Source organism: Hippocampus guttulatus, chromosome 18 (genome assembly GCF_054856545.1).
Source record: "Hippocampus guttulatus isolate MCC_2025c chromosome 18, RoL_Hgut_1.0, whole genome shotgun sequence".
Lineage (NCBI taxonomy): Eukaryota > Metazoa > Chordata > Actinopteri > Syngnathiformes > Syngnathidae > Hippocampus > Hippocampus guttulatus.
The window spans coordinates 7,547,559-7,827,951 of NC_141278.1; the positions used below are offsets into that span (position 1 = coordinate 7,547,559).

The 280,393-nt window shown below is 45.1% G+C and overlaps 21 protein-coding genes across 31 annotated transcripts; 18 read left to right on the forward strand and 3 right to left on the reverse strand.

Annotated features, from left to right (window-relative positions):
* Positions 1–7,599: 7,599 nt before the first annotated feature.
* On the forward strand, positions 7,600–108,640 carry pvrl2l (PVR cell adhesion molecule related 2 like). 2 transcript variants are annotated; one of them, XM_086136241.1, is made up of 10 exons: positions 7,605–8,107; positions 56,300–56,412; positions 57,906–58,149; positions 65,988–66,281; positions 66,924–67,041; positions 67,314–67,462; positions 103,997–104,126; positions 104,259–104,316; positions 104,665–104,763; positions 105,294–108,640. In XM_086136241.1, the coding sequence occupies exons 1-10, from the start codon at positions 7,999–8,001 to the stop codon at positions 105,465–105,467; spliced, it is 1,488 nt and encodes a 495-aa protein (XP_085992367.1). In that variant the 5' UTR covers positions 7,605–7,998; the 3' UTR covers positions 105,468–108,640. The 2 variants fall into 2 exon arrangements, with proteins under 2 accessions (XP_085992366.1, XP_085992367.1); XM_086136240.1 differs by lacking the exons at positions 103,997–104,126; positions 104,259–104,316; positions 104,665–104,763; positions 105,294–108,640 and adding an exon at positions 82,792–85,788 and having other exon boundaries at positions 7,600–8,107.
* A 2,073-nt stretch (positions 108,641–110,713) lies between these two features.
* On the forward strand, positions 110,714–117,371 carry slc9a1b (solute carrier family 9 member A1b). The gene is made up of 12 exons (XM_086136239.1): positions 110,714–111,027; positions 112,388–112,848; positions 113,422–113,672; positions 113,893–114,110; positions 114,366–114,562; positions 114,665–114,754; positions 115,386–115,456; positions 115,644–115,811; positions 115,972–116,080; positions 116,158–116,256; positions 116,404–116,479; positions 116,582–117,371. Exons 1-12 carry the CDS (start codon positions 110,745–110,747, stop codon positions 116,761–116,763), a joined length of 2,205 nt encoding a protein of 734 aa, XP_085992365.1. The 5' UTR covers positions 110,714–110,744; the 3' UTR covers positions 116,764–117,371.
* A 180-nt stretch (positions 117,372–117,551) lies between these two features.
* On the forward strand, positions 117,552–118,461 carry LOC147190956 (fatty acid-binding protein, liver-like). Its single transcript, XM_086136905.1, has 4 exons — positions 117,552–117,734; positions 117,807–117,979; positions 118,040–118,129; positions 118,411–118,461. The coding sequence occupies exons 1-4, from the start codon at positions 117,611–117,613 to the stop codon at positions 118,459–118,461; spliced, it is 438 nt and encodes a 145-aa protein (XP_085993031.1). The 5' UTR covers positions 117,552–117,610.
* A 448-nt stretch (positions 118,462–118,909) lies between these two features.
* On the forward strand, positions 118,910–122,820 carry LOC147190957 (uncharacterized). The gene is made up of 6 exons (XM_086137426.1): positions 118,910–119,088; positions 120,099–120,203; positions 120,975–121,078; positions 121,216–121,387; positions 121,948–122,001; positions 122,142–122,820. Exons 1-6 carry the CDS (start codon positions 119,024–119,026, stop codon positions 122,365–122,367), a joined length of 726 nt encoding a protein of 241 aa, XP_085993552.1. The 5' UTR covers positions 118,910–119,023; the 3' UTR covers positions 122,368–122,820.
* Positions 122,821–123,441: 621 nt separating this feature from the next.
* LOC147190958 (gap junction alpha-9 protein-like) lies at positions 123,442–126,818 on the forward strand. Its single transcript, XM_086137560.1, has 3 exons — positions 123,442–123,701; positions 123,987–124,257; positions 124,524–126,818. Exons 2-3 carry the CDS (start codon positions 124,015–124,017, stop codon positions 125,763–125,765), a joined length of 1,485 nt encoding a protein of 494 aa, XP_085993686.1. The 5' UTR covers positions 123,442–123,701; positions 123,987–124,014; the 3' UTR covers positions 125,766–126,818.
* Positions 126,819–126,859: 41 nt separating this feature from the next.
* LOC147190959 (c-Myc-binding protein-like) lies at positions 126,860–127,930 on the reverse strand. The gene is made up of 4 exons (XM_086137568.1): positions 127,686–127,930; positions 127,552–127,600; positions 127,058–127,172; positions 126,860–126,993 (listed from the first exon to the last, which is right to left on the reverse strand). Exons 1-4 carry the CDS (start codon positions 127,750–127,752, stop codon positions 126,955–126,957), a joined length of 270 nt encoding a protein of 89 aa, XP_085993694.1. The 5' UTR covers positions 127,753–127,930; the 3' UTR covers positions 126,860–126,954.
* Positions 127,931–128,285: 355 nt separating this feature from the next.
* On the forward strand, positions 128,286–135,390 carry LOC147190960 (sialin). Its single transcript, XM_086137559.1, has 11 exons — positions 128,286–128,399; positions 130,558–130,720; positions 130,923–131,140; positions 131,323–131,556; positions 132,821–132,995; positions 133,094–133,212; positions 133,317–133,478; positions 133,725–133,857; positions 133,961–134,108; positions 134,242–134,332; positions 134,411–135,390. Exons 2-11 carry the CDS (start codon positions 130,633–130,635, stop codon positions 134,576–134,578), a joined length of 1,536 nt encoding a protein of 511 aa, XP_085993685.1. The 5' UTR covers positions 128,286–128,399; positions 130,558–130,632; the 3' UTR covers positions 134,579–135,390.
* Positions 135,391–138,832: 3,442 nt separating this feature from the next.
* On the forward strand, positions 138,833–141,901 carry LOC147190961 (elongation factor 1-alpha). Its single transcript, XM_086137566.1, has 8 exons — positions 138,833–138,991; positions 139,605–139,759; positions 139,975–140,154; positions 140,221–140,517; positions 140,592–140,742; positions 140,813–141,069; positions 141,150–141,384; positions 141,461–141,901. The coding sequence occupies exons 2-8, from the start codon at positions 139,616–139,618 to the stop codon at positions 141,580–141,582; spliced, it is 1,386 nt and encodes a 461-aa protein (XP_085993692.1). The 5' UTR covers positions 138,833–138,991; positions 139,605–139,615; the 3' UTR covers positions 141,583–141,901.
* A 163-nt stretch (positions 141,902–142,064) lies between these two features.
* Positions 142,065–146,640, forward strand: LOC147190962 (elongation factor 1-alpha-like). 4 transcript variants are annotated; one of them, XM_086137564.1, is made up of 8 exons: positions 142,065–142,139; positions 142,595–142,747; positions 143,240–143,419; positions 143,582–143,878; positions 144,263–144,413; positions 144,968–145,224; positions 145,313–145,547; positions 146,297–146,640. In XM_086137564.1, exons 2-8 carry the CDS (start codon positions 142,604–142,606, stop codon positions 146,416–146,418), a joined length of 1,386 nt encoding a protein of 461 aa, XP_085993690.1. In that variant the 5' UTR covers positions 142,065–142,139; positions 142,595–142,603; the 3' UTR covers positions 146,419–146,640. The 4 variants fall into 4 exon arrangements, with proteins under 4 accessions (XP_085993690.1, XP_085993687.1, XP_085993688.1 ...); XM_086137561.1 differs by having other exon boundaries at positions 142,075–142,143; positions 142,598–142,747; XM_086137562.1 differs by having other exon boundaries at positions 142,083–142,143.
* A 938-nt stretch (positions 146,641–147,578) lies between these two features.
* rpl11 (ribosomal protein L11) lies at positions 147,579–149,754 on the forward strand. Its single transcript, XM_086137567.1, has 6 exons — positions 147,579–147,632; positions 148,368–148,518; positions 148,938–149,044; positions 149,266–149,397; positions 149,476–149,586; positions 149,676–149,754. The coding sequence occupies exons 1-6, from the start codon at positions 147,627–147,629 to the stop codon at positions 149,703–149,705; spliced, it is 537 nt and encodes a 178-aa protein (XP_085993693.1). The 5' UTR covers positions 147,579–147,626; the 3' UTR covers positions 149,706–149,754.
* Positions 149,755–149,833: 79 nt separating this feature from the next.
* Positions 149,834–159,590, reverse strand: klhl43 (kelch-like family member 43). The gene is made up of 7 exons (XM_086137558.1): positions 159,417–159,590; positions 157,086–157,524; positions 156,841–156,989; positions 155,678–156,024; positions 153,628–153,927; positions 153,379–153,554; positions 149,834–152,962 (listed from the first exon to the last, which is right to left on the reverse strand). Exons 2-7 carry the CDS (start codon positions 157,400–157,402, stop codon positions 152,143–152,145), a joined length of 2,109 nt encoding a protein of 702 aa, XP_085993684.1. The 5' UTR covers positions 157,403–157,524; positions 159,417–159,590; the 3' UTR covers positions 149,834–152,142.
* Positions 159,591–160,342: 752 nt separating this feature from the next.
* On the forward strand, positions 160,343–168,941 carry eloa (elongin A). Its single transcript, XM_086137405.1, has 12 exons — positions 160,343–160,450; positions 161,740–161,796; positions 161,873–161,985; positions 162,542–163,089; positions 163,687–164,033; positions 164,204–164,315; positions 164,639–164,791; positions 164,865–164,962; positions 166,195–166,375; positions 166,783–166,915; positions 167,617–167,774; positions 167,854–168,941. Exons 1-12 carry the CDS (start codon positions 160,379–160,381, stop codon positions 167,913–167,915), a joined length of 2,034 nt encoding a protein of 677 aa, XP_085993531.1. The 5' UTR covers positions 160,343–160,378; the 3' UTR covers positions 167,916–168,941.
* Positions 168,942–169,692: 751 nt separating this feature from the next.
* pithd1 (PITH (C-terminal proteasome-interacting domain of thioredoxin-like) domain containing 1) lies at positions 169,693–172,368 on the forward strand. Its single transcript, XM_086137649.1, has 6 exons — positions 169,693–170,038; positions 170,975–171,018; positions 171,172–171,249; positions 171,445–171,549; positions 171,628–171,736; positions 171,985–172,368. The coding sequence occupies exons 1-6, from the start codon at positions 169,853–169,855 to the stop codon at positions 172,084–172,086; spliced, it is 624 nt and encodes a 207-aa protein (XP_085993775.1). The 5' UTR covers positions 169,693–169,852; the 3' UTR covers positions 172,087–172,368.
* A 671-nt stretch (positions 172,369–173,039) lies between these two features.
* Positions 173,040–178,729, forward strand: lypla2 (lysophospholipase 2). 3 transcript variants are annotated; one of them, XM_086137248.1, is made up of 10 exons: positions 173,040–173,101; positions 175,144–175,234; positions 175,478–175,509; positions 175,889–175,954; positions 176,079–176,126; positions 176,207–176,277; positions 176,845–176,918; positions 177,034–177,135; positions 177,271–177,441; positions 177,590–178,729. In XM_086137248.1, the coding sequence occupies exons 2-10, from the start codon at positions 175,157–175,159 to the stop codon at positions 177,638–177,640; spliced, it is 693 nt and encodes a 230-aa protein (XP_085993374.1). In that variant the 5' UTR covers positions 173,040–173,101; positions 175,144–175,156; the 3' UTR covers positions 177,641–178,729. The 3 variants fall into 3 exon arrangements, with proteins under 3 accessions (XP_085993374.1, XP_085993375.1, XP_085993376.1); XM_086137249.1 differs by lacking the exon at positions 173,040–173,101 and adding an exon at positions 173,119–173,322; XM_086137250.1 differs by lacking the exon at positions 173,040–173,101 and adding an exon at positions 173,749–173,771.
* Positions 178,730–179,257: 528 nt separating this feature from the next.
* On the forward strand, positions 179,258–195,498 carry sfpq (splicing factor proline/glutamine-rich). Of its 3 annotated transcripts, none has more exons than XM_086137245.1 (12): positions 179,258–180,220; positions 180,830–181,021; positions 181,101–181,402; positions 181,586–181,681; positions 181,767–181,963; positions 182,044–182,128; positions 182,220–182,331; positions 182,407–182,455; positions 182,773–182,879; positions 185,834–195,136; positions 195,219–195,323; positions 195,395–195,498. In XM_086137245.1, exons 1-10 carry the CDS (start codon positions 179,372–179,374, stop codon positions 185,942–185,944), a joined length of 2,100 nt encoding a protein of 699 aa, XP_085993371.1. In that variant the 5' UTR covers positions 179,258–179,371; the 3' UTR covers positions 185,945–195,136; positions 195,219–195,323; positions 195,395–195,498. The 3 variants fall into 3 exon arrangements, with proteins under 3 accessions (XP_085993371.1, XP_085993373.1, XP_085993372.1); XM_086137247.1 differs by having other exon boundaries at positions 195,085–195,136; XM_086137246.1 differs by having other exon boundaries at positions 180,833–181,021.
* Positions 195,499–196,267: 769 nt separating this feature from the next.
* Positions 196,268–197,742, forward strand: LOC147190969 (uncharacterized). The gene is made up of 2 exons (XM_086137471.1): positions 196,268–196,496; positions 197,169–197,742. The coding sequence occupies exons 1-2, from the start codon at positions 196,309–196,311 to the stop codon at positions 197,740–197,742; spliced, it is 762 nt and encodes a 253-aa protein (XP_085993597.1). The 5' UTR covers positions 196,268–196,308.
* Positions 197,743–198,220: 478 nt separating this feature from the next.
* On the forward strand, positions 198,221–211,204 carry LOC147190970 (zinc finger MYM-type protein 4-like). 2 transcript variants are annotated; one of them, XM_086136150.1, is made up of 27 exons: positions 198,221–198,431; positions 199,095–199,479; positions 200,357–200,833; positions 201,295–201,497; positions 201,631–201,878; positions 201,961–202,141; positions 202,712–202,915; positions 203,025–203,178; positions 203,458–203,573; positions 203,649–203,819; positions 204,025–204,175; positions 204,253–204,425; positions 204,551–204,698; positions 204,781–204,864; positions 205,071–205,142; positions 206,503–206,531; positions 206,630–206,807; positions 206,977–207,089; positions 207,171–207,366; positions 207,500–207,589; positions 207,684–207,793; positions 208,061–208,232; positions 208,415–208,566; positions 208,664–208,778; positions 208,890–209,129; positions 209,213–209,360; positions 210,071–211,204. In XM_086136150.1, exons 1-27 carry the CDS (start codon positions 198,369–198,371, stop codon positions 210,315–210,317), a joined length of 4,620 nt encoding a protein of 1,539 aa, XP_085992276.1. In that variant the 5' UTR covers positions 198,221–198,368; the 3' UTR covers positions 210,318–211,204. The 2 variants fall into 2 exon arrangements, with proteins under 2 accessions (XP_085992276.1, XP_085992277.1); XM_086136151.1 differs by having other exon boundaries at positions 205,074–205,142.
* Positions 211,205–211,372: 168 nt separating this feature from the next.
* illr4 (immune-related, lectin-like receptor 4) lies at positions 211,373–214,599 on the reverse strand. Of its 2 annotated transcripts, XM_086136153.1 has the most exons (7): positions 214,415–214,597; positions 214,260–214,334; positions 213,404–213,502; positions 213,239–213,325; positions 212,927–213,078; positions 212,044–212,168; positions 211,373–211,963 (listed from the first exon to the last, which is right to left on the reverse strand). In XM_086136153.1, exons 1-7 carry the CDS (start codon positions 214,479–214,481, stop codon positions 211,768–211,770), a joined length of 801 nt encoding a protein of 266 aa, XP_085992279.1. In that variant the 5' UTR covers positions 214,482–214,597; the 3' UTR covers positions 211,373–211,767. The 2 variants fall into 2 exon arrangements, with proteins under 2 accessions (XP_085992279.1, XP_085992280.1); XM_086136154.1 differs by lacking the exon at positions 214,260–214,334 and having other exon boundaries at positions 214,415–214,599.
* A 1,011-nt stretch (positions 214,600–215,610) lies between these two features.
* On the forward strand, positions 215,611–219,384 carry ak2 (adenylate kinase 2). The gene is made up of 7 exons (XM_086136155.1): positions 215,611–215,815; positions 217,183–217,308; positions 217,382–217,492; positions 217,574–217,668; positions 217,785–217,857; positions 218,378–218,600; positions 219,150–219,384. The coding sequence occupies exons 1-7, from the start codon at positions 215,717–215,719 to the stop codon at positions 219,155–219,157; spliced, it is 735 nt and encodes a 244-aa protein (XP_085992281.1). The 5' UTR covers positions 215,611–215,716; the 3' UTR covers positions 219,158–219,384.
* Positions 219,385–219,946: 562 nt separating this feature from the next.
* rnf19b (ring finger protein 19B) lies at positions 219,947–237,369 on the forward strand. Its single transcript, XM_086136152.1, has 10 exons — positions 219,947–220,196; positions 226,705–227,725; positions 230,943–231,142; positions 231,841–231,985; positions 232,527–232,689; positions 232,884–232,998; positions 233,109–233,249; positions 234,052–234,241; positions 234,316–234,450; positions 234,570–237,369. Exons 2-10 carry the CDS (start codon positions 227,076–227,078, stop codon positions 234,985–234,987), a joined length of 2,157 nt encoding a protein of 718 aa, XP_085992278.1. The 5' UTR covers positions 219,947–220,196; positions 226,705–227,075; the 3' UTR covers positions 234,988–237,369.
* A 459-nt stretch (positions 237,370–237,828) lies between these two features.
* ndufs5 (NADH:ubiquinone oxidoreductase subunit S5) lies at positions 237,829–239,415 on the forward strand. The gene is made up of 3 exons (XM_086136843.1): positions 237,829–237,925; positions 238,896–239,115; positions 239,212–239,415. Exons 2-3 carry the CDS (start codon positions 238,900–238,902, stop codon positions 239,317–239,319), a joined length of 324 nt encoding a protein of 107 aa, XP_085992969.1. The 5' UTR covers positions 237,829–237,925; positions 238,896–238,899; the 3' UTR covers positions 239,320–239,415.
* Positions 239,416–280,393: the final 40,978 nt, after the last annotated feature.

Consider the following 280,393-nt stretch of genomic DNA (forward strand, 5'->3'; position numbering starts at 1 on the left):
TCATGTTGAGCGGGTGCCAGCCCACCTCCTTTACTAAAAACAGTTTGACCATGCGTGACAGTTTTTGCTAGCAGGCTATTTAGCATGCTAGCGCATACAGCTGGTGAGCCTCATGTTCAAGCTGATTTGTTTGTGTTGAATAATGAACCTATTGAATACATTTGTTTGTGTAACATGGGTTCATGATTGTGTACATGTAAATGCAATGCGTTGATGTTTTATGGTCTTATGTTTTTCAGTGCTTCGGTGAGATTTTTTTTTGTTGTTGTTGTTGTTGCCATCTTTACGCTATTGCAAACTCTTTTAAGGGGTGGGGGTGTCAATTATTTACGGATTGTCACTTATTGGGGCAAGAAATATGTTTGCCTGTATATTGGACAATACCTTCAAAACCAGATCGCGGCTCATTGTCCACTCAGCTACTATATTGTAGATTTTTAAGCAAAAAAAAAAAAAAAAGGTTTTGTAGTAAGCTACCATTACACACACACCCTCAAACTCACTTCCACTCACCCCAAATCTGTCCCCTTCACTTTCCCACTCACCCTCATTAGCCCCAAACCTATCCCGAGCACACCCCCAAAAACCTCCCCACACACCCCTCCTGTCAAGTTACCCTGGTTTTTCTTCCCGACGTGAAGCAAGATGACTTGGACTCTTTGTCATTGCTGGGGCGCTAAACAGGGATTAGGCTGGCACGCGCGCACACACACACACACACACACACACACATCGGAAACAGAGTACATCTGCAAATGAAGTGTTGTTTTATCCCGTGAGACTCATGAACCTCAACAGTGAACATTTTTTATGCACACACACATGCACACACACCTTCTTAAACGTGTTCTCCAAATGTTGTTTCCTCCCCGCCGGTGCTGAGCCTGTTGTTCTATTTATGGCCGATGTTGACTTGATGTAAGACGATCGCAAAGTGCCTCGCTCCCATCCCCATGCTGCTCGGAGGCGTTTGCGTGCACCCACGCGTGCACGTTCAAGCCTGTCAAGGTGTGCGCGTGCCGTGGAGTGATGGCCACATGCAGCGCAGTTGTGAGCAGATGCGATGTCGGCTAATCGACGCTATTAAATGCGCAAGCATGTGCGTGTGTGTGTGTGTGTGTGTGTGTGGGGGGGGGGGGTTGTGTGTTAAACACATAAACGTTGGAGTGGCTCGCGTGTAAAACGCTAAACAAGTTGTATTAGCTTCTCCAAAAGCACGAAAGCTTGTGGTGCCTCGCGCTGTGGGTGTATTGTAATGTGATGTTACACGCGGTGCCAAACGACAACATTTGCACACAAATGGCGGCGTTAGCTTCCGACGCAGCTTGACGCGCTTGGCCCGTGCTCATTTGTATATTCACTTTAAGGGGCGTTAAATTCAAACCGTTCTGCTCCTCTTGTTTATCGCCTTCATTCTAAGAGAGTGTAAAATAAAGTCAAACTATTTACTAAGTGTAGTGTTTTTGTAAAGTGTGAATGCGCATGCTTGTTTGGTTGAGTGTGATGTCACGTTAGTTTGTGCTAGTATGCTAGCTAATCCCGTTCAAGGGCTTCCTGAGAAGATGGTTTGTTTGTGTCGGATTATGTACCTTATTATATCTATCGAAAACCCACGAAAAAACATTTTAAAAAGCGAAAATGATAAATAAAAATTGAAAACAAACTGAAACTGCATCTTTTATGAAACTAACGAAAACTAATGTACAGTACATGAGTTTTCGGGGTTTATTTCAAATATTTAAAACAATAAAAACGAAACTTAAAAAAAAGCATAAAAACAAAATAACAAACATGCCTTTTCTAAAAACTAATTAGAAATAAAACCTCACACTAATAAAATCGGATACTTACCGAATAGTCGTTTCGTAACTTGGCTTCCTGATTGTTTACATGCTAGATACGTGGCCTTGATGCTTGATGATCCTTGATGAGCTTCTTCGTGATTAAATGCATGCAGACAGACAATATAACAATAATCACATAGTCTATCCGCGAAGAATGGCTAATAGGACTGACTGCTGCTTACTGTGGACTGACGCTCTTTATACCCGTAAATCTGACACCGCTATTCAGTATGTCGGTTTCGTCATGTTATAAAGTGCGTTTTTGGCAAGCCGATGCCACTGCGTCTCTCTCGAATAAAAGTTTCCAGTCTAGCGGCTTCCGTGTAGAACATCACGTTAGCGTCGCGTTAACAGGATGCTAACATGACGTTCGTTTACCATCGCTTCCTCGCGCCACTTAATTCCTCCTCGTTTCCTCTCCACCTCGCACGTTTGCACTCGCTGCACTCCTATCTATGCACGTCACACGCCATTGGCCTTAATAGCGCTCATTTCTGCGCCCCAGGTTGTATTTCATAATTGAAATGAGGCCTCCGCAATTCTTACTTTTGGACACTTCATTAGGGACGCCCGCACCTGACATCCATCCATCCATTTTCCGATCCGCTTTATCCTCACAAGGGTCGCTGGGACAGACTTCAGTTCACCCGCTGAAGGGGATCTTTAGCGACAAAAGACAGTCAAATTATTAGGAACAGCTCCCCATCGGATGCGCACCAAAATAAACACTGAACATTATTATCTTGTTCAAGGCAGAATTTATGTCTCGGATCTCATTAGATTGTGGACTCGACACACACACACACCACAATAAAATATGAACGTGCGCCGTGTGCAGTCATCATAAATAGAGCTCATGCTGATGTCGTTGCGATGTAAATAAACCTCAAGAGAAGCAAAGTCTAATTAATTGTAAACAAAGCACCTTGAGCCGGCTGGTGAGGCTGACGGGAGGGGGTCGGATGGTGTTTTTGTGAGTAAGGCGGGTGGGGGGGGGGGGAGCTGACGGAGGTGAAGATGGAGGGAGTGAGTGAGAAGAAAGAAAACAAAAGCCATGGGAGGCCGGGATGAGACGGCGAAAGAGGGAGGAAGTGGCGACAAGTAGGGAAGGCTTCAAAGGAGCGGCGACGAAGGCAAACGTGACGAGGAGGGAAGAGAAAAGGCGGAGGTATTTTGGGGAGGTGTGTGTGTGCGCGCGCGCGTGTGCATGTACGGAGAACACATCCTCCCAGGGGCTATGTGTATTTGCAGCGCTTTAATGTCTTTAATTAAAGCCAACAGTGTTCCTCTTTCGCCGCAGCATTAGCCAAGCAACACTTGGATACGCAGCCCGCCTAATGAAGGCGAGACCCCCCCCCCCTCCCCGCCAAGCCCCCACCCAACCACCACCACCATCATCATCACCATATTCAGGGGGGCTGGAGGTCTTGGACGCCAGGGTGAGCAGGGTTGGGGCTCCATGCGAAAAAGGCCAAAGCTGCAAAGAAGTCTCGGACGGAAAGCTGTCTGAGTATTTGAAGTTTAGTTCAAGGTACATGTACTAGGACGCACGCTGCACACAAGTAAAACAAATACTTTTTTTCCCACTACTCGCACCAAATTTGGCTGACTAGTACGAACTCGGGAGTGCAGTACAAACTTCTGTACTCTATGAAGGCTAGTAATACCCAAAAAAAGGGGTCGAAATAGGCCCAACTTTTGTGAATATTCATTTGACCCCAAACTTCGGGTGAAATACCTCGTATTGGGTTGTATTTATAAAATAATACACATTGGGTTACTTTTAATTCAGCAGTTTTAACTTGAGTGCCAGCTTGTGGAGCGTGGCTTTGGGCTGGCGTGGACACTTCAGAGTGCCTCGTTGTCAGCTTTAAGTGCCTGCACGTCACAGGAAGGGATGGCCTAAGAGCAAGTGAAATTATTATTTTTGTGATGTGACGGCCAGCGTGTAGACAGGTTGCTGACACGTTGGGCCGTAATGTTGACTTTCATTGATTTTCATCCTCGTCTCTTTGCCCCTGAAAAGCACTCGGACTTTGCCTTGTGTATGAATGGTGCCATCTAAATAAATTCGTCCCGCTTCGTCTAAATGTGCAGGCCGCTGACGGATACACCGTCACATTGCCCCGCCGGCTTGCTTAATCAATCTGACTTCCTCGCCGCGCGGCCGCGGGGGCGCTCGTTGCCCTGCTTCCTTGCCTGCTCGCACGGCCCCAGCATCACGGAGGCTGAAGCCATGGCAACCGAAGCCGGATGCCCTGTGCAGGGAAGCTTTCGTCACGCTTGTTTTTTTTGTTTTTTTTTCCTCTTAGCTTGTACACACAGACGTGGGCCAAGTGTGTAGTTCGGGGTTCGAATCTGGGCTCGAACCCGAATCTCTGACCTGTGGTGCAGAGTTGCTACTGTGCCTGCCTTGCGTGAACAGGCCTAATCAAAAACAGACATTTGCAAATAAAAAAAGAGAGTTTTAAAAAATCCCAGCATGCTTGCCAAGACTATTGGCGCTCTGTTGACCGTCCCGCTGCCCTGCCCCCTCATCCCTCATTGCGAAGCCTGCAACCCATCACTTGGTTGCCATGGTGACCAGCCCACATAATAACTGACGGGCACCTTTTGATCCCCCCCCCCCCCACCCTCACCCATAGAAACCGAAAGATGATAGCCGCCGCCTCCGTCTATTACAGCTCCTGCTTTCAATCTACAGCCACACAAACATACCATGTGTGTGTGCGTGTGTGTATTACTTAGCGTAGCCTTGACTGCGCCGCAGCAGGTTAGCTTCAGAGGTACACTGAAGTAAATACATCTGCGGTCTGGGCCGGCCATCTGTCACCAGGCTATGAGTTGATTCATACCAGGACGTGCACTGACAGCTGGGGCGGATGGCGCGGGGGGGGCAGGAGGCAATGATGGAGGTATGGATGGTGGAAGGGGAGAGGTGAAGGCCGCGGGCAATTAAGGCGTCCAGGCCAAAACGTGCAGCCTGCTATGCTTGGAAAGCAAAAGATGGGGAAAAAAAATCATTGGTAATAACGATAAAAATAGAAAGCACAATCTCTGTCGAAATGCAGAAAAGCTGACGCAGGCTTGCAATGATTTGGGTTTGGTTGCGATGGAAGAAACGTGAGGAGGGGAATATAAATAATTGCGACCAGTTTGTAAAATGTCAACGTTTGTCTCAGTGACTTCCGTTCTGCGGTAATCATCATTCATTTGTCATAATTCGACAGACAGGTGTAGTCAAATATCGTTGTTTTTTTTCCCCTGGCATGATACCAGCATTAATTACGGACAGTACGGCCATCCAATGTCCACATATTCACATTTCTTCATGTCTTCATGTACATTAACACTGTAGCATGGTAATTATTGTATCTCAAGTACTTATGATGTTTTTTTTTTTTTATCATTGGTATCGTGATACTGATGGTGTCATGATACTATTGTGCTATTGATAGCCGTTGGTTTTATTGTAATATAGCTGGTATGATGAGATCAACTTTATGAGTACCACAATGTGGATATTTGCATCCATAATTCTGATAATATTGTAACTTGACTCTTAGCATATACATCAGTATCATGATACTGCTGGTATCGGGTTACTGGAGTTGTTGCCCGAGTAATGCTTTTAGATTGTGATGCTGCTCATATCATAATACCTGATATGATAGCTGTATGATTACCGGTATCATGATACTTCTTGTATTGTGATACTACTCGTATCGTACTGTGATAGTATTCTGACACCGTATATCACAAAATTGTCATATCCGACCCTACTTTGTTGTTCTGTTGCAAGTTTGAGCAAACTTTCAAAGGTAACAGAAAATTGACTGACGGTTTATTTTGAGTTTGAGGCCGCAATCATGTTGAACTGCCTGCATGTGGTGCACTGTGGCTACAACACGCACACACCGAATGTGGAACCTTCTGCGAAGGCTTCCCTGCCCTGCTGAGGTTGATCTGTTTGTGTCAAGAGCCAAAATAGAGGGTGGGCCAGATTACAGATGGCTAACGAGGTGGGCAGGCTCGCGGGGTCTCCGGGGGGTCCACCAGAATGATATCAATAAAATCTTTATCTCTGTTTTCATTTTTGGGCTGTAAAACTTTGCAACTGTCACGTCTGTCATGTCTGAAGTGGCAGGAGGCTGTCGTTGCTTTGTGTTGTTGTCGTGCTCCACGTTAGCGCGTTTGCGTGTCTTGGACTTAAAAGCCGTCTTCTGTAAGTGCCGCCGTCTCTTGCTGGCTGAAGGCAAACGTTGCTGTAACTTAGCTGCCTGCCTTTGAAGCTTTGTTGCCATCAAGGCTGAGTGAAAGGTGGAGAAGAGGAATGAGAGGAGGTAGAAGAGAGGGAGGGAGAAAAGAAAAGGAGCAAATGAAGGAAGAGGTGGGGGAAGAATAGGAGCGAGAGAAGGAGACGGAAGACAAGAAACAGGCGGGGAAGAGAAGAGTAGGAAAAGAAGGTAGAAAAGGATGAAAAATATGACTGGCAGAAGGAGGAGGAAGAAGATGAAGTGGAGAAGATGGCAAAGTCCAGAAAGAGGAGGAGAAAGAATACGCAACTATATCTCCAAAGACTGACAAGATGAAGAAGAACGGAAATGCACAAGACAAGTGGCTGGAGAAACCTGTTTGGTTATCGCAAGGAAACAAGGCTGATGAGAACAGGTGCAGACAAGACACAGCAAGCGCCACGTGAAGACATGAACAAGGAGGAAGACACAAAGTGGAACCAAACTAAGCGCAATCAAACAAACAAACAAAAAACATGCCACAACTATTGATTTTTTTGTTTGTTTGGGGGTTTTTTTGCCAAATGGAGGGACTAAGGAAACATTCATTTATGCTTTATGCATTCCCTCCCCCACCCCCAAAACAGGAACATTTTCACCCACGTTTTATTGCACATTTTCTCCCTGCAGCTCAGAGTGCTGGTGGACTGCTGTCATCAATCATCATTTTGATGGCCCGTGTGACCCCCCCCCCCCCCACCCCTCAAATTGAAGGCCCGAGCACCGCTCCCCGGTGCACATTCACTTCAATAAGCCTATTTTTCTTTTGATTGGCAGAACTCTATTATTCCATAAATCTGAAGCTAAATGGGAGTATCAGGTTCTGTCAAACCAAGTATGAAGGATTCAATACTTTAGTTGTGTGTGTGTGTGTGTGTGTGGGTGAGAGAGAGAGGGGGCCGGCGGGGGTACTGTCAAACTAAGCATAATATAAAAACGATTACACAAGCCTGCTAAAAACAACCACTGAGCTTTGCCTTCATTGTCTGCTAGCTTAATGCGAACACATCACGGGAAACGTCACATGCAGCGATTAGCATCTTTGTAGCGGCATTAAAGTTTTAAGCAAGCGATATTTTGAGCACAAACTGCCAACAACACGGCAGACGGTCATTAATTCTTTATCCTCTCCGAGGGGCGACCAATTTTCTTGCCGAGTTGTGACGTTTCCTTGTCGATCCGTACAGTATGTTTGGATTATACTGCCCCCAGGTGGTCAGGGTGTGCCCAGACGATTGAGATTCACAACGTGTATTGAATTGAATGAGCAAATGTACAATTAAAAAAAATTAATTTGTCACTTCTGTCATTATTTTAATATTAGTGAGGGCCCTTTTTTCTCCCTCGGAAAGATGAACATGACAAAATGTTCTGGTTTTTGGGGAGGCTGGAACATATTAAATGCATGTCGGTTGTTGTCCTCTTGGTGTCGCTGTTCTGACATCACAGTTCCTTTCCGCGCTGGCGGGGCTTCACACGCTCGCTCACGAACACCTTCACGCATTCATTCATTCACTCACACACAAACAGACGCGCACACACACACACACACACACTTTTTTTCCCCGTTCGTTCGCTCGCTCGCTCCTCACACCGTCACTCGGGCATCCTGCGGGGGGCTGAGAGTGCGCAGTGCGGCCGGCCCACCCGGGGAGTGGTTCCTCTCCTCGCCGTCAGTCACGCAGCCGGAGGAGGCGCGCACGCAAGCAGACGCGAGCCGCGCACGTCGCCAACCTGGCCGCGAGTCCCCCAATCAGGCACACGAGCGCACACACACAAACGAGCGTGCGCACGCACGCAGAAGTTCGTGGACTAATCTGGCTCTTGTGGATTTTCCCCTGACGTCCACCTGCCAGAAGATGGCCAGAGACGGCGCTCGGTCTTCCTCGCGGTCCGCAAGCCGACTGCTGCTGCTGCTGCCGCCGCCGCTGCTGCTGGCGTCGACTTGGCTCCTCCTCGCCGGCCGGGGTAAGCTCAGCGCGGCGGGGCACGCTCGGAAAAGTTTACGGCGGCTGTCACCGATGAGGTCCCACGTGTGGACTTGAGTAGTGGTTCGCTTCTCTTTGCTGCTGCTTAAATCGGCGGCAGGTGACCGTTGAGGGAGCTTTAATCCGCCTTGAGCCGCCGCGCTCGGTTCGCGTTCACCTGCTGGAATGTGCTGTTGAACAGCCGCGGAGCCGCCGACGTTGTCATGAATGGCAGGAGAGTGGACACTTAGCGCTTTATTATTAGCTGGACAATGTCACCCCACGCGTGTTGAGTGCGATCAAAACATCCATCAGAATTTGATTGACGGCACCGTTAAACATGCCAAGGTGCCACCCCCCAATCCACCCCCACGGGGCATTTGCACGTTTTGGCCCATCTCTCGGCGTGCACGAGCCCACACGATCTATAAATAACTGTGATTAATTAAGACGCCTGCCTTCACATGGCAACTTTGTAAGAGATTGCAAGTTATTGATCGGGACTGTATTTCGCCCCCAGATGCAAATTGATCAGGATTGATGGTCAAGCTTGAAAGTGGTTCGGTTGTTAAAAACACAAATAAGGGGGGGCCACGCCCATCTCGCCTAGTTTGCACTTTGATGCCTTGTTGTTGGATTGACAGCAGATGCCCACTTGGATGATTGATTAGGAGGGAGGTTAACTCTTGAAAGTGGTTTAGTAATGAAAAAAATCATTTTTTTTTTTTAAAACAGAGCTTGAAAGAGTTCGGCCATTTCTGCCCCTGTGTGTGCTGATCATGCTTTTGTGTTTGCCCGCAAATTTGATTTCATCTTGAAACCAACAAGAAGGATGACAACCACCTTCTGTTTCGGAACGTGCGCAAGCGTTTGTGTTTGACATGTGACTGCTTGATTTTCATAATTGATCAGACGAGGGTATTTATATTGGCTGGGGCTTCTTATTGAAAAACACAAATCAATTGACTCCGCCTCTCTTCTCTGTTAGCTTGTGTGTAAAGCAGCTGTTTGTGTTTTTGCTCGATTTTTGCCTCCAGTTATAATTGCTCGTCCTTCAGATTAACTATTGAAAAGTGGCATGTCAATGAAAAACATAAATATCTCCTCCCTGAGTGGCTGTATCTGTAAACTAGGCAGGATACGCAAAAGAGTCTCAACGGCCGAAAATCTGACACAAAATCGTCCATTTTGGTTTTGAAGTAGCCATTTTGGGTGAATTGAACACAAACTACTTGCGGCTTTTAATGATTATTGCTTTGGTGTGCTGTATTGTTGACAAGACCGCATTCACGTGTTACTCACTTTGTTATGCCCGTCTTCAATATTTGAATGCGAAACAGTGCAGCGCCGAGCCTTAGGCAATGCCGCTGTCCTGTTTTGTTTGTTCAAAGCCGCGTGCGGTGAATTATTTTTGAGCGTGGATGTCGCCTCGACGTAAAACATCACAAGTTGATTTATCAGCCGTTGAAGGACTTTCCTCAGACTGCTGGTTCCTAATATTATGACTGCGGGCATGCTGGCGCTCCAACTGGTTTTGCGTGATTCTGCCGGTCAATTGGCAATGTTTGTCAACAGCGGGCGGCTGAGTAGGCTACAACCCACGAATCTTCCCGGTGTAAAAAAAACAAACAAACATTAATCCTAGCAACTGAAAACTCAAGCTAACGCTGCAAAAAATAAATAAATAGACCATTTCCCATAGCCCAACATGTTTTTTTTTCCCACCAAAAGAATTCATTCAGCACCATGCTAGGTTGAATGAAATTATGCTAAAATGCTAGCCTGTTAGCTCTACCATGATCAAGGTCGTTTCATTTGTTGCTATTGTTAAGGGCTAACGTCAAGGCAAAATAAATATCTTAATGAATACTTTAAATCCCCAAATGTAGAAAAATGTTCCAAAGTCATTGAAAATCAAGCCTTTCCGCAAAAAAAAAAAAAAGGATGCTACATCGTTTAGCATCTTTTTCATGTCCACATGTAAATCCTGATTAGAGGCACAAATGTATACGCACAAAAAGTCTCCGCTAGCTGAAATATATCCCAGCTGGTCAGATAACGAAGCGCTCTAAAGCGGCCAAGCTAGTTGAAACCCCTTGTTTACATGATATTAACACGCATCATGTAATTGGAAACTTTGAGTTTTTTTTTTTTTTTCGTAATGGAGCCATCTGAGAACGTTTCGGCTTTTCGACCCCGAGCCGAACGTGTGCTGTCACTCTGAATTGGCATATCCCGACTCTCTTCACCTGAAGGCAGCTTTCGGCAAGCCCATTAGCGCAACGCCGTGCCTCTCGAGGCTTCCCCCACCCCCCGCAACCACCCGTCCAGGTGAGAAGCATTTTAATGAACGATTTAATGCCGGGAAAACCCCCCCCGCTAAAGTAGTGTCTGTTTCCTGTGGTGTGTTTTCTGTCCGTGAGCTCTGGTTTCGGAATTGAGAAGGAGGTAACGCCTGGGGCGTGGGGGGGGGGGGGGGGGGGCAACAAGTTCTTTAGCAGCTATGCTAGTTAAGTGATGCCACAACACCTCTATAGATGCGACCCCGTTCTGAAATGTCAACAACGTGTTTGCCGTAGATGAGCTTATCAGTCGGAAAGCAGGCGCCGATGATTATCGCTTCTTGAGCGGCGCGGCCTGATTGTGCACAGTTTTTATTAATGACTCATCCGGTGGCGCTTAGTTGTGGCGAGGATGGCGACGGTGGCGGCGAGCTTTCGTCACCTTCCGAGATCGCTATCGGTGGGGGTGTGGGGGGGGGGGGGGCAATAATATATATATATATATATATATATATATATTTTCATGAAAGTTCAAGATGAAGTTTGAGTGTAATAATTGTAAAAATTTGAGTCCTTGCTGTTCGGTGTGTTCGGCTGCCCTTTTACATTTTCTCTTTTGTTTTGGCTTGTAAATTTACACAAATATTGGGCCTGCGGGGCGTTGAATTTTCAAAACAATGACACAAAGAGCTACCTGGGCTAATGCTCCGCTCACACGCAATGACAATATAATTGAAACACCCTTCCTTAGTGTTTTAGAGCATGACTTCTTGAGACTTTTGTGCAGGTCGACTTATGATAGACATGTCCGCTAAATTTCAAGTTGCGAGGCAGAATCGTCTCCTGGGGCTGAATTTTTTTGTTGTTCATAACTCCAGAAATGGCTTCAGAGCATTTCTGTGTAAGGGAAATCCTGAAAAATGTTCGCGTCAAAACTATTAAGAGGACCTTTGTCGTCTGTGCTCATGCCCAAATGACAAAAGTAAATAAATAAATAATCCTATTTGGACACATGGTGACCTTAGCGACCCAAGACCGAGATCCATTTGCAAAATCAGTCACCTTTAAAAAGAAAAGAAAAGAGAAAAAAAAGGAATTCTTTTGCCGTAAAGGTCCACAGCCCTCTGTGGCTCATGGAGCATCGACGAAATGTCAAGAGACTGTCTTGAGAGTAGTGGTCCTTTATGTGTGTGTGTGTGCACACTGCCTTTGCCTACTTTTCACATGCACAATAAAGCCAAGCCGCGAGTGGACTTATTGTTCCAGCGCACTCGAAAAGCCAACTTGATCTTTTCCCCACTTCAGTTTTCATGTCGGCCTTCCCAGAAAGCACTGACAAGTTTCCCCCTTTCCATTTTCCGCATGCGACGCTTTCACGCATCGTTTGTGTGACATCACAACATGGCGTGATAACTTCATATGCGTGTTGCTTTGAATCAAGTTTTGCTGAGTCCCGTTTTGTCGGCTACTGGTCTTGCTGGGATTTAAAAATGTGAATGGTGAACGGTCGCAATTTTGCAGATGTAACAGCCAATCCAAATGAACTTTGTGAATTTAAGAGGAAAAAAAAACATCAACAATTACTGAAAATATCAACGCACGTTCTATTATTCTTGCTCTGTTTTTGTGGTTCAACCAAACGAATACAGTACAGGATCTTGTATGTGGCATGTTTTATGATTTTTTTCGGCATTATTATATCGGTATTATATTTTTTTCGGCCTTTTTTGTGGCTCGGGATAGGCATGCTTGCAAAATTTTCTATTGCCTGCTTCAGACTGTCTGGAAATTATGGCCTGTGATGACGATGACAGACTGATGACAGGCGTGCAGGGTAAAAAAAAAAAAAAAAAAAACGGAGGCAGTTTTTCTGCGATGAAAGGCCGGCGGACATTTGCAGGCGGTTGCGTCACGTTGTTTGTCTTTTCTCACGCTCACTCGGTGGGGTGCTTTATCGATCCGCAGTCTTAATGACCCGGCATGCGCCTAATGAGCATTGTGCCTCGCAGCTTCTTGCATTATGCATCCCACCTAAATCACACTTCCTGTTTTGCAAGACGACTTGACCATTTGGAAATGGTCGCCATGGATACGGCCGATGAGGCCGTCTGCCGTCTCTCGCGAGCAGTGCTGTGAGGGTTTTTAAAATGTTTTTATTTTTTGGCGTGGACGATGAGTGAGCCTCGCCGGCATCTGGTCGGGAGAGGAGCGGGTGAGAGGAAGGCGGTGTTGACGTGGGACTTTTCGTCTGTGCTCGGAAGCACTTGTGGATTCTTCAGCAGGTCGACACTCGCTCAGCCACACGTTGACGAGAGCTGAAGTCGTCGCTTTCTTAGCAGCGCATTGCGCTGGGCATTGGATTTGCTTACTTGTCCATACAGAAAGTCTATGATGTCATCATGTGATTTTCGTAGTTAACCTGGCTAAAAACAAAGTACGAAAACCAAAGTGATCTTTCCAATAGGAAACAATGTAAAGGGAATTAATTGGTTTTAGACCCCCCCAAAATAGTCACAAAGATACATTTTAGAGAGAGGAACTACAGTTTAACTCATTCAGTACCAGCCAATTCTGGACCATGTCTGAAAAGACGTTTTAAAACGTCTTTGGGAGTGAATGAGTTAATAAATAAAAGTCTCAAACTGGCAAACTGAGGGTGGATGGAAAGGCCATCAGGGCACCCCAAACATGTTGGTGGGGGGCGCCCGGGAGCCACCTGCCGACACATAGGTCCTTTATAAAATGTTTGAGTAAAATATGTCTGCGATTGTGGCAAGGCAATGTGGCAGTAACTGTTCAGCAGCAGAGCTTCCTTTGTGTAGTTTAACACAACACAAGCTGATTGGTGCGCATTTGCGCGCTGTTATGTGACTGTCTGCTGGGTTGAACATTTTGGTGATTTCTTATTTTCTCATTATTCCCAGTTTAGATGTAAAAAAAAAAAAAAAAGACTCGTACATTGCCGTGCAGCATGATTTTCTTTTTTTTTTTTTTTTTTTTTTTTGCCGCAATACCCCCTTCCATCAGCAAAGGCCAAATTTATGTTGATGATCCTAAATCACTATCCTGTGGTGTGGTGTGAATTGTGACAGATTTTTCCTGCCCATGGCATCTGTTAAAAATAAATAAAATAAAATTTTAAAAAAATTAAAATCGTATCCATCGTTGGCCAACTCGACACTCTGATTGGCCGCCGCCCATGTCACTCACCAGCCCCGGCCCCGGCCTTTTACAACCTCGCACGCTCAAAATTCGCAGACACGACAGTATCATAACCACGCTGCATTCCAGTGTCGTCTCACTCTTTCTCTTTGTTTCTGCATTCTTGTGCTGGCGACTCTCTCTTCCAGCCATCCTGGCAAGCTTCCACGTCCAAGGCCCTTTTGTTGGAACAGCTTTTTGTAGGGATTGGAAAGGCTGCCACTGCGCCCCCCTTAACACACACACACACACACACACACTTCTTCTATCAGCCTTCCAAACACACTTATTATTCAGTCTCATAGTTTAAACAGCAAGGCCGCAAGAGGCAAACTGTTTCGAGTCCTTTCCAATCAATTTAAAAGCTGCTCTCGCTATCCGTGAAGGTTAAATTATCTTCACATTTGGAGATAGCCACTTTTCACTTCCTCTGGGTGCGATGCATATGCATCCTTTTTCTTTTCCCAAAATGGTGGCACGGTTTCATTTTTACAGCCGCGTACATGTCAGGGATCGTTTCCTCTTTGGGACCTCGCTGACTTCTTGTGGGTGGCTGGTGATGAGTAGGAAGTGGAAAGGTTTCCATCGTGGCGTCTGCAGTGCATCTGCCCATCGACATTGGCCCGCTGCTTCCTGTCGGGCATCCTGTGAGACATCACTGAGTCATGAGAGTCGTACTCGGTGTTCGAGTGCCGCCCCAGCATGGACCGCTGCAATGTTTTGTTCGCGAGGTTAAAAGTTCTTTTCTTTATCAGCTGTGATTCCTCGTTGAAATCGTTTTTATCCAGCAGCGCAAATGATTCTGGCAACAATCATCAATTTTGTTCATGGCAACCAAACTTCATGTCTCACTGTGAAAGACAAAAATAATAATAATAATTCAACCCAAGCAGCCAGTTTTACTTGGCAACATGAAATTTGGAAGGCATGTCAATCATGAGTAGACCCACAAAAAAAATAATAATAATTCAGCCTATGCTGCCAGTTTTACTTGTCAACATGAAATTTGGAAGGCATGTCAATCATGAGTAGACCCACAAAAAAAAAAAGCCACAACACGACCGCCATTTCGGCTCAAAGTCATGTATGTCGTCAATCGCCGCTCGCATCACTGTTCAAAATCAATAGTTTTTTGTTATGCTCTGGAATATGATTGTCAGTAGGATTCTTGTTTGTATCTGCAACAGCATCCTACCAATGCTCCAACGCATGACATCGCCAGTCATCGAGTGACATGCGACACACAAGTGATCCTGCAAAGCACCCCAGGGGGGCGGCGAGCAGGCTGTCCTGCGCGATGGGGACGCTTCGCCGCGTGTGTTCGGCCATTACTCCCAAAAGGGGGAGGACTCTTCCTCGATAGGCGAAATGACAGTCAGCGGGTTGCCTCTTTTACAGTAAATGTCTGCACCTCAGGCAGGTTTTAAGTGTCAGAAACGCCATCCGGGTTGTAATTACCGCTTGGCTTGCAGTTAGGAATGGTACTGAGGCCCCCTCACTTCGGTGTTGTTGTTTTGTTTTTTTTCACCCCACAAAAAGTCCATTAAGAGCATATTAACTACACACGACTTCATCCCAGAGTCTGTTTGCAGGCAGCGATTCCGGTAAGGATGACTTAAATCCCCAGGGAGGCTTTTGGAGCCTCCAGTGGTTCTTGCAGTAGGGGGGTAATGTGGGGGTCTGATCGCCTTGCTGGCCGGGGTGGTACTAATGAGGTGTTTTTGCCTCATTTTCATTTTCGTCCACTTGAACACCCAACATGCACCGCTGCAAACTTTCTCGCAGGTTTGCGAAGTTCATCTTTGTACAGCTTCGGAACAACTTGCGTTGTAACTTTTTGCCGCTTTCCGTGGAAGCCGTGCGGGATTATGTTGCCTCCAGATGAAAAGTCAAGAACAAGTGAAAGTGATCCGGTTCCCCCCCCTAAGTACAAGACAGATGCACCAATATAATGTGTGTAGATAACTTCCTGTTACTTCCTATGTTACCGCCATTTCTTTGTGATTCTTCCAAAACGCGAGTCAGGCTTGCCTTTGAGCTGATGATGTAACAGCTCGTTAGGAGTCAATATGCGCCGGGCGCGGGAGGTCAAATGCCAATTAGCGCTGCTTTGCGTGCTTCTGGCAGGGAGGACGCGTCGGAATAACACAGAAGAATCCGGAGCGCTTGAGCGGCGACGCTTTGTCAACAGACTGACGAGAAGCAGCGGTGACGGGAACGTTTGGAGGCGTTGACGAGACGGGCAGATAACCCTCCACAGCCCCCCCCCCCCCTTGCCACTCACTGGCCTTTTCCTCACTTTGGCTCGAGACTGACGGCCGGCAGACGACGACGACACAGCGCAGTGGAATCGGTCACTTAACGCTCTCGGGCATCTTCAAAATATTTTTGTTAAAAATAGCACTGTATGAGGATCTATAAAAATAACCAATTGGAATGCAAAGAATGAGAGTGATAATTGAATGGCCATTGTGCTGCTCCTTCTGGCGTGCACGCCATGGTCACCAGAGGGCAGTGTAATAGAGGATAAAGAATATATGCCCCAGACTATTGTTTAATGTTCTGTCTGCATGTGTTGTCACTGTTGGTGCTTAGATATATGGGATAAAGGCGCACAATGTACCACAAAATAAATGCTAGTTTCGTTAGCCCATTTATGGCTTTTCCCATTATGTGTTACCCTTAAGCTAGCGGAGAAATTTAGTCAGGACTCGACTAGCTTGATTTTTGTTTTTTTTTTGTTTTTTTTGCCACAGTAACTTGGTACTAGGTTGAAGGAATAGCGTTCTGACTTGCTCTGGTTTTTATTCATTGGCTAATTGTGCGGGCTAACTGGATGCTAGCGCGCTAAGGCCAGTATGTGTACGCGGCTGGCTCTGAGAGTAAACTTTGCACTTTTCATTTGTTAATAATTCATCAAAATACTGCTGATGAAGCAAAACCGGTGTACATAGCATTGTGTGTCTGTGTGTGTGTGTGTGTATGTATGTGTGTGTGTGAGAGAGAGAGAAGCAAGCGCACGGTACATTTAAGATAACAGATCTCTTCTGACGTCATTTGGATTTGATCAATAGGTCCGTGCGCATGTGCACACGTGTGTGTTTTTCCATTCACCGGATTGCTGTCATGCCAATCACACGCGTGATTTCTAACTTCTCTTTTCAATTAAGCAGGCGCCGGTTTGATTTGTGTTGTTTACTCTTAATGAGGAAAAAGAACACAACGGGACGTCTCTGCTCACATAGCATTTGAATCTCCTCCAGTCCCTTTTCTGATGTGAAAAAAGTGTGTGTGTGTGTGTGTGTGTGTGTGTGTGTTGTGCCATCAGGCCCAACAGTGTGTGCACTAATTACATTTTTGATAGCTTGTGAAAAAGTGACTGTGGCGTTATCGCAAACACCCACTGCTTCCATCACCGAGCCGCCACTGTGCGTGCGTGAGTGTGTGCGCGCATTCCTCATTAGTGTGTGCTTGTGATTTCAGCACCTTGGCGAGCATTGTTCACCGCGCGTGCAACAATGCAACGAGAGCAGCAAATCGCCCCCGGCGTTGCCGCGGCTTCATCGACACGCACGTGTTTTTGAATGAATCAGGTGACATCGATGGGCAGTCACGTACGCAAAAGAATGCAGACGGTGAGGGTCCCATCTCGCACCGCCCGACCTTTTCACCCCCTCCGCCAAGTCCAAAACTTGTCAACCAAAACCCAAAGGTTGCTCTTGATCTTGAGCGGTGTCCTTCACAAAAATCCGGTACGGATGTGAAATTTCGCTTCTGAAACATATCAGCCTCAGGGGATCGTTATGATGGCCGTGTTATTCCTCTGCGGTGGACCTTTGTGGCCATCAAAGCCCCACCGGCAGAGACGTAATTGCGATGTCAGGTGGGGATTGGCCCGTAAAGACCAACAAAGACGCGTACGAGCGCAGGAACACACACCTGCAGCCCACAAGCACTTATCAGGCGTGACAAAGACACACACACACACACACACTCGCGCACGGCGGCGGCGGCAAAGAGAAGCCATTCATCAAGAGACAAGGAGGCGCAGGAGGAAGACAAAGCCGGGAAAAAGAAGCGCCTAAGAGCAAATGTGTATTATTTTAGCGTAACTGCTTGTGCCCCTTTCTATTGAAAAACTTCATTCGTTATACCAGGAATGCATGTGACTCGTCGGGGTTGTAAGTCTTGCCCGAAGGGGTGATGAGCACAGCACATTATTGTCACTTTAGTACGTGTTACTTTGTTAATACGAGCGTGTTCTGTGGCCCTAGCCTTCATCATGGACTCTGTTCAGGGATCAGACAAAACGGGTCTGTGCTTGTGCTTGTTCCTTCAAGTGGGATCAACGCATTATGAATACACTAAACATGGAGTGACCTCTTCTGTTGAAAAAAGCTTGTTCTCTCTTATGTGAGGGGTGTATGTGACTCATCGGGTCTGAAAGGCTTGTAATAGTTGCTGAAAGAGTTGATGACCACACAAACTCACCTTATGTATACAAACATTTAGCACAGTCGAGATAATTCAGCCTGACCAGGAAGCTGACTAATCGGGCATGAAGTGCTTGTGTGAGCAAAACAAAAATCGAGCATGTCCTTTTGTGTTGAAAGGAAACTTGACTCATTCTCATTATGCTTGGTGTTATGACTGAAATGTTTGTAATTATTGTTTCAACTATGTGATGACACATTACGACTTGATTCATGCAAACCTTTAGTGCAGCCTGACTACAACTTGGCTTATTCTACTGTAGTTGGGGTATGTGATCTGTCGGGTCTGAAGCGCTTGTTGCTCTATTTTTAATACAAAATGAAGAATACAAAACTTTATTGCATCCATCCCGATTTAACTATGGTAACAATTTGTGGTCATTAGCAGCGGCACCAAATTTGTTAGCTGCTAATTCTAATCAGCGATTTTTTTTGATTTTTTTTTCACAGGGTCATGTTTGTTTCCTACCAAATTTACACCCCAGGCCCACAAGGCAAAATGGTGGTGGTGTTGATATTGATGAATCAGGACCGCCCCCTCCCTTTGTATCATGGTAAACGGGCAGCAGTCAGTTGTGTTAACACGCTGCTTAATGTGCCGCGCCGAAGCTGCTAATTAGCCACCTAGCCTGCCGGCTGACATTTGCCTTCTAATTAGCGCTGTTGTGCGTCTCATTGCACAAAGCACACGAAAGGTGGACAACTTGCGACCCGCACTCTTACTGCTCCGTCTGTCGGTGAGCGGTCGCCGCACGCAACGCTTGGGTTTCCGCGACAGCAAAGCGGTTTGGTTGGTCGGTTGTTGGTTTTTTAGGATAGCTCTTGTTTTGTTAGCTAATGTACCTAATGAGCTGGCCAGTAAGTACATGCAGTAATTAGAAACTCTCAACAACATATTCCAAGTTGTCGAATTAGGACAATGGCTCTGTTGTTGCCATGGTGATCCTCAGTCAGCCGTTTGCTGGATGTGTTAGCGTTAGCCACAGTGCTATCAATGACAAAATTATTGACTTCATTAGGATCCGTATCCTTTTGTAGCCGTTTGGCTGAAAACACAACAACTTTGGCAGGTCGTGTACCCTGTGGAAAATGTCATTATCTTCCGGATCAACTTCTGAAAGCTTTCTACGTAAGAAATTTTTTATTGCGGTCGTCTCAAAGACACACTGTTGAAATTAAACAGGATGTCGCTCATTTTGTTTTGAAGCGGCCATTTTGGGCAATCCCACTGCTACGAGTGGCGCTAGTAGCAGTGGGCTTTTTTTTTTTAATTTCCATTTCTTTTTCATTTCCTCGGCTGGTGGCCGGCGCTGGCTATCCGTGATCTTGTCGCCATTTCTTTGAAGGATTCAGTGCGCCACACTTTCAAGTAGCACTTCATTGACGTCCACTACTTTTCACACCCGATTTATGGAAGAGGAACGCTGGCCGCTGGAAGATTTAACCCTGGAAGATGGCCATATAAAACAAATAGGGGTCAGGTCCAGTCGCATCAGGGTCAGGCTTGTGTGTAGTGTGTGTGTGCGCGTGTGTACTGCAAGAGTGCATGAGGTAAATGCTGAAATTCGAAACGGAGTTCATTTCATGTGTGGCGATGTGTAAAATAAAAATGGAGATGGATGGCGCGCCCCCACAGGTGTCGACCAGCGTTTGAACCCGCTGTGAAGTCACGCCACAGCTCGGCATATTGGGACTTTGAGTTGGCTGAGTAGGAGGAGGAGGAGGAGGAGGACTTTGTGAAGACGAAAGAAGGCAAATCGCTGTCTTCTCATCCAGTTTATCAGGCGGCCGCATATTGCGCATGGCGGCCGGGCCGGAATGTTTGCAAGATGATTGAACCGATAGTGGCCCGCCCCCAAGGGATGCCCCTGTTTTGCATACGCTTGTTTATTAGCCTGCCAGCGTCCTTGTTGTTGTTGTTCGTTTTTGGGTTTTTTTTGTCATGGTGTTGTGTTCTGCAGACTTTTTGGAGACCTCTGGACACAATGCGGCACAAAGCTGCGGCTGCGGCTCCAGGCAACAATAGAATTACAAGCACTGGCAGTAGCGTATGGCAGCCCGGGCAGATTAGTGTTATTCCATAAACTGTACGCTCCTTTGGGAATTGTCAGTCATAGCGCTCACTTAGTGGGCGACGTCCCTGCCAGGATTTCAGCTTGTACTCGCTGGGATTTTCCACACCGACACAGCTCACTTTTCGTGCCTCTGATCAGGGCTGCCAGCTCGTCAGGCAGAAGAGGAGCGAACAAACCAACCGTGGAGTTGATCCTCGGATTCTGGACCTGCGACATTCCTCTTGTTGAGCTGCCTTTCAAGCCAAGCATTTTGAGGCTCACGTGTAATCTGGCGACCAGATCAATGAGTCGCTGTTCCAACTTTTTCAATCGAATGCACACGGGTTTATCGCAGGGTTGAGGGTTCTATTCCGGAGATTTTAGTGTCTGAAGTGGGATGATTTGTCCTTACATTGTCCATGCCAACCCCGGTTCAAAGGACCCCTTGTCATCCTTGCACAACAGATTTAAAGTGATAAATAGTGCCAGAAGTGGGATTTTTAGTTGTGAAGCCCATAGTTTGTCGAACCCTCGGTACCCCTGAGTGAGCCTACCAAAATAAAGTTTGGACTTTCTTCTTTCAGCAGAAAAAAAAAAGATTTGTTTCTATCTTTTTCCATTTTCAGCAATTGGCATAAAAGTTTCATGAAAATGGTGATTCCTGGGCAAAAAAAACGGAGAAAATGAGCTTTTTACAAAAGCGTGCATTTCAAGCACGTGAAGCACCACTGCCACCTACTGGTCACTTTTTTACATGATTTACAATGCAAACGGCTTATTCTCATTCACAGATTGCATCAGACCCTCCTCCTCTCTATGACGCAAAAAAAAAAGAAAAAAGACTTAGACGTACAAGCACGTCCTTGGTAGGCGGGGCCTAATTTTAAAAAGACGTACAAGTACGTCTTGTGGAATGAAAGAGTTAATGTGTGGGCTGAGGATCCTATCCGAAGACTTTGGTAACAAATGGCGAAACGATGATTAGCCATGCGGCCATCCATGCCGCATCCAGTTTGAAGTACTCTCTCGACGCCAGTGGGTTAAACTCGTAAGACGGTGCTCTGAAGGGGCTTTTAAATTCTTAGGTGAGGGGTAAGGAACGGCAGACTTGTGAAATTATATCGTGCTGCACTGCTCCTGATGTTGAGCACTGGCCACCAGGTATTCAGAGCCCGGAAAAAAAATGACTCTGACATGCCAGAAGTGCGGACAAGCGCGGAGGCGGTGATTTCAGTTGAACTGGAGATTGTTTCTCATCCGCACGCCGATCCCTGTACGCCTCCTGAGATTTCTGTGAGGAACGGTGTCAGAAGTGGGACGATTAGCTTGCGAGGCCATCCATGCCTTTCGCAGTTTGAAGCATCCTTGGGACGGAAGCCCCCCCCTGGATGAGAGACTCTGGAATTGATGTCATGAAACTGGCGTTTCTACTCGGAGATGAGGGTGCTGTACTCCAGACTACCGTGATGAACGGCGACAGAAATGGGATGGGCCGTTTTGAGCGCAGATTGGAGGATCCTCAGGAATCTTTGTGTAATAGACTCTCGGGATAGTTCTTTGGTTGAGTGAGCAGGCTTTTTTTTTTAGAGTTCGGTGGTAAATAGTGTCAGTCGTGTGATAGTTACCACGGCAGGCTTTCTATGTCATGTGTAGATTAAAACCCGCTGACTTTGGCATGCATTCAATTTCAGAATCCTTGTTGGAATCTTTGTGTTCTCGCGAGCGACTTGGCCTCACATCGTAACACTGGATAGGGTAAAAAGTGGGGGGAGGGGTAGTGAGTTGATTGGTGGAGGAAAAAGGGGGGGAGGGCGCAGTTATGGCGATATGAAGATATCTTTTCAGATGTCATTACAGTTGGCTTTGTAGTCCGCTGAGCTAAAGTGGATTACGCTCGGCCAACTGTACGCATGACAATGGCGAGGAAGAGGAGCCACGCACGCATGCGCGCACACGCGCGGAAAGACACACAATGACATCGCCCACGGCAACGCCTCATCCGACTCCTCTTCCTCATTTCCTATGCTGTGTTTTCTTTTCTCCCCCCCCCCCTACTTGGCTGTCACGTCATTTTCTTCTTGTGTGCACCGCCTCCTCCTGCTTTTCTTCACTCCCTCCTTTTTTCTTAATTCTCACCCTTTCACCTCTCTCATTATCCTTTTCTCACCTCTTGCTTCATCATCACTCTCCTCATTTCCCTTTTTTGTTTCCTTTTTAACCTCCTCCTCCCCTTTGTGCTCGCTCAATCATTTTCTCATCTCTCTGCGAGGAGGCGCGCGTGCCCTCGCAGGTTGTGACGAAAAGCAAATAAGGAAGGAAAGATTTGTCGGAATGCCATGGAGCTGGTTTTATGGCAGGAATGTTTGCAGCTGCTTGTTGCTTTCTTTGCCGTTTAACCCTTTGCAGGGCAATCATTGCAATACTGATTATTAATTAACACCGCCCATATGTCATTGTATAGTTTTGATTTTATAAGTGCTAATGTATATGATATGAGCTGCACAAAGAGTATGTAAGTGTCCTTGGCACCTTTCATGGTGCTAGCTACCTAGCTATCGATCGATATAGCTAGCTAGCGAGCTAGCTATCTAAGGAGCCAGCTCGCTAGCTACCTAAGGAGCTAGCTATCTAAGTAGCTAATCAGATAATCGTATAGCTCGCTAGCTCGCTAAAATATTATTTCAACTTATTGTTGAACTTATTTACATTTAACAAAGCAGTTCAACACACACACATACCTTGGGTTTTATTTTATCCATTTGTGTCCTTTTGTTTGGTCAACCTGAAATTTAAAGACATTTTTATTTTTCATGTTTTCAATTGAACTTTCATTTCAGAATCCATACACACACAAAAAGTCAAAACATGATTCAATTGTTAAGAAAAGTTTAAAAAAAAAAACCTAATCAGATCAGCTTTTGTTGAAAGGGTGACACCCGGTTTTATTTTGGATTCTCAGATTTTCCATTTTTTCCGTAATCCTGATAATAAACAAGCAAGCAATGAAAACACGAACTACTCTTGGAAGATGAAGACAGAAGCACATTTATTTATTTATTCACCCCCCCCCCGCGCAAAAGAACGATTTAAGGCGGCATGAATTATTGATGGCTGCTCTCAGAAGGGGTCCTGCCTCCCCCTCATCATCCTCATCTTCATCCTCTTGTCTGTGCTCCTCTTCCTCCTCTGTTCTCGTCTTCATGTTCATTTCTGTCCATTTGACACTTTCAACTCCTCGACTGGCCTGCTGCCAAGCAATCTGTTTTTTCCAGACCACTATCGGCACACCGAGAACCCTTTTTGGTTGCCGCACCTCGAATTTCTCAAACTGGCTTATATGTCAACCCTACTGATTTTTAAGGATGTCGTAAATCACGTAACAAGCAGCGACGGTGGCGTCCATACGTTTTCGATTTGATCCAATTCTTTATCGGGCGTTTTTTGTTTGGTTTTGTTTTTAAACTGTCGGGTGTCAGAACAAGCAGCGCACTGATTCTCATTCACGTCGTGTCAAGTAGACACACTCAATATGCTGCCGAGAATTTTTGTTAAATGGCATTGCGGGAATCCTATTGACTTTGAAAACACTTGTATTGATGGCTTGTCGATTTTTTTTTTCAGTTTGATTTGATGCACTCCCTCATCCTTTAAATCCAAAATGATCATTTTTGTGACACCGGAAGTTATAGCATAGCAAAACGAATGCTATTTGTGAACCTACTGTGTGGTTTGTTAGCATTGACCTAATCATAAATACATTCTCACAAGTATTTATTGACGTGATGATCAAATATTTTACCCATTTGTCCTGCCTGAGAAGATCCGAAGGATCCGCAACGTTAGCTTAAAGTACTTTTACAACACGACGAAACAAAGTCATTCATAATCATAAAATAAAAACACATGAGCATTAACTAGCAAAATGGCCACCTTTTGTTTTTGGTAAAGAGGTCATCCGCTTCCTTTTCCTTTGATCTCCTCGCAGACTAATGTCACGCCGGCATCATGATGGCTCCATTTTGTCATTCGGCGACCACTCTTCTCCTCCTCCCCGTCGCTCCATTTCACTCGCTTCCTCTTTAGCAAGGAGCCTCTTAAGCTACCCCCCCCCCACCTCCCACCATCACCACCACCCCGAGCCCCCCCTCACCCACATCATCTTGCCTCGCCTCGCTCGCCATCTGAACAAATTGCTCGGGACGATGCGTCCAGGTTGGCCTGCCCTACTTTCGTCTCCCGTGTGCTCTCTTCCTCTGCCATCTCGTCGTGTGTTTATTCAGATGGGAACGGGATGGATGAAGGGATGGAAAACAAGTAAAGAGATGAGGGTGTAGGGGGGGGGGGCTGGGGGGCGCATGCTCCAATCTATCTGGCGCTGACTGACTGCGTGACACCGTGTTTGTTTACATTTAAATCAGAGCCTCCGTGCCACCCCCGGGAGAACACTGAGGTACTGTGCGGTGAAATATACCTGTGATTTCCTATAGCGTTTGAAGGCAAATTTCTTAGCACATTGCTTCTCAAAGTTTTTTAACCAAGATCTATGTATCCATATCTATATATTAGATAGATAGAAAGCCCCACTCCAACATTGCGACACGCGATGCCCTCTGCGAACGCGCCCAGGAAGACCTGTTTTGACTTCGCCGCACGCCCCGACCTTGACCTGCCTTGGGCGGCGGCCATTTTTGCGATCTTCTCGACCGTATGAATATGCGATTATTCCCATTGTACAACTTGGCTCCCACGTTTTCACACAAAGACACGTTGGGCCTAAGATTTTATTCACGAAAATGCAATTGCTGGTCACTTTTTCTACTTTACTGATAACAAAAGCTATTGCGATTTTTTATATATATATATTTTTTTTAATCTACTGGTTAGCACGTCCACCGTACAGTGCAGAAGTGCAGGGTTTGATAAGGGCTCCGGCCTTCCTGTGTGGAGTTTGCCCGTTCTCCCCATGGCTCCGCGGGTTTTGTCCGGGTAATCCGGTTTCCTCCCACATTCCAAAAACATGCATGGCAGACTGATTGAACACTCGAAATTGGCCCTCGGTGTGATTGTGAGTACGAATAGTTGTTTGTCTATGAATGACCTTCGATTGGTTGGCAAGCAGTTCAGGGTGTCCCCTGCCCACTGCCCGAAGATGACTAGGATAGGCTTCGCCCTTCGCGACCCTTGTGAGGATAAAGTGCATTGGAAAATGAATGGATGGATAATGTTTTATTTTTTTGGGGTAGTATTCATGAAATCATGACACTGGCGAGCAACGAGAGAGCAGCCGTGGGGTCTGACTCGTGAGTCCAATTGCGAAATAGAATTTCAATTTGAATTTTTAGTTCCATCTGAGCGCTTGCAAAGGTGCGTTTGGTCGGTTCTTCCTCTTTAAAAAAAAAGAAGTGATTGAAGTTTTTGAATGCTCCCTGGCTGGACGTGATCCAGTGGGCCTTCCAAGTGTTCTTGCGCTCATTTGCCAATAACCATCACCGCTGCTTGATACAGTCGTCCGCCTCGAGTTTGCGATTATAGCATATCACGTGTCAAGTGGCTTCAAAACAGCTTGAGGAAGCAAAAAAAAAAAAAAACAAACGACAACATTTTGTGTCACGCCTCACACTCGTCATGTGTGCCAGTGTATAGATTCAATACATATTTAATGTGCTGCGGCTGTCAAAGCAAATATGAAGCATGTGCACTTCGTGCTGCCTTCTTGTTTTTTTCTCTCTTTGTTTTGTTTTTTTCGTGTCACGCGTTGGGGGGGGAAAAAAAGTCAAATTTGTTTGCGTCTGTGTGGGTATGAGTGCAGGGGTGCCACAGAGGTGGGGGGGGGGGGGGGCGCACACAGGAATGACTGTTGACAAGGCGCTAATTAGCAATCAGAGTGGGACCCCTGCCTGGGAAAGAGATCTTTGTATTGTGTGTGCGCGTGCATGCTAACGCTAACACGCGCACACCAGCTCACACAAGCGAACATGCACAAATCCGTATTTGCACTTACACACGTGCGCCAGGGAAACGCTATGTGCGCTCACATAAATACGCTAATACACAAATGCGCTAACTTGCACAAACTGAAGTACTAACAAACTCACACAGCCTTGTACAATGAAAAATGCTGTAACACAAACAAGCTAACTTTTCATTCCTTCACGTACACAAAAATTACACACAAATGCACTAAAACACTTGTGAACCAACACTGGCACACACAAAAACACGCTAACTCGCGTATTTTCACTTTTCAACATTCAAGTAGCACACGTCCAATGAACATCTGCTCCTTCAAACATGAAGGGATTTTTTTTTCTGACAAAGCAAGTACCTGATTGATTTTATTTCTGTCATGAGCAAAAGTGAGAATCGTCGCCGTTGCCAAGGCGGTAGCCACGAGACGACAGCGCGTTGCTCATGTTACGTCCCGCGCGTGTCCTCGACTTTGAACGTGTTGCCGATTTGCGGGAAAGGAGCAACAGTTCACAACAAACCAAGATTAAAAAAAATGTTTAATCACAATTAAAATACTTGCTCTATCGCCTCTCATTAAATGCAATCATCATTAGCATTTAGCTTAGCATTTCATCTCTTCTAAACAACAGCCCACCGAAGCAAAGAGGAGACAAAAGTTCCAATCATGTGCTGCTCCGACGACATTTGATACAGTACAAGTGGAATTTACATTTTGCAGTTCGTGCGGCCCAAAACTAATAGCCCTACTTTCAATAATAACACAGCGTAATAGCTCTCGCTGGCTTCCTAATGGCCAACATTACGCTGTCGGCTCGCTCCCGCCGAGCGCTCAACAGGTGCGGCGAGATGGCGTGAGAAGCGAGCGAGGCCGCCGCAGATCACGTATGATTGGATTTATTTTTATTTTTTATTTTTCCCCCTCAATTGATGTTTGTTCCCGCTCCAACTCTCTTCTCGGCAGTCAGCGGACTCGATGGCTAATCTCAGGCGACGGGATTGATCTGATTGGTTCTTGTTTTTTTATTGGGGGCGGGGGGGAGAAGTCATTTGTTGCTAGGAAGAAATCATGATGCGACGGTTAGAACTGTGGGTACACACTGCAAAGAAAGGACAGGGAGAGGCGGCAATGACATGCATTAAGGGGAAGATATTTTGCTGACTGTTTGCCCATAGTCTCCCAACTTTTCTGCTTTGTCTTCCGCTGCTGCCTGCTCACACTCTCCTGATTTTTGTGTGTTTTGTTGCTGGGCTGCCTCTAAGCTCCTGACGTTTACCAACTATAGTCTCCTGACTTTTTAGAAAGTCTTCGCTGATGGTATGCCCGCAGTCTCACAACTTTTTTTTGTTTTTTTGCTGATGTTTTCTCTCCAGTAGCAAAGTCTGTTACTGTTAGTTGTCCCTAAGTCTCCTGGCTTCAAGTTAAGTTTTCAACTACCAGTTTGCCCATAGTCTCGCAACTTTTAGTGAATTGTTTCCCCTGATTTGCCCATAGTCTCCTAACTTTTAGTGGAGTCTTTCACTGCTGGTTTTCTTGACGTTTCACAACTCTTGGCCACTGCTAGTTTTTCACTAGTTTCGGGTCTTTTTTTTTTTTCCACGGTTTGCCCATAGTCTCCGCGCTGTTTTCCTTTTCCAATCCTGACTTTTATCAAGGTTTGTCTTTTGATGCTTTGCCCATATTCTCCCTACTTTTAGTGAGGTCTTTCATTGTTGTAGCCTGCTGACTTTTGCCAAGGTCTTTCAGTGTTGGTTTCGCCACAGTCTCAAGACTGGTTTGCCCATATTCTCCATACTGTTACCGAGCCGTTTCACTGTTTTGGTCTTGATGAGGACGCCAGAGATCAGTTGTGTGCAGTCACATGGCCAACAGGGTGTATGCTGTCTCCTTGTGGCAAAGACAATCAGTCCAAAGACGTCCTGTAAGCATGGACGCCGTCGGAATATGAATAGCGGTGCGGGAGCGATATGGATCTGCTCTGCTCTGCCGGCAGTGTATCAAATGGCAGATCAATAATCTGCACATCATTCAGCATTGCATCGCGGGCCAGAGGAAATGAGATGCCAACGCGTGGACGTTCTTTAAATTCAACAACGCGGAAGGAAGTATCGCAATTGACTTTTTATTCCCCCTGGGCCACATTAATAAACTATGACATCAACACGTTTTGTGTATGAGGACGCCGCTCGGGTCTGAATAGAAGATGTTCAGCGGCCCGTTTAGGCAGTAAAATTGTTCAGACATGACTGGTCTGCACCCCGAATGGGTTGAGTTAAGCATCATTTCTTGAGAGAGGGCAGAAAGGAAACAAACACCAACTCAAAGGATCGTTGTTGGGCTGTTGTTACTCTCACGTTCGGCAGCCCATTTAGGCAACCGACGTTTTGAAGTTTTGCCTCCTTCTGTTGACTCTCAGCAGCTCGTTGAGGCGATGCTTTGCAATAGCCCTAAAAAAAATAAAAAAACGGCGCCAGCTCGGTCCTTCCACTCATCAGAGCAGGAAATTCTTAAAAATGATCTTCCGAATGGTCTTTTTGGAGATGTGTAGCCCATTTTCGTCACTTTCCGCAACTCTTTGACACCCCGAAACGATTCAGCGACTCGACGGCGTGCGGGGCGCTCCCCTGTGGAGGTTTCGCCGGCGGCCGTCGCTCATGAACTCCCGGTTCGGTATGGGGAACGGTCGGGTGGCGGAGACAGCCAGTGTTGCAGTCTTCTTGGTTACGGCGTGCGTTGCCATGGCAACTATTAAAGCAGGCGGCGGGCGGATTTATGGCTCAGTTATTGGCTCGCCCTCCACTAATTAGATTGATTGCGTGGCCGCTGCCGTTAAATGAGAAACACGACCGGCTCAACTTGAGCTTGTTTGCTTGTTTGACCGCTGCATTCCTGCTTGTTAGCGTACGCGTACGTCTGCACGTGTGTGTGTGTACGTGTGTGGGCACAGTGCACACCAGCAGGCTAAATGGGATCCCACCAGGCCAAAGTGAAGCAGCTGCAGTGTGATACGATCTGCTTGTGTGTTTGTTTAATGCCCCACTTCACCTGCACTCCTGCGGAAGCAAGGTGCACACACACACACACACACACACACTGGCAGTCACAGCCCATCACTTCCAATGCTAATGTCCATCCCGGTACATTCAAAGTGAAAGGGACTTGATCGCCATGGAAACCGTCACCATTTTGGCCGCGACGGCGTAAAAAGCAGCACAGAATGGCCACATTGTTCTGCTCCGAACTCGGCGGGCCCGATGGACGCCATGCTGGACACCATCTTTGTTTCGTGCACTGGCAACATTCCCAGGGGGAGGGTGCAGGGTAACGAGCGAGGTCATCTGGGGAGAACTTTGCATCTTTGTCTACTACGCCCACCTGGGGATCAGGTGCACGCTGAACAAATCACGAAAGTCTTCATGCTTGAAAAAGTGTATTTTGTCCACTTGCACTTTTCCGCCAGAGTGATCAGGAATGGGGATTTCTTGATCCGTTTTGGATACCTCAGCATGCCAGAAAAATCCGGAAATTTGCTTGCAGCTGTACACTTGTGAAAATGGAAGTCTTTACATTTGTCGTTAGATCAGGCCCAGGGGGGTGGGGGGGGGAACTATTATCAATATAAGATTTTTTTAAAAATAATTATATGTATATATATATATATATATATATATATATACTGTATTTTTTTTTTTCTGAGCATGACTGTCAGCTATTTACCGTCGTTGCTGACTAGTTCCTTCTCCACCAAAGGACTCCTGCTGTCCATTTTAAACAGAACAGGCTTGCACAAATGTATCTTACCGATCTTCACTCTTTGCTGAAAACAGATATGAATTAATATTTTATTCAAATGACAACTTTATATTCAGCGAAACGTAATTTTTAAAAAAAAGTTATCGATGTGAGAAATACAGAATGCAGTGCAGGCATCCTTGTCGCGCGGCAACAAGTATGGCTCCTCAGTGGGATTCATCAATCGACTCTGGGAGGGGAGACGGCGCGCCCGAATGGCGACGGAAGTCTTTTGAATGCCAGTCAGGTTCCTTTGTCCCGCCCGCAGCCAAGATCACAGCAGCCAAGTGGCCATGTGAAGCGGTTCCAGCTAGTTAGCTCTTATTTTTAGCCTCTTTGTGCATTAGCGCGTCGGACCGAAAACTTGTCACGTTTCACCACCCGCTTATGATTCACTCGCCCTCCTCCGGTGCCGGAATCGTCGGCTCCCTTCAAGACCTGTCGGGACGCGGAGCGCTCCGCACGTCTCCTCAAGAGTTCGTCACAAAGAGTTCCGTCTCGCCGCAAAAGCATCCGAGTGCCACGGAGGTGCAATCGAGTGAGATCATCGATGGTTGGCCAGTGAAGGAAGAAGCGCAAATCTTTCAAGGTTTCACGTCTTGAACTTTATCGAGCTTTCGAAAGAAAAAAAAAAGGGCAGTAACTGTCAGCTTTTACAGGCTGCGTGAATGGGCCGCAAGTTCTGCTTCTACCGCCGGCGGTGGAAAATTGCAGGGTCATTTGCAAGCATTACCAGAACAGTGGCATTGAAGAGAAAGTGGAACATTTTTGGCTTCTTCAGCCTGTGTGAAAAGGCTACAAGCTCTGATACCAGCCGTGACGGCAGGGAAATTGCCACATCGATCGACTTGGGTTCGCATTTCTGCGCCGGTTTTACAGAAGACTACTGGGACAAAAGTATTTGTCTCAAAGGTTTTTTTTTTTTTTGGTGCACAAGAGCTTTAAGCTCTAATACGACATCAGAAAATAGCCAGGTTCGCGCTGTCTCCTATTCTGTGCTGCCATTATAGAACGACGTCATGGAAGAAAGGAAGATTCAGTTTTTTTTCTCTGGCATTTTGAAAGGACATCAAACTTTGATCCCTCAACTCAACTCAACTGTATTTATAGAGCACTTTCATTGAAAGACAGTTTTTAGCCGGGGGTAGCTAGCCATGCGCCGGTCTTAGCTAGCTTGCCTGGCACGAGATCGCTAAGCACAGACTGCCGAGCATTCCCATGGTAGCTTACTCGCAGCCGGGAGAGCAAGGATGAAAAGTAGCTAATTTGGCTAATTTGGCTAACGCTACTTCCGCTGGGACAAAATTGCCCAGTCAACTTCTCCTTGGGGGGGGAAAATGGCACAGGCAATGCAAAACGTGCTTCTGATACTGCGTCTTAATCAAATTTGCGGGCCGACTTAACCCCCTGTTCCGAGTCAGTACCTCAGTATCGATCCAGCTTGAAATCTTGATCAAACTTCCGCTATTGACCAAGTCTGGAGGATGTGTACAAGCTGTTTTTTTTTTCCTTTCAAACTGGAGCTTAGCGATTTATGTCGATGCCGGGCTGCCCTGTTTGAAAACGCGGCCGCGCACGGCACCGCCAACACCTTTTCATCGGCCTCCGGCAGCCATCCGGCTCGGTTATGAAGACGTCCAACTCGCTGGGAGACATTTGCGACTCCTTCACCGCCAGGACGTGACGTGAAATCATCTTTAGCTCGCACATGGAATAAAGATGAAATTCCACTCGGGAGCCTCTGGCGTTTTTGAAGCGGTCAACTCGTGTGGTCCTGGAAAGGCTTTTGGATTTTCTCCATTTTTTTATTTTTTTTTTTAATGATCTCTTCTTATTGGAAGGGTGAAAAGAGGTGCGTTGCCAGTCGGCGAGGGGTGACGCGATGCATTTGTAGTTGCGAGGCAGACGTTTAGGCTGATTGGGAAGGACGGCGGAAGATGAGCAATGACAACAGCGGGATGTTGAAGGGGAGGGGAGGGCGGGGGAAGGGCGGGATGATAGCGGAGAAGGATGATGAACCGCGTGAGGCGTCAAAAATGATGGAAAGAAAACCAAGTGAAGGTTACAGGCGTGCGCCGTGGTCCTTGCAAATGTCTCCTCTGTTGCCCATTTTCCCCGATTTTTTTTGTTGTTGTTGTTTCTGAGTCATGTGACTCACTCCGTACGAACAAATCGCCGCGCGCGAACTCACTTTTCCGAACATAACCCCTATCAGATCCAAAAACGTCTGAATTTTTGTGCTGAGAAAAAAAGAAAACACGTTATTATGAATATCATCACTTCTGCAATGACGCTGCTCATGCGCGAATGAAAATTAGCATCTATTTTGTCCAGTTTGATCAGTCTTTTTTTTCTCTTCAGAAGTATCTTTACTTCTACTTAAACGCAGCGTGTGTACTTTTGCCACCTTTGTTGTCCAACGTTCAAGCGCAGCGTGTTTACAGAGTCGCACTTAGCGCTCCACTGCTGCTCTCAGTCACTCGTGCCTCTCGCTTGTCTCTTTGACGTGTGTGTGTGTGTGGGGGGGGGGGGGGGGTCGCGTGTGTAAAAAAAGGCAATTTTGCATAATTGCATTTTTCATTTTCATCTGAGTGCGAGGTAGAGCGGCAAGAAAAACAATAAGCAGCAGATATGCTTCTGATCCACTGGGCCCTGTCGCACTAAACGATGTGACATGAAGATGGCCTGGAGGAACACGCACACACACACACACACACACACACACACGTATACACGCAAGCCTACACGCTTGCATTCTTCAGCATCCCCACCCACATACACGCGCGTGTATGTGGGTGTGGGTGTGTGTTTGCGTGTGTGTATGTGGACCGAGATGACATCGCGCCAGATGTGGCTGCAAATGAGCAGCTGTTTGTCACTTTGCGCAAGGCTGCGCCAAGCCCGCTTGGGAAACTGCGGCGGGTTCAGGTGCGCATCCGACCGTCCTCTGGGAGTCGACTTGAGTGACAAGTGCTGCTGCTGCGTGTGTGTGTATGCGTGTGTGTGCGTGTGTGTGTTAGTGCTGTCAATTTAAGAGAGTGTGAAGTAATGTCGTATATTTACATTTTGATTTCATGTATTTACACCGCATATTCACAACATCCATCCATCCATTTTCTAATCCGCTGATCATCACAAGGGTCGGGAGGCGTGCTGGAGCCCCTCCCAGCTGTCTACGGGCAGTGGGCGGGGGACACCCTGAAGCGGTTGCCAGCCAATCGCAGGGCACACATAGACGCACAACCATCCGCGCTCACACTCGCACCTTGGTGGCCCATGAGCCGGCCATGCACGCTTTTGGCATGTGGGAGGAAACCGGAGTACCCGGAAAAAACCCGCCATGCCGCCGATTCACATTATATTTATTGTCGACACCTCGCAAAGTTCAGGACGCACTTTCATGTATCAAATGGACAGCATATTGCAAGTTTATAGACCTAATGTAGCAAATTTCCTCAGGCAAAAGCCGATTAAAATCGACCTTAACACATTACAACATAAAACAAAGATATCATTCCAACAATCCCCCCCCCCCCAAAAAAAACGTTTTTATTTTTCTCTCTCACTTTACAACTTAAGACAAGGATAATGGCATTCAACCCCCCCCCCCCCCACCCCACCCCCCAAAAAAGAGATCCCTATTGGTTGGGCGCTAATATTGACATCATATTTAATTTCTATCCAGCGCTAGCAAACAAAAGACTGAATTCATATTTAATGTTGTTTACTCCTAATTTAGTGTATTTACACTCTGTTTAAGTTTAATAGTCAGTGCGCGAGGCCGTCCGTCCATTTTATGATTATCAATTTGTTTGTATTGCGGCTTTGACAAGAGGTGGGGGGAGGGGGGGCGTTTTTTTTTTTGGGGCTCTGCTGTATAAAGATAAAGTCAAATTAGATTTATCGCTCGCCAGCTGGGCGAGCACGCGGCGACTTCTCCTCTCGATCCGTGAAGATAAACCTCAGTTTTTTATTTTTATTTATTTGGGGTTTTTTTTTCGCTCCCTCTCGAGTGAGCGATGACACTTCAACCTCAGACGTGACTGCCTGCCGGTGATCGGCCAATGAGGGGGCCGCCATTTTTTTGGAGGCGCTCGGTCGTAGAGGACGGGGCCAGCACATCAGTCAGTGCGTGTGTATATGTTATATGGATATGTTACATGTGTGTGCGTGTAGGTGTGTGCATGTGTGAGTGACCGCTCAGGCAAGAAACGCCGGTAGAATTTATTTATATATGCGTGTGTTATGTTGTGTGTGTGTGTGTGTGTGTGTGTGGGTTGGGCCAAGGAACTTCTGTTCCTTTGTCAAGCAGAAAGGGTGGTCCTCGCTTTGTAGGCCTTTTTATTTTTTTTTTACTTGGTCCTCACTGTGCAACAAGTACAGGAATGTGTGTGTGTGTGTGTGTGTGTGTGTGTGTGTGTGTGTGTGTGTGTGTGTGTGTGTGTGTGTGTGTGTGTGTGTGTGTGTGTGTGTGTGTGTGTGTGTGTGTGTGTGTGTGTGTGTGTGTGTGTGTGTGTGTGTGTGTGTGGTTTGGGCCAATGACCTTCTGTTCTGTAATTAGTTTTCGCCTCGAAATGTTTTTTTCTCCCTCTCGGATTGTGATGCATCGCTGGAAATCCGGAAAATCCCACTGTGCAAATTCACCGCGCACGCACACACTCAATGTGTGCTCACATCTGCTAGAAGTGCGCTGAGATTGAGGTGTTTTCTTAATCTGGGTGTCTGCGCGTGCAGTGTGTGTTTGAGATCCATCAATAAGGGCAAGCTCTCTCATTTTCAAGATTTAAGAGTGACAAAGCAGCAGTCAAATCTGCGCGCGTGCGCGTATGCAGATAAGCCTGCAGGCTCGTTCGTGTCGGCTGTGACCGAGCGATCGCATTTTCATATCATCTACGAGCCTTTGTCTGTCCTCATTTGTGCACAGGCATGTTTGTCTCTCCGCGTGCATGATATCGGCCGGGAGTTTGCGAGCGTCATTAATCACTTTCTTCCTGACGTGGCGGCGTTTCATCCTTCCTCGTATGCCGCATATATGCATTACGATGCATTAAAAGTTGGCATCAGCCCTCGAGTCGGCCTTAAAAAAAAATCACGCTTTGTAGTCGCTGATTTCTCCAGAGGATTGATTGTATTACCTTTGATTTTGTTTCAATCGGCGTTGTTACCGCAACAATGGCCGCGACACGGCCCCGCCGCCTCAGATGAAATCAATTCAAGGCGCGGCGGCAATTATCTGATACGCTCCGCTTTTTTTCTCAACGCAAGCGCGTTTTAGCAAAGGCGATCGTCATGGAAGTCACGTCGTCGGCGCGCTCTTGTCCGATGATTGTCATCGGGAAGATTCCTGAGAGTTTCTGAGATGTGCGAATTAGCCGGTGATTGTCTTCTTCGAGACATGCAGGCACACTCACTTGTGCGAGGGGAATCGTGGCCACGAACGTGTCACGCACACACACACACACACACACACACACACTTACCTGATCCCACCAATGTGGCATCCTTCATCCAACCATGCTTATGCACCGTACAACCAACCTAGCTGAGAGATAAATATTCATCATACCATCCACAGACAGGCTTTTCCTAAAACCACAACTCACATATACCTATTTTGACCTTTCAAGTGTGTCCGGACCCAGAAATACTTTAAGTCAACCGTTATTGTGTTGGTGTGTTTCGTTTTGGCCGTCTGCAAGTCTCTAGATGAACTCTGGTGACCTTGAGCGCGTTGTGAATGCTGGCGAGTGTTGGAGGGGGGGTTAACTGGGCTCAATCAGGTGGAGATGTTAGCTAGCATCTTCGCCGCGAGCGGTCAACGACACCTTATTGTGTGTTTGTCCGTCGTGTGTGTTTGTCCGTCGTGTGTGTGCGTGCCAGTGCACATCTGCTTAAAGTGATTCACCTGCTGTCTGAGTCACATCGTCCCACTCGCATCAGCACACACACATGCACGGCATCATACTCTCACCCACACAGATAGACGCAGATAGTCAGCGTGCATGTTAAGACTTTATGTAACCCGCAGAGCAGTTTTGCCGCTCGCGACTTGATGGAAACATCTGTTGCCATTCAGATCACTTTGCCCTCATAAATCCGCTTGTTTTTGTCGCCATTGTGGTGCTCCGCATTGTTTTGGGCATTTCGTGGCATTATCCGCATTGGTTTGATTTTTTTTTTTTTTTTATTCTTTTGAGTCGGACCAGGATTGGGCAACTTGTTGATTTATGGGTTATAAAAGCATGAAATGACCTTGATAGTCTTGCTTGGTGGATTTTATTGGATGTTACAAGCGTATTACTGTGGGGCCTTTAGATTTGAGGGACCCAACTTGTAAAAGACACTTGAAGCAACTGTAGGTCGAAGTGTAAAATCAAACATAAAAAAAAACTCAATATAAAACTCACAAGCATCTATTCTTGATCCTCTGCCAAGAATGACTAATATTACTGAGGAGTGAACATCTCCAGGTATATCCGTGTCACTTTAAATGTCATTACTTTATATTTTTATTAAGAATAATAGAGTGCTATTTTTCTTATAAAAGGTTGCCACTGGCTGTTTAGATGCACGAAGTTGACTGGAGAGATGTTTGCTCACGCTAGCGTTAGCATTGTCATACGGTTGCTTCATTGTTGTAAAACAGACTCCCACTGTGGGAATTACTCCCAAAAAAGCACTTTAAACCCATCTCTGTAACCTGATAACATGAGAAGCTGATAACCGCTGTCCCTGAAAGGGTTAAGCATAGCAATATGTTTTTGGTTTTATTGATTAATGCTGACGTTAAGTTTAATGTGAAAGCAAAAGATGTTTACACGAAGCTGCTTGCTTATGGTGGATCGCCACACACTGAGCCCACTTGTATGTTTTGGTTACAGAAATATTACATTTACTGTCCTTGAATCACTGTGATATTAATCATTTTTTGTAGATTATAAAGAATATATATATATATATACATACAGTATATACACACAGATACACACACATGTGAGTCAATATTGATGCGTAATGTTAGCATGTCAATGGCATTTTCCATTATGTGTTAGCATTAGCAGAAGTCAAAATCCACGTCTTAAACAGTTGTCGCTATCAGGACTATAGCTGTTATCAACTTTTTTTAACTGTAAATGGCTCGCTGTGATATTTGTCATTTGTTTGTAGGTGATAAAGAATATATACCTGTGAGTCAATACCAATGTGTAATGTTAGCATGCCAATGTCGTTTTCCGGTATGTGTTAGCATTAGCGGAAGTTGAAACGAGTCCACGTCTTAAACAGCTGTTGCTATCAGGACGTGAGCTGGTGGCTTCACACTTGTTGACATGACAAACACTATGAAGTCCCTCCTGCAAAGTTTATGCGAGAGCCGTTGATGGATTTGATGGCTCTTTTGTTCCTCCTGCGCAGGATCCGTCATCCATCAAGGATCACGGCTCTGCGAGTGTCACAACGAGCCAACAATCACACGCGGCGTGTCGTAATGTGTGATCAATCCTGCGCGGCGTGTCATTAGCGGCAGACACAAAAGACGAACGCAAACGTGGGTGTCTGCGGTTTTAAAAAAAAACGGTGGGGTTTATGTCCCGCCGTAACCCTTCGGTGTCATGGAATCTCCTTTAAGCACAGTCACAGGCGGGTAGGCATGCTGCGGCTCAGAGCCGCCGCCGGCCCTCGCGGGGGATCCGTGGTGTAATTACGGCGGAGACGCTATCGTGATGCCTCATCTGCATCTCAGACTGCGAGGAGCCTCTTTTAGATCTCGCCTCAATTACCTGCTCGGCTGGAGGAGATGACATTATCTGATGCCCAAAAAAAAAAAGGCTTCAATGCCGCTTGACGTTTTTATTATTTCGTTAAAGGCGGGTGTCATCCTTTATCTGGCTTCCGACTTGTTCCGTGTTTGCTTGAGGTGACGGGTGGATGGATGGTGGAGGGGGAAGGATGTCGGGGGGGGGGGTGAAGTGTTGTTGGATGAGGTGGAGAGATGAATGACAGGTGGAGGGTGAATGGGTGAAGGATGGATGTGGAGGTGATGGGGGGGTGGTCGACGGGTGACAGATGGCGGGAGAGGTGACGGAGAGGTGAAGAGCGGCGACATGGGTGGGGAGGTGAAGGACGGATGAGGGAGGGAGGATAGAAAGAGGGGTGGAGGTGCGAAGGATGGACAGAGAGATGAATGATGGGTAATGGAAAGAGATGTGAAGGGGGGGAGTGACAGGTGGGTGAAGAAAGTGATCACCTATAAAATGGGCGGGGAAGTGAAGGATGGATAGATGGGTGGAGATCTTGCCACTTTTAGGATTATAAGGAAATAAAACGATGTGTTGATATAATAATAATAATAATAATAATGCATTTTATTTAAAAGCGCCTTTCATGCCACCCAAGGACACTGTACAGACAATAAGAAAATACAATGTAAAAATTAGTAAACGAGATATTATATAAAAACGGGACATAAAATCATAAAAACATAGGAAATGGAAGAGCTATGTGTTGTAGGCAATCCTGAACAGGTGTGTTTTTAGACGGGACTTGAAAGTGGAAAGAGGTGTGCAGTTTTGGAGGTCCGGAGGTAGGTTGTTCCAGAGCTTTGGAGCAGCGTGACTGAAGGCTCTGGCTCCCATGGTGCTCAGTCGGGCAGGGGGCACTGACAGGCGGAGGGAGGACGAGGATCTGAGGGAGCGAGAGGGGATATGCACCTGGAGAAGGTCGGATAGGTAAGGAGGGGCCAGGTTGTGGATGGCCATATATGTATATAGAAGCAGTTTGTAATTGATGCGATGTTGAACAGGGAGCCAGTGAAGCTGTTGGAGAACGGGGGTGATGTGCTGCTGGGAAGATGTTTTTGTGATGATGCGAGCAGAGGCGTTTTGGACCAGCTGGATTTTATGAAGGGACTTTTGAGGTAGGCCGAAGAGGAGAGCGTTGCAGTAATCAAGGCGGGATGTGACAAGACTGTGGACAAGAATAGCAGTGGTGCGGGGGGTGAGGGAAGGGCGAAGTCTGGTAATATTGCGGAGGTGGAAATAAGCAGTGCGGGTGATGGTGTTGATATGCGAGTGGAAGGTGAGCATGCACATGATGTGTGGGTGGAAAACAAAAAACCAGCAATCCAGATGTGAATTTACAGCACCCGTCGTAAACTTTGCGGGCGACCACGCGACTCGTTTTGTACTCTGAGCCCCCAAAAGCGCCGCGGATCCGTTTTAACGACATTTTAACCCCCCCCCCCCACCCCCACCCCCACCCCGAGGACAAAAAGCAGATGCTGGCAAAGTGTTTTTGAAACCCTTTTTTTTAAAATTGTTTTTAAAAAAAAATTATTGGGGAGTGACAGATGGCACCCCCGCAAAAGTGCAACCCCGCCCACCCGCCCCCTTGTGGGAATGAAAACTTAATTGCGGTTACATAAACATGGAAACGACGCAACCCGGGGCAGGCGGCCATGTTGCTTTTGGAACCTTCTTGGATCAACATTCATTCATTTTCCGATCCGCTTAATCCTCACAAGTGTCGCGACGGGTGCTGGAGCCCATCCCAGTCGTCATCGGGCAGCAGGCGGGGGACACCCTGAACCGGTTGCCAGCCAATCGCAGGGCACACAGAGACGAACAACCATTTGCGCTCACACTTACACCAAGGGATAATTTAGAGTGCCCGCCATGCATGTTTTTGGAATGTGGGAGGAAACCGGAGTACCCGGAGAAAACCCACGCAGGCCCGGGGAGAACATGCAAACTCCACACAGGGAGGCCAGACCCGGGATTGAAGCCACGAGCTCCGCACTGTGACATCGACGCGCTAACCACTGAACCACGGGCCGCCCTTGGCTCAACAGCGAGTCGCAAATTCAGAAGAGTGACTTCCCTTCCATTTGCTAAATGTGATCAGATCGTCCTCAAAGTCACAGCTCTTGAGTTGACGTGATACCGTCGTTCCCACAGAAAAATGGTGATTCTTTGAAAAGCTGGCCATGATAGGCTGAGGGGGTTCACTGTAATTCAGAGGGGTTCGTGGACTTCTCTGCCCCCCCCCCTAGGCCGCCCCGCCTCAGGAGTATCTCCATGTTGCAAGTCAATAATTAAAGAGAGTGAGCGCTGCCATCTTGACCAGCTTGCTGAATTATTCACCGCCGACATACAAGTCCTCACCCCGACAACACACGTGCGACTGAGCCATGGCGGCGTGCCGGGGACGTTCAGGCAGCAAATAATGGCCTGTCAGCCATGATGGCGAGCTCCAAACGCTACTGTGTGTGTGAGTGTTGGGAGTTCACGCTATGCATTGAAACAGAGAGCCCCAAAAACAAAAACAAAAAAAGATCAAGAGTCCTGTAATGTGGCTGTAAATTTTTTACTTGCTCAAATAATTGGGTGATTCATCATAATTGATCCATTGAGGGACAGCGGTTACTCCAGTAGGCAATTTATCAGGGTGAAAGGGTTCAATTAATTGTAAATAATGAAATGATACCTTGAGCACACTCATATAAGGAGCTGCTGTAGGCCACAGCTCACGCCCGCATGCTCACTCAGCGACCGGTCTCCCGGGACTGATAGCGATCACTCAAGACACATCCAGCACGCAAATACTATAATATGTACAGTACGTTGTCTTTTATTCACGTCCGTTGGAGTTGCTCGACACGGGCAAGTGGGGTGCGCGACTGTCAGCGGGTGTGTTTAAAAGTTGTTGGGTTGCGGGTTAATGCACCGAGCGGCTTTTTCCGCGGCAGCCAGCGCCGAGGTGAAAGTGGGTGTCGCATTGTTAATTTATGTTGGCACGCGACCGCTCTTTTCCCGACCTCGTCTTTGCACACAGATGCAACGAAAGGCTCGCGAGGTAGCCCGTGTTTGTGGTCTTTTAAAGGAGACGAGAAAGAGGAGTTTTATTTATTCATGTGTGGATTCGGTGTAAATAGTCACCGGATCCATTTTTTAAAATTAATTTTACATAGAGCTGAAAGGATATTGCCTTCATGAGAATCCCATTTTAATCTATTTCTTTCTCCTTCACTTTTAAAACAACACACAACGAATGCCATTATTAAAAACGTTTTTTTTTCTCCTTCTAGGATTTAGTTCTTCTCTCCTGATACTATTTCTCACTGCAAGCTATTCCCCTCCATCATTAACTTTTTTTTCCACACGGAATTAATCTTTAAACTTACAGATAACATGAAAATAAGTGCTTTGTGTCTCTTTGGTCAAAACATCATCCTTAAAGCCCCTGTAAAGCGAAAATAGCGTTTAAAATGGACACAATTATGGGGTCAGACAACGATGGGCTCTAACGCAGCCACGTCAGTGCAAAGCAAGCCCCTTTCCATGCGCCGGCTGCCAAGGTGGACTTTTTGGTGTTTGTTTTCCCTTGCTCTTCCACTCCCTCTCCATGTGGTGGTCACACTCACAGCTAACAACGAGGCACTTTAAAGCAGACATGCCAGTGTACTTTGTGTAGACAGGATGCGTTTTTGAGGCATCGCCATCTAGTCAAGTCCCTATCGCAATTGCACCGGATGCCAGCTGATGTGCTAAAATTCTTAAGACTCGTGCCAGGACGTCACTGGGCTCCATTTAAGCCACGCCCCCAAAATCAGGGAAACTGAAAAGATGAAAAACAGCGCGATAATGTTGCACCACAATACTGCCTCGTCGTCGGCCTTTTCACATTGTCAACAATTATCTCCAAACATGTATCATGTATTTCGAAACCAATCTCTGAAATCACTCAATGTGGTCTTCAAAGCAAGAGGAATCCCAAAAGTCGCAAAATTTAGCATCTTTAAATTAGCACCACTGTTATCTCCTCTCTGTTTCGTAACCATGTTGTTAGTCCGAGCGGTGCACATGAGTAGCGATGCACTTTGAACTGCAGAAGTTATTAAAACAAGTGTTAGACACCCCCGCCAAAAGAAAAAAAATCATTGTGAATAAACGCAAATTAACTTATGAAAAGGATTAATGGGCCAGCCTGACGCGCCGGTGAGTCGCTAGCATATGTCTCCATGACTACGCTCCACCCTGGCTGACACAGACACAGCGGCAAATCATACAATGTTTTTTTTTTTTTTTTCCTTCCGAAGCGACACACACTTCCATCTGTCACACAAAACCCGTCAAATCTCTTTTTAATTTTCTCAGTATGCCTCGCTGGTATAGCTTAGGCGCACAACCAATCACTGTGACACACATGCGCGCACACACACACACACACACACACACACACACACACACACTCACGCTGATGCATGACAGGCCTGCAAGCAGACAAATGGCAGGAATGAAGTGGCATAAAAACAGAGATAATAAATGGCAGGGGGGGACGGAGTGACAGAACCACGAGAGGCGCCGAGCGAGTAAGACGGCCGTAAATTGTGCCGAGACCAACGTCGAGCGGAAGAATGACTGCGGAATGAAAACCATGGACCAAGGGTCAAACCGTTTTTCCTCAAATTACACCGGGACCTTTTCACCACGAAGTAGTCACATATAATTCTGCCAAACTGAAAAAGAGTAAAAAAAAATGTTCCATGTGATTTGGCCAAGGCGGAGCAAGTGAGAAAAAAGGATAAAATGGCTTGAATGCCTGCGATTGGCTGGCAACTGGTTCAGAGTGTCCCCCGCTTGCTGCCCGAAGACGGCTGGGATAGGCTCCAGCACCCCCCCCCCCCGTGACCCTTGTGAGGATAAAAGCCGATCGGAAAATGGATGGATGGATGGATGGCTTGAATGCTGATTTTAGCCTTCTTCTTCACTGACTGTCATCAGTCAAAAAGATGACGTGACGTGAAGTTATTATCTTTGTAACCTTTCGACAAGCACATTGATTGGAAAGTACATGTGCTAGACCAGGCGTCTCCAAATTGGGTCCTCGTGAGAGCCCCAATCCACAAAAGCAAGTGAAAAATAAATATTTGACGAGAATAATCGTCATTGGGACTAAATGGTTGGATTCCAGTTGACGAATTTAACCATCAACTGCAATGAATGAGTAAATTGATATTTCTGTTGCTCAGATTAATAGCAAATTCGAGCTACTTTAGCACTGAAATTGTCAGGATGTCCGTAAGGTTCCGGAGAGAATTGGACCCATCCATCCATCCATATTCCGAACCGCTTGATCCTCACTAGGGTCGCGGGGGGTGCTGGAGCCTATCCCAGCCGTCTTCGGGCAGTAGGCGGGGACACCCTGAATCAGTTGCCAGCCAATCGCAGGACACACAGAGACGAACAACCATTCACGCCCACACTCACACCTAGGGACAATTTAGAGCGTCCAATCAGCCTGCCATGCATGTTTTTGGAATGTGGGAGGAAACCGGAGCACCCGGAGAAAACCCACGCAGGCCCGGGGAGAACATGCAAACTCCACACAGGGAGGCCGGAGCTGGAATTGAACCCGGTACCTCTGCACTGTGAAGCCGACGTGCTAACCACTGGACTACCGGGCCGCAGAATCGGACCCTGTCTAAAAATATATTTTATTACAGCAAAAACACAAAACAACTTGAAAACAAAATTAGGTGAAAGATGAACAGTAGCCGGAGGTGCGACATTATTATTATCCACTGAGGTGGACGATGGCTGACAATTTATAAGGACTAGTAATCAGCCAATATGGGAACCCCAAAGTTGGTCGAGAGTATTATACTTTGACTCATTCTCAAAACATTTAAATGCCTTCATTGTCTCCATTTAGGATGATACGACTTCTAAGTGAGCGGGTGTCAGCGTTGTTGTTTTCATTTTTACTTTTTCATATGTCAGCACTCCACTGACGCCGGGAGCAAAATTCGATGTTTTAATGGCTACGGGGCTGTTTTTATTATTTCATTTTTTTAATGTGTTATTTGTTATGTACCTTCTGCACGCAGGCACCCACTGCTCCATGAGCTCACTGGGGAAGGGGGATCAGATGGTCCGGGGGAGGCGAGGGGGAGGAGGGGGCAGGGTGAGGGAGTGGGACGGAGGCGGTGACGAGGGTGAGAAAGACAGACAGCAGGATCAGGAGGGCAGAAGATGACAAGGACACGGGCGAGATAAGGAGGAAGCCGAGGCACTGACGTTTTCTGCAAGAGGGCTGGATTGGGGGGGGGTCAGTCATAAGACGGGAAGAGATCATCGTGCCGAGTGTCTGTCACATCGATGGGGGAGCAAAAGACCCAAAACAGCTGCAGGCTCTCCTTGTTGCTGCCAACCGCAGACACAGGCTACCCTTCATGTATGTGTGTGTGTGCGCGCGCAGCATACTTAGCTAAGGCGAGTTGATTTGGAGTGAACCATCCAAAGAAGCAAAAAAAATGGCAGTCAAAAGTAAGACTCAACCAGAAAATGAAAATCACGATAAAATAGACCAAAAGCATGTGTTCTTTTGATGTATCATTACTAGATTCTCGTACATTTCACCTTAACTTAGCGGGTTTGCACGTCGCGTTCCGTCCTCTCCTATTTCTTACTTCTCGTCCTCTTTTTGTGATAATATTGGTCAAATGTATATATTATTTGCGCCATACAGACAAGTATTAACGACTGAGAGGAGGCTATGCACCATTAAAGGACATTGCTTAGCTTAACGCTAGCTAGCTGGCCGCAGCTCATAGCTGATGCAGACTTGGCGCAAATTAGTTTAGCTCCTAGCATTCCCTGGTAGTCTCGAGCAAACGGGGAGGATGCGTGACTGTTTGACGTCGTCGGATATGCCGCAAGCCGTTTTCAGAACCTTTACGATATACACTTCTGAGGCTGCTTCAGTTTTGACCAGATATCAGTGATCGGCTATTCTTATTCCGGCTAGAAATAACGATTAATTGCGTCATAGGTGAATTATCCCATTCATTCATTTTGATTCAGTTTCTGTTTTGGTCTGCAACATGTCGGAAAGTTGGCAGTCTTTCGGAAACATCCATCGATGCCACCAAAATCTTGTCTCAATTGGAAAGTCGTCCAGTTGATGGTGGTTTTCCAAAATTCAAGCCAGAAATCCAAATATTTACTGTTGAGAGGCCGAGAGTTAAAACGACAGCTCGGAAAGATTCATCGATTATCAAAATAGTTGTTCTTTGCTGTGTTTGGCGATTTTGTTCATTGTTGCTATTTTCCGTTAGCCTGTCATTGGTATTCCACATGATATGATAGCATAAAGCTAATGGACTTATTGTTCTGTCTACGGTTATCTGGAATTCTCATAGGGAACAAAAAAGTCTTGGGCTATACCTCGGCCTAAGCGCATTTTAGAGCTTTTGTAGATCAACAGTAAGCTCTACTCTTCGACTCACATAAAGCCAGTGAAGAGATTTTAGGAGCGACGTGATTTACACAAGAGGACGGGAGAGGCGGGAAGCGCCGCAGCAAGGACGGCCAGAGAGCAAACACACGTGAGCAGACGCACACACACGGCACACAGCACTGGCGGGGGAGTGGATGCAGCTGGATGTGATCTCAATACCTGCAGAGATAATAGAATTGTGAGAGGTCACACGCCACCCGCCATTGCCCAATGGCGAGTTGGGCACACATTTGCGCACGCACACACACGCACACACCAAAAGACAAAATTGGGTTCTTGGAAATGACAAACAGGAGTCGGTGGAATCAAATTAAATTGTCCCGGGTAATTTCATGCGAACATCCAAGTACATCATGTTCTGACCAGCCTCCCTCGCCCGCTTCCTTTCTTCAAACCTGGACCATTTCTTGAAACATTTGTGTTGTCTATTTGCATAATTAAAAGCCACCAGCTCTCTGCTGTGTCTTTGATAACTTTGTGAGCTCGTTAGCGCTATTTGGCGGCAGGGAACTCGATTCAATGTGCTTTACAATTCGCAATAGTTGCGCAAGTAGCAAAGTATTTATAAAAACCGTGGCTTCAAGTTGACGTTCGCTGTCAAACTAAACATAAAACAAGGAGAACTACGCATTTTATGTTTATTACAATGACCAAAAGGAAGGCCCGGCTAGCTTAACGGTAACGCTAATTAGCATCGATGTTGCTGTGCTTTAAGCCTTGAAGCCGTGTGAAATACGCCGTGTTTTGTAAAGTGCAATATTTTGGAAAAACAAGTTGACATTCTGTCTCACGATCAAGATGGCCTCCGCTGCCGGCTGTGTCAACATCTGTCAACAACGCGTCGTACTCGCGTTGTTGATCTTGAGAGTGCTAATCAGCTTATCGGCGCCCTTGCGCCTCCTTGTCTTGCAACAAAACAGGGAAATGGTCCAGTGGGGTAAAGGGGCAGAGGGGCTGGTCGTCGAGCGCTCGTGAACAGACCCTCGTCCGCCCCCGCAATCGGGAGCCGCCGACTCGCCTCATTCATTTGACTGGCCGAGCTTGCTGTGATTAGAAATCGTTTCTAAAATAAATCTTCAACGTGAGCTGTTTAAATGTCTATGGGGATTCTCAGTCACCCATGACTTTTTTTGGTGGTTAAAAATATTTTCACCTTGGATCCAAAAGGCTTCTTCAGTTCCGAATTTTAGGGCGAGGACTCTCCCGTTTTTATATCTCCGGTTTGTGTGCCCCGGCGGGGTAATCTCAATCGGGTTCCTGTGTGGCTGCTGAATGACCGCTTTGCATAAGAAGCACTTGTTCACCTGCACGGAGGGAAAACAGCCCCGTGGTGGCCACTTCTCCCATCGCATAAGATAACATTTGGTGGAGAAATGTCAGCACGTTGTGATCACAAAAAAAAAATTCTGCTCCTCCTGAAATCGAGTCACTGTTTTTTACTGTGTACGGCGCCGATTTGGAACAAAAGTTATCTCAAGGCCTTTGACACAGTGAGTGAATGAAGAACCACACTCCTCATACATATTGTAAACAAGTGAATCCCACTCGAGGAAGCACGGAGGCCAGGAAATCCTCCCCTGGAAGGAAACCTCGAACAGACCCGTCAACAAAAAGCGTAACGGCGGTCGTGCCGACAGCTCGTTTGTCCAACCTAGTTGAACTGAAGAAGGCTTGTGGATGAAACTGGAAGGGTCTTAAAAAAAAACAAAAAGCGGCTGCAGCCGTTGTGAAAGCGCGGTTTGAATAACATTGAGTTGATTTGATTGGCCGCTGCAAGATGACATCACTTCTGGGTGACACAGCAGTAAAAATACAACAGCAAGACGACGGTTTGACCTTCCTTCTTGCGATGAACGGACGTGCCGTCATGAGCACATTTAACATCATTTTTGCGATAATTATGTGGGTTTTAGTACCGGTAAATTTTGTCAACGTAAAATGTAGTTTTGGTCGGCTTTCTTTTTTTTCCAAAAGCATTTCGCGTTCACCAAAAAGTATTTAAAAATAAAATACACACACACACACACACACACACACACACAAAAAAACAGGTCACCTTGAACTTAATGTGGTGCGTGACCCGGAAGTTGTTTGCAATTGCAGCTTGCGATCAGAGCTGTTGCTAAATCTTTATTAATTTTTTTTTAAACGGTACACATGAGCTTACAACAGTCCACGTAAAGATGTTGCACAAGTGCGTCCCATGCCGCCGCGTCAGGTCTCGCACTAAGATAGGCAGTGATTTCCTTTTCGCAAACTCTAAAATTCTTGTATTTTCTTGATTTGTCTGTTTCGTTCATGTTAGGTCGTTATGGGTGTTACTCATCGTGGCAGGCTCGTGTGCATCGATCGCGGGAGTGATGTTGCTCGAAAAATAGATCTTCGGTCAAAAAAGGGTTGGGCACCCCTTTATGTTGCTCACATTTTTTTTTTTTTCATTTTTAGTTAGTTTTAGTTGTTTCCTTGATCTGGATCAACCGCCACTTCCCTTTTGTTTTCACTGCTAAACGGAATGAGATTAATCCTCGCCGCCGCCCCGCCCCTTCGCTTTCCTCCGTATGAATCAGTCGTTGAATTATCATCAGGCCCGACGAAGCAGTTCCCGCACGAGCCAGCTGTTTAACGTTGATTTGCATGTAACAAAATGATGAAGCCTTCCTTTTCGTGTTAGACGTGCGCCATTGAGCAGACTGGCTTTGCGTGAGGTGTCGGTGAATGGAAGGCACTCGATTGGAGAGGCGGCCCTTGTCAAAATACGGACGACGACGACTTGCGTGACTGACGGGCGGCTCTTTGAAATCCTCCGACATCAGAGGGTTTGTCAATCAGACTTTCACGGGAGGCTCGTCCATTTCATTGTGGTTGCCTTTGCGGCTCGGCGACGACCCCCGAGGCCGAATTGATGAACGTCATCAAGCTCGATTGGAAGGCGGTCCTCTGGCTGCCCAGCGTTTGCTTCCGCGTCTTCCGCCAAAGGTCCGATGAAAATAGGTGAATTGTTCAATCAGAAGCAGGAGGACGCCAGCGCCTATGCTGCCTCCTGGCAAGCCATAAAAATAGCAATTGCTAGTTTTCTATTAGCCTTTTGATTGCGTTTTTTTTTTTTACTTGGTGATAAAAGGATATTTTCCGCCGCCCTTTCTTTTTGTTTTTTACTTTTTTACATTCCGCTGCTAAAACGGGTTCTCCGAGCACACTCATCATCTTAATTATGTGCTTGAGTTATTGTTAAGTATCCCTGGCTCCCTTGAATGGTGCCATGTAAATATCAGCTATAAATATTACAGTAGTCCCCAGCATATTCAAATATGCACAATTTCATCCCTTTGCTTTTTTGTTTTGTGCTCTTTCCAAAACGCCCAAAGATGCTGTTAACCCGCACAAGTAAGGAAGCAGTTCAGCGATTTTTTTCAAAAAATAAAATCCTTATAATAATATCAGGAGGACGGAAATGTTAACTCATGTACGACACTGACACCGCACGGCACAAGTTGAGCTTCACTGGCTCTTTATTTATTTTTTTACGTGGCATTCGTCATCTTTTCTCATGATTGTGACATGCCCTTTCCACTACAAAGCGTTTTGTAGCAAAAAAATAAAATAAAAAATGGAATGCAAAAATCCAACTTATTCATGTTTGATTGCATTTTTCACAAATGTTCAATATGCGAGCCCTTTGGCTTCGCGACGTACGGGACATTGAAACGGTATTTCATGTTTTGCCCAAAGTAGAACAACCAAATCGCTCTCGACTGCCTCTTCTGGTACTTCGAACTTGTTCAAAAGTTTCGGTTGAAGGTGGTGGGTGTGTATTTCGCTTTCGGGGGGGGGGGGCAAACATCCTAATTTCAACAAAAAAAAAAAATGTTTTTTGTTCCAACCTTGATTTAGATTTTTCTTTGAGATGTAGTCTTGTGGGCGGCCCGGTGGTCCAGTGGTTAGCACGTTGACTTCAAAGTGCAGAGGTGCAGGGTTCGATTCCGGCTCCAGCCTCCCCGTGTGGAGTTTGCATGTACTCCCCGGGCCTGTGTGGGTTTTCTCCGGGTACTCCGGTGTCAAAGATTCTCACTCGGACAGTTGAACAGAGACTCGACCCAGGAACAGATTGTCTTTGAGTCCCAGGTCGGAGGCACGATCCTTTGAAGCCGCACTAACTCGTGCTCGCTTCTCAAACCGAAACCTGAACCCTCGCAGCTCCTGCTGTTCTCCCCGGGCCTGTGTGGGTTTTCTCCGGGTACTCCGGTTTCCTCCCACAAAGCAGCAAACGGATAGATGGACGGAGTCCCTGCCTCAGTTTCGCTCCTCTTTAGTGTGGATGATGTCTTGGTCTCGGTTGGCATGGTCTTGACTTCAATTCTAGTCTGCGGTGATGAATTCGTTAACTTGTGGTGACGTTCACTTTGCGCACCACGGCCCGCTCTTTTCACTACGTTTTTGTTCACTTCAAAGAAAGCGCCGTGTCCGCTCTGCCGCATTTTAAATTCTCCCCCTCAATTTGTTCCGAACTCACAATCCTCACATCTCCATCCGGTCGTCCCTTGAAATAAATCCGTGTGATGACTTCCACCCGCGGCCTTTGATCCGGACCCGCCGAGTGGAGCCGTGGAAGCCCGCGTCCCCAAAGGCGAGGGGAAACACTCGGATTGCTCGCACATGAAAGGAAGGAAGTCATTTCACCGCGCCAAGCCTTTGTGGCGGACAAATATGTGAGAAATGAGACGCGCCGGGGTGCGCTGGAAGTGGCGCTCGGCGGAGGGAAGAGCTGAAATTTGCTTCATACGCGCTCATGTGGCGTCTCGCTTCCATTCCGAGCTCGCAGCGGGGAAACGCGGCAGATGGGCTTTTGGACGTGCTGTTCTTTTCCTCCTTGTCACCACTGGGGGTTCTTCTTAATGTTTCTCACGCAGCCTGCTCTGGGTGGAGTTTTTTTGGGGAGGCGGATTTGTTTACAGATTGCGCTTGCCGCTGCGTTCGTCTCGAAGCATCAACAAAGATGAACTCTGGATTTTGAATTAGCAAGAAGATAGGATGGAACGGGAAACAAGAAGCCTTTGTTTGTTTTTTGTTTGTGTGGACACTGGGGTTCATTTTTTAAAAGAAGAAAACCTGACAGGAGCAGAACCCGAATCAAAGAAAATCTCTGAATAAAAGATCTTGTAAAACATTCGTCAGGAAGAAACAATCGACCAAGGTCGATATGTTTCACCGCTAATGGCCGCGATGACTCGGTCTTTTTTTACGCGGAGAATTGGCTTTCTCCTGAACACGGGCGCCGTAAATAGGGACCCGCCATTCACGGCCATCTATCACGGCGAAAGCGCCACGAAAGTCTGAATACAGATGACCGCATTGCATTTTGTGTCACGCGTCGGAGCCGCGTCTCTGCCAAATGTCAGCACGTCTCAAGATGAATCGCTGCTGCGGGTGTCTGGCTGATTACAATTACACTTAAATCGAAGGCCATTTTTGGAAAACACTTTCTCCATTTGGTGGGCAAGGCCCTTTTTTTTTGATAACATTTTCAAGGATCAAGTGATTATCTCATTGATTGCGTAATTGGATGGAAATGGATTCTGCATTATTAAACAAACGTACGTGGTTTTAACTGCTTGCCTCATCATTTTATGCCACTGTTAGCTGTTAACGCTAGCTCGCCATCACGTGCCGGCCAAGGCTAGCTTCTTTGTCGCTAACATGGCAACCTTAGACGAAGCAGGGCGTTTGGGCTGACACTTGAAGCGGTTACAGAATTAGCACAAACGTACATGGCTAGTTGCGATTACGTCCAAATAGTTTTACAGAAAAATTAGCAAGATGGCAATTTGCGAATCAACACGGCGGTGATGAGATCCAGGAAGTACAGCTTCTCCCGAGTCACTATGACCGACGAGCCATTTACATTTGCCTTGCGCACAACGTCGGCCGAGAAGCGCTCGGCACGGCGCTTTATCCCGCTGATGAGTCCCATTTCATTCGGAAGCGTCTGGCGCGCCAAATCTCATCCATTATGCATGATCCAGTCCTCCCAAGTCTTCACGAGAACTTTCCCAATTGCTTTTAAACGCCGGCTTGCTCCCAAATGAAAGTCACCTGCTCGTCGCAGTGGCAAAGACGCCGCCACAAAGAAGCCTGAGTGAGCATTTGAGGATGAAGCAGATTAGGGGGTGGGGGGGAATCAACAATGGAGTCTAATTACGGCATCATTGCAGAAGGCGTTTTGCTTTTAATCAACATCAACGCTTGATTGGTTCGGAACATTTGATGTGGCGTTCATTTCCACCACTGATGAACGTTTGTCCCTCAGATGACGGGGTGTTTATTAGCGTCCTGCTGCTAAACAGCCCCGATGACGCTCTGTCAGTCATGTGTAATCCTGTTTCTTTTCCATTTAGAGGCCCGTGAAATGTCTTTATGGAAGCGTCGCTCGACACCCGAAGCACCAATAGTGGGCGGCGGATCTGTTTTTCATTGGGTCCTTCCATTATAACCGTATATTGAAGCTTAAAAAAAAAAATCAAGCAACATTTAGCAACATTGTGGAAAATCTCCATCTTAAAATGAGGAGTAGCAGCTTGATGGCAAAATAAAATGAGAACACTCACAAAGAGTTGCTGTAGGCCACCACTCACACCCCGATGCTCACACGCGGACTAGCAAGCCAAAATGACTTGGGCGCCTGATGTCACATACTAGGACACGCCCCTTAAAGGCACGCAGCTAACACACAACGCCACACTTTTATAAGTTTTTGTTTGTTTTGTTTTATGGGGTGCTGCATTCATTTCAGGTAACACTTCAATGGTGAAAATCGGTTTGATGTACAGTCTTGAAGAAACTGTTCCACTACGTAGGTTGCCATTTTTTATTTCACCTGATCACTATTCAGCTGTAACATACTCGTCCCAGCTCTCGCAGAACGTAACGGTCCTCGTTAGCCTCGTCGTCCGATCTGCCACTCAGAGAAACGCGCTCCGTTCACGCTTGAGAGGGCGACCAAGCGACGTGCCCCCCCCCCCCCCACCCTTTCTCCTGCCCCCGCGCTTACGATAAAAGCTGCGGGACGAGCAATTACCGAGAGGAGTTATCACACATTGAACCTGAACGACTGCGGGCGGTGCTGATCCACTCCTCGCTTTCATTCATGGATGAACACCTAAATGGCGAGGGAAGGACCGGAAAGGCTCGGGAGCAGTTTCAAAGTGGCTGCAGAGAGAGTAACCCCCACCTTAATGCCTATGTTAAAACACATTGTCTGCGTCTGGAGGGGAATGGCTCTTTGCGCGAAAAAAACAAAACAATTAGCATCTGTTTGGCACTCTACTCCACTAATACAGTCATCATTCAATTAGCTAATGATCGGTGGGAAGTAGCAAACAAAATGCAGCCAGTTTTAGCTCCAGTAAACAAGCCTTTCTCAAATCTTATTGAGCCTATTGGAGCATGTTTTTCAACAAATTATTTCAAAAAGAATTTTATTTTATTTTAAAATAATAAAATAAAAAATATAAATGTTTATTTATAAATATAAATATAAAAAAATAAAATAATAAAATTATTTTATTTTATTTATTTTTTGTTTATATCCTTGAGCTAGTTCTTTTTTTTTCTGTTTTCAAGAAACCAGTCTAAAATAGGCATGTGAGGTTCGGCTGTTTTGTCCACTTGTGGTCCTCACGGTCTACATCTATCTGTGACTTTAAGTCTGGGTTGCTTTTATAGGCGAGGCCTCGCTTGAGTGACATGGGAGTCCATGAAGGAGAGCAGTTGGCTGGTTGTTAACTCGCAAACCCGTTCGCCTTAAAAAATAAAATAAAAATTTCAAAAAACGCTTTCCATGAAAAACAGAGGTAATGGACAAAAGGACAAACGTAGTACCTTTTAATAATATTAAAATTTTGTGTGGGTTGCCCCCCTCCATCATTTAATATCGCCCATCTCTACGTTGGGCCATTTTGGAAATGCTCAGATGAAGGAAAAACCACTCGGGTAGTGGGGGGGGGGGGGGATAAATATGTAAATATGTCATCATTAATCATTCATTGAAATCCCCCCCCCCCCCCTCTGGAGAGCACTTGTGCACCCGCACTTAGGGAATCCCAGACGAAATCTACAGTAAACGAGCTAGCGGCAGGCTATTGCGCAACCCAAACAAACAAGGAGACCTTCCACTTGGCTTTTGAAGGAGGTGAGGGGGGCGGGGAGGGGGCTCCCTCAGCATCCCCTCAGCACGCTCTTGACGTGCTGGAGGTTAAACGAGCAAATGCCACCAGCCTCTAAATGTCAATTATGCGTGATTCATCTCCCCGCTGCTCGAGAGGGTGGGAACAGCGGGCGCTCGTTTAGCCTGGCACCCGACTCGCATTCCCTTGACTCCCCTGAGAGCAGCCTTAATGTATACTAATCTCGATGTGTTGCTAGGAAATAAGAGGAATGCTTTGAAAGACAAGTGTGATGGATGATTACGTTATTCAACGCATTCTTCATCGGCTGCTGGTATGTGCGTCACAATTGTTCACGATGAACAGCGCAACAAATAATTTAACCGATCGTAGTTCCGGGCAAGATGTCATCATGACAGCGCAAAAGTGGAATAAATAACAGCAGATCTGTGAAGTGCTTGCCAAGAGCTTTTGTTTGACATATGACTTGATGTCGTTTGTTGCGGTCCTAGTTATGGCTTGATCCATTTAAAATTTTTGGAGGCTGATGTCGATTCAGATTTTGTGGTAATCAATTGAAAAAAAATGAAGGATTAAAATTTTTTTCTTTTTTAAATATACATGATAACTGGGGAAAAAACTTGTTTTGGTCCATTTGGTCCCCTTCCAACAATAAAATTATGAATTACAGGCATAATATTTGATTGTTTTGCAACAGAATGAAAAATTGCCCAAAAATATGACATCTTTTTGAAAGGGATGGGAAAAAAATCTCAGTAAGTTGTGATCTTGTCACTGGTGAACGATAACCTCCGGCAACCTCCTAAAGTTCAAAGTCGACGGGCACCAAAAACAAACCACTTGGCCAACTGTCGAGCTTTGATTTGCCCACCAAATTTCGGAAACAATCGGATGAAAATTGCGCTGAAAATGTTTGACCTTGCAATGACCCCGACATTCAATTTTAGCCTCGATGCTGCGAAACGTAGGACAAAGCTCTGGACCCAAAGATGTCACTTGACTTCACATGGCAGTAATAGCCCGCATTCCGATTTATTTATGGGCGTGCGTACGTGCGAGGCGACGCGCCTAACTGAGGGAAATTAATCCATCTAAAGCCTAAAGAGAATGCAGGCACGACGCCCCGCACCCGCACCCCCCCCCAAAAAAAAAACAACAACACAAAAGTATGAAAGTGGAAGACTGAAATAATCCAAATCTGCTGTCGGCTCACGGCGGAGCTTTTGTTTATTTTCACTCGTCAGACAGCCACTTTTCATGTCCCCTCCCCGAGTGTGCACGCGTGCATTTGCGTCGTACAGTGTGAGTGGATCACTGCTTTGACAAGGCGGTTGTCTCCCTCGGGCATGGGGAGCGCGCTTCAACGACGATCTAATATGCATCATGTTGTCATGACGCGCACGCGCGCACACACACTTTCATGGATCTAATGAAAGCCCATCTTCAATTCGGTCAGTCGATAGGCTTTATTTTTCTCTCTCTCTCTTTCTCACCTGCTCTCTCTTTTGCTCTCTCTCTCTCTCTCGCTCGCTCTCCCTCTATTTCTCTCTCTCACACATGCTCTCTCTTTCACTCTCGCTCTCTCCCCTTCTCTCTCTCTCTCTCTGTCTCTCTCTCTCTTTCTCACCTGCTCTCTCTCGCCTGCTCTCTCTCTCTCTCGCTGACCTGCTCTCTCTTTCACTCTCGCTCTCTCCCCTTCTCTCTCGCCTTCGCGCTCTCTCTCTCTCTCACCTGCTCTCTCGCTCTCTCTTTCTCGCCTGCTCTCTCTCTCTCTCTCTCTCTCTCTTTCTCATGCCTGCTCTCTCTTTCGCTCTCGTTCTCTCCCCTTCTCTCTCTCTTGCCTTCTCTCTCTCTCTCTCTCACGCCTGCTCTCTCTTTTGCTCTTCCTCTCTCCCCTTCTCTCTCTCTTGCATTTGCTTTCTCTCTCACCTGCTCTCCCTCTCTGTCTCTGTCTCTCTCTCTCTCTCACCTGCTGTCTCTCTCTCTCTGTCTCTCTTACCCCTGCTCTCGTTTGCTCTCTCTCTGTCTCTGTGTACACATACAATATATATTTATTTATGTAGATCATACACAATAACAAATTGCTTTGCAGAACATGTAACGTAAAACATTTTACACATACAGTATGTGTGTGTATATATATTTTTTATTTATATATATATATGTGTATATAATGTGTGTCACAATGTACACACTCAAAGCAGTTTTTTTTTTTAAAGCTCATTCAGCGTTCCGTATTATTCCGCTCGCAGGTTTTAAGAGGCTTTTTGTTCACAAACACTCGGGTCCAACAAGCAGGTAGCCAATGCTACTCCACCTCGCTCCCGTGCGCCCTCTTCTTGTTTTTGTGAATCAGCCAGAAATTCGTCTTTACTGGCTGGAAGCGGTTGAAAAGACTCTGCAAGGACACTGTTTAACGATCAAGGGAATCATCACCCATCCAGACCGTTTCAAGGAGCGCAATTATGGCCTTTCTTTGCGCAATTTCAGTTCCCGGGTGCCTTCGGAACATGTCTGTCAGGCGCTTTTCCTGTCTCATGATCGTGAACCAGGCCACCGCTCACTCGGCTGGCCAATGGCGAATAGGCTTTCATAACCATGACGACTTAGGATGGCCCACAAATGGAAACTAAGAGTTGTAAAATGTGACGCAGAGCCAGCACGGCTTATATTTTCCCTGGAGGAGGCACCACTTCGTCGCCTATCCACTCATTTATACACTTTCCACATGATGTGATTCAACAACGGGTGATGGGAAAAATATTCAATTCTACAAAGATCGACTTCATTTTTGAACTTGGGGAGGCATTCAACTATTTGTGGAGAAGTCATTCATGAAAAATCCCTTTTCTGAACGCGCCCCTCTGTGTGTAGATTTTCGGGCACCCACCCTTCATCTTGTTTTTCTGTCTTTTTTGGTCTCCAGGCGTCGGCGCTCAGAAGGTGCGCGTGGAGGAGGAGTTGGAGGCATACCCCAACGAGTCGGTGGACCTGCGCTGTCAGTTCATCGACGGGGGAGGCAAAACCAAACTCACGCAGGTCAGTCTTTATCTGTCAGGTCGATCAGGCAATCAGAGCCTTCAGACAAACTTTAAAACACAAGAGAAACTGAGAGTCAAGCAGAGTTGTCTTTTACGTGCGCACAAGGACAGTGAGCGAGTGTAAACCATCACAATCTGCAAACAGCTCTGGAAACATCTCCACCCCTAATACGCAAACTTTTAAAGGGGTGGGGAAACATCCAATGTAGTCCGAGATTATCGGAGGAGTCATGTTGACGGTTGGTTTGTGCTAGCAAAATGTCTCTGGAGGTAGTTACCACAAAAAAGACATTTTCGATTACAACTGAAAGTCAAAAGCGTCTTCAGTCGTCCCAGAAGTTTAATTGTCCGTCAATTGGACAATTCTTTCAGCTTCCACCTCCAGTCGGCACTTTGGCTCAAACACGAACACGGTGGCTCATCAGTGTTTGTTTGGGCATTCCGCCAAATCTCGCGAGGTCCACGAGGCGATTGAAGAAGCAAACTAGAAAGCATTTGCTCGATCGCCGTGCGATGCTCGCCTGCCCGCCTCTTGCGATCAATATTCAATTTGTCCACGCACAAGCATGTGCCATTGGCGGCCGCTTCTCTGCGGTGGACTAATTGGAGGTGTCGTCTCCTTGTGAAGCCGCTGATGACTGGTAAAATGGGCAATATGGCCTTAAAATATATCTATATGTATATATATATACATATATACAGTCATACCTCGGTTTTCGACCATAATCCGTTCCAGAAGGCTGTTCGAAAAGCGAAACCATGCTCTTTTTTTAAAAATAAAAATCTTTATTGAACACGTCTGCTCACAATGAAACGCTACATGAGGAAGCGCCCAAAGGAAGGTGAGAGGAGTCAAGTGGCGCATTCAAGTGCGCTCAGTTTGGTCGCGAACCGATTTCATCGAGACGTTCGATATATATGTAGTATAGATGTGATTTGATTACCGGTACATGTTTTTTTTTGAGGTATCAAAAATGCATTCACATGAACAAAATAACATGCATCCCAATTTACATTGAAATATCCTGACTTGGACAAACAAAACTTATTGTCCATTTGTTGATTTTTGTTCCCAGCCATCTCTTGTTCGTACACCGCTGGAAAAATACAGACGAAGAAATAATTCATCCTGACTGATGAACTCCAATTAATTGATAAAAATCTATGCATCGGCCAAGCTCGATTCAACAGCTCGAGAGTGAGTTGCGCAATAATTGAAACCTTTCACTTCATGCCGCTGTAATTGACGGTGACATTTTGCCACAGCTGGGGAGATAATTGCAAAGGTGATCAATGAGCGACACAATACAGTTTAAAATATGAATAACAGCTCACATCGTGGAACCTTTTAAAGTTCGACGCCGGTGCAAATGACATGCGGCAAAGTGGCCATTAAGATAATTCTTCGACTCCGTCGCACTCTGGGCAGAAAAGGCCGGCATTGCCTTATCCCAAAATGATAAGCCCTTCCCCGCTGTGACTCGTGTTCAGGTGTCGTGGATCTGGGAGCCCACTGAAGGCCAGCGCGACAACATCGCCGTGTACCATCCCTTCTACGGCCAGAGTTTCCCCAACTTGTCCTTCAAGGACCGCGTGGTCTTCTTACACAACAACCTGGAGAACCCGTCCATCCGCATCTCCGACCTGCGCATGTCCGACGCCGGCCGCTTCACCTGCGAGTACGCCACCTACCCGTCGGGCAACGAGCAAGGCACCACCGTTCTCGTCATGTTGGGTGAGTGCTCAATTTTTCTTGCACTTTTCTTCCCCTCCCCTGCCTCCAAGAGCTGTTGCACTCCATCAGCCTTGACGGGCGCCTCCCGAGTCGTCTGCTTATCGGCACTCGTCGCCCAAGAGCGCCCCGTCGTGCCCGAAACCCACAACCGAGCAATTTGAAGCCGATTCCCTCGGAGGCTTTTGCCGGTTCGATGCCGAGTGAGGAAGGAGCGGGACTTCGAAAAAGTCCGTCATATTGCTGTTAAATTTGAAACATGTAAACGATGGTTGGTGAAACATGACCACGTTCATTAAAAATGGCCGTGTTGCAATTAGAGCGCTGTGATTTGCCGCGTAAAAGCAGTTTGGGGATTTTTAAGCAGCTCTTTTTATTCATTTATTTATCAGCTAAAAATTGTAGTTCCCTGGGAAATTGCATGAAAATGTTGTTTTCTCAAGCTCTGTTAAGGGAAAAGTGTTTATTCATGCAAACGCGATTCATTTATTGCAAAAATTAAGCTCCCGCATACGAGATGCGTAGCCAACTCATAATTTTTTTATTCTGCTATTTTTTTTTCCATTAAAGTGTTTGGGTTTTTTTTTTTAATCTTTTGCATTATTTGTGTCCACAGTATTATAACAACCGACTGCCATTAATAGTTTTGATTTTATTTCTGTAAATCCGAGTCAAGGTGCAATGACTAAATTAGCTGTTATGGATGCTAACTGGGCTGGCTGTATATCACTTGAAATTTAAATTTAAAAAAAAAAAACAAGTGCTTCAAATACAACTGCTGACAAGATGCTCAAGTGGTGAAGGTGCACCTGTTAGCATGTAGTCCTCGGGGATGTTGATGCATCACCGTAGAGAGCGCCTCATCGTCTTAAAAGCAAGAAGATGACGGCGCTGGCGGCGCAGTGGCGGGTGGGGGGGGGGGGGGACACCCGCTGTGTGTAATCGGAGACAGCTGGTGTTTTTCATCCTCCCACATGAGCGGCCATTTGCAGAGCAGCCGAGCGCGGCGAGGTCGACGGCAGGGAAAAATCCAGTCGCGGGGCGAGCGGCGTCTGCGCTCGTACGATAACGAGCCGGCGCATTAAGCGCTCCCGTGGTAATGGCGGGTTCGGGGAAACCTTGCGAGGGGGGGTTCCGCACCTTGAACTCGACCGCCGCGTTTTGCCAAATTTTCCTTTCCCATCTTTTCACGTGCGCTCCATTTGTGACATATTTGTGTTTATAGTGCATAAATGAAGCGCTCCTTGTCTCGCCTTTCTTTTGGAAATTGTCACAATCACAGCAGGTATGTCGGGTGAATGGTTCTGCTGTGAAGAGAAACCGAACGTGGAGGCGCAGTGCGGATGAAAAGAAAAGGACGTGTGGGCTTTTCAAACGCAGTCGTCAACAAAGTTTCACTTCATTCCGCTTGTTGAATCAGCCTTTCATGTATCGGGTCATGTTTGTGTGCTGGCTGAGAGAAAAGCAGTGGCAAGGCCTGAAACCGGCTCAGTTCTTTTGAAAAATTCAGTAGGAGAGGGCAGTTTCACTTAGTAATGTGAAATTTCGTAGACGGGTCTGTCATGAGTAGACCCACAAAAAAAAATTTAAGAATAAAAAAAAGCCTCTAAAGACAGAAAATCTGACTTTTTTTTAAGTACCACGAGCCTTTTTTTTTTATTTTATCCTGATTGAAAATGAAGCACATACTTGAACATGAGTAGACCCACAAAACGTCTCTAAAACCCATGCTTGAAAAGACCCAAGCGGTCCGTCTGCATTTTGATTTTGAGGCAGCTGTTTTCGACTTATTTTGTATGATGGCAGTGAAATTTAATGACTCGCCACAAAAACGCTTTGCAACTTGTATTTTGGTCGACATGTCTCTCATGAGGCGACCCACCAAAAAATCTCAAGAAGCCATGCCCCGAAAAAAACACCGAAAGTCAGCCATTTTGATTTGAAGTTCGGTTTTATATCGAGGCCACTTCAAAGAGAAACTTTTTTTTTTTTTAAATCCAGCCCCCGAAGCCGGTTTCCCTTTCGCAACATGAAGTTTAGTCGCTCTATCTATCGTGAATTGACGCGCAAAATAACTCAAGAACCCATGCGAGAAACGATACAAGAAGTCTGTCATTTTAGATGAAAGCAGCAATTTTTACATTTTACCTTATTGGATGAGTAATCGATTTCGATATATAAGAGTCGGCTGAAGATGGCGTTTTGCCGCGTTGAATGGAAAGGCGCCAGCAATCATAACATGTTTTATTCACGCCGAACAGATAATCCTGGCAAACAATCCGATTAGCGCTTATTGGATGCGGCAGCACGGCCACGCAACGCAGTCTTATTATCGAGTTTTGGTGTGTGCAAATAAAACGGGGAAAAAAAATCTGCAGTGAGGTATTTATTGAGGTCACCCACAACATTTGTTATACCCACGGGGCCGGCGACCAGAGCGAGAAAGGCAAGAAACCAAGCCTGCAAAGTCCACCATTTTGGTTCGAGGCGGCCATTTTAGGGTTATTGTAGATATTTCCAGGTACATTCCGAAAAGCAAACCCGTGTGCACGACAAGAAATGTTGACAGTCCCTCTGTGATGCAATTTCATTGTTGTATGTGTATATTAAAGCTTTATGCATAACACCAATACAAAATATGGATGTGAGACAAAGGAATTTTTTTTTTGTCCGATTGCCACCAAATTCACATACTGCAAATCTGATTTAAAAAAATATGTTGGTCATTGCCAAGGCAAAAAAAAAAAAAAATTGCATACAGCCCTTTCCAGGCGCCCTTCAGAGACAAACTTAGTAATTGTTTTCTTTGTCAAGACCGAATTTTTCACATGGCTCTTGTATTCGACCTCGTTGACTCAGGAATCAACTTTCTGGTTACACGTTGCAACGTTATGTCTTATGTGTTGTGTTGCATTAGTTTGTTATTATGTTATTATGACTTCAAAATGGCGGCGTGAGAGTGGCTGCCTTTACAGCAGCTCCTATACTTTTTGCTCTTTTACTTTCTTCCTTTCATAACTTTACTCTTTCTTTCTTTCTTGAATTTCTCCATTGTGAGACGAATAAAGGTTTTCTTATTCTTATTCAAATTGGTAGAGCTGTCGATCGCAAGGAGGTCCACAAAAAAAATGCGTCCCAGTCAGACCAACTTGTACTGCATCCTAATATCTTATGACCAAAAATAATGCCATGGTTTTCTTAGCAATGTCTCAATTTTGCATACAGCTGTAAGTTGTTTTTTTTCCTGGTGCATGGAGTGAAGCAAGACTAAATTCTGATTTATTTAAAAAAAAATTCCTTCAGCAACAATTCTTTTTTGGAAAGGCTGCACATGTCGCGCATGCCAAAATCCGCCCAATAATGCCTTCATGGTTCTACGAAGTAACATGAAATTTGGTAGGCACGTCCATCATGAGAAGTGCATCCATAAAGAAGCCCTAAAAGACATCTCCAATTTTCTCCTTTCCAAATTGCCTTTCGAAGAACAAAACCTTTGCGAGCACATATTCCAGACCGAAATATAATTCCTTTGTCAAGGCAAAATTTTGCATCCAGCTCTCGTATGCCATTTTTTACCAGTGTACATAATGAAGCATTTCAAATAAATGACAGGTCGCGTCTGTTCACCGCCGTCTCAAACTTGATTTTACTTCCGAGAACAAAACACCGCTGCTATGCTAACGACCTTGGCGAGTCACAGTTGATCAGACGCAAAACAAAAGCCGCTCAAAAGTCTGCCGAAGCCTCCAAAGCACCTCGGCTATGATTTCACATTAGCGTGCGCAAATGTTAAAATAACAATCTTTTGTGTGTGGGTGTTTTTGTTTTTATTTGATTTTTTTTTTTTTTTTTTTTTTTTAGGCTGCTTCTGATCTTGTGGCATCCACTTAGCGGAGCCCCTCGCGTCTTAAATCAACCCGAAATGAGTTTCAATCAGACAAATGAATGCATTTTGTCAACGTTTCCCGCAGCCAATTACGGATTGTCACGCGGCCGCCGACTGACGCCTCTTCCAACTCTTTCCTCCATCTCCTCCAATATTTATGTTTTATTAGCGGCCCAGGGAGCAAACAGACGTTTATCTCCGCCGTGACGAGGGAAGCGCGCAACAAACAAATACCAACCCACCCCCACCTCCCACCCCGACATTTTTCACCAGCGGAAGAACACATCGCTTGATCGGTGAATAAATCCACGCCGATGTTGGGCGCCAAAAAAAAAGACGGTTGCCGTTAAATTTGTATTCAGGCCGCACACTGCTGCGCCGTGAATTAAGCCACGACATGGACAAATTGGAGGGGCTGTGCTTGCTTGATAAAGGTTAAATATGTTAGTGGCTCAAAATTGTTCTGCCGCCACCTACAAGCTGCTGAGATATAGCGTGTGTGTGTGTGTGTGTGCGTGTGTGTGTGTGTGTGTGTGTGTGTGTGTGTGTGTGTGTGTGTGTGTGTGTGTGTGTGTGTGTGTGTGTGTGTGTGTGTGTGTGTGTGTGTGTGTGTGATTTTGAAACGAAAAGATTTTGAAAAAGGATCTGCAACGGTTTAAAAATCATTTCGAAGATTGTGGCATATCTATTGAACCCTTTCAGGGACAGCGATCATGTGATCAGGTTCAATGTCAGAGCATGTGTAGACAGAAAAGAAATTTAAATTTTTGCCCAAACATTTCTGAAGAATAACATTTAAGTTCGAGTGATGAACTCATCCCCTTGCGGATTGATTAATAAATAATTTTTAAAAAAAGTCAACTAACGTCTTCCTCTTGTGTTTGTCGTCAAGCTTAAGCGTCCGTGAACGCGCCCAGAGGGTCCTGAAGTGGACCCAACGCTAATAACGACATCCGCCGGTGTCGCCGCCTGCAGAAGTACGTGCATGTGGGTCAAGTGGAAGCGCCGATGCGAGTCGGTTGCTTTAATTAGAAAAAGCGCGAAGGCGACAGATGTCGCCCAGCAGCCGAGTGCGCGCTTTGCGTCTTTGCCATGCTAACTGGCGACCTGCCAAAGACGAAAGGTATTCGGTTCAAATTTAACAGAGCGTCTTGATCTTTGCCAGGATTTATCCAGCAGCTGCAGACGATGCGTTTTGTCCCCCAACGATATGAGTGTGGTGTCGTCGGCGGAGGGGGGGGGGGCTTGAAACTGTTAAGAAAATAAAGGCATTTTCCCCGGTGGAGGCAGCACTTCATACATTTGTCAGTTATCATGTGGTACTATCTGGTAGTGGAGCGCACAAAGAGACGAAACACAAACATATATATTGATATCGACCTTCATAATCTGTCTGACAGAAGTTTATTGAAGATGAATTACATCCGTCTGTGCCTCTGTGCAAATGTCAAAGCGCTCATCTTGCTCCCATGATTCGGTCGTAATAAAGTAAGCACACAAGCAGGCAGTAAAAGGGAAAAAAAGTCTTTGGAGAGCTTCTCAGGAAAGCTGGGAAGGTCAAATGGATAAGACGCAGCAGCTCTCAAAACTAAGAACGCTGCATTTGAGAAACAAGATCAACAGTCCGATTTCAAATCCAGGTTTTTCGCGAACAGGTGGTACTTAGGCACCAATACAGGATATTGAAACACCAAAATGTTCAACCAATGCTCAGCTTCAAAAGTCCGCTGACTTCATACTAACATAGAATACAAAGTGCCAAAGGAGCCCTCAGTTTTTTTCACATTTACGATTCCACATTTTTTTTTCTTTGCCGTGTTATCATTTCAGTATTGGTATCAGGATACTAGCAAAGTCCGTTTTAGGACAATTATACTGTTAGACTAGGCCTCTTTGGCATATAAGTAAATGGTTGACTTGAGCTTGACCGTTGTGTCATTCAAGTGAAACCATTTCGTGGCATTAATTAAAATAAAAAATAAAAAAAACGTTCCAGATTGCTGCTCTAATGAAAGAAGTGTGAGCACATCTTATGCAAATGGTTTGCTTTATAACCCACCCGCGACATGTTTTTTTTTTTTCACATCTCCGGGCCGCTCTCTGACATTTAGCTCGTTGATCCGTGCGCAATGGATGTCGGGCAGTTGGGGTATGCGCGCCATCTAGTTCCTCAGACGGATGTGGGGAGCGGAAGCTGTGCGGATAGGATGTGGCGTCACAGAGCAGACACGCTGTCACTTTCGTGCTTGAGAGGTTGCGTTTAAAGAATGATGACGTCTTAACGCTGCCGTGGTTCAAAGGCTCCTTCAAATTACGGAAGTCTTCTGTGTTTTGGGACAACACTTTGCTGCTATTCTTCACATCCCCATTGCGACATGGAGTCAAAAGACAAAGCGCAAAGAATTTCTTTGTACTCATTTGAAGATCTAACACCAGGCAGCATTAGCATTTGTCTGAAATCTTTTTTTTTTTAATACATCCTTTTGCATATTTCTCTCTTTCACACAGAACTTAGAATATATTTCTTTCAAAACCAGGCGGTGGCGTGGAGTTACTCCTGCCGCGCCAAAATCGAGTGGCCAAAATTGACAGTCAGCTCGAGCAATTTGCTAGCAATCAGTTAGTAACTAACTAGCTCGCTAAAGTTTAGCCTCAACGGATATATACATTGTTTAGCGGCTAAACAATGTACACATCAGTTCATATTTGAGAAAATGTACAAAATAAAATTGTTAGCTAAAATCTACCAGACAGTGTTCTTGAACAAACTGGAAATTAGCAACTAGCTAACTTTCTGTTGCTAACTAGCCATTACTAGCTAGTTAGACATTCCAAACATTTGTCGAGGTGTCCATGATGAGAAAATGTCCCAAAATCACACCTAGCTCAATCTGTTTGCTAGCTTTCTGTAGCTAAATACAAATTAGCTTTATGTGTGTCTGGGATTTCAAATCACCCAGCCCGGTTGGCAGAACGAGTAAGGTTTGACAGTCCCATTTTAAGTTTTGACAGCGGCGTAGATGGTGTAGGCTGGCCTTGACCAGGGACACGCTGATATTGCGGTCGCCACAACACGCCAGACGCTCGAGAATCATCAGAAACCTTTCAGACATAATCTGATGCACACAAAGAAAGGCTGGAAAGTCATTCCGGGGGAGCTGCGGATTGAATAAATGAAATTTTGCAATGCAGGGCGATGCATCTTGTGGCCAAACCAAATAGCGTGACATTTGCCAGATGATTGACAGCTCTTTTAGAGGACCGCACTCTGTGGTGGCATCTGCTCATCTTCAGCCCTTTCCCCGATGTCTGAAGTCATCACTTGATGTCCAAAATGTCACTCAGATAAAACCCACTTTTTTTCCCCGCATTTACATTGAGATGGAAACAATGCAGTGAAACTCGGCTTCCGCCTCTTTGAATAGTCATTTAGACCGCAGCGGGATCGGCGATGGGGGGGGCACATTGTTGACCTCTTTTCGCACTTTTGAACAAGATCTGGCTGATTAATAGATTTTTTTAAAAATTTAAAAAATAAATTTTAAAAGCTGACTTGCTGTATGGTGGCAACTCAGCTAACTTCACCACCAGCGGTATTCTGGCATAGAGCGAACAAGCAGTTTATTGCTTTTCCCAGTTGAAGTTTGCTGCGAAACAAAAACATACAGCTGGGAATCGCATCTTGTGTATTTAAAGCAACCACATACGGCAGTCCATTTAGCTTCATGCTAAAAAAAAAAAAAATGCAGAATGTAATCGGACAGGCTAACGAACGGCAACAGTGGTGGTACCGCCCTTTAACAATGGAGATTTGAAAACAAATGGAGCAGCACATGTGGAAAGACAATAAAACAAAACATGCATATATTCCTTATCCACTGTAAAGAACGACTAAAATTATTGTTGTTGACCAATGCTGATATTCCATTTCCTTGTGATTTCCGCTCCTCGATAGCCAAACCCAAAAACTCCGCCAACGTGGTGACGGTGCAGGCGGGCACCAAGGCAACGGTGGTGGCGCAGTGCCAGGCCGCCGACGCCAAGCCGGCGGCGACCATCAAGTGGCTGGCGTCGGTGGGCGGCAACCACACCACCAGCAGCACCAACGGGCCCGACGGCACCGTCACGGTGCGCAGCGAGTACCGGCTGGTGCCCACGCCCGCCGACGACGGCAGGGAGGTGACGTGCATGGTGGACCAGCGCACCCAGGACAAGACCTGGACGCACCAACTCAAGCTCTCGGTGGAGTGTAAGTAACACACACACACACACACACACGCGTTGACTCAGAAGAGGAAAAATAATGTCAGTAATAATAATAACTTTAACATGTAATTTAACATAAAAATAATATGCCTTTAAGGCTAGCTTTGAAGATTAGCAGAGGGAATAAGATGGCCCCACACACGTAGTTTTAATCCTGTTACTGTCCTTTTTTAATTTACAAGGGATTAAAACAGGTTCTGAGTCGTCGCTGGTGGCGTCGACGAAACCGCAGCAACTCGCCGCAAAGATGTCGCACATTGTCTCTCTTCAGCCAGTTAACAGCAGAGGATGCGTCTTATGCGCGAGGAACATCGTATATTCTCGGAGCGGCGTTCTCAAAATGAAACTGAAATTTGGAGAAAATCTCTCGGCGCACCGCCAATCACCCAAAAAATCGGTCAATTGGTCAATCTTCGAGCATTGAATTGTTCTGCCTGTCACTGTATCTTGCTGACACAAATAGTTGACCAAAGACCAAAGTTTTGGGGGACCAATTAACAATGACCACTTTCAATTATGTTGATTCAACAAAAAGGATTTGATTGTAAAGTTAAAGTTGGTTGACGTTACATTGCCCCGAAAAAAAATTTTGACCTCAAAATGTCCTCTGGCTTTCCCTTCGCAGACCCCCCCTCCGTCTCCATCGAGGGCTACGACCACAACTGGTACATGGGCCGCTCGGACGCCATGCTGGTCTGCACGGCTGACGGCAACCCACAACCCACCACCGTCACCTGGACCGCGTAAGATGGCCGCTCATTTACTCCTTTAAAATGTTCCTCGAAATGACCTTTGGCTTCAAGTGGTATAATTAATACTAGTTTCATTAGCCCATTAGGTCTAATTGCTCTAGTCTATTGCTCATTAGGTTTGAGCGTTGCATGTTAGCATTAAGCTAGCTGCATTTCGTCAGACAAAGTTATGTGGTGTTTGGTTAAATTCTCTTTGTTTGACGTTTACTTTGACAGTCAAAACTAATTGGCTTCGTCCATCTCATCCCGTCGTCCTCCTCCAGGGCGTCGGGCCCGCTGCCAGACTCGGTGCTGGTGGACGGCAACAAGCTGACGGTAAGGAAGGTGGACGACGCCGTCAACACCACCTTCATCTGCGAGGTCAAGAACAAGCACGGCGCCGCCAAGGACCAGATCACCACCCTCGTCATCGGTGAGTCGGCCGCCGGCGGTGAGCCGCTCTGCGTGTGTGTAGGTTGTCTTGTCTTGAAGTGCGGCAGACACACATGCTGTGCTGTTCTCGACAGCAGCATGAGGAATCAGTACGTGCGCATACATGAACGTGCAATCAGAATCAGAATCGCCTTTATTGTCATTGTATAGAAGACAATGCGGCACATACACTTTACAGAAGCGAATCGGTCACATTTTTGATGGACTACTCATTTTTAGACTAAGAGGAATACTCTGATAGCAAAGTATGAATTTGTAGCTCAAATTTTAGTATCTACTCTGTGGGGTGGGGGGGGGGGGCAATGCCCCCCTAGATCCGCCACTGCTTAAGCCTTTGAATTTTCTGCCCATTTTCCTCAACATGCACACATATTACAGACGGCGTGTTGGTTTGAAGCATTGCACACGATGTTGATCCACTCGCCCACACACACACACACACACACACACACACACACACACAGAGTTACGGTCCACGATATTTAGTGGCCGTTTATTTTTTTAGTTTTAATTTTTTTGGGGGGGGGTTGTTTGCGTTGGGGTTAATTTTGCATGTGTGCAGTCGCTCTCCCGTGCTCTTTGCTGATTGGTGGCCCTTGTTCACAACCAATCAGTGCAGGGGGAGAGTGACCCCAATTAGCAGCTAGTTTCAGGTGTGCTGCCACCTGCAAACATTACCCACCACTATTTTCAAAGTTGTTTTTCAGTGGGGGGTGGGGGGGTGTTGTGTTTGGAGTCAGTCAATGGTGCTGGCTATGTCGTGACTGTTGTGGTATCGTGTTTGTCAGCCTCAATCCCTGGTGTGTCCTCAGTACCACTGCCTGTCGATTAGCGCAGCCAAATTAGTTCCTCGCCATGGCCGTCATCCATCCATCCAGTTTGTTCGTGTCCACTATTCATTCGTGTGTTCGGGAACTTCGCCATCGTTCGTTCTGGTTCATTCATTTCACCGGTATTTATTCAGGGCTGCACTAAGGCGATGGGAATTCGGGAGTGTTCCCCCCAATCTCGTCCGATCGTGTCGTGTGCACCCCCCACCCCTTGTTCGTACTCGCTTGTGTTGGAAAGCCCAAACCATGACAGCACACCATTTTTTGCTCCGCCCCATCCCCCACACTTATGTTAGGCCATCAGGTGGAGGGATCTTAACACACACACATGCACACTCACACACACACACACACACACACACAGACGCTGGGATCAAGGCTGATGTGAGAACTGCGGGGGTGCTAGCGCAGATTTCTGTGGTGTTCTTGCAGGCTGACGCGGGCACCCTCAGCAGGGCCACAAAGCGCGACAAGCCCCTCCTCCTTCCCCCACGCAAACTGATCGAAAACAAGATCAGAAGTTGACTTTGCGATCCCACAGCCCGTCGAGGCCTTGAAATGAAACGGCAAGCTCTGTTTGCAAGTTTGCGGCCCCGCTGCATTGGCGCGCTCAAGCTCTTCTGGATTCTTCTGCGGCCTTTCAAGTTGGTGTGAGCCACTTTGCCGGCATTTGTTTTTCTTTCCTCTTTGACTTTTTGCACCCACTTCAGAGGGCATCTTTATCGTGGGCCGGTGCGCATTTTTCATCTTTGTAAGGCGGCTTCATTTTTATGTCTCCAACCCTCTGCTACTTTTCTTTTTTTTTTTGTCCATCCTCCGCTGATGCTTTCTGCCAAAGTGACTTGAATAGTGCAGTGGACGCACCCTCAATAAGTGAAAACGCGCAGGAGAGACTATATCCAACCATCCATCCATTTTCCGATCCGCTTAATCCTCACAAGCAGTCGTGGGGGGTGCTGGAGCCCATCCCAGCCGACTCACTTCCGCAGTTCTCCAATTGCGAAGCAAAAAAAAATGCAAGCGTCCAGTTGTCAGTTCATTTTACTTCCAAAATCATGATTAATGACGACTTTGAAATGGGATTCCGAATTGATTTGATCAAATAAATGAAAAAGGCCAAGTGTAATTCACATGAAATCAAATCTTTGAATACAACAAATGCGATTCACAACAACTCCATGAAACCATTTTCGAATAAGATAACATCATACCCAGTGGATTAGTAGAAGACCGCCACACTACCACTGACATATTTGATGTGAAAACAAAAAAAAAAAAAATCACAAGTATGGCTGGACACGTTTTCTAACACCGTTACACATTGATCCGACACAGACGCGCACGAGCACGCCAAACACGTCAGAATGTTGAAATCTCGCCGAACCCGGACAGGTGTCTTCTCACCAGCTCGTCTCACCCGAACGCTCGCAAAAATCTTCCTCCGCCCCGCGGGATTACGGCGCGTAATCGGAGGCGTGAGGAGCAAGGGCTCGGCTGCGTTTAGAGCGCGAGTGACAAGTTACGGCTCAAAGGGTTGGAATTGGCCTTCCTGCCAGAGCAAAGCTTTGCTTGACGGCGCGCGTATTGTTAAGCGTGGATTGATTGTCGTTGGCGACAAACGATGCTACTTGAAAGCCATCATGGCTGTGGGATAAAACCATCAACCATCTTGGAAGTAACTTGCGCGCATTCGTTTTCGATTGTCCCATGTCCTCGTTACTTTCACTTGTGGCTTGCTTAACGCAATGAATGACTTTGACTCGCTTGATTTTTAAAAATTTTTGGTTTGCAAACAGCGACTTTGGGACTTGCTTGAAACTTGAATGACACACGATTTGAGACTTCCTAAAAGGGTGGACAGTCACATGCTGCAACAGTCACATGTGAGCTTGGGCACCGGAATGTTGCGCCCGACCTAGGTCCTTTCGAGCACGTTGAGGACAGAAAACACAAAGGCCAAATAACTTGACTCATCATTAGCTCTACGCTTTTGTCGTAGATCTTTTGAAATGTCTTTATTTCACGAGCAATCTTCTGATTGCGCTGTTTCAAATCTATAATGTGGTGACCACTGTGCACGGTGGGTCCTCGCGCTAGCGCCCTCTATTGACCAGACCCCTCTTGAAATTTGACGGTTGTCACCCTAAGTTAGCGCTACCGCCGCTACGCACACAAGACACATCATCGTCCAAACCGACACCGGCGCTGGAGCCCTCGATGGAAACCCCATGCGAGGTTCAGCAGAGCCACGCTAGCATTTGGGTTAATTCCACATTGCTAATTCGCCCGCCGAGAGCCGCCTGCCGCCGGCGGCCCGCCTGTGTACAGCAAAACTTTGTTCTGCTAAACGGCGGATGAAAGCAGCGGCGTGTTGTGCCGTCACGTGCGCTGGTCCGCCTCGCATCCGAGGAGGAGGAGGAGGAGGAGGAGGATGCGCTTCTGATTAACGTTCGACAGCCTCTGATGTTTGACTTTTCGCTGGAAGGTGGCTGGGTAAATTAGATGCTTTGCTCCTCCCTTCTGGCACTTCTGCGTGAAAGCTACCAACATGGGGTCAATCTGTATTTTTGTGCTCTTCGTGCATTACCTTAAAATGCCACAAGGTGGTGCTAAAGCCTTAGCTAGTAGGAAACTCGTAATTGGTGTCAGGGGAGTATTGTTGAAGCGATACATCTCAATCGTTACCGACACTCTGGATGTCAGGTACTAGCTAACTTTAGCCTGGGTCGTTCCGGAGAGTCTTTTGCCGAGCCCTGCCAGGCGTGAATCATGAAAATTTGTTTACAACTGAACCCACCTCCAAAAATAAAAAATAAAAGTGAAATCACCCACATTCTTACACAAGACAGGCGGCAAAACACGACTTTGTTTTTTCAGGGGTGTGGCTTGATGAAATGAAGCTCCTCCCCTCATTTAACGTAGTGTGAGTTACAGCGCTTATTTTGTCGTTAATTGTAATCAAGCAACATCATTAGGAAGTTGGGAAAATGGGGATGATGATTTTTTTGGGAGCATCTACTGTAGTTTAAAGATATTTTGAATGATTGTAAAACTATTTTGTCATTAAAAAAATTTTTAATTCAATCACGGAACAATGGGTACAAAACTTTACCAGCCCCGAGGTGATTTTTTTATTTTTTGGGGCAAATAAATCTGCACTGCGTTACATCCGAGCTGTTTCAAATATTTAGCAGATTTCGTCACGCCACACCGCGTAATTGCCACTTAATTGAAATGATCCAATAAACGGAAGAGGCCGCATGTCAGGATAAGAAACACACAAATGACACTTAATCAGGATTAGCCTCCAATTTAGCGTCAAATGTGAAACGTTTTTCCGCCGAGCATGTAATAGCTCTCGACCGGCCGCCCGCGTGTGTGTACGCGCAATGGCGCTAATTAACTTTGATGAACTTTAAACGAGCTCGATGGGCTTGAAGAGGCCGCGTTTTGACTGCGTTACTTTCCAGCAAGCCAGCCCCCCAAAAAAGGTCACGCGATGTGTCGCGCCACGTCTGCGTAAAATAACGTCAGAGGAGTGTGTGCCGTGATGCTTCCGAAGACAATGGAGAAGCCCTGAGCACCATATAGCGTCTGAATATTTGAGCCGCCATTTCAATATTTCACGTGCGCGTATCACGACGTCTCGCTTCGGACGGAATCCCGGTCGTCATTATCACTAACGGGTTTTTTTTCTGCTTATTGCCAAATACGTTTGGGATAAAGCAATGCGGCTCGTTTGTTTTCGCCAAGGTGTCCGCTGCATGCGCCACATGCACCGATCTGCGACACTCACTGCCTGTGCTGTTTTCGAGCCTTTTTTTTTTTTTTTTTTTTTTTTTACAAGTATTTTTTCCACATCTAAATCCCCTGATTTAGGCCTCTCAAAAGTTGCGACCGGCTAATTTCCGCCATGAAAGCAGACAGATTGTGTTTTAAGTGAAGCGAGATGTTCATGAACATCAGCCACTGTCACTCAAAACTAATTAACATTTTTGCATATTCAAATTGAACACCAGCCATGCAGTCGTTCCCTAACTGAAAGAGTACCGGGGACTCACTTTGAATTCTGAAAATCTTTTGAAGCCCGCCAAATGCTCCACACATGAGGATGAATCATTGCCAAATTGAGGGGTCAGAGACTGCGAGTGGAGGAGATGAATTTGTTGGTGTCTTTTATCATCTGTTTTGCAAATCACTTTGTGTAGTATAAAGTGTGAACATGCGCTATCTTAACACAGATTGGATTAATTGATTGAGATGTATCATTTCGGGTTGGGGTGACCACTTTAGAGCGCCTCGTTGTCAAAGCAAGAATGTGTGCCCTGCATAGGGAGCAAGACTGACGAGCAAGAAGGGCGGGGACGTGTTTTAAAAGGTCTGACTTTGAGGCTTTGTGTAGGTGTGGCCACTTTAGAGTGCCTTGTTGTCACACTGTGAGTGTGTGCATGTTAAATGGAGAACAACAGTGGAACAAGAGTGGGGAAAGATGATTTCTTTTTTTCTTTTCTTAAGTTTGACTTTACAGCCAATGTGTGTCCTGGGGTTTCGTGCTGCTGTGGCCAACTTAGAGCGCCTCGTTGTTATGGTGAAGAAAATGTACTAAAGATGCGAGACGGAGTGGCATCATTTAGATTTTTCCATTGGTTGACTTTTCATGATTTTGAAGGCTCAAATTATTGATTGGAGTATTGCTGACAACATTGTTATCTGCGGCGTGTCAAATTTCAAAGTCATCAAAACTTTAAGGGGTCTTGCTATGGCAAAAATGACTTTTCAAGGCTTGTGTCCACGTTTGTCTCTCTCCGGAGTGCACAACCAAGTACCTTTTGTATTTCAACACACATGCTCGTATGTATTTTCAAGGCTCATTCATTTTCCGGTAACCGGAGGCTCCTAATGACCCCCACATCTCGAGAAACTCAGCACCTTGGCCCTCGTCTCGCTCTAATTACCTGCGTTTGTTGTTGTGCGTACGTGTGCGCGTATGTAGCGACGACCCAGACAGAGCGCCTTTCAATTAGCCGGTAGGGGACTGCAGCCGGGGGTCAGACGGCCACCGCCGTGGGCAGCGCATCCACCGAGGAGGAGGAGGAAGAGGAGGAGGATGTTCACGGCTTCTTCCTTAAAGCCGGGGGGGGGGGGAGAAAATGAGCTCATTTGTTAGCCGCGTCCCGTTTCGCCTGATTTTTAACGGCCCTCCGCTGAACAGATATACCGCCCGCGAGAAAGAGAAATAACTCTGCTTTATTTGTACTTTCCCCGTTTTTTTTTTTTTTTTTTTTTTAATACTATTGAGTATTTTATTTTCATTGTGGCAACTGCAAAGTTGTAGTTTCCATCGACTGATTTAGCTTAATGCTAACACAAAATGCGAAACGCCGTTGGTGAGCGGGGTGGAAATTTAACATCGCTGTTCCGGTAATTATAAACCTTCAAACATGTGCCGCTCTAGCGGCAGCGCACACAAACGGAGCGTTCGCCAGAGCTCACGGGCGCGTTACAAATCGTAAATCATGTAATTCGCGAGCCAACATGTTGCTGCCGCCGGCTGCCAGGTAGGTTGAGCAGCTTACTCGCACACGGATGTATAGTATGCTCCACGTTATGCTTGCATTTTTGTCCCGGACATAGTCATTAACAGCAGCACAAGTGGGTATTATGCTGCTCCCATTTCACTGCTTAATCCGCTTTGTGGCGGCACCGCAACTGGGCGCCCGAGCTTTTTAAGCACCTTAATTGGCTCCAAGAATGGCGGCGTGTATGCTCTTGTGTGCTTCTGTGTGTGTGTGTGTGTGTGTGTGTGTGTGTGTGTGTGTGTGTGTGTGTGTGTGTGTGTGTGTGTGTGTGTGTGTGTGTGTGTGTGTGTGTGTGTGTGTGTGTGTGTGTGTGTGTGTGTGACTTCCCCACTAATTTTGGGAGGAGAACTCGCATCACGTGAGAATGTCAACATCTCACAGCATCGTTTGGTCACTTCTTTTTATCATTCCGTTCGAAGGACGTCTGGGTCTTGGATTATATTTCGAGCATGCCAAGTATTTTATTCGTACAAGTATTAAAAGGCAGTCTGTGAGCAGTGTCAAAATGAAGGCCATCAAAAGGTATTCAGTGGAATGTTAGGCATCGCGGTGTACTTTTTTTTAATCAAACTATGTGTCTGTAGTTTCAGAGAGAGAGAGAGAAAAATAAAAAGCTCTACGTGAATTGGATTGGATGCAAAGGATTGTTATTTGCTTTGGGTATTGTGTGCCCCCTTGTTGAGACGTAAGGCGTTTGAAAATCAACAATGTAGCTCATCATTGGTAGAATGTAACTTGGGAGGATCATGGTCGCACGGCGGCGGCGTCAAAGGGAAAAGCGGGTGCGCGAGCGGAAGAAGAGGCTGTTTCATTTTGCAGCAGATGGACAATTTGAACACCACAAAAACAACCGCGCGGCAAAACGAAAAACCCAACGGGGAAGTAAAACACACGTTCAACAACGTTTATCATTGGGGGGGGGGGGGGTCCGACCGTTTAGCCTCTAGTCGAAAGTATCGGTTCGTCGGTGCCGTCGCTGTCGGTGCCGGTTTCAATCTCAGCGCGGTTGTCTCGGCCATTCGAGTCTACTTTTAGAGGGAGCAAAGAGGAGAGCGCTTAATCCTGCTTCCTGGGGTGCCGTTGGAGTGGATCCTGATCTGACAGAATTTTACCTTTTTCCCCTCTCCCGGGCCTCTTCCTCCTCCTCATCCTCCCACTCCCACTCAGTGGTCCCGATTCACTTGGAAATGACGCACACAACCGCAAAGCGAGTCGGGATGGATGGATGGACGGAACCAGAGTGGAGGGAAAGGGGACAAGGCAGATGTGAGGGTGGTCGGACCGGGCCGGCGGGAGGGCCCGGATGATAGCTGCTTTTTGTTGATAGTCGTCAACCGCGGTGCACCGGATGCAATCAGCTGCCGCGCAATAAAACTAGAAATGCATATGTGACGCACACACACACGCAGAGACCGACCCAGACGCTGTCGCGCAGGGTTTGCCGTGCGTGCGGCTTGTGGCTGGCTGGGCGTGTGCTGATGTTTCCACGAATGCGAGCTCGCACGCGCGCTGGATTAATGAAGCCGCAGAATTATAGGTGAGAGACATCACACTAATTACACCCGCCTCTCGCTCAAGCCCGGTCATCAATAATGTTCATTAAACCACTGAACCCACGCTAGGCATCTATATGTGTATGTGTGTGTGTGTGAGTGTGTGTGTAGATGGGGAGGGGGGGGGGGGGGCGCAACACAGTGGGCTGATGGATCATCACACATTTGAATTAAATACATCTTCACGTGACAGTCTGTCTCCGCGCGTTCCGTGAAGGGAATATTTTTTTTAAAGAATCCAAAGCCGATTTCAGGAGTCTGTTATTGCCGGGCTGTTTGGGTAAATTCCATCTGCTTTCAGTGCAGTGATTGCCCTCAGCAGCATCACAGATATTTGAAAAAAATAAAATAAATTCACATTCTGGTCCAAGAATTTGATCATCAAACTTTGAGGGCAGCTTGTGGATTCATGAGTAGGTGTACGAGGCCAGAAATGCGCTGTTTCAAAACAAAATGGTTGACCCATTCAGTTTCAAGGTGTCGGTCCTTGAGACTTTTTTTTTTTGTGTGTGTTTGCGTCCTGTTACAATAGACACGCCCACGGAATTTCATGTCGATCAATCGAACTGGCGTCAGGCTAATATTTTCTTAGGGTACAAAAAATCTTCAAAAATGATCACTCATCTTCGAGGCTATGCTCCGCCCACTTTAGATGGCGTAGGGAAATAAGCTTGATAATTTAGGCTTACCATTTTGTCGAAAATATTTGGGTGAAATATTGGGTGCTCATTTGGGTGAATTTCCTAACACGAGTTTCTCCAAGTACAAGCCCTTGAAATTTGCCCAAAATGGTTGCTTCAAACTGGTGTCGCGGCATTTTCTTTTTCCTTTCCACTGGGAGCAACTGAGTGAGATATTTTCCTTCTTTTGCCAAAGTTGCAGTTTTTCAGGCATGTTTAGGCCACCCAAAAGGTCATTTCGTCATCAGATGAGCAATAATAACCATTTTAAGAAGGCCTTTGCACTGCGGTTGCTCATGCTAGCAGGCTAAAGCTAACTGTTTGGAAAATGGCTGTGTGCTGCGTTTTGAAAGGATTTTGCGCACACATGGAAGCTGCCGTTTTCTGACAAAAACTTCCAGAAAGGTAAAAAGGGGACCATTAATCCTCCAGGTTGGAAGCAGTCACTGCTTAAAAACAGCGGAAATTACTTTTACTCCAGTGTGCGTGTGTGTGTGGCTGGACCTGTAAAGTGGTCTGGAAATGATTGCTTGCTGCGTAAAGAGCTTCATATATATCTACAGAAGAAGAATGGCTTTTTTTGTTTTGTTTTGTTTTTTTGCAGCCGAGTGTAAAAATAAGAGAGTTGTTTGGAAGTCCTTTGTTCAGGTCAAGCCTTTGCCTTTGTTGTGCTCAGCCACGGCTGTCCAAAGTGTTTATTTGACGCGTTTGTGGCAGGATGACTTTGTGTGCGTGTGTGTGTGCGTGTGTGTGTGTGTGTGTGTGTGTGCGTGTGTGTGTGTGTGTTAATGCGACACCAGGTCACGCCTTCCTCTTTGTACCGAAAAGTGGATGGGTTTCATATTTTTATTTGCTTGTTTATCAAGCTAGCTTATATCTTTATTGATTTTTATTGTCTTAGGTTTTGATACAACAAAATTATCATAATTTGGGTGTTTTCATGCTTTTTTTTTTGTGTTAATTTTTGGGGGGCGTTAATCAGCTTTCAGAGCGGGTTTGTTCGTTTTTATTAGAATTTTTTGAAAATGCTTCGTTTTAGTTTAGTTTTTATTGATTTTAGTATTAGTTTTAGATTTTTTATGTTTATTATTTTATTTTATGTGCAATTGTGTATTATAAAAATACAAAAACAATCACAGTAAGTAGTAGTAAAAACTCAACAAAAATATTTTAAAAACATCCATCCACAAATTAAATACAATAGTCCACAGACTTTGAAGTACAATAATAATGTTTTTGTTTTTTTGTTTTATTTAGTTATTTGGTTAGTTGTCATTGACTAAAATAATATACAATAGAGTGCTGTTTTAGTCTTTTTAAAACATGACCAGGTTGAACACAAAATCTAACAAGCTACTAATTCCAAAAAAAAAGTCAAGCTAGCACTGTATACACAGTTAGAATTCGCTTTATATCATGTCGCTACGCGACATATATCCCGCCATGGCTCATTTTGCCCCCCAATGTGTCTCCGAGGCTTTAAGGTAGCGGGAACATAAGCGCTTCAATCATCCGCAACGTCCCGCTGACCTTTCCTCATCACGGTAGCAAGGCCATTAAACTTTATGTAGAACATCCTATCATTTAAGGGAAAAAAAGGTCGAGAGCGTTGGGATGGACCGAACCTCCCGCAACCATCTTGAGCCTGCCCGTCGGGGCGCAATTCCGCAAGAAAACGAGACTGGAGTGGCCAGCGCACTCCGGGAAAGTCGGATTTAATCAAAAGCAGATTGCCAATTTCGCATTGAAGCACTTACGCGCCGCCGGCCGGACCCTGATTACGGCGACGGAGCGCGAATGTGACCATGGAAGGCTTCATTGTGCGGCGCAGGCAAAGGGAGGCCGTTACTCCTGCACGTTTTCACCTCAAAATACTTTTGCAGCTTTTAAAATTGGAATTGCCTATTTTGTCATTGAAAAATATCTTTTCAAGTTTTTAGGGGACACTGGGAGAAAAAAAAAAGCAAATCCCAAAAGGGGGCAGGAGTAGGAAGCAAAACTTGTTTTGAATGCTCATGTCATAACTTGCTTTTTCTTCAATTGAAGGGCAAAAACAAAATAAAAATCGGATTTTATTTTAATTCCATAACTCCTTGCCCTACTCAGAGTACTTAAACAACTTTTAGAGTTCATCATGAAAAGTCACAAATGCTTGGTTGGCAGCCATTTTCAAAGAAGAGGCTTCCAGGAGCGCTGCATACATGTACTTGTTCAATGCCTTAATGTCAGCCTGTTTTTAAAAAAAAAAAAAAAAACGACAAAAAAATTATTTATCATTTACCCTTAACCCCTGCATGCATTCTACAGCATTGTACATACAGATGAAGCATAACTAAATTGGATGTAAAGAAATAAACAGCTTGTACATCATGATTTCACGCTTGACTTCGCGCTCTTTCTTGTGTATGTGTGCTTTGGCCAGCAGTGGGCAGTATAATCCAGACAGAGGAGTTTCACAACTGAGTGACTTAGTAAGCACTTATGATAAATAATATATACCTGTGAGTGTTTTCAAGTCGTCTGTCTACATGTTTTCCGGCACTATTTGTGTTTAAATATACTTTGCTTTAACGGCTACAACGTCAGCAACATTGATGCTAGTTTCATTAGCACGTCTCTCGCGTTGCTTACTGTGTGTAGCATTAAGCTAGCAGACTTTCATAAGTTACGGGGTTTGGTTAAATATACCAAGTGATCATATTTGTTCACTCTTGGCTGCTTGTTTTTACTCGCAACTCAAGACAAAACGCGTCTGTCTGTGACTCGTAACTTGAGGCGTCGCTTTATGTATATATAAAAAAAGATGTGCGCCGTGACACCCTCTCTTCGTTCCCACTGACTAATGCTGGCTTTAGAAAGGAGGGAAATGGAGCGTGCGCGTCTTGCAGAAGACATAAAGGCGAGCTGCATGCTGAAACAGGCGTCTTATTAGTGGCGTGATTAAACGCCGGATTATGATAATGTGGGCTGAAGATCATCTCAAACTGTAAATATGTCTTCTCTTTTTTTTTCAGTGATTCTGGTTGTTTTGCAGGCGTGTAAACATTTACTGACTTGAATAATTCAGACATCAAATTGCTGCATAAACACTCACCACTCAGAATGCTCACATTCTTTGTTGAGATGCGCATTATCATTTGTAGAGCGTATCCGATGTGCATTCGGGATCTGAACACCATACTTAATGCTCTTACAGACACAATTGTATGCGCGGAGTGGAAAAACACGAATCGTACACAAATTAGATTGTCCTCGATCAAAAACACTTCGAACAATTCTAGGACAATTCCAACTGCGATATGATTGTTGGCTGCTCAAGGATGGGGCTCGGGTGCGATTGACAATACCGCCTGAATTCCTCGTCGTGCTACGCAAAGGATGAAGTATGTGTGCTTGTGAGTACTGTTACGTTGCCGGTGTACAGTACATGATAGTGCAGCGTTTGTTTTTCAAGCTGGAAAAGGATGAAAGTACTGTATCGCAACATCGATGCTAATTAGCATCAAGCTAGCAGACTGAATTGCTAAACTATGCTTGTTTTCAATACACAAATTTTGTGGACACTCGACTTGACTCACAGTAACTTGGGACTTGCTTGAAACTTGAAGTTTCGGTTGCTTATGACTCGCACATATGAGACTTAGTCCCCCCCCCCCCCCCCCCCCCGTTTGTGTTTGTGCGCCGTACCCGAAAAGCAGCTTGACGTGACGTGAATTGTGTTCCATTTCTGTTCCGCCAGGCACAACCGCGCCGCATGCTCAACCTTGCACTGCAGCTTATCCCGACTGCCGTAGCGGACGCCTTAATCCGCGCGTCGTGTACATGACGTTAATGCGGAGAGTGATAGGAGCCCCCCCTGCCTGACTCTCGCCATCACGTTTATCAGCACGCTGCTTTTTAAGCAGGCAGCCTGCCGCCATTGAAGAAAAGTATGGCCTACTTCCCCGCTTTGAACCTCTTGGAAGCGGCAGCTGAATCATGTCGTCAGTGTTGCCCCGCATATTTGCGATTTGCAACACTGGGATTACGATAGTCAGAGATTTATTTTATATATTTTTTTGAACTATCCTCCATTATGGGTGAAAAAACATTCTTGTGTTGTCTTTGTGCCCAGAAACTAGCTTAAGATGAGTTGAGGAGCTTCATTGAGGCTAAAGTAGTGCTTTACCGCCATCATGCGGCATCTCGGTGCCAAAGAATTAGGTTCTCGTGAGTTCAGCAAAGCGAAGTATCCTTCCTACTTCACGACCAGTCATCTTCTTTCATGACTCCATCATGCCGCCGGTTTATTGATTAAAAGCGTCGCTGAGCAGCGCCTGAGTGATGGCCGCAATGTGAAGGATGCCGGGGAAATCTTCATCGTAAATATGAAAAAAAGGTTCTGAAAATACCTCATGTGAATATGAATAACATTGAGGGCAAAGCGGGCCAAGGCAAGCTCTCGTTTTTGATGCCACGTGTCACTCACGGCAGGCGTTGACTTCCTGTGCCGACAGGCCCCGCCTCCTTGCAGTTACCACTTTGGCTTCATCTTGTTCTACTTGCGTCCCTGACTTACTAGTTCCATTTTGTTCCCCTCACTTATTAACTCAACTCGTTCTCCTTACTAGCGAACTCCTCGTTTGCCCGTGACTTGCTAACTCCATCTTGTTCTTTTTGCTTACCAAGCTCGAGTTCGTTTTTTTCTCACTTACTAACTCCTCATTTTGTTTGACTCGCTTTTTCCATTTTGTCCGCCGGACTAACTCTATCTCTTTGTTCCTCCTGACTAACTCGTGTTTTCCTTGCTAACGCTAGCTCCCTGCATACTAACTCCAGCTAATTCTCTTCCCTTGCTAGCTCCTTCTTCTTTGGCTAGCTCGAGCTCCATAAAGTTCTCCTTCCTTACCAACGGCATCTCATTCTCCTTACACTGCGTTTCCTTCACCTTACTGACTTCATCTCCTTCTGCTCGCTTGCTTGCCACATCCATCGTGATCTATTTCGTCATTCTGACTAGCGCCGCCTAGCGCTGCATGTTTCTCATTCTTCTACTTTGCTAACTTGATCCAGATTTAGGCTTGATTCGGCTTCCAAACGGACTCCATCTAGCTACCCCGTTTTCCTTCTTTGCGCTTCTGCAGCTTTATATTTTATTTATTTATTTTAACCATCAAGCTTAACCAAGCTTTTCCCACATTCTGCTGGTGCTTTACTTATGTCACGCTCCTCACTTCTTTATTCGTGTTGTTACTGTTATTATTTGATGGGGCGAAGCAGTCGTTTTTGTCCATGAGAAATTTCTTCCTGCTCGCTGCTTGATTGGCGTCCTTCCCCGTGATGACGAGCAGCCGCCACAAGGGGAAGCGCATCAAACATGAACTGGTTCACATGTCCCCAAAATATCATCTGGCACTGTATTGGTGTGCACGCGCATGTATATGTGTGTGTGTGTGTGTTTGAAGTGGCCAGCGTGAGTCCACTTGTGCAAATCTACCGCCATCGGAAGCCAGTATCAGCGCCTAATGAGGCTACTGGGAAGAACCAGACAGCGGGGGCCTGAGGGACGGCAAATATGGCGGCGCTCAGAAGGCGCAGCTGCGTGCTACTTTTCTTCAAATAACCCCTCTGGATGTGCGCGGGTGGGAAACTGTTGATGCACACTCACCGGACCCTTCATTAGGTACGCCAAGTCATGGCCTCAGCCTCCCACGATCGGTGAAAATCGGCGAGAGAGAGAAACCATCCAAAAACAGTTTTGAATAGTTCCACCTCCCGGGGGATCAGTTCTACAATCAGAAGTGAACGTGAACGCTGGCGAGAATAGACAGCAGTGTCGTATGTCGCAACTGTATATGAATATGAATGATTCGACGCCGATGTGAATGGCAGACCGGTCACGTCAACACGATATGTTCAGTAAATCGACGTGTGAGTACCGACTGCAGTGACGATATTCGCTCGATATTTTTGATGTTGCATCTCGTCGGATCGTGCGGTGTGTGCGTCGGCGTCCACGGGTGGGGGGGGGGGGGGGGGGGGCAAACTTGGCTCACACCAACAGGAATTAAGAAGCAAAGGGGCTCGCTTGGGCTTGTTTTGCACGTGCAGTCCAGTCAGCCTGATCCCCGGCCTTTTTGACCACAACAAGGAGAACCCCGGCAACGTACTTTTTTTTTTTAAGAGTCCGCAAAAGTTGATTGGAGGCAACTGGGCTCGTCTTGGTTGATGAAGATGTTTCACCTTTTCATCCAAAAGGCTCTCAATGTTGGGGGCGGAGTCTTCTTATTTATGTCGCTGGTCACGATAGTTGTGGTTTGTTGTTGTTGTTGTTGCCAGGCGTGGCTGGTGAGCGACCGTCTTGCATACCAACTATTCTGTCATGGTAGATAATCGGTTCAATTCGAATCGAGGCAAGCGGACACGAGGTTGCCGAAGAAAACGAGACGAGTCCAGTTGCCTCAATTTAACAGTCGAGGACGACCGACCGGTCGTTCACCAGCCCGGTTGGCAAAAACGGCTCGGCAGTGGCCACTTTTCCCATGGAACGAGACGTTCTTTTAAGAGGCTTCAAAGACAGCAAGGGCGCCTCTTCTTCCTTAACTGCTGCCATCCAACTTCCTTTTTCTTCTCCTCCACCCGTTTTTTTTTTCCATCCTTCCTTCCAATCCCTCCATCCTCTCTGCAGAAGCCTGGGAGGACCCGTCCAACACCGGCGTAGTGGCGGGCGCCGTGATCGGCTCCCTCCTGGCCCTGCTCTTGGTTGCGGCGCTGGTCGCTGTGCTGATGACCCGAGGCCGCCGCCGGCATCGGCGCGGTGGCGGCGTGGACTCGGCGGCGGCAGCGGCGGGCAGCAGCGGCAGCGGCGGCGGCAACAGCGCCGACTACGGCAACAAGGCGCGACTTCTCTACGGCGGGGAGGGCAAGAACAACAACGGGCCGGCGTACACGTACCGCGAGGGCTGCGACAACACCGGGACTCTGACGGAAAAGGCCAATGACTTCCACGCCCACCGCCGCGTCCACCGCCATCCCAACAAGCCCTCCGCCCACGACATCCTCCTGGACGAGGCAGAGAGCGGCAAGTTTGACGACAGCCTCGAGGAGGACGAGCGCTATGACCGATTCGATGGCAGGAACCCTCCGGCCTATCGCGGCGAGGAGGCGATGTACCTGGGCGACGACATGGAGTCTCAGCGGGACGGCTCCGTTATTTCCCGGACGGCCATTTACGTGTGAGGCGGCGAAGGAATCCCCCCCCCCATCCCCCCCACCCCCTCCAAAAAAAAAGCTGTTTGGGTTGAACTTTGAAACAGCAGAACACAAAAGTGACCGGACAAGCACATCAAACGCATCAAAATGGACGCCGCTTGTCGCCGTGTTCTCGTTCCTTGAGCTTTGCGAGTGGTCGTGCGACTGGGTACTCGATATCTATCGGAAACGTCGTTTGTGTACAACAACATGAAACGCTTTCATGCCTTCTTTTGTCGGCCTCTCTCTTGAGAGAGAAGCTAAGGCCTGTGTGCTAATGTGTGGCTGCCGCGGTGTTCACGGCAGAGGCAATTTTCGGATTTGCTCGGCTGAAACGGCCAAATCCAACCCAAGAACAAGCTGCGGTCAATTCAAGTGCTGGTCCTTTTTTTTTTTTCTTCCAAATCCCATCCCTCGATGTGACTGAGCTCGATTGTACGACTTGACTTCTGACTCGCTCAACCCCCGTCATGACTTGACTCGCCTTGCTTGAGATTTCACGTGGACTCGAACTCGTCCGCTCGACATTTGCAACTCAAGACGTGAAACTTGAAGGTTTAAAACTTGAGACTTACGTGTGACTTGTATCGTATGTGACTCACTCCCACTTGTGGTTAAGTAGCATGCGTCATCTTCTATCTAACTTGGGTGTCGTCTCGCTCGCGTCGCCGTCGTGGTCGTTGTCGTCGTGTATCGGTGAAAAGAAGCACTTTGAGGAGTTCCACACGGAGTCGCAAATGACTCATCCAATGGCTATAAATACACTTTTTAGATGATTTTCTTTTGTCGCCAACGCTGCTCCATCTTCATCTCGTCCCCTTGTCTTTATTTACGCAGCGGCCGGCTTATCGGCCGCCGCAGCTAACCACGTGGTCTTTAGAAAACCCAATCTGCGTCTTTTGTTTCTCACATCCGGCACGAGCAAGCAAACCTCATTCGGCGCGCTCTCTGCAGCACCGTTCTTCCTAAATCCTCCTTAACACGTCTTTTTTTTTTTTCGTCAACAAGGTTGTCGCTTTTATTCCTGTTGTTTTATGTTATTTATTTATTTATTTATTTTTTGGCCGCGTCCGTTTTTTCCGGGATTTGACAAATCCACTCGACAGAATCCTCAGTGAGCGGTGTGATTGCTTGAGCATCGAAATTGGTGGCTGCGTATGTTTTGGATTAGGATTTTAATTACAAATGTATTGTCATCCATTTTAATTTTTTTTGCTGCTGGACAAAGTGCTTACATGACAACACAGCGAAACTGGCTGTGAGGCATTTAAACGGGACTTCCGGCCTGATTAGAACTTCACCGCTTCGAAATGAGATCGGATTGCACAAATGGAGTTACTGGCTCCTCCCACCCCCACGCCCCCCCCCCTCCCCAACCGTGTGTGCTTGTTCAGCTCCCTGCTGCCTCGCGTCCTTGAGTTTGGGAAAAGTGGAGGCGCATTAGCATTATGCTAAACATGACGACCATCTGGCGTTCAATTTACAGCGCGATTCCGCGCCCTTCCAAAACGGAGCCGACTTTCTTCGCGGCGATTGAACGAGAGTCCAACTTGTTGCCGGGCAGATTTGAAATGCGAGGATGTTGCCAGTTGGTGACACGTTAGGAGGGCGTCGGCATACTCGGGCTGGATTTGTACTGCGTGCTTCAGTTCGGTTCTACCCCCAGTCCGTTCACGACCAGTTGTCATCCAAAAGTACTGATTGGTCACATAACACACCCGCGTTTGCACAAAGAATATAAATAAACGTTTTAGATTATTCAATTTGATGTAAATATTTTAAATGAGAGTTTCGGCCATCATTTAAAGTCTAAAATAAGGTGGAGAGGTTAGCCTCATTTAAATCAAAGCAGAGGAAGCGTCAGCACAGGCCAACTATTGTAATTGCTGTGACGCTTAGTATTTGTGTCGTTTGTGTGTTGTCGTTTACTTCGGTGTTGGCGCTTGGGTAGTTATCCACGCACAATTTGCGCTTCTGCGCTTGTGGGTTGTTTTAAGTGTTCTGTGAATGTAAACACACTTGACCGGACCACGGAGAGGACTGGAGATCGAAATTAATGGGGAATTTGCGCACTTGGTCAATCAAGCCTCGTTTTCCGATTGAAATACGTTTGCCTTGTTCATCTGCTGCTTTCTCGTTTGTTGCTTCGACATTTTATTTCTTTATGCATCATGTCTTATGCCAGAGGAACCTACAAACATGGTGGCAGTTGAAAATAAAACGTGTGGGTGTTATGTGACGTGTTTTGGTCATTGGAATAAGTTTTAAAAAAAAAAAGGGGGGGGCTGTGTGAGTACTTGGAAAGTGTTTTTTGCTTCGTGCTGTCGTGTGGCATCGCAATCTGTCAAGAAAACCCGTAACGATGGCTTTCGCACCTACGTCGGAGGTGGGGTTTTTTTTTTCTTGACTAAGAATAAAATGTGATCATCAGCAAGCGGTTTGTACTCTGTGGGTTGCGCACAATTTGAGCGTGGAAAGGTCCGCCCGAAAGAAAGCGGCAATGTTTCAGCCTCCGTCAGCCGATCTTCACCCACAAAAGGAGCGATTAGCCGCTTTAAAACAGTCAACCGAGTGTTGATTGTTCCTCAACACCCCGTGCGAGCCGTTTCATCCGGAGCGCTCCGCTGAAACATCATCGCACAAAGTCGAGAGTGTCTGGTGTCACCTCGTCCCCGAAGAGTGCGCTTTGACGCCGGCTCAGAAGAAGAGTCTTTGATGAAGAAACAAACAAGTTTCTTAACAGAGTTTTGAGGATCTTTCACCCGATAAATTTAAAAAAAAAAAGCCTGACTGTGGCAGCAGTTTCATCTCCTTCCTCCTTCCCGACTGTTAGCTCGCCTCAGTACGTCTTCTCTCCGGTGAATTCCCGCGCTGCTTTTGTCGGGAACCGCGACGTCGGCACCTAATTAGCAGCGGAGTCATGCAGCGGGATTGGCCGCGAACTCTTGTTTCCTTGCGCAAGTCATTTTGAGAAAACCCTGAGTCTGACGCAAACCTCCGCGGGAAAGTCTGCAATCAGTGGCATTAATCCACAATGCACCAGCAGGTAGCTAACTGATGGCAGTGGATTAAATTTGCATAAATCTTGACACCAAATTGTGAGGAGGGTTGTTATCAAGTGATGGAGCGGCCCCAAATGTGAACCCCTAACGCCCTTAATTCTATTTTCCCGACAGGATTAGGTCAAATCAAGCTTATTCATAGTCCTTCAGCACAAAGAATTCTCTAATGGCACTTAAACACAAAAAACAGATACCGTATTTTCCGCACTATAAGGCGCTTCGGAGTATAAGGCACACATTCAATGACGGGCCTATTTAAATACTGTTTTCATATATAAGGCGCATCGCATTATAAGGCGCATGGAATAGAAGCTCCAATAGTGGCTGCGGTTGCGTTATGCATCCACTAGATGGAGCTAAAGGGAATACAATACGATACAGCTTTATTTATATCGCGCTTTCACAAGTGTTGCAGCTGTAGCAAAGCGCTTGACAGAAAATTTAAAATACTACGTCCAAGACATCAGAATCTTGATCCATATATAAGGCGCATCAGATTATAGGGCATACTCTCGACTTTTGAGAAAATTGAATGCTTTTAGCTGTGCTTTATAGTGCAGAAAATACGGTATATTCCCTGTGTCTAGACCCCCCCTACCCCCACCCCTCCGCAATCCGGCAAAATCTAACTCAGAGAAAACCCATTTCGAGAAAGTAAACACAAGAAACTTTGAGAAAGGATCACAGACATTTAGATCCCTCTTTCGGCATGCTACATGCATGCCGAGTGAGCAACATTTATCACGCGAGGTTGATGCTGTCGAATGTTAAAACCGCATGGGAGTCCTTTCCATGACATGAAGCGCCACAGAATCAACGGAACAAGGCCCGTAAACCTAAACTTAACCCTAACTCTAAACCAAACTCACCCTAAATCGAACCCATAAACGTTAGCTTGGCCGCTAACTTGAGTAAGGATGGTGCTGATGATGCTAAGCGACAGAGCTAACCCAAATCCTTGACTCAACACAAGCCTAACAGTGACCCTCAACCTAACCCAAACCCTGCATTTAACCCTGAACCTACCCCTAAACCTGAGCCAGTAGCCCCTAAACCTAACCCGCCACACGACAGAGAACCCTTCACTCATACCCTTGACATCTTCGGCCACAAAATGGCCACGGGGCTTAAGTCCTTAACTTAAGTCCTGAATGCTGCGGTTCAATTGCTAGAGGCGTCTTTCAAACCGACGCTAATTAGTTCCGTCGGAGTCCCTTGCGGTAAGCACTTTCAAAGCCTTCAGAACGATGGTCACATCGCTTGAGGTTTTGCGTTTTTTGACAAAAGTCGAGATTGATCTTCGCAGAGCGACATGCTCAGTCTCGCCGCTCACATGCCCGCAAAAAGCTCCTGCCAAGTCCGAGGGCGTCGCTTGGCATTCGCCAGGCGAACGTGGCGGTGAGGGTGTTCTCTTGGCGCTCCATCTGGAGAATTTCAAAAGGGAACAAGTCAAAGAGGGGAAGAATACAAAGAAGGCCCGATACAAAGAGGAGGTGTGCGAAAACCACCAACGGAGTTAATCCTGAAAAGTACTAATCCCATTTGCGAGTTTCTACCAGGTGGTGTGTTCCAGTTTGGCAGAAATTGCAATCTTAACTGTATCTTGTGGCTAGGTCATCAAAAATCAATTTTACGCAATTGAGGACATCTTCCTTCTTCATGACAAGAAAATTAAAGCTGGAACTAGCAACGACCAGCAACCTTGTTTCCATCCAAATACTCAAAATAACCCTCAATTGACGCTTTGATCCACATTAAAAAAAAATAATAATAATAAACTTGTCCAGGCACTTGAAATGGCAATTCATTGGTGAAGAAAATACTAAAAGTTTTAAGCAGTGATGAAAGTGCTCTAACGTCGCCGTTTCCATGGCAAATCTTCCAAAAGATCATTCACAATTTAGTATTGCCCATCTGTCAAGGACTTGCGTTCTACTCTGGCGTATTTGGACAGAATCCCGAGCAGCAGTTGGTCAAAGTACGAGCACTATGGCGAGGAAAATTGTTTCCTTCGCGCCGCTGATTTTCTGAGCAGGTGGTAGGTCCATTTCCACCTGACGACAAGCGACTGCCGTTTCCAAACGCGTCACTTGGGGAGCAAAACAATTCGTCCCAAGTGACCCACCGTCGTTGCGTCGTAGTGAGGAATTGCCAAACGTTTCTCCGGAGATCTCCTGGCATTCTGTCCTCGCCTTAACGGCGCAAGCTCTTCGCGTCATCTTTAGTTCAGCACCGGGATCGAAAGATTCCCGAATCATCTTCTGACTGCGAAGAGAAGGATGAGGAGACCTATTACTGATTGAGCTCAGCTTTTCGTTGTTAATCCGGCGAAAGCCATGCCTGCGCCGGGCCAGCCGCAACGCTGACGGATGATGCGGCGTAAATTTTGCATCGTCCGTCCTGCGCCGCTGTGTAAGTGCTTTATCGCAAGGTTGCGTTGACAGGCCCTTCTGTCAGGATCCCAATCCGAGGTTTTTCTTCTTTAGGATGCTCAACTGAGTGCGGACATCATTGCTCTTTTAACGGCGACTTTCTTTCCTGTGTGTGGATGTGCTAAAATCCCCAAACGATAGCTTTGGTCTTTAGCAAGACTTTCTGGGATTGTTTTTAGCATTTTCTATCATGAGTAGAGTCACCAAAAAAAAAAAATCTCAAGGAGCCTTTGTCAAAACTGTCATTTTGCTTTTCAGGAGGCTAGCTTAGCTATTAGCTTCAGTCGCTTCACAGCTTCACATTCCAGGTTCGGCCAAAGACTGTCTTGAGGTTTTGTTGCATTATCACCAAATATGAACCACATATTCTAGACAGAAGTGCATGCTAATGTGTGACAGATTCTACATTTCATCACTGTATATGAGCAGAGCGTGCCGGCGAAGGGTGATGACTCACCAAAAAAACAAAACAACAATAGACTTATCTGATTAAATTGTTTTTTAATTTTTTAATTCTGCCCCGGAAGCCAGTTTTACTTAGCAACAACAGATTTGGTAGGCTTATCCACAATGAATAGACCTACCAAAAAAGAAAAAGTCTCACAAAGCTATTCTCGACTAGAGTCAGTAAGTCTGCCAAAAGTTCCAGAAAAGGGCGGGCTTCATTGTGAGAAGCAACAGCAAAGTCGATGCTGTAAGTGTTCTTAAAAGCTGCGAGTAGGCGAGCGACACGCCACATTTGGACAATAATACCACATGCTGATCCTGGGTAACATTTTCTTATTCTCCCTGCGACGCACTTAGACGAGGATTTGTCTCCTCAGCGTGCTGTTTCACACTTGATTGTCTTCCCTCTCGCAAAACTAAACCAAACAATCTTTTTCATATCTCTCATCATCAATCGCTGAAAAGATGAGAGGGTGTCGAACTCTTTGACCGCCTTGGGTGATCCTTCCCTGCAATGGGGGCGGGAGATTTGGTCCGACTCACAGACCGGATTAAACACATTCACACAAACATTTTGTTTTGTTTTGGGGGTTTTTTGTCTTGACAAATCACACATTTTTGGCCTTGTTGATGTCTTTGCTGCTTGTGTGACTAGTAGCTTCCTGTGACTGTTAGCGCCGCTGCTTGCTAACTAGCCTCGGCTGGCATTTGTCATTTCAAGCTGGAGGGGATGCCACGGTGTATTGTGGTCAGGACAATAAAATAGACAAAAGCTCGAGTCCATACCTCTATGTTTTGATTTCGTTGTGGCTTTTGTGTGGGTGTTTTTCTGTGTGTGGATGTGTGTGTGTGTGCGTGTGCAAAGTTTTAGTGGAAAAAGTGAAAGTTATTCCTCTGCTCCTCATGGTAGGATTAGACCAGCTTACTTTTGAATGCCTTGCAGATAGTGTGTGTCTTTATGTGTGTGCGTGCGTGTGTGTGTGATATTTGTGACAACGAAGCGAATGTTTTGCGCAAACTTGTTTACATCTGTATTTTCAGGGCACAGCTTTAAATAAGGCGATTGTGTGTGTGTGTGTGTGTGCGTGTGTGTGCGTGTGCATGTGTTTGTGTGTGTGTGTGTGTGTGTGTGTGTACACAACTTGTACTTAATTCAGCTTTGCTGTAGGAATAAACCGGACGTTGTGTTATTCCAAATCAGGGCCCAAAACTCGGAGTGTCCCTCAATAAATTTTTGGAAACAAAGACAGCGACTATAGCTGAGCAATCTTAAATCGGAATAGCAACGTTCACCATTAGATGAGAGACGTCACTCTCCAGCACCTCCAACCCCAGGATCGTAAAAGTGCATCAGGGAAGAAGCGTGCGCTGGCGCTGGTTTTTCTCAACCAGCAAACGCTATTGTCCATGAGAGATTTTGCCTTATAACCCCAAAGTAAACAACATCAACGAACCGTTGACAGTTCGTTTGAAGTACGACGGAACCCAACGAGGCATCTTTGTAGCGTCTACATGCTGAACAAAAGGCAAGTTGTCTTCTTTTAAAAACACATTTACTTTGCAGGGGATGTTTAAAAAGAAAGCCATCTTTTTTTTGGGCTCCTAACTTGACATGCCCGTTGCGTTTATTGGCTCTCCCTCACTAAACTGCTGTCAGCTCACCTTTCACGCCGCGCTCTTGAGACGCCGTGACAAGCGCAATCCTCATCAATCTGACTTTGAAGCTTCCCAACGCCACTGAATGCGCAAGCGGCAGCAGCGCAGTGTAGCTTCGTAGTGGGAAAGTAATTTTGAAGGGGGTGGGGGGGCCTAGTCCACATAACAAAAGCTCAAAAAAATCTTTTTGTGGAGTTGACACCAGCCAGTTTTTCTTCAGCCATTCCTGTCAGTTGCCACCAATTAGACGGGCCTAAAAGGGAGAAAAGCCTTCAGCCATTTTTTTCCACCCTCTCTCGCGCGCTGTAAAAGTGAGCAGTTAGGGATAATTGAAAAACTTTTCAATTAATAAATGCAGTCGGCGTCGCCATGGTCGCTGCCAAATGGAGCAGCGCCGAAAGCCGCTGCTGCTCCTCGCCGCCTCGCAGTTGTGTCTGGAGTGGAAAAACGAGATGGGGAAAGAGGAGAAAGCGCGTGAAGATGAGCCACAAGAACCTTCACGTCTTCTTTTTATTCTGGCCTACTTTTTTAGCTCATAGGCAGAAAGCGCAAGGGAGTCGGCCGCACGGACGAGTCGTGATTATCGCCGTTTTTAAAGCGGCGCATTTATAATTCATACACGCAGACAAACTAAACTAGTGGAAGACTTTAAGAAGACATATTGAACAGTTTTTCATAAGTTAAACACATTATGGAAAATCGTCTTGTATACTAATAGTTTGGCGTCTGGAGTGCCCGCCCACCCACCATGTGCGAAACTAAACATCCAAGTAATGTGATGACTTACAGGTCAATATTCACAAATTCAAAAACAAATCCCCTCTAAAGAGGAAAATAGTCCAATAAATGGTCCAAGGGAGGATGTCGAAGTTTTCGTTTGACACAGTTGTCTGGGTTGTTAGGGAGAGTCTCTGCCACAAGATGCAGCCAAAGCCCGAAATCCAAACCAGTGATAAATAATCCATCCATCCATTCATTTTCTTATCCGTTTTACCCTCACACGGGTCGCAGGGCGTGCTAGTGCCGATCCCAGTCGTCTTCGGGTAGTAGGCAGGGGACACCCTGAACCGTTGCCAGCCAATCGCAGGTCACACAGAGACGAACAACCATGCGCGCTCACACTCACACCTAGGGGCAATTTGGAGTGTTCAATCAGCCTGCCATGCATGTTTTTGGAATGCGGGAGGAAACCGGAGTACCCGGAGAAAACCCACGCAGGCACTGTGAGGTCGATGCGCTAACCACTTCACCGGCGGGCCTCCCCGAGTGATAAATAATCCAAAATATAAATAATACGTCTGTGGATGCTGATCGGAAAGTCCTACGGGGGGCAGCAGAGAGGCGGCGTTTGCCGTCACTGGAGTCAGTCGCTCCGGGCGGGCTGGCTGAGTTGACGCTAAAGAGAGCTGTCAGTCGTCAGGACGTCAGGTTGCCGCTGCTCAGCAGCCTCTCCACCTGCGCTGTCAGTCGGCCACAATCACACAGTTGACATCCCTTACGATCCCCTCGCCGCACCACCCTTTGCTACCTGCCTCTCTGTCTCGTCCGAAATGGTTATCAGACGAATCCGGATGATTTTATTAAGCGCAACCGCTTGATGAAATAAAATGGAGTAAATTCAATCAACGAACGTCGTTCTCAGTGCTGCTCGGCACATCGTGGTGCAATTTTTAATTCGGGCCTATGTGGCTTTAAAAACCCATTTTTAAAAATGGCTGAAAGTGTATGAATTTCGCTGGATCTGCTCTCAGTGACCTCTGTATTCGAGAAACATTCTCACATGCAGTTGAGTACAGATGGATAATATTTTCACAGAACAGTCGGAAAAACGAGAGCTTCTGGTGTAGAAGGGTCAGGAGAGTCGGTCGGCTATGATGGACAGGACGGACTCGGGAGGTCACAGCCAACTTGACAGGTGATAAAAGGAGCTGTTGAACTTTGCGCCGCGGCAAACGAGCCCCGCTCACCTCCTTCGCTCCCTCATTTGCATCAAAACGGGACAAAGCAGGGTCAGGAGTTCACCGTTTCATCATCTTTTTTTATTTCGCTTGAGGTGGGAATGACTTTTTAATGAGGCGCGCCTCAAGACTCGCGCGGCGTCACATCCGCACGGGGGCATCGTGCGGTCAGCGTCTGACGGACAAAAACAAAAATCTGATTGATTTTAAGGGCTCAAAGTTGCAAATTCGTTTTCGGGTAGGGCTGAAGAATTGATTGGATTTGAATCTGTGTGTGCGTGCATGCCAAATCAACCAATCCTATTGATTTTTATTATATATATATATATATATATATATATTTAAAAATATATATTTATTTATTTTTAAATAACCCTTTCAGGGACAGTGGTCACTACAGTGGACAGCTAATAAAGTCATCACGTTACAGTTTATCATTATTGGAGCACGAAAGCGTTGAGACATGCTCGAAATATTCGACACAGTAGTGCCAACATACAAAATAAATAAATAAGCAATCACTTCCAGAACAAGAACCCTTTTTAGCTTGCAGAAATAATGCAACCCTCAGGTCTTCACATAGAATAAAGGTCAAATAATGTCTGCCAAATCCTCTCTCCCAGTTATCACCTTGCGCTAAACGGTTGTCTTAAAGTCACTGATGTGATTCTTGTGAGCACCAAGGCCCACCGGTCCTTCACTACCCATTTTAAAAAATCAAATGTCTTTTTTAACCTCGACGCTGCAGACAAGCGCGACTAAAAGTCCCGTTTAAACCAACACGGCCGTTCAACACCCGAGCAGAATACACAAGCGAGATGTCCGCGTTCGCAAGTTGAATTTGCAGCGACGACGTGCGCGACCGACCGCAACGCAGACGCCGGTTCCATTTAATCCTGACGAAAAATGCAGAGGACTCTGGCTCTGCTGATCTGATCTGTCACGCACGCACGTGCCAAGGAACAGACAAAGATAGGTCGTGATAAGGTGCGGCCTGTGCAGTATTGAGGTCAGCCGGGTGACGGTATGATATATATACGTGGATTGTTTGTGTCTGCGTGTATGTTTGTGGGTCCGTGACCAACAGGTGGCTCATTGTGTTGATGAGACAAAGTCCCATTAGCCCTCTGTCAAGAAGAAAAGTAGCTCCCTACACACTGCGCTCTGATATAGATCTGTGTGCTCGTGCGTGTGTGTGTGCGTGTGAGAGCGCGCCTTTGCCAGAAAAGAGGTGAGCAAAATTGGACCAAAAAAGGAGCACAACATGAAAGAGCTGTTCAAAACACACACACGCACACACACACACGCGCGCGCGCCCGCACGTACAGGGACACGGAGGCAGGCAACAGCTATTTGTCTCCTCTAATGGAGCCGAGAGATGAATGACAGGCATCAGGCTATTACCCAGAAGGCATTGCGGCAGGGCTGGAGAAATTAGGTGTGCGAAACGTTAGGAACAGCAGTGTTTCGCCTCACCAAGTGACAAGGTTCGGCAATAAACCGGATGGGACGTGGATCCCACAAACGAAGACTCGGACCGATCACGATACAACAAGATTTATTTCCAGAAAAACGCAGGACCGACAAAGTGTGAACGGAAATCGCTGGCAACAAAGAACAAGGAAATTCCACAGGAAAGACCACAATTTAAAATGGAAATCTTAAAATACACAAAAATGATATGCTAAATGTCCAAATATGCTAAACTTATTTCAGAATCTGTTAACGAACAAACCCCAAAAAATTATAAAATGAATACCTATGGGAACAGGAGGAACTATGAACATCAATGAAACATTGAGAAAATATCTTTTGAGCATGAACAGCAACCAAGCTCAATAATCCGACAGGGACTAGGCAGTTTGGTAGTCCTTGATCCATCTTGAACAGGTGCATTTAAAACAAACGCAGACAGAGCCAAAACATGACACCAAATGAGTTTCCCAACTCAACTTACCAAAGCCTTTCTCTGTTGCGTCACGTCGTTGTATTTCCTTTATTGTACTACTTTTCTACTATACAAGAACAAAACTCCAAACTGAACAAGAGCATGCAGCTCTAGATATGAAGTGTTGGCGCTCGCCCGTTGAGCTTTTAGCCCCACACCAGATCGATCCATTCATTTCACAGAAACGCCATGTTCCCGCCGGGGCCGTGTACGATCCGCCGCCGATACGCCGCGGCTCACACTGCTGTGTATGTCATCAGTTTGCCACTTGTAGAAATGAAAATGACTACTTTCCTATTTGGCCTTTTTTGGGGATTTTTCTATTGTTTTAAAAAAAAGTGGCTCTGTGTTGTTATTGCAAAAATAATAATAATAATAATCTTTTTTTTTTTTTTTGGTTTGGTTTTTGTTTTTTTAAATGTGCGTGATGACCGAAGGCGCCACGGGCCGCCGATTGGCCCGGCGCCGCGTAGGTCATTAGAAATGAACGCCCGGACAGCCCGCCCGCATCTCGGCTGAGCAGCACAACATTGACTGTGTCAGCAAAGCGTTGCACCAACTGACCTTTGTGTGTCTGTGTGCGAACGTCAACATATGCGTGTGTCTGCCTGTGTGCGTGTCTGTCTATGTGTGTGTGTGTCTGTGTGTGTGTGTGTCAACCTCCATCTCGTCGCCTCTTGGTCATTGGCGTCGTGCCCGGGCCTTGCACTTGGAGCGACATGGAGATTATTACAGTCATACTGCCCGGCGTTATTGTCGTCACTCTGCCCTGCTACTGTATGCATGTTTTTGCGTGTGTGTCTGTGTGTGTGTGTATATGTGTGTTTGTGTGTTGTGAATAGATAGTTGTATTTTTATTTCAGTGCGAATTTGACCTTTGTGTGTGTGTGTGTGTGTGTGTGTTTGAAAGTGGAACCGTAATCTCAGTCTGCACACTCGCGGGATTCAGGTACGAATCAGAGCTCGCGCTTATCTCCGTGGCAACACGCGTTGCTCTTTATGTGTGTCTGCGCGCGTGTGTGCGCACACACCGGCAGCACCTGCCCAATGTGGATGACGTGCCAGTTTTGTGGTTGCGATGCGAACGACGGCCGTGTTTACTCGCCTATTGCGCGATTCGTTTGTGAGCTCCCAAGTCGGAAACTCACTCCGCCAACATGGCCGCCACTGCGCATTCCAAAAACACGGCTGCTACCACACCCTCAACATGTCGAGTGAACCCCGGCAAATGTGCGCGTTTTTTAGGCTAGCATGGCGGCTAATACTCGTGATGGCCCTCATATGAAGGTTGTCTGTTTCACAACCGAATCCAGTCGTTGATGTAACATGGCTTCTGGATTGTGTACATGCTAGAAGCATGACGCCAAACTGGCACCGTGCGTGCCAAACGTGCACTCTCATCATTTAAGTCCTTCAGTTCTGCCCACGTCCACCAGAGGGGGGCAGAGAGAGTGAAAACATGTTAAAGGCGTCGTCATTGTCAGTTTTATCGGAATTTGCAGCAAAGCGGCGGGAATTTTCCTCAGCCGTCGTCGGGACGAAAGAGCAAAATGACACAATGAGGGCAAAGTGCCGCATGATTGCCTGCGGGCGCAAATTCGCCAGGCACGCATATACACAATGAGGGGGAGGAGCCACCAGGATGGCATGTGACATCACAGGCGGCTGATTGAGCCTAACGTCGGTGAAATGGTTTCAACATCAAATCTGTTTGAATATAGATAAACGGGAAATAAATAGCGAAAGAAAAATTCAAAAAGAGTTTTAAAATGTTTCAATCTATTTAACACATTTTTATTGTCAGTCTCGTAGGTCGCCTTGTGAATGCAGCATACGGCCAGTGTCAGGGTGCGCTTGTAGCGTCGCGTGCCAAAGGATATCAACGCGGAATCGCATGCAGAGAGACGAGAGCGCATCGTCTGCGCCTCGTCCGCTGCGTTGCGCTTGCAAACGTTCACGCCGACTTTGATCGTTCTGACGTCCGTCTGCTCGTCTCTTTATGCCTCGTCGAGTCGCATCGTGTCGTCTCCTGGCCTGCCGCGTGCATGTGAGTGGGGATGTGGGTGCGCAGGTATGCGTGTGTGAAGGGCTGTGTGCCTGGTTGTACATGTGCATGCGTGTGTGTGTAAATAGAGCGTGAGAACGGTTGGGGCCTTAAGCAGGTGCCTGGCGGATGAACAGGCCCAAAGACAAGACCGGCCTGGAAGGGAAAGTTCATGATGATGACTTGAATGACAATTACAATGATCATAATGCCGATGATGCAATCAACCACCCGGTGACCGGTTTGGTCCGCCATCGCAGGACGCCGTGACGAAGATGCCATCTCGCTCCTTTTAAAAAGATGAGCGAGCGTGCGGCACGAGGCATTTATCCACTTTATAGGCCAAGGGTTTCCAGCGCGGTTTGCGCTAAAGCTGCAATTACGGCGGGCCTTGTCTCGTCTCGTCGTCGCCCACCTCCACTTCAGCCTCTCCATCTCCTCCTCCTGACGCTTTGAATAGTGCGGACCTGAAAATCATATTAAAAAAAAAAATTCAACACCTTATTCATTCCGTCTTGACTATTTTCCTGAAATATAGAAAGCTAATATATGGTGCGTTCCATAGATATGGCTGCCATATCTATGGTTCGACCAAAATGGCTGCCGAAACAACCGTCCCCCCCAATATGGCGCGTCAATATGCTCTCCAAAGATGGCTGCCACAACTCACTCCACAACTGCGCATTTTACAAATAGACTGATAAAGGTTACCCATTAACCCATGTGTGAAGGTATGCGCAACGTACAGACAATGAAGCTAGCTAAGATGATGCTAACATGCGAATTGAACCTCCAAACACACCTCCACTGAGGCTTAAAATTGTCACGTTTTTGTTTTTTGTTTTTTTGCAGTAACATTCTCTGACTTCTCCTATCGCTATTTATTTTTTTTTGGACGTGTGAAAGTTAGACTCATGCACACACATCCTACCAAGCAACACCCACTTGGTGTGTGCGTGTGTAGTCTTGTTTGCGTGTCCCCCGCCACAACCTGCCACTTTGCCTGCAACAATGTTCTTGTACTCCTTGTTTTTCACTCTATATTTTATTTCTATTTGTGCCGACTGCAGTGTGTGCGCGCGCGCGTGTGTGTGTGGGGGGGGGGGGGGGTCGTCACGTTGCGTCAGGGTACAGGTGAAGACGCTTTTGACAGGCTCCTTAGAGCACAGCCGTCTGTTTGCCTCTGTGCGATTGTGTGCTTGTGCCCATACGTACGGTCGTGTATGGACGTGTGCCGTTAAAGGTACATTCTGTACATTTCGCACTTGCAGAATTTTAATTATATCCTATACAGGCTGACAGTTCTGAGCCCGAGGCTGTAAAACACTCAACCCCCATCCTCACACGTTCACGCGCACGCAAGCACGCATACGCACGCTGTCCGTTTAACCTGCCGGGTTGCCTTTTGTCAGCAAGGTGACGGGAGGATAAATCAGCATACATTAACTCCAATTGAAACAACAGCCTTTTATTATGCAAATGAGGCGGGAAATTTGTATGGAAGGGAGACACCCCGTGCGTGTGCGCGCGCGCGTCAACCCTCATAAGGCTGGCATTTTCATTTGAGTGCGGCTAAAGCGGACACTTCATTAGGTACACGGGCTCCCGGAATATATATAGACTCAGAGCTGTTCCTAATGTTTCGGTGCCGCAGCCCTTTATTGCCCGCTTGTCTCGTTTTTATGTTTGTGTCGTGTGTTGTGCAGCCACCCCGCAAGCCGTTAACCTCCCAAACGCAATCGCTCATCACAGCACACAGCACGGCACCCAGGAGCCTCCGCGGAAGGAATCCGTGTCTCCTTTGCGCTCTCGTACCCTCACTTTGTGTTTCTTTGCCATTATTTTTCCTTTTTTCGCCGACGCCTTCTCTTCTCCTCGTCTCTCGATGCCACTTTCTAATCTCTCCTCCACTTCTTCTTCCTCCTCCTCGTCCTCTGTTTGAAGATAATGCTCCCCCCGCGGCCCGCAGATGCTAACTGTACTTTTCCTCAACGAGGATTCCACCTTAAAGCTTTAAAGAAGACGAGTGTGCTTATCGCTGCTTAATGGCGGCTAATGGCGGTCATGAGTCAGGCTGACAGCAGGCTGGGACAACAATGAGATACCAACACTGGCGCTCGCAGGCCTCTCTGTCGTTATTTAGCCGTAAAACTTCACATAAGTTAACTTAAGTCATTTACAAGAAACTAGCAGTCGGCCGCTCCAGTTGTTAGCTAGCTGGCTACTTCCTGGTTCTTGGAAAGCGGCCATTGGAGTAGACTGACAGGGATTTACTAATTCAAAAAATGAAGACAGACAAAAACAAAGTGCGGACTGGACGGTAGTATTTCTGATTTGGGGAGGCGGAGGGAGGCTTTTTTTGTGATGCAAATTTGTGACAGCAGTAGAACAAAAGGTGTAGCAGTCGACTGACCGACTTGACTTGACTCAACTGACTTTGCTTGACTCAACTCATTTGACTTGACCGACCGACTGGCTGATCGAAATACACAACAGGAAATAAGTTCCGATATGAGAAGAATCACTTTCATTTTCCATCTGCAATGACACAGAGCGCCCATGGCCGGCTTCTATTGACTCGATCACACCCACAGAGAGCTGCTCCACTGGGCTCATCGTCTCCTTCCCTCCGGCTCAACACTGTGCGTGCGTGCGTGTGTATGAATGATATTATGATTTGTGCTATTTTTAGCTTGGTTTTTAGTTGGTTGTCGCTTGGCCCGTGCTGCTTTGTGCATACAAGCGCGTGCGTCTTTGCCAGTGTGTGGGACGGCTGACTAATACGGTTGCAAGGACGGGGAGGCCGCGAGGGCTCAGAGCACTGCGCGTTTTGCGTGAGCGCGTGCGTGCGTGTCAATGGCTGAGTGATGGTTGGCCAGGCAGCGGATGGCAGCTAACATATGCTTCGATCCCATCAGCACACCAGCGAGTAAGTGTTACTCTAACAGGAAGTGCAACCCGAATACACACATATTGTTTTCACTTTACTGCGTGGAGTCTTATCTAACGCGCACATTTGCTCCCTTACTCACTACATCAACATGGGAGAAAGGAAAGGAGAAGCGGCAGTAAAACAGGCCAAAATCCATGCTCACTTATGTCCTTGCCTACTCACTTCCTCCGTTACCCCCTCATTTACTCCATTGCTCGTTCCTGCTCTAACGCTGTCTGCCTTTCATGACTTCACTCCCTCAATCACTGCGATGCTCCTCCATCTCACATCCCACGAGCTGCCTTCCTCACTGCCTTGGTTCCTGCTCCCTTGCCTTATCCACCTCCGTCATACTTATACTCGCTCGCGCTCTACCTCCTACCCTCCATACTTCCTTGTCTCCTCCTTTGCTCCCTTCCTCCCCCTTTTTTCCTCCTTCCTGTCAAGCTTTGACCCACTTTGTTGGTGGATGCTTTGGGGGCTTTGTGTCTTTCACGTAAACTCATTTGCTGTGGATCATTTACAGAGCAATGCCGTTTCTCTGCACCCAGCAACCTTCGTCTTTTTATACACTCAGTGTGTGTGTGTGTGTGTGTGTGTGTGTGTGTGCACGTGAGTGTCTGCGCATGTGTGTAATCTGTTAAATGGGCAGAGACATACGGACAGGGGAGACAAACACAAAATGACGGGCACTGGTAGGCAGATTAAAACACAAAGGTCACACTCGCCTGCTTTTTGTGTGCATGTGTGTGTGTGTGTGTGTGTGTGTGTGTGTGTGTGTGTGTGCGTGTATGCGTGTGTGTGTGTGTGTGTAATCAAGTGAGGAATATAATACTTGGTTTCAACAAAATCGTCCGCCAATAGAATAGGAAAGTTTTACTTGTCAAAATGTGCCGACTTTAGAGTGCCTCGTTGTCAGCTCTGAGTGTGCGCACCTCATGCAGAGAAAGACGAAACACCGAAGGGAACGGGGGAGGAATGAAAAACGGCTGGGTGATATCGCAAAAAATAAATGAATAAAAATAATCATGAGCATTAATCGCAATCCTATTATCAAAATCAATTGGCATTGTGCGCTGACCGACAAACTGCCTGAGTAAAAAAAAAAAACTTTTTTTTTTTTTTTCCTGAGTTCAGCTATGTCATCTTGGTATCTGCGGGGAGTCGAAAGCCTTGCCACCGCACAAGACTCCCTCCCTTTCGGTGACAGAACGCGGTCTCAACATCAATAATTCATGCGGGGTGAGGTCAAAGGATGCGCAGGGGGGCCTGAGGAGCAGGCGGTGGGCGGTCATGGTAGCTTAACCTCGTGTTTTCCGGAGACCATCGCGGGTCAAGTCCCCGGGAAGCGAACATGTCACGTCTTCCGTGAGCCGCGTCGAATCGGAAGCCAATGACGAGAGCGCAAGTCAAAAGCCAGGCGAAGGTGCGCCGGAGCTAATTGTCGGAGCTGCGCTAATGTCACGTCTTCATCCACTCGGCGCAAAATTATTCATCATCTCAGCGTTAATTATTGACTTCGTCGATGTGCTTTGAGTGCGTCGTCTTCTTCTGTGGTGTAATTGTGTTGTCTCCTTCTTTGGGCGTCTTGCATTCTTTTGTCCTTTGAATTACTTTCTTTTGGATTTGAATGTGGCGCACCACTGTGTTCTTTGTAATTCATTCTTTGCTTCTTCGTGTGCATGGATTTTTTTTTTTTTGGTTTCAATTTGTTTAAATCTTCTGTTCTTTGTTGGTGTGATTGTCTTCTTCTTTGAGCAGCGTGTGTTCTGTGGATTTTTTTTTTCTTTTCGCTTGAATTGATGTCGCTGGCTTGTGTGCGGGCAACGTGGGATCGGTTCCCACTTGGTGATAAGATAAGATAAGATAAGATAAACCTTTATTAGTCTCGCAATGGAGAAATTCCAGATTCACAGCAGCAAAGTTATGAAAGGAAGAAGTAGAACAACAAAATATAGGAGCTGCTGGAAAGGCAGCCACTCACGCGGCGCCATTTTGAAGTCAAAATAACAAAAATAACACAACACACCACATAGGACACAGACAGTCGTGCAATCTTCACCACTTTTCTGCATACACTTTGTTCTCTGAAGCAGTTATAGATGAAAGAGGAGAGGATCAAAGTGGATCAGAGACGCCATGCTGAAAATGTGCACACGTCGGCTACAAGCTAAGTTTTGAAAGCAAACGCGAAGCTGTAGCGTCCATTGACGCTACAGCTTCGTGTGGTGTGAATGGTCGTTTGTCTCTATATGTGCCATGCGACTGACTGACTGGCGACCAATTCAAGGTGTAGTCTGCATGATTTGGATTCATTGTCTTCTTCCGTGCCTCGATTTCATTTTCTTCCAGGAAAACAAATGTAACCTCTGTGTGTTGGTCCGAAGTTGAAGCGTCAACAAAGCTTCAAATCATCTTTACTGGCTTGTATTACCTTTTTTTTTTTTTTTTAATGGCCCTGCCTCCTCCTCCTCCTCCTCCTCTTCCTCCTCTTCCTCTTCAAGTGGCCAACTGAAAGGAATAAAGAAGCTTTTAGCCTCCAAAATCTCCCGCTTTATGCATCGTAATTGCTGACTGATTGCAGTCATTTCCATGCCCTCGTCACTTTGGAAGTCTTTTGGAGGCTTGGGAGGGGTGATTACGTGTGTACGTTTGTGTGCGTGTGTGCTGGGTGCGGGGATGCGTCCTTGTTTGTGGTGTTTATGGATTTATGTTTTCTTTGCATGCACTCATCAGTATCAGTGAGTCAATTTGTCGGTAAATGGGAGCAGCCCTGCTTACGCGGATGCTTTTTGAGTCACACCGGGGTGTGTACGTTCGTGTGTGTGAGTATTCTTTGGGAAAAGGGGTGTTTTTGTCAGGAAAGGCCATTTTTTTTCCATGCGCGCAAATGAGCAGCGAGACGACGCTGGAAGGCACAAAAGTGCCTGCGCCCGCACGCGTGCGTTTAGCGTAAAGTCTGAAGGATGAGCGAGGGATCAAAGCATGAAGGAAGGTTGGAAGGCCGCAAGGTAGGAGGAGGACTTAGTGTCACAGGAAGGGGAATGAAGATGTCGCTTCCATCTCCTTTTCCTGCACTTTATCTTCCTCCCCCTCTTCCTGATTTTCCCCTTCATTATCCTCTTCACCTTCTATCTATCTATCTATCTATCTATCTATCTATCTATCTATCTATCTATCTATCTATCTATTTATCCATCCATCCATCCATCCGGCTGGCTGGCTAGCAGGCTAGCTAGATGGCTAGCTTCAGTGACAGTCTGGAAGACTTAATTACCCCCCCCCCCAAAAAAAACATTTCAGAGAGTCTTCCAAACGTCATTTTGTATTGAACATTTTATCGAAAGTCAGACGGCGACTCGATTTGACATCACAGCAGTTGTCGGAACAATCAGTGCGCTTCTGCTTGGAGCGCAGTGCCACCTGCTGGTGAGGCACGGGAAAACAAAGAGGACGATTCATGTTCTTTTCTTTGTTTTTTGTTCAGCTTGGTGTCATCTCGAGTGCTTGGGAGAAAGAAATGGGTGTCACCTTGAAACGTTCCGCTTTCTGCACACGGAGAATAGACACCTCGCTACATGTTTTATATGCGTGTTTATGAGCAAGACAGAGTTCAAGGAGAACGAAAATGTGACCGTGGCCACTTTTGTGCTTTTTAAAACGTGACTTCGCTTTGGAGAAAATACTCATGCATGTCAAAAGAGCACAATACGTACAGTGAAGTTTGCTCCATTCAAAAACCTTTCAAATCATAATCCTTTTTACTCTATTTTTTTCACTTCTTATATTTAATAAATTATTAGCCTTTTTTATATTTTCGAACACATATACAACGCAGGTGCATGTTCACCAATTTTAATGTGGTAGAAAGTGATTTTTTTTTTTTTTGACAAAATGAACTTTTCAGAAATTCATACTTCCTTTATATACCGGTAAAGAAAATCATTTTGTTGGTATTCACCTTTTGAATAAGGATCGTCCTGCACATAGCAAAAAAATCCATGAATGATTGACGCCCATTTGAAATGAAGCGGATTTTTTTTTTAGTTTGTGAGAGAGAGAGAAAATTCAAATGCAAAACTGCTTTCACCAACTCCTTCAGTCTCCGATTAGCTCTTACGCAAGAGCATTATGCTGATTTTGTGTCATGTGTCGCCTCCTAGAGAAGGAACGTCTCATGGCGCCAGGCCCGTCGACCGGCGCGGTGATCGGCGGCCTCCTCGGCGCCCTCGCCATCATCGGCATCGTGGTGGGCCTCGTTTTCTTTATCCGCAGACGCCAGCGTGACGCCGAGTGAGTCCTCGGACGATCAGAATGATTATTGATCATTCCTGCGACGAATTGATTGTACAGCTCCGACTGTGTTTGTTTCAATGACCATATTTGGTTTCGTCATTTTAATATGAATGCGTGTCGTCCAATCAGCGGCCCCCCAAAGCACAAACCCCCGCCCCCTGTCAAGAGCGGCGGCTCAACGGAGCTGGTGAGTCAAAATCAGTAAATCCATCTATCGGTAAGCGTCTCTGTTATTGATTAGCACTTGTTTGAGACTCCGTCCACTGTGCAGGAAATTGTCCAATATAGATTAATTGGTTTGAAAATGACCATTTACTTCCGCTAACGACATATAGTGACAGACAGAACAATTCAATACTCTTCCGCTAGATGGCAGAATGTCCACAATCAACCTGTGTCGAGTACTTTCCATTTGTTAGCATTCATGCAACATGCATAGCATGAGTAAGCTAAATGAATGAGAGTATTTATTTCAGTATACAGTATATGCATGTGTATAGCGATTTTCTTTGTCTGTTTCAATGCGTGGGCGCAGCTCAACAAGCCGCCAGAGGTGCCCGGAGCCACCGAGATGGCGCCGCTCGCCCCAGCGGGAGACATCTACTACGAGCCAACGGGAAGCGAGCCTGTCAGGGTAACCCGCGCACCTTATTTTCCATCCAAGTATGACTGTAGTTTTGCAAAGCTGCAATGCTTTGAAGTGGGGAATTCAATTTTATTTCAGCAAAAAAATTTAAATTCTGGTAAGCAAAAAAAATTGATAAATTAAATTAATCACATTACCATAACAATGTTTAATTATTCTTGCCTTTCCCCTTAAAAAAAATGATTACACTAAGATTTATTTTTTTCCAGAAAATATACAATTAAATTTGTCTATATAAGCGGGAGGGGGGGACACTCAATGACTTTTTCAGCTGTGACATTAAGAGCATTTAAGAATTACTTTTTTACTCTCGTTCAATTAGCCCAAACTTTAATCAGGAAAAAAAAACACTTAAGATTACGACTTTCTTGAACAAAACAATTCGAAATCCCCCCCAAAAAAAATTCTACAAAAAATAGTTCCTGTAAGATTGCATCTTTCACAAAAAAAATTTTTAAAAAGGACTTCATATTAGTTTTATTTTCTGAGTAACTTTTGTGATGCCTTTTCTTTTGCAGAACTCGAACAGTGAAACTCCCGGCACGCCGAACGGCAGCGGACCTCCACTGCCGGACGAAATGAACCTGAATCTGGACCCGGACCTGGACCTGGTCTCGACCAATCACGAGTCTCCGCCGGTCGCCAACATCGCTCGTGGCGAGAGCTTTGTGTCGCCCGCCATGTATGTGTAAGCGTGGCCGGCCACTGGGGGAGCCCCTGCTGTGAGTTTTTTTTTTTTAAAACACTTATTTTTTTTAACACTTTTAACCAACATCCTTTTTTTATGTTGCACAGTCTCACTGATGAGGATAAGAGTACAGTGTGGGTTAAAGCAGCTGATTGGCTACTTGTAGGGCTGCTTAATATGGCCTTAAATTACTGTACCTCTTCCCCCCCCCCCCCCCCACAAAAATACGATTATCTCATTTTAATCGCCACCTCCCCCCACTTTTGCTTCTAGAAAAAGCAAATAACAATGGCCAAACAAGCTCGATAACATTTTTTTTCCCCTTTAGATTAACTTGCATCACCTTCTATATCAATGAGACAAACACGTGTCTTTTTCTTTTCAAGTAATGTGGAAATAAGTGCTGGTCCCTTTTGTCGAAAGTTTGTCAGCACTAATTGTGCTTTTGTAAACTAGCTTCTCTCACTTCGCAGCCATGTTGTTCGTGTAAGCAATGCATGTCAATGGAACTACATAAATCATATATATATATACAGTATATATATATGATTAGAGGTGAGCATCAAATCAATTCAAATCACCCAGCCCTAACTGCTCGCTAACCTCTCCCATGAGCTTCTTTCATGGGAAAAAAAAAAATCCATTCCAAACTCTGAAAAAAAAAAAACAGTCTGCTCACATTGTTTTTCTGTTTTGTTTTGGGGGGTTTTAAACAAACACACACACACACACACACACACACACAAGCACATTCAGGTGTCCATCACAAGGAATGTAACACAAATGTGCATGTGAAGTTAATCCCCCTCCATCATTGACTGAAATCTTGAAACGCTGAATTTACACCATGCATATAAAGTCTGTGTGCCGCCATCTAGTGGTACATATGGAATTACACCAGATGTAAACAATGGTTTCACCAAAATTAGTTAGTAACCGTGCAAAAAATAATAATAATACAGCGATGGAGGGGGCTTTCTAAACACACACCGGACACTTCATTCGTCACACACTCCAATAAGAATTATCATAATTAACAGTAATGCTAACTTTTATGCTATTTGTGTAATAATATGTGAACTGTCCCTAATATTTGAGGCTCTCATATATTTGTTTTGAAGGTTTGGAAAGCACATGCACCGCAAGCACACGACTAATCATCTTTTCTTATTCTTTTTTTTCCTTTTTTTTCTTTTTTTGTAACAATTGTTGCTGAAACGTGAGCATTATGTAAAGACATGCAAAGCTCTCATTGGAAGGTGTCCCTAATGAAGTGTCTGGTGAGCATTTGAGGGGAAAATACTGCCATTACCGTGGATGTCAACGTTGTACAGTCCCAAAATGATCAACAGTGTAAATACTACTGCTCATATTAATGATGATAATTATTTTGGTGATCTATAATTATTGGTGTAAAAAAAAATGATAGTGGTTCGCAGTGCCTCTGCAGAGGGTGTGCAAGTGCGTGTTTTACTTTTGAATGAAAACGTCACAGAACAGACAAAGGATGCTGACGACGCAAGAAAATATGAAAAATAATGCTTCTAATAATGAAATATGTGGACTTGAATCATGTAACTGTGCATGGCATGAGGACCAGTTTGTTCCTTCCCAAAGCTCTTTGACTGCAGCGTCATTATTTTTATAATATTCATCACCAAGTCCGATTGAAGATCAAAAAGGGATTTTTTTCAGCATTAGGTTTTGTATTTTTTGTTTTGATTTTTTTTTTTTTTTTTTTTTTACCCAACAACAACAAGTCACTAGTTAAACTCCAGACAAACTGCTGATTCAAATGTAATGTGCTCACTTTTCACGGGTGTTTGTGCTGATTGTGGTGACAATCATGTTTGTTGGTTTTGCTGCATGCTATGTGAAACACTCCACTTAAAGGGATTTCTTTCAAAGACACACACACAAAAAAAGAAAGGGGACAGTGTGTGCATGTTTGAATTCATCGGCACTTGGATTGGTTCCAAAACGGCAACAAGAAGTCACACTAATAAGGGAAAGCCAAAAATATCGTACAAAGAATTGTACCTGATCTCTGTATTTACTGGAAACAAATCATCTTATTTTTCCAAACTAACAAATCATGCCCAAAAATGTGCATGACTAATCGCTTTCAGTAGGCGTAAAATGCGGGATGTTAGAGGATTGAGGCATTCGATCTCTTTCTAATCTCGTCGGCAAAAAGAGGCTTATCTTCCTCTTTTCTCTTCTTATTTCAAACGTATGTTTTGTATATACATGTATATTTTTTTTAATTGAGTTATATCTGGAAAAAAACCAAACAAATCAAAGAAAAAGCGCAACAACAAACCTGGAACACGCTGTTTCAGTCAAAATGTAACAAAATGAAAACATTTAAGTCTCTTTTTTGTGGGGGTTGGGAGGATGTTCTAATACTTACAAAAATAAAATTGTAAGATTAACAGAATAAATTAGTTTTTTGGGTGGAAAGAAGTCATTCGAAAGATGTCGCAGGTGTCTTGATTATGGCTTAACGATTTTTGAAAAATAATCTAATTGGGATTCCCCCCCCCCACCATATCGGGATTGCGATTTTATGTGCGATGACTTTTTCATGGTCCTCTTCTCATTTATTTAATTTTTTTTAACAAACACATGCAAGTCCGATTCCAACAATAATGCAAACTAATCTGTGGCTTTACCACCTGCACTTTTCATGTTTAATCAAACATGTGGACTGCACAAATTAAACACTGAACTTATCTCAACACAATATAAATAAATAAAATATAGATACATATTTAAAAAAGAAATTCAGCCAATCAACCAACTGCATTTTTTTCCTCCAAAAATTGAATTCGACTACCTTGCCACAGCAATTTGAAGCTCTCTTGACATCACGCAAAGGACAAAGTGTTAGCTGTTAGCGACCCCTCCTAAACAGCTGTTCGTCACAGAGTCACACGTGCCTTGTTTGCTTTTTATTATTATTATTATTGTTTTTATTATTTTTTATTTCAGTCCTCACCACCAACCCACAATGACCTCGACTGTCACACTGGAGTTCTCTTTCGGATTTTTTATTTGGGGTTTTTTTTTTGTTTTTTTGTCATGCGTTTTGTTTTGTACGCTTTTGGGAGGGGAGAAATGTTCACAGACATGTTTTACAAATCCTTGTCTTGTCAAATAAAAACAGAAAGCTAATCCACAAGCGTCCCGGTTTGCTGATTATGACATGACATGCCTGGCAGCCACGGGAATTGAGTTCAAAGACCCAAGGCGAATATCAAAACAGATGTGCTAACAATGTACGGCGACTGCTTGCTAATAAATTACAGAATGTTTCCGCGTGGCTACCAATGCTAACGATGGCTAACAGCAGCATAAACTCCATTGAGAGAATGCACCGGCGCATCTTTCCGTGATTTAGCGTGAGTGCCTGCTTTTGAGATTGAGTGTTTAGATCAATGGTGTTAGCATCAGGCCTTCCGCTGCGTAGCTTGACAAGAACAGATGCCATTTGGAGAAACTCCACCACGGCTAGCTTAACTTTTACTTGGTGATGGGCAGTTAGACGATGACACAGCGTCTCTAACTGCCGCTGAAATGATTATCGGGACAGAAAAACTTTTCCAAGGTTGCTCCAATGTCGCCATGAGCAATACTGCTAGCAGAAAGCCGTTGTATTTGGGTACTTTAGTCTTGATTGCTAAATAAAAACAAACCCATTGTTGATATTTGTGTGCGGATGCGCTTCACAGAGACAATATTTTATTCACGGTCTGCTGGACAAACACTTTGGAATCGTTCATGTGAAGAACAGTCAGACGACTGAGGATTTTTACAGACACATTTGGACACCAACCAGACGCACAGTGCTTCAAATTAGCGGTTCCAAACGAGCTTTTTCAGCCAACGTGAAGCTTTCAATTTCAGGTGTCGAAACTGGGGTTCAAACACGGTTCAGGCTAAAGTTTCAAAACATTGTTGGGGTTTCAAGTCAGTTTGTTTGGGGTTTACTGTTTTTGTCTTTCTCACTTGCCGTCAAATGCGAGTCCTCCGCAAGGACATTTTTTTTCCCAGCGAATGTCTGTTTTTAACTGACAAATGGTCGACATCCGGCACAGGCGAGGGGGAGGCCGAGCGAGTGGGAATGCGGGGGGGAGCTCTCATTTTTTCTTTCTTTTTCCCACACTCCTAGGCCCGTGGAGCACAAAGATGAAATGGTGATGATCATTCATGCACTTAGCTCAGCATTCACTCACTCGCGACGTATATTTCTCCAATGCACCCTCTCTCGGGAGGCTCACTCAATCACCCCACAACATTCTCCTCTCCATCAGCTATACTGCAAATGTACTGATGGGGGTCACGTGACTGCGGCCTGATGCACTCTGCGATGGGGAAAAACAAAACTGTCTGTGTGTGTGTGTGAGAGAGAGAGAGAGATTGAGAGAGCGGTTGGGAGACAGAGTAATATTTACAACAGCGGGAGAGTGTGAGAAAATGAGGGAGACAGATAGAGAGCTGAAGACGGGGGAAAAAAAAGTACGCGAATGGGAGAGGGGACAGAATAAGTGAGAGGGCAGGCAGAGGAAGAGTGAGAGACAGAGAGGAGGACGGTGAGAAAAGGACGGAGAAATAATGACAAAGAAAAAGAATGAGAGAAATGGAGAGGGGTGGGGTGCAAATAAGGATAAGGTAAGAAAGAGAGAAAGAGGAAGGGAGTGGAACTGAGGTGGAAAGAAAGAAACGAAGAAAATGGAGAAACAGAGACAGATAAAGCAAGGAAGAGAGAAGAGGTACTGGGAGAGAGAAAAAGTGAATGAGGTAAGGGTAGATGGAGACAAAGAGGTACAGGGAGGGAAAACAGAAAGAGGGTAGCGAGAAAAGAACGAAAGACAGCGGGTGGTCAAAGAGACATTTTAAGAGACGTGTGTGTTTGCTGTGCTCCTCCACTCCACCAGGTGGCGCATGGCATCACAATTAGACTCGAGCGCACACGCAGAGAGGACGTTCACCTCCCCTGCACCCAATCAGCCCCCCCCCCCTTCACACACTTTTTATTTTATTTTCCTTTCGAGTCCTTTCTCCTCCTTTCTCCTTCCTTTCCACTTTGAAGAATCCACATCTCCTCCGCCATGCCGCGCTGTGATTTGAAGAGGAGGCTGCGCATCAAAGTGCGAGCTACCCCTCATGCGTCCTCCCGTGCTCCTCCTCCTCTTCGTCCCCCCCCCCCCTCCTCCTCCTCCTCCTCCTCCTCCTCTTCATCGTTAGTCTCGGCTCAGCTGTAGTTGGACGAGACCGGATGGGGCGCCCCAGCATGGCCCACCACCAGGCCGGCAAAGGCGCGCGTGTCCCCGGCTTGACGAGCCTCCTCCTTGCACTCCTGCTGGTGCTTGTGGTCTGCGCCAACCCGAGCCAGGGTACGCAGGACAACGACACCCGGGCACACGGAGACGAGGAGCACCAGCAAGGCAACAGCACGGCGCACCGAAAGGCTTTCCCGGTCCTGTCTTTCAACTACGAGTACGTCCGGAAGCCCTTCGAGATCTCGCTATGGATTCTACTCGCGCTGCTCATGAAACTCGGTGAGTGGCTCTTTAAAAATGAGAGACTCTGGAGATGTGTTAAAACATTTTTGCCGTGGTCTGTTTTTCGTTCAAACATTTGAACAGGTGGAACAGCTGATAGGAGATTAGCAGCAGGGCCGTAGCTATAGATGTTGGGGTCCCTGCCCCCCCCCCCGCCCACTCATTAACCAAAATGCGAAAATTCAGTTTCATATGTAAAATAATTAGAATTGTTCGAAATATGTTTTATCGCAAAATGTAGCATGTGAAGAGTCTCCAGTATCTGTCTAGATTGCACACCACATAGTGTGGAGAAATCTCGTTTTGTACTAGTCGCTTGAGGTCCACGCTGACAGTTGACCCTGGTCTTATCCGCGCGTCCAGCTGCTGTCGGGGAGGGCCGCTCCGACTTCCTGCTCTAATGCACTGCTTGATAGCAATAAGTGCGCCGTGTGCTGACTGAGTGGCGCGTTGATCGGAACGGGCGGAAGATGCTGGCTCCAACCTGGGGACATGTGACTGACGAGCTGAGAGGCTTTGCTCGGTACAAGGTGTGGCATACGTGACAATGTCTAAACCTCGAGACCCTTGTGATTGATTTCCTGTACATGCCTCAAGACAGCGGCAAAGTGCTTTTTATCTCTTAGGCAAGGCTACGTGAATCTTGAAGTTGCAATCTTCAAAACAAGTGTTGTAAAATGTCCAGCGATACAAGGGAAGAACTTTTTGGCCTTAATTCCTAAAGGTATATTTGTCGTAAACACAACAGCACTCATCACCAGAAGAATGTCAGAATATCTTCCTTTGGGAAGATATTCCCAAATTTAAAATGTAATCTCAGCCTTAGTCCAGGTGGTTTGTTTCAAATAACGGTCACTGGTGGCACAAAACCTGCATGCCTCAAATTAAAAGTGGAAAACGATAGCAAAAAAAAAGCCTACTAGAACATCTGAACTTTATTTCTGGGTGGGGGGGGTTAAATCAGAGCCACTTAAATGATGGCAGGTGTGTACTATGAAGTAAATCTACCTGTAAATAAGTAACTATTTACCTCAGTAAGTACAGCAAAGTAAGCAAAAAAATAAATGTCAGGAACAGCCTGCTGGAACATCTGAACTGTATTTCGGGTTCATCCGAGGCCCTTAGGATGATGGCAGGTCTGTGCTTACTCAGATTTACTGAGTTTTAAAGTGATTGCTTTATTCCAACCACATTCACATCCCAGTCATAGGGTGTGTGTCCTTTTACAACCACATTATTTCAGCTGTTTACTTCAACTGAAGGCCGTAAATTTGCGGGTCCACTTTGAACCTCATTCCATGTCGGTGCCTTTCACGCAGAACACTTCCTGACCTTGATGTGTTTTTGGGTCATTAAGGCTTCCACGTCATTCCCCGAGTGTCCCACGTAGTCCCCGAGAGCTGCCTGCTGATCTTCGTGGGTCTACTGGTGGGCGGCGTCATCAAGGCCATCCGGCAGACGGCGCCCGTATTGGACACCGATCTCTTCTTCCTCTACCTGCTCCCGCCCATCATCCTGGACGCCGGCTATTTTCTCCCCATCCGACCATTCACTGAGAACCTGGGCACCATCCTGGTGTTCGCCGTGGTGGGCACCCTGTGGAACGCCTTTTTCGTGGGCGGTGCCATGTACGGCGTGTGCCAGCTGGAAGGGGGTCAACTGAGGGGCGTGGATCTGCTGTCCTGCCTGCTCTTCGGCTCCATTGTGTCGGCCGTGGACCCCGTGGCCGTGCTCGCCGTCTTCGAGGAGATCCATATTAATGAGCTGCTCTACATCCTGGTCTTCGGCGAGTCTCTGCTCAATGACGCTGTCACTGTGGTGAGAGCCCGCGGTGGCCATTTTGTTTTTACCCGTGGCGATGTGTACATTTGATACCCAGGCTTTCAATCGGGACTTCCCCAACTTGAGTGTATTCAGGTTTGTATATTGCTACAAATGTGTTTTGCTAGTCCTCGCTCGCTTTAACAAGATTTCAAGCAACCAATCAGGTGACAGAAAATGCTGACCTCATTGGGGCCAGTATTGTAGCCCTTTGAGCAGGAATTTGAAATCTGATTGGCTGAAGAAACATGCATTTATTAATAGTTTCTTCCTCACTACTGATTTTGACGGTCATGTGCCGATTAGATAGCCGTGGCAACCAACAGACGAAGGCGTCTGTCACAGCTGCTTAGTAAGTTGCAGTAATATTTTTCATGCTTCGCAGAGGATAAAGAAGATATGCCCTGGGGGGTATTGTATTAGTGTCCGTTCGTTCACCCTATGTTTTCAAATAAACGAGATAACTGGACTATATGACACCGATGCTATTTGGTAACCCGTCGGTAGCATTTTAAATTGTTTGTTAGCATTAGGCTAAAAGGCTCATTTGTTTCTATTGTGTGCGCGCAGGTGCTGTATCACCTGTTTGAGGAGTTCTCCCACGCCGGCACGGTGACGGTGGCCGACGCCCTGCTGGGCGGGCTGTGCTTCTTCGTGGTGTCGTGCGGCGGTATCCTGGTGGGCGCCATCTATGGGCTGTTGGGCGCCTTCACGTCGCGCTTCACATCGCATACACGCGTCATAGAGCCGCTCTTCGTCTTCCTCTACAGCTACATGGCCTACCTCTCGGCAGAGGTCTTCCACCTGTCGGGCATCATGTCGTGAGTTACGCACACGTTTTAGGAGACCTGTTGAAATTTTTTTTTTTCATATTTTCATGTTTCATATTGTCTCCAACAAATAAACGTGAAACATTTTTGACCTTTTTAATGACATAATTGTTGAGTTATAAAGAAACTAAAAAATATTTTTTTATCATTCAAATGAAGTACTTTTCATCTTAGATATTCTGTTGTCCGCCCCCCCACACACCCGCTCCAGGCTGATTGCATGCGGCGTGGTGATGCGTCCGTACGTGGAGGCCAACATCTCGCACAAGTCCTACACCACCGTCAAGTACTTCCTGAAGATGTGGAGCAGCGTGAGCGAAACGCTCATCTTCATCTTCCTCGGCGTCTCCACGGTGGCGGGACCCCACGCGTGGAACTGGACGTTCGTCATCGTCACCGTGGTCCTCTGCCTCGTCTCCAGAGTGCTGGGTGAGAAAGACCGCGACATTTCCGCAACATTTCAAATGATCAAACACCAAGTTGGAAATGTATTATCATTGACGCCAAACAACGGAATAATTATTTGATGCAGTACTTGAGAGAACAAAGTGTTACGAATACTGTACAATCACTTCGATCTATCAGAAGTCAGTGCCAATCATGGTTTAAAATAGTAATATGAAGTTGAAAAATTTGCTGCTCTTCCCCCAATCTGACTCGTCTAGTCTCTATCTTGTATTTCAGGTGTAGTGGGCCTGACGTTTGTCATCAACAAGTTCCGCATTGTCAAACTGACCAAGAAAGACCAGTTCATCGTGGCCTACGGTGGCCTGCGAGGCGCCATCGCCTTCTCGCTGGGTTTCCTGTTGACGGGCAACAAGATGAAAGACTTGTTTCTCACCGCCATCATCACCCTAATTTTTTTCACCGTCTTCGTGCAGGTAAGAATGGCAAAAAAAAAAAAGTGGGGTTTTTTTTGTAATCGTATTCCTCCACCTCAGTGAAAAACTGCGACAGCCGTATAATTTGATTTTTGACGGCAGGGGATGACCATCAGGCCTCTCGTGGAACTTCTGGACGTAAAGAAGAAGAGGGAGTGTGACGGCTCCATCAACGAAGAGATTCACACACAGGTCCGATTTCTTGTTTGTGAGAAACAGCACCACCAAATGGCCGTTTGCGCAATTGCAGCCAGTCGTCCCCCTCCTCGGGTTGCGTTCCAGACCCGCCCGCAATAAGAGACATTGGCGATATAGAAATCCCCTATTGAAATAAATTCTAGGCATGATTTTATAGCATTTACTGCACTTGGGTGTTTTTACAGGTCTTTAAACGCATTTTTAAAATAATACATACACATCAAAACATAATATATTGAGAGGGAGAGTAACGCATAACATGAAAAAAAAAAAATCCCATTTCAAAAATGCATCAACAATCACATCCAAAGAGGTACATGTGGTCGCTTTGTGTAGACATAAAAAGCAGGATTGAAGGGATCAGTAATTAGCAAAAACTAGGGTGAGCTGAAAGAAGGTACTTTGCGCTTCCAATCTCCTTCTTCAGTCAAATTTATAGAGACAAACAAAATACAGTGCTGCCATCTAGTAGTCAACACTGGAATTACACCCAAAATGAACGGCCAGCAGAACTAAAGTTTCAAACTCGACCAAAAAATAAACAAAAATCTGGAAGAGGGTTTACTGTACACCCAAACGTTTGAAAACAAATAGTCAAGACGTCATATTTAATTCTGTCATTTAGTTTCTGGATCATCTCCTCGTGGGAATCGAGGACATCTGTGGACATTATGGACACCATCACTGGAAAGACAAGTATGACCTTTGAATCAAATCTCATACGGAATTAATTCCGTTTTTCACATATTTACATTTATTAAGGTTGAGATCTTCTCATTCTTGTCATTTGTTGTTCTCCAAATCCCGATTACTGCAACACGATGGACGCACTCTAATAAGTGATGAGCTCATACCTCCGGTTTATTGTATTGATTTTCTTCAGGCTGAGCCGCTTCAACAAGGCCTACGTGAAGAAGTGGCTGATTGCGGGCGACCGCTCCACCGAGCCGCAGCTGCTCTCCTTCTACAACAAGATGGAGATGAAGCAGGCCATGATGATGGTCGAGAGCGGCGGCGGCATCGGCGTCTTCAAACCGCCCTTGATGGTGCCGTAAGTATTTGGCCAAAACGAGAAAAAAAAGACTCGCTTGATCGCACAGTTAATTTGTCCGATCGAGTCTTGTAAATCAAAATGTGCTGTCACATTTCCTCCGATAATGGTGTGTTTTTATCTCATTTAAGTTTGGCCCGCTTATGTTTTTCTACCTCAGGAACATCGAACCCACAGCCCCGTCCCGGCGCAAGACCGTCATCTCCAAAAGTCGTGAAACTGAAATCCGAAAGATGTTGCACTCCAACATGCAGAAAAACAGACAACGGGTAGGCGGACCGGGCGTGTTTTTCGTCCGTAGCGGACAAACATTTGACGCCCTCGCGGATTTTGTGTGTCTCGCCAGCTTCGTTCCTACAGCAGGCACGACCTGATGATGGACCCCTTTGAGGAAGACGTGAGCGAGGTTCGCTTCAGGAAGCAACGAGTTGAGATGGAAAGGAGGGTGAGCACTCACTAACGCTTGTTGACCCCTTTCGTGCAGCCTGTAACTTAATAACCTGATAATCTGTCCACTGTAGTGACCGCTGAATAGCTCCATATCGTACTGCATAAAGTGGTCAAATTTTCCATTTTGCTTTGCACCGCACAGATGAGCCACTATCTGACCGTCCCGGCAAAACGGCCGGAGCCACCTCCCTCAGTGAGACGGGTCGCATTCGAACCAGGTCAGTGGCACCGCCCCTTCCCCCCCCCCCCCACTTTTTTTTTTTAGCTCGCAACGTGAATGCGGGAGGCGTAGTCACGCCCAAAATACACCCTCTTTGCAGCACACAGAGTTTACACGTACGACGACGGCGAGGGCACCCCAGTGGAGGCCCGCCGGAACGCCTCCAACGCCGTCAGCCTGCTGCACGAATCCGGACGCGGGTTCCAAGAGGAGGAGGAGGAGGAGGAGGAGGAGCAGTTCAAAGCATTGCGCCGTCTCAGTGACCCCGGTCCGAAGTCGTAGCTCAAGAAATGTGTGTAAGATTTTTATTCATTATGCGGGTGATTACTGTACATGAGTGTGTACGTTTTTGGGGGGGTAAAATATTATTATTATTAGTTATTTATTTATTTTGCGCTTGTTTGTAATTGCTAGAGACGCCAAATGGGTGGAGTTTAGCCTTGAAAGCACATGCGTCGTGTGGCCACCGAAAAATGCCTGTGTTGAAAATTTTCATTTATATATATATATATATTTATAATCTGGTAAATCATTTTTTTTTTCCTCAGGGACTGTTTAAATGGGACTGGTTTTGTATGTACACATTTAAAAAAAAAGTGTCACTAACATTCCTCCAGTTAGGTCAGCTCTTCAGCATTCACAATCAATTTTTGCAGAAGTTGCAAATTGTACTTTTGTTAAACTGTTTACTCATCCCAGTCGGCAAGGATGTATATCAGTGTCTTGCATATCTGTCACTGCCTGAGCTAAAACTGCCTGCATGTTTGCCTTAAAAGAATGTTTAGGTATGTTCTGCCAAGAGTATTTTTATATTTTCAACGTATTGATTGGAGACTTGTTTCAGGATTGGGGGGGGGAGTGAAAATAAAGGTTTGTACATGACAATGTGATTTTTGTTCTTATTTTAAAATAAAGGTTTGTGACATTTTTGAATGTTTATAAATTTGAAAAATATTGTACACTGTAATAATCGCTGTTCCTGAAAGGGTTAAAATTTGCTGTTGACCAATGTTATTTTTTTTTATTTGTAAAATATTACACATTTTAAAATCTAAAAAAAAAAAAAAAATTGTTCCGCCTTCCCTTGTGACTGCATTGGCGGAACAACAGGGAGTTCGAACTCCCTAACATGCCAACTAGCAACCTAACAAGCCGCAAACACGGCGCGACACCAGCAGAAGCAGACATGGACTTCAGCGGCACCTGGAAAGTGTATTTGGAGGAAAACCTGGAGGAGTTCATGAAGGCAATGGGTAAAACGCGAGTGTCTCTCCTCTTGAAAAAAAAAAAATCCAACGATGCAAACTGATGTGCGTGTGTTGAAGGTGCGCCCCAAATGGTCATCAAGATGCGCAAGGATGTCAAACCGCTGATTGTGTTCGAGCAGAAGGGCGACGCTTGGACTTACACCTTTAAGACCCCCAAATTCACCAAGACGCACTCCTTCTGCATCGGCAAGGAGACGGAAATTACTTCGGTGGACGGCAGGAAGTTTAAAGTAAGCGCAGAACTCATCTTTTACTGTTGTGGTTGGAGCGTCACGTTGTGGCTTTTCTAGTGCGTTGTCAGGGAGGAGAACGGGAAGCTGATTACCGAGGCTGACAAATTCACCTCGGTACGAGAAATCCAAGGGGAGGACATGGTTGAGGTCAGTCAAAAACACTAACATATTGAATGACATAAAAACATGACAAATAGTTTTTACCAAAATAATACCAAATAGTTTTGTTTTGTTTTTTTTTTGCTTCAGTTCGTGAGATAATGTGCTGCTCCTTCTGGTGTGTTCCACTTGGCCACCAGAGGGCAGTGTAATGTAGATATACATTACATAGGAACAGTACAGTGGTTGCGAATGTTTGGATTGCAATGAAGAAAAATTCTCATCTTTTGATTGAGAACATCTCAAAAGCTCTTTTTTCCCCCCCACAGACGGTCACAACTGGTTCTGTGACTTACGTCAGCAGAAGCAAGCGAGTGTGATGTCATCATTCATCAGCATCCACCAGAATTAAAAGGAAGACATTAATACGATTAAACACGGATCATTAAACAGTTTGTTGGTTCCTAATTATTGAATCCATAGCTTGACGCTCTTCTCAGTCCATCATCATCAATCAGCTAATTTAGGAGTTTAGGAAAATGTCACTATGGACAAGAAGAAAAAGAGAACATGTAAGAACATGTGGTCTAAAATATGTCCTGTAAAGAGGAATCTTTTGGGGGGGGGGAACAATATTACAAACCTACAAACATCATTTAAAATTTTGTTTTAAAGCAGCTGATCTCGTGAGTAGAATATGAGAAAATGTTTATGCACCAGCAGAGAGCGCTGTGTTATTTGCTCGCCGCCATTAAAAACTAACAGAAGTTAAGACTAGTATCCTTAAGGGGGCGCTGGGTGCGACTCAAACGCATTAAAGCAGCAGAGACAGCGGCGAAGAAGAGAAAGAACACATTTTTGGCTCCATATTAATAAAAGAGGAGCACGGTTTTTTTTTTTTGTTGTTTGCAAATTGCAGGGCTTACACTCGAAACAGAAGCTATGGCTCGCTACATGCGCCCGCCGAACTCGTCCTTGTTCGTCAGAAACATTTCTGACGAGTCCAGGTGAGTTTGAATTTCGGCGTCTTTTCCGCAAATCGGTGCTCCACGTTTATCTGTTGAAAGCTAACGTAGCCCAGGAGCGAGCTCACGCAGGCCCGCGCAATTGCAATGGAGCCTCGCCTTCGCCAATCTTGAGAATGAGACTTTGTTTCAAAAAATCTAATTAATACGACGGTATTCGTTTTAGTAGATAAGGTGTGTGGGCATAATTTTTAAATGGATAAATAGCGTAATTAACTGGCGTCCATGTTATGCTTGCGGACGTGGAAATATGTCGTTGAGTTGCAGATTCTAAGATTCGTCACGAACTGTCCTGCAAAAAAAATTGGAATTATAACAATGATTCCCATGTGTAACAAGCAATATTATTCATTTTACAAAAATATGCGATGTGCCCACAATCTGTTTTACTTTTATTTTTATTTCCTCACTTGCCGTTTGATAATTACTTACCATTTCGGGGCAAAAAGTCAACCTACCGTACTCATTTTGTTCACTTGCCTTTGTCATACGTCTGTGTAATTCAAGAATCATTGGGGACAATTGCACAGCTGTTGTTTTACGCTGATAACCTTTTTTTTTTTCTTTAAACGGGCCAGTTCACCCAAAATCAACATAATGGGTATTTAAAATTGATCTAGGTAAGTAGGGCTGGGCGATATGGCCTCAGAGAAAAGCCCGGCAAAATCTCTGCTTGGCAGTGTGGCGCGCCCCCCCCCCCCCCCCCACAAGGCTATCAATATCCAAGTTAACTGTTTACATTAGCTCATATCTGTACACTGCCATTAGCTGACACCCACATCACTCACTAGGCCGCGTTTTAAAGCCATAGACATTTAGTCAAAGATGCTCCAGTAGAAAGTGGGGATGTTAACCCCAAATGTCTAAAAAGATGAATCGCCCACTCCTACACAGTTTATTGACCTAATTGTGGTGAACTGGCCCTTTTCAGTTCACTCACCCTTCGCACATGCTGCCCAGTTGAGTTACACTTGTATATTTACGGTGTTCAGGCCTGAGGATTTGCGGCGTGAGTTTGGCCGCTATGGGCCAGTAGTAGATGTCTACATCCCACTTGACTTCTATACACGTCAACCAAGAGGATTTGCATACATTCAATATCCTTTCCCAAAATTGTTGCTGTGCTCATGCCTAACCAATAACATTGCTTCCCTTAGCAGCAGAGCCGATTTGTGGTTTGTGATGTTTTAATTTCTTTGTGCCGATTGACCTATCTAACAGTGATTATTTTTCTTGTTATCGCTTCAGAAAATGTAAAAGCATCCCCTTGTGGAAGTGGCCACACAAAGAGTTACAAAGACCCGTGTAGCATAGCTGTAAAGAGACAAGGCACAGACCAAAGGGAGGGAAAAGGTTGGGAGGAAGTAAAGCATGAAGAGGAAAAAGGTGTCGGAGCCAAAGCTCGTCAGTGGCACAGAGCGGGCTAAAGAAAAAGTTTTAAAGAGTCAAGCAGGAAGCCCGGCCCAAGCCGCCCGCTCTATGTGGGAATCGATTAAAGAGTGTAAAGATCAAGATGAAGTCAAGCAAAAAGGTAACAAGTCGGAATAATTTTGTATCCTCTCCAGGCACGTTTTCCTACAAATCAGCTTTGACAAGCAACTTAATTTCAACTCACTGAATCAGCTGTTCATGTCTTTTGATTGTCACCTGTCACCATTGTTTGAAAAAAAAATAGCCTACTGTGTGTCATGTGTGCTTCATGTATCAAGGCCACATCAATTCAACCTCAACAAACTGAAGCATGACAAAATGGAGTCCAATATCTGTGCAAAGTGTGTGAATTTGTGTGGCCTCACACCCTTCTTCTGAAAGGAGTTTGCAAAGAAAGGAGAGAGAGAAAAAAATAAAAAGCCTTAACCGCTCAGCATGTTTGAGGATGTGCGTGACGCAGAGGACGCTCTTCACAGCCTGGACAGGAAGTGGATATGCGGCCGCCAGATCGAGATCCAGTTCGCCCAGGGAGACCGAAAGAGTGAGTGGATGATACATTTTTTCGGGAGTTGAACAGATGATTTGAATTTCGATTGAGTCAAACGTATATCAATGATAGAATATAGAACCTTGCTCGATCTAAAGTTGTGCCGACTCTTTGGAATTTCAACCTCTCAGCACCCAACCAGATGAAGACGAAGGAGCGGCGCTCCCCGTCGCGCTCGTCCCGCTACGACGACTACGACCGCGACAGCCGCCGCAGACGCTCGCGCAGCCGCAGCTACGACCGGCGCCGCTCGCGCAGCCCCTCCTACGAGCGACGGCGCAGGCGCTCCGAGAGCCCCCGGGAGTAAGTCGCGGTTTACAATCGAACATCTGCGCTCAGTTGACTTTTTTCCGAAATATTACAATTGCGGTTTAATATGCACATTTCTTTTCTCTCCTCCAATTGTCCTTTTCCGATGTCGTTTTTGAATCAAATTTAGCAATAAATTCTGATCACAGAGAGTTTATTGATCTACTTGAGTTAGTTAACTTAAAACACTTTGACTTGCCGTCTTTTTAAGCGTTCATGACAAATATCGTCACAAAATTCGAGCAAACAAATTTGGCTTGAATCCTGGTCAGTAAAACTGAGTTTTTTGTTTTCCCAAACTGCCCCTTTGCAATTGGAAAATGTAATTCTTGGTTTACCTTTTTAGTCCTAGTTTTGCGCTTGGGGTTCTTTCCCCCCCAATTTCAATCTAAATTGTTCCACTGTATTAAAAAAAAAATACATGTTATGAGATGGGGAGAAAAATCACCCGGTTAAGAATGAAAATGAAAACAAGTGTCAGTTAGTTGTCTTGCTCGCTGCTCGAAGTTCCACCGTGTTGAGAGACGTCTGATGGGACGCTTTGGCCTCTGCAGATCTCGCGGACGCCAGCACGGACGAGGGGGGAGCCGAGGCCGCGAAGAGGACAGGTACGCTCTTTCTCTTTTCTTTTAAAATGCTCTCTCGTGATGTTTCAAGAGCAAAGCCTTCGGTTATATAAATGCGTGGCACGTGCATTTTTATGGAAAAGATGTTGCCGTTAACGGGAAGGCGTCGTGTTGGTTTTCAGGCACCACCAGAGGCCACGCAGAGAGTCTCGAGGACGTTCCCCTTCCAGATCGGCATCGCCGTCCGAGCCACCCGCCAAACCGGCAGCCGCCTCCCACTTCGCCGAGGAAGATGGGCGGCAGGAACGTTCCCCGACTCGTTCCCGGTCCCACTCCCAGTCTCGTTCAGTGTCCAGGTCTCGCTCACGCTCGCGTTCCTGGACGGGCCGCAAATCTGGAGGACGCTAAGGGAAAGCAGGGGGGGGGGGGTCCAGGAGTTGGTTTTGTTTGGACTTGAATGTGATGGTTGTGTTTGGAAAACAATTTCCTGGTTGGTCCTTTTTCAGTTTTTTTTGGGGGGGGGGGTCTCTCTCCCCCCCCCTTCATCCTGGGGGGGGGATTTTGTGGACAACGGTTTTATTTTTTTATTACAGATTTCTACACTGGCATAAAATATTTCTTTGCCAATAGTAAAGCTTTTTTTTTTTTTTTTTTTTTTTTTTATAAAGTCCACTCAACGCTGTCGCCCGTTTCCGAAACACCTCCTACGACTTGATGTGTTTGGAGCTGTTAGCTTCGCCTCGTTGACTCAGCTGGAAGTTTATTGGGGTGTTTTATTTGTTTGTTTTCCCGGTGCATGTCTTTTGTCTTCTGTAGGAAGAAGCTTATTATTTTCGGAAATAAACTGTCGCTTAAAGGAAACGACGCATGTGCTCACTTGCTTGCCAAAAGTGATGTTACCAGCATTTATTGAGCCATGTTACATATTTTCCACTAGTTATCCGAACATGTAATTTTCAGCTGATCAGAATTGGCTGTAAAAGTTTAATGCCCGAAGCCCTAAAGACCTTTTTGCCACCACATGTGGAAATGCCATAGAAGAGCTAACGCATAGCATCAATGTGGCAGTGCTCTAATGTATTAAGCAACACGTGAACCGGTCAGCGTGAACCATTACATTATCGATTTCGTTTTTTATAAATGGGGACGGGTGCAGCGCGGTTGAGGAAAGGCGGGGGCGGCTTGATCTACATTCCCGGCGTGCAAGCGGCCATGCATGAAATGGGACGCACTCCCATCGAGCGAAAAGATGCATTGATCTCACAGGGTGTTGGCATGTTTGACTTCAATAAGGTTCATTTTCACTTCAGATACTTTTATCATCGTGCAGGGAACCAAAAAAAAAAAAAACGTTATATTGCATCAGAAACTGAGTGAAGCTCTGGAGCTATCTTGAAGGACCATCCAAATGTCTTGTTGCATCAGGTGGACATTTGAAGTCCCCGCCCAAGCTCCCAACTAAATTTGAGAGTTCTAGGTGGAGGCCGCGCAACAGAACATACATGTGTTGCATGTGTTCGGAGTGTGAGAACAACGCTGCGAGGGAAATGGCAACAGAGCTTTGGCGCCATCGATCAGCTCTCCAACTCTGGACGAAGGGTCGCAGAGGCTGAAAGGCATCATTGGCTGTTTTCGGTTTGCAGCAGCATCGCAGCCCGGACATGTTTTGGTTTCGGTAGCACTTTAACTTGGAAGGGGAGGAAAAGGCCTTTGCAGACCACATTTCATAACCAGGATGAAAGGTTAGTGTTTTTAAAATGAAACTCTTGAATTATCATTTCGAAATGAATTTATGGCGATTGCTACCTTTTCATTTATAAACAAGTGAGCTAATGTGAAACATCATCGATGGGAGAATGAAAATGAGCATCGTAAGCATGTTACTGTCATTGCAAACTTTCAAACAATTGCGATTTGAACAAACTCGGAACGGCAACAGCCGTAAATTCGGACGTGCCCGAATATGTTCAGAATCCACATATGATTGCTTCTAAATCTATCATGTTGGGTCTTTTCATTCCTTTCAGATCTTCTGTAATTAAAAACGAATCCAAAATGGGTGACTGGAACTTCCTGGGGGGCATCTTGGAGGAGGTGCACATCCACTCCACCATGGTGGGCAAGATCTGGCTGACCATCTTGTTTATCTTCCGCATGCTGGTTCTGGGTGTGGCCGCCGAGGACGTGTGGAACGACGAGCAGTCGGATTTCATCTGCAACACGGAACAACCCGGGTGCCGCAACGTGTGCTACGATCAGGCCTTTCCCATCTCGCTCATCCGCTACTGGGTCCTGCAGGTGATATTCCTTTTTTTATAGATACCAGAGGAAGTTTCTCGGGTCGTTGAATTAATCGCACCTGGACTGCTCCGTTTGTCTTCGATAATGTTTCGCCTCTTGTCGGAAAAGACTTCGTCAGTTCATGCAACAAGGCTTAACGTATTCAGTACCAACCAATTCGAGACCAAGTCTGAAAAGACGTTTAAAAACGTCTTTGGGAGTGAATGAGTTAAATAATTTGCTTCAGTGCTTCTGATAAGTTGTTTTTTTTTTCCATTCCACAGGTCATCTTTGTTTCCTCGCCCTCGCTCGTCTACATGGGCCACGCCATCTACCGGCTCCGCGCCCTGGAGAAGGAGCGCCACTGCAAAAAGGTGGCGCTGCGCCGTGAGCTGGAGTCGGTGGACGCCGAGTTGGCGGACGCCCGGCGGCGAATCGAGAAGGAGATGAGGGGGCTGGAGCAAGGCAAACTCAACAAGGCCCCGCTCAGGGGTTCTCTCCTGTGCACCTACGTGGCGCACATCGTCACCCGCGCCGTGGTGGAAGTCAGCTTCATGACGGGCCAGCTGCTCCTGTATGGGCATCGCCTGAGCCCGCTCTACAAATGCGACCGACAACCCTGCCCCAACGTGGTGGACTGTTTTGTGTCGCGACCCACTGAGAAAACCGTCTTCATGGTCTTCATGCAGGTGATTGCCTGCATTTCCTTGTTCCTTAGCCTCCTTGAGATTATGCACCTTGGCTACAAGAAGATCAAGAAAGGCATTTTGGACTACTACCCCCATATCAAGGAGGAACTGGACGATTACTACGTCAACAAGTCCAAGAAAAACTCGGTGGTGCACCAAGTGTGCGTGGGTACCTCGGCGGGGGGCCGCAAGGCGACCATCCCCACGGCACCAAGCAGCTACACCTTGCTGCTGGAGAAACAGGGCAACGGGCCCAATTACCCGCTCCTCAATGCCACGTCTGCCTTCGTGCCGGGCCAGGAGGACCCCGATGTCAAGCTAGTGGGCTTGAAGGAGACCAAGGAGGGCGTCCCCAGCCCCACCGACCAGAACAGCAACAACACGAGCAGCGAAACCCGCTCGCCACCCGCCGACAAGGACGTTGAGGAGCTGGACTGCGCCGACTACCCCACTTCATCCGACCCGGTTTCCACCGCCACTCTTCCAGTCGTGGCCCGAAAGTCCCGGAGACCGAGTCCGCAATGGAACTGCTCCACGGTTCTTGAGGGCAACACCTCGGACAGCGGCAACTCCTACCAGGGCGGCTCTATGAAGCTCCGCGGAGGAAGCGGAAGCGGTAGCGCGGGGCCCCGATCCAGGAACCTGCTCTCCAAGTCGGACAGCGTGAGGAGGCCCGCCAGGCCCCAGAGCCCGGACTCGGGCGGCGATGCCAGCTCGGCATCCCGACGTAGCCAGGATAGTCCCAGCCCCGCAGCCTCCTCCCCCAACCGGCGGGTATCGGCGACCAGCAGCGGCGGTAGCAGTTGCAGGCGAGCGCCCACTGACCTGCAGATTTGACGCGCCGCGCTCTGACATTTTGCGACAGGCCGTAGCGGGAAGTAATGAAATACAAATACTTCATGACTGCACTTGAGTAGATTATTTGCATGTCTCGACTTCAGTATTTATTTTTCTCAGTAAGAAAGCAGTGGTGGTAAGTAACACAGTACTCTTACTTTGTTACATTCCTGAAGTAGATTTTTCATGTAGCTGTATTTGAATATTTATTATTGCATATAATTCACTGTAAAAGGCAGACCGCTGGTCCAGCGGTTAGCGCGTCGACCTCACAGTGCAGAGCTACCGGGTTCAATTCCAGCTCTGGCCTTCCTGTGTGGAGTTTGCATGTTCTCCCCGGGCCTGCGTGGGTTTTCTCCGGGTGCTCCGGTTTCCTCCCGCATTCCAAAAACATGTATAGCAGGCTGATTGAACACTCCAAATTGTCCCAAGGTGTGAGCGTGAGCGCGGATGGTTGTTCGTCTCTGTGAGCCCTGCGATTGGCTGGCAACCGGTTCAGGGTGTCCCCCCGCCTACTACCCGAAGACAGCTGGGATAGGCTCCAGCACCCCCCGCGACCCTTGTGAGGATAAAGCGGATCGGAAAATGGATGGATTCACTGTAAAAATTTATTTCCTACGTTGTACTTCTGGACTTGAGTACATTTCAGAAACTGTACTTTTTTTTGGGCTTTACTGAAGTACAGGAGTTCAATCAGTACTATTTCTATTCACATTTTATGTATTTTTTTTTTTTACAAACACAAATATCTCAACTGAAGTACAGGGCGTGAGTACTTTTTCCACTTCTGGTGGCAGGTAACACTTACCCACCCACAATGCACTGCTCTCAAGCCCTGAGGGACTTTGAAGGGAGCGGCCGGGAAAGTCAGACTCTAATCTATAATGTTTGAGGCAGATATTACATAAGCAGCAGGAATGAAGTCAATCTGTTGAACCTTTTCTTTTAATGTTCTGTTCCTGGAACCTTACGGAAGTGCGATCAACAACTTCTGAAATGAATTATTTGTAAATACGACCATTAAAGTGAAAATTTGTAAACCGTCACATGAAACGGTGTTTGCTAAGCTTTCTTGAGCCACGACAAAAATCTTACGGCAAATCATCCAACAAAAAAAAAGTCATCTCACTCTCTTTTTATGGGTTATCTCTACTGTATTTTGTTTATGCAATAAAGGAACGGTTCCCTTCTACTCGGCAGCTTCAGGTGATGGCTCATACTGCCTCAGCTGCAAAACAAAAAATAAGATTTGGAGAAAAATGAAGAAAATTTGATGTTTAAAAAATGGTTACCTTCCTCCTCAGGGTCTGGTTCTCCTCAATGAGAAGCTGATACTTTTGCTGCAGCTCAGCTTTTTCAGAGGTAAGAGCCTCAGAATCCTGTGCCATGATGTGACGCTTCAAAAAACTATGTTAAACAAATGGGGTTAAGGTTATAAACATATGTATTACTTGCTCGCACATACCTTTAAATTCCACATTTAATTAAATAGACACAAACACATGATTCTGTCCTTCTCAAAGTTAGTGCACCAGATAAATACAAACTAAATACGGTAGAATAATAGGGTGCAAGAGACACTCGTCTTACACATTCTGGCTCTTGTTCTCAAGAGTCAATGAAACAATTCTATTTTTCTATAAAAGGAGCCAAGCGTCAATATTCAGTTTATTGCAAAAACAACCCCAAAACGTACAGTATATCTGTTGACTCTTGCATATTGAGTATTTTTCCACTTTAATTTATGCTTGAATTTTAATAAAATAATAGTGGAAACAAAGGATACGCCAAGGCATTTTCGGGTTTATCAGCATCGTTGTAGAGTGCCGTCATTGCTGTAAAATGTGATGCAAAATGCACATCATTTCATTTCACATTTTAACATGATTTTGAAATGTTTCATTGACTATGCCTACTTACCGTTTGCCAAGGCGTCAAGGAGCCCATTTTGTTCAAGATATCTTTTAAATTCTACTCTCTCCGACATTATTGAGGCCTTAAAAACGAGGAAAACTTTGCTTAAATATTTGTGAGAATTTTTTTGCAAGTGTCCCACAAAAAACGCGTAGCGCACGACAACCTACGCGTCACCCGGCAGCCTCTTTGTTAGCGTCTTTTTTTTTTTTTAGCAACAAATGACTAAACCTTGAACTAACCTCTCAGAAAAAAAAATTGACTGATTTTAGGAAACAGGCTCAGTTAATATGCTTCAGGTTACGACGCACGCGTCGCTGTCGCAACACGTGACCCCTGTTCCGGTAACCGGTGATTTAAAAAAGTATATTTTTGTTCTGTTTTAAATTAGGGGATTAAATTCCTGGATTGCTATGAATAAAGAACTTTTTTATAGAAAAAAATCGCCTATCGCTTCCAAACGCAAAAGTGAGCGCAATTGATCAGCGCTCATCATTAGACCTGATTTATACAGGACCTGGATTCCAGCCTAGCCATTTTGTAGTCCTAACAGTTTGAAGATCTACACTTCCGCAAAGCTTCTGCCACGTCATCGATCATGTGATTTCCTCCAGCCGAGCAAAAACAGCACCACAGTCAAAATGTTTTCACAGAACGACGAGGCGAAACGGTGCGTCTAAAAGTTTATTTTCTTCTTGGAAAGTAACAACTAACACCAGGGTGAGTTGTGACATTTTTCCCCCATTTGTCATCGTTCAAAATAATTTAATTACGAAAACACAGCTAGGTTCTAAATATTTTAGCAACAAGCATTTTACATATTGTTTTCCGACTAAATGAAGCCAGGCACGATTACTATTACTAAATTGGCATTATTTGAACGTCCAATACTTATGTAGTCATATTAAAAAAAGGCTCCTCAAATTGTCATTGCACGTTGGCGGGTTGTATGACTTGGTTGTCAAAACATTAGCATGAAAATGATTATTGTTTTCAAATTTAAGGAAAGGATCCAACTTCTTTGGTTGAGGCGATCTGGCAGCCTACCTGAGTAAAATTCATTGACTTTCAAACAGAAATAATATTTGAAACGTTACCCATAGGATTAAATCGATGCATTACCATACATTTAGGTGGTCTTTGTTATGGCAGTAGATTGCATTTTTTTGTTGTTGTAAATTTGGCTCCCAGGACCCAGGAAGGAATCAAATACTGTGATTAAATTGTTCCCCGATTAGGCTTCTCACAATAATAATCAAACCCTCTTTCCCTCTTGAAATGGACATGCCATGAAATTTCAATCAACTTTGGTCATTAGTTTTTAAAAAATGTTCTTCGATATGGTACCCAAAGGTCGCCACAACAACAACATGAACCAGAGGCAGTGGAACCAGAGGTCACAGGGGGCTTAACCAACCACTTTTTGGCCTGGCTTTGATCTGTCCCTTTGTTTCCTTTAGGAGTTTTATTTCCGAGCATGTTGCTTATTAACTTAACTAACCACATGCAGCACTATGTCTTTAATTTCTAAAATCATTTATATTAAAAAAATTGAAAATTGTTTCATAATGTAGTTTCTGGAAATGTCAGATGTGTGTTTTTGAATATTTGTGGAGCCAATATTTTTTTTTTTGGTGTGGCGATGCAGAAGTAAATAGTAGGACTTTCCATTTCACCCCTTGTGACAGCGAAGATCCACATTCAAAACATTATGAAATTAATCCACGAACATTGTTGTGAGTACTTTAATAATAGAAAGTCATTTTTGACACCAGTGCTTGATTATTTCGTTTAGCCTCATTCATTATCATGTGTAAAATCAAATTACAGTCAGCTATTAATCTTGCCAGGATGACTTGTGAGCATTATGACCCAGAATTACAGTGCATTCATTGTCCCAAAAGACAGAATGACGTTATGCCTTACATTGCATGTCTTTTTGTTGTTGTTGTTGTTGTTGTTTTGTTTTGTATTGCATCGTAGCCAGAGCTTCAAAATGGCCTTTGTCCCTCAAGTGAACTGTTACGCTTCCATGAACTTCACCGGAGAACTTCACATGCCTGTTGTGAAACTGGCTATATCTAATTGGCTCTGTGACCTGCTAGGGCAAAGCAAACAGGGGTTATCACACTTTGTACACAGAAAAATTGACAAAAAGCAGTTCATCTTCACGGGATCTTTGTCAGAACTTGTCATACCACCCTCTGACATGCCAGCACATGACTGTAAAGTGGCTCTCTTAACTCCTGCACCTTTGCAATTCCGACACCCCCCCCCCCCAAAAAAAAAAGCTCTCGGCAATTCGTGTTGAAGTGCAACTTGATGGCAGCACATGTTGAACAACATTTGGTGTCTGCAGGTCACAACATTAGGGACACCCGCACCTGTCAGCTTTAGGCATAACAAGGGTAATAATTCAAAAACTGGCTTGGTAGCGCAGCCAGAGAGAGATGCTTTGCAAAATGATGTTTGGTAGGCTTGCTTCTGAGTAGTTCCACAAAAAAAAGTATCATGAAGCTATGCCAGAAAAGACTCTGGAAGTTTCATTTTTTAACTTTTTGTCCATTTTTCCAGGCGTTCTGTTTTTGGGGGTGTGGGTTGGTATTTTACTTAACCTTCACAAAAGGAAATTTGGTTTGGTAAGTTGAACTACAAAAAAGTCCCCAAAAGCTATCCCTTGAAAGACACAGCAAAACTGCCATGGTGAATTTGACCATTTTTTCAGGCATCAATCGATCACCAAATAACAAAAATACAATAATACACGGCGTTGCTTCAGTCACCCATTTTGATTTGTTTGCATTTTTTCCACCGTCATGTGTTCAGCTGACATCCTTTTGCTGACTCTTCAAATGTCTTTTTTTTCCCCTTGTTTCAGCACACACTCATGCGCAGGCACACCATGGTTCAATGACTCCATTCTTCTTCGCGCCTCCATGCTCAGCAGGCCGCCATGGCGCATCCAAATGGCAGCTACTCCATCAACGCCGCGCCGTCAGACGAGTCCGAAGACAATGAGCCGCTCCTCCATGATGTTACAAGTGAGTTTTTTTTTTTTTCCCAGGGTCAATGTGCAGTCCCAGATTGAAACAAATTAATATAAAAAAATAAATCTGTGGAAGTAGTATTTTGGATTTAAGTGTCTTTATTTTAAGTGGTAAAAGAGGGGTGGCTTTGGGAACATTGTTGATGTTATTTTATTTTTATTTTTTTAAGCGAAAAGGTCCTCTGCTCCTTTCTCAGTTCCTCCACTGTGCTGCTCGGCCCGCTTGAACTTGTCCATCTTGATGTTCATGGGCATCGCTGTGGTCTACGGGCTGCGCGTCAACCTCAGCGTGGCCATGGTGGCTATGGTGAACACCAGCGAGACGATCCCGGGGCTCAACAGCTCCACGGTGCCCCTGTGTCCACTCCCCAGTCACACGGACAACACCAGTCAGGCGCTTGAGCAGCCCAAAGGGGTAAAGACTGAAGATCAAAACCAAACTGTGTCATCATGCTCCATTTACAGTCTTCGTCCTTCAATACTTATCCTGATTCTTACATGTCCATATTTTAATTATGATAGTACTGTAGTTTTTTTTTTATAAAGTACCACCATTTAAAGTACCACTTTTCGATCCTCTTTGACGTCCGTATTCAGACGCCGCAGTACCCGTGGGATGCGGAGACTCAGGGCTGGCTGCTGGGGGCCTTCTTCTTTGGCTACCTGTGCACACAGATCCCGGGGGGTTACCTGTCGGGACGGTACGGTGGCAGCGTCTTCCTGGGTTTAGGGGTGCTGGGCACAGCCGCCCTCACGCTCCTCACACCTCTTGCGGCCAAGTGGGGACCCTACTGGCTGTTTGCCCTGCGAGCGCTCGAGGGACTGGGCGAGGTCAGTTTGGCTTTAAAAAAAAACATTTATTTAATTCATTCGTTTTCGCTTATCCTCACAAGGGTCGCGGGGGGTGGGGGCAGGAGCCTATCCCAGGTGTCTTCGGGCAGTCGGCGAGGGACACCCTGAAGCGGTTGCCAGCCAATCGCAGGGCACACCGAGACGAACAGCCATCCGCGCTCACACTCGCACCTAGGGACAATTTTGGAGTGTTCAATCAGCCTGCCATGCATGTTTTTGGAATGTGGGAGGAAACCGGAGTACCCGGAGAAAACCCACGCAGGCCCGGGGAGAACATGCAAACTCCACACAGGGAGGCCGGAGCTGGAATCGAACCCGGCACCTCTGCACTGTGAAGTCGACGCGCTATTTATTTAGTTAGTTGTTATTATTATTATTTTTTTAAATAAACATCAAACTCACCATCAAAGTGGAGATCCATCCATCAATTTTCTAATACGGTTATCCTCGCAAGTAAACTTTCTCCCCCTCTCCCTCCCTTGTTTCTTTCTGACTTTCGGGTTGAGTGAACGCTGGCGCGTTTTGGCTGCCGCTGCTCAACCCGTATTGTTTTGTGTTATTTGTTATTGTAAAGTGTCCTTGGGTGTCTTGAAAGGCGCTTATAAATAAAATCTATTATTATTATTATTATAAGGGTCGCGGGTGTGCTGGAGCCGATTCCAGCTGTCTTCGTTCAGTAGGCGGGGGACACACTGAACCGGTTTCCAGCCAATCGCAGGGCTCACGCATACTAAAAAGAAAGTTCATGGAGAGACAAAAGCCGCAAAATTTATGAGTTAATATTTTTTGTTTGTTTGTTGGTGGTGGTCGACTGGTTAGCGCGTCAACCTCACAAAGCAGAGGTACCGGGGATCGATTCCAGCTCCAGCCTTCCTGTGTGGAGTTTGCATCTTCTCTGCGTAGGTTTTCTCCGGGGACTCCAGTTTCCTTCCACATTTCAAAAACATGCATGACAGGCTGATTGAACACTCAAAATTGTCGCTAGGTGTGAGTGTGAGCGTGGATGGTTGTTCGACTCTGTGTACCTTGCGATTGGCTGGCAACCGGTTCAGGGTGTCCCCCGCCTACTGCCCGAAGACAGCTGCAGCACCCCCCGCGACCCTTGTGAGGATAAAGCGGATCGAAAAATGGGTGGATGGATGGATGTTTGTTGGTTGGCCTGTTATTGTTATTCCAGTTTTGTTCGTTCATTTGTGGCGATAAAACGAATGTTTATTTGTTCTGTTGTCCCTTGTGGTGGCAGGGCGTGACATTCCCGGCCTTGATGTCCATGTGGGCCCACTGGGCTCCGCCCATGGAGCGCTCTCGCCTGATGTCACTGTCGGGCAACGGCGCCAACTTTGGTGCCTTCCTGGCTATGCCGCTTACGGGATACATCTGCCAAGCACTGGGCTGGCCTGCTGTCTTCTACCTCTGTGGTGAACTATACAGACACACACACACACACGCACATACACACGCAGGTCCTGCTAGTCAGCGATGGTCGCTTCGATGGGTTTTTTTCCTCCTCCTTCAGGGGGTGCTGGTTGCCTCTGGGCTGTCCTTTGGTTCTTCCTCGTGTCGGATGACCCCCGCACCCATCGGCGAATCAGCCAAGAGGAAAGAGATTACATCATCGCCTCCATCGGACATCAGGTAAACGCCAGACTTAGGATGCAATAAAGGCACGTTCACGACGGGGGGGAATACGTTCCAGAAAGTTTCATCCACGCACGCGTACAACACATGCGGATATTCAGGGAAGCAGTCACGGCTGGTCCGTGCCCGTGCTGAGCATGGTGACGTCGGTGCCGCTGTGGGCCATCATCATCACGCAGATGTGCTCCAACTGGTCCTTCTACACACAGCTCACCTCCCTGCCCACCTACTTGAGCAACATGATGCACTTTGACCTGAAGTCGGTGGGTCGGGACCTTCTTTCTTCCGCACTAACTAGCTAGTTCATGTTAGTTAAAGCGATTAATTGATCGGTCAGTTAACTCATTCACTCCCAAAGACGCTTTTAAACGTCTTTTCAAACTTGGTCCAGAATTGTCTGGTACTGAATGAGTTAATCACTCACGCAGTAAGCGGATTCGTTAGTTGGTGACAAATGACTTGTTTACAATTCTTCTGCCGTCTTACACTCTCCGCGCGCCGGTCCGCAGAACGGCTTCCTCTCATCTCTGCCCTACCTGGCGGCGTGGCTGTGCGCCACGCTGGCGGGTTTTGTAGCCGACCACCTCATAGAGAAGAAAGTGTTCAGCATCACCACTGTACGGAAACTCTTCACGGTCACAGGCAAGCACCGCAAACTATCCCTGAGCTCAGATCTGGCCCAGAAGTGCAGGATTGAGGAAACACGGAGTAACATGAATCATTTTGCTGACTTAATGCTCTACAGGCATGTTGTTTCCTGCCGGCTTCCTCCTGGCGGTAGCCTACTCAGGCTGCAGCCACGTGCTCACCATCGCATTCTTCACGCTCACGTCGGCCACCGGTGGCACCAGCGGGGCGGGGGTCTTCATGAACCAGATCGACATCGCACCGCGGTGGGCCTCGCACAGATGCACAATTACGCTCTTATTACTTTCATTCCTTTTAGAAAGTTTTTGTCATATGATAAATACACCATGATTTTTCTTTGACAATTTCTGACTCGCGCATGCGTTTTTCGCCCTGCAGGTACGCAGGGTTTCTCCTGGGAATCACGAACACATTCGGGACCATTCCCGGAGTCATTGCCCCCATCGTGACGGGATATTTCACCAAGGATGTAAGAGAAACTCCCCAGTCGCTCGTTTTGTCATACGGCCGGCGAGAGTGACGTAATTCTGACATTTTCACCGGTCAGCACACCATGGAGGGCTGGAGGAAAGTCTTCTGGATTTCGGCCACCATCAACGTGTGCGCCGCCGTCTTCTACATGCTGTTCGGAAGCGGCGAGGTTCAACCCTGGGCCATCCCGGAGGACGAAGCCAACGTGGACAAGGGGAAGAGGACCAGGTCCGTGTCTGCTTAAATCGGAGGAAATTCTGCACTTAAATAGCAGCAGTAGCATGTAGGATTACACTTTTAAGCTTTCTTTTTTAAGTGGGATATTCAGGATCTTTTAATTTTCTTTTTAATTTTTTTTTTGTAAGAATGCTGTTTTTATATTCAACATTTACGCACTCGTTGGTTTTAGATGGGGAGATATAAAGTATAAAAGAGGAGGAAAACAGGTTTTGAGTAGCCAGGCGATGGAACAATGGGCACAACAACAGTCAAAGGTGTTGTCAAAACAACAGCTCACAAGGCTGTTAAATCAGTCAGTGGGCAGGTTTTTGTTGGGGGGGTGATGGAAGCAGTCGTCGCTGTCGCAGACGCCAACCTTGTTTAATTCGCTGAATGTGCGATACTTCAGTGAGTTGTGTCTGAAAGGCGCAGGCGAAAAGGCTGGAATTACCGTTATGGTGATTGAACGTTAGTCATTTTTTTATGAGATTAATATCATGGATTACCATTATTTTAATGGTTTGTTTAAAGGCTCATTTTGATCAAACCTGTTGACCAAATGAAGCACTTTTTACACACACACAAAACACAACCACAAACTTTATAGTCTTTAAGCATATTATGTTTTTACGGCAACTTTTTTTGGGGGGTGGGGTGAATGAAACAAAACACTGAAACGTCAAAGCACGTGTTCAGTTATTTATTTTATTTGTCCGTGCTGCCATCTTGAATTTTTCACCCTTTTCATGTACCGTATTTGTACCTTGTTACGCAAGAAAAAAAAGTTTTTAATGGACAGAATTTCAATTAAGATTAAAAAAAATGAAGCGTTCCTCACATTTGTACCATTCTGTGTTTATTTTCTAATCCAGGAGCGATTTAGTCAATTAATAAATAATAGAGCACACCAAAGCATACATCAGTAACATGAGTGGAGAATTTTTAAAATTACCTCTCCCGAGTTAATTTTAGGCATCCTTAGTTCACTCAAGTTACAAGTCGCTATATAAAGCCAAACAAACTGTTGAACAGTGAATCCCTGAATACAATCGTACGTCCTTTTATTTATGGCCAGCAGATGGCACCAGAAAAACTAACTGATGACTATGCTGTATATTGAATATTTAAGCTCGTATTTAAAATATAAACACATCGTCCCAAGTATACCGCAATTACGAACTACTCGGTACCTACAATAATTCATTGCCCTTTTTTTTTAAACTCCATTTACAAAATATGTTGAGGGAACAGAAGGAAACAAAAACGGAGTAGTGGCACCTTACCATCGGTATTTACGAATTTAATTACAGTATTAGATTCAATTTATATGTTAGAATCAAGTAAAAAAAACAACAATAACATTGTGTTCCTTTACGATATTTTGGAATGTTGCCTCACTGTTGCAGTTGTTTGCATCAGCCGGTTGATGACCGTTAACCCGGAAGTGCTTCTTACATCACATCGGTATCGTTTGCAAAAAAAATTCTTCCTGTTGACGTTGTTGAAATCCCTTTTTATGGCATTTGTTTTGCGAATCATGGTTTTTTTAATACAAATCACCTCGCCTGGTTTTGACTTTTATCGATGTTTTAAAGTTACAATTTAAACATTAAAAATGAGTTTCAACATGTCTAATGTGACGATGTGAAACGCAATCTTAAAATGGAACGTGATTGATCTCTATGATTAGGATTATCATCTTTTTATTTTTTACATTTTATTGATTTGCATTTGGTTTTGATATAAAGCTTTTGGGGCAAATACTTTTTTTTGAGTCAATAGGTATGATTGCGTGTACTTTTAATAATTATTTTAAGCAGAGGTCAAGCAAGTTGTAATGTTGAGTTGTTTCACTCGTCAGTTGAGTTTCAGGCATTGTTCGGACAAAGCAAAAAGGCCTCAGGGTAGAGGCTTGTCATACCAACAGAAAGACACCCACACAAATCTTTGCTCTTGTGAGAAAACCAAAAATCGTCACCAGACTTTTATTCGCTTGTTGTTCGCCCTTTTACACCTTGGACGTAATAATGCGTGTGGGGAAGCGAGTGCTTTTGTCGGCTGCCACCCGGCCAACTTTTGCAAGTACAAGCGACTGTTGCAAACACACCTGATTTGCATCAACTGTTCCCAGATGCTGTTTGCATAGCACATGCTGGCACCCTAATTGCGTTGGGGTCCACCGTGAAAGTATCACAAGGACCAATATTGAAATCCATTTGTGATATTTGAACTGGATTCACTCTGTAGTCTGCTCTGGCAATGCAATACCCGCAGTACCACTCAAACATTTATATTATCTTACGTCACACTGAGTTCCGATGAAAAAAAACATACATGTTTGATAAAATACGTGCCTGCTTGACATAGCTGGCAACAGTCTACACAGGATAGTGCCATTAAAACAAACAAACAAAAAACAAAACAAGTTGAACAGGGTTATGTTGACTTTGCTATCCATTGTCAATCTCTCTCTCTCTCTCTTTCTCTCTCTCTCTTGGTCAGCAGTTGCTTCCCATCTCCTCTGTTGCCATGATAACCGTTCATACCAGTGACTCATCTGAGCGTCCGCCAGTCGGGTTCTTGACTCACATTTTTACCTCGCGCCACGACCCGCCTCTGGGGATGTGATGACGAGCCTGAATTTCCATAACGTGTGTGTTCACGTCTCAAAAGTTTGCTCCACATTTTAAAGCCTGTTTTAGGGCCTCCTCGAACATTAATCATTGGCACTAGTTTGAATCTGTTTGTTTAATTCTGATCATAATTATCCTTGATTTTTATTTATTTATTTTTAGCTCTACAGGTTATAGTTTTGAAATCGTTTTGCTTGTTCTCATTTGTTAACCTGGCATTTGAAGAGGGAGGGTGTAAACTTTTTATATCGAGAGTGCTAGGTAAACTTGCACGTTTTTAAACTGGCAGTGCAGATGAGCATTGGCGTTTGCAACATAATACAGTAGATATCAAAACATGACAAACCTGTTCCCCCCACTCCCCCACTCACTCTCCCAAGAAGCCCCAGGGGTCAACTACCAGAAACATGGCGCCCCACCATCTTGGCGGGAGATTTAAATGACAAATCGCCACTCATCCATACAACAGTTGTGCAGTGTTTTTTTTTTTTTTTTAAATACCTGATACCTGAACTCAATTAACAAGTCCCTCCGCCTCAAACCCAATCAACGCACCCGTTAAAGTCAACGACTGCATCCTAAAAGCAGCTTAAAGTCCATTCCAATGCAAATCTCATCCTCAGTGATGTCATTATCACCCTATTGTGTTCCTTTTGTTTACATGAGAGTGTTGGTTATATAGTGGACAAAAAATGTGCACACCCCTGTTCAAATACCAGGTTTTTGTTGTGTACCTTGGATGGTTTTCTTTATCTGGAAAGAACTGTTCCAAATGGGAATCAGTGTTAACACGAAACCTTTCAGGCTTCTGTGTGAAAGCAACCAAAAATGTCAGGAAAGGCCTTCTACAACGAATGAACTTTTTCAAAACAAATTGACAATTGTGTGCTGACTCCCATTTAGCATGAGTATGAATGTGATCAGTGAATTCTGAACACAACCAGATCTGCAGTCTTAAGAAGGTGTGGAAACTTGCACAGCCATGTCATTGCAATTTTTACTTCTAAAGTAAGTAAAGTAAGACATTTCAATTGAGTTATACAAAAATATCGCATAAAAACAGGAATGAGTATACTTTTTATGTTCATGCGACCATTGTGAAGATAAACGGACCAGAAAATGGATGTATAGATATATATTATTATTATTATTCATACATACATATCTGCTGTTTATTTCCTCACCAAATGCATAAATGTACTGTACACTATGGATATTACACAGTTCTTCAGCTACATATAATTCTGCTGCCTATTTTCTCTTCTAATAATTACATTTTTAAATTTTAATTAATTTTAAATGTATTTAAAGTCTTCTGTTAATGTGTTTAAATGGGGTCGGTAGACTTTTTTTTAGCAATTCTGGTAAGCTACTTTTGTTTTATCTGCATTGCTTTGCTTTAATTGATTCTCATCTGTCATTTCAGGTAGTGGGATGTGTTTTACCCCTTAGTCCTCCTTATGGCAAAATATGCATTTACAAATATGATTCCCGGATGCAATCCCTTGATGCCAAGGGCCTTTTCAGCCCCATTTCACCCCAACATGTTTCTCGCCGTGAACTCCAGAAGTGAACGCCATAGTTGAGCATCCGGGTACTCGCGTCCTTCACGTTTCATGCGTCGTGACATCACATTAACACAGCGCAATTTGATTTGCTCGCCTCGAGGCAGAAGGGGGTGGGGGTGGTGACCGGAAATCACGGTACCCATGATAGTATAAAAGCTGACGTCGAAAGACTTTGGTTCTCTTTCTGTTACCTGGTAAAGGGGCAGCAGCTTTGGCCGCGCAAACCCAGAAACACCGGTAAGTGGCCATTTTCAATGTCCTACTGCTTCGTAATAGAAGGCGGCTTTCCTAGCATCCTCCCATCAGTGTCCTGATAAAACCGTTATCTGGGCGTTAACATTTTTGTGTTGCCTTAGCGGCGTGTCAGTTCTAAAACCGAATTTAAACGAAACTCTATATTCATTCGGACTATTATCTAATGTGTGCATCCTTCGATTCAGGATTGGTGTTAAACTAGCTTCCTCGAACTTTTGATTACGAGAAGGACAAAGGGAGTGTCCTAAAATGGCCGCTCCTTACTTTCATTGCAGTAGGTGTCTTGAAGACTGTCACGTCTGCGCTTTTGGTCCAGAAGACATTTTGAATATTATTTTTATATTGAATGGAAAATTACGACGTGGTATTCGAAACACGTGTCTGGTCCGGCCTGGGCCCCGGCGAGGCCTGTTAGCATCGTGCTAACCGCTAGCTAGCCGTCTGGCTTGGCCTTACGATACCAGCGGGTTGAAGCGAGAAATTCCAACGAGCTAAACGATTTGTTTTACTTTGAATTTGCCGATGCGCATGTAATTACCATACGTTGCTTAAAAATAACGATTTCGTCCTATAACCCCATAATTTATCTTCATAGAAACTACAACAATGGCCAAGGAAAAGACGCACATCAACATCGTGGTCATCGGCCACGTCGACTCTGGCAAGTCCACCTCCACCGGTCACTTAATCTACAAGTGCGGTGGCATCGACAAGAGGACCATTGAGAAGTTCGAAAAGGAGGCCGCTGAGGTAATTTTTTTACGCCGCACTTACGGCACTCTTTCAAAATGGCGGCGCCAGCGTGCTCTCGCTGAGCTGTTGGTAAAAGGGCGTGCCCGTTTCTGCGCATGCGCAATGGGTTCTTAAATCAGAATGACTTTGCAAGATGCCATGGTGAAAAATCGTTCCGACTTTTTACGTTTTTTTTTTTTTTTGCTAAATTTGGGGGTGAAATGTGTTCTCAGATGGGCAAGGGCTCCTTCAAGTATGCCTGGGTTCTGGACAAGCTGAAAGCAGAGCGTGAGCGTGGTATCACCATTGACATTGCTCTGTGGAAGTTTGAGACCAGCAAGTACTACGTGACCATCATTGATGCTCCTGGACACAGGGACTTCATCAAGAACATGATCACTGGCACATCTCAGGTAATATAAGGAATGCAAACTAGACTCTTACTTATTTCAGTGGAGTAATTGTCTTTGAAATTCCAGGCCGACTGCGCTGTGCTGATCGTCGCTGCCGGAGTCGGTGAATTTGAGGCCGGTATCTCTAAAAATGGCCAGACCCGTGAGCACGCCCTGTTGGCCTTCACCCTGGGTGTCAAGCAGCTCATCGTTGGAGTCAACAAGATGGACTCCACCGAGCCCCCTTACAGCCAGAGCCGTTATGAGGAAATCGTCAAGGAAGTCACCACCTACATCAAGAAGATCGGATACAACGCCGGCGGTGTTCCTTTCGTCCCCATCTCTGGGTGGCATGGAGACAACATGCTGGAGACCAGTAACAAGGTGAGAAGCAGGTGCAACCTGTAGGATTTGTGAATGATCATGAATGGGAATTTGACATTTGTATGTCTTTCTAGATGGGCTGGTTCAAGGGCTGGAAGGTGGAGCGCAAGGAGGGCAATGCCAGCGGCACCACTCTGCTGGAGGCTCTGGATGCCATCCTCCCCCCCTCACGTCCCACAGACAAGGCCCTCCGCCTGCCCCTGCAGGATGTCTACAAAATTGGAGGTAAGAGGCGTGATGTCATTTTGTTATTAATTCTAATGAATTGGCAGCAACAAACCTACTGTCTGTCCAGGTATCGGAACAGTGCCCGTGGGTCGTGTTGAGACTGGCATTCTGAAACCTGGCATGGTCGTCACATTTGCTCCCACCAACCTGACCACTGAGGTCAAATCCGTGGAGATGCACCACGAGTCCCTCCCCGAAGCCGTCCCCGGCGACAACGTCGGCTTCAACGTCAAGAATGTGTCCGTCAAGGAGATCCGTCGCGGTTATGTTGCAGGCGATACCAAGAACGACCCACCCAAGGGTGCTGATAACTTCAATGCTCAGGTGAGTATCCTGCATTGGGATTGAACCTGATGTGACCAGTTGGCACACATGGTAAATTAAAAAAAAAAATCCCCCTCTAGGTTATCATCCTGAACCACCCTGGCCAGATCAATGAGGGCTATGCCCCCGTGCTGGACTGCCACACGGCTCACATCGCCTGCAAGTTCAAGGAGCTCATTGAAAAGATCGACCGTCGTTCTGGCAAGAAGCTTGAGGACAACCCCAAGTTTATCAAGTCCGGAGATGCTGCCATCGTCAAGATGATCCCCCAAAAGCCCATGGTGGTGGAGCCCTTCTCTTCTTACCCTCCCCTTGGTGAGAGCTCTGAAACAATCTGGTAGACACATTTGCATGTGACATTTCTAACGCTCCTCCCCTGCCATTTCCCCAGGTCGCTTTGCCGTGCGTGACATGAGGCAGACGGTGGCCGTTGGCGTCATCAAGACTGTGGAGACCAAGGAAGTGAGCGGGAAGACTACAAAGGCCGCAGAGAAGGCCCAGAAGAAGAAATGAATGGTCGTGCAGGACATCCAGGACGTGTGCCGACAGCAGCTGGCCACCCCATCTTCCCCACTCTCCTCGGCCCATCCCGGATCATCTCTGAGGCACAGCTCTCTGCTCAAGGACTGGCTTATGCTGATTAAAACTCATCGCAAAAGTTTTCGCAGGAAAAAAGGAACTTTGCGGCTTTGTCAGTCACCCGAAACACATGATGGTGCCTCTTAAAAGGTTTAGAGGTGTGGTATATATTGGATGTTCAAATGCCACAAAATTGGATTGGAAACGAAAGCTGCTGGTAACTAATAAAAATGTATTTGAAAAAAAAAATGGAGACAGCTTGTAAACTTGTTTCTCTGCTCAAGGACCTTGGCGCTTAACTGTGAGCATGTTATTAAGCCAGTTACTCAGGTATGCATGTCAGTCTGGCCTATGACTCCGGTTACTGAAATGATGACAGGTAAGGGGACTTGACTCCACCCTGTTCCCATGTGTATAAAAGCCTCGGGTGTTTCCGGGCTCTGTCTTTTCACCCATTCGGACCTAGGTGGACTAACAGTTTCCTTCCACGGGTTGGTAAGATTCTATCCCCACAATCTGAATTCTTGGGTTGTTCCAATGAAAGAAGTGTACATTTTTGTGTATCAGTTGTATTTTAATATCGCTAAAAGTCAGTTGGGAAATTCACTTAACTTGACATACTGACTTAAACATTTGACATCCTGACTTAAACATTTGACATCGAGGTCTGAAGCGTAGTTATGGTCAGTTTTCTGTCGGTTATGTTCCCCTCCACATGCGCGCGCCGCCCCCGCTGTGTGCGAGCACCAGCTTCAGTTCAGATGTGACAATATGGCGGCGGCGCAACATGGAGGCAGAGCACGTGACTTACAAAGGTGTGGCCCCGACTGAGAAATGACGACCCGAATTGACAAAAGCATCGATAGACAGAAATGTTGGATTGGCTTCGTTTAACAAACATGTCTCGGAGATTAATTACTAAAAGTGATCGTTCTTTCTCGGTCAGTAGCTCAAAATGCCCAGGGAGAAAATCCACATCAACATCGTGGTCATTGGCCACGTCGACTCCGGGAAGTCCACCACCACCGGTCACTTGATCTACAAATGCGGCGGCATCGACAAAAGAGCCATCGAGAAGTTCGAGAAAGAAGCCGCCGAGGTTGGTCGTCAGCGTTTTTTCCCCTTTTCATGCTGCTTTTCATTTTCCGGCTGTTAGTGCCACCTACTGTTGTAACTCGAACTCTACACCCAAAGTATGATTGTGAGCTATAAGTGAAACTGTACCTAAATGTACTCTTTAATCAAGTAAAAGTAGCTCAGAAACTGCTACCACACCTAACTTGGTGACCAAAACGAAAAGTGTCAAGAAAAACATACCAGAACATCTGAAGCTCATTTGGGGTTGGTCAGAGGGCATTAAAATGTTGGCAGTTATGGGCTAACTCGAGATGAATTTGGATGTGGTACGTTCATTCTGAACATAACCGCATTCTGGCTATAGGAGGATGTGCATACATGTGCAAGCACATTCCAGTTTTTTTGTTACCAACCCCTCACCATTCAGTTTTTTTTTTTTGTGTCCACTGGACGTAAACAATTACCACTGAAATTTACAACATATAGTAAATGAGACCCCCCCCCCCCCCCCCAGATGGGCAAGGGCTCCTTCAAGTACGCCTGGGTGCTAGACAAGCTCAAGGCCGAACGGGAACGCGGCATCACCATCGACATTGCTCTATGGAAGTTCGAAACTGAGAAGTACTACGTGACCGTCATCGATGCCCCTGGACATCGTGACTTCATCAAGAACATGATCACTGGCACCTCTCAGGTACTTTGAAACATCAACACACATGCGCTGTGCACAGTTGACAGTCTTATCCATACTTTATAATACAACACTTTGCTTGACTGTTAGCTTACATCATGATTCTTTGGTACAACACTTTACATTTGTTACATTATGTTGACAATTGATTTGAATGAATTCCAGGCCGACTGCGCTGTGCTGATCGTCGCTGCCGGCGTCGGCGAGTTTGAGGCCGGTATCTCCAAGAACGGGCAGACCCGCGAACACGCCCTGCTGGCCTACACCCTTGGCGTGCAGCAGCTCATCGTCGGAGTCAACAAGATGGACTCCACTGAGCCCCCTTACAGCCAGAACCGTTTTGAGGAAATCTCCAAGGAAGTCAGCACCTACATCAAGAGGATCGGCTACAGCCCCGGCGGTGTTCCTTTCGTCCCCATCTCTGGGTGGCATGGAGACAACATGCTGGAACCTAGTGATAAGGTGACGATTCGCCCGCACTCGTGAGTGACTGCCAGCCGGTATTCAAATTTGCAAAGCCTGAAATGTCATAATAATTCGATACATTTCTTAATTGTCGTAAAACCAAGATTTTTTAAAAAATATGTAAATGGCACTATCTTGCAACATTTTTGGTTTTAACTCAGTGCACATTGTGCTGCTGCTTCTTCACTGCTGCGTAGAATATATTACAAATATAGTCACTGTGTGTTTTTGTTGCTTTTTTTTTTGTTTGATCAGATTTCTTTCAATTCGATTTTGAGACGTCACCTATTTGGAATAGGGTTAAGAAAAAGTATGGAATTGCAAAAAGTCAAATGTGTCGGAAACTGTGTGGTTGTAACTGACATTTATTTGTCTCTGTAGATGAAGTGGTTCAAGGGCTGGGCAATAGAGCGCAAGCAGGGCAAAGCCAGTGGTAACACCCTGTTCAATGCTCTGGATGCCATCCTCCCTCCTGAACGTCCCACCCAAAAGGCCCTCCGTCTGCCATTGCAGGATGTCTACAAAATTGGAGGCAAGTATTTCTACTTTCTCATCTTCTAAAACCAAATCAACAATGGCTGCTTTCTTGATCCAAGGCATACATTTCACAAGATAAAATGGCGTGCCGCCCAACAAAAAAAAGGCCACCAAAAAAATATAGTGTTCACTATTCTTTCTGTAGAACATATCCTCAGCTATTTGCATATTTTTGTGCTCTTTCTGTAATGCTCCAAGATGCCACAGCATGACGCAAAGCCCAGCCGGCTGGAACGTCATCATTGGTGTCAAGGAAGTATGTTAAAGTGGTCGCGAGTTGATTTGTGTTATTTCCTATCCAGACAATCGCAACTTGTAAAATTCTTAACACAAATTCATGGAACGCAACTGCAGGGTCGCGATGTCGAACAGTAATAATAACGATAATATATAATTTATTTAAAAAAGGAAGGAGGGGGCGGTGGAATAACCTGGGAATCATTTTCCAACCCCCCAAAGCACCTTGCAGACCCCGACAAGACTCCAGTCTGTTGATGCTTCACGAAGCTTATGAGAGCATATGCTAAGCGCCTCCCGCTCCCCGCTCAGGTATCGGAACCGTCCCCGTCGGCCGTGTGGAGACCGGCATCCTGAGGCCCGGCATGGTTGTCACCTTCTCTCCCACCAACCTGACCACCGAGGTCAAGTCCGTGGAGATGCACCACGAGGCCTTGTCCGAGGCCTTGCCCGGCGACAACGTCGGCTTCAACGTCAAGAACGTGTCGGTGAAGGAGATCCGCCGCGGGTTCGTGGTGGGCGACAGCAAGAACGATCCTCCCATGGGAGCTTCGACTTTCAAATCTCAAGTGAGTCAAAAGAAAAGTTATGTGTTTATCTTTTGTGTTCACTAGATAATACCCGTAACTTCATCTCCGCATTTTTTTCTCGTGCAAGGTCATTGTTCTGAACCACCCGGGCCAGATCACCAATGGCTACAGTCCTGTGCTGGACTGCCACACGGCTCACATCGCTTGCAAATTCACCGAAATCCTTCAGAAGATCGACCGTCGTTCTGGCAAAGTGCTGGAGGAAAACCCCAAATTTGTCAAGTCCGGAGACGCTGCCATCGTCAACATGACACCAATGAAGCCCATGACGGTGGAGGCTTTCTCTCAGTACCCACCCCTTGGTGAGTGCCCCCCCGCCGTCTAAAAAATTCCATAATCTAGAATTAACAAAAACACTTTTTAGGAATAAATCGTTTGCCTTGTTTTTACTGACCATTTTACAACATTTGCTACCTCCTGACATAAATGGCATATAGATGATTTTATTTTGAAAACAAAAAAGCTACTAAACTGCACATGTACATGCACATGTGGTAAATGAATTTTGAACCTCTTCCTAAATACAGTACAAAGATCTTCCCTTCTCGTTCGAGAGAAATCAATCAATCTTCAGGATTAGACAAAACTCTGGAGCCATCTTGTGGTATGAAAGGGCCATAAATGTATCTCGGATTTCAAATTGTCATATTTTATTGCAGTGAATTGAAATTCCATCAAACCATTTCATGTCTCACCCGCAATTTAAAAAAAAAAATATATATATATATATATACTGTATATACCTGTGTGTGTGTGTATATATATATATATAATATATATATATATAGTCGCGCAAACTCAATTCAGTGGACATCGTGATACTCCTACTGGTGTTTTGGGCAACTGGGGGTAGTATAATACATACATGATTATACACGGAGAAGGTCAAAACTCCTCAGTAAACCGCTGTAATAGTCGCCATTCTTCAGAGGATAAAGAATATCGGCCTCTGTGAGGATTGTTATATAGTGTAAAAATGCATTCAAATACATTTTTAAAGGGTAATAATGCTGCAACCGCAAACTTAACACACCCTTGCTTGTCATTGCAGGCCGTTTTGCCGTACGAGACATGAGGCAGACGGTGGCCGTCGGTGTCATCAAATCGGTGGATAAGGCCCAGCCCACCAGCGGGAAGGTCACGAAGGCCGCACAGAAGGCAGCGAAAAAATGAATCGGCACCATGTGGGGTGCGCAACAGAAAGTCTCCGGCGTGTCCTCCAACTGGCCGTTTTCTCCTCTGATCAGTTCGCTCCTCAAGGACTGGCTTCTGCTTATTAAAAATCACTGGAAAAGTGTCCGTAGGAAAGGAGGAGATGCCTTCCTTTTTGGAATAAATGCAATCTTACTCTGTTACGTTGAAGTCAGAAAAATAAACACCTGATGTGTGACCAAATCAAGTTTCTCTTGTTTGTCTGTTCTAAGGGAACATATTAGAACGTCTAATCATTTGCAGTCTGTTAACCAGTGTATGAATATATATCGAATTTTCAGACGACTGTCCGAATCTAATCTCACCAATACTTTTCAGTAGCATGAACACAAACTCAAAAATAAATGTTCATGTCCCCCAATAGTTGTTGAGCATCCTTGGGTCTCGGAAAGATGCTAGTCTGGTTGCAGACTACTGTTGGGGTGCCCTTGAGCAAATTATGATACAGTAATATTCATACAAAATGGGAAGTGCAATATTGCTGATCAATTCCAAAATGTTCGGTATATAAAACTGTAGATATGATTATAGTTAATTCACATGAATCGCAAGGGCACACATGAACAAACGACCATTCGCACACATCGACAATCACACTTAGGGACAATTTTTGACTCAGCATGACTCAGATCTGATCTTAGTGTTACTGTTTGGTGCCTTCTACCATCTTTGTTACTGATTTATAGCTTTATTGTTGGATATTACTGATTTATAGCGTTATTGTTGTATATATGTTAGTTGCCTCATGTACACCACTTTGTATGCAGCGATGGCTGTTTGAAAGTGCTCTATCAATACAGTTGAAATGAGTTGAGGTATATTAACCTGCCATGCATGTTTTTGGAAAATGGGAGGAAACCGGAGTACCCGGAGAAAACCCACACAGGCACAGGGAGAACATTCAAACTCCACAAAGGAAGGCGAACCTAGAATCAAACCCTGCACCTGTGCATTGTGAGGTGGACGTGCAATTCAGTCGACCGCCCTTGTATGAGTCAATACATGTTTGATTATTATTATAATAATTATTTTCGTTTGTACTGTATTAGGTTAATACAAACGGGGAACCGACGCTACATGCCGTGATCTTTTGTCGGACTGGTTTCCGGGCCGCACGTACTTATAAATACTCTCACCGGAAGTGCTACGTTCTCTTCCAGCGATCCAACATGGTGGTGAGTAGCACATCAGCGCATAAAAATGAACCGCTACGAAGACGCCGTCGAAATCCGCAAACATCGGAGCTGCGGACCCGTATAAGCAGCCGTTTCGTTCACGGCTAATTAGATACTCTTTTCTTCGAAATATTGAGTCGTATTATACGACGATTGACACGTTTAAATTCCCGGAAATATGAAAAGTGGCTATGGCTAGTTGCCTGAAAATGGAGCCCAAACTTCGCTAATCGTAAACAAGAAAAGTTCACGTTTATGACGCGGTTCCCAGCAACGAGTCAAGTAGACCTTTGCGTTATTTATTTATTTTGATTTGACAACAATACGTCGCTTTTAGCCTACTTCTATTGCACGACGGTGCTATATGGTGAAGCGGGGATTTGTAGGGCATGTACGCCAATGGTTCTAAACCTTTATTGAAACAAGCACATGCTTCATATTAGAAAAATCTTAAGCCACACTTTCAAATAAAAAGGACTCTGCCTATATCCGGAAGTAATGATCCCAATTAACGCTGAGCCTGAAATCTGGGAACTGACAATAGGTGGTTTTACATCTTAAATATGTTAAATTTTCTTGAGCATTGGTTGTTCTGCCTGTCTTTATATGTTCCTGTCATAGATGACGAATTATCTAAATATATTTTTTGATCCTCCAAAATGTCCAGGCAGACGTGCATAGCAGTGAGCTGTCATTGTCTGTTTTGCTGAAATCCGTCCAATGTTGTTTTGTCAGGAACAAGGTGAGAAGAAGGAGAACTCCATGAAGGAGTTGCGCATCCGCAAGCTCTGCCTGAACATCTGCGTGGGGGAAAGTGGCGACAGGCTGACCCGAGCCGCGAAAGTGTTAGAGCAGCTTACAGGACAGACTCCCGTCTTCTCCAAGGGTGAGCGGTCCGGCTGCCAACCCAACGGGAATGATGGCACCCTCTGTGGCGTTGCAAGCTAAAGTTGAATGTTTTTGTCCCCCCGAAAGAGAAGAAGCAAAAGCATTGTTTGATGTCAGCAGATCATTGGTGCACCACAAGGGATTTGCAACGTTGCAATCAGAAATGGAACTTTATTTGATTTGAAAGTCGAATGTTCCTCACAAAAAAGTGTTTTTTCCGAGAAAAAAAAAGATAGATTTTTTTGATAGTCATCGCAAACATGCCAAACTCCCCAAGTGTGGACATTACCAGATTCCCCGCGGTCTTGAACGTAGCACATGAGCTACAAAACGAGACGGTTTGGATAATGACAATAAGTCACCCTTGCGTGCTTCTTTTTCCACCTCTCATCTTTTGCCTGTTTGCATCTGTTGCAGCTCGCTACACCGTGAGATCGTTCGGCATCCGCAGAAACGAGAAGATTGCCGTGCACTGCACCGTCCGCGGTGCCAAAGCCGAGGAGATCTTGGAGAAAGGACTCAGGGTGTGTGTGCGCGCGCCTGACAATCGCAAGCTGAGATATCACTTTCTACTCCTTTCTCTTATGTTCAATGTTTGACACTGCCTTCTCCAATATGTCTTGAAATCAGCTTCTCAGAGGTCCCATGGGGGCCACGCCGCAAAGTTGACTTTTTTTTCGTGGGAGGAATACGAACCATTTTGCTATGAAGGGACTTTGAAGTGAAGCGTCACTTTATGCTGCAGGTGCGTGAGTACGAGCTGAGAAAAAACAACTTCTCCGACACCGGAAACTTTGGCTTTGGCATCCAGGAGCACATCGACCTGGGTATCAAGTACGACCCCAGCATCGGCATCTACGGACTCGACTTTTACGTGGTACGTAGACTTGGGGCGTGGGCTCGTCTTTTGATCTTGGGTCGGCTTAATTTTTTGTGACTAAATTGTCGCGTTCAGGTTTTGGGGCGACCGGGTTTCAGCATCGCTGACAAGAAGCGGAAACGCGGCCGCATCGGCTTCAAGCACCGCATCCGCAAAGAGGAGTCCATGCGCTGGTTCCAGCAGAAAGTCAGTGCAGCACATGCCCAACGGAAGTTGTCCAAATAACGCTGCTTGATAACCGCTCGACCTTGCTTTGTCTTCTGTTCTTGTTTCAGTACGATGGCATCATCCTCCCTGGCAAGTAAAGGACCACCTGGAACATCTTTGTAAGAAAGAAATAAAAATTAGAAAAGATTAGACTGGTCCTGTCTTTATTTTCATTGCTGTAGTCATGAGTGGTCTTGATCAGAAAAAGAGTCTCGAATGTGCAAATAATTGCACAGATTTGTACTGTTGTTGCTTGTTGTTTGCTGGCACAAAATTCGATTTGTTTGGTTACTTTTGTCTTTAAAAAAAAAAAAGTACACATAAATGTCTTACGAATTATGTCATTGAAAGCGTGGCTTTCAAAACCTGATTTCATGTGAGATTCATTTCCCAGCATGCTCTTGTGAGGACAATAGAGAAGGCAGTTTTTTTTTTGTTCAGTTTGGCTTTTATTCGGTGAAACCTCAAAATGTGAGTTGATTTTTCTGATAAGTCACTTTGGCGTCTCACTGTAGTTCACACAATGTTTCACTTTTATTTATTTTTATGGGAGGACTTTATTCTTCCTCTCTTATAATGTTATAAATAATACATGAACTTTTCCCTTTCCAATGTAGTCTCCTGTGCTGACATCGAAGGCTCTGTGAACCTCAGAGACAACAACCAAAGTGATATTCATGTCATTGGGCCGATTGGCTCCACAATGCAACCGCTTCCGACTCTTCTTCCCATTTTCATCTTTTGTCATCCTTTCTTCAGTTTTCTGCTTCCTCGCTCTTGGGAGATTCCCTCTCCACAATTTTTTCTCATTTTCATCCCTCTTAGAACATGCCGAACCCGCAACTGCTCCTGCTTGATTCATCATCTATTTTTTTTTAGGAGTGATTTTGAGTGCATTTGAGAATGACGACTTTCATCTTTAATTTTAGCCAAATGTAGTTTTTAAGGGACAAGCCGAAAGTCACAACATTGCATTTCATTCTTTTAAAAATTGTATACATTTTATTACATACAGATGATGGAAAAATGCTTATTTTAGCACTTTTTTTAAAACTGGCTTTGTCTTTTTTATTTTTTTTAGCTTTTGGCTTTTGACCATTTGCCCTAATTTATTTTGTTGTATCTTATTCATATCCTGTTATTGATGATTTCTCCTCAGGCGGTTGTAATTTGAATCCCGCTTACTGGTAATTCTTTTTAGATTTGGATTATTAACCGTAATCTGATATTTTTTTATTTCAGATATATTTATTCATCCTCATTTTTATATCATTTTCTAATGTGAAGATTTGGAGTTTAGCCCCAATTGAATCGGTTCTCTTGCATTGTAGGACCTTCTGAGTATGATTTACCCCAAATTAATGATTACTTGCTTTATTTTTTCAAAGATTTTGATTACCCTAATTTGAGCCACTTTGAATTTGACTGGGCCAATTTAATTTCTGTAATTTGTCTCTGGAGATTTTTTGTAATGATTTTTTTTTTAGGATTTTTTTCTGATGACTTCTCTCAATCAAGGGTCAGTTCCTATTTTGACCTGTAGGGAGCAGTCAGCACTCTTCCTGATCCACTTTTGCAACAACTGGGCCAACTCCTGGAAAGTGAGATTCTGAGCCTGAAAGACCACTCGTAAAGTAGGTCGCACTTTAGCTTGGGTGCTGTCGCCTCTGTATGTTACAAGTGAATGTAATCATGACATTTGTGACGACTGGTTGGATTTAGACCATTTCTTCGCAAAAGTGTTATTTTAATTCTTTTTTTTCCTAATTGTAGTTTATTTCTTTCAGGCAGAATCGATGACTAGGATTGCACCCATGACACGGAAGACAAACACAGCACCTCATTTGTAAGTGAAAGTGCAAGCAAAATGATTCAAGCCCCAAATCATATTTGGTAAATGCTAAAAGCGGTCGAAAACAGTCATTTGATTTGGGACAACTTTTAAATCTAAATTATAGCCATTCAGGGCAACAATGTTAGCACGACGAAGCAAGCAAGTTGTTTTCAGCCAAACAATTTGCGGAGTCGTTTTTACTTATATCTCTAAGTGGGCAGGGGACATTGCAAGGTACAATTAGTTTTGTATCGTCTACTTTGTTAAAATTGTGGGGAAGCCAATTTTTACATTCAAAATACATAGAATAGTTTGTTGCCTTGAAATTCTTTTTACAGGGTATCCAGAAGCATTGCCATATAAGTCACAGTGCTGTTAATTGCAGACATCAAATGTTCAATTGGTCTCCTGCAAAACGACAACAGTTAGCCCACTCTTGTTCTCAGTGGCTCAACTGATCGGTTATTTATATTTCTTTCAGAGTTTACCCAAACCAGTTGTTTTAGTATTTCATGACTCTCTGATCCTATTGTAGTTTACTTTTACCGCACTTCATTACTCTGAGATTTTGTTCTACCCCTACGTTCTCGATACGCTACGCGATTCCATTCCAAATGGTTTTTCTCATGCTGATTTCCGTTGGTGATGAATATCATGTTGAGCAGAGATGCTGGCCCGGATGCCCTCGACAGACGTCTTCTTTACGCCGTGACGCTTTGTGGCGGTGGCACGCTGCTTTCCCGGCTTCGGTTCTTCCCGGCCGGCTGCTGCTGTTGTGGCTGCGACTCCTCGTGGGCCGGCATGTTGCGGTGTTGCTGGCGGCGCGGCGCCTGCCGCGGCGGCAGAGCCAGCGCGCAGCACGACACCCCCACCGTGGGTTCGGGCAGGTCCTCGGCGCGGGCCCAGCTGTCCGTAGCCGGGTGGTAGGTCTGGACGGCTGCCTTGTAGCGCTTCTCCGCTTCGTTCCAGCCTCCGATGAGGTACAGCTTCTCTGGCCCCAGAGTGGACAGGCCGGCCGTGCTCACCCCCAGGGGAAGCGGGGCAGCGCGACTCCATGCCCCGTCGCCCTCAGGGGAGAACACCTCCACGGCCAGGACATCCACCCGCTCCCCCCCAGGCCCCAACTGGCTGCCGCCCACCACGTACACCTGGCCGCCGAGAGTGGCGGAGCAGTGCCAGCCACGGGGCGTCTCCAAGGCAGGCTTGTCAGTCCAGGTGTCGCCCTCCACGCTGTAGCAGGCCACAGAGCGCGAGTAGGCGCAGTTGATGTAGCCGCCGGTCACCAGGATGTCGCCCGACGGCAGCGTGGCGCTGGAGTGGCAGCAGCGCGGCACCTCCATGGGGGCACGCATCTGCCAAGCGTTTGCCGAGGGCAGGTAGCTCTCCACAGTGGCCAGCAGGCCCTCCATGTTACGGCCGCCTGTGGCGAAAAGGCGCCCCCCGCTGGCCGAGAGCGAGAAGTGCGTGCGGCGTTGCCGCATGTTGGCCAGGTGGAGCCACGTGTTGAAGCGAGGGTCGTACCTTTATGGTAAGACAAAACAAAGTGGAGTGTTACGGCTTTTCATCATTTTATTCCACTAACTTGATTATTTGATCTAGTTTCTGTTTTTACTCTTGCAACTTTATGAGAACCTAGTTGTGTTTTATGTAAAAAATTGCAATATTACGAGAAAAAAAAATCATACCAATACATTTGCAGTATTACAAAAAATGCACCGTAATTAAATTCGATTTTATTATGAGAATCAGACAATTTCATGGGGAAAAATCAATATTGCCAGAATAACCGTTTCAGAGAATAATTAAGTACCAAAAACTTAGTGACTGGGCAAAATTTGCAATATTGAGAGAATAAAGTCAATTTTCTTTCCCTCACAATTTGAACAGCGTTTTGTTTTGTATAACCATTTCGTGTGTTTTTCTCGTCCGTGTGTCACCTGCTGAGAGTGCTGACGGCATGCTTGGCCTGGTTGCGGGCGTCGTTCTGGTCCTCGCCACCCGCCACATACAGGAAACCATCCATGACCGCCACACACTGGTTGAAGCTTTTGGCCGGCAGCTGTGTGATGTGACGCCAGGCCGCGCCTCCCTCGCGGGGCTCCCGCCAGAGCACCTGGATAATGGCCGAGGTCAAAGGTCAAGATGGGATTTCAGTTTGATGGGCAATCGGATGATTGACGACTGACCTCACGGCTCAAGGCGCGTTCGGTAAGAGACGGCCGCCCGCCGACGGCGATAAGAGCTTGTTGGCTGCCTCGGACCTGAGTCCGGCGGGACTGCAGGGAGTTTTGTTGGTGGGGCAGCAGGTGGTAGTTCATGGCGTCCACCAACAGGCGGTGGCACTGCGGGTCCTGCATCATACGGGGCACTGTCTGGATCTGGCTCACCAGCTCACTCGCCGGGATAGTCTCCAGGCGCACGTGAGACAGCAGTGCCGCGGCATATGGCTGACGGGACGCCTCGAAATCCAGCCACTTCATGGCCAGCTGGGAAAACGCGCCGGCAAAACACAAAAGTGCGTCATGTAAACTTTTGTTTCGCTTTTTTCTCTCGTCATACAGTTTTTACGAAGGGCTACACCGAAAAGATGTAAATGGATACAATGACAATTCATAATCTGACTAGAAATAGTTTTTTTTTTAAGGAGAAATTCCTAATAGTACGAGAATATAAAGATTTGCGATTTCATGAGAGCTATTGTTGTTTTTAAAAAAACATTTGCAGTATTATGAAAACAATAAACTTATTTTGTTCTTAAAAATGTATTTTTTAACTCATCAGCTTCTCATAATATTCCAACTTTGAAAAAAATGTCTCCAAAACAGTTTTTAAGATGAATAATGACCAAAACAACCAACAACACCACAACAAAATTTGTCACTTTAAAAAGTTTTTGTTGTATGAGTTTGATATTTCTCTTAAAAATATGGCTTTTCTCTGAAGATGACTACTTTTAAAAATCTAAGAATCAATTTTTTAAACTTGTACGATTGACTTTCTCTCAAAAAAAAGCAATTAATTTTATTTTAATAAGATAGCAATTCTTATTTCTCAATGGGGCTTTTCTCAAAACATTGGCTGTTTTCTAAAAAGCCCCCAAATTTTAAGATAAGATTACAACTGCCCCCCCAGAATAATTCCAATGTATTTTTTTTCATTATTTTTTCAAAACGTGCAGCTTTACTCTCATAAAATTGTGACTTCAATTTCGCAAGAAAATATAATTTTATCCTTCTAAAATTCCAACTCGAAAAAGTCCCACTCGAAAATGTTGCGCTCTTCTCACCGGTGCAACTCTTTAACCTTCTTCAGCTGTTTGATTTCATTCGAATGCGCTCGGTGTCACAAGCCAGAGCAGCAGCTGCTCTCGGTTCTGGTTTGACGCTCGGATGAAAATAGACGCGAGGCCGCCGAGCCCTGTAGGAAATTCCTCGCCCATTGAAGCGCGGATCGAGTTGAGGATTGTTTGACGGGGGGGCGGTCTGCACTCTCCCGAGTCACGTTCTGTTGTGACACGGTGACAGGCGCACATATGATTCACTTGTTGTTATGCTTTCAATAGTCTGTATTTTTTTGCGATGTAAAAAGTTGCACGTTTTTAAATGGGCTGATTTACTGATATTCTGATCAGACGTAATTTTGTGAAAAAAGGGCACACCTAAGTAAGTCAGTAACTGTAGCAGTAATTATAACGACCGGTAAGTAAATGTAAGTGTAACTAAATAAAAAGTAATTAAATGTCACTTAAAGTAACAAAAACAGTAAAAGGAAGGAGGAAAAAAAAAGTCATGAAAAGACTACTGGAACAGCTGAACTTTATTTGGTGTTTATTGGGGGCGCTTTAATTTGTGGCAGATGTGTGCCGACTCCCATTCAACACGTCAGATTAGTTCTGGACTAACTGCACCTAGTAGAAAAGAACTGTTCTGCTTAATTTTGTTTTATATTAAGTAACATTCTTGATAGTTTGAATAAGATTGGAAAATTCAGAACATTGCCACATTCCCTATTTTGTAACTAACTAACAAAAAAAAAAAGAAGTTCGGAAAAGCCTACTAGAACATCTGAAGCTCACTTGTTTTTAGAAGAAAGGCGTTTTTATTTTCGTTTTTTAGAATGAAGTTACAAATTTTTCAAGGCGAAGGGATTTTGTCCAAAAAATTTACGAGCATAAAAATGTGCTATTTCTCAGCAGACTCTTTCAACGTGGATTGCAGGCCGTGTGGAAAAGCGTACCTGGAAGGCGACGACCTCGGAGGGCAGCGCCAGCGAGTCGTCCTGCAGGAAGGCGCAGATCTGCTCCAGCGTGAGCTGCGTGAACAGCGGCGTGTCGGCGAACTGCACAAAGTTGTCCAGCACGAAGCGACGGGCTGCGTCGCACACCGGCTGCAGGCCGTAGGCGGCGGCGATGTTCCACACGTACACGCACGTCTGCACGTTGAGCTCAGCCAGCAGGAAGTCGGTGCACATCTTCAGCAGCTGCGGGATGTGCAGCGTGGACGCCGCCGACACCGTGCAGCCGATAGTGTACAGGGACATGTGGACGCGGCCCAGGTAGGCGAACGTGATCACGTTGGCCAGACCTGACAGTGGGATCCCAATCAACCAATCGCATTCAAACTCATGCGAAATGGCAAGTTAGTCAGTCAGCAAGTTCAGAATGAAGCAATCAAATTCAAAACCATGATTTATGTGAGTCAGAACAGACCTGCCAGCAGTTACGGTGCCCCTACTTAAAAACAAATCAACTTCAGCTGTTCGAGTAGGCTTTTTTCCCCCCTACATTTTTTGCGTACTTTTACTTTAGTGACTTAATTGCAATTGCTCAGTTACAGTTATGTAGTGACAATTGCCATTACTTAGCCGTAGTTTTAAACGGTCATAATTTTTTTCCAAGAGCAAAAAAATGTTACCGATCATGAACCAAATCGAGACTTTCCAAGCTGTAATGTTACAAAAAATACATTTGTATGGTTAAATGGGTCGGACTAAATTAATTTTTTTCTTGAAATAAATTTTAGGAGAAAAGACGTTTGAGAGTATGAAGGCGAAATATGACAAATAGTTTGCAACTGCATAAGAATAGGATCAAAATTCAGAATATTACAAGAATATAGTCAGATTCCCCGTCTTCCCCTTTTCCTTTTTTTTTGTAAGATTACTTCTCAGCGCCTCTAGAAGTTGCAAAATCATTTGTCAGCACACCGACTTTTCTGTCCTTAAGTTTGTTCTCTGACACTACAAAATGGACGACAATTCCACAGCAGAAAAAAAGCAACAACATTGTCGCGCAGTGATGGAAAACCCTACAATGACCGCAACTTTTATTTTTTTTTTTTCATGTTCCGGGAACAAAAACTACAAGTGGTTAGTCATTTTGGATACGACTTTGGTCCTACCAAGAGGCGAGAGGGAAGGCAACTCCAGACGCTTCATGTCAGGATCTTTGGCCAGGATCTCCCTGAAGTACTGACTGATGGACGAGATCACCAGCTTGTGGACGTCAAAGGATTTGGTCTTGCAGCTCAACTCCAAATCGGTCAAGAACCTAATGAGGAACGTCACAAGTTTTAAGGTCAGATGACATTAAAAAAAAAAAAAAAAAAAAAGACTATTGTCGTAACATAGCAATTCTTGAACTCACTTCTCCTGGCGCATCTTACTGAGCTCCTCCAGCATCGCGTTGCCGTGCAGCGGGCGCGTGAGCTCGCTGCCCAGCCCCAGGCCTCGCTCTCCGGGCTTGAGGACGGGCGGCGGCAGGGGGAGGTTGAGACTGTTGAGCTGAGCGATGTCCAACGCCGCCATCTGCTCGATCTTCTTGGCGGCACTCTCCACCACCACCACCACGCCTTCGCCGCGCCGTTCCACCTTCAGGGTCGGCGAGGTCGTCTCCGCCACCACCTGGGGGAGGGCCTCCAGCGAGGACTTTTTCAGGTGCGCGGCCTTCTTCTTGGGGGCCATCTCACTTCTTGTCGCTTGCTAACAAGAATAGGAGCTTTCTGTCTTAATCTGATCCAAGCTTTCTTTCCTTTATTCTTTCTTTAGTTCTTTTTTTGGGGACTTTTGGACACAACACACTGCACCTACAAACACGGGGAAAAAAACATTTGTTACACGAGCGACATCAGCATTAATTCCGAATACAGCACTCGACAGTGTTCGCCACCCATTTGAAGTATTCGAGAACAGCTCAACTTCATTTTGCATCTGAGTAAGTGACACTTTGCACCGTAAAGGCAGTGCAAATAGGTAATTATAACAAAGTCACTAAATAACTACCAGTAACTGAATATAACTAGAGAAAAATATGTCAGGAAAAGCCTACTCGAACACCTGAAGTTTATGTTGGGGTTCATTAGTGTCACTTTGCATTCTAAAGGCAGTGTAACTGCAATTAAGTAACTAGTAACTGTATTTAAATAACTAACTCCACAAATAAACTAAAGTCAAAGTAAGCATGAAAAGCCGACTAGAACATCCGAACTTTATTGGAGGTATAAATCACTGCACGTCGAGTTCATTCTCAAACGATTGTTTTCTTGAAATATGTGATTGTACTTTGTGATTGTTTTTTTTTTTTCTGAAAAAGTATTCCTGGGTGAAAGTTAGTTACTGATCGCGAATAGCTGTGCTTAAGTTGACCCGCATATTTTCAAGTTTTCGATTGCTGTGTGAAATTGTACAGGCATTCTGTGTCAAAGAAGCGTCATGGTTGTTCAAGTTATCTCTTTTGGGGTGTGGTGGTGGTGGTGGGGGAGATGATGGCAGCTGTGTCCCGTTCCTGCCTTGGCCCCGATATTTCCAAGCGTCTGACAATATTTCCATGCCACTGAACCAATTCCACGGCAGGTGATTGGTTGCCGCGTATCACGTCACAACTTGGGGGGTGGGGGTGGGGGGGACATGGCCGACAGCTGCCGTCCGTCCTCCAGCGCCGGGTCACCCCGGTCTTGTCCCGGCCCATCTTGTCCATGTGTGGCTACTCTTACCTGAGCTATTTCAAATGACACCCCCACTCGAGAGGCAGTTGGGGGCTAATGAGCTCATGCTGCAGTGGATTGGATCATGTTCCCATTTGTGCTGATGAGGAAAGCTTTGGCACACCATCAGTTTGTTTACGTCAGCTATTAGCCTCCGATGGAAGCAAAAACATAAAGCAACGTATATTTCATGGTTATCTTTTTATCTACAAAATGCTCAATTGCAAAAGGTATGAATTGCATAATCGTTAGCCAAATGATAGCATCATTGCCAATGTCATTTTTAGCTTACTACCACATTATCAATGAAAATTACCAATGTGTTTGCTAATACTTTTTTTTTTATATCCCGGTGTTATTTTGTTATATACGCACTAAAATTAGCTTCCTCTGTTTAGCTATCCAATGCTAACTTGGCTTCGATTGTGTCCGATTACGTTTGACAATAACGTTTTCATTTTAGATTTAAATTAGATTTGTCACATTGACAAGTTATTCAGGGGGGCTGAAAAGGTCAAGCACATAAAAGTTACTCCCTGCCAAATGCGAAAATTTTCTTTCAGTCTGTAACTTTATTTTTTATTTTTTTGTCAATGTTGAAATGAAACCATCACAGTCCGAACTTTCTCAAACCTCCAAAACAAAAACATGAACTTTGCTGATCTCTGCAGAGTATTTATAGACACTTGGCAGATATGCGAGTACAGTATACCCACGAGAGCTACAATGTCACACCATTCAACAGTGGCAGCTAAATTACTCCTCATCCCAAATATTGGGTTAATCCATGTTTAATGATTAAAATAGATGGGTTGCATTTGTGTTCAAATATCCATTGCTTGAACGTTAGAACCCTGCCACATCAATGCTGTTCGTTCTGTGGTAATTTGCATGCAAGTAGGAATAAAACGTCAGTCTTATTCACAAACACGTAAATCTTGAGAAACAGTGCTGCCCGATTCAAATCTAATAAATGAAAACAAGAGTCAGTGTACCTTCCTCTCTTATCTGCTTGGACTCTTCACACCTTTTCCCTTCCTGTTGCTTTGTTGATGTTCTCATTAATTCCTTACTGCTCAGTCCCCCTGTCACTCAACCACGGTGCTGTGTTGTGTCAATGTGTTGGTCCATGTCGCATGGTCCAAACTACAGTTGTGACGTAAGTTTCAAGCCCCCCAACGCATGTCCCCCTGACAGCAGTATCTCCTTGAGAGTACATCGAACCACCTCCATGTCCAAATAGAGGCACCCACAGCAGCCACCCTGCCAGAAATAACCCATAAGAGGCCCGCTTGGCAGACCCAACACCAAGAGACTTCAGCATTAGTTGATTTGACTGTTCAAAGTGAAAGTTCTGATGTTTGTCAGGAAAAAAAATATCGAAACGACTTGGTGACATCTAGAATTTGTCACTCATTTCCTTTCAGCTCAAATTTGGCCCTTTCTGCTCAAAATAAAAACTTGTCTCACTGAAGTATATCTGCTGCCCCCAAGTGGTCAGGTATGTTACTGGTGAGCGTAATCAAAATAAACTTAACTCGCGTAAAAAAAGTCAAAACACGATTATCTGTATTATTAAGGACTGTTTTTTTTGTTTTGGATTTTTTTAACAATTACGTTTTTTAAGTTCTCTTATAACAGCCATATTTAAATCAAATAAATATTCAAATAAATGACCCATTAAAAATAACACGCATGCCCACGTAAACGGGAAAGCGCTCAGCTGCTGTGACCTACTTCCGTTTTCCGTGACCAATCTGTGAATGTTTAATATTCCCCCTATTTTTAGTTTAAGAATATAGATTGCATAGTTTCGCTGCCTTTACTTATTCACATTTTGAAAATTAAAAATTTCATATTTGTGTTTCAAACGCCGTGTTGAGGTAGCGGAAACTTCGCTTCCCCGCTGCCATTGAGATGAAGCCGCTTCCGGGGCCAGCATTTGCCACCAGTTAACATGGCGGATGAGCTGCTGGAAACAGTGGACAGACTTCAGTCCCGGCTCATGGAGAGCCCTGAGCCGCGAAAGGTAACACATGTGCGGTGTGAGCGAGGGTTTCGGCAAAGTGTTTAACGGCGTCCTTTTGCCACCCCGAGGCCGTTTGTCACCAGAACCCCAAACGAAGCGGAGGCCTTGGCAGGTCCCGCAATGGGTCTGAAAGGATGCGTTCATAAACATCGGGATCCCTAGACTTTTATGGAGGGCGCACAAATTATTTGAGTTAAGCAGAGTTGGATTCTTAGTTCATTCATCTTCACTTCTTACGTTTATATTAATTTGAAATAACAACCCTTTCGTTTGAATACCAGACGGTGACTTGAAATGACAGCATTTTGTCTAATTAAAAAAAAAAATCATTTACTACTCAAATTGGCCAGATATACGCGTACCGAATCCAAATTGGGGCATGTTGGAACTGTCAAATAACAAACGCATGGTAAATAAGTTGATGTTTGGCTTTTTGTAGTGTAACACCACGACATGCAATTTTTCATTTGTATTCTTGTTTGATGTGTTTATTACTATCCCTTATCTCACACCAATATTGGGAAGACAGTATATGACTGCATAATAAATCATATTTTCTCTTATGTATACATCTTTGAATATTACTGGAGCTATTTGTCAACAATCACACCTATGGAGGTGCTTTTGTTCAGCTGACTGATACAGTTGTTTATTTCCGACGGCCGACGAACGCATCGTATGAGACGTCACGGTACATAGATGTTTTTAAACTTTGCCCATTTAAATAGGAAAACAAACGCAATTGTCTCGAGCAGAGCGATTATTAGGTTTACACATATGCTTCTTTTATTCCGGAAAACCCTCTACGAATCGTTTGATTTGATGTCGGGACCAGTGTGGACAATTGTGGGCCATTGTCGCCGCTAGCCGACCTGCTAACGCACGCTGACATTTAAAAAAACGCCATTCCGGGTCGAAACAACCAAAAACTCGCAGTGTCGACTTCACTTTGGGCTGGTTATGTTTGTTCCTGTAGCTGAGAAAAACAAAGAAAATAGAAATGAGAGTACATTCCCTTTGTTAAAGCAGAAATGTGTCCGATTTGCCAAAACAGTCATATTTCCTAGCAGCAGAGTGACACAAGAACCGAAAAGAGGGACATGAGTTTGTCGCAATCCATTTTTAAATTTGTAAAGGAGTCTAGAATGGAATCCTTAAGACATAATTTGATTGTGTGTATGTGTATTTCAGGTAGCCGTTATTTGCGTGCTTATTGTATAGTCCAGGAGCTTCAGGTTGTCAACTGCAAACTTGTAAGTTGTGATGCTCTTCTGTGTCCTTTGTCTTAGCTCCTCAAGACACTCAAAAGACTCGGCGAACTGCCGATGACCGTCGACATCCTGGTGGTGAGCTTGTCCCCGGTTTGTTTGTCTAATATGTTCATCTCACTTTGGATTTCAAGCAACGATTTGTGTTCGCAAGGAAACTGGAGTGGGAAAGACCGTGAACTCCTTTCGGAAACATGAAGTAGCTGCAGAGGTGGCAAGAAACCTTGTAGCCAAGTGGAAGAAACTGGTTCCCCAGTCGGCTGACAGGTGCGCTCGTCCATATCAATTGACATGAGATCCACACGCCATTGGCTGACATCCCTTGCATCCTCTTTGAATGTAAAACATTATCTTGCTCCCTGCCTATGTTTTCTTTGGAGTGAAACGCCGACTGGTTTGGTAGAGGTACACCTTGTATGTTCATCCTTTTTGGCCACACCCACACAAACACAAGTATTTTGTTGTTGTCGGGGTTGTTTTGCATTGTTACGTTAACTTTGAACACATCTATGCTTTGAGGTAGCATGAAAATCAATAAAAGACAGGTGACTTAAAAAAGAGCCTTGTAGAACACCACTTTCAATGCCTTTTTTGGGATGTTGAATTATGATGAGACGTGCAAAGATCGATGCACTATTAGGAAGCATATTATGTCGTGCCTCCTTAACTAGTCTTTTAATATTTAAAAAAAAAAAAAAAAAACCTCACATCTTCATTGGCTGTCTTGTTACTTTCTACGAAGCCATGAGCTGGTTGACTTGTCCGTCGTACTAGTTGAATGAAAAAAAAAACTTTTTTTTTTCTCTGTTGTATTTATCGCCAGTCGAAGCAGCAACAGTCACATGAAAGAGGCACCGCGGTCACATTCTCGAAGCGCTGATGTGGCCCTCCATAGACGCCAGCGTGAACCATCCCCCAAGGAAGAGGAGCATACCTACCCTGAAGAAGAAGAGGAAGACGAGCGAGGCTATCGCACCAACTACTCCCCCTCACCACCTCAGCGACAGCAGTACAGCCCCCCGCAGCCTGGGAGTGACCAATCCGACAAATATGACAGCCCCGGTCCGGAGCTTGAGCCCGAGCCCGAGCCCAGCCCAACTCCTCCTCCTCCTCCTTCCCGCCGGTCACCGCTTCCCCACAAACACGGCAAGCCCAGCAGAGCTCCCAAGAACCCGCACCACCACCATCACGGCGACCACTCCAACCGCAGCAGAGACAGCGAGACGGTGTCGCGCCACGTTCCCACAAGCCGCGGCGACGGGAAGAAGCGCAACGCCGAAAGGGAATGCAGCCCAGCCACAAAGCCCGCCAAGCACGGCAGGAAGTCTGACGGTAGCAAGCGGGAGGAGACCAGGAAGGGAGGAGATGAAGGTGAGACTTTGGTCTGGGCAGCTAACATCATGAATGGAATTCCACGTTTGACACAGAAAAAAAAAAACAATTAAATGAATTAAACTTTTCAGAACGTCATGTTTCCATAATTCCACAGGTTTCACATTAAAAGTGTCCAGTTTAAGAGAGAGTTTCCATTTTCACCTCCTAGCGCATTTTTTTCACTCATTCAAACCATTGCAGCTTAAAGAAAATATTCACCATTTTAAAACGGGGAACTATTGAGACGCCGCCAAATTTTTACGATAAAGTTCCCCAATGTAGAGACATTTGGCATATTTTGCATCTTAATTCCACATTTCTTGACTGATTTAAACCATCGTCTACATTTCAACTATTCAATTAATTCCACAGCGCTTCAGTGCGGCTTCAATAATTACTATAGAAATTGCAGTTTGTAGTTAGTCAATACTGGATTAATCGGCGACCATGTTTTGTTTTTTTTCATCTACACAATGTGTAATTCCCTTTGTTTTATGTTTAGTTTTACAGTAAACTTCAACTAGGAGCTGACACTTTTTAAAAATGGACTAGATTGCCCAAATAAATTTGTAATGCATTTGGATCACTTGACAGGGCGACCCCAAACACAGAAAGACTCACTCGGCAGCGAGGAGGACAACGACGACTTTGAGACGCCCACCATGTCCTTCGAGTCCTTCCTCACCTACGACGCACCGACGTCCTCCGTTAAGAAGAAGAAGAAGACCGCAGCGGCGTCCTTGTCCTCGCACGTTCGCCCTTCTCGCTCGACCTCGACCGCGACTCCGACGACGAAGCCGACGTCCTCTCGTCGCGACGCTCCGCCTGCCGCCTCCTCGTCCTCGTCTTCATCCTCCAAAGGGAGTAAAGCAAACGGCCTGGAGCGCACAAAGAGGTCTCGCTCGGGCTCCTCTTCAACCGTCCCGGAAAAACGCAAAAGGGTAAGGAAGCAGAGGCGTAAATGAGTCATGCGTGTGTAAAAGTAAGTCAGAACCTATAAGTTTCATGGTTAATATCCATTTTTTTTTACAAGGTCTTTTTCCCCATTTATGATTATTTTTAAACAATAATATGATACTGTATAGCCAAAGTGACACTGTCTCCATGCCAGGTGGTGGAGGCCGTCCCGTCACTTCCCGAAATCCCCCTGCCGGCCATCCAGCCCGATTACAGACCGCTGCCCTCCATCGACATCACGCCGTTGTCCCCTCAGAGGCGGAAAGGTAACTCAGAGGCGTTCTCCGCCAACGTGGAAATAAGAGAAAGTTCACCTGTCCTTGAATCGATCCAAATGCATTTAAAGCAGGCGCGAGGGGGATAGTTAACGAAATACCTAAAACTGAAATTGGAAAAATATTTTCATGAACAAAATGAAAAAAAAAATTGAAGTTCATGATATCATTTTCAGCGACAGCAGGCTCAACCGGAACATATCCCCCACTGCAGTATACGGGGAGTTGACCGCATCAGGGATGTCGTTTCCTGTTTCCCCCACACTTGAAAGCAACACCCTATGAGGAACATGCGTCTTGACTTTCCCTCGCAGGTCCCGTCTTCAACGACGAGGAAGACGCCGGCTTCACGGGCAAGCGCTTCAACTCCAAGATGGTGGTCTACTCTGGATCCAAGAGCGCCTACCTGCCGCGGATGATGACGCTGTACGAGCAGTGCATCCGCGTGCTCCAGAATAACATCGACTGTGAGTTGAACCCCCAAATTTTCGTATTTCCTTCCATCAATTTAAAAGTCTCACTGTATCGCCGCTCTTTCAGCCATCGATGAGGTGGGAGGTGTCCCCTTTGAGATTCTCGGGCCGGTCCTGGAGCGCTGCACTCCAGAGCAGCTGTACCGCATTGAGCAGAGCAATCAGGTCTCGCACATTTGCACAGATTTTGATTCTTGTTGATTCCTATAGCCATTTTTTTGGGGGGGGGGGGTGTAAATTGGTTCACTAAAATGTGTTTATTGATTTAATTTTCTTTTTCATTCATTTATCCCATGAAGTAATTGGATTATATATTTATCAGTAAGGCGGCCCGGTAGTCCAGTGGTTAGCACGTCGACTTCACAGTGCAGAGGTGCCGGGTTCAATTCCAGCTCTGGCCTCCCTGTGTGGAGTTTGCATGTTCTCCCCGGGCCTGCGTGGGTTTTCTCCGGGTGCTCCGGTTTCCTCCCACATTCCAAAAACATGCATGGCAGGCTGATTGAACGCTCTAAATTGTCCCTAGGTGTGAATGTGGGCGTGGATGGTTGTTCGTCTCTGTGTGCCCTGCGATTGGCTGGCAACCGATTCAGGGTGTCCCCCGCCTACTGCCCGAAGACAGCTGGGATAGGCTCCAGCACCCCCCGCGACCCTAATGAGGATCAAGCGGTTCGGAAAATGGATGGATGGATTTATCAGTAAAACTAAGCATTTACATGTACAGGGGAAGCATTGAAGTTAATAAGAATGCAATGAATCCATTCCAGCACCAGACCAAAGTTGTTTACATTTTTTTTGGGGGGGGGGGGGGTCGTTAAAAATAAATACAGAGCAACCGAAAAAAAAAAAAAGTGCAATGCAACACTTTTTCACATCCAGTACATTAGGCTTCGCCACCCGCATTGCATTCTGGGAAGGGGCAGCCATTTTTGGACCGCGGTCTCCGTGGTGAACATCAACAAGGCCGTGTCGTCGCACATAGTGACAGACGGCTCGTGAAGATGCAAGAAAGACAAGGGGATTCACAGGGAACCGCTACACCTCGACGCCCCGCCAACACAACCCCCAGTGAGATCTCGAACTGTGGCCGCCGGTGGAACCCCGGCAGGCTTTCTTCCCCTTCGGTGCTTTTAAAACACCCTGGTTGCGACCTCCCCCTGCTAGATTCGCTGCCCCTTCGTTACATCCGCTAAGGCTTATTTTACTTGTCTCTTGTTTTGTGTGCACTTACATTCAGCATTTGTTTTTGTTTTTTTGAAGAGGGGGGATTGAGAAACAAATTTTGAGATTTTTCTTTTTACACTGAGACAATGATGTTTCTGCTGCGCAAGAAAAAGGACGACTAAGGGTGTGGACTGAAAATGGTTAACGTTCAGGGTGTTGTGTGTGTGTTTGCTCAGTGGTTCACAGAGGACTCAAACGAGCTGTGGATGCGCCACTGTCAGCGTGATTTCAAGCGGGAGACGCCCCAGGAGTACGAGTCCTGGCGTGAGATGTACCTGCGGCTGCACGACGAGCGGGAGGTGCGCCTGCGCAGGCTCACGCAAAATATCAGCATGGCGCATGCCAACAAGCCCAAAGGTGATTTCACTGGTTGTAATATCACTTTTTTCTCTCCCCAAACTTCACCGTCGCCACAGTTGGGATACTATTTAAAAGTAACTAAATTAGATTCCAAGTTACTGTATTAATGGCATTCAACAGATGCCGACAACCTTGTGTAACAAAACTGACAGCTAGTTTTGCCAATACTTAATTTCAAGTATAAGAGCAAAGTTTCTTTTTCTTTAAAAATCAAATGAAGACAATTTTTTTTGACTACATTAGGACTTTTATTTTAAAAATCAGTCTGTGGATTCCACAAACGGTCTTCTTGTTTTATTTTTATTTTTTTTAAAAGCACAACACGCTACTTTCACGCGTTGCCGGCCTCAATGTTACGTTTTAGAGTGTCAGAATCTTGAGTGTGGTCTCCCTTTGTCTGGCAGAGCGGCAAGTCAAAATGGCGTACGTCAACTCCGTGGCCAAGCCGCCTCGGGATGTCCGCCGCCGGCAAGAAAGATTTGGGACCACTAACGGTTCCACTGTGGCCTCCACTGCCGCTGCCACCACACCCATCAAGTCAGTCACCAGAAAATAAATCTGAAATCTTGTCATATCTGGGGAGGCAGGGGGGGAGTTAATATCATATTGGTCCAAATCATTTTATAATACGTTGGGCCTTCTTTTCCTCTTCTTCTCACTCTTAGTCACATTGCATCCCTTTCAGTAGAGCTCAATACTGCCGGGCATGTTGTGGCACAATGTGGTATTGCACTAAAGGCATGCAACTCTGAATTATGACTTTAATTGAATTGAATTGAATACGCCAGGCGGCCCGGTAGTCCAGTGGTTAGCACGTCGGCTTCACAGTGCGGAGGTACCGGGTTCGATTCCAGCTCCGGCCTCCCTGTGTGGAGTTTGCATGTTCTCCCCGGGCCTGCGTGGGTTTTCTCCGGGTGCTCCGGTTTCCTCCCACATTCCAAAAACATGCATGGCAGGCTGATTGGACGCTCTAAATTGTCCCTAGGTGTGAGTGTGGGTGTGGATGGTTGTTCGTCTCTGTGTGCCCTGTGATTGGCTGGCAACTGATTCAGGGTGTCCCCCGCCTACTGCCCGGAGACGGCTGGGATAGGCTCCAGCACCCCCCGCGACCCTAGTGAGGATCAAGCGGTTCAGAAAATGGATGGATGGATGGATGGATGAATACGCTTGTGTGTTGTGAAAATGCGAACGCTTAAAAATCTGTGTTGACATCAGAGCTGCCTCCAACCTTCTTCCAGAATAAGACCGGCCATCATCGACTACTCCGGTGAGTCCAGTCAGTCGTCGTCCTCCTCGTCTCTCGTCAGCCCTTCTCCCGGATCGTCACGATCCTTGGCATCGAACGCGGGAGCCTTAGGAGGACCACACGCCTCCCGGGAAAAGCCGCAAGGCAAAAGTAAGCTATTAATTGTTCAAATGTTGCTTGTTGAGTCATTTGAATGTCTCATTGTCTTTTTTTTTTTCTTCACCTTCAGAAATCGCCCCCATGATGGCCAAAACTATCAAAGCTTTCAAGAACAGATTCTCCCGCCGATAATTGCTTTTAATTGAAACCTTTTATCCAAGGCAGTGTCCTAAAAACACATTTCCGACTCAACATGACCTTTGTGGGGTTGGTAGGGGAAAAGGACAGAACTTTTATTTAATTTGGGCTGTTTTTTAAAAAATAGATATTTAAATGATGGCTCTGTCAGTGTGGAAACAAAAAGGTTATTTTAGGAAGCAATGCACAAAATTACACCAGACATGATATGCGGGGGGGGGGGGGATTGTCTGTCACCACAATGAACATGCAAAATAGTATTTGTGGCCATGAAATAAGAAATTTTTGGTGCAAATACTAATTTGTGGCTATTACATATAAGCGTGTGGACAAATTATTTATTAAAATGACTATTCTTGGACAATTGGGTGAGCAAATGCATTGAACCCTCACGAGGAATTGTACAAGGTACGCTCCATTTGTTCACCCAAACGTCCAATTTGTTCATAGGACTGAGGTTCAACCTACAAATTAGTATTTCATGCAAACGTTATGTTGTGCCCACAATTGAATATTTTTTCCCCCTTGTCATGTCTGGAGCTCTGTACACAACAACATTGTTTTGGAAAAAAAGATGGAAGAAATGGGTCATTTGTTTTTTTGTAGTCATGTACGCCTTTGGATGAAAACATGATGCGTTGTGTCTTTTAAAGTGAGTGCATGTCGCAAAGCATTCAGAGACTGCTCTGTTTGACTTTCTTGGTGAGGACTAAAAAGGATCAATTAGCTCCTCTTGTTAAAGTCTTCTTTCCTGCTGTCCACTGTATGTGCGTCCTCCCGTGTGTAAATATCCACTTTATCTGCTTCACTGTGACAAACCAGAAGATGAGGAAAACACCCACCTTGAACTTGTTTTAAGAGATGTATTTATGACACTATTAATGACGTTAACCCGGATGCCCCTGCTTGTCTTTGGCACACAAAAAGGAAGTAGATGGAAAACCTGTAATTTTATTAAATTTTAATAAATGTTCTATGGTCTTTTTTTTTTTTTTAATTAAATTCGACTTTTTGCCCAAACTGTGCTCCTGTTGTCACACACATATATATATATATATATATATATATATAAAATCTGATGTGAACCATACCTCGCACATGAAAGCTCTTAGAAGACCTACGAACACAGCCAGTTTTCTGAGCGGGCTGGATTGATAGTTCGTGAAATTGGTGTCCGTAGGCATGATAGTTCGTGAAATTGGTGTCCGTAGGCACTTTGTGTTGTCTGACTGTACAGAAGGTGGCCGTGTTGCTATAAAAACACTGTTGAGATAAAATAGCCTGTGAAGAAAATACAGTGTTTGGCAACACTTTGGTCTTGTTCTTATGCCTCCCGACCCCAAATACTTAACGATGCTGTGGACGATTAAAGGAACGGACGAAAACATCCTTGCTTAATCAGTCCTTTCAAAAAAACTTCCATCCATCTCAGTGGCATCGGGATAGACAATACATTTGAATATGTAGATAATGGTTCCAATAATTGTGATTTACTTAATTGTATAATTTATCCAATCTGTATTACAATAAAACTACAAATAAGTATTTTTTCTCGTTAAAATGTAACAATAATGCAATAAAAATAAAATATAATTAATCCGTGTTATTAAATAATAAAATGCATTATAAATAAGTGATATTTTATTAATAAATAACTATTTACTTTACTTAGATGTACGAATGGATGAATGAATAACAAAGTTTGGTCCGCCACTGATTGAAAGGTCTGACGAATCACTGAAAGCAAAGCATGACCCGGAAGTAAATATCAACCTCGCGTTGTTTTGAAGTTGGCGTGGCCCGCATCTGATATTGAAACTTGTTTGCCGTCCGGAGGATTCCTCCGCACCCGCGTCTCCAGAGCTCCCCAACTTTGTGGCTCTTCAGCGGACGCTTACTTAGGACGCGAAGGCTCCGCGTCTGTTGCCTCCATGTCCGGCCACCACCACGACCACGGCTGCGGCTGCGAGGGCGCCCACGAACCCGCCGAGAGGGGCGTCGAATACGGACTATATCGCCGCATCGACACCGACAAGCTGCAGTGTCTGAACGAGAGCAGAGACGGGGACGGCAAGCTGGTGTTCAAGCCGTGGGACCAGCGGAACGATCGCGACAAGGTAAACGCCATCGCCTCCGTGAGCAAGACTTCTTACTTCGGTAACAGGGAAGTCAATTATTTTAAGTATGTCCTGTCCCAAACAGCATCAGTCAGCAAAAGAACCACGCATTGGTAGGTAGGTAACATTTTATTTGCAGTGGTGCAAATCACCTTTGCTCACAGAACTGTATGGAAATGCCACGAATCCCTTCCAGCCCCACCAAAAACACCATAATGTTTTTTTAAATGAAAAATAGCACTCATACGGTAAGAACATGAATCAAATGTCGAGCTGCAGTGATGAATCGAAAACTAATTGATTATCAAATTCCTCGATAAATATTTTGGTAATTTTTTTGCGGATTTTGTTTAATTTAAAATTGTCCATGTCCTTGCAATTGCAGTCACTGAACAGTAAATAATTCTGTAGTTTCTGTGGTCTTTCATGAAAGCAGACTGATTATCTTTGTGCTGAATTGAACTAAAACATTTACGAACATTTGTTTTTATTTGGGAAAACAATTATCAACGTGTTTGTCTTTTTTCTGACATGTTTGGGACCAAACTGAATCATAATTCATTTTTTTGCGTTTTCTGCACCGTCAATTTGGAATAATGCCCTATTTCGGTATAAAATTGAATTGAAATGTATTTTATACTTCAAATCACGACAGTGTTTCTTCTGGTGTAACCGCTTTGGCCATCAGAGGGCGGTATTATACGGACAAATAAGGGACTCGGTAAACTGCGGTAACAAGAAAACCTTTATTATTATTATTATTACCGGTAGTAGTTTCTTGCACAGGATAAGAATATATTCTTTTATTGTTATTTACTGCCTTTGTGTTTGTGTGTATTGTATGTTATATCTGTTGCTTAAATGTTAATTAGTGCCACGAAAATGGATGCAGTTTAGAATTTTCTATAATGTGTTTTTTTTTTCTCTCCCATGCAGTTTGTCGAGAGTGACGCCGACGAAGAGCTCTTGTTCAATATCCCGTAAGTGCTCCACAGTTTTCCCGTTTTGATGATCGGTCACCACACACCGGAGAGCATGTATCCAATTCCACCACTTTGCAAGCATCACAGATTTGCGCTACTGCTATCGCCGCGTCGCGTTTTGTTTTGCTTTTCATTTCTTTCTGTTCTCAGGTTTACTGGCAGCGTCAAGCTGAAAGGGATCATCATCTCCGGAGAGGATGACGACTCGCATCCGGCAGAGATACGATTGTGTGTGTCAATGTGAATCACGTGCAGTCAAATGTTTTAGTGTTTTGCAATACTTTGTCTTTTCGTGATTGTTAAACATTTCCAGCACAGAGCAAAAAAAAAAAAAAAAAAAAAGCATGAAGTGATGCATATCGCAGATTGCTGAAAATCTTGTGTAATATCTTGAGATTCATTATGCAGAGACATTCCTCCCAGGTACAAAAACATCCCTCAGATGTCCTTTGATGACACCGGCAAAGAACCAGAGCAAGCTTTCAGACTCAACAGAGACCCCAGCGCTCAGCTGGAGTACCCCACCAAGTGAATTTCCTTCAATGAGTTTCTGTCACAAACTCCGTCTGCGGCTGAGCGTTCCGTTTTTCTTCCTTTGACTTGCAGGATCGCCCGTTTTTCCAACGTCCAGCACCTCTCCATCCACATCTCGAAGAACTTTGGTGCAGAGAACACCCGGATCTACTACATCGGCCTTAGGGGAGAATACTCGGAGGTCAATATTGATCGAAACAAAAGCTTCAATCTTTTTCCATAAATGCTTTTAAATTAAACAATTGATTAATTCATTTAAAACTGCCAAATCGCCAAAAGAAAGTTCCCAACGAGCTTAATGCGAATGAGCATCAATGTTGTGGTGCTTTAATGCTTTTATCTGATTGTATTTTTTTCCTGATTCAATATCACGTCAAAAAAAAAAATCGAGAATAGAGTGCGGCTGACTATTGTTTCTGTTCTGTGAAGGCTCACCGACACGAAGTGACAATCTGCAACTACGAGGCGGCGGCGAACCCCGCCGATCACAAGGTGGAGAGCATTGTCCCTCAAACCAACTTTATTTCCTGAAGCCTCACTCTGAAGGAGGAAAACGAGCCTGTCATTAATGCGGATCAAACCAAGGCAACGACGCATTTGTGGCCGCGTCCTGTTGGCAAGCTCGCCAAGCGCGACGCGGATGCCGAGCGCTCAAGTCTGACGAGCTTTCCAAAATGCACTGGGGCATCACGGGTTTGCACTGGAGTTCGAATTCACGAAGGTTTGTAATGTGCTTCAAATAAAATCTTGAGATTTGACAATCTCGTGAGGAGTTGTCGTCTTACTTTCCCAATAAAGGTGCTTGAAAAGTTACGATTCTGCGTTCTAACACTGAGCATTTGAATTGTTGAGCGACTTTTCTGACACTTCGCAAATCGTTTTCATTTCATTGACAATCCTATTCACATAAATTTTGATAAGAGATTTTTTGTCATTGAGGATTGTTTTATAAACTCTGTGGGGGGGATATTTCATAATGCCTTCTAAGGCCTTCAAGGACACTAAACAATAAAAAATTTATATTAAAAAAATCTGTTTCTTGTCATTTAATTTTCTTGTTAGCATGATTTATTACATCAGTCAACAATTTTTTACAATCATAAATGCAAATAAACTTCTATGATTTTTTTTCACTGATTCCAAAACTTACCTCATTTTTTTTCTCAACCAGATTAGGTTTGAATATTCATAGTAAAACAATATACAGGTTTGTAATATAGTAATTTAGTTTGTAAAATTATGAATAAACACGTTTTTTTCTGAAACGTCATAGCTATAAATTACCACGTATGGTACTGTATGGCCACGCGCAAGATATTATAGATAAAACTTAAAACAAAAAAAACATATCTTCAAAGCCTGATATGCTGGAAAAGAATTAAAGATGTTTTAAATTGGCGTCAAAAATATGATACCAATTTGCTGTTGCTATTTTTGAATATCATGATCAGTTATGGGCGTGGTTATTTCTGACGTCCCAGCCTTTCGTTTGTGCGGACGCCAACCGGAAGTTGCGCTCGGGAGTGACCTAGGACAACAGCGAGTGGTGAGTGGAATAATTTATGTCAGCTACTAGCGGGCCGCGGCTTCACCGCCTTCTCCCCTCTGTGTACTCTCCTCCGCGTTTTACTCGCGGACATATCTTTTTTAAAACCTTTTCGGAACCTTCTTTGGCTCCCTCCTGAAGTTCCCCCTCGGTGCAGGGTGGCCATTTTGTGACGTTAGAGCTCCCCATCGTCGCGGACGGACACACGGATTGAGACGCCGGTAGCAGACAATTACACTCATTGTGTTAGCACATGCTAACAATTTGTGTGTGTGTGTGTAGCGCGTGTGTGTAAAGGGGGGGGGGGGGATTAACCAGGATTTAATCCGTGTCAAAAGGATGGTGGGACAGTCGCCTTGTGACTTTTATTGTACCGCCGAATGCCATCACGAGGGATGAAAGAAGAATCTATTTCATTGTCGTGCCCTGCCGCCCCGCTTCCGCCTCCGCGCCGGTCGTCACATTTGCCGGTCAGGTCAGGTTGTTGGAGCTCCATCCAAGCGGGCTACCCACGGGATGGTTACCCAGAATAGTGAGCTCGTTTGTGGTGGTTCTTGGTCGGAGAGTGTGTGAGTGTGGGAAGGTAGGATCGGGAAGAGGCGAGGGGGTCACTCACTGCCGCATTTGATCGTTCGGTTGTTTGGCAGGCATCTGAACCCTGTGCCTTTGTGTGAGTTTGTTGTTTTCTCTATGTTTTAGTGTGGCATCCCACCAGTCGTACAGTAATCTACTCCCGATCAAAATTCTAATCTAAAATTGCATGAATTGGCATTTTGCACTGTTGCCGTGTATGCGTGCTTTATTGTCTGTCGTTGTTTAGAAGACCACCTGCACAGTTATGGGCATTTGTCTCATTTTGGTTGAAAACTTGCTATGATTCATTCAGATCAAGGGTGTCAAACTCACATTTCCCAAATCGTAGTTATTGTTTCCCTTGAAGGGCCGTGATCACTGTCAACACGTGGATTCATGACTTTATTACATTTACACAGCAAATTTATGGATAACTAGTTTTGAAATCAGGAGCCACTTGGTTGTCCAACTATATTTTTTCAATTGATTTTAAAGGAATTGGTAGCAAAAATAAATAAATTAAGATATCTCATAACTCAGTGTTGTTTAAAGTGAAGACGATTTTATTTGTCTTTGCAGGCCATGTAAAATGATGTCGCAGGCTAGATCTGGCCCCCGGGCCTTGAGTTTGACACCAATGATGTAGACTGTGTTTCTGAGAGGCCCTTTGGACATACAGTGCAAGTCAATTTGTTTAAAAATATGAAATACCGTTTGACCACATATGTTTTCAAAAGCTATTTCATGATGGTGATATGATTTTTAAAACAAAAAAATTTAAGTGTTGCACTTGCTGTATATAGTATGAGAACCACTGCTTTAGACTTGTTTTTTTTGCCAGGCAGACCAAGCACCAAACCTCGATAATACTACTACTTCATGCAGAAATGACCTTCATTTAGCAAACATGCTAAGACCAGCGGACGGATCAGTCACACAGTTGTTAGTTGGCCCGGACTGGATGCCGCTGTAATTGTAACTTTTCAAGTCAAGGATTATCCAGCTTGAGGTTTACACATTAACCCCCTCGCGTTGCTTCTAGCCAAACAGGCCCCGCCTGGGCCTGCATCATCATATAGGCAAAGGGCGTCAAGGAGAGACTTTTATGACTCTGCGGCCGATTAACCAGGTGCCCCAATGCTGTTATCTGTGCTTATCTGTGCATGGTTCCAGCCGGGTCAATGGGTGCATTTTGATAGAATTGGCAAGTTGGCCTGACTGAAACCAGAATTCATAGACTGTGTATGGAATGAAAATTTTCCAGGTTTGGAAAATGGCAATTGTTGTCTGGGGGGGGAAGAAAAATAATTTGTTTCCAAGATTTTCTTTTGACATGCATTGAGCTTTTGTGGATTTGGTCTTTATTTACACACAGCATCTGTACTCTTTTTTTTTTTCCCAACTGTGCGTGTAAAACAAATATTTTGTGTGATCATATTTCAATTTGCTGTCTTCTCCTGTGTTGACAGACTCTCACGGTGTATGTGTGGCAACAACATGTCTGTGCCGCTGCTTGCCGATGCTGTGACGGTGTCCGGGAAGGAGAAGGAGACCGCGGCAGTGAGTTCAAAGCCGCCCCCCTCCCCCCACCCTGATCGCCCGCATCCTTAACCGATGGCAATACATGATCTGTACAGTATCTCATGTCAATGGCGTCTCATAATTCAGTTTGCCTTGCGTTGCGATTGGACATTTCATAAATGTCGTTGCCATTTGGAATGCGGAATGGACATTTTAAATTATTTTATTCATAAGGTTTAGTGTAATTGCCTCTCTCTCTCTCTCTCTCTCTCTTCGTCACAGGTGATTTTCCTTCATGGATTGGGAGACACAGGGTAAGTTTTGGGCTAAAAATGAATCCAATTTCCCTTGGTGTATTTAAACTGGGACATGTTTAACTGGAGTAATCCCACTGCGGCATTATAAATTCAATAAGGAAAAGGAAACTGGCGTTGGGACAACAATGGAAGGACATCTTTCTTCTTTTGACATCCGGCTCTTTACAAGTACCAAGACCAGCTTTGTTTGCGCAAAAAGGACGCCTTTTGTCTTTTGTCCACGTTGTCACGCACACATTGAGAATTGATTCATTCGCCTGGATGTTGATACTTTTGAGTCCACGGAGATGGCGGATTATTTTGAGCATGGGAACGAACCAAAAAGATGTGCGTTAGTAATATTCTTATTTTATTGTGTCCTCTTTTTGTTCTTCAGGCACGGTTGGGCCGACACCTTGACGGGCATCCAGCTGCCTCACGTCAAGTTCATCTGCCCTCACGCGTGAGTATCAATAGGAGGAGTTGTTCGATTGAGTGATTAACTTTCTTCTTTCCCGTTCTTTTGTTAAAACAAGTCAAGATGGTCAGCTCCCTTGCCACACATGTAATTTGTTCTTCTCCAACAGGCCAAAGATCCCTGTCACCCTCAACATGAACGTCATGATGCCCGCCTGGTGAGACGTGTAGTTTCCAGGACGAGCATCACAAGACAAACGGCAATATTGAGACTGGTTGCTTTGTGTTTCTGCAACAGGTTTGACCTCATGGGCCTCAGCCCCGAAACTCCCGAGGACGAATCCGGAATCAAAAAAGCGGCTGATCACAGTGAGATTTACGTTAGTTAGGAGATTGGCGTGACTGCTTTGATGACTTGTCAAAAATTGAAAGACATATCTGTTAAAAACAAAATAGTGCATGGGAAAAGAATGATTTGAAAATGCGAGTTCAAAACTATATGCGAGGAGTATGATTTGAAATTTTAAGTAAATTTAAGATTAAAAGAATACATGGTTTAAATTTTTTTTTCTGACAGAATGAGATCAATAACATTGAATTACAGAAGTCTCACTAGACCCTTTGGTATTTCAATGTATTGAGATAATAGTTGTGGTGTATTCACTCTTTCAATTATTAATGTGGGCAATTCAAATACTTTTGTGGGCAATTTCTGTAGATCCACAAGAGTGCACGACTAAGCATTAAAGGTGGAGACACCAGATTTTTCTAAAAATACATGTACCAAGCTGTGACTACACCGGTTTATAGCTTCACCTAGTGGTCAAAATGTAGTACTGAATCAGGAAGTGTGAAAGCAAAATATGGAGGTCATTTCAAATTGGTCAGCATTGTGTTCCGTGTTTCATTTCTGCACGTTTGTCGCCTTCCGTTCAGTTAAAGCCATCATTGAACACGAGGCCAAAAACGGCATCCCTCCCAACCGCATCATGCTCGGCGGCTTCTCTCAGGTAGGAACCCGAAAAAGAGCAACTTCATGTTTCTTCTTCTCTTGGCGGTTCATCAAGAATGCCGTACATCGCTTTAGTCAAGGGTTCCGTTTGTTTTCTTTGCTTCCTCATTCAGGGTGGGGCCTTGTCCTTGTACACTGCCTTGACCTGCCAGCATCAGTTGGCCGGCGTGGTTGCCCTCAGCTGCTGGCTGCCGCTTCACAAGAGTTTCCCTTTGGTACTTCTATTCCATTTTGATCATTTGGAGTGCGTGATGATATGTTTGAATTATTTTAAAAGTATGATCGAAAGACCTGAGGTCAAATGAAGTGCTGCCAAGTGCACTAATGTGTGATGTGTCTGTGCCATACAGGCGTCAAGCGGCAACAAGAACCTGCCCATCCTGCAGTGCCACGGCGAGAAGGACGAAATGATCCCCGTGCAGTTTGGCGCCATGACGGCGGAGAAGCTTAAATACATTGTCAACCCGCAAATGATTACCTTCAAAACCTACCCAGGGGTCCCTCACTCGTCCTGCACTCAGGTGTCACATACAGCCGTGTTAAAAAAAAACAAAACAGAACAAGTTACATCATATGATTTTTTATTTTTTTTTTGTTCCTGATGGGCTTAAGAAATGTTGACTTTTTTGGTTGCAACATCGTTCTGACATGTCTTTTGCTCCACTGCAGGAAATGCTGGCAGTAAAGGAGTTCATTGAGAAGCACTTGCCTCGGATCTGACCTCACCTGATCCCTGCTGTGACTCCTCCTCGTCCCCCCACTCGTGACACTGACCTCTCAACCCCCACCCCACCCCAATTTGTCATTGCCCAAACAGGAAACAGCCATGAGCACCCCTTCTTCCTTCCACATGCGTGCAAATTGGGATTTAAAAACAAAAAATATTTCGGTGGTCGTCCTGGCAATTCGTAGCCTCAAAAGGGAGAAGATCAACTTACACGCAACATTCCTGTTGATTTTTTTTTTGTCGTTTCAAGTAATTTCATGTGTCCGGTTGCAACACGTTTTCCCTTTTGTTTTGCAGTCCACTTGTCACCCTCCAGCACCTCGTTCACCCTCATTTCAAGTGTTTATTATTATTATTTTTTGTCACCACAAAAAAACAAGAGAAGAACCCATGTTGAAAATGCTTATCATTGCAAATAAAGTCGATCTCCCTCATTTGGCAACTTAACTGTCCAAGCCATTCATCAAGCTCAAAGGTCTGACTTGTAAAATTTTCAGAAAGTGGCAATACACTGGGAGGGCTCTGGTAAGAAACGTAACTGAAGAGTGATTTTACAAATTACAAATGAAAGTTAATCTTCAACAACTTGATCCTTGGACAATGAAGTGTTGCTCCGAGGAGTCACGTGTGAGTAAAAAAAAAAATCTACATCTGTCAGGTGTTCTATGGTTTTTCCATTTCTGTGAATGTTGTTTTTATTCTCCATGTTCTTATTTTGGCACTCTTGTTTAGAAAAGCTTGGGTGAAAAGGAGGACAGACATCCGCTTTGATTGTTGTTGACAAATCAATGAATGTCTCACGTCACACAATAACGGTTGCTTTTCGTCCTCTTCGACTGCTGCCTCACTTTTTATTTTTTTTTGATTCGATGTGTGTCGAGTTGCACATTCTCATGTGATTTGTCCTGGGTTTAAACTTTTACATGTTTTTGTGTAACAACTTTTTTGTTTTTTTTTTCCACTGTTGTCATCTCATCCTTTTATGGTGTTATGTTTCTAATGATGGCCACTCAGTAACATGAGACTGGTGGTCTCTTTTTGTTTCCAAACACCTGTATGCAGAATAAATGACAAGAAAAACATTGTCTGACTTAAGTGTCCTACTGTACGGTGCAGTTGTAAATTCAGTACATTTGGATTGAATCATGAAGAACTGTTTAAAAACATTTTCGAGCTTTTGTCTGCAATACATTTGAGTCGTTTCGGTGTTTCTTTCGAATGTCTATAAGCACAACGTTCAAACTGGAAAGTGTTATTGTGGTTTAGAACATACTTTTAGAAATTTGCCTCATGATGAATACTTGAACCTTGTACCATATTAATTTGATGTTATAGTACTTGTTAATCATCATGATGGTACTTTGAGAAAAAGGCAATATTTTATTTTAATCAACAAATGGATAACATTTACATATTTTCTGCGCATATAACACGTAATGGCTCCCGGAAAAACGTGCTTATGGTCCCGCCTACTTTTCCAAATGAACCAATGAAGTCGTTAGTGTGGGGGAAATGACGTTCAGTAATAGAATAGGCCAATCAGGTGGCAGAGCAGATAAACTAACCAATTACATGTTTGGGCGGGGCTATTGTACCAGAGGAGGAGAGGAGGCTTTGAGCACAACCGACAATCGCCATTTTTGACACGTTTAGGTGAGCTCAAGATTGCGCGCTAACTTTACAACCTTTTTGAGCTATTTTGAATTATTGGATAATCACGAGAGATGTCTCGTTTTCATAATAACCGCGGCGGAATGGGGATGAATCAATTCCAGCCTCGCCGAGGTGGTGGAGTCGGCGGTCCGATGCGGGGTAGTATAATGGGAAGTCCCAATTTTAGAAACCACCCTTTTCAGAACCAGAATCGCCGGGGAGGCCACAATAACTTCAACCGAGGACAGCAGTCGAGTAACCAGAAGCCACAGACCAACCAGGGCTTGCCAGGCCTTCCACCGCCGACCCCAGGGCCTGCTCTCACTATGAAAGTCCCGATGGTCAAACAGGAGCCAGAAAAGCCGACAACACCAGCAAAGGAGGCGAACGATCAGCTCAAACAAGAAATCACATCTCCTCAGCCGAACCAGGCCAACAAGAACACACAGCTCAAGTCAACAACTCAAAATGCGAATGGCCCGCCACAGCAGCAGCAGCCGCAGAATCAGTCTACGCTTACAAGTCCCAAGCCTGGCCTTAAGCAAAACCAACAGAATCAGAAAGGAGGCCCGCAACCAAACCAACAGAATCAGAAAGGAGGCCCGCAACCAAACCAACAGAACCAGAAGACTGGACAGCAACAGAACCAGCGAGGAGGTCAACAACAAAATCAACAGAACCCGAGGGGAGGCAAACACCAAAATCAACAGAACCAGAGGATGGGCCCACAGCAGAACCAGAGGGCAGGTGTGCAGCAGCAAAACCAACAGAACCAGAGGATGGGCCAGCAGCAGCAGAACCAACTAAATCAGAGACCAGGTCCGAAGACGGGGGCCCACATGAATACGTTTAATAAAGCGGACCAAGTGAAAACGGAGCAGGAGGCCCCGAGCACAAGCTCGGATCAACGTGAGCCACAGGTTAGTTTTTGGTTTTTGTCCCACATTTTGAACAACAATCGTCGTTCGGATTACCTAAAAACGCGAAAGTAACCCATAAAAAGCGTAAATGTCGACGAAAATGCCTGTAGTTCTTTTGTCGATGTATTGTAGTGATGTGTTCAATTCTTATCGCCTAGCACTCCGACCGGGCGGTGCAACAGCAAAACATTCTCTAGTATTTTTACTGTCATTGTCTCGTGCAACCGCCTTAGGGTGGAATTTAAATCAAGCGCACCGACCGTGTTTGCCCCTTGCTATCCGCCATTTTGTGCTATAAAAATCATTCGTCACAGACTTACATAATTGTGTGTTTATGACCCATATATTTTCCCGTTATTTCGTAATTATTGTAAGCTACTGTGTTTGCTCCACAATTTTAAAAAAATAAACAATCCTGTAGATTTTAGGATGGTTGCACTCCATGGGGGAAAATAAACGAACTTTACAGTGGGAAACGTGAAAATGGCGACGAAGAAAATAAGTCATGACTGACTTATCTGTGCCCATATTTCGAAATTCGTCGTGTGCTGTTGCATTCTCAGTAATACAGTGGTTTTGATTTTATTTTCTCAAAATATTTGTGTTTAGCAGGAATTCAAGGCGACACTGTCCATGTTGCTGAAACCTGGCGAGAAATCATACACACAACGCTGTCGTCTGTTTATCGGCAATCTCCCTAATGACATCACAGAGGAGAATTTTAGGAAGATTTTCGCCAAGTATGGAGAGCCCAGTGAAGTCTTTATCAACAAAGGAAAAGGCTTTGGTTTCATCCGACTGGTAAGGATTAGCACGACTATCATGAAAGCAATCTGTATGTCGTTTACTTCATGAAAGAATTGTAACACATTCTTTACAGGAGTCCCGTGCACTTGCCGAGATAGCGAAAGGAGAATTGGACGACATTCCAATGAAAGGCAGAAACCTCCGCGTCCGCTTCGCCACACACTCAGCGGCCCTCTCTGTCAAGAACCTGTCACCATTTGTGTCCAACGAGCTCCTGGAGGAGGCCTTCTCCCAATTTGGAATGGTCGAGAGGGCCATCGTCATTGTTGATGACCGTGGGCGTTCCACCGGTAAGGGCATTGTTGAGTTTGCCTCCAAGCCCGCTGCCAGGAAGGCCCTGGACCGGTGTAACGAGGGGGTCTTTTTGCTTACCACGTAAGTTCTATCCCAAATGAATACTTCTGTTTTTGAACTGTACCTGACATCCATCTCGTACTAGAGTATATTAGCTGTTACTAAAGTCAATTCTTAATCTGTCTGCAAGATGGTTTCCACTTGGGCCCATAAAAAGGATACTGGTCAGAATATTGTAAGAGCGTGATGTCATTTTTGTTTTAGGTCACCAAGGCCCATAGTTGTGGAGCCTCTTGAACAGTGTGATGATGAAGACGGACTTCCTGAGAAGCTGGCCCAGAAGAATCCCAGATATCAAGTGTAAGCTTGTCATTTGTAATCTTTTTATCGTCAATTTGTATAATATCGTCAAACATTTTCTTTCCTTACTGTGTTTTCTTAACAGTGAGCGAGAGGAACCCCCGCGCTTTGCCCGCCCTGGCACCTTTGAATACGAGTACTCCAAACGTTGGAAGTCACTAGATGAGATGGAGAAGCAGCAGAGGCAGCAGGTGGAGAAAAACATGCGCGAGGCCCGCGAGAAGCTCGAGAGCGAGATGGAGGACGCATACCACGAGCACCAGGCTAACCTCCTCCGCCAAGGTAAAAGACCTTCGCCGCTATTTTACCTCTGATATTGATTGTTGTGGCCCCTCCACGCTAAATTTCACGTTCCTCTGCAGATCTACTGAGACGGCAGGAGGAACTGCGACGCATGGAAGAGATGCACAGTCAGGAGATGCAAAAGAGGAAGGAGATGCAGTTGAGGTACTGGCGTTGGTCTGATTGGAGCACCACATTCTTTTGTCCGAGTGCCTTTTACTGCTTGTCCTAATGGTGTACTCTCTTTTGTTGGCAGACAAGAGGAGGAGCGTCGCAGGCGAGAAGAGGAGATGCTTCGCAAGCGCGAAATGGAGGAACAGCTGCGTCGCCAGCGCGAGGAAAGCTACAGGATGGGCAACTTTATTGATGTGAGCTTAAAATTCGGCAAATCAGGAAAAAGCTGATGTTAAATGAATTATAACAGTTGTGAATTCTTTTTCCAGAGGGAGCGAGACATGAGAATGAGTTCTGGGGCTTCAGTGGGCATGGGAGGTAGGTTCTTTTTCTTTTGCGTTTTAATTATGTACAAGGAATCTATTTAATGGAAGAATCGGCATTGTTTCGGTGCACAGTATTTTGTGGTTGAAAAGGTAATTTTGAAAAGCTCCAATTCGATGATCCAAAAGAAATTGACATGAAATCATCTCAATTCAGGATGTTTTTCATGATGCGAGAAGAGTTGCTTGCCGGCCTGGAAGACTGTGGCTGAGAGTCCGCCACCTTTTCTCTTAACCTAATTGGCTCTAAAAAATACTCCGTAATGGCCTCAGTTCTGCAGTTTGTGTTTGACTCAATGTTTTCCAATCCAGATATGTCCTATGGCGCCGGGAACCCGACCTTCGCCATGAATGTGATGGGATTTGAGGGGCAGCAGGTAATGGGAGCATCTCCAGGATCCCAGATGAGCAACGATATGGTAATGCCCGTTTTTGGCCAAATCGTTCCTTGATGCAGTATATTGTGTCTGGCATTTCCCCTCCAGCGGTAGATGACTTGGAGCGGATAATAGTCGCCGTGAACGTTAATGACAGACAGGAAGAAGCGGGGGGGATGGTCCCCGGGTATTCTGTCCGCTCGCCGCTTGTTGATTATGGCAGATATGATTGTTACATAATACACATTTTAAAAAAAATACATAGATTATTAATATTGGTAAGCCGGTCCCCCTCAGTTTTATTCTCAGTGGTTAAGCGTAAAGATGACTGACAGCCTGCACTAAATTCGTAAACATTTGTGCTCTCACAATATTTTGTGCTGTGGATCGCTACTGCAAGCCCTGTCTCTTGTGAGCTGGACAGGCACTTTTTTTTCTTTCTTGGTGTCTACCAGTGTTTTTAAAGCCCTTAATTGTTGTTACATTGCTGTTTGCGAGCAGACTGAAGCGTAATCCGTCATGAGAAAAAAAATCCACTGGACCATTCTGTGTTTTTGTGCTTCCTTGACACAAGCAGGCATTTATTTCACTCTCGTGAACAGCGGTGTTACATTTTTAATATATATTTATCTATGTATAGTGTTTTTAGTGTAGGCTGGCGGCCAAACCACAAAAAAGTGATTTATGATAATTCGCTCCTGGGGGGGGGCAGGCAAAGCCTTGTGACTTGGGTGCTGTTTTTACTTTCAGGTGGCCAATTGCCATGTCAGTTGGCCTTATTCTTCTGACTTGTATGAAGTGACCAAAACCGCTGGAGAGTATCTGTAGTTGGCAACTCAAACATAATTTGTTTTAGGAGCATAGTTTAGAGTTGATGCAAAATTAGGTTGTGATTTAGCCGCTCTTCGCTCTTGTGACATTTTTGGCAGTTTGTGGAGTTGTCTTTTGAGACCCTCTGCCATGAATAATAATTTGCTGGTGTCGAGCCAAAACATCCTATGTTTCAAAATTTGCTACGTTTGATATTTGTTCACAAATCTTTGCGCGTATGTGTATTTATTATTATTATTATTATAAACTGGCCATTCTAAAGTGTTGATAATGGCTGGGTCAATCCGCCCGACGCAGGCGATTTGTAATCTACAGTGCTCAATTTTGAACGAGCAACGGCAACGCAAAGTAAGCCGTTTGCCCATTCTTTTATGAAAACAAGACTGATTGTCTGAACTTTGCAGAGGATTGCTCACCTGCGAAATTTTCAAATTTCAGACTTAGAACTGCTTTTCTCTGTATTGTTGAACTGCGTTTGCTACCCCAAAAATGACTTGCGTGTACTCTTTTCTCAATGTGATTTGCACTCAATGGCGCACATTTGTGCGAGTATTTTATAGTATGCCAAAGGAAACACTGATTGTGACCGGAAGACTTTTCTACAGCACACATGGCTTTTTAGCTGCAGTGTACAATCTGTCTTCTAACATTTAGACAGCAAATGAGCTGATTCATTTTCCACCCATCTTAAAATCTGAAAGAAACCAGCACATTGGTTACATATTCGTCTGGGGTTTAATCCTTTCTTAGTCCAGTTCCAATAGTTTTTTTGTGCTCCCCTAAGGATTTTCTAAATGTAGGACCCTATAAAATCTGACATTGTTTACACCGGTACCATTTAATCCGTCCATATTTCTCAACAGACGTCTGATCGAAATTGCAGCCATTCATTGAAGACCCTGTAAAGTGAATTCATCAAACTTTCTAAATACATTATTCATGCTTGAAAATGATCACTGAAAACCCGTGTGAGGGCTAAGAACTATTTAGTACTTGTGAAGATATAACGTTACGGTTTAATTCACTCGTTTGAATTTCCTGAATTATTTTTCAGGCATCTAAAACTGGGCATGAGGGAGTGCACTGAGACACTCCTCCCCGACAGAAGAGTGTCTTTATTTGCTGCCTGCATGCGTTTAGCTAGCTGGGCCGTGCCTCTTACCCCAAAAATGCATTTTGCCTTTGGATCCTAATCTGGCGTGGCTGCATTAGAGTGCCTCGTTGTTGGCCAGGAGTGCACGTATGTTACACAAAGAAAGGTGGAATAGTGAGCAGCCGGGATCTTAAATCTGACTTGTTGGCAGGTCGTTTGTGGGTTGGGGCTTTGTGCTGACATGGCTGCTTATATAGCACCAAGTGTCAGCGGGTGTACGGGGTGAAATCGTTTTTAAAAATCCAACATTACAGCCAACTTGGTGCTGGCTTGGCCACTTTCGCAGCATGGAAAAGCCCCGAACGACCCTGTTGTGGTTTGTCAAATGTGGAAGACATTTTCACTTTACAGGGTCTTCCCACGAGAATCGCGGGCCTTCGGGCAGCAGGTGGGGTACGCCCCAAACGAGTTGCCAGCCACTCGCAGGACAAGACAAACAACCATTTGGGCTACTTTTACATTTGCACAAAAACCTGGACTGACTTTACATTTGTCAATCAGCTACTTTAAAAAAAATTTTTTTTTCACTCGCTACATTGAATCAGCGTGAATTTATTTGACTACTTACTGCTTTTATGAAACCTGATGCACGTCACCATTCCCGTTTTTAAAATCCGTTTTGAGCTTTGCTACCGTTTTCTTCATTTAATTAGGCGGCGGATTTCATGGGGCCCTACCGTAGTGGCGTTGACAACTAAGCCTCGGCTTGGCATGCACTGCCGAGGGTGTGAGGGGAGGCATTGACTAACGAAAGCATTACCCTCTCTTCCTTTTCCGTATGTAACCTGTGGCACCTGTGGACCTTCATATTGGAACGAACTGTTTCTTCGGATGTGTGGCCTGCTGCTTTTGTTGATCAAAAAAAACTGAAAACATGCATATGACACACACACACTGCATATGTCTGCTTCCAACATGGACATGAACTGTGTGCTCGCCCACTTGGGCCCCCGCAACTCCTTTTGATCACGCCCCCTTCACGCCCGCCTCACTGGCACGTTGCCCCGCGCAGCGCGGCGAACGCTTCCCTCAGGGTGGTCCCCGAGGAATGGGGCCCGGTAACGGCTCTTACAACAGGGTCCGCGAAGAGTTTGAGCTTCCCACTAAAAAACCGCGTTTTTAAACGCTCCTCCCTTGACGCTCCTCGACGCAGCATTTTTGTACAAATTCTTCTAAAACAAGAAACACTCAGTTTGTATTTAAGTTCCAAATGTTTCAGCATTTTTGTCTTGAGACTTTTTATGACGAGTCAGTATACTCCCTTTTTTTTAATTTTGGATTGTCACTAGTACAGTAAGATTAGGTTTCCCTGTCGTAGTATTTGACCCCTGTATAATTATTTTCTAGTGTTATGTGCTTCGTCGTGCTCTGTAATTTTTCTTCTTAATTCTACATGGCTGTCACTTCCAAGAGCATGTCACAATAAAGATAAAAAAAATGGGTTCAATTTGGCCAAACCTAATAATTTATTCTCACCGCGTTGTTCAAAAACAACGAAGCTTGCAGCGTTTTGATTGTCAACTCTGTGTGTGTGTGTGTGTGTGTCGTCATAAAATGGGTAAAACGCGTGGTGCTTTAAATGCATCGCTCATACCCCGCAATCAAATCGTTCTAATGCGGTGGTAGTCGGCGGGAGTCCTTCTATCCAACATAATCCACACTTGAAGTGTAACATAGAGTATCAATTTTATTTTTGTATTGCCAGAATAGTCGTGGAATCTGGAGAATATTTTGATCCCTGGTGCTGATGATGCACTTAATGTCATCAAACTCCCGCCGAGTCAGGAATTGATCCTATAATTGGATGACTGATAGCAAAATTCCAATTTCTCATTTGTTCCTTGTGCACGCTATGCAACAAACGTGACTTGACGTGTCATTCAAAAGTGAGTTGTAGGTATAGTTGCACAACTTAATGGCCACCCAAAAGTATTTTTGCCTTCATCCGATCCGCGAACTTGACAAGGAGACTGGCCATGGAAAGCAGTTGTCGTTATAATGCTAGATGTCATAATTTTAGTTGACTGATTATCGTCCTTCAAGGCAAAATTAAATTTACAGCTCTGCTGTTGTGCGCGACACTTAGAACCAGATTTCACACATGCAGGCATTCAAGGACGATGCCTTGCTCCAGGGCACCTTGACTGAGCCGGCAAAGCAGGCTTGCATATCTCCCAATAACTAGTTGCCGTTGTTGCATTTGTTGTTGTTGTTGTTGTCCGCAGCGTGACCTCAACCCGTGACCCTTGTGCTCCAAAGCACAAGTCCGTACTCTTCGACATGCATTTATTTGTGTGGAGTGCTCACAAGCTTGAAAGACTTTCCGTATCGAGTCATGCTCCTTTTGACTTGCCAGATTTCAGAAGACAAGACGTTCTCCAAAGGAAGACAAAAGTCGCAAACGTTGTCTTGGTTGCCTAATCAGAAGATTGCACAATATGACAGCGGGAGTGAAATCTACCCAGTGATCTCTTTTACGCTTCTGCAATCTTAATTTAAGGTTTCGGATCGTGATGCGATCAATGTTGCACTCGAGCCGCTCATCACTCCTCCTTACCCGGACTGCCGTTGTATTGATCCCTTCGGTCTGATGACAAAATCAACAAACACGAATCTATATTGATTATATCCACCCAATGATATTTTACATACTTTTAAAAAGTTCAAGCAGTCTGAAGAGGACGTCTGTTCTGGCCGCACTTGAACACTCTCTGAAAAACCTGCATTGGTTGAGTCGCCATCCCAAGTTTACACAGGACAAGCCTGATCATGTGAATTGAGTTAAAGTTAAAAAAAAAAAAAATAGTGATTTAGGATGGAGGATGTCATCGGACAACTGACAAACCACACCGTCTGTTGACCAGATCAGCGCCGCTTTCTACATTCAAGGTTTGGTTGCTCCACTGTGTCTTATGCTTGTATAACTTGTGGCAAAGGTAATCGACCCTCCCACTGACATACTTGTACAGCCGTCATCGGCTGCCTTCGATCTCCAAAGCTCACCCAGTCAGAATCTTTAGGACGGTCAGCTTTACATGACGTAATAATTTGATATTCTTTTGAGCATCCTCTGTTTGATCTTTTCTTTTGCAAGCAACACATTTAATCTCGCGTCTTGTTTTTTTTAAGCACACTGTTATATTTTATCCTTCATTACATTTCCCCTAAATTGTTTAATGGGCCATCTGTATCTGGAGCTCATCCTCTGACCTCTTAGGTATTCCCCAATATTGAAATAAATTCACAGTTGGGTCCATAAATAGGATTTAAAGACATTGAAGGACTGTTAAGAATCTTAAACATTTTTATACCCAAGTACATTATAGTTGTATGCTTTAGCTGTTGGATATATGTAGCATATTCTGCATTGTTACTTTGATGTGCTCTTTACATTCTTTCTTTAACAGGTTTGACGGACTATAAAGATTTGGGACTGTGGATGGAAATTGAGGCGGTGTAGTGCTTTTAGCAAATCTATTAAAACCCCAAGCGAGATGCGATGGTGTAGATTGTGACGGGCTACATTTGGCTTTTAAGTCAGTGTAGCAACAATGGAAATTGGTAGGTAACTGCCCCCGTTTGGAACTTGCATGACAGATCTTAACGGTAACGTGTTGAATATCCAAGTGTCTGTTTTTCATTCAGTGGTCCTACACCGTTGAAAATCCTAACTGACAATGTGTATTAGTTGACGTGGATTTTACTTCTATCAAGCGCAGTTGTAAACTGCAATTTCTTTCTTTTTTTTTTAAATGGTAACGCCGGTAGACGCGGAACAATGGATCTCAACTGTTTTCGTCTTCTGGTTTTCACATTCTGCTTTTTAGGTCATTGGAGATCATTTAATTTGTGGTGTTTTGTAATGGTGCGGGATTTGCTTCCCCTATGAGTTTTATGGTGCATGGTGCGGAATCTACCAGCTACTAAAGTAAAACATAACTCTACCTTGCTGGTAACTCATACAAGCTGTGGGCTCAGCCAATTTTTGTCTTGAATCGCAGGCAAAAACCAGAGTTACGAGCGCTAATAGTGGCAGCCAACTTAATAACGGGCAGCGTTTTGGCCGATTGTAATTATTCAATAATAGGCCAAGTGCTTCCCTGAAACTGTTAATTGCCACTGCCAGTTATGGTTCTAAAACACAACATAAACAAATACAATGACGCTTTGCGTTAAACCAAACGCCATGAAACTCTCTGATGAAAGTCCGCTCAGCCTACTGTTTACTCACAAAGCATAACGCAATAGATGGGATAACAAACCCCAGTTTGACACCCCAGTGTCACTGTTATCAGCCATAAAGCAGCGGTTATTTGGACGCAAACAAGGCAGAGAAGCATGTTGACAGACAATATGAACAAGCAGCGTGTGTATACATACAGTATGTGTTATACTGCTCTCTAATGGCCAAGGCGTACACACCCGAATGAGCTGCACGATTGACGCGGCGAGACAGATTAATTTGCGAGTCAGATTAATTTATCTAGCAAATTTCATACACAAGGTATCTCAAAGTGCTTCCCACATTGGAAAGCATTTAAAAACAAGAACATTTAAAACAAACATGTAAACGCAAACCAGTAACTGAGTCCGTTGCAAAAAATGGGTAGTTCAACATCAATTCATCTCGTGTGATACTGCTTTTTATTTCTGCATGTTTTTCTAAAGTACAAGAACATAGAATGCTAATTTTCACACTTGAAAATATGCTCACAATTTTTTGTTGAGTTTTTCACGGTTGGCAGGAACTGATTAATGGCATTTCTATTCATTTCAATGGGGATGGATGCTTTGAAATACGAGGCACCTTCTCACGAGCTCTACCACTTTATACTTGAGCTTTTATTCATGTAGTGTTTGTTTCTTCCACACTTCTGGAAAACTCGGTATTTGTAACTGGGATGTTTTTAATGCCATTGATCATCAAAGTTGCAGGATCCATAACGTAGCAACATCATAAAAGGTTGTGGTGTTTTTTTTTTTTTTTTTTAATATGCATCCTTTTGTCTGTTAGACACTAGCATTTGAGCCAACTGTGCAATATCAGGAGAAAAAACAATATTGTCTGTGTGGTGTACCATTTGTTTTTTTGTTTTTTTAACAGGTTTGTCCATCTTTAAGGGTGAGAAGGAACAATCCAAAGCAAGCAATTCAAAGTCTGTGCTGGCTGCACATGAACTCGTTTTATCCGCCTCCGCCCCAAAAATACTTCTGCAATAGATTGTGTGTTGCACTCGATAGGGTGGTGTGGATTGAGAAGGTATGATTGTATTCTCTTTGAACAGGTGTTGCGAATGTGATGCGAGCTGTAAATGGCGGAAGATCCTTTTTGTCTCTTGAACACGTTTGAATTGACCGCATCGTGCGCGTGAATATTATGTAGTATTACCAGGCCTACCGCAGCTGAAGACTAAAAGTAACCACGCAGTGGAACCTCTGACACTATGGAGGAAACAAAATTGTCTTCAATGACTTACGGTGTAGGTCATTTTTGTTAACTGTGATAACATCACTTCTTGTGGCATCTGTGATTGAAATCAGTGTGCCATCATGCCTAGTTATTCGGAATTAATTTAGCAAAACTCATATTTTACATTTCCTGATCACCAGACGTGACTTGAACTGCTTTTGCATTGGAACGCAATCTCGATCGAGCATTCATTTAACAGATTGTGGCCGACATAACTAGAAGGTGGCTAGTTTATTTGATTTTGTGTGTGTTTTAATAAACACGCCCTCTTCACGGTCAGTTTCATTCTGACTCTCACGACTAGATTTTTATTTATTTATTTTTTTAATATTGCAAAGCTGAGTTTTGCATTGGCGTGTCCACCAATAGTTCCACGATCATACTAAATTGTGGGAATGAAATGTTGGGCTGGTTAATTGCGAATAAATAGCTTCATTAATCTCCATAGAATATAAATTTTGCAATGTTGCCACCCTATTTCTCTTCTCTTTTGCTGAGACTTGGTGGGGTGCCACGTCCTTCTATGTTACACGTTTCTTGCAAAAAATTAATTTTGCAAGGCCCCCAATCCCATTATATCATTTTGTACAAGGAATTATCCGTTGATATTTTTCACCCGAATACCATCAAAATGTATGGATGTAATTTTATGACCTCGCCGTCAACAACGCCAATTTTGAGAGCTTAACTACAATATGGTCTGTGACCCCCCCGCCCCCCCAAAAAAAGAGGGTGACAAACGGACTCCTTGCTACCAATTTTCTGCTCCGCATGATAAATAATAAATATCATAAAAACAAACGGTTGTTTCGAAAGAAGTCATGTAGCACTTGTCTCCCACTTGTATTCACCTCTATTTTTTATTTTTGGACAAAAACCTGGTCCACTGGAGACCTAAACCATATCCTCCCCCTCCCAAGCGATCCAACCAAGCAAGGCCCACCGTGCTTCAGTGTGTATGTATGTGTGTGTGTGCGTGTGTGTGTGTGTGTGTGTGTCATGTCTTTGGCAAAGCGAGCTGCGTTAGCCGCAAGTCAGCCAGCTTGTCAGAGACGGGCTGCCCCAGTCCGCAAGTTACATTTGCTCCATGACTAGTTCCGCAGCAGTCAGTGGACAGTAAAGCCTGGACTTGTTTGCGCTGCAGCCAGAGAGGTATGCTAACACGGCACGAGCAAGGTAAGTGCTCATCCATGTTTACCGTATCCAAGATGTACAGTTGTCCCATAACTCTCCTCTCTCTCTCTCTCCTTTTGCTCTCTCATTCACTCATGTCACGGTGACACTTTTGAAGGGCTTCTGGCATCACACTTGGGATCAAATGGCATCACAGTGCAGATCCTGTAACTCTCTGTGTACATTAAAAAAAAAGTGAATCAAAAAACAAGCCTGATGGACCTTGTAGTGTGTGTGAATGTGTGCTTGTAGTGCTGTGTTAGGTGATGACTTGAGTAGCTGAAACACTGGTCAACATTCTGGACCAAGACATCGAGTACTGTAATACCTTGGAAACTTTTACTTGTGTTGCCTTGTGACGTGGACGAAAGAGGTACACTGCTTACTGTGATCCCTGGGTAATGTTACCCAGGAGGCTTTGTGTCTAAAAGTTGTAGTTCCCGCGGCTTTTCTTACCAAAAGGTGCTACTCAGCAACCCAAACTGAATGTCTAGTTTTGCTTAGACCAAGCAAGAGCAGTTCCCGACCATAGTGTATTTTTTTATTTTTAATTATTATTTTCATCTTCAAGGGGCCTGTGCAATGCGCCAAATCCGAATGGTATTACTGTGATGCACTGGACGGCTTGTTGAAAACTGCGCTCTGTGAACCTATGAACAATATCTGCAGTACTTTTTTTTTGGCCCCTCCCCTATACTTAATATCTCAACTCGGAACATGACTTCGTTTTGTGGATTGCTTCTTGGACATAATGGGGTGGGAACGAAGGATATATTAAAAGAAAAAGTATCAACTGGATGGATATACAGTGATCCCTCGCTTATCGCGGTTAATGGGGACCAGAACCCCCCGTGAAAGAGGAAAATCCCGGAAACCGTACCCCCCCCCCCCCCCGCCCCGATGGATGTATAGGTGTATGAGTATATATATATATATATATATATATATATAAGGCCAAATTTAATGGTATACATGCATGTAGAAGTAAATGTTTGTAGTAATTAACATTACTTAATGCTATATACTAATATATGCATACATGCATAGGTTAGTGTATAAATAACAAAATACAGTAAACAAATGTAGTACTGTATATGTTGCTCGGTGTGACTCGCTGTTGTTTTGCTGCCTCTCGCGGACCTTTTGTGTCATTTTTTTAAATTAATATTTTTGAAAAAATCTGTGCTGCACTAAATCCACAATAAGTGAATCGCAAAGTAGCGAGGGATCAATGTAAACTCTTACATATTCACACTTTAACCCTTTGAGGGACAGCGGTTACTACAGTGGACAGTCTCTCATGTTATCAAGTGACAGGGTGCATGAAAGGGTGTTTTTTTAATTTTTTTATGACATACCAGGCATTGATATTATTTGTCTTAAACCACTGTTTCTCAACCTTCATTGAGCCATGGCAATTTCTTTCTTTTTTTTTTTTTCTACTTCTATTACACAAAACTCGAGGCACACTTGGCAAAACAAATGTCACAAAACGTGTGACTCCTGAGATGCTGGTAGAGTCACATCTTGACTTCATCTGAAAGTTGGGCCTCTTCACTTGATGCGACCAAGCATGATGTAATTGCGGCGTGTGAATGGCAACACATGGATACGCATCGTTTCTCCTACCTTCGCTTATCTAATTTGAGCATTACATTTTGACTTATGTCATGAAGTGAAATTGGATTCTTTCCCACAGCACTCATAGTCCCCCCCCCCCCCCCCAAAAAAAAAAAAATTCTGCCAGTGGATTGCAGTCATGACATGAGTCGCATAAACAAACATGAAAAACAGCATTCATGGTTTGTGCAACACAAATACACAAGACATTTGTACCAATAAAGCAATCATCTCTTGAGCTCATTTTTTATGCTAGCTCTTGTTGTGGGGTGGGCGTGCGTACCTGAATATATATATATTTTTTTGTCATTTTGAGATCTTCTCTTGTCTGGCATTCTCGCACCAACGGGGTGGCCGTTGTGATTGTCTGGTTTGAAAGGTACCGCGCTGTATTCGCTGTCGAGAACCTGTCACTCTGCACTGTGATCCATTTCCTTTCTCACAACTCGGCGCTCGAGACAGTCGTCGGGTGTCCTATGACTCAAAACACCAGTGTGATGCCAGAACTACCCTCGCGGCCACGGATGGCAAGCCAACCGTTATGCAAAAATGATCTAGCCTGTTGCGGGGGGGGGGGGGGGGTGGGGGGGGGGAGAGAAAAGCTCTGTTGCCACTTGGCGTGGTAGCGTAACTTGCACCATACCCGGGAGGGGTTCGGGGACCGTGGTCTGAACTTTGGTCACATATCCTTGCAGCTTGACATGTGAACAGCAGAGGCGAGGGAGGGGGGCTTAAGTCACATGACTTGACCTGGATTCAGACTTAAGTAATCAATTTTAAGACTTGGACCTCGTTTGGATGAAATTGAAAAGATTGTTTCAAAACTGACATGGTATTGAGACTCGACTGACGTAACCAACATGACTTTTGACAAGTGCCTTCTTTTTTTGTTTTTGACGTTTCTTTATGATGAAGCACGCACGAAGCTTCTGTTTTGACGTGCGGGGTGTGCTGCCCACCTCGTTTTGCAGGGCTCACTAAAAAGTAAAAAATAAATAAAAATACTACATCTAATGTCCATCTGTCACGATAAAACCCACAGCGATGGATAAAATATGTTGACCGTAGCTCATCGAAAGCTTGTCCAACATTAATTGGGCTTCAGGTCTGTTCTGCATCGATGACCGTAGTAGACATTACAGAAACTTTTTTTTTTAATATGTTGATTAAAAAAAAACAGTACAAGAAATTCAGGCAAGCACAGATGTTGAGTGCAAACTTGCCAATATCCAAATGAGGGAATGCATGCAGGACTTATGACTTGCCAGTAGGTGGAGTATTTATTTGTTGTTGAAACTGCAAACTCCACCTTTTTAACCCAAGTAAATACTTGACTATTCGCTTGTAAATTTAGTGAGGACTCCAAGCAATTTGCTTTGTTTTTGTCACAGTGACTTGAAGACCTGAGACTAAATGAGGACTTGTGTGACTGACTCCCACCTCTGATGAACGGTCGTGACACTCTCACGCCCCCATATGACACTTTGCAACTTTAGCCAAGGTCACACCGCACAATTTCAACAATTAGCAACAATCCCCGAAGCACTGTAAATGTTGATCAAGATATCCTTTATTTGTCCCACACTGGGGAAATTTACAGTCTACAGCAGCAAGATTGTGGGTCGAAAGAAGAAAGGATCAACCTTTGCATAAAAGGTTTCTTCTGGGGGGGGGTGTTTTTTCCTCATTCTTTCTACTGATGTGCCATTTTGAAGCAAATTACTTTTCCTTTGCCCAATGTGCATTTTCTCGCCTTACGTACATGTCAATTTTGTTCCCCCCCCAAAAAAAAAGTTCCTGCAGACTCAGGGACTTGTGTGGTGTGACCACGTGGCCGTCTCACATAGACGACATTAACAGTTCTCGTATAATGCATGTTCATATCGTAACCTTTTTACACTGATGTGCTGACACACACACACACAAAATATTCACAAGCTGCCATTTTTGTTTTTACTTTCCCTGTCAGCTTCTCACTGTGTGTGTGTGTCTCGCCACAGGAGCCTCCACTGGCCGACGGAGGGTGACCAGTGTCAACACTTCTCCGTGACGGTAAGTTCCCAGGATGTTATGACGCTATGTAATTGAAACGAACAGCTTATTTGTAGGATAATTTTTTTTCTGTGCTTCCCAGGGAAATATGGTCACTGGTAAAATGCAGAAACAACCACAGGGATAGCAACACCTTGCAGGGAGGCCCTGTGTTCACACTCACAACAAGGATGTCCCAATGAAAGCGGTGCGTGTAGCTAGAATACCCTACCTAATAAACTTAAAGCTCTTGCTAAGAGTGTTTTTCTTCCCTGGCAGAGGTGCATGCTGTGACACGTCGCTCCGCGAACGATGATGCAGTGGGACGCACAAATGGGTGGATGCTGGTGAAATACAAAAATAAAAACAAAAACTACACTTGAGACTTCAGTCTCCGCTCCTTTCTTTGATGTGTAAGTGTAACAACGGCGCTTGGAAGCAAAATACGTCTCCAGTATCTGCGCAAAGGTGTGTGTTTGGAAGGTGCCGCATTTCCCCAAAGGAGGTCCAGCCTAGAGAGACCAAAGCTAGGTGAGCCACAACCCCGGTGGCCAGATCGCATGTAGGTTCTCGGTCACGCTGACCTGACACCGAAACACGCGGTACTCAAACTGCACGGACGTGTCAAAAGACTTGACCTTCACGGTCATCTTATCTGCGATTAAAACCCAAACACCTTGAACTGGAGCTCCTGCAAGTTGGCTTTGCATTTTTAAACAGATTCCAGCCAAACCATAAATCCATGGGTTTTTTTTTTCTTCATACAGTCACTGCATCGAATCACGGTGTATTGCTACGGATACATTGCAGACCCACACACGAGGTGAAAATCCACGAGAGGGACGCGATATATATGTCTGATAGCTGAACACATTGTGCATCAATACATAAACAAAGAGGACCACAATACTCTCAGGCACGTATTTTCTCTGCCCTGTGTGAACAAATATAACTGGAGCTAAGAACCCATAGAGGGAAACTATTTGAGTACCGGCGGTGGACTGTACCTGACCACTGGCTGTCATCCATCTTTAATCGCGCTTGTGAATCATTGATGCTAGCAGCTGCCCACACAGGTGGAACACAACGATCGCATCTACGCTCACTTCCCTCTGGGCTCTGCGGAAGGAGGACCGTCACATCCATCCATGTTCTTGAAGCGATCCGTGTTAGGCAATAACGGTTGTGCATTCATGAGCGGCATTGCTGGTGCGCCCCCGCCGCCATCTGTCGCGCTCGATATGGGCATCAGTGGATCCTGGTACCCGAGATCCACCGCTACGCTACGCAGGAGTGAGAAGACCCCACTGAGGCTGCCGTCACTCTGCCTGCCCACCGCAGCATCTGGTGGCAAGCCTGGCATCAACATGACTAGACTCAGGTAAATTTAAAACACTGAGTGAGAATGGGAGTTGTGTTGATTGGCGTTCCCCCGCATTAACGTCATCCAAGAAGGCCTTGATGGATCTTGCAAAAAAAAAAAAATAAATACACTGCATCTTACACAGTTGGGAACATCTTCATGTGTGTGTGTTTTATGAATGGAGATATGTATGACCAACTCCAATCCCTGTGAAAGTGAGCTGACTCGGCACCCCGCGACGTTGAGCGCCATTGACCCCACCTTGTCTTTTCCATCGTGTCGGCGTTTGGTGTCAACAGAGGGCAAGTTTAGCGTATGGCTGGAATTACAGAGTCATTGTTAAGCACCCTTTGATAGCCTTGTCCCACCCCACACGTGCGGTGTGCCACTCAACAGGGTAAAGGACTCTGGACTTGAAATTGATATGGGGTCTGATGCGGCGCCCTGTGGTACACCCACACAAAAGAAAAAGCCCTCCGCGGAGGATTTGATGGGGAATTGAGCGAGTGGACAGCACATGAAGTACTTTTCACTCCTATTTAAGAGAAAGTGATGTTCCCTTTTGTTGTCATAATTGTGCATAATGTGCATTATTCATACAGATGTGCTCGCCACTACCCCACTGTCCTCCCCGCTCTGTTCATTTAACGAATTAAATCCTATCATAGTCGACGTTTTGTGTTTCCATAGCCTTAGCGAGCCATCCCTGCACCATACCAAGGACATCACCTCATTTGAAGCCTTTTGCTGTGTCCGCCCTCCTCACTCTAGCAAGTCTCGCACCCACTCCAAGGTCCACCCACCACCAGCAACCAGTCATACTCACCAAGATTTCCCCTCTTTCCAGCCCACCTACATCCACTTGTCCCAGCCCATCCGCCTCAACTCCAAGCCTCGTCCTGCCAGGCCTCGCTCGCACATGCTGGACCTCACCAGAGACTTGGGTCCTCTGGGACCCTTTGGACCACCGGGATCTTTCGGGCCTCTGGCTATGCGCAGCCACAAGACGGAGATGCTGTCCGTCATCGGGAAACCATGCGTTTTGAACTGCAACCAGCGTCCCGTCACGGGTCCGGTTCGCCCTCAGCTCCACGTGTTCCTGCCTGCAGAGGAGGAAACAGACACCAAGTCTTTAGACGAAGGCTTCATGGATGAGTCGGAGGCTAAAATGGCTTCGCTGAGGCTGAGAAAGGAAGATGCCAATCGGCTGGCAGATGTGCCTGCGGGTCGGGCTGACAGTGTCTTAGGCCTCCTCAACCACTAATTTTATCAAGAACTACAAAATCTATGTTTTTAAAAAAAAATCTTTTACATGTTAGCATAGATTCCTGAAAAATGTCAGTTATCGACTATAGTGATGTCAGTATGGATACAATAAATATACATTTTCAGTGATCTTGTTGAGTGTAATTATTAAATGTTAAGATTGGTGTAGAATATGTCACAAATAACCACCCAAGTGAAAACAATCAAAATTCGAAGCCTCATTTCATTGGGTAATTGGCATTCCTTGAGGGCAATGCCTTATCCTGGTAGTTGTGGTGAAGTGCACCAGTCCCCCTTTTTCACGCACAATAACTGTTGACACCATTCATAAAACCAACTTTTTATTTCATTTGACCAAAGCAGTGTGACTGAGAAATAAAAGACTAAATAGCATGAATGATGAGTTTAGTCTTCTGTCCACTAGGGGCTCTAATGAGCGATTTCCTTTTGCCAAAAACCAGAGGTAAACACGCAAAGAAGGAAGCGCCAGACAAGCTAGTAACATCCCCATCGTAGGATGGTGCTTTGGTTCTAATTGAAGCGTGCACCCGCTCTTTCAAATCAATTAAATGCTTTGAATTGTCTTTTTATGCACGACCCGAGCGTTCTGCATTGGCAGCGAACATGGAGGAAATGGAAATTGGCGATGGACGACGGCATCCGGCCGCCGATGAAGTGCCACTTGCGGTAATCGAGCTCCGGCACGTCGTCGCAAATGACCGATAACACGGTTGGAGTCAGAACGCATTTATCCAATGAATGCATTTGTCCATTTGTCTGTGTCTTCTTGGACTTTATGTTCAAGTTCATGTTTGTAAAGCTCGGCCACGCTTAGCTTGTAAAGCTCGTTAGCATCAAAGCGTACGTACACCTTGGCCAGGATGCTAGTATTAGCTTAGCATGAGCCGCGCTCGTCGCGCGGTCCACCAGTGGTTACGTCAGCGACAATAACAATGTTAGGTGCGCTTGAGTTTTTGTCAGGTGAAGTCTCGTTAAAGTGTCTTTTATTTGGAACTGTCAGCGGTGGTTGTATTTATATTTAACTAACAGTGGTAAAAAGCCGACATTTTTCCTACTACGTGTTCATATGTTCGGTGTTGGAGAATAACAACTTGTCGTAACTGACACTTTAAAATCCAACTGCATGTTTTTCTCAAACTGCTGCCACACATTTTAATTAAATGTAGCCTGTAATAAAAGGTATTTCACTGATATGTTCAGAGTCTGGACTTTTCGGGGCACGATGTAAAAGTTGTATATGCATTACAAGAGAGACGAGGAAGAAATAAGGGTGAGTTCATGCATTTCGCAGTCCTCAAAATTTTGGTATATGTTCTTGGTGGTGTACAGGAAACAGAGGACACGGGAACTGAAGCTCCAGCCAAAGGTGGAAGCTCCCTCCCAAACCAAAGTGAAGAGAGCAAGTTTGAACCTAAAGACATAGAGACCCCGCTAGTTCCGTGTCGCATGGAGCCCTTGAACGCCTCACCGTCCCACTCAGAAGACGAGACCGAGGAAGGAGGCCCAGCCAGCGAGAAAGATGATGATGACGTGGAGGATGTAGAGGAGATGGAAGCCACTCCTGTACAGGTGAAGGACTTGGACTCGGAGGAGACAATCAGCAAAGGCACTTGTTCCGCCTCGTTCAGCCTCGATGAGATGATGGACATCGGTACTGTGGACCAGCAAGAACAGGAAGCTCAGATGTGCACAGATGATAACAACAGCACCACAGGTATAAACATAATAATAATAATAATAATAATACATTTCATTTATAAGCGCCTTTCAAAACACTCAAAGACACTTTACAATCAAAACAAGAACAATAAAACCACACATCAAATTTTAAATAATAAAAGGAGAGATTAATTTAAACTGAATATGCGATTTTAAATAGTTGACACCGGCAACATCGCCGTCGCGAGGAGCACTAGCCGACCCAGCCAGGCTGGCCAACACGCCGTGGTCCACGGATCGGCCACCGCTTCTGCTGTGGCCGACGGTCCAAAACCACAACAAACCGCGACAGGAGGGCAGGGACTCCCCCATGATGAGAGCAAACCGCAGAAACGACAGCAAACCGCAAAAAAGAATAATTGCTAAAAAAAAAAAAAAAAAAAAAAAAGAAGAATTACGGGTGAGCAGCGGCAGCCAGACACGCCAGCGTTCACTCAACCCGGAAGTAACTCTTGCGGGTTTTAAACACAGATGTAAACTCCGATTTTTTTTGGGAAGAAGGCATGATTTAGACAGACCTAAAAGAAAATTATTTTGTTCAATTTTACCCCCTCCCTCACGCTTGAAACAACTTCAACATTTTGAAACACACAAGACACATTTAGCTTCTTAACCTGTTCTCACTATCTCACTCGCACACTTCTTCAAATTAGAGATGCAGCGTGCTTGCTTCAAACACGCAAACAGAGCATCCAACAATACTCACAGGCACATATTCGCCCAGGAGTGCTCAACACTCCTTGGCATGTGTGGTGGCATAACTGCAAATTCAGACTTTTGTGACATCTTTGAACATCTGTATTTTTCTCAAGATGAGTATTAACAATATTGTGTCGGAAAACTGTACGTGATTTTTATTTTTATTTTCCCAGTGTTGGAGGAGGAGGAGGAGGAGGAGGAAACGGCACAAAACGAGCTAGACGCTGACATGACACCTAATGTCGGAATGAAAGTGGATGAAGAAGTACCAAAAAAAGAGGAGAAGGAGGAGGAGAAAAAGGAAGATGGGAGTGTGGAGGAGGTGAAAGAGAAGGAGATGGAGGAGGTAACAGAGAAGGAGGTGATAGAGAAGGAGCGTGAGGAACTGAACGAGAAGGAGCGTGAGGAACTGAACGAGAAGGAGCGTGAGGAGGTGAACGAGAAGGAGCGTGAGGTGGTAAATGAGAAGGAGCGGGAGGAGGAGAACGAGAAGGTGGGGGAGGATGTGAAAGAGCAGCAGCAGCGGCGGCAGCAGCAGGAGGAGGAAGCTCTAAATGAGAATAATGAGGGGATAGAGGAGGAGAAGGGGGAGAAAGAAGAGGAGTCTGTGCCTTTCTACGCCACTCGCTCCAGAAGCAGAGCAGCCACAAGTAAGCCACACCCCAATGTTTCATCATGCAGCACCCCCGTTGGTTTGTAACAGGGGTGTAACTCATTGTGGATTTGTATTGTCCATTATTTCAGCAGTTCAATTGCCCAAAAAGTCAACACCAGGCACAGAGCAAAATCTTTCATGGTTGTATTATTATTATTTTTCCAAATATAGAATTTGGAGGATTCTAACTCTCAGACTACCAAAAATGCTGGAGATATAATGGTGTATGCTTTGACAATTTATCTGCTCAGCTTGGTGTGGTGCAGGGCTCTGTGCTAGGTCCACTTATGGTAGGTAAAAGAAAATCAAAGAAAAACAAGTAGCACAATCAATAAATATCCAAAGTGCTTGGTTCCTAAAAACAACCAATTTAATCTGTCATATATGATTGAAGTATTTCACTCACATTTTTTTTCTCGTCAAATTTGACAGTGTTTTCTTTTTCTCGCGTGTCAGCGTCCGCATCACCGTCAACGTCTGACATGACCAATGGGATGAAAGTGATCAAGCTCTCCGCCTCCAGTTCCTCTTCATCATCTTCACCGGCTCCCATCGCCGGCTCGCCGACTCCCATCAAAATCAAGGAAGAGCCCGAGGATGAGGAGTACGAGCTTGTGTCCGCCACGGCCACTGTAAAGGACGAGCCCGTTGCTGCTAAGGCAAGCTCGCTTTAGTTTCTTTCCAGTGGTGATTACCGACCACTGTGCTGCTTACACATACTGCAAAATATCTTATATGTAGCCCACGTTGACTGCTAAAACGACGCTGACGTCTTCACCCTTGTGTTCATAGGAGGAGGACTTGCAGATTGAATCCGTGTACTCCGTGATGCCGGACGGCAGCGGTCGAAGGCAACGAGGTCGACCGTCCTCATCCTCGTCCACGTTGAACATGTTGTGCGCGCACTGCCAGAAGGGGCTGCTCAAGGGGCAGACGGCATACCAGCGCAAAGGCTCCCCGGCGCTCTTCTGCTCCACCGGCTGCCTCTCCTCCTCGCTCAGCTCTTCCAAAACCGTCAAGACCTGTCACCGCTGCCAAAAGTGATTGTCGGCATTAGGGAAAGACCCATATGGATTTCTTTTTACACGAAAGGCCGTCTGTCCGTCTGTCTCTGTCCACTAGGCGCATATCCCGCCCCCAGGATGTCATCCTGGCTCCGGATGTGGACGGCTTGATGAGGGGCTTCTGCAGCGAACCGTGCCTGAGCGCATTCACCCTCAACAAAAACGCTGACGCCAAGGCGCTCGCTTCTTCCGACGTCAAACTGCAGTCGGCGTGCAGCATGTGCGCCAAATACGACATCGTAAGTCAATGCGGACACGCAAGAGCGGCACGGGAATAATGTGTTCAAAAAAAGGGAGCAATCCCACTTGGACGTCATGAAAATTCACCTTCATCGTAAAATGTACAAAAATAAATTTAAAAAATGATGGCCAAAAATCTAGATTTAGTACAGATGTGCTTTGAGATGCGAGTTCTTTTCGTGACCATGCTCAAAATTCCAAACGATTGCATCTCAAGTCATCTTTCCTCATTGAAATGAATAGAAAAGCCATTAATCCGTTTTTTGAAAATCAGAAAAATAACACTATAATATATTATAATATTTTAAAACTTTTTTGTTCATCGTACTGTGATTTAGTATTTACACCTGCTTTTATTCCTAATTAGTTTTATTGGTTTCCTTCCAAAAAAAAAAAAAAAAAAAAAACAAGAAGCAAACAAATAAAGAAACAATTACAAGAAAAAATTGTCCGGACCAACTTGATGAAATTGATAAACTCAATTCCCCCACCCCTAATTTCCCTTCATTCTGTAGGTGACCGTTTGAATATTATTTATTGAATTATTATTAAATGTTTTCCCCCACCAGAGCAAGCACGAGGTCGTCCTTAGCGGCATCGTCCACAAGATGTGTAGCGACTCCTGCTTCAAGCTCTTCCGCACCGCCAATCAGCTGACCATGACGGGCTGCGCCAACTGCGGCTCCATCTGCCACGTGAGGCCGCTGCTGCTCAAGATGGAGGGCAGCAGCAAGACACTGTGCAACCTCGACTGCCTCATCAAGTACAAAAAGGTACGCAGGAAAAGTGCGGCCATGTTCATAAGACACCCAGTAACCCATTTAAATTCAAAAGTCAACCATACTCAAATATATTTGTTCTTTTTTTTTTTTATGGTAAAAGAAAGTTAAGATGAATCTGCCGTGCGCCATGTGTCGCTCCCTGCGGCCGCTCGCCGACATGTTCCACAACAAAAGCAACACCGACGACTCCGTGAGCCTCTACTGCAGCAACAGCTGCATCATGGCCTTCATGGTCCAGAGTGTCAGCTCCTCAGGTATCAGATAGGACGGCAAAGCGTGATTTTTGTTGTTGTTGTCGAAATGATACGCACCTCAACTCACTTCAACATAGTTCTTCACCACCAAGTTGGTGTCAAAGCACCACTTAAGTCAAAATGCAGCTCCTTGACGGACTTCCACATTGTTCCTTGGCACAAAGATGCCACAGGTCGGCAGTGAAGTACTACTTTTGTTGAACGGAAGCTCCTCAACTCACATCAACATAGTGCATGGGCACCAATAATCATGACAGCGGTGTTTCCCTCGCCCACCAGGCACACACCTGAACTGCGAAAACTGCGGCAAGAATGCTCTGCCGGCGTACCACGTGGCCATGTCCGACACCACCATCAAAAATTTCTGCACACTGCCGTGCATGATGACCTTTCAGGTATCCACGGGGCGTGCGACCGACCGCTGAATATCTCATCGCCGTGTTTAATGTAAACGTGACGTGTGGTCGTAGGAGAAGTTCAAGATGAAACAGAAGCAGATGACCATCTTCCCAAAGATGACGGTGGCGTCCGGGCAGGAGCCGAGCACCACGCCGCCGCTGCCGCAAGCCGCTTCGGCCACGCTTGGCTGTGCCCAGTGTGCCCGCCAAATGACCTCCAAGCCTGATGTCATCCACGTCAAGGTGCTAAGACACACGCACACATAAGGGGATGGGAGAAGCTCTCTTTGCATGTTCTGAACTCCTGGTTTGAAGTTTGATGATTTTCATTCATGATCATGTCAGCTTGTCAAATTTTCAAAGTTTTTCTTCATACTTGAATTTTTATTGAATGAGCATCCTCTGTCGTTCGTAAGCCATTTAAGTCCTCCACCGACTGCGTGCGCAGGACAAGGTGGTGTTTGTCTGCAGCTGGAGCTGCGCCCTGGAGTTCAAAACGAGCAAAAACATCAGCGCCAAGTGCGAGTACTGCAAGATGGACAAGATCAGCCGAGAGGTGAAGCGCATCAACGGGAAGGACTGCTCCTTCTGTAGCCACGGTGAGTCACCGCCCGGCGTCTCGACCGCTGTCTCGCCTCGACTCCTCTTTATACGTTGGTCGCCCGCTCTCCGGCAGGCTGCAAGCTGCTGTACGAGCATGACCTGGACGCACACTGGGGCAAGCACTGCAAATGTTGCTCGTATTGCCAGTGCGTCTCCAAGAAAGTGGAGAAGGCGCTCTATGGCGAGTCCAGCGAGGAGTTCTGCTCCGAGGAGTGCAGGTCCAATTACACCATGCTCTTCTGCCATGTAAGTCTGATATAGACTGCATATTTATTGTCTATATCAGGGGTGGGACTGTATAAGAATTTTTAAAAAAAATCCTCCCAATTCATTTGAGGCTTTGTAACTTTGAGTTCTCTGCCACCCGCCAGGTTGCCAAGTGCACCTCGTGCGGCCGCAAAGGCAAGCTGAAGCACAGTCTTTTCGTGCTGGGAGAGTTGCGCAACTTCTGCGACCTGCCGTGTCTGTTCCACTTCTGCAACGGCCAGATCAAGACGCAGGGCGACGTCTTCCCGCCAGGTGGGCCGCCGTTGCCCTTCTTGCGCGCAAGCGCATTAAAAACGCTAGGATGCCTTGAACGCCGCCTGTGCTGTGGTTGCAGACTCGCCCGTCATCGCCAATGTTGTCTCGCTCGCGTGCCAGGACCAGGCAGGCCGTGCCACTCCCGACAAGCCCACCAAGCAAAGTACGCACCGCAAAAATTACACACCTCTACCGATGGTGAAACAGAAATGCTTGAGTTGGTTGATATGACACCGCAAAGAGAAATTGAGTTTGCCATCACCCGTGCTTAAAACGTGTTAAAAGACACTTAAAGTTTGAAAACCGATTTCAAACAGACTTCTTCGAGTGTTGCTTAGTGCCTGTTCTTATTCTCTTTCTTTCACGAAGTAGGAGACTATCAAATCAGTTTGAGGAAACGAAAAGAGGACTCGCGCACTTCCACAGGTCCCCGAACAAGAGGTAAAGTTATTTCTCAACACCAGTTGAAGTTTACTGTAAAATTGACATACAAAAAAACATTGTATATTTAACACTAAACCATAACAATATTTAACAATAACAAAAGCTTAATGCTAGCATATAATGTGAAACACCACTGACACGCTAATGTGAATTCAAGCAGTTAATTGACGCTTCCAATTGGCGTTGACTGTCAAACTAAACATAAAACAAAGACAATTCCATGTGTGTTGAAAGCAGCCACATAGCTTTAGCTTTGTCCGTTTAGCTCAATGCTAGCAGAAGTAGCCCAACACCTGTAGACAGACAGGATAACAATACTCACAATCATATATTCTTTGTCATCTGCAAAGAGTGCCTGAAATTACTCCAGTTTACATCGCAGTAGTGACAGGAAGAAATTTCATCTGTGCTGTATGTTACATATACAGCACAGATGAATGTGCTGTATGTGTACATACAGCACATTTGACAATAAAGTTGTATCCAATCATTTATGTATATTCCTATGTCTGTAAAATACTGCCCCCAAGTGGCCAGGACACACACACCAAAAGCGCAGCACAATGTCCTTTGAATTAGAGCATACAGTGGGCCAAATAAGTAATCGACACAGCCAGGGCAACAAAGGAGTGGCTTCGTAAGAAGCATTTCAAGGTCCTGGAGTGGCCTAGCCAGTCTCCAGATCTCAACCCCATAGAAAATCTGTGGAGGGAGTTGAAAATCCGTGTTGCCCAACGACAGCCCCAAAACATCACTGCTCTAGAGGAGATCTGGATGGAGGAATGGGCCAAAATACCAGCAACAGTGTGTGAAAAGCTTGTGAAGAGTTAAAGAAAACGTTTGGCCTCCGTTATTGCCAACAAAGGGTACATAACAAAGTATTGAGATGAACTTTTGGTATTGACCAAATACTTATTTTCCACCATGATTTGCAAATAAATTTTTAAAAAATCAAACAATGTAATTTTCTGAGGTTTTTTTTCCCACATTCTGTCGCTTGTGGTTGAGGTTTACCCATGTTGACAATTACAGGCCTCTCTAATCTTTTCAAGTAGGAGAACTTGCACAATTGGTGGTTGACTAAATACTTATTTGCCCCACTGTAGGTGTCAAACTCAGGTCCTTGAGGGCCGCTGTCCTGCACGTTTTCCTAGTCTCCCTGTTGCAGCACACCCGATTCAAATGTTCAGGTTCAATGTCAGGCTGATCATTTGAATCGGGTGTGTTGCAACAGGGAGACTTGGAAAACATGCAGGACAGCGGCCCTCCGGGACCAGAGTTTGACACCCCTGAATTAGAGCAAAAATAAAAAATAAAAACTGTTGAATCTTTATTTTTTTTTTTCCCCTGTCTGTAGGTTCTGACTCACAAACAGACCCTGATCTGGTAAGCAACCGCTCGACATTCTACTTAAAACGCAAATAAGTCCCCCTCGTGAGTTTTATTTATAACTCCCCCCCCCCCCCCCACCCCTCTGTCACCAGATCATTATTAATGACAGTCCAGAGAGAAAGAGGCCGTCTCCTTCCACGCCAACGCCCGCGCCTATTTCTATCAGCACTTCGAGAAGCATGAAGAACAAGGCCCTGCTGTGCAAGCCGCTGGTGCAGAACAAGGGTGTCTCCTGTCGGACGCAGACGGTCAATGTCGAGGCGCAGACAGGTCCGCTTACAGTCGCAACGGATCACACTTGCAATTTTGGAAGGGGGGGGTGCGATTAGGATGATGTGTCGGAAAATCGTACAGCCTTATTTGCAAGACGAGCGGTACTTGTACCACACTTGAAGAAATGAAATGGCACATTTGCCTTCACTTGCTCTTGTCCCTATAGATTTGTCCATACCTAAGGTTATGGTCCTCCCCATTCCCGTGCCGGTGTACGTTCCCGTGCCCATGAACATGTACAGCCAGTGCACCCCCAATCCCGTGGGCGTGCCCCTGCCTGTACGTAAACGCTTCCGTGGTCAACAGGGGCAGGCGGCTTCGCTTTCCCCGTCCGTGACCCGCGTCCGTGTTGTCCCGCAGCTTCCCGTGCCCATGTTGCTGCCCGTCAACATTGACAACGCCGACCGCATCGTGGAGACCATCAAGAAGATCAAGGAAAAATTCCCGCAGGACCCGTTCGAGGCCGAGCTCATTGTCATGGCAGAGATGGTGTCCGAGACCAACGGAGGCGATGGCGGGACAGACGAAGAGGGGGAAATGCGACCGGCTGGCGGAGGTAGACGGGCCAGAATTTTGGACCGCGGGAACTTTTTGTTTTCAACCAAAAATTCCAGGGATTTATTATTATTATTTTTTTTATTGATTGCTTTTCTTGATTTTTCATTCAATCTCTGCTGCTTTTTGAAAAGATGCGGATGACCTGGGCAGCCTGGTCATCAGCTGGGACGAGCCAAATACTCCTTCACCTCCCATGGACGTTGAAACCGATTTCCCCATCGGTCAGTCACCCGATTTTGATGATGACGACGACGACTCGGCTCCCTTGAGGCTTGTTTCTGACGCCGTGCCGTACTTCCGCCCACCCCCCCTTAGAGACCTTGGAGAGGATGGCCCTGCAGCGAGAGTCTTCCACGCCACCGGCCAGCCCCACACCCACCGGCTCACGGAAACGTCAACCGTCACGGAAATCCAGAGAGACGAGGGTAAGAGTTGTCACATGTGCGGAGAGATAGCGGTTGCGCCCTAGTTATGAGCCATGAGTGTGGAACGAATGGAACAAATGAGCTCATTCACTCCCAAAGACGTTTTTAAACGTCTTTTTAGACTTGGTCCAGAATTGGTTGGTACTGAATGAGTTAGACTTGTTAGTAACTGCACCCCTATATTCATATCTCAAACGCTGTCAATTTTTTAAAAACCTTCAAAAGCGACAACTGCCGTATTGACTCTTTTCTCTTTGTGCTCACCAGGGTCGTAAAAAGTCAAACAAGGGCGCCGAGGTGTCGGGCAAAAAAGGGTCCACCGCCAAGAGCGCCGTCCCCAAAGTCCTGAAGCTTAAGAGTGAGTACGGCGTGGATGCTTGGAAGCGATGGATCCACTGGAGAGACACTCAGCCCGACACGGAGACGCCGCGTATCGGAAGTGAGTCAGCTCTTGAGAGGGAACAGGATTTGTGGCGAAGGCCGTGGGGGGGGGGGGGGGGGGTGTAGCCATCAAATGATTGAATTTTTTTTTTCCCTGTAATCACTGTCATCTTTGAAACCAATGAATCACCCAGACATTATTTCTTGGTTAAAAAAAACATGATCCTACCCCCTGACCAGTGCGCCCACTGGTGCCGAAACAAGACCTCCTCCGCTGCACCTCGGCCGAACTGAGCTACGGCCTGTGCCGCTTCATCGCCGAGGTCAAGCGGCCGTCCGGCGAGCCGTACGCGGCCGACAGCCTCTTCTACCTCTGCCTCGGCATCCAGCAGGCAAGACCGGCCGGACCTCCCGCTCTGTCCGAACTCCCGGCGGTGAGGCGCGCTTGTCACTCGCTTCACCACCCGTTGTTCCGTCGCCCCTCCGCAGCACCTGTTTGAGAACGGCCGCGTGGAGAACATTTTCACGGACAGCTTCTACTGCAAGTTCTCCACAGAGTTCACCAACATGCTCAGAGGCTTCCAACCGACCCTCACAACCGGGGGTGAGTCGGACGGAGTGAAGCGGGGGCCGCTTTCTGTTCCCGAGCGCCGTTCAGGAAACACTTTGCCCTTTCCACGGTCCCATATTTTCTCTGTCTCCCGTCGGCCGCCAGGTTACATCCACTCGCGTGTGGAGGAGGAGTTCCTGTGGGACTGCAAGCAGCTGGGCGTGTACTCGCCCATCGTGCTGCTCAACACGCTGCTTTACTTCTTCTGCAAGAACTTCGGCTTCACCACGGTCGAGCAGCACCGGCAGCTCTCCTTCGCCCACGTCATGCGCTGCACCAAGACCGCCCAGGGCAACGTCAAGACCACCTTCCTGCGCTTCTACCCGCCCATCGCGCCCATCGATGGTGAGTCCGGTCGGGCCGACGATTGACCGTCACATGCGGCGGATGGCGATTTCGTTTTCGTAACCCCGCTCGTGCGTCTTGAGATCCGGATGGCATTCCGGCCAAGAAGCGCAAGGAGGAGGAGGAGGAGGAGGAGGAGGTGAAAGGGGAGAAGATCCTTGAGATGAAGGAGAACACGGAAAATCCTCTGCGCTGTCCCGTGCGACTCTACGAATTCTACCTTTCAAAGTGGTAAGAATGTTGCAACCGGTCAACTAGTGGTTCGGACTATTGGATCAGATTTTATTCCGTTATGCCATTAAATATTTGGTTCATTGTTTATTTATTTCATACAATTGAAATCATACTCAAGTTCGACATTTTGCACATTTTTTTCCTCCATGATAGTAATTGTTGTCTCCCCTAATAATGATTGCAAGTGCCTGTGGATGCCACAAGATGGCGCCAGAGCACTATATATATTTTTAATTAAGCTCTTCCACTCAGTTCATAATACACTCTAAGTGTTTTTAAACTAACCCAATATGGGTTAGAAATAGGCCGATGTGGGTTGTTTTTACCCATCAAGTCAAAGGTTGTATTTTCCTTGCATTAAGATACTTTAAGATGGTGCCAAAGTGCTACTTTTGACTCGAAGCTGCTCCACTCACATCGACACATTTCCTTGGCATCAAGATTCCTGGCAAAACACTACTTTTGTCGAAATGACCTTGCTCAATTCACTTCAGCATGTTTCCTTGGCACCAAGATGTAGTAAAAGGGTGCCAAAGCATTCCTTTTGTCTAAGTGACGTTCCTCGGCGAAAAATTGTTTTCCCAGCGAAAAACAAAAGATAGGTTCCCAAAACAGTACCATTAAAATTGGGGAATAATTTTATCATCTTGGTTTGTTTTTTGTTCCCCCCCCCCCCCCCCCCCTCGAAATGTTGTATTTCCGTTCAGCTCGGAGACGGTCAAGCAGCGCACCGACGTGTTCTACCTGCTGCCCGAACGCTGCTGCGTGCCCAACAGCCCGCTGTGGTTCTCGGCCACCCCGCTGGACGAGGACACGAAGGAGGCCATGATCACTCGCATCCTCACCGTGCGGCAGCTGCACTTGGCCACCAGGGAGCGGACGCTTGCCCCCGAAGACGACGAGAGCGGCGGCAGAGGCGGAGGCGACGACGACGATGACGACGACTGGCCATGACGAGTCTGTGAACTCTTACCGAGGAGACGGAATCAAAAGTGTTTTGAAGGCAGCGGTTGAGTTACCACGTTTTAGATGAGGATGAGACGTTCTGTGACACTAAAGGGAGCACGGTTGAACCCTCCAAAAACTTGTTTTGAATCGAAGGAATCACAGTTGGAATTCCACGATCAGCATTTTTTTTTGTTTTGGACTATATTAATAATCTTTTCTTTATAAAGGTCCGACCAATGTCAATAGGCAGTGAGATGACGCTGTCCTCTTTTTGTTACCATTTTACCGCCTCTTTGCCTTCATGATGTAGATCAGTGTTTCCCAACCTGTATTGAGCCAATGTCCAAATTTTACCTTTTGAAAAAAATCTTACGGCACGCCGCCAAGCACAAAATGTCAGGGGAACGATATGGCATGATACTGAAATCATGCCGTCTTCTTCGTGTCCTCTCTAGTTTGCTCTGTGTGAAATTTTGGCCCGTTAAGCTTTTATTCTGATGTTAAATGACTGAACACTGGTTAATTACTACTTTCTGCTCCCGAGTGAAGGCGTATTTCATTGTTCATCTTTTTGCTATACATCGCCGGCATGGATAGATGGAAGATACATCATGTCGAAAAATCTTCTTTTTTTTTCGACCAGTTGCGGTTGGGAAAATCACTGCAGTTGATGATATCGAGTTCGTATAATTTAGAACAAACGGAACCATCTTGCCGAGTAAAACTACTTGAACCCATCCAAGTTGCGATTCAAAGCACCTTTTAAGACAAAACGTCACGGCCTTCCTCAATTGTTAGCAGTGTACAAATAAAAATGTATCCATTCATATATCCCTTGACAGACGTTTTGTATTGACCTTTTTGTTTAATAAAACTGTTAGTTAACTATTGAAGTTGGATTAATCACTTTTTTTTGATCTGCCGTTTGTTTCAGAAACTGTTTCAGAAAAAGAAAAGACACATCCACATCCACTACAGGTGAGGTGGTTATTATTAGCTAAAGTTAAGTATGAGCTTTTTTTTCTCCTCAAAATGTGTGAAAGAAGAATCTGAATATTGCATATATGTAAAAACAAAACTTTTTGCCACTTTATTTCCTGTCAAAAGTTTTACATTCAATAAGTCACTTCAGCTTCCAAGGATGGATGTCTACTTTTAGCTCTATTGTCTTTCAGTGGACGTTTTGCATCAAGGTGGGGGTCTCGTCAAAACTTTGTCGGTTTGCTTCATCCTCACTAGTCTAAAAATGCTAATCTGGATTGATATTAGATTGGCGGAATAAGAATTGAAACGGAAGAGGAAGAATCCATCCATCCCTTTTCAGCAATCCCAAGAAAACTGATATTTTGTGCAGCGCTGTCGACTGAAATTGATTTCAGAGGCTCGCCTGTTTTTCCGGGTAGGCCACCTAAGGTAACTTTGACCAAATTTTTGAGTTCGTGACGGGAAATTGTGGTCAGAGGAAATTGCAGTACGACCGTCCTCTCTGCGCCGTCTTCTCGCAGATGCTCTTTTGCAGGGCGTCACAGGCTTTGTCGAACCAGCACAGGAGGTCGTGAGCCCCATCCTTCTCGCCCATGCGGACGCAGTCCTCACCGCCCGCCCCCTGCCTTGACCAGTTGTCAGGCTCGTTCCTCCCCCAGAATTTCAAACTGAGCAAAATGCGCAACACGAATGATGAAATTTGCCGCCCCCCCCATAAAAATGGAAACCATTTTTTATCTATTCCTACCTCAGATTAAGAGGTGAGCCGTCCGCCCACAGCCATTGACCCTCCTCCTTGGAGTCCGTCAGGCCGATCCAGAACTTGTCCTCCGGGAAGACCATTTTGTCCCTCAGTTTCCTCTCCACGAAGCGCTAATCAGGTTAGAAAAAGTGTGGGTGTTAGCGGGGGTTTAAACAGCCACACCCCTTGAAAGTGTAATGAAAAGTGCAGGTGCTCAAATCACTTGCATAAGTGTTGTGCCCATTTATTAGGAAAAGTCTGGAACTTGAAACTTTTTCTGGAAAAACGTGGGTGCCGAAACACCCACATCTTTTGTGGGGGCAACACAAAGGGGATGGGTGTCGAATGCTTTGACTGGGAAATGTGCTTCCTGAAACAGTGACATTTCCCTGTGGGTGAGTTGAAAAGTGCTGGTCTTGATCCCTCTTACTGGGAATAAATCGGGTGTTCAAAACTTTCACTGGCAAAAGTGTGGGTGTAGAATCACTTACATCCCCTGTTGGTTCTTTCAGTCTGGGTGTTTGCTTTTATGTCAAAGTGTGGGTGTTGAAACGCCCACATCTGGAGTGATAGAAAGGGTTGGTGTTGACCGCTTTTCTTAGAAAAGTGTCGGCGTTGATCGCTTTTACCAGGGAAAGTGTGGATGTTGGCCTCTAAGTTTGGCAAAAGTGTGAGCGTTGAAATACCCACTCCCCTGAGGGTGCAATTAAAGGTGAGTTGTGAAACAAGTGAAGAATTTTAGCTTATTCCGGCATAGGGAGCAATTAAAGGTAAATTTGGCCACCGTGTTTGCAAAGGAATTGCTTGAGTCATTTGTTGCTAGGCAGAACTTGTCGACGAATTGACCTGTGCCAGGAACCCAAAACGGTGGCTACGGTGGCTGTGGCACCTGCTCATCATGGCTGTCGATCTTCACCAAGTCGCTACTTAGAGTCCGGCAATAGCGTCTGCTCAGTTCCCAGGTTGACGTGCTGGTCGAGAACCAGTAGCAGCTTTCTCCGTGAAGCTCCCAACCTGGGTCACATCTCCAGCAGACGCCATCTTGGAAGATACCACAGAGACTATTTGGTAAGTTGTGGTTAACTCGAAATGCTAACGCATACCAGTCATGCGAGGGATAAAAGGTGTGCTGTTGTACATTGAGTCATAAATTCGGGCGAGCACTCTCTGCTGCTGTTAGTATCGACAGGTTTTTACTCACTCATTGTCTCTGATTGACTGGCTTTCCACTCCTCGCTCTCAGCCTTCAGATTTTGGATTTTCTTCTTAATTTGAACATTCTGGTAAACTGCAAGAAATGAGGCAGCCATGATGAATAAATGATGTCCCTTAATATGCTAAATTGCTAAATAGAGCAACAACTCACAGACGTAACAAAGAGCGACAAGCGCCAGCACCAGGAAAACGCACAATGCCACTAAGGCCACTTTTTCCGACCTCAGTTTTGCCCTCACTGTCGTCTTACCTGTTTTGGGATATACAAAACACACACACACACATATACAGACATGTAAAATTGAACACACATTATAACATAATTAGGCAGTGATGGTGTACCACAGGGATCCATTCTAAATCTCCTTGTCTTTCATGTAAATCTCTATGTCCTGTATATAGAATATCTCTATTCTCATGAATTTGTAAAAATATATGATGCGAAAGACAACATCATCAATTTTAGAAATATTTCTATTAACTGCTGATCTCAAAAAAAAAATCTCCCCTGTCAACATTTGGTCAATTTAATATATATTTTTTGCACAAATCAATATTAATGGTCACCACGTTGGTCTACTCTATTATTTATACATAACCCCAGTGATTATACACAAATCCGCAATCAATTGTAGAACTGCATGACTGTCACACAGTGTAACATTTGGCAAAGATTGTGTTCCACGGGGGATCCGCTTGTCCTTCATGTGAAACGTTTCGTACTGAATATAATATTTCTATATCTCTTGTGCTTTCTGAGTGGTCTATTCATATATTTTTTTATCATTTTCAAAATGTTTTTTTAAAATTAAATACTGCTGCTAACTTTTGAAAGAAAAATGTCACGCACTTGACTGAAAGATTTACATTGACTATTCCTCTTTCTTCCTCTTTTTTTCTTTCACAGTTAACCGTCTCGCCACTGAGAATTTTGTCAGTTTAATTTATTCTGATAGATTATTATTTTTACGAAAATGAACATGACAGAATTTGAGGTGGTCACCGACCGTGCTGTGGCTCTAACTGCGTTTTTGTCTCCTTGACCAAGGCGTAGTTTGTTTCAGATGATGACAAGGCTGCATCTGTCCAACCAAATTCATCCAGTTTTACACATATCTAACAAATTAATCCACAAGAGATGTATTCATTGTTCAACACTCACCCTTACTGCCATTCCCCCGAGATTTTACAAATACCAAGTCCGAGTAGAGAACGTCACCCTCGGGCATTTTTGCAGCGTAAAGAAAGTATTTAGATCTTTACTTGACTGTCTTCCAGTTTCAGGCTTACATGAGGAAGGTGCATTAATCATCAAAATCAGATGATTTGTTGTCGTCTTGAGTACCACTTCCCTTTTTTGGTGCCAAAAGAGTCTTGCAAGCTCAGCAGAATTATACCCAAGAGGCGGGATGATGGCCAGTTGCCAGAAAACAGAAAGGGAAGAAAAAAACCCACTTCTTGTAACACTATTAAGTTAGTGGAGCGTGATCATGACCTCTGACAGGAAGCAAAAAATGGACTTCACCTATAAATTTCATAATAAGCAAAATAGACATTTTAAAAACACAGATAGAGGTGCTAAAATTGGGTGATGATCAAAGTATGACACAATTTAGAAAATTGTCCTGGAATAAACCAATTTGTGAGCGGGAATATATAATAGTGGTAATGATTTAGCTACTGCCCTAAAAAAAAATATATATATATATATATATATATATATACAGTGTATATATATACTGTATCGAGAGAGAGAGATTCACCACTATTTCTCACAAAATCTCACTTTTACAAGGAAGCAAAAAAAAAAAAAACAATAACAGGGCAATTAGATGAAAATGACTGCCTTTACATTACAGGATAATAAATACAAAAAATAATAATCTATGAAACTTGTAAATTACAAATAGGTTTGATATAATTTTTTAATCTTTAATCGAATTCATCAATTGACATTTTGTTACGTTAATAGCATTCGGTAGTTGCCGAATTTTTATTTCGGAAAACAAGGGGGAAAAAGAAATTGAAAAAAATGTCTTTTTTTAAATTGAGATCGACACAGTAAATTAAAAATGGTTAGGCAATTATACATTTCACATTAATTCATCCATGTAGTGCATTGGTTGACTTATTTAATTTTTGCTCCTAAATACTATAAAACTAACAGAAAGTGAGCTTTGCGTTCGAAAACTGGATAAACTTGAATTTTCGATTTAAAAAAAGGTGAGGCTCCATGAATAACGTCATTTTAGTTTTATCCAATCATCACATGCACTATTGAACAGGCAAAAGCCTGCACCAATCAGAAAATGGCCTTTTTTCTGAGAAGGGCCTTGCTTTTGTACTTTTCATCCAATAGAAAGCAAGGAGGCGTCCTTTTTCTTTGCTGACCTGTCAGCTGTTGAACGACGTCTGCCAGACTTGGGCCAAAGTTTCTCTTTTGGTCATCCGCCTCCTCTCGCTGATGGCTCCTAGCGTGCAGCTCAAAGAGGCGATGGCCGACGTGCACGAGGGCATCCGGGCCATCCTGCTCGGGCCGCCCGGTGCCGGCAAGGGGACCCAGGTGAGCGGGTGACGGCTAGCGTTAGCTTGTCACGGCTAGCTTGGACGCGTGGTAGTTGCTGGAGTTTAGCTGGCGGCTAACGCTAATTTAAAAACTCCTTCCGTGCGGTTTTCCCTCACCCAGTGGCACGATTTTGTTTATTTTCCGACGTGTGATACGGCTAATAGTCTTTTAGGCTTGCACAGTGGACAACTAAGAAATGTAAGGATTAAAAAAAAAAATTTTGCCCCAACTTTTTTAGTTTTAGAACCAATGTCGACTGATTTCATTTTGTTTATTAGAATTATCTATTAAATACAATTTCCAAAGTGCGTACCATGCTGCTACTAGTTTTTGTGAAATTCGTCAAAATTCAAATCTCGGGTGTATTCCGTTCAAATGTCACAGACGTTGCGGACAATTAAAAATGTCATGTCGTAACACATAAGCTTTTGCAAACAAAATTCTGCGGTTATGAAGCGATATACAGCTAAATGCGTGCTAGTATATGCGGTATTCATATATTATGTTCTACGGTAATACGTAAGTCTACTTATTTCATATGTGAATAAAACACTGTGTAGAGAGGCTCTGTCATTGAAATGGACAAGCACTTTCACAACAAAAAGTCTGTTTCCTTAAACAAAGATACCAAACGTTATGTTATAAAACTTACCTTTTTATCATTTAATAAAACGTAACTAACTTAAAAAAAAAGCAAAGCATGGAGAGTCAATCTTGCCATGTTGTATAAGATAAGAAAACCTTTATTAGTCTCGCAATGGAGAAATTCCCAATTCACAGCAGCAAAGTTATGAAAGGAAGAAGTAGAACAACAAAATATAGGAGTATGTGGTCCAATAAAAAAATAATTCTCTACACGTGGGGTCTCAGAACAATGTTTTCTGATCAGAAAGCAGTTTCTCTGATGCAAGTCGGAATGTATGCAAACGTCAGCTGTTTGGTGTGCGGTTGTGATTGTCCAGTTCAGTCATTCCCAATAGAGAACATAATACCCCTGTGCTTTTAGGGTTATTTTAAACAAGAGTATCGATAGTAGAACGTGGTGCATAGCTCCAGATTGCCAGCAAGTACTTATGTTCTACTTTTGTCCCAGTGGAGTGTCGTGTTTACAAAGTCAACACTGAACACCACTTGATGTTGCTGCAGTGTTTCCTCAGCTGGAACAGGAACACATACACACGAACAAAAAAGGACCAGTTTGCTGCCTAAACAGGATGCTGCAGAAATTAAAAAGTGACTCATCTTTAATGACCTGCCTCTTTTTTTGGGCGGAATAGACAATCAGTCAGGGGCACAATCACTTTGGCCATACTTTTCGAAAATTAAATGATTTTAATGACCCAATGCTCTTTCCGTCCCTGCAGGCCTCTCGATTAGCCGACCGCTACTGTGTATGTCACCTTTCCACCGGGGACATGTTGAGGGCCATGGTGGCATCAGGCTCGGAGTTGGGCAAAAAGCTCAAGCAGACGATGGACGCCGGAAAGCTGGTGAGCGCCGTTTGCGTCCATCGTGTGACTTCCTGGCTTTCCTGTCAAGCATGATCCATTACCCGCGCTTCAGGTGAGCGACGAGATGGTGGTGGAACTCATTGAGAACAACCTTGACACACCTCGCTGCAAGAAAGGCTTCCTATTGGACGGATTCCCCCGCACGGTGAAGCAAGCTGAGCTGGTGAGTGTCTGGTGGGTAAGCGTTGGACTTTGACGGACAGGGGTCGTCTTGCCTTGACATCCCACTTGGGTGCTGTTTCAGCTGGACGAGCTGCTGGACAAGCGGCATGAGCGACTGGACTCGGTCGTCGAGTTTTCCGTTGACGATTCGCTGCTCGTGCGCAGGATCTGTGGCAGGTAATTGTTGGGTATTGTTGTTTTACATGACACTGCTTGTCACTCATCAGGTTGATCATTTTGTTCGACTTTCTATACTTTTGCTGCTCTCTCTGATGTCTTTTCTGCCCTGGCAGATTGATACATCAGCCCAGCGGCCGCTCCTACCACGAGGAGTTCAACCCACCCAAAGAGCCCATGAAAGATGACGTAAGGCGCTCAGGGCCCCTTTTTATTTCTTTCTTCTTTGGTTGAGATGGGCTGCTGCAGGAAATCATAAAGGATTTTGCCTTTGCTTTGGCGGTAACCTGCCAAATGAGTTTAGTTTGCGGCCTAAAGGTCTGCTCTTAAACTGCAAATTAACTTTCAGACACCAAAGTGAAGTGTAGAGGGCTTGAATAGGACGGCAATCATTATTCAACTCCTGTTTGTTTGTTGCCGAAATGGGCTGGTGTTTACAAAAAAAATAAAATTGTGTAGGGTATGAGTCCGAACATAAGCACAACCAAGATGTCTGCCATCTAGTGGTGATCTGCGTTATTACAACTTCAATCTACAGTTGCCCCCCGCCCCCGCATATTTGGCACCCACGGATTTGCTTGGTTCTCAGAAAGTGTGGCCCAAGAGTGCTTAATGAGAGCATAAAAGTAAAGGAGATGTCCCGAAAATACAAATCTAATCTTTTCTACTTTTTTGGGTTGTGGGTCGGGGGGGCGGTTCTTCCATCCAGGTGACCGGCGAGCCCCTGATCCGCCGCAGTGACGACAACGAGACAACCCTGCGCTCTCGGCTGGACGCGTACCACCGCCAGACGGCGCCTCTGGTCCAGTACTACAGCGCCAGGGGTATCCACAGCAACGTGGATGCCGCCAAGAGCCCCGACGTGGTCTTCGCCTCCATTGTGGCCGCGTTCACCTCCGCCACACGGGCCTTGCCGGCCCGCGCCGCCTCCTGTAACGTGTCCTCTTCGTACCGTTTCTTTGCACTCTTTACATCGGTCATGATGTCATTCCTCAGGTGCAGTTTTGTCATAGCCAAAAGTCGGGAAACGCCTTTTTTTTTGTTTTGTTTATGACCCAACTAAACTTTTACAAGCCGATGCCTGCAGCGCCTCTGCGGACCTCTGACATCATTGACTGCAAATGTGATACTGAAACAATTAGGTGGTTTCCTTCAAGGAAATGGTTGTCATTTACCAGTTTATATCCAGATTCTCCTTGACCTCATCATGCTGTGGCTTTTTGAGTCCAGCTGGTTCATTCACAAGTTTCCTACGTACTGAGGAGGGGGCGGGGGTGGGAGTAATAACAGATGTTTATCGCGTTCCCAAGTAAAAATCTTTAATTGAGCTCTGCCAGCCACTTTGATTGCTAATTCCCCCCCAAAATGAAATATGAGCTCATGTCTAAGCCACTTCCCAGAATGCCCCTGTGATGACTGGCTTTTAGTCTGCTCTTTAAACAAACACACCCTTTTGTTTTATTTTTTTTCTTCCTCTCCAGCCGCTTGAATCCCGGGGATGCGCTCACATCAAGGACTGCAGGAATGCTGTGAGAGACAGACGGATGGGCTGGTGGTTGGTTTGTTTGGCTGGATGAAGGAATAGAACTCCTCACGGTGATGGGGCTTTGATGCCGGGCTTCAAATTGTGGCGGATTTTCAGAGCAAGACACGCATCTTCTTGATCATTCCCCATTCTTGGTCTTCCAATAAACCTCAGTTTTTTTCTATCACTGACATATATTGTCTCTTTTTGTCAATTGACTTTTATGCTGCACAGGCGCTGGAAACAAATACGACAGCACGGGCTATGCCCCCCCCCCCAAGCCGCCAATAAAAGTAATATCAAAACAAAAACCTGCACCTTCCTGTATTAGTGTATCTTGTAAGACTCCACCAAAATGAAGTTTTATTTGTTGAGCCACACCACAAACCCACAAATTGGTGGATATCTTTCTCACAAACGAAATGTACAAAAATTGCATTCGTCAGCTACCCTTATTCACTGTTACAACACCTCCATTTAAATCTAATGGTTTATGTCTTAACCCAAGTCCCAAACCCAAGCACGTTTATATATATGGTTAAATGTTTTCCCCAAAAGCCTACTAATAACAGGTAATTAATCGGCGCTGGAAACAAGATCGTGAGCCTGCGGGAAAGTTACAAGTTCGGGCAATTAAATAGACGCCTCCGTTATTTATTTGCACCCAAGTGCTCTCTTGCGGCGGCGTGGTTCGAGTCAGGTCGACGCGTTGACGTCACTGGTCGGGCTTTCCTCCATGACGTCACGCACCGGAGTGGGTGGAGAAAGAGAGAGACAGCTGCAGCTATCACACAACACCAGAAGATCGTGCTAAAACACCGGGGCGCAGCGATTTTTCACGCCACCTTCAGCTCCCGAGAGGGGGATTCGCTCAGCAGGAAGAGTCTGTTGGTCGCGGAGCTTTTTTTTTTAATTTGTTTTTTCGCGTCGGGAGCGGACGATACAACCGAAGGAGGAAGCCCGCGAGAGACGCCTTCTTCTCCGCATCGAGGGCGAAAAGCTGGTAGGTGAAGTCTCTCTGTTGTTCCTGTGGAAGTACAAGAAGTGAAAAGGCATTTTTCCCTTCGGGGACGATGCGCGAAATATCCCCGAGTCATGCGTCAGCGGGCGAGCACGGCGGGCACGTCTTAGCAGAGCGAACACGAGTAGCCAGGATGCGAAGAAGACTTCTTACCGATTCGTGTCTCGACATGCCCTTACTGGAAAGCCAACCTCGTTAGACAGCGCATATTCGCCGTCAACGCGCTTAAATGGGCATGTCGCCACTGAGTGACATGATGAAAAAGATGGGCAAGTTCTCCTTGGAGATACATCGCTAAGAGTGCACATAACATCAGTCTACGCATCGTTAGAGACGTGTCCTCTGGGGAGACAACTCTATCGAGACCCTATTACCTCACTCGACGCACTTTTTACAGACACTCCACTCTTTGAAATAATCTATTTTTCTGGAGATACACAGTGTCCTCATTGCAGAGATATGTCTTCAATGCAGAGACACATTTTGTCTTCAGCGTTCGGAGACGATATGACAAGAGACAACATGTCTCCAGTGTGCAGAGACATGACTACAGACAACAGTCCTCGGTGTCATGACATGACTTCATGCAGCATTGTGGTGAAACACACAATGAAATGATCAAACACCGAGTGGCTTCTCCAGTGAGACAAGACGGCAGAGAAAAAGCTCATTTTCACGAAAAAACATAACTGGAGACAACATGTCCTCATCGGAGAGATGATGCCGTCTCCCAAGTGTGGAGAGCCTGCTAACATTACAGGCAACATGGACATGACTAGATACATGTCTTTTTCACAACATGACTAGAGATGACTCTAGGCAACATATGCTTCATTGTATAGGGAGACATAGGAGAGACATGTCCACAGTGTCGAGGCTCCTCGACTTCCGTGCGATGAGACGCCATGACTCAAGACGACATGCCTTGCGTGTAGTTCCATCCAGCTACAACTTCCCTCATTTTCCCTTTCCAAGCTTTTCCAAACGTGTTGCCACTCCCAAAATACTCTCCCGTCCTCGCATTCCCTCCCCGTGTGTGTTTTTCCAGGGAAGGAGACACAATACATAATTCACAGGCGGAATCAGCAGCACAGCTGGACTGGGGGTGTGTGTGGGGGGCAGCAGCAAACATTTTCGAGTTCAGACGTATGTTGTGGGTGTACATTCGGGAGTCCTTAAAATCTAAATTTGAATGAATACTTAAAAAGGTTAGCTTAGCATGTCAAGTGTGTTTGTGAATTGAAGTTTAAAGTGTATTTTTAACTTGACAACTGAAGCATAACAGAAAAGAGAATGAAATCTCAAAATACAGTTTAGTCTTGCAAAAGTCCATTAGCTTAATGCTGACATGTAATGGAAAATGTCATACTTGGCTAATGAAAATTAGCATCGAATTATGAACCTTCAAGCAACTTCTATTTAATCACACAACACATATAAGCACTTGGGACACTCGTAAATTTTTTGCGGCTGCCCACAAAACCGGCAATTATTTGTCCAGATTTGTTCATCGCTGCACCTTCTTTGAAACTAAACTTCACTTGTGCTTTGAAATGCGACCCTACAAACCATGTATTGCCTGTATTCACAATTTGAAGGTGCATTTTTGTTGTCGTTGCCCTTAAAAACAACAGAACTGATCATCAGAATTTGGTGAGCTGTCTGCCGCTACTTTGAAGTTGTTGTTTTTTTTTGTTGAAGTTTCAGGCTTATTGTTCAGACTTGGCTGAGGTCTGCTCTCTCTCAGTTGTTATTTGCTTCCTGACAAGTTCCTTTCCTCCCTAACCTCTCACCCCCCACGAAACATCAGAGCAGTGACCTCATGCAGAAGTGCTTCGGGTTCCCACCATGGCATGGGTCACGTTACACGCAGTAGAGGATAATTACACACTCGGTTGTCGTCCGCTTTGTGTGTGTGTGTGTGTGTGTGTGTGTGTCTGTCTGTGTGTGCGTGTCCGTTCTTTGTGCTGTCATTTCCTACTCAGGATAGAAAAACCATGTAGCTCATTTGGTCTGGCCGCAATCGGTTTACAGACTTCTGCCTCTTGTGTTCCTGGGAAGATCTGATAATATTGCCAGTAGGAAGCAATTCTCCACCGTCTAATATGGGCGTCAAAGTTTGATGATTTCCTTTCCTGGATTGACAGTAAAAAAGCAGCTGCGAGGGCCTGTTTGTCATTTTACTCACCAAAATCTCCTCGCCGCTGCCAGGGGAAAAACTATTAACCACATGCCTCATAATGCTTGCCAGCTACTTGCCTAATTAGTTTTATTATTTTTTTCTTTTTTATTATTATTACTATTTTTTAATAGCCAATGCAGTGCTGGCTGCCCGAAGCCTCACTGATGGGAAACTGTAGTAAAGCAAAACAGCCAAGAACACAATTTAAAATTGCATAAAATGAAGCGAGTGTGCAAGTTTCAATCAGCAACTTGTGACGACTTTTATCGTGTCGTCGTCATTGGGACATCTGAAAGAAAAATGGCTCCAGACGCAACCCCTGGGGTACGCCCCACCACTTGTTTCAGCCGGTAAGTGTTTCTGGAAGAAAATTCTCAAACACAGTCAGAAGTGTGTGTGTGTGTGTGTGTGTGTGTGTGTGCTGGGTTAGCGCAATTAGCTCGCCTCCACACACACACACACACATACACACAGCGGCATACACACAAGCGAAATTTTGAGGACTTTGCATGCATGTTTACTGCATTCAGTGTGGGCGCTGCTTTGCTTGCAGGCATTTGCAATGTTGATGGTGAACGTGATCTATTCCCCACCTGAAAGTAGTTTCAACTGGAGAGAAAAATCGATTAATTGATTGCGTGATAGTGTGCATCAAGATGTACAAAAAAAAGATTCATTCAGCGTAAAAAAAATTGTCCTCTCCCATGATCAAAGAATTTTCTTCAAATTTGATTAAATTCCTTCTTAATCAATTTTCATAGTTTCAGCGACCGGGCCCCAAAAAAACCCATCTTCATGATGTGTTTAACAAGTGAAATCTTGTCATAGTTTCATCTGTTCTCTTAAAAAAAAAAAAAAAAAGACGGAAGGTAAATTGCATAAAAATGGCGCAACATTTTGCTTTTGTAAATTTTTTTCCTCAAGTATTTTTTTTCCCTAATTGGTGAGGGGAAAAAAATAAAAGAAATAATAAAACATGTTTAATGGCTAATTTGGGGTTTTCCAGATTAGTCATGTTTCTGCTCATGGAGGACGTTCACTCGTAACACTCAGATGACTTCTGGGAACACTTTATCGGCTCATTCCAGTTGTTTTGGCGGGGAGAAAAAAGGATGGATGAAAAAGCAGTTTGGGACATTTGCCAGCACACTAAGTATGGGAATGAATTCAGCCGAGCCGGAGACACGAGGATGGCAACGGCGTCCAACTCTTGAGTGTCTCGAGTGATTTTCGTAGGAAGAGTTTTGACTTTTTTTTTTTTTTTTTTTTAGTTCCGTTCATGCTAAAGCTAAAGCTCAAAACTTCCTCATTTGGATTCTTCACTGGCGTGATTAAAGGAAGAAGTAAAATCCTCCCGATGGAACCAATCAGCAGCTTTGAGTGATGTTACGCCAACTTCCTGTCAACGTCCCATTTTACCTTTTGCGGGACGGAGGAGGCGGGAGGTTGCAGAAAACACCTGAATTATTGATCCGAACAACCGGTTCTTCTACGTCTTCGTGACCCACTTCAGGATCCTCGCTGCCATCCTCTAAAAGGGACACTTCATCCGGGGCGCTGGCCTTTTGACAATTTTTTTGTGGTCCATTAGAAACGATCGCATCCAGGCTGACGATGGAAGAAAGTCTACTTTAGTGACAATAAAAGCCACCATTTTGTCCTTTAACGGTGAACCAGTTACTTTTGAAACCCTTTTCCGAATTTCCTCGTGGAGGTCTGTCGGATGGCGTGTTTGAACGTCATATGCTGTAATGTTATTAATATACAAAGACAAAAAAAAATCTGCCAAATTTTTGCTCATATCGGCCGGCCGATTCATCGATCGGGCACTAGTCGGTATCGACAAACACGCATTTACACTGACGTTCAAACTTTTTGATGAGTCACAAACGGGCGCAGGATTTTTTAGGATTGTTCATACAGTGCGAATGGCGAGACGTCTCGCTGCTCTGATGCAATTCGATTGCAAACATGTCACGCAGAATGTTTGGGAAATGTTTCTGGTTTTGGTTTAGCGAAAGTGACGTCGTCCATTAGATAAGCGTGTGTGCGTGTGTGTGTGTGTTGCTGAGAGCAGCCGTGGCGTGGGAGGACGATTGTGTGGAACAAAATGTTGATCTCAACCTGTTCAGACCCATCTGCCACACACACACACACACACATTAACACTCACACACAGCTGCCGTACGATTTATTAGCGTACATTATATTCCAAAGAACAGAGCGATTCCTGCGCACGTTCACTCACCCGTGCACGTTTTGCACCACATGAAGCTCCAAGCTTTCAACCACAATATCGTTCCCAATCACTGGATTGGAAAATGATCCAATTTCACTTAATTGCTCAGAAAATTATTCAGTTTGGCATTAGATTTTTTTTTTCTGTCCTTTGTATTCGCTGAAAACTCCGCTATTGGCTGTTTTGTCTTCAGTGCTAAAGCAATTAATTACTCTGGTGCCATCTGGTGGAATCGCGGTGCGGTTGTTCGATTTAATTTATTGATATAAAAAAAAAATTTGGCGGCGTTTCCAATGTCCTGTTTTGTTGGAGGTTGACTTCATATGTTTTGCGTAACGAGCTAGTGCATTTGTTTGCAGGTGTGGGATGTCATGTGAGTTTGTGCTCATGGTTTTGTTTTTTTAGGCTAGCATGCTAACTGCTACTTTTTATGAGACTCGGGTGACCGTTTTTTTTTTTTGTGTTGAGTAATTTATGTGGTTCATGCTCACGTTCAGGTTTAGAAACGCTGCTCTAAACAAGCGCTTGTTTGTTGGTATGAGTCGTGCGAAGAAAATCCATTCAAAAAAGTGAAACCGACACAAAATGGTGACCGGTCGTGTGATTTTTGCTAATTGTCCACACATTGACAGCTTGTTGTTGTCATGATAGAAAGCAATTTGACTTTGGTACTTGACACTTGTTGTTTCATCGTTTGTGTGTGTGTGTGTGCGGTCATACACACCTGTTGAATTTCAACGACAGCAGATTAAAAAGGAAAAATAGCAGCAGTTTGAGGCCTGTTATCTGTCGAGAGGACGCCCGCTGAGAGGTTTTGATCAGCCTGCCAAATGGAATCCAAAAGCATCACGTACGCACACACAAGTACAAAGAGAATCAAAGCACAAATGGTGTCATTTCTTTTTTTTTTTTTTTTAAATCACAGATGGCAGGCAGCCTGCGCGTCTATGTGTGTATTTATTTGGCTTTATGGAGGACGACTGGGCTTTTGTTGGACGGCGAACCCCACGGTTCGACCTTGAGAAGGCGATGGGTTGTTGCCACGGCAACCGCCGACGGCCACGTTGTTGTTATTTTCGGCGTGTGTCTGTCTAGCCCCGGTGTCGCCAAACTCGTTTGTTGAAAGGAATTCCGCATGTTATTAATCCTTTTCATTTGCCCATTAAGTGTCAATCGATGAGCCAGTCGTTTCATACAACAATTGAAAACAAGGTCAAAAGTATTGATCAAAGAGTTTGTTTTACTATTTGACACTGTCTAGAGTCGATCAAGCCTCCAGTTGTTTTGTCAAATTGAATGTAAATGTGACCGTGTTTATTTATTCTAAACCTGCAAGTGTGTGTGCATGTGTGTGTTTGCAGTGGGGGGGGGGGGGGGGGGGGTTACACGCATGTTTTTGGCGCGTGCATGTTGAAGTGCCAGAGTCACAGCGAGGCCTGCTGTTTGCCTGGCTCATGGCGGCGTCGCCGTGGCAACAGCTCGGGCAGCGCCGCGTGAAGTGGAAGGAAGAAAGTCGCCTCCCCCCTCCCCATGAATACTTGATTGGATGATGTCACGCGTTTAATTGAGGCTTTAATTGTCTGGCTGCTGAAGAAGAGCAGTCGGTTAGTCTGCACCAGAGTTCTTTTTAGGAATTAAAAAAAAAAAAGTACCTCCACATTTCTCAACTGACTCCAACCCGCTTTTAAATCATCTACAATTTGTTATTGTGGCGCTGGAACATTATTAAGTTGAACATGAACACCGGGCTTGAATATAGAAAAGAATCGAGAAAGCTGCGTCGATATTCAAATCTTTGTTTTTGTAAACATTAAGAGACCAAAAATAGATTAGATTCATTTTTTTAAAACAAATCGGCCAATTAATCAGTGATCGGAACTCTACGCTGTCAAATGATTCTTTTGCATGGCGCCTGTGCATCTACTCGATCGGCGTTGTGCACACACTTGTGTGCGTTGATATGAAAAATGAATCACTGTCACAGGCAGGAATTCCGAGGGAGAGAGCGAGTGTGTGTTGCAGCGAGCGTGCTCTTTATTGAACTTTGTCTTCTCGTCTTCCTCACGCAGAGCCCAGCGCCTGGGAGGACCAAGGATCTCCTCTGCTCTCAAGTTGTGGATTCTTTTGCCTTTTTTGGGTAGGCTTGGGGGGGGGGGGTGCTTTTTGAAGAGTACCGCACTGAAAGAGAGACAAATCATCAACAAGGGAAATGAAGATGTTCAAAGTCAGAGAAAAAGTCTTCACTTGGCTTTTATTTTCATTCTGAAAGCTCCCGAAAGGAAGTCTCTCGTGTATGGTACTCAAATGTTCATGCTCCGCCCAGGACATGTAAAATGTTCAAAGTCTTGAGTTGTCTGGTTTCCCGCTAAACGGAGGCTTTCAAAAGGAGGCTCTCGTTTCCTCATCTCCGACTGTGACTGTTTCGAGCTCCCAAAAAAAAATGGGCTCGGAGAAGGACTCTGAGTCACCGCACTCCTCACTGAGCGGCGTCCCTAACCCAAAGTGCCGGGCGGCTGGAAAACGTAGACGCCGCATCTCCTTTCAGAGCCTCTTCCACGGCAAGCGGGGCTCCCGGGCGGCCAAGGGCCCCAAAGGAGGGGCCGCCACGCCGCAATCCCACCTGCCCCACGCTCAGCAGCAGCTTCTTCCATCGAGCGCCTTGAGCCCGGCCCCGCCGGTGCCGCCCGCGCCCGCTCCCACAGCCGACGCCCCCGAGGATGCCGCCCCGAGCACCCCCTCCATGCGGCTCTCTTCCAGCCAGGCCTCCCTGGGCGGCGAAGCTCCATCTGAGGACGCCGAGCTCTTGGAGTGCCCCCTGTGCCTGGTGCGCCAGCCGGCCGAGCAGCTGCCCGAGCTGTTGGGCTGCAGCCACCGCTCCTGCCTGTGCTGCCTTCGCCAGTACCTGCGCATCGAGATCACCGAGAGCCGCGTCCAGCTCAGCTGCCCCGAGTGCGCGGAGCGCCTGGCGCCCCGGCAGGTGGCCGACATCTTGGACGACGCCGCGCTCCTGGACAAGTACGAGGAGTTCTTGCTGCGCCGATGCCTCGCCTCGGACCCCGACTGCAGGTGGTGCCCGGCACCCGATTGCGGGTAAGGGATACACTCAACAGCTCAGGTAACTCAGGCTGGCCTTTATGGCTTCAAAGGGTTAGCTGTGCTAGCATGCCAGCTAGCTCGTAGCCGATGCGAAAGTAGTTTAGCACTTAGTATTTAAACCAGGAGTGTCAAACTCAGTTTAGTCGCGGGCTGATTTGGAGTTTTGTCTTCCCTGGCCGGGCCACTATGACAGTGAAACCACAAATATATTACTTGCACACAAGAAATTAAGAGATTACTAGTTTGGAAATCAGTCTAGTTAATTATAATCAATCCATCCATTTTCCGATCCGCTTATCCTCACAAGGGTCGGGGGGGGGTGCTGGAGCCTATCCCAGCTGTCTTCAGGCAGTAGGCGGGGGACACCCTGAACCGGTTGCCAGCCAATCGCAGGTCACACAGAAACAAACAAGCATTCGCGCTCACACTCACACCTCGGGACAATTTGGAGTGTTCGATCTGCCTGCCAGGCATGTTTTTGGAATGTGGGAGGAAACCGGAGTACCCGAAGAAAACCCATGCAAACTCCACATAGGGAGGCCGCAATTGGAATTGAATCCGGTACCTCTGCACTGTGAGGTTGACGCGCTATAACCATTGGACCACCAGGCCACCCCATCAACTATAATAGTTTGTTCAATTATTGTTTAACTGAGTATAAACCGGGTAACAAAATTATTGCAAAATCTCAACGTTATTTCTGACACAAGACAATTTGACATTTCGGGACAGATTTTAGCAAGTTGACACACATGATTTGCTTTCGGGGCGAAACAAAATTACCTGGCGGGCCGGATCTGGACGCCAGACCTTGAGTTTGACACCCACAATTTAAACCATTAAAAATTCATGACTGTCTGACATTTTTTTCAATAATTTTACCCCTTCCACCCACAAAAACTTGCACTTGCCTTTGTGGCTTTCGGTTTGTCTCATACATTTTTTTTTCTTCCCCCGAGACAGCTTTTGTATTGGTTCTCATTATATAGTGCGAAGTGTTGCGTGAGTGTGTCAGACGCATGTAAAGTCCCAATGAGCACACAGGAAGTTGAGGAAATGACGGCACACTTTGTGGGTGTGAAATTTGACATTGTTCCCGTCAATCACCTTCCCCTTTCTGCCGTAATCTGGAATCGAGACGATTTCACACAGCGCTGTTGCTTCAGGTCAGCCGCCGTCCACATGGCTGGCCCTGATAAGGACCAGAGGTTGCAAACGTTGCTCCTATTATCTACTTATTTAAAAAAAAAAAAAAAAAGACTGAACTCCATGTTGCGAAAGTGGAAATTGGAGGTGTAGGAGAAAGAGGGGGTGTCATGTTGGCTTTGGTGAGGCTGACTGGAATAAGTGAGAGGCGATTGTTTCATCTCAAAAGGCTGCGTGGATGTGTACAGTAGGGGTGGGCAAAGTGTGGCCCGTGGGCCACCTAAGACCCACCCAGCATTTACACCATGATTATTTCAGCATTTCCAATCGTCTCCCATTTTAAAAGTAACACGTGGCCCTTGAGGATGAACGTTTCCCCACCCTTGTGTGTTGCAGAAAGGAGACTAAAGGTTACGTAGATATGCACAAGTACGCAATCCTTTTCCCTGATAAACACCTCAAATCAAGGCTTGTGTGCGTGCGTGCGTCAGCAGTATCACGGCGAGCCCACCTGCTGACCTCAATACTCTGAAGGATGGGGCCGCGTCTGACGCCAGTGCTGACTCACCTCTCTCCAAACCGTGCGCAACTAATTCCACGGCGGCTCACAAACAGAAGCTGCGGCGACACACAACACATGCCGTGCACCAGGGTGGCACCTTTCTCCGTCGCGGGGGCCCTCGTCGACGGGAATTCCATCTTTGGTTATGTGTCGACTGCTGTTTGTTGACTCAACGGATGTGGGAGTAGAAATGAAATTGGTCCCCAACTGTACAAGTGAAACAACCCAATTAATGACTCGGACACTTCCCGATGTTGTCGGAAGGACTCAAGTGAAACGGTCTCGGGGAAAGTGGTTCTCCCCACTTTGGTCATCGCCACCTTGCCTCCTCTCCAAGCGGGGGGGGAGGAGAGGAGAAGTGGCAGTAAAACAGGCCAAAATCCAAAATGTTGTGATAGAAGTACAATTTTTTTTTTCCCTGTGTCACGATCCATTCTGAAGTTAGTTCCAATTGTAACAGCCAAAACTGGCCAAGTCCTCCATTAGACACTTTCTCACATCGACTCTGGTTGGTCGGTGATAAACTCACTTACTTGTAACTGAATCAATCCATGGACTGTGGAAATTGCCAAAAGTTGGTACATCTATGGTTCATTTGCATTTTGCTCAAGTGGGACAGGGACAGTGGAAAACCAAAACAGCACACAAAAAAAATCCTTTCTGTCACTTTGTAATGCACATTACTGCCACCTGCAAGACTGGAGTGCATAGGTTTCACCTGACATGACCTTGTTTCAGGCTGCGGTTTGGTTTTTAGCCTTTTGTGGAGGTGTGCACTCTCCAATCTACTCGTGACTTGCCGTCGTGTCTTTAATACTTTTTTGTTTTCTTGTAGTGTTTAATGTGGTGGGGGAAACTGGGAACAGTCACAATTGTAGCACAGGTGGAGGTAATCGGAGCATCTGGAACATTCCGTATGCGAACACATGGATCTCGCTGGATGTTCCGAGCTGTGAATCTGCTGCGCATCAGCGTGCGTGTGTGTGTCTGGAAATGTGTGTGCTGACTGGCCTATCGAGAGAGTGTTGGGCCCTCTGCTGCGGCTGTCAGTTGCCATGACGATGGTGGATGCGAAAGAGAGGCAGCGTTGCCAAGGGTAACGGGACTTCATTGAACACATCAGCGCGCACCGTGACCGGGACGTTGTTTTTGTGTGTGTGTGTGTGTGTGTGTTTGCACTTGAGCTGGCTGTGATGCGTGTGCGCTGCATCCTGGTGTGAAATTCATCATTCTTTTCGCGTGCAGGCTCAGCAGCATTCCCGCACACAACAATGACATGTTTGCGTTTATAAATATCTTCCGTGTAGCTTACTTGTACCAGGCTGTGTCTTCTTGTACGCCCAAATTAATGGTGGAAAAAAATCTTTCAATGATTTATCCTTTTTAAAATTTAAATCTGCAAAAACATAGCCTTTTGAACAGGGGTGTGTAGACTTTTTCTCCGCACTGCTGTATTTTTATTTTAGTGTTGGTCACCGCCCACATTTTTTTTTTTGTCTTCAGGTTTGCCGTCATCGCTTCCGGTTGTGCCAGCTGCCCCCGGCTGGTGTGCCGGCGCGAGGGCTGTGGCGCCGAGTTCTGCTACCACTGCAAACAGGCCTGGCACCCCAACCAGACCTGTGACTCGGCCCGCCAGCAGAGGGCGCAGTCACTGCACACGCACAGTACCCACTCGCCAAGCTACACCCAAGAGCAGGGACCAGGTGACGAACGCTTTGAACCGGTGGTTCTCAAACAGCAATCCGTACTTTAGAGATGCGCAAAAAGGATCTCAAACTCAAACTTTGCCGAATTACCCGAGTCATGGGTCAGCCTTTTTGGGCAAACAAGAAAAGTATACAACAAATTCAGTGTCCAGTTGTCTCGAGTGCCAGAGTGTCGACAAAAACAAGACAAGCAAAGACACACACACACACACACACACACATGCACGTCAACTTTGAGCTACAAGGCCAAAATGACCTTTAAAGGGCAGCAGGTGTGTTTCCAGTATCCTCATTTCAAACAAACACACTTGACATGCTAAGCTAACCGGCTACTTGCTGAATCATCTTGCATTACCTCCACCAAGGAGCTCTTGTTTTCAATTCGATTCATTTTTGTGGACAATTTTTGGTCAAATTCCAGATCAGACTTGAATTGAATTCTTCATGCCATGGTCACAAATTCAATCCAGCTATTCATAATGATGTATTTTATGCAGAGGTGCCTTTTTGGCCTCTGAAGGACACCGGTACAATGTGTAAATGCAACTACTGAATAAAAATATCAAATCACAACATTCATAAAAATTTGACGTCTGATTTAGATTGAACATATTCCTTTGAATTTGTTGTCAGTCGTATTCAGATGGTGCATTCGGTTGACCGATTTGTCTCATGCGTGATGTGTGTGTGTGTAGCGGACGACATCAAGCCGTGCCCGCGCTGCGGCGCCTACATCATCAAGATGAACGACGGCAGCTGCAATCACATGACATGCGCCGTGTGCGGCTGCGAGTTCTGCTGGCTGTGCATGAAGGAGATCTCGGACCTGCACTACCTGAGGTAAGGTAGCCGCAGTTTCGCCATCCTCATCCATATGACAATACAGAAATAAATGCGTCGGTTGGGTCACAAATTTAATCTGGATTTGATCTAGATTGCCCATTTAATGATAGCTTTTACCCAAAGACACCTTTCTGGTAAAATGCTTCACCAAACCATATTGGTTTTGTATCTAAAGTCCACTAGCTTAATACGAACCTAATGCAAAGCATGAGAGACAGGCTAATGGAAATTAGCACGTGCAAGTTACCCTTGCATGTATAAACTAACCCCGGTGATCTTATTGGTAAATAATGTTTTGAAGTGTCACATTCACTCTAATGATTTTTCTTTGAACCTAAAAAACATGGTGCGATTGTCAAAGAAGAAGCAAATTGCCTTAGGCCTTGTAATTTTTTCATCCATGGGTAGATTTGAAATTCTATTTTAGTATTTAGTATTCACAGGTTCAAGGCTTGACTGTATATGTTTTACACCCCCACCCCAACACCCCTCCCCCCACACACACACCTCCATCCTCATCCTGCTTCTTCCGCCGCAGCCCGTCTGGCTGCACCTTCTGGGGCAAGAAGCCGTGGAGCAGGAAGAAGAAAATTCTGTGGCAGCTGGGCACACTCATCGGTGCCCCCGTGGGCATCACGCTCATCGCCGGCATCGCCATCCCTGCCATGGTCATCGGCATCCCCGTCTATGTTGGCCGCAAGGTGAGAAGCACATACAGTAGACCTCATGAGCAGCTTAAGAGGCAGTCAATTGTGGAATTGCTTTGAGTCTCCAAAATGAGGCCTCATTCATCCCTAAAAGTGAATAAATCCGCCATTCAGAGTTCTTAAAAATTCCACAAACACAATGAACGCTCTATTTTATTTGGAGACGGCACTGATTATGCGCTCCGCAGATCCACGCTCACTACGAAGTGAAGAAGACGTCTCGCCACCGCAGGAACTTGGCCATCACGGGCGGCGTGACCTTGTCCATCCTCACCGCGCCCGTCATCGCCGCCGTCAGCGTGGGTGAGCAATTCGGCAGAAAACCGAACCGCGACAACACTTTTGGTCTAATTCGAAGGTTAACATTCAAAACGTGGCCGCGGTCGTGTACTCATCTTTTGGTCGCTCATCAGGCATCGGCGTGCCCATCATGTTGGCATACGTTTACGGTGTGGTGCCCATCTCGCTGTGCCGAGGAGGCGGCTGCGGCGTGAGCAGAGGGAAGGGCCGCGGGGTGCGTATCGACTTTGACGAGGACGATGGGCCGATCACAGGTGAGGAGGACCTCCGCCTGGTGCAAAGCCCTTTGAGCCTTTCTTTGATCCTTCCATCCATGATAACCAATTTAAGTTGTGTGTGTACGAGTATGCGCTTTGTCCTTACTAGTAGGGCAACTTTAAATAAAACAAATACCACATTGGCCCGAATATAAGACAGCGTTTTTTGCATTGAAATCTGACTGAAAAAGTGGGGGTTCGTCTTATATTCAGGGTCCAGACATTATACCCATTCACGACGCTAGATGGCGCCAGATACCATTGAAGCGAATGCTGAACTTGACTCCGCAGGCCAAAGCGAACCCCTGTCACGAAGAATAAAAATAAAAATAGCGGTTGCACGAAGAAGAAAAATAAAAAATAGCGGTAAGAAAGAAAAGAGAAGAAAATAATAGAAGAGATAACAAAATGGAGAAACGTAGCGACAATCTGGAGAAAAGTGGGTCGAAGATCGACAGCTGAGGAGGAGTTATGATGTAATTTACATTTCAAAAACCAGAAGCCATTCATTTATGAATGTGATTGCACTTTAGTTTACATATTTAAATGTTCTGATATTAAGATTTGAATGAGGCAAAATAACATGCTTTTTCTCTCAAATACAGTATATTGTTATAATCATTTGTTTCAGATGTACTGTCATTATTTTCTGGATAAAAATTAATTTGGTGTTCAAAAAGTCTTTTTTTCAAACTTGAGTCTTGAAAAAGAGTCTTATAATCAGGGCCGTCTTATATTCGGTCCAATACGGTACGATGATAGTAATTATTATATTAATGTAGAATATTGTCTGACTCAGTGGCGGATGCGTGGCGAGCGCTCAAGTCGCCAAGCTTCGGCGAGAGCAGCCTGGACGGTGCGGTGAGCGGTCTAAGCACCACCTCCCCCAGTGAGGGGCTTTCAATGGTGCCGGGGACCGTCGGGGAAGCGCCCCACTTCAACACCCTGGCCGGCGGCGCGTTGGGGACCCGCGCCGGCAAATACAGCAGGTGAGGAGGACGGCGCTTAAGACGGTTTCGAATGACGTCAGAGTGACATGCGAGGTGTTTGCGTGCCGCTCCAGGCTGGAAGTGCAGGCGGGAGAGCTGGCCAAGGAGTCGGCCCAGAAGGAGACGGGGAGCTTGGGGGCGGGGAGCGACTGTGCCAGTACGCGCGGGATGGCCGGCTCCATCATCTCCTCCTACACGCTGCCTGACAGGTACATTCTTTTTCCTGTCAAACCCTTTTTTTTTTCTGTTTGGGTCTTGTGGTTGCCCACCTCTGATCATGAAGATCCTCACTTTGGCTTCTTCTGTTGTGGTGGGTGACGCCCCTCAGGGAGTGCACCAACCTGGAAATCCAAGTGGACATTGAGACCAAACCCAGCCACCTCTGCCTGACCAGCGAGGAGGACCTTGCTCCAGCCGCCCCCGCGAGCGCCACGGTAGGGGAGGAGCCCCTGGACTGCAGTTCCAGACGGGGCGGCGCTGCGGGCCTGTCGCCGGGCGGCTCGGTGCGGGACAAGGACGAGGGCCTCCACGACGTCACTCTGGCTCAGCCCGAAAGCATCCGCAGCGACTTGGAGATGTCCGACACGCAGTCGGACGACATCGCCGAGCTGACGTCGGATGACTGCGACTCGCCCCGCCGGCCCATGGGACCGCTGCCCGCGCAAGCCGCCTCGTGCCGGGCCATGAGCACCCCCACTGAAGGCCTTCACTGTCCCCCCGACGCCAACGTCGTCCTGTACGTGTGAGATGCCGGAAGATTTGAAAAGCTTTTTGAGCATTTCTTCCATATCCTGGATATCCATCTTGAGATCTACTAGTCCAAGTCTTTGTCCTCACTGGTAAGACAATTTGGCGCGCTAGTAGACCGACTGAATATCAAGCATATTCAATAAACGCTCAAATGTCTTTTCAAAGACAGCAGCTCTCAGGAACACACAACAAACATTCTGACTTCCCTTAATGTTGTTTTTTTTTTTTCCCTGTTTGTTTTATTTCCTGCTTTTTTGCCTCCAGTAGACGCGCCACCCTGGCGACTGGCTGACAATCTTCTCATTGTCAGAGTTCTACCTCTGAGATTTATATGTGCGTGTTTACTCCCTGGGATAAAATGCCTTGGCTGCTACTTAATTTGGGGGGGGGGGGGGGAAGAGGTACAAGTTTTCCACACAAGCAGGTGAAACCTGGCGCACAGCCCCAGCGGCAGTCAACAGTTGTCACGCGATGTAACGTGTGTGTGTGAGAGAATGAAAGAAAAACTGTGGCTTTGTTTTCCTCCTCCCGCTCTGTTCAACTCGTCGCTTGCTGTGTGCGCATGAGCCTGGTGTGGAAGGTTTACCAACGTTAATGCACAGCAAATACACAAAAGAAATTCTGTAGATAAGTACTACACTGTTTATTGAGTAAGTAACATTTTGACACCTATGAGAGCCACACAGACTTTTGGGAGGTGCAAGCGCAATGCAGTGGCGCCTCGAGAATCAAGTGACCCGACTTAAATTTTTGAGATCCCAGCTGTCGTTTGACTATTTTCAATTTTATTTATTTTTTTGCATTAACCCGAGTTAAATTCTGAGATACGAGTGCCATATCTCGGAATACTCACGGGCTAATATTTTTTTTTTATTCTCTGCAATCAGTGCAGTTCACAGACTCACAGTAGCTGTGAAACTATTATACTGCCCCCAAGTGGCCAAATCCCGCACAGCTGAACGAGACACAATGAAAGCGTTACGATAGCCAAACTAGGTCATGCTTCACATTTTATTTAATTATTAATGAAAGTATTATTTTAATTATTTTGTCGATTGATGAATCTGATTTTCAATATGTTTTTAATTTCTACACGATTGTTTAAAAAAAGCGGGTTATTATGTCAAATTGATAGTGTAGAAAATGCACCAAAAAACATGATCATTCATTTCCTGGTTTGGTCCGCAAGATGTCAGGAAATAGGCCAAAATGTTTCGTATTCTTTTCCAAAGTAAGAGCAAATGTTTTTATTTTGATCCAACGCAAAGATCAGTCTCCTTTCATTCTCAAGGCACCACTGTATTCGTATCTGTTGACAACAACAAAATGATGTTGACGGATGTTTGCACATACCTGAAGTTGTCACTTTGTGTGTGTGTATTTAACTGGTTAGCTGGTTTTGAATGCGCACTTTTGCACTTTAACCAAGCTTGTCTTTTTTTCCGTTGGTGGGGCTACTCACCATCGTCTTGATTATCATCATCATCATCATGCGTTTGCATTTAAAGGAGACGTATGTGTCGTCGCCCCCCCCCCCCCCCCCCCACTACACACAATTCAAAATGGTTTGCAATTATCTTATGACTGCTGTGACATTCTTTGGTCAAGAAAGCCCAAAGATTAAAAAAAAATAAAACACACTTTTGACACATTACATAGAGTGTGGAGGGGAAAAAGGCCATTGACAAGTGGAACATTTTCACTCATGGAGTCATCACTTAACACACTATCCTGTGTGTATGTGGCACATTGGCATGTTGTTTTTTTGTGTTTTTTTTGTTTTGTTTTTATCAATATCTCCCCTGAAGTTACATGCAACCAAATTCAAGATCACACCAGGATGCCTTTTATGTTGGACGTGACTGAAGTGTTAACCTCCAAAACCTTTTTTTTGTGGTTCACTGATATTTTGTGCGTGTGTGTATGTATATAGAATGCTTTTAATTGTGATTTTGGAGGTAAACACTGATGGTCGTCTTAATCATTCTCACTGGCCTGAATTGTTTCTCAGCTTTGTGCTTGCCAATGAGCTGGGGTGGGGGGGGGTGACACGCTTCCTGGAGTCTGCGTGGAATGTTCCTCATGTCCGACGTGCAACTTTTCGTCTTCGGCTGCTTGTTTCATTTGCTGCACTTTTTACTCATTTTTCTCCCTGCCTGAGATAAAGCACTCGAATGTACCACGGGCCTGTACCTTACTGACCAAGCGTCTATTGGAGATATTTGAGTGAAAACAAGATAGATTTAGCAATATTTGAGTGTAACTAAACCGCTCTTCTACTTCCTGTCACTGTCAAAGTCTCACCCTGGCGTGAGGATGCAATTGCAGGACTGTGAATGACCTTTTTTTGGGGGGGGGGGGGCGAAATAAACACAATCGGGTGTTTACCAAAGCAGTGTTTCATTATTGACTCTGTATTCATTTTTAATCAGTGCTTCACTTTTTCCACATTCCAAAATGGAATACAGTCATCCCCGACCCGCATAAAATTCGACACAGAGCATCCTCTAACTTGTTTTGCGCAAACTTATGACAAGTAAAAATAATAATCATAATAATCAAAATTATAAAAATCGCTTTTTTGACTGGCTAATTATTCGATTCGTTTATTCAATTCATTCTATTTTTTTTTTTTAGGGGATTTGGGATCTAAATGAACCTCCAGCACTGAACAGTCAAACAATATTCTACATGGCTCACTGGACGAAAAGAATATGGTCGGATATATTGAGCGAATTAACTAAACTAACAACGAGCGATCTCACAGTTTCGTTTTAAACTATTTTGTACTTGTGACGTGCATTCTGCTTGACCCATTTTTGTCCACTAGGTAGCAGTAGCGTACGACTATCGCGACATATATTTCACTTTACGACAGTCGCAAAGCAAAACGGTACATCCGGGGGAAGGTTAAATTGACGCCTATCATACACGGTAATAAGATTTCATTCCCTTTTATGATGATATTGTAATGTTAAGTCCGAGTTTTCGATTGGAATTTGACTTTAAGTTGAGCTATTACTTTCTGTCAACGTACAAAATGTACTGAGTCGCTATTCGCACGACATGTCATTGACGGGGGACTGTTTGGCTAGCTGTCGTGCTCACATACTTGCTAGCCGACATTTTTGAAACTATCATTCATATTTTTGTGCATAAAGTGGTTGTAATAGACAATGAATGATAATTGGACCTTACCTTGAGAGTCTTAAACCATAAAATTGACTTAACCCTTTCGGCGGAGGAGGTTTTTACAATAAAATATTCGTCGTTGTGAGTTTACCGTGACCGGCAACTCGCCACCTCGCGTTCTATCGCGCGAGAAACTGGAATTGTATTCTTTACGCGTTAAATTTTCTACATTTACACAAGTTGAACGCGCAATTTCTACACTTGAAAAACGTAAAGTGTCTTCTGCTGGCGTATAGACACGCGAACATTTAAAGCACTCCAGAAATGTGTCAGGGTTATAGTTAGTGTTTGGGTTAGGTTTGTAATGCCGACAACAGCCCATTTTTAGTGACAAAACACATTTTAGAATTTTATGTAAATAGACAGAAAGGGTTGAAAGGAGGCAGGAACCACGCACCGTGCAGAACTCACTGCAGAATAACTGACGGCAAAATAGCATGATTCCTCCGCCCGGCCAATCAGTCATTCATGGCTTAATAACGCTTGGAGGACAGTTGGCTGTCACGGTAAAATAACCACTGGTGAAATAATTTTTATCTCTTGGACCAAATCAGCAATGTTTTTTTCCCCTAAACAACTCACATTGTCATCCCCAGAAATAACAAACATTTTTACTTATATTTCTTTCCAGATAATCCCCCCCAAAATGTTTCTCTTGGGAAGTGGGTTTTTTTTTAAATCTAACCTTAAAGTGGGCTATTTCGTTTCTCAGTACGATGCCGTTCGTGGACCTGCAGTCGCGCCTGGGCGTGGACGTGGACCGCTGGCTGCTGCTGCAGAGCGGGCCCCAGCCTAACCAGCGGGCTGCGCGCTGCCACGCCTTTGAGAAGGAGTTGGTCGAGTGTTCCCACGGCATCGGGGCGACCCGTGCCAAGCGAGAGTGCCGGCTGGAGTTTGAGGACTTCTACGAGTGCATGCACAGGCAGAAGATGGTAGTTATTGATGCCTTGCTTTGTTTTTTACCAACTGCAGAGGGTAGAATGAAAAAAAAAAATTCGGAATCTGTCCTTGTTTTCTTGCCGTTGCAGCACAAGCGTTTGTACACCATCCGCCAGCAACGTGACAAGATGATTAAGGAGGGCACCTACACACCGCCTGCTCACCACACAGGCCAGAGTGGCCAGTCCGACCCGTGAACTTCGGGTCACCACTCACCTACCTGCCCCTCAATTGTCATCGTGTACAGTAAAAATCTTCCTCTCTCAGTTAATAAAAATAAGTCTTTCCTTCTACTCTTCATTTTCTCTCTTTGAATGTTTCTATGGCAAGGCAGACAATTTTTATAATCAGTCTTGTTACTTAAAGGGGAAAACACTCCTGTTTAGAATAACTCTGGTCAACATTTCTTTTTTTAATCAGAGATGCAGGTAAAGTAAACTGTTAATGTTTTTTTACTGATTCTTAATCTGCCCTCAGGTTTCATAATAATAATATAACAACAAAATAATATGTAATATAGTAATAGATTTATCAATGAAGTGTTCGGTTCAGCAACAGGTGGTAGCCATAAATTAAAACATGGCAAAATAAGTCTTGTGCAAGCTTTTTTAGGCCAAACTTCAAAATAAATATATCTCAAAAACATGATGTGATAGAAACAAAGGGCATTTTTGTACTGTAATCAATATTAACGACGTTTCGAGACCATCAGATTAAAATTGACTGTTGACCAATGTAATTCTTTCATAACTTCTACAATACATTTTTATTTATATAGTGCTTAAATGATTCTTTCAAATGTTATTCTAAATACTGCTACCACGACTACTATATTAATCAAACAGAATTACTCATTTTGGTTATTATAGAATGGTACAAAATTTAATGGCAAATTCATTACCTGTTCAATTGTTACAAAAAAAATCATTTCGACGAACGCCACAAGATGGCGCCAGAAGCAAGCACTTTTTGTGCATCTTTCGTGATTTCCATTCATGTTTGACCCCAACTGCTTTTCCTCGGTTTTGACAGAAATATTACATTAGGTTAAATTACATCATTGGAGTACACATTTTTACTAGTTAACTTGATGACGTTGTCCTCTCTATCCGTTTTTTTCTCGTAATTTTGGACTCTCCTTTTGATCTGGGAATTTCAGGAATGTTTTTGAGGCAGGTGGCGCCTGGTTCCATGGACGTGGCCAACTTGGAAACTCTTGCCAATTCTTGGCAATACTGTAGTCGGAATCATGCTGAGTGCAACAAAGAACTGCCCACTAGATGCAACAATTGCAATTTAAATTAGAATTTGAGCATGGTTTGTTTTGGTGTTCTCTTCTGCACTGACACATGCCCCCAAAGAAAATGTATAAACTAACATTACTTTCGCTACGACTGAAGAAAAATGAAGTCGCCCCAAGTGTACCGAGTATAGTGGCCAAAATAAACACGCACACAGCGGTGTGTGTGGTGGTGACGTCATATCGATGTGAATGATGAGTAACTGCTGCAAATATCTCAAGAAGTCCAACGCCTTGTGTCTTTGAGAGAAGCTTAACCAAATCATTTTGGATTGCCTCTCACACACAACTGTGAAATGCTCCCACACACTTTTTTGAAACTCGCATATATTTGTGAAACTCACGCTTTCACACATCGTCCAGGAATGTGCTCAGAAATCTTGAAAAACTATGGACTGAAAGAGCATTTCACGGGTGTGCGTGCGCGCGCATTCGTGTTTTTGCGCGCGTGTGTGTGTGTGTGCGTGTGTGTATTTGAACGCTCTACTGTCATATTTAAAATTGTCCCACATGTTTACGTCCTAAAGGATCTAAACACCTCCACTGCAAGCATCATCCCGACATAAAGAACGCGACGACTTGTGGAGGTGAGCAAACAAAATGTCACTTTTGCTCATGAGAGCGTTTCACTTGTGTATGTGAGTGGAAAAAAATGTCAAGTTATGTATGAAAGCGTTTCACTTGTGTCCGTAAAAGCGCCAAATCTATATGGCGTGTATAACTCACTTGTGCTGATAAAAACATTTCACTTTGTGACCCCCCCCCCTGCCGACCCCCACCTAAACAGTAATGTGTGAGAGGTGATCCTGAATGACAGTACAGTCTGTCCCTGACGACTCTTCGTCATTTTTTACCCCTTTCACAGAGATTCGACGGGAAGACGTCGAGCGTCCGTGAGCGAGTTTCGTCCGCGTTCACGCGAACAGGGTCACGCAAGATGACGCGGCAGGAGGAGCCCCGGCAAACCCACTCCAGCACCAGGACCACCCCACAAATCCCCGTGACGACATGTCCGCCGCCAGCAGCCCCGAAAAAGCAGCCGCCGCCCGGCCGCTGCGAGCCATGGGTTAACCCCCGAATGGAAAGCAGCCTAGCCGGTCGACTGTGCGCGTGACCGGGAGAGGGCGAGAGAGCTCTAGAGGAGGTGGTAGTGGATGAGGAGGAGGAGGAAGTGGACCATTAGCACCATCACCCACTTTCGCTTTTTTTTTTTAATTCTTCCGCACAGCACGTCCGATCCAGCCGAGAAGCGGAAGGCATTTTTCTTCAGCCATTCGGAACCGGAGGAGGAGGAGGGGAGCAGCGGCGACGGCAGCAGTTCTACCGGCCTTCCACGCTCGCAACCCGGCTAGGCTGTAGACCATCGCTGCCCGCTGAAGGTAAGCCGCTCACGGAGCTCACTCGGACCACTTTCAAAGCAACCAGCTCCCGTTCTTAGCGTCACCGGAAGATGAATTCTAATGGCTCTGGAGCCATTTAAATGACATTTGGATTCAATTAGGGCTGAAGACATTATCAGTCGTGGCGTGTTGATGAAGTGGCCTTTAATTTGAAGCATTCTGTTGATCATTTTAACAATCACTCATCTTCATCAGTGTCACAACATGATGCTTTCTGGCTGTCGTGGAATTGTACCCAAGGACTGCGTAGTCGATTGTTTTGCAGAAACTGCACCCATACACAGCCTTGACATTGCACACATACACAGCTCCATAAATTGCGAGTCCTAAACTGAATGAAGGGAGCAATTCCACAACACTTGGGTTATGAAGGCATTTGAGCACATGTCCAGCACAAATGGATAAATCCAATCCGCGGCGTGGACAAAAGAGACGACAGTCAGACATGCACTGTGTCTCCCTCGCTGTCTGTCTCCGTGTCCACTCATGCAAAGCACATTCACATTCGAGAGTGGAATGTGTCCACCGCAAGCGAGACTCGTTGGCTTGCATGACAGAGCATCCGGCTAGGCGGCCATGCCACATAGGTGGCAAGAGGAACTCAAATCCTCCTGACAAACATCAACGCTTCCGACTGCTTGGTGACACAGAGAGATGCTGAGCTCCTGCAGCTTGGTAGCAGATGGTCAAAAACAAGCCCAAAAGTAGACACACACCATCACCAGTATAACTGGAGCACAAACCGATGCTGTGGAGGTTAATTTGACTTTGGAACACCTCCTAATTGCTCATATTTGCATTTTCCCCACCATTGGGAAGAATGGAGAGAAAAAAAACGTTAACAAATGTCATTAAAATAATTGAAATAAAAATGAAAAAAAATTGCATTTCCCAAAGAAAATTGGAATATTTTTTCACATGAATTGAAATACATAATTGTGGATTCAACATCAGAATCAGAATCAGAATCATCTTTATTGGCCAAGTATGTAGAACACACAAGGAATTTGTCTCCGGTATAACACGCTGCATTAGTAATTAGGAAATATAATTAAAATAAGATTTTAGAAAATAATTTCTGCATTTCAAAAAATAAATTTCATTAAAGTATGAAGAAATTCAATGTTAGTACCTTTTTACAAAACAGAAATATTTACCAAAAAATTAATTTAGTCCAACATTTTTTTAAAATAAATAAAATTAAATGAAAATGTTGAAATGTGCCTTTCCCTCATTTGAAAAAAACCCCCAATCTAAACTAAATCACATCAGTGAGTAGAATACATATTTGTTGTCCTTCTTAATTAAAAAAACATCACCATAAATTAAACATAATCTAGAAGATGCAGACATGTTGCTAAACAGACACAAATACTTCTTCCTAGTGAGATCGATAGGGTCACATGTTGCTAGGCAGAATTTACGGGGCAAGATAGGATGCCGTTTTCCCCACAATTTGGGTTAAGATGTGGCAGGAAATAGCCTCGCAAAGTCAAAATAGACACATGCTAACGGAGTACATTGAAAGGTCATTTCTACAAGTTGCACGGTGTAGAATGTGCTGGGAATAAGCTGGAGACAGACAACAAGTGATGTCACTGTGGCGGTCCCCGACCAGTAGAACTTTAATGACAGGGTTCGGGTTATGAAGTTTCCCAACCGCGTCGCTATATTTACACTGACGTTGACTCACTCTTTTTTTACACCCAGAAACTCACACACCAAACACAGAATTTAGAAAATGAAACACACAAAACCAGAACTAAGATACCAAAAATTCAGGATTTTTTACTATGATGTCATAGAGACCTAAACACACACCAGAACTAAATACCTGAACACGCTCCAGAAACCCAAATCCAAGTACAAAAATTCCCAGGCTGCAGATCACCACCAAACTTGGTGATCCTCTTAGTACCATCACCTTGGTGACGGTCTTTCAGGAAGTGGTGCTCAAACCATGTTTTATCCAAAAACCTCCATGTTTAGTCTACGACTTCACCATGTACACAACGACTACCTTTAAAGTCTCTTTGGAAGCATGACAAATCTTTCAAACGCGCTAAACATTAGCACGCGTTAGCATATTTACTGCTGCTAACCTCATTTAAGCACTTTAATAGCCACCTCCCGACAGATTAGCATATTAGCAATCTGACACGGAAGAGACCGGGGACGCAAAAGCTCTTCAAGAAGCTCTTTCATTGACTTGATGGGATACAATTTCACTGGCTATTCATTGTCATTGATTTCTTTCCACAATTGATTGGCTGATGCGAGGATGGCGCCTCAGAGTATTCACACACACACACACACACACACACACACACTGGACACGTATTTATTGTACAGCGCTTGACGTGTGACAGCCTTACTTTAGAATGGATTAACTTCAATTATCCCTTTAGAATTTGACTCAAATATCAGATTTTTTTTTCCAACTCTCACTTGTTACAAGACCTAAAGCTTGTGAGCTAATTACTTGCTAGCACCTATCGATGCTAGCAACAAGTGACATATATTGACATATATGACGAGGATTTATATATATATATATATATATATATATATATATATATATATATATATATATATAAATCCGGCCTCCCTGTGTGGAGTTTGCATGTTCTCCCCGGGCCTGCGTGGGTTTTCTCCGGGTGCTCCGGTTTCCTCCCACATTCCAAAAACATGCATGGCAGGTTGATTGGACGCTCTAAATTGTCCCTAGGTGTGAGTGTGGGCGTGGATGGTTGTTCGTCTCTGTGTGCCCTGCGATTGGCTGGCAACTGATTCAGGGTGTCCCCCGCCTACTGCCCGAAGACGGCTGGGATAGGCTCCAGCACCCCCGCGACCCTAGTGAGGATCAAGCGGTTCGGAAAATGGATGGATGGATATATATATATGTATTTTTTTAACCAGCTGTGTTGATGGGACAAGCTAAGGCCAACTATACTATCAGACTGGGAAAAAAATGTCACAATACACATTGTGTTGATTTTGGATGTAATTTCCTTAGTATGTATCGATTCTGACCGGGAAATTATTTTTTCCTGAAATAATTCTGTTCTTCTTCTTGTCGCATATACAAGCTCACAAAGGGTGACTCTTTGCTCTCCTTTTCCTCCCCCAGCAGGCCCGACACTCCCATGGAGTCATCGGACGACGACACCCTCAGCGAGCGCTCGTGCGTGAGCGAGCCGTCCTTCCGCAGCGAGCGCTCGGAGGGCTCGCTTTCACCGTGCCCCTCGTCTCTGTACGCCAGCGCCCCAGGAGATACGCTGCCTTGGAACCTGTCCAAACACGAGCGACGCAAGCGCAGGAGCCAGGACTCTGTGTTGGACCCCGCGGAGAGGGCGGTGGTCCGCGTGGCAGGTAAGGAGACTCCTGTTGGAATCTTGTCGTGTCGGATTTGCAAGAACATCTGACAGGGCAACAACATTGCTAAGTGAACCCCATGAAAAGCAATTTTCTTGAATTCCTTGTTATTTATTGGATTCTGCCATGCAAGTTCGGAATTTCATCCTCGACGATGAGTATCAATCTCATTTTTTTCACTGGTCACATCGTAGTGCTGGTTTCTTTCAGAGGACAGTTATGCCTGTGAACCCAAATAAATGCACACTTGCCTCATACTACGCAGACACAACAAACTGAGTTTTAAAAAATCAGAGACCAGTAAAAACTTTAATATATAATTGCATTTATTTTAAAAAGGGGAATGGGTAAACAATTTGCAATTTTGGTATTTTAGCAGGAAACATGAAGTTGATGCACATATTTTGCTTTCGTGGGCCGCATGAAATGATGTGGCGGGCCAGATCTTGCCAGCGGGTCTGGAGTTTGACACATGCGTAGTTGACTCAACACTTGAATTTTTTTTTTTTTTTTTTTTTTTACCCGATTGTAAAAATTCTCTTTTTTTTCTCGATAAGGGAGCAATTTCATATTGTTAGTTTCCAAAAGAGCCATTTATTGGCTAACTGCACTCCACTGGAGCAAATGAATGACACAAATTTGATTTTACGAAGTGGAGCGACCCTCAATCCGGAGCCTCCTGAACATGACCTAGCAGTCCCATGATGCAGAATTATCCCGACTAGTGGTCCTAACGTGTCAGGATTGTTGAGCTCACTCAGGCTTGAAGCTCCGTTGTGTCTCCCTATTTGCATCTGACCGTATCATGGGCGATCGGGGCGCATTTGCGCTGACCCCGATGCCCGTGAGGACAATGGCTGGAATGCGGACCAGGAATCCTTTAGCAGGCCACGTGATTGACAGCTCAGATATTTACACGGAGACACAGCAAATTACCAGGACCCCGCACGTCGACGCCGGCTTGTCATTTAGGCGTCCTCCGTCCCGCCTGCAGTGTTTCTTTCTCAACAGGCAGCCTCTGTAGTCCCCTGTTGTCATGGTGACATAGTGTCCCTTTCCCTCCCCGCTCCGCCTGTTGCCATGGTGATGAAAGCATTGGTGGCGGGGGAGGACGAGGGTGACAACGGGTATTAAAAGGGGGCACAGAAAAGTGAATGAGTAGGGAAGGCGAAGGAGGATGTGGAGGAGTTAATGACTTTTTTAAGGCAAAGTTGAGGAGAAAGATTGATGAAGTGAACCTTGGAAGGGAGGAAAGCTTGGATAAGAGTTGGGAGAAAGACCTTGTGGGAGGTTTTGTCGTTGGGAATGTGGTACAGAAAGCAAGGTTTGGTTGACTCTTGTTGTCGTTTTACTCTGAAATATGTTAGGAATGCTCGTGAAGAGTTCACATTTTGTGGTTATGGTGGTTTGGGTGAATTTCTCTCCCTCTAGTTTGCATTTCGATCCGATCGTCTCCAACTCCCGCACATCAAACTATCAATCAGCTGCACTTTATGACAGATGGATGTGATTATATGAGCGCCACCTACTGGCCAGCCGCGACTGACAAAAGACGTTATGCTCATGTTGATCATAATAATGACAGTGACAGGTGTGTAAAAAAAAAAACCTCAAGACAATCTACTTTTTGTTTTGTAATAAAACATACAACACCTTGTAAATATAAGGTTAATTAAGTCTAAATGGTTAATAATAATATTTTTTTTCCCACATCTCTGGCATAGTATATGACACACTTCTCAATGCACGGTGACGACAATGCGCCTTATGTATGAATCTTTACGTTAATTGCTTTTGGATTAATGACATAATCTCTGTGTTGATCACTGTCGAAGCTGCTTTATGGAGATTATCCGTTGCTGGTATAAAGGACAGGACAGAAAGCCATACAGTTCAGGAGGCAACGGAATAGCAAATAGGTCACCAAGTCAAATATAGCAGGATGCATATGGATTTAGAGTTCAGTTCCGTCATTTAGGCTTTAGGTGGCGGTATATACCGTCAATTCAATTTGTAGCCTGGTGTTGCCTTCAATGTCAATCGGAATCACGAGATTCCTCAGAGCAACCCAGCCAAAGTTTTTAAATGTTCACCCATCCATCCATCCATCCATCCATCCATCCTCCCTCCTATTGTTGAGTCTTGATGGGCATGCAATACCGCTGTTGGCCTTGTGGGGGGCACTACAGCTCCATCTTTCCTCGGATCCTTTTTAGCAAGCCGGCTAGTTTGGCGTGCTAGTTAGACACATTTGGCCGGCGGGCTTAGAGATTCTTGCGGCGGCGTCGGCGCTTCCTGACGTGGCCGGCAGAGAGGGATGGAAGACAGCTACGGCAAGCCGAGCCGAGTCCCAGCACGCAGTGGAAGAAAGAGACTCTCTCAAAGGCGGGCGGAGAATTCCGAGGTCGGCGTGTGAAGCAGCCATTTGCGGCCGGGAAGAAGCCCCAGGAAGCACTGGAGCGGCTCGCTGACGTACGCAGCCGGTGAGAGGAAGCGCGGGTCCGGATACAATTTAGCCCGAGAAATCCCCCCTCGCCCCCCACCGCTTTACCGGGTTGGAAACGGACACTCTCCCAGTTCGACGTGTCTTATTTGCGGCGTGTGGGCTGCAGCTGCGTCCCCTCAGCGTCCGAACAGCTGTCGCCGGTTGGATGGTGATATATTTCAGGAGGGACTCCTCGCCTCGCAGGGAGACTGTGCGCGTGTGTCGGCGCGCACCAACCAGCTCGCTGGTGATGGATAGATAACATTTATGTAACCTCCATTGTACATTTTCCACCCCCCGAAGACTTTTTTTGTGCTTTTATTGACTATTTGACGGGATTATACCGGGCCGAATGCAACGAGCCCGCTCGTAATTCGGACGCCGAGGAGAGGGAGACGTTTTGCCAGCAAGTCAACCGGCGGTGCGGAGCCACTGCGGTAGTCCGACCCTCAAAGCACCATGGCTGGATTCATACCCGGCCTGCTACCGTCCAATCACTCCCAGGAGAAGCAGTTTGCCCAGGCCTACGAAGATGTCCTGGAACGGTATAAAGGTAACATTATGGCAGGAGGAGACATGGGTTACTTAATTAGATAGATCTTCACTGAGTTTTGGGAGCAATTTTGCCTTGACGCACTACTGAGCTGTGTTCATTTTTTTGTCGTTTTGCAGGAGGGTGATTTCAAAGTTTTATATCTTGTTGAATAGTATAAATATGATTGAGTGCTTGTTTTAACAGAAATTGAAGTTTGAGTTTGGTGTTTTGGCCAAATGTAATGATTTTGATCATACTGCATATTTGATATTGGATCATACTGCTTAGAGTTTTTCATGCAACTGAGGTGCTGTCAACATATTCTGTCAGTATCATTGCATGGCGGACAAGGAACAATCTGAGATTCGGAAAAAAGTTTGGTGCAATATAAAGACGTGCGTAATTTGCACAGGCTCTCGCACCCAAGCTTAAATCTCAACAGAACTTGAGTTCCTTTGATGTTTTTGCAGAAACTGAAAACCAGGGCCTTTTTGAACTCTTTGAATCTCGTTTCTGCTTTGGAAGTTCTCTTTCGTTCTTTCCCTCACGGCAGTAACATTTAAAACAACGTGGTTGACAGATTTCCCGAAGATGCTTGAGTCATACCCTTAAAAAACAGTCATTTAAAAAAATAGTCATAAAATTAAAATTTTCTCCCAAGTAAAGAAATATTCATTCAAAGCAAAAGGAAAGGCACACAAACTGAAATAAAATAATAAACTTTCCATAATTTTTCAGAGACCGGGGTAGAGCCTCAGCAATACTCGCCGTTGCGTGACAAAGTCAGTTAAGAAAAGCGGAGTCGAATTCATTTGAAACAGCGCTGACCCTTCCTGTGGTGGAAAGGAAATAGCTTTTTCATCTCTGCTGAACCCGATGATGTAATCCAACAAAGGAGAAGGAAAGTTGGCAAAAAGGTTCGGAGATTTGACTTTCTGAACGCGATGTTGTGGGTGCAGCCATCTTGGAAATGGGAGTTGGCCCAGTGTGGCGTAGATGAATTAAGGAGTGAATCTCGATTGCATGAACTTAAAATGACAAAAATGGAGCTAACATGATAATGCTCAGTTTGGCAGTATTGGTGGCGGGTATGAAATGAAATATGAATGTCAAAATATCATTTGACAGAGTCAATTCTTTGCTGAAGTGCCTAATGTGACCCATGGTCCACTCTTCAAGATGAAATGAGAATATCGAAAAATCAATGGACTGAAGTTGCATGTTAGTGGTCATTCCAGCGCAAAAGAGATTTTTTTTCCCCCCTCCTGCCATTGTGCATATTTTTGGATAAACACCCTCCCAGTACTGTCTAGCTCCGCTTTGGCTGCCCCTTTCTTCCTTTTCTTAATCACTTGTGTACTTTTGGATCCACTGGAGGAAGCACTTTGACGGAGTCTCCCCCGCCCTGGCTAACATTCGTCACCTTGTGTTTGTGCTGTAAATATCAATGCCGCTGCCGTGCACGCCAGGATAAATGTCCAGTGCTGAGAATTCCTTGTCAGGGGGGGGGGGGGCACCTCTGCTTCAATTGACAGCCAGTAGGCTCGGGTCACATGTGTGATGAAATGCAACCAGGCGTTTGAATTATTGAGTACCGGTATGCTAATGGGATAGAACTCCTCAATGTTTTACACGTGTGTGTTTCTCTGACTTTTAGATTGCTGTTTGAGCACCCTGGCAACACTTTGCTTGTCCTTTGGTGAAGTTTTCTGTTCAGGAAAAGTATTTTTTGGGAGTGGGGGGGGGGAGCAGAATGTTTTCTCCATTAGTTTCATATCGTAAAGTTGCGATTCTCAAAGTGGATGTTACGGTGGCTTCAAGTTTTTAGAATCCAATACCGTTCAATTGTATTTGAGTTTTAGGCACAGTCTATTTGCATTTTAATCCTTTATTCAGCTAAAGTTTTTGAACTTTTATTTCCAATACATTTTAATTGACTCATAAGGTACTGATAGGCTGCGCATCTTTTATTTAAAAAATATATTTTAGTGCAATAGTAATGTTCAAAAGGTACATAATGGTACAGTGGCAAGTTTTTCGACCAAACATGAAGAAGCTTTTAGTTTAGCCATGTCATCATCGTAACTTTTCATCAATCAAAGAACAACCAATCCCCCCCAAAATCCTTAATTGTGGTAATACCAGTACAGTAATTTGGTGATGACATGTTTTCTTCCTGCGCACTTTGAACTTGAACTCGTGCATGCACCCTGATTTTACCCCTGTCAGAGTGAGTGTGTGTCAGCTGTTTGTGTGTCGGGACAAATGTGAACTTGGCTTGTGGAGCATGTGGCATGGCTCGAGCGAAACCGGAGGAGGGACATGGGATATGTCTTAAATCATTCACAGCAGTGTGTGTGTGCGTGTGTGGTGTGTGTGTTGACGTGTGCTGCCGAGGCACAACAATGCCAGGATGTCTACAGTCATAGCGTCAGGGTCGCTGGTGGAAAAACACCGGGTGGGACGCCAGTCAAGCACATAACTGAGTCAGTGGAAAAGCAGGCCGTCACGTGATTTTTATTTTTTTACCCATATTCACCCTGCCTTCATAAAAAAGAAAATCTCCTCTATAAATGGCATTTTTCCTTCTAGATCAAGTGTGTGCGTGTGTGTGTGTGTATGTGTGTGCGCGCGCATTGAAGCTGCAGCGTCAGCCGGCTGAAATCCACCCAGAGAAACGGCGGAAGTTTGACAGGAAAGCCAACAATTGGAAGCCAATAGAAAAAAGAATTACAATGCAGTACTGCTGATGCCCTTTATAAATGTGTGTGTGTGTGTGTGTGTGTGTGTGTGTGATTTTGTTTTTATTTATGTTTTTCCCAGGTTGTGGTGTGTGTGCATAATCAACATGTATAAGTGTGTCTATTAGTATCAGTGTCTGTGTATCCACGTGCTTGTCTTATCAAGTGTCGGCATGCGTCTGTGTGGGTGTTTGTGTGTGTGTGTGTTTGTTGATGTTAGTATGTGGGGCCTAATGTGTAAATGGGTCGTTTTGTGTGTCGCTGTTAGCATTTTCAATGTAGTTGGTTGGTTCCTCATCAGCTCTGATTGCAATCTCGATCGTTTTTTTTTTTTTTTTTTTTTTTTTGTTAATCGCGGGAACGCTGACTTGTCCAATCCTGCGCTGCGTACGTGCGAGAGTGTAAGGCTTTGATTCTTTGTGTGTGTGTGTTTGTGTGTGTGTGTGTGTGTGTGTGTGTGTGTGTTTGGCTTGCAAATCGGCTGTATTACAATACTCTCCCCACTGTCTATTTAACACCTCAGACTCATCGGTCCTTCCTTTGCACAGCCAGCGTTTGGCAGTCTGTGTGTGTGTGTGTGTTTGTGTGTGTGCGCGCGCGCCGACCCTCTCTTGAAGTGAAAGTGGCAAATTGTGGACCCCCCCAACCCCCCTCTCTGACCATATGTGCTGCTGGAAGCTACAGGAAAGACTTTGGCTAACAAATTGTCCTATGTGCATTCATAAGTTTTGATTGAGTAGAGCAGGGGTGCTCAAAGGCGAGAATCTTTTTCTACAATCTGAAGGAAGATTGATTGGTCGACGTAAAAAAACATCAGTTGTTTTCTTGATAGTTACACTTAAATAGGAGGACACTCAAAGTAGCGACTTCTCTCCAACATCAGAGCTCAAACAACCCGTTAGCCACGCTAATTAGCTAACCTCATTGCAACTTAGCATGCGCACCTAGGTGGCGCTCTCACCAATGTGATATTCTTTCTCGAAAAATTGCCGCGCCACCCTCACTGTCGGCCTGAAAGCAACATCTCACGATTGCGCGGTTTCCCTATTTTAAAGCCATCGCAGCAGACAAGACAAACGTCCGCTTTTTTGAGGAATTGTTGCGTTCTGCTTGTGTAGCAGGCCGGCGACGATTGATAAAAATAGAATGCATGGCCAAGTAGTTTGTGGCGATGGCAGTCTTGTTCTGGATTCGCGAGAGAGGACTTCCTGGATGAGCGCCAGAGAGATGTGGGAGTGTTCCTATTTTTCCACGTGGCCTACTTCTTTCCTTCACCTCGTCTCGCCGACTCCCCTCCACCACCGTGGCTCGGTCGTCACCCGCCATGTTTGCGACTCGACCGCGACCTCCCACCAACATGTGTGGTCGGCCTTTGGCAGCAGGATTACGATAGAACCACTTGAGGGATTTTGTTGATGTTGTGAGATGGAGCCAAATGGGTGTAGGTGATTTTAGCGTTTGTTTTCTTGGTGAATAATTCATGAATTCAGTGAAATGTAAGTGGCTTACAATTTTTGTGGTCAAAACAAATTTGGCGATCCTCTTAACTCATTCACTCCCAAAGACGTTTTTGAATGTCTTTTCAGACTTAATCAAGAATTGGCTGGTACTGAATGAGTTTATGTGCTAATGTAAGAATTTAAAAAAAAAATTTTCATCCCATTCTTTTTTTTTTCTTTCTTCACCTATAGTATTAAATATTTTTTAGGTTTTATATTTGTTTCATGTGATTTTTTTTGTAATATTTGATATTTAGAATTTTATTTCACATTTTATTTGTATTGTATTTTCTGCTAAATCCAAAATATTTTTTTGTTTTACGATTATTTAAGTTAAAACGTATTCATTCTTGTGACTTAAATTATTTATTTTAACATTCTTTGTGTATTACTTTTTTATTTTTCAATAGTTTACTTTTTGTATTTCGGATTTCTGTCTTTTGTATTTTTAGCACTTTTTTTAGAATATTTTTTCATTAATTTTTATCTTTACATTCTAAAACGTTTCAGGTATTTTTTTGTTTTTGAATATTATAGAAGTATTTAATCATTCAGTACTTAAATTGTTTTTATTCAATTGTTTTTTTAAAAGTATTTATCTTAGGTCAAATTTTTCTTCATTTTTTTCCCTTGCATTTTATGAACTCGAATTTTCCTTGTGCCGCAGCATCCTCGGGGAAAAACAAACGCTCGCCAAGCTTTGTCTTTGCATTGCTCCTGGCAGAGTCTGATGAGGCAGGGTCCGAAGCCCCCAGAAGAATTGATGTCATTTGGGATGGGCAGGGGGCTGTCGTGCTTGTGACGAAAGCAATGAAAGGAGTCCAAGTTGATGTTTGTTTGTTTGTTTATTGAACATAAAACATATATACAGTAATAATTTGACAGAAAATAAGGTAGATAAAAAAAGAAAGAAATCAATCTTCATACAACACAGTTATTATGTTCAAGGGAGTAGGAAGAAGTAAAAAACTTATCTAGTCCTACCCCGTTATGTGATTGTATCTAATAAATCATTTTTATATCAATCAGAAAAGAAAAAAGTAAGAAGAAAGAAGTCTCCATTAAGGCTCATACTTTACCCTTAACCGTGATATTTTTACAACTTTTGGTTTGTATCGGGATTATATACTTCCACACCCTGACACTCTTGTGTCAATTTTCTCTTGTATTCATAATGGATATTTATATACCTTTCTCTATTTATCAACTTAGTTCTGATTTATCATTATATTTAATGTCAGACGCATGAAAACTGTTTGACCTATCCAGATTTCTTGCATAACAAGCACCCAGCTGATTTTGTGTGTGCTGGTGGAGCGCGATCGATCAATGAGGCCCATTGTCCGCGTGACGCCTGATATTTGGCCGCGAGGATTTGTCAGTAGTTTGTTTTTGACTGCGCCGTTTTGACAGTTAGCACAGCACCTACGCCGTCACGTTTCTTTTGTCCTGTGCCCTTCCTGATTTGTTGGCTATCGGACACATTTGCCCGGCGAAAAAGATAAGGAGGCCCTTTGGATGCCAGGGCATGCGTGAAGAAGAAAGTAGGTCAAGTTAGATGTCAAGATGGCAGATATGCATGCGTGTGTGCGTGTGTGTGTGTGTGTGTGTCTCTGTGTCTCTGCGTCCGCGCTCGTATGTATGTATGTATGCAGACTTGTCCTCTTAGCCTTCACTTTAGTCAATAACAAGACTCCAGAAGGAAACACAAGACAAAATACAACTGTGTGACCTCGACGTGCACACACAGCTGATTTAACAACATGAGAATTGGTCCAAATATTAGAAGCGTTCACTTTGAGATCGATATCACAAAATAGCGACTTACTCCTTACGTTGCATCCAAGCAGAGCGCTTAATCATCATCCAATCAGAGCGCGCGGGTGTTGTCATGTGACCAATACTGCCCACAGCCACTAGGGGCACATAACTAGCATTATCATCCTGGATCTGTATTTTTTTTTTTTGTGGTTATTTTGTCTCTGACATAATTCGGGTACAATTTCGGGACGATGGGCCACTTCTGGATCAATTCTTACAAAATGGCGACAGCAGAAATGCGAACACTGGCGGCCATGTTCGCTAGTGACTCGGGAGGGGATGCGGTGAGCATTGACCTCGTGTGTGTGTGTGTGTGTGTGTGTGTGTGTGTGTGTGTGTGTGTGTGTGAGCGCGCAGCACACATGACTTTTCATCTGCTCCAATTCCTTCAGAGTAACATTCTCGCATGAATGCACACACTGCCGAGCCGGGCCAGGTCACCAGGTACTCCAGTCAATATTGCAAAGCCACTGAAACCCGAGACGTAATGCTAGCGAACCATTTTTAGTTTCTATTTTAATCTATTAAGCAGTGTTAGTTCAAGTTGGGGGTGAGGCATGAGTCACTCCCTCCCTCAGTATCTCAGAACTTAAGCGCCTTTCTTCGCATCACCGTTTCTTCAGCGCAATTGTGAGGCCGTTAGCTAGCTAGATTTAGCTACACCTAAAAAAAACAAAAATCATGCATCTTTGTATTGTCTATTGGTTAGGCCCCCTTAGAGTGCCTCGTTGTCGCCCCGGAGTGCAGAGTCGCAGCGAGATGGCGAAAGAGCTCATTTTTGGGTGATATTTGGGGTAATTTTCCTTCAAAGACGAACCGGCAGTAAAAATTGTCGACTTGCCATCAAACACGAAGCCAGTTTCACTGAACACCATGAAATTTGGGAGACCCACAAAAAAAGGCTCAAGAAGCCTAAAAACACATCACTTGACTCTTGAAGAAATTAATCATCATCCCCCTACTGGCAGAAGCGTGCAGATACAATAACTACTCTTTCGACGCCTGAACTTCATAGCTGCTCGCAACCTACGTTACGATGATTATGCTTGCCTTCTCACATCTTTCGTTTCCACAGCGAGATGGAGAAACACTGGCCACGGCTTGTCTTTTCTCCCGCCGGGCTCCATCGTTACTGGGTCACTAGTTGTTAAGCTGGAGCTACTTCTCTTAACAGGCTTTGTTCCTAATTGAGATGCACTATAATTATCATCCAGCAGGCATCCGCAGTGCACAATCACCCACAATGTGACTCAACCCGTGAACGCTGCAGTTGTTGCAGTCTTGCACGACTGAATAATTCATCCTTTGCCTCATATCCCGTTCCCCTCGTGCGTATCATTTACGGCTGATGTATCGCTGTCTGCGATCCTACTTAAAGATATCATTGATTGTGTTATATTGTGTCTGGAAAATTGGACTGTGTAGGTCTCTGAGGAGTTTTTGCCAATTACTATTAGAAGGTCCGAGACAACGAGGGAGCTTGAACGCAAGGTACGATGGATCACAAAATATGACCAACCGAGTACGCCCCAAACATCTAAAGTGAGCTTCTTGATGCCAAACGTCAATCAAAAGTACATTTGAATTAATTGAACATGAAATCGCTTTTGTACCTACTCATGCGGACTAATAAGATGCAAAACAAATTTAGCATTGGGCTTTGGCTGACAGCTGGACACCGAGATGAATCGATGACAACGGCGCCCCCCTGTGGATGAGTGAGCGACAGATCGATGGCGGCGGTCGACGCCCCCCTCCCCCTCACTAACTAATAGTCACACATCAGTGTGAGTGTGTGTGTGTGTGTGTGTGTCTACCATCTGTCAAAGGACCCTTAAATAAGCACCCACCACTTAATTCCTAAAAAACCCCAACAACAACTGTATAACAATTAACAATGTGGCCATATTGACCATAATTAGTTCAAGATGCTAAACGCTATCATATGTTTTTGTTGATGCAACAGCGACCACGAAGGATCATAAAAACGAATCGGGGGGGAGGGTCCAATTCAAGCACCCCCTCCACACTAGCAGGTCCCTTCTGTCACCCTACCACCCCTCCACCCTCCGCTAATCCCGTCCTGTCTTCGTCCCCCCCGTCTGTAGTTGCCATACTCTGTTGCTTACCCCCATATATATACCCATATCTATAGGTATAGATATAGATATATTTTTTGGCTAAATCTGACCATGTAATCGCTCAATAGAATTCCAATAGGGTTGGTGTATGGTACCGGCAGTGTGGTTCCTAAAGGTGTAAAGTGGTCTTAAAAGAAGGGGCGGGTGAAGATGAAGGACTGCCTTAATGGAAGGTGGGGCGGAGGGTTGGGGGGGGGGGGGTACACGAATGGTGACAGCTGAAGGTTCCAAGAGCGCTACTATGAAACCAAAGTGTTCCCCAAATGCGGAGACTACCGGTACTCTTGAAAATAAAATGTTTACATCTGTGTAGATTTCTCAACCATCCAATTCATGCGAATCAAGACAGCTTCTTGTTTGTAGAATCCTCCCCGCCCCCCCCCCCCCTGTTTAGAATGTCAAAAATGACATTATGCTAGTCAGTTATGCTAGTAGCGTTGCATGATCTTGCATCATACTGGTTTTCTCTGTCCACCGACAAGTTTTTTTTTTGGGGGGGGGGGGCGCACACCACACATTTGATAACGTGTGTGCCTGATGTCGTGCTGCTGTGTGACTGCACAAAAACTTGGCCGAGTTTGGCGGGGTCGCTGCTCGAGCGAATTTTTTTTTCTTTTTTTCTTTTTTTTTTTTTCCTCGACGCAAAGAAACACTTTCACTCGGACTGCGACTGACTTGTGTGTACGTGTGTGTAGAACATTCCTGACATAACAAAATGATGGAGGGAGGGGTGGAGGTGTGTTTCGTCTGCAAGTTGTTAAAGCGGCAGGCGCAGACTCCTTCTGCTTCGCGTCGCCTCAACGTAATCCGGTCTGAACCTGAAATGTGCGAACCGCTCTGACCTAAAAGTCGAGTCTCGAGAGCTAAATAATTCATGCTTTCCGTCTAAAAATGTGGGGGAATATGCGCAGGGCCCGCTGGTCTCCCTGGAGTTCTGCATCCGCTTCTCACTGAGGCCCAGTGTTCAAGAAGGGGCGGTTCTGCTTGATATGTTAAAACAAGACGTTCCAGAGCCTTGTGATGGCCTCTGAAAATGTTTTTCCCCCCTTCTGTAATATTTCAGATGTTTGTCACTCATGTAACTCCCAAGCAGCTGTTGATTTGTCACCTCTGGTTGGGAAAATTTCCAGCCAGTTGAATTTTTGTCTTTTTGTTTGACGCTTTCATTTGAATATCCTGCTTTGACCCACTTTTTGAACTTCCTGCCGGTTTGTCCTCGGGAGACCTGCAGCGGACAAAGATGCTTTCTTATCGGCGCTGAAATGGACAAAAAAGTATTGGGACAATCAATCAACAAACGGTTCTCCCTGAATATCGATTGTTCATCTCAAGATGGCTGTTGAAAACATGCGTCTCATCTTTGTTGACGGTTGAGATCCAGTGACTTTGTGAACGATTTTCTGTCGTGTTTGAACCATTCGCAGTCTTTTATACGTTTCTTCTTGTCGTGTGTAAACACAAAAATCCAAAGATATTTCCTCTCGGATGGTCACGCTGTGTGCGCTGCAAAACAGCTGCGAGCGATTCAGCTGATTCTCGCTGCGGGACATTTCCAGATTCTTCTCGAACGTTATGTTCACGCTAGTTGGCTGTTCTCACATGACAGTCGTCTTGTTCTGAGCATTTGCCTCTCTGGCCAAGAGGTCTTCCATGAAACAAAAATGGAAGCTGTGCTAGTAGTTCGCGGAACAAAATATGAATCAGGCTCGCTGGCATTGTTGTTTTAATTCAAACCCGGAGACGGAATAACATTAGTAAACATTTCCGAGACTATAAAGCAATGATGTCATGGCATCACGCGGGGATCGTGACACATGACGACAATGCGAACAGGGTTGCTAGCGTTACTGTTTCCCCAGCAGCGACCGAATAAAATGACGATCCAAACATTGAGCGGAATATTCATACTTTTTCCCTCAAGAAGATTAAACTCAATATCATGTGGGGGGGATGCTAGCATCGCCTTGTGCTAAAAATGCTAACCATCAATAATAGTCAAAATGTGAACCAAAATAATGTAAAATACTAAAATTCAACTTTCTCATTGAGCGGTGTGTGCTTGCAAATGTAGCAGATTTGGGGTTTCATCAATGTTGGAGCCCTGTTGAAATGTACCTGTCCCCATATATTCATAAGTTTCAGTATTTCATATTTACTGTCTTTATACCATTTTATTTAAGCGTTTTTAAAGATATTAGTGCTGTGTAGTTAGTTGTTTTTCATGTTGAAAAGCAAGAATGTGTTGATTCGATTCTATTATCAACTTTGTACCGGATCAGCATCTGCAAGGTACGTGCTGACTTGTGACAGGGCCATTGGGCCGCCATTAATGTCACACCCTGACTTGGCAATTCTGCGATTAGCCTAACACCACATAACTTACTGAACTCATTTTCTGCCTCATATCGATATTCATTTAGAATTCTGTATTTTCGATCAGGCCATTTTTCCTTTCATGTGTTGACATCAATGGCAAAGTGGAACTGAGCTGGGGAGGAGGTCTGGGTGGGTGTCAACAAAGAGAGAATGGAGGAGGGCACCGAGTGGCGGCATTTGTGCGAGGCCGATGAATGAAATCTTTATCCCATGCGGAGGAGACGTGAATGTTTATCATCTGGTCTCCCCCTCCCCCCCACTCTTTTTATCAGTGTTTGTTCTCTCTTTTTTTTCGGCTTTTTGTCTTGACTTGTCTGCCTTCCCTCTCAAATCAGCCCACTTCCGCTCGGAACGCTCGGCCTGGGATTCTCTTCAGTCGCCCCCTGCTGGAGGCATACTTACCCCACAAAAACGGCAAAAAGTTACCACAAGAACCCAAAAATATTGGATAAGAATCAATTTCAGGATTGATACATTTCTGTCACCTTTTGACATGATCCTCATGAGTAAAATTCAGGTCTGACTGAACCGTGTGCAATAATATCACCCAGTCCTTTTTCTTCCCTCTGCAGACGATTTCTATTAGCATAACACATTAGCCACTGGATCATCTCAAATTCTAGAATTTAAAATCCATGAACCCTAAATGCCGCCTCATCAGAATACTTAATTAATCCCCGAGGGGGAATTCTAAGAGAGTTATGTAAGACTTTCAGTCTATGTTTCTGTCAAGAGGCGTTGAAATTTATCCCCCTTTGGTTCTGCTTCAAGCCGCAAACCGAACATCAGCTCTTTGCGAGTCTTGAATCAAGTGTTGAGGAATAACTGGACGCTCCTGCCCCTCGCTTTTTGGAAGCAAAATTTCCTGGTATTTGTCAGGGGGGGGGGGGGGGGGGGGAGACCGCATTGACTCCAAAAAGCAACTGATGGTGTCCTTGAATGTGTGACGTCCAGTTGTTGGCATTCTTGACGCGCACCTGTCATTCTGAAGTGTGGCACAAAATATTTGCTCGTATCTCAAGATACAGAAATTGGGAAGTTTATCGGTGAACCCTTCCATCACGAGATGCAACATATTTGTCTGACCGAATATGTTTCAATTATGTGTTCACTGCCATGTCTGGCAATCGCAACACTCTGCCCCCCCACAGTTTGCAGGTGGTACTGCAACTAATATTTGAGTGCATAAAACAGCCTTTGGACCTGCCACTTGTCCCCCGTCAGCTGCTGGGACGGGCGTGTCGGGGGTCTCCCAAACGAGCATATACATGTCATGCGTCCCGATGTTCGACAGTTGGTTACAGGGCGTGGACGCATTTCTCTCAACCGCGTCTTTGTGCTATTCAATCCCGATACGACAGGCCTGTCATGTGATTGATTTCCAATGACAAATGCATCTACATGCTTGAGATAGTTTGGATGCACATTAGCGTAGAAGAAGAAGAGGGAAGGCAGCAAGTAGCTTGTGCTTTGTGGCTGTTGCTAATTTTAGCTGAAGGGTGACGAGGCGCCTTGTTGTGACAATCACGGATGTGTCTATTCTCAGACGGGGAACTTCCCAAACCGCCAATTCATTGGGCTAAACCACCATGCGCATCCTGCCAACCCAAAAATAGATTTTCCCCATGCAAAGAACTCTCAAAATTGGTCAAATCCCAAGTTTGAAGTCTTTATCGCCTATTAGCATTCGCCGAATTAACTCGTAGACCAAAGGACATTCGCGCTTTGAGATCATTGCCCATGAACTCTCCTGTCAGGAGAGCGGCCATTTTCTTTGAAAGCGATTTGCTTTATTTTTGAATTGTCGTTGATTGTGCACATTCATCTGTTGAACCAGTATCAGCTGCCGTATTGTCAATATTTTGTTGGTTTATTTTCTTTTTGTGTGTTGTCTTTTGTCACATGAGTTCATGTCAATCTCACTTCACGGAGTGAACATCAGTCTGATGACTTGAAGTTTGTAAAAGACGACAAATCAAGATTTTTTTTCTTCTTCACAGGTAAATAAACACTTAAATTTCTTCTCATGCCCACATCATATCTTTTGCGGACTAGGTCAACCTTATCCCGGCAGCGTTTTGCTTGTAGTGTCTACACCTCGGGGTCACTTTACTGGCCCTTACCCAGCCCCCCGCCCCCCTTTTATAATCCTGAACTCTTGTTCTGTTGCCGTAGTGACCAGTCACACTACTGCCCTGTCTGTGTGTGTGTGTGTGTGTGTGTGTGTGTGTGTGTGTGTGTGTGTGTGTGTGTGTGTGTGTGTGTGTGTGTGGAGTGATTTTGGCATTGATGTGAGAGAAGAGGGTAGTGTTCAGCAGCGCTTGAAGTTTCAGTCTCTAAGTTTGTGCCTTTCAATGAGTGTGTGTGTGTGTGTGTGTGTGAATATTAAAATGTATCTAAATTTTCACTTCTTTTAATATATATTTTTTTATAATACAAATCATATAATTATAAATACAATTTATTAATCCTATGCGGGCACGAGAAATAGAATTTTATATCCGTAAAATTAAAAACAAAAATCCGTACTAGAAGCATATCTACCAAATTTTTACGGCGTGTTCTTACAGTAAATATCAGTTACTTGTACTCGGTCTTAAAAGTTGCATCGGCGCGTCCCTTGTACCTCCAATTTATTTACATTTCAAAAATCACAACAATATTTACAATACACGTTGTATGCAATCGTTAATTTTCATTCAAGGAAACCGCGATGTGTAAAAAGAGATAATTATTCATAACACTCAAATTGAGTGTTATATATTGCTCTTTTTAAAAATGCGCCTGTATTGTAAGCATCACCAATCTGACTCTTTTTTTTATTGCCCCTGGCTTAGCTTGTGCACCGAATGAAGTGACCAGCGAGCTTCCAGATTATTGACATGAACGCCTACAGTGTTGTGGTTAATTATTCATCACCGAGCGGAGCATTTAAGGAAAAATGAATCCCCTTAGATGTGTAATAGCTCATTGATGAAAGCTAGTTTGTGTTGTAAGGTGTTCCAAAAAAAAGTGGGCGTGTGCGCTGTCACACACGTGACAGTCCAAAACCTCCGACACACACACATACTCTCAGTATGTTACAATGCTAGTCTAGGTACACATGCGTTGTATGGCTATGACATCATCAGGCTGGTCAAAGTCCAGTTCCTCTATCCGGCTTAGAGCGGCAGACGCACATACACATACACACGCACACACACGTAGCCGGTGGATAGCTGTCAAGACTGACGGCTTATTGCGGACGTCTTCCCTTTGACAATGTGGATTTTTGGCGTCCCTCCTCTTCCTCGCACACCTTGCTGTCTCCACGTCGAATGCCTCTGACTGGCCCAGCGGGAGGGGGGGATGAGCGCGGCGGCGGCGTACAGACAGTTCCTCCAGGACTTGGAGGACAAACGAGGTAGACTCCTTTGGGATACCACCCGCATCCTAGTATTATTGTTTTTCGGTTGTTTAACTTTTGAGCAGGTTTTGTGTTGCGAAATGAGGAAACTGAGCACGCTGCTCATCAAGCGATGAGGGTGAATCAGTGTCAACTGAGGGTTGGGCAGGGAAAAAAATGATGTCGTACCTGCTCTTCAGGAGTTTGTCGAAATGTCACTCCGTTTTAGGTTAAGTATTGTGACTGTTTTGGCGCTTTGTGTTGTTTGGGTTGGGCGATATGAACTTCCATGTTTTACAATGATTAGAATTCGTAAAAATGAAATTATTTCTTTTGCATACGCACCAGTGGACCCTGATAAATATGTCATATCGGTACCAAGCCTGACTGCGGATAGCGACTGTTAGCATAATAGGATGATTGCAGAACCAATTTTTTTTAAACATTTCTGGAAAACAACAAAAACAGTTCAGTAGCTTTCAGATTTATATTTTTTGTTGAGACAGTGAAAGTAACTTCAAAATGAGTCAGGCATTTTATCTATATAACTTGTATATATTTTCTTTTCCTACATATTAGCTGGCCCATCTGTCCCTTTGTAGCCCTTGAGCTCCTTGAGCACCGACGCTAGTTAACGCCTGCAGTTAATTGTTTATGTTGGCCGTCTGCTTTGTGGTGGTGGACACCAGATCTTGCGCACACGATTTTCAACAAAAGATGGAGTAAGTTTGCTTTTCAGAGTCGAGTGATGCTATTAGCGCGGCAGCAGCTCAGCGCAGTGGAGTAGCTTTGAGTATCGGCTGCGCTCAAGTCCTTTTTTTGTGTGTTGAAAGTGAGTCCGGTATGGTGAATATGAACGCCTGAGCTCATACTCGTTACATATGCTAATCATACAACAGCTGTGTTACACCAGTTTTTTTGGGGCGGGGGTTTCAGTGTCCTCCCCCACTGGACACCTGCTTCATTCTTATGCATAATGCCCCACAAACATAAGCGACGATTTTTGTATTTCTGTTCCAAAAGATTTTAAAAAGGCACAAAAAACGTCTACATAAACCATGACATGTTAGCATCGTGTTATGTTTGATGTAGCCCAGGGCTCTACAATATTAAGCTAATGCTTACATCATAGCGCTCTCTCTCTGTCTCTCTCTCTCTCTCTCTAATATATATATTATGTCTTATCTGGTTATCAACAGCAGCCTGGCTCAGTTTGTTGTCCCATGTCAGAGGACGCACGTGTGTGCTCATGTTTGTGCGCTGTTTGTTTTCCAGGTTCATGTGCCGAAGACCATGTTAGCATAACCTGTAAGCATAGCGTAACATGTTTGAAGTTTGCTACATGTCATGCTCGGTTAAGACGGAACACGAAATGGCACTTTGAATTTTTGGCAGTCAATTGAGCCGCTACTGTTTTCGATACAATATTGACATTTTGCTAATAATTTATATGAGACTTACTGAAAATTGGACAGGATCACCTATTTGCCTGTTAACTCAATTTTAAATGTATGCATGTGTCTTGCATATATATACAGACACATTATCAACCTATTTAGAAGTAACTCGGTTTATTACAGTGCCAACACAATGTGTTTTGTCCAGCGGCTCAAGGCAGTCATATGAGGGATTTTTTGGACTTTTGCGGTTAAGCTAACATTAGCAGTATTGTTGCGGCCATGTCATGAGTTTGTTTTCTAGCAAACCGCCGTCACGCGGGTTCAAAGCCAGGTCCAATTGGATTAAGAGGGATATCGGGCTTCAATATTTGGATTGTGAAAAAGAAGAAAGGGGGGTGGGGGGCGGGGGAACAACAGCCCTGCATTATGCACTACATCTTGTTTGTTCATGGTCTGATGCAATTACGCTAACCGCGTATGACTGTGCTTGCGTGGTGGTGATGATTGGAGCAAGGCAGAACGTGACTGTTCGCATTGCTTCGCGTCTCGACTTTAAAAGCTGGTTGATCAGGTTATGTAAATGCTCTTCCAGCGCCAATATCGCCAGCTCGCTCCGTTTTTATACTTAGTTTCAAATTAGCGTGTCTGGCCAGGGTTCGGCTTGCTAGCCAGGATCAGGGTCTCAAATAAGAGTTTCAGGACTTTATTTTATTAACCCCAACAAGAAATCTTCTGTAAACTGCTCCGCAGCCCGTCGAGGAAGTCACTTGATGCCAGTCTGTGTTTTCCAAATCTGCCCTTTACTAACGTCCATCCTTTCATCCATTTTATTATCCGCTCATCCTCACAAGGGTTGCGTGCGTTCTGGAGCCTACCCCAGCCGTACCCACTGAACTGGTGGCCATCCAATCGCAGGGAACGCTTAAGAACAACCATTCGCGCTCACACTCACACAGAGGGAGAATTTCAAGTTTCGGGAATTTGGGAGGAAACTGGAGTAGCCGGAGAAAATCCATGCAATGGTTGATGATTCTTTTGACCATCACATGCTTTTCAAGTGGATCCCACTGATTTTAGCAGCAGTAAAATGTTTTATTGGGGTAGTGATGGTCGTCATAGCAACGCCACGTGAAATGCCCACCAGAGTCTAGATTCCATCGCTCCAATTTTCTGCTGAGCATCTGACTCTGCCCGAGGTAGAGTTTGTAATTCTGCCCCGATTTTTTTTTTCCATTGGTGTTTCGTGCATTTACATCATACTGGTTGGGAGATGGTTTCAAACCAGGGTTAGCGCTTCAAATTGTATATTCTTTGTGACTGGTTGATTTATCAGTGCACCTCTAGTTTCAAGCAAACTGTCGACTTTGTGTGTGTGTACATTGACGCTTGACAACTTGCTAGCATATTTCCACTAGCCTTGTAGCAGACATGTGTGCGCGTCACGATAAACGTGTTTGTGCTTTTCTGCTTATCAGCGGCGCGACACTTGTAGGCGTTACCAACACATTCTGTCACATTAGCAGCAATTACAGACCCTATGGCCCCCGCCCCATTGCCCGGCGCAGACTTTCATGTATGAATCCGGCACCGTGAGAACATTCTCAACTGTATTTATAGAGCACTTTAAAACAACCACCGCTGTACACTAAGTGCTGTACGTGGAGCAAAATCATTCAAACAACAACAAAAAATTAACAACAAAGACGGTAGACAGCACAAAAACGGTAAAACTAAAAATCAAGTCTCGTGCTGAGTCAAAAGCCAAAGAATCAAAGAATGTGTGTTTGTGCCCGAGCAGGGTGTGTGTGTTGTGTGAGTGAGCTCATTAAAATGGGATTACAGTCAAACATTTAACACAATTATGTCCTCCATCAATCTCTTTTCCTCATTATTCAGTTTTCAATCCACCGCAGCCCGTTAATCTTTTTTTTTGAAATAAAAGACTTGATTAAACTCTGCACAGCGCCAAACGTAACTCATGTCAACACGGTTTCAAATATACCCCAGACCATTTAGGCAGTCATTGGATACTACTCTATGTTTTATACACACACAACCTACAAACGTAATGCTCACATATTTACAAGAAAAGTGTTAAAAATGCTCAAGCACTCAATTTAAAAAATGATCTGCTTTCGCTTTCCATTTTCCAGCAGCGCATTCAGATGGTGAACTACAATGACAACTACACACAAACTCCCTGTGACACACATTGAGAGGAAGCTCGTCAAGCATGCGCAACCTCCAGCAAACATAAACAAACGCCGTTGAACCTGGCACACCAAACCAACGCGTTGAGTCAGCGAGGCTTCCTGATGGTTTTATTTATTTAACAAGACACTTTCACTAGCTAATGCACACTAAAGCAATGAAGAGAGTTGCCCTAGCGGTGTCAACATTCATCAGAGGGAGCTGGTGATCTCACGTGACTTGACGTCATGGCCTTCCCTGACAGCGCCGTAATTAACTGTTGTGTCCGGCGGCGGGGTCAAGTGGCGCAATAAAAGACCAGAGAACGAGACGGGACCTTAATGGATGCGCGTCCATGGCAACGACAACAGCTGTGGTTAAAATGAAGGGCTCAGTTGCCGCGGTGTTGTGTTCAGTTCTTGCGCATTTGTGTACACTTTTCACATTCTTTGCCCGTCTACACCCTTTCGTTGTGCCCCTCCTTCAGCCCCTTCACTTCGCCTTTTCCCATCGCTGACCTTCTCCGCCCGTTGTTTCTCTTCCTCTTCATCTTCGTCGCTCTCACGGCCCCCCCGAAAACATTTCTCGCTGTGACGCTGACACAAACGTGGCTTGAAGCAAGTGTTCTCAGCTCTGAACCTGTCTGTGTGACCTGTACGCAATCATTGTTGTCCCCTCTCCTATATACCGCAGCCCGTTAAGGCGGTCGCTTGACACCACTCCATGTTTTACTTATTTAAACAGGATTCACATTTACTGTACAAGAAACTTGTTCCAAATTGTCCCGCATCAAACTTTTCTCTTGTGGACTGTTTCAAATACCGCACCCCGTTTAGGCAGTTGCTTAATACAAATTGCATAGTCTTGCATAGATACATTGTAAAAAAAAACATACTGGAAAGGAAAATCAACTTTTTTTTAACTCCTTGTTTTGACTATACCGTTGTCAGGCAGTCCAATCTCTGCTGATTGCTCTGACGAGTGAAATTTTGAAGCCACAGACACCCGAAACAAATTATATATCACTATAAATTGCTCCCTAATCAAACATGGGTACATCAAACCACTCTCCTTCCGGAATGAAGCTTCTCTTTTCTCACGAGGTCATAAATCTCCGCTTTCCATGGTGGCCTCCCTCCTTTCCCACCGACCGTCTCCATTCATTGATTCTCAATGTGGTCCTACTTTGCTCCCCCCACCCCACCCCGCCACCTCCCCTCCCCTTTTCTCTTTGATGTTTGACTGATGAAACGAGAGCCGTGTCAATATCAACAATCTGACAGCTACGATCTTGTGTAGTAAAATTCAAGATGCGCACATACGCACCCGATTGCACGTCAATCAACGGGATGCGATCGGTTCAAACATTTGCTCTGTATTGAGCTGTCACTTCACTTGATTATAAGTGAAGGTGACCCTGAGGGGGAAGGAGCTGAACAAGGGCGTCACTATAAACTGCTTCTGTCTTGATTTGTGTTGTGCTGTGCAGGCTAAGACAAAGGAATCGGGTAATTAGAATTTGTTGACTGGAAACAAGAGCTCCAGCCTGCCGTAAAATTTTGCCGCTCTACTACTCCATCTTTCGAGTTTACTTCGGCCTGACAGATGCATCCATGCATTAAGCCTGAGCAAGATGGCCTAAAATACAATATCTTGAAGCAACGGATGTTATAACATACATGGGCCAACGATACACATTGACAGAAAATATAACTCTCATGCACATATTCTTTGTCCTCTGCGAAGAGAGACTATTATTCCAGTTTTTGGAGGAGCTACATTTGCAGTGTCTCCATCTGTGTGTAATCTACTGCCCCCAGGTGGCCAATGTGCACACTCCGGAAGGAGCAGCACAATGGCCATTGAATTATGCTAGTGTTGGAAAAGTTGCTAATTCTCCACCTCTGACTGCTTTTGAACACGAGCTCTTCTCTGATCGCAGCCTTGTTGTCAGTGTATTCCTTCTGAGCAATGAACTTGAATCTATTAATCGCCAAGCCCCAATGTTAGCATTTAGTTTTAGCTCCAAAGTCAGCGGGACTTGTCTGGAAGCTGTCTGGACGCTCCCTTATTTAGTGTGTGTGTGTGTGTGTTTCATGTTTATGTGTTGAGGTTTGTTAATCCGCACTTGTCAGTTTATACAGGGGTCATGCAACTTTGTAATCTCTTAATGGCCTCTCGGGGTGTCTTGTCTGTCTGCCTTCGCTCACTTCCTGTGTGCAGCTATCCGCTCAGATCAGCCTGTCAAAACAGAGCATCAGCGAACTGTCACTCACTCCTTCACTAATAGTTTATTTTCCAGCGCTATCTATTCAAGTGTCTTTGTAACAACGTGCGTGCATGTGAGATCAGCTGAGCCGACACTCCGAGCTTGAATGCTCATGCCCGTTTGACCCACTCGTGCCAAACTCATCGTCTGGGTGGTCACTCATCTGTCAATGTATGTTTTGGCATCATCAAATATTAACAGAGGAGGACGGCTTTTTTCGAGATGGATTAGATTGCCCCCTATGTGCTGGAAGTGGTACTGCATGGGGAGTTGTGGCAGGCTCCATAGTTGTCCAAATTGTTCTCCAGTTTTGGGCGCATGATGTTTCCGAGTGGTAAGTTTGAACACAAACAGTGCGGCAACACGAGAGACAATATAACACTCACAGGCGTATACTCTTTATCCTCTGCAAAAAGCGACAAATATGACTTTACTTTACCACTTTACTGAGTCAGATTGTTGTCATTGTATAGACAAAATGTTACTTTGCAGTTTCATTTTCGTGGATTAAATTGAAGATTGGATGATACGTTAGCCTTATTGTCTCATCTTGCTCATCTCGTTTCCTGCCATCCTCATCCTCCTGTCATACAGCTGTCATTTTAATATTAATTATTTTTCCTGCTGCCTCTCAGTTATTGTGTCGGTGTGACCTTGTTGCGCTGCGGCTGCGAAAGGACGCTGACTAGGACAATGTGGAGGGGGGTTGGAGGGTGATAAAAGGCACGCCGTCAGGATATGAGGCACTTTAATGTACAGTAGTTGCGTTGTTTTTACGCGGTGGAGAACGTGTCACAAAAGACGCCATTGTCTGTGCGGGGTGAGAAGCGGTGACATGTTTTCGTGCCGGACGAATGAAGGGAGCCATTCACTTCACGAGCCAATACGAAGCTTTTTAGCATGCTCTATTTCTGTGCATTCATGTCATTTTTACTCCTTTTTCTTTTAAATCCAAGCAAAAAATGTACTCATCTTCAACTGTAATGTAGTGGACATTAAATAAGGTTAAGAATGTCATAAGATCCCATTACAAGAAAAAAAATTGCGCTAACTTTGAGAGGTATTTATAGGCTAATATGTTTGTTATTGTGGAGTGCAGTGCAGTTTTTAACCAACACTGCTGTAGACAAGAGATAAGCTAGCAAAGTTGCTGCTTCCCAGTCTGGCTTTGGTTTCATTGGTCTCTCCTGCCACACTGTGGTGAGCGGTGGTGCAACATTTTACCACAGTTCTCGTCCTGCTCCTCACTATTTTTCTGTGCTCGTCTTCTGACTTGAGTATTCATGTAGTCCTCTTAAAAATGATTGTTTGCCAAAGATGGTGTATTGTCTATGTATTTCCCTAATAACAAGAGGAACGGTGTGAGCGCAGACCTCCACCAAGGCTTGCCACTTACGACTTCACCATCTTGAGCGCAATTGCGGAAAAAGAAATTCAGTTTCATACTTTTCGTGATTAAGATGATTGTTCAAAGCGCAGTGGCCATCTGAACCTGTCCACCCTCCTGTCCTCTGGGAGGCGCTATCAAAGATGTGGTGGGGGCTTATTCTAAAATGCAATCAACTTTACATTAGTTGAATAATTGTAATGATTTTTGGCTAATTTTTCGATGGGTTTTCTGGCCCTTTTCAAGGCACTACACAATTTATTTTAATTCAGTTGTTAGATAAGGTAGGATCTATTGATAGGCTGAGGGGAAGTTCGGGTGTTACAGCAGTTACATAAAATATGATGGAATTAATTTTATGAATAAATCTCTTTAATTAAAAACATAAAACGTTTTACCACCAAACTAATATATTGTTGGTTCCCGTCCCTAAAGTTCACGCACGCTTCTTTCCAAGGTGCGAGTAACAGGAGACGTCCAATCCGTCTCTCTGCCTGGCCAACTCAGTCTTTGGCAATCATACAGGCCCCCTCTCCACTGTACACTCAATCGCCTCCCTCGACGATCGCCGTCATAATCAGCTGATGTCCAAAAGGTAAAAATAAGATCAAAATATCACAGCCATGATGCGTCATGCTGCTCGTGGCAACACCGCCAAACACAAACACAGTTCAGGCAGTACTCCTTAACCCTCCTGTTGCTGTATATTTGTAGGTCATTGTCACTCACTGTAGGTTTAATCTTATTTTTAAATATAAAAAAGGAAAGGGAAAAAGCTCAGCAAAAAAAACTTCACCCCCAATTTTTCCTCATTAAAAAAAGAAAATCCAAGGTTGTGACTTGCATGGAGACAGTTATTCTCCAGTAAGCCGCGGTTATTTGTGGAGGATAAAGAATATATGCCTGTGAATATTGTTAGATTGTCGCCATGTGTTGCTCCACCACCACCCTGTGTATCACAGATTTAATTCAGAACCATTCAACACCAAACTTAACTCCTCTTAACTCAGTTTCCAATGTACCGCAACCCGTTTAGGAAATCCATTGAAACCAATTTTTGTTTTGCATATATACACGTACGAGAAACTTGATTCAGAACTATTGAATGCCACACCTAACTTTCATTACCTCAAGTTTATGATATACTGCGTACCCTCGAGGCAGTTACTTGACACCAATCTGTGTTACAACTGTACACCTTTCTATTGTATCGACAATAATGTATTAGAAATGGTACTGTACCAAACTTAACTATTAATTCAAGTTTCCAATATCCTGTAGCCCATTTAGGCAGTCACATGACATCAATCTTTGTTTTGCATATATAAACATTCTGTATTTACATATTTACAAGACCCTGTGGCAATCTTAACTCCTGTTAAGTAAAGTTTTCAATATACCACAGCCCATTTAGGCAGTCACAACAAGCATAGTTTGTGGCTTCCCGCTTTTGAATTTCATTTGCCCAAACACTCTGATTGGAGGAACTGGAATTCGCTGTCGAGGGTGAGTGAGCTTTAAAGGGAGGGAGAGAGGGAGGGCAACTCCACGGGGAGAAGCACTGTGCACTTGTTAAGCTGGCTAGTTCTGTGTTTGTGATCCCGTGGGATGCGTTCATCTTCCTTTGGATCCTAATTGGGAGTCTATTTTGGGTGGGGGTATGAACTTCCTGTATGACCCAGGTGTCCTGGCGCCCATCCTGATGGCGGCGGTGCACTTCCTCACCGCTGCCGGCGTTTGGTTCTACCACCGCCGCCGCCGTCGTCACCGTGTCCTCGCACCGCTCGTGTTTGAAAGAGGTAATAACTGCCTGCACAGGAAGGAAGTAGATCTTGTCATATTAGACATGACGCCATCATGCTTTCTGTGGAGGCTTCACCCACTTTTTATATCGGTTAAGCTTTGTGAGCATCCTTTTGGTATTAATTAGCCTTTCTGTGCATGTAGCCTCCTATTAGCTTTTGGTTCTTTCGGGAATGGACAGCTATTGCCTTGTGAGGTGTTAACATGTAGCATTAGCACTCCAGGCTTGCTAATATGCAAACATGGCACTGTTCTATTTTAAAGGCGCACACACGTTTCTCTTGTTACAGTGAAAGAACACACGTATGAGTATTTGATCGTGCTTTGAGTCCATATTTGGATCCAAAAGTGAGGCCATGCTTTATCAGAAGCTTTGTTAGACTGTTGGCTGCTTGCACCGTGAGCTCTTGATACAAGTGGACTTGCAGTAAGCCGCTCTACTGAGATCTAATATAAACAAAACAAAATAAAACAAAAAATCAAGTCCAATAGAGCTTTCCATGACTTTGATGCAGTTGCCTGTGCTCGAGCCTTTGTGCTTTGTCTCATCCTTGAATGTGTTTTTTTTTTTTTTGTTGTTCTTGTGATTTATAGACTTTATTGAGAATGTAAATGGCAATGGTAATTTGTTATGCTCTGTGATTGGCTGATGACCAGATTCTACATGTACTCTTGCTCAAAGTCAGCAGGGATAGAATCCAGCACACCCATGAGTCCGATACACTGATCAAATCTTTTGTCACATCTACCCTAGCTAAGGAGTTCCAGTCAAAAATAATCTGCCATTGCAAAAAAATAATAAGGCTCTGTTTTAATTAATTTGACACATTTTTTGTCTGCTTTGGTTCTGGTGTCCCTCAGGGCTGCATCCTTGGGCCCTCATTGATTTATCTTATTGTCAAAATCTTCTAATTTGCTGCTTTCTCTTGCTTGTGTAATACCAAATCCCACATTTAAACTTTGATTTTGTTTGTTTATATTTTCCACCATATCCCACAGTGGTCCAGAACTTGCAGCTGGGGTCACATTGCAGGCTTAGTGTCTTAAGCCCATTTAGGATTTGTTGGTTTGCTCGAGACACGCGACTTGTTTTGATCTGCTGTGATGTGGTTGGCTCAAATTGTGCCAGCTCAGGACCTTGGCGTGAGAGGTGAAACACGCTGAGCTCTCTGGGCTGATAGAGAGCTGGTTTAATATCTTGCACATTATTATTGTGCACGTGTACTTAATGTTGAGAGTCCACTCGTGAAAAGGGAAGGGTCAGGAAGTCACTCATCAGGAATTTGAAGGGCACATTTTTTTCCCTGCCCATAATTTAGCCATCCAGCCCCTTCTATGTCAACATTATCTCTGAGCAATCACGTGTGTGCCACTTACCAGAAGCGATCAATCATGTGTGCATTCACCAAAATGTAGTGTTTCAAGTGATTGTCGTGTTGTCCAGACTGCAAATGAATGGCACATGCCTGAAGCCACCTCTGTCTGATGTAACTGGACTCTAGCATCTTCAAAATGGCTTTTGTTCTTTGGCCAACCTAGCTGTCAGACCATTGATTTAGGAAACGTACAGTGTGACGAGTGCCATAGTTTCTTAACACAGGGTCAGAATAGGAAGATTGTTAGTTTTGTTATACACCGGATGAGTGGTCAGCGACTCCAGAGCTACAACTATTAATACACATGCTGTTAAAAGTAACTTTAAAACAAGGAGATCCCTCAAACTAAATGGAAAACTACAAAGGCCCCAAGGCGCAGCCCTGAGAGACACTAACATCACAACAGACAACATAATAGTCAAATTATCCCAAAGTGAGCCTAATTTACATTTTAAAGACCAACTTTTTTGTTTCCGGTGTAGTCTCCTATGAGTTTATTCGTCAATTATAATGTACTCTTGTGTTGATTTGTACAACAGGAAGTGCCCAGATTAATATAAATCTAAAATGCACTCACGTTTCTCCCATCTGGCCACACGGGGGCAGTGTGCGCTGCATGATCATTTGATGACTGGCTAATTTTAGGCTGCTTCGTCCTGTGGGCACTATGTGGGCGGCTTGATGTTCAGATCCACATGGGGTTCAACGACTGACAATTAAATAGAGTAAAACTGGAATGTGAAACTGAAAATGACATAATGCCAGGAAGAGTGGAAGAGGAAGGGCGAGTAAGGGAGATTAGAGCGAGAATGGCGCTAATCTGAGTTGCTCTGACATGCTTCATGTCAGACGTCAGACTGGAAGAGGCTAAAAAAAAATAAAATAAATGGGAGTCGCTCAAAGGAAACAGGATCCTGCGAGACTTGCGTGTGCACGCTAGAGCTATCACTTTCTGTTGTGGCTTTGCATCCACGGTCCTTAAATGTTTTGTAAAATTACACTAAACAGAACGTAAAGAATTCAACATTTTGTGCATCATGATTAATTCATTGTGGTGTGCATTCCTCGGCCACTTAGAGGATACTGATGCTATTGGTTAGCTCGTCTATGGTGTTAATCATTGTTTGTTAGCATTAAGCTTAGTGGACTTTCCTAAAGCAACGTTTTAAAATTAATTAATGTATTTACAGTATGTATGTTTGTAATTCTATGCATTTACTTCACTCGGCATTCACTGCTTGTGCCAACTCGCTGCTGCCGCCTCTCTCTACTCTACTTGGCTCTCTTTGGTTCAAACATGACACAGCAAGATTTTCTCAAGCTGGGAGAGGCACCGGGATGCAAGGAGGCAAGGCGGAGCTTCTGGGTTGAAGGGATTCAAGCTTCTAAAATTAGGAACAATTACAGACTTGACTGACTCGTGGGCTGTCCATAAAGGCTGAGAGCTACTTGACCAGGAAAATGAGACTTAAAAACAAAAAAGACTTAAAAGCTGACAGCCGGTGTAAAAATTGGACTTTGTTAGTGTCGTAGAGTGAGGCGCAATGATGAAGCACCCTGCAGAGCCTCGGCCAGCTGATCTCTGGTGAGGAAAGGAAGGCGGGGACAGTGAAGTCAGTGAGCTGAGAGGAGGGGCCAGAGCAGAGGAGGCACTCTGACACAACACGTGTGGAGAACGCAACGGAAGCACAGAGCCGATGGGCCGGGGCGACATGGCGGGAGAGGACGGCTGAGGGGGATTTACCGGGTGCCGGCCAGGGGGCGGATTAGGACGTCTTGTGGACACGCTTTTAGAGACTATGTGGCCTGACTACAGGAATGAATCTCACCTCAACGCGCACCTGTACTCGCGCATGTGCTGTGCAGGTCAGTCTGCGGGTGGCAGGATGTCTATCAGTGTGTGTCGAAGTGATTGATACCGCGCATGTGTAGGTGTGTGTGCGTGCGTTTATGAGCGAGGGTGAGTATTCAAGAAAGTTAGCATGTGAGTGCATGAGGGTGAGAATTTGTGTGCTTTCATGAGCACCTGTGTGTGTTTGTTTTTGTAAAAGCCTGTATGAGAGAGAGAGATTACTGTGTGTCTGCATTTGTTTGTGAGGGTGCAGGCGCTTGTGTCGCATGAGTGAGTTTTCATGAGTGACTGTATGATGATGTATGTGTGAGAATTAATGCGTGTGTGACAAATTCTGTGTTTTGTGTGTATTTGAGTCTGTCTGTGACACTGTGTCCATGTTTGTTGGCGAGTGCTTGTGTATGCATGTGTGAGAGTATGAGAGAGAGTTTGTGTGTGTGTGAGAGAGACTGAATGTGGGTGTCAACAATACTACTCTATTGTATCCTGAATGAGTGCCAATATGTGCCAGTTACCTCCACACTATGATGTAGTATACACACACAGTTATCCATTTCATGATATTTATCCACTTTACGATCACATAGTGTATGTGCATATCTGAGTGTGTATGCAAGCGTGAGATAGAAAGATGTGAAAAGTGTCTGAAAGCATATTTGCTCTCAGCTGAGCCACCCGGGCAGCAGGTTTGGGAAGCAAGACGTGTTGTTGCAGTGTCGTGAAACTATGTCGCAAGTGCCTGTTGAAATACACTGACTTTGCCTTCCTGCTTCTATTGTAAAATCTATTCCGTGTGCGTTTGTGCATGCATACTTTAATTAACTCTGGTACAGTCGAGATATTGAACATACAGTACTTAGTCCTCAATCTAACATCCTGGTCAGAAATCCTTTCTACTTTAGCAGTTGAATGTATTAAGAGGCATGTGTGCGCGTGCCCGTGCAGGAAATGATAACGTCCGTCTCCACGTGGCTTGGCACTCTGTCTCCGTGGCAACAGCTAAACACCTGTTAGGCCAACTGAGTCTTGTTGTTTCCATGCTGTTGCACTCCTCAAGCCAAGCATGGAAACATTGTCCAATATTTTTTTAAGTAGGAGACTCAGTTTGGAAGTCAATGTACCACTGTACATGTAAAACTCATTTCTGTTTTTCCTGAGTATCGAAAGTCCTCACTTTTTCCAAAAAGTCAGATTTTGGTGACTTAATTGGACAACGGTCCAAAGTAGACTCAAATATTTTTCGAAACAAGGTGTTATACACACTCAAGGAAGAAAGGCGAGTACATGAGTCTCTCCCAAGTGGCATGATGTCACATGGAGATGGAGGAGACAAAGATTGTTTCCAGCAGTGTGTGCGTGCGTGTGCGCGTGTGAGTGGTTGTTTGTGGTGGGAGAAAGGAGGCAGGAGATAAGACATTGGTGGCCCAGCATCAGCCCCTATTCCCAGAACAAATGCATCACCCCTTTGGAACACGATGGGTGTCTTGGAACACGATTGACAAGTGAGACAAAACAACGCAGACCTCCGCCAAGGCCCTAATTTGGATCAGTGGGAAACTGTACACTTTCACGGTTGTTTTACATCCTCACACTGATCTGCAAATTAGCTGGACTAATGGACGCATTTACAGATTGAACAATAGCGGTCCCAGGATTGACCCCTGGGGAACCCCACAGGTTTTAGCTATTTAGTCTGAGACAGTTAGAGCAAAGGCAAAATTGTACCCCTTCACAGTTTGTGTGTGTGTATGCGTGTGTGTGTGTAATATTACACATACACACAAAGTGTATGGCTCTGAAAGTACATGTACGAGGCATTAATCACGTTTTTCAAAGCTCATATAAAGAAACAGATAACCCCAAAGAGAATTAGACAGGAAATGAAAGTATTCATACTGAGAGATGAAATATATATCGTACACCTATGTGTTTTAGGGGCTTTACTACTTTGTTTCATTCATCCCCTCACAAACCAATTGATTCAGAAAATTTCCGTGGCTGAGGTCAGAAGCTTAAAAGCTGACTAATTTATAAGTGGTCACTAATGGACAGCGAACCTCATGTTATGCATGTGTCTAATTTATAACTTTGCAACACACACACGATATTGTGCTATTCAGTCGTGGGAACAAAAACAATTATTGTCCATTAGCCACAATGCTAGCTCGTTCCAAATCCTGCAAATTTACTGGAAAAGTGTGTGTGTGTCAACCGAGGGGAAATCCATCACGATGAAAATGAAAGTGAATATTTTTGGATGCTGTCATTAACTCTCCTTTCTCTCTCTCGATTCCCCGCAGACGAGCGTGACAGAGTTCAGAAGAAGACTTTCACAAAGTGGGTCAACAAGCATCTCATCAAGGTAAAGTCATTCAATTTTATAGAGCACCATTTTTCTTATTTATAAAAAAAAAAAAGGTCAAAAAGCAAACCCCACCGTATTGGTGATTCAAAATGTTTTCAATGATACCAAATGCTGGTTGTAGCAACACATCATGGCATGCTGTGCCGTTGGTGCTGCAGCTGTGAATTGCACTGGGTGATTGTGTGCTCTGCGTGCACAAGCACACGCACACACACACACACACACACGGGGGTTAGTGAGGAATGGAAAGCAGGGCATCAGTGTTACACGACTGAGGAACAAGGTGTCTGTCTGACCCCGTAACTGTAAACTGTGAGGCAACTGCGCTGACAGCGGCTGCTGGCACATGTGACTCTGTACCAGCAGTGTGGAAAATCTAGGTCACAAACCACTGAAGAGCATTTTTGGAGTATAGAAGTGCTGGGATGCTATACATTTAAAATATCTACATGCTGTATAGTCAGGCTCTGTGCACTAAAAAGAGGAAGAAAATGTAAATAAAGGATAGGTTAAGTGTCCTAGTACAGTTACAAGGCAGGAAAATTTAAAACATGTATGCAGGATGGGACTTATGATTACAGATACAGTAGAAGTAATAAAAATATATATTTCAAAGGAATAAATAAAGATAAATTCTGAAGTATGTAACGAAACAAATTAATTAAAATTGTTTTTTAAATACTTAAGTTATAAAGCAAACAATTGTAAAATTTCGGATTTATGTACCTGTATGTGTTTATAAATGAATAAAATCCACTTAAAATCGATGTATAAATAACTTGCAACTAAACTTAAATACAACTAACATAAAAAAAAGGTATATGTCAAAAATAAATGCATCAATAAAACCGTCAGTAAAGGTTTTGTATTTAAAAAAAAACTTATTTTAGAGGGGGCCCAGCAAAAAAATAGAAAAAATAATCAAATAAATACATATGTTGTAAATAAATAATTAAATCAAATTTTGGTGGGGCCTGGGTTGAATGCAGTCCTGAACTAGCATCCTCCACATTATGTCAAACATGACCCCTTGTGGCATAGCGGAGCAGCTGATTGGACGTTTTTTACCTTTTGACCTTATCCCCCCCCAAATACTTCTACTATGTGTAATTCAAAAGCATTGCGAAGAAAAAAAATATGCCAATGTCAAAAGTCTGCAGAAACTCATTCAAAGACTCCACAAGTTGACGCCAACAAGCGCTAAAGAGTGAAGAAAGCTGGCCGGCCTCCGCCGTCCTGCTGAGTGACATCATCCTCTCGGTTTGCTCAGTGCGTTGTAAACACACACACTTTGAATTGACTGTTTCGGCTGCACAGGTGTGTGTGTAGTGTACACACTCAAAGCTATTCGTCTGGTATGCGCACACACACCAATCCAGTAGATGGTGTTGAGAAAATAGTTTCAATCCTACTAGAATGATTTGACGGCAGAGTGACTAATCCGAGCTCATAAAAGTGACAACAGACACAGAAATAACATTTGCACAAAGCCATAAAGAGATCGTCGTATCCGTTTGAATGTCAAGTGGCACGTCTTAAAAATCATCCGCTTTTGTTAGCTGCAATGATGCCTGGGATTGCCGACATTATACTGTCAGTCCTGGCTATAAAATTCCTTTCACCTTATTATCAACAACAAAGTGGAGTTTAGGGCTGGAATAAGTCTAAATCCGTACAACCACCCACAACCTAATAAATGCCTGATTTATTTCTCTGCTTGGAGTACCCCTTATTTATGTGTTCGCTGCCAAGGAGGAGTCAAGCAAACCACATCAACAAGTGTTTATGCTGTACATGACCGGTAACAAGGCCAACTTCAAAAGAAACCTTACTTTACCAAATAATATATGTCCATCAACGCCTAGACGCTTTTATTTTGAAGTTTCCCTGGCAGCGCGTCGCGGCATAACGACCGACTTGACTCGGACTGACTTGAATGGTCTCATCTTCCAGACTCTGTTTTCGGTTTCTGGGCCTTCACGGGACTTTGCTAATTGAACAGACGGTTGGGAATGAAATGAATAGAATTCCAAGGAAGAAATATTCAAACTTACTGTAGGTTATAAATGACGACGAGGAATAGCAGCGCAATATTCTTCGCCCTTGCCTTACGTCCTCTCATTCCTGCAGGTGAGGAAGCACATCACTGACCTCTATGAGGATCTGAGAGATGGGCACAACCTCATCTCCTTGCTGGAGGTTCTCTCTGGCGTCACCCTGGTAGGCATCACACACTTCACTTTCTCATACTCTCTCATTACTTGTACTCTTGCTGTCAGACACGCCTGTAGTCTCAGTGTCACCCTCCTACTCTCTCGTGGTGTCACACTCCATATGGTCTCTCCGAACCATTTCACACTCAATTGCAAACGGTCACGCTTTTACTCAGTGTTTCCCTCTCACATTCAAGTCATAGTCTGCATGCACTCTTGCACACTCTTATACAATCATTTACTCTCACAGTCTCGTTCAGCCACATGTCCATATTCACTCACACAATACTTTCGCCCTTATCACACTCACACGCACTGCCCTTTCACATACCTTATACCTCATTCTCATGTTCTAACTGCTCACTCATGACCTCTCATGCTCTCTCGTTTATTCTCATAATTTGTCACTCTCCTCATCACTTTCACAATCATTCTCATGCTTTCTCATCATCTCACACCCTTTTCCTGCTTTTACTCTCCTACTCTTTCTCACGCTCTTACACTGTCACTTTTATTGGTCTCACACTATCGCTCTCTCACTGTCAAAGCCTCACTCTCGCATACTCTCTCATAACTACTCGCTTATTCTGTACTTTGAGTCCCATATTCTCTCACTCTTGTCTCTGCCACCCACTCTTGACACTCTTCTACTCTCACACTGCCTGAATCTCTCAGGCACATTTGCCTCTTGCTTCCCTGTGATCTCCGAGTGAGATCATGCCGAGTAAATCAGGTTACGTCTCAAAGATGCTGAGCGGTCAGGTGACTCTTTGCTTCCCATCATACCTTGTTGCTGTTAAGATGTTGACATCAGTCGCATCCAGTGCTGATGTCAGACCACCATCTGCTTCAGAATCAATTGTTCCATCCTCTCCCCTCCTTTTCTTTTCATCCCCCGTACCCCTCTCCTTTTACCCCCTTGCTGTTACCGTAGCAACCCAGAAGCACCCCATTCCTGAAAAGGGCGTTCCCCTTGCGTGCGCCTCCTCTCATCCTGCTTGCGGTGGAGGATGGTGATGGTGGTGATGATGATAATGAGGAGGAAGGAGCTCAGGGAGTACGTCCCCGATTGCCTCTGGTTGCCGCCCTCTAGGCGGCGCTGTGGGGCTGCATGAGTGTGGATAACAGCCAACGGCATATCACGAAGCGCCACTTGAATGACGCAAAGAATCACAATTAGGAAAAAAGCTGAATTTAAGCCCTCATTCGGAAAGCCTCATCGGTTATTTTTGATCACTTGAACGTACACTGGTGCCTTGAGATAAGTCACCCGACTTTTATTCATTTTTAGTTAGCAAGCTAAACAAAAAGCAAAGAGAATTTAGCATTGTGCGTATAAAAGAACCACATTGCTGAAT

Bases quoted from the DNA above. Each gene is read 5' to 3' on its own strand.
- LOC147190961 (XM_086137566.1), top strand. From the start codon at position 139,616: ATGGCCAAGGAAAAGACGCACATCAACATCGTGGTCATCGGCCACGTC. The intron at 139,760-139,974 runs GTAATTTTTTTA...ATGTGTTCTCAG, and splicing joins TCGAAAAGGAGGCCGCTGAG to ATGGGCAAGGGCTCCTTCAA. The intron at 140,155-140,220 runs GTAATATAAGGA...TTGAAATTCCAG, and splicing joins TGATCACTGGCACATCTCAG to GCCGACTGCGCTGTGCTGAT.
- LOC147190969 (XM_086137471.1), top strand. From the start codon at position 196,309: ATGAGCGGCATTGCTGGTGCGCCCCCGCCGCCATCTGTCGCGCTCGAT. The intron at 196,497-197,168 runs GTAAATTTAAAA...GTGTTTCCATAG, and splicing joins ATCAACATGACTAGACTCAG to CCTTAGCGAGCCATCCCTGC.
- LOC147190958 (XM_086137560.1), top strand. From the start codon at position 124,015: ATGGGTGACTGGAACTTCCTGGGGGGCATCTTGGAGGAGGTGCACATC. The intron at 124,258-124,523 runs GTGATATTCCTT...TCCATTCCACAG, and splicing joins TCCGCTACTGGGTCCTGCAG to GTCATCTTTGTTTCCTCGCC.
- sfpq (XM_086137245.1), top strand. From the start codon at position 179,372: ATGTCTCGTTTTCATAATAACCGCGGCGGAATGGGGATGAATCAATTC. The intron at 180,221-180,829 runs GTTAGTTTTTGG...ATTTGTGTTTAG, and splicing joins CGGATCAACGTGAGCCACAG to CAGGAATTCAAGGCGACACT. The intron at 181,022-181,100 runs GTAAGGATTAGC...CATTCTTTACAG, and splicing joins GCTTTGGTTTCATCCGACTG to GAGTCCCGTGCACTTGCCGA.
- LOC147190956 (XM_086136905.1), top strand. From the start codon at position 117,611: ATGCCAACTAGCAACCTAACAAGCCGCAAACACGGCGCGACACCAGCA. The intron at 117,735-117,806 runs GTAAAACGCGAG...CGTGTGTTGAAG, and splicing joins GGAGTTCATGAAGGCAATGG to GTGCGCCCCAAATGGTCATC. The intron at 118,130-118,410 runs GTCAGTCAAAAA...TCCCCCCCACAG, and splicing joins AAGGGGAGGACATGGTTGAG to ACGGTCACAACTGGTTCTGT.
- LOC147190957 (XM_086137426.1), top strand. From the start codon at position 119,024: ATGGCTCGCTACATGCGCCCGCCGAACTCGTCCTTGTTCGTCAGAAAC. The intron at 121,079-121,215 runs GTGAGTGGATGA...TCAACCTCTCAG, and splicing joins CGCCCAGGGAGACCGAAAGA to CACCCAACCAGATGAAGACG. The intron at 121,388-121,947 runs GTAAGTCGCGGT...TGGCCTCTGCAG, and splicing joins CGCTCCGAGAGCCCCCGGGA to ATCTCGCGGACGCCAGCACG.
- rnf19b (XM_086136152.1), top strand. From the start codon at position 227,076: ATGGGCTCGGAGAAGGACTCTGAGTCACCGCACTCCTCACTGAGCGGC. The intron at 231,986-232,526 runs GTAAGGTAGCCG...CTTCCGCCGCAG, and splicing joins TCGGACCTGCACTACCTGAG to CCCGTCTGGCTGCACCTTCT. The intron at 234,451-234,569 runs GTACATTCTTTT...GACGCCCCTCAG, and splicing joins TCCTACACGCTGCCTGACAG to GGAGTGCACCAACCTGGAAA.
- LOC147190970 (XM_086136150.1), top strand. From the start codon at position 198,369: ATGGAGGAAATGGAAATTGGCGATGGACGACGGCATCCGGCCGCCGAT. The intron at 202,142-202,711 runs GTAAGTCAATGC...TTCCCCCACCAG, and splicing joins TGTGCGCCAAATACGACATC to AGCAAGCACGAGGTCGTCCT. The intron at 203,574-203,648 runs GTATCCACGGGG...GTGTGGTCGTAG, and splicing joins CGTGCATGATGACCTTTCAG to GAGAAGTTCAAGATGAAACA.
- ak2 (XM_086136155.1), top strand. From the start codon at position 215,717: ATGGCTCCTAGCGTGCAGCTCAAAGAGGCGATGGCCGACGTGCACGAG. The intron at 215,816-217,182 runs GTGAGCGGGTGA...CCGTCCCTGCAG, and splicing joins GTGCCGGCAAGGGGACCCAG to GCCTCTCGATTAGCCGACCG. The intron at 217,493-217,573 runs GTGAGTGTCTGG...GTGCTGTTTCAG, and splicing joins CGGTGAAGCAAGCTGAGCTG to CTGGACGAGCTGCTGGACAA.
- pithd1 (XM_086137649.1), top strand. From the start codon at position 169,853: ATGTCCGGCCACCACCACGACCACGGCTGCGGCTGCGAGGGCGCCCAC. The intron at 171,019-171,171 runs GTAAGTGCTCCA...TTCTGTTCTCAG, and splicing joins GAGCTCTTGTTCAATATCCC to GTTTACTGGCAGCGTCAAGC. The intron at 171,250-171,444 runs GTGTGTGTCAAT...CATTCCTCCCAG, and splicing joins CATCCGGCAGAGATACGATT to GTACAAAAACATCCCTCAGA.
- LOC147190959 (XM_086137568.1), bottom strand. From the start codon at position 127,752: ATGTCGGAGAGAGTAGAATTTAAAAGATATCTTGAACAAAATGGGCTC. The intron at 127,173-127,551 runs GTATCCTTTGTT...TGTTTAACATAG, and splicing joins AAACCCGAAAATGCCTTGGC to TTTTTTGAAGCGTCACATCA. The intron at 126,994-127,057 runs GTAACCATTTTT...TTTGTTTTGCAG, and splicing joins ACCAGACCCTGAGGAGGAAG to CTGAGGCAGTATGAGCCATC.
- klhl43 (XM_086137558.1), bottom strand. From the start codon at position 157,402: ATGGCCCCCAAGAAGAAGGCCGCGCACCTGAAAAAGTCCTCGCTGGAG. The intron at 156,990-157,085 runs GTGAGTTCAAGA...GTTCCTCATTAG, and splicing joins AGTAAGATGCGCCAGGAGAA to GTTCTTGACCGATTTGGAGT. The intron at 152,963-153,378 runs GTGACACACGGA...CTTACCATAAAG, and splicing joins GCCGTCAGCACTCTCAGCAG to GTACGACCCTCGCTTCAACA.
- LOC147190960 (XM_086137559.1), top strand. From the start codon at position 130,633: ATGGCGCATCCAAATGGCAGCTACTCCATCAACGCCGCGCCGTCAGAC. The intron at 131,557-132,820 runs GTCAGTTTGGCT...TTGTGGTGGCAG, and splicing joins CGCTCGAGGGACTGGGCGAG to GGCGTGACATTCCCGGCCTT. The intron at 134,333-134,410 runs GTAAGAGAAACT...TTCACCGGTCAG, and splicing joins CGGGATATTTCACCAAGGAT to CACACCATGGAGGGCTGGAG.
- ndufs5 (XM_086136843.1), top strand. From the start codon at position 238,900: ATGCCGTTCGTGGACCTGCAGTCGCGCCTGGGCGTGGACGTGGACCGC. The intron at 239,116-239,211 runs GTAGTTATTGAT...TTGCCGTTGCAG, and splicing joins GCATGCACAGGCAGAAGATG to CACAAGCGTTTGTACACCAT.
- slc9a1b (XM_086136239.1), top strand. From the start codon at position 110,745: ATGGGGCGCCCCAGCATGGCCCACCACCAGGCCGGCAAAGGCGCGCGT. The intron at 114,563-114,664 runs GTAAGAATGGCA...TTTTGACGGCAG, and splicing joins TTTTCACCGTCTTCGTGCAG to GGGATGACCATCAGGCCTCT. The intron at 116,480-116,581 runs GTCAGTGGCACC...CCCTCTTTGCAG, and splicing joins ACGGGTCGCATTCGAACCAG to CACACAGAGTTTACACGTAC.
- pvrl2l (XM_086136240.1), top strand. From the start codon at position 7,999: ATGGCCAGAGACGGCGCTCGGTCTTCCTCGCGGTCCGCAAGCCGACTG. The intron at 56,413-57,905 runs GTCAGTCTTTAT...ACTCGTGTTCAG, and splicing joins GCAAAACCAAACTCACGCAG to GTGTCGTGGATCTGGGAGCC. The intron at 67,463-82,791 runs GTGAGTCGGCCG...TCCTCTCTGCAG, and splicing joins GATCACCACCCTCGTCATCG to AAGCCTGGGAGGACCCGTCC.
- rpl11 (XM_086137567.1), top strand. The intron at 148,519-148,937 runs GTGAGCGGTCCG...CATCTGTTGCAG, and splicing joins GACTCCCGTCTTCTCCAAGG to CTCGCTACACCGTGAGATCG. The intron at 149,398-149,475 runs GTACGTAGACTT...TGTCGCGTTCAG, and splicing joins ACGGACTCGACTTTTACGTG to GTTTTGGGGCGACCGGGTTT.
- illr4 (XM_086136153.1), bottom strand. From the start codon at position 214,481: ATGCCCGAGGGTGACGTTCTCTACTCGGACTTGGTATTTGTAAAATCT. The intron at 213,503-214,259 runs GTCGGTGACCAC...ATCCCAAAACAG, and splicing joins GCAGTTAGAGCCACAGCACG to GTAAGACGACAGTGAGGGCA. The intron at 211,964-212,043 runs GTAGGAATAGAT...CATTTTGCTCAG, and splicing joins GGCTCACCTCTTAATCTGAG to TTTGAAATTCTGGGGGAGGA.
- LOC147190962 (XM_086137564.1), top strand. From the start codon at position 142,604: ATGCCCAGGGAGAAAATCCACATCAACATCGTGGTCATTGGCCACGTC. The intron at 143,420-143,581 runs GTACTTTGAAAC...AATGAATTCCAG, and splicing joins TGATCACTGGCACCTCTCAG to GCCGACTGCGCTGTGCTGAT. The intron at 145,225-145,312 runs GTGAGTCAAAAG...TTCTCGTGCAAG, and splicing joins CTTCGACTTTCAAATCTCAA to GTCATTGTTCTGAACCACCC.
- lypla2 (XM_086137248.1), top strand. From the start codon at position 175,157: ATGTGTGGCAACAACATGTCTGTGCCGCTGCTTGCCGATGCTGTGACG. The intron at 175,955-176,078 runs GTGAGTATCAAT...CTTCTCCAACAG, and splicing joins AAGTTCATCTGCCCTCACGC to GCCAAAGATCCCTGTCACCC. The intron at 176,919-177,033 runs GTAGGAACCCGA...TTCCTCATTCAG, and splicing joins TGCTCGGCGGCTTCTCTCAG to GGTGGGGCCTTGTCCTTGTA.
- eloa (XM_086137405.1), top strand. From the start codon at position 160,379: ATGGCGGATGAGCTGCTGGAAACAGTGGACAGACTTCAGTCCCGGCTC. The intron at 164,316-164,638 runs GTAACTCAGAGG...TTTCCCTCGCAG, and splicing joins GTCCCCTCAGAGGCGGAAAG to GTCCCGTCTTCAACGACGAG. The intron at 166,916-167,616 runs GTCAGTCACCAG...ACCTTCTTCCAG, and splicing joins GCTGCCACCACACCCATCAA to AATAAGACCGGCCATCATCG.